This window comes from Calonectris borealis, unplaced genomic scaffold (assembly GCF_964195595.1).
Source record: "Calonectris borealis unplaced genomic scaffold, bCalBor7.hap1.2 HAP1_SCAFFOLD_133, whole genome shotgun sequence".
Classification (NCBI taxonomy): Eukaryota; Metazoa; Chordata; class Aves; order Procellariiformes; family Procellariidae; genus Calonectris; species Calonectris borealis.
Genome location: NW_027441520.1, coordinates 1 through 204,932, shown reverse-complemented (window position 1 = coordinate 204,932; position 204,932 = coordinate 1). Strand labels below are relative to the sequence as shown.

Genomic DNA, 204,932 nt, shown 5'->3' with positions numbered 1-204,932 from the left:
CCTGGCCTGGTGCAGCACGTCCCTGCTCGCCACACGGGGGGTGGCCTCGATGATCTCTGAGGGTCCTGGCCGTTTGCCCACCCCCCGCCTGCTCGCTGCGGGGGGCAGAGGGGGAAAGAAGGCCCCGACCTTGTGCACGCACCGCTCAGCAGCAGCCAAAGCATTTGTGTGTTACCAACACCTTTCCAGCACCACGGGCTGGATGAAGACGGTTAACTCTGTCCCAGCCACGGGTGCTGTGCTGCGGTTCCCCCTTCCCTCTCGTATCCACCAGGTGGGTCCCTCACCTCCCCCCCCACCCCCCCAACATGACCCCCACGTCGCCCTGCCCCCCTTGGAGCACCCACTCACGTGCTTCCTCTTCTCCTCCACCCACGGACACGTCCCCGACACCCCGGCAGCCCTGCCGGGGCCCCTGCTGCTCTCCCACACGTGCGTCCCCCCAAAATGCCCCTCGTGGACGTGCCACCACCCCCACGAGCCTCTCCCCTGAGGGCCTGCCAAGAATTGCCCTGCTCGCCCCGAAGCCCCGGTGCCCCAGCACGCACACCCCCTCCCCGAGACCCCTCCTGCGGACACGCGCCGTGGTCCCCTCGCACCCACGGCCCTCGTGCCGCCCCCTCCCGAGGACGCGCACCGCTGACACGCGGGCATGCTCCTCAGCCTCCCCCCACGCACGCCCAGCCCCCATCTCCCACGGGCACCGCGCTGCCCCAGCATCCCCCCACGGACGTGCCCTGCACCCCATTTCCCTCACGGAGCCCTACCCCATCCCTCTTCCCCTCTCAAAGGGGTGCCGCGGCCCCCTTGAAAAGACATCCCCTCCCCCATGGTGCGCCCACCCTCCCCTTGCAGAAACACCACGTCCCCCTTCCCCTCCCCTCCCCCTCCTCCGCAGGTCCCCGTGCCCCTTTCTCGCACCCAGGGGCAGGAACCACCCCCCGACGCACGGGCACCCCGTCCCCGTTTCCCCCCGCTCTCCCATCGAGGTGCCCGCTCCCCAGTGCCCCCACACAAGGGTGCCCTCCCGCGCCCAGACCCCAGCCCTCTGACCCACCCCACGGCTCCCCTGCGCCATCTCCAGGCTCGCTGCCAGCACCCAGCACCGACACGCTCATCCCACAGGCACCCCCGCGCCCGGGTCCCCTCGGGTGGCCCTGTCACCCCGGGTAGCCCAGCCCGCGCCCAAGGAGCCCTCCTGGCCGGCCGGTCCAGCTCGGCGTTTGCTGGTCAGCGCACACCGGGATTGGGGCGGGCACGGACATGTGCCCCCGCGCGCCAGCACCGGGACGTGGGCTGTCACCGGTGGTCCCGCTCCAGACACGGGCGCTGAGCCCCTCGCTCGCACCAGTCCCTCCCAGCAGCTGGTTTTTGGGTCACGCACCATGCCCACCCCAACTGCTGGGGGCCGAGACCCCCACCTGCCCCGGTAGCTGCACTGAGAACCCCCCGCTCACGCCAGTGGCTGGTACTGGGACCCCACTTGCCCCAGTACCTGGCACTGGGACCCCACTTGCCCCAGTACCTGGCACTGGGACCCCAATTCGCAACAGTAGCTGGTACCGGGATCCCCATTCACCCCAGTAGCGGGCACTGAGACTCCACTGGTTGCAGTAGCTGCTACTGGGATCCCCATTCGCTCCAGTAGCTGGCACTGGGACCCCACTCACCCCAGTAGCTGGCACTGGGATCCCCATTAACTCTACTAGTTGGCACTGGATCCCCATTCACCCCAGTGGCTGGCACTGGGATCCCCATTCGCTCCAGTAGCTGGCACTGGGATCCCCATTCACCCCAGTAGCTGGCACTGGGATCCCCATTAGCCCCAATAGCTGGCACTGGGATCCCCATTAGCTCCACTAGCTGGCACTGGGAACCCCATTCATCCCAGTAGCTGGCACTGGGATCCCCATTCACCCCAGTGGCTGGTACTGGGATCCCCATTCGCTCCAGTAGCTGGTACTGGGATCCCCATTAGCCCCAGTAGCTGGTACTGGCATCCCCATTTGCTCCACTAGCTGGCACTAGATCCCCATTCACCCCAGTAGCTGGCACTGGGATCCCCATTAGCCCCAATAGCTGGCACTGGGATCCCCATTAGCTCCACTAGCTGGCACTGGGAACCCCATTCATCCCAGTAGCTGGCACTGGGATCCCCATTCACCCCAGTGGCTGGTACTGGGATCCCCATTCGCTCCAGTAGCTGGTACTGGGATCCCCATTAGCCCCAGTAGCTGGTACTGGCATCCCCATTTGCTCCACTAGCTGGCACTGGATCCCCATTCACCCCAGTAGCTGGCACTGGATCCCCATTCACCCCACTAGCTGGCACTGGGATCCCCATTAGCCCCAGTAGCTGGTACTGGCATCCCCATTTGCTCCACTAGCTGGCACTAGATCCCCATTCACCCCAGTAGCTGGCACTGGGATCCCCATTAGCCCCAGTAGCAGGCACCCTTTCCAGCAGTGTTCAGGATCTCCCTCCTGACTTACGACCCCACCAGTTGCAAAGTCCAAGCTGGTCTTCCTGCGAGTGGCACCTGTAATTGCTTGTCAGTTAACGAGGCTGGGGCGGGTTGTTTCGTGTCACTGCTTTTGTTCGTGTTCCTCCCTTTCCTTCTCCCAACTCGTGCGAGGCCCTTAGCCGGGTCATTCAAAGAACAAACATCTCCGCGTGTCCCTACGCTGCTCGGTGCCTTCAGCAGCAAGGTCTCCCAGGCCTCTGTGATGTGTTGTGCTGCGTCTGGCAGGGACAGAGGTCATTTTCTCCAGAGAAGCTGCTACGGGGCGAGGGCTTGGATTTGTGCTGGAAACAGCGTTGGTCACACAGGGCTGTTTTCGTTCCTGCTGAGCAGGGCTTACAGACGGTCAAGACCTCTTCTGCTCCTCACCCCACCCCACCAGCGAGGAGGCTGGGGCTGCACAAGGAGCTGGGAGGGGACACGGCCGGGACAGCTGACCCCAGCTGACCAAGGGGACGTTCCAGACCATGAGACATCGTGCTCAGCATGTAAAGCTGGGGGAAGAAGGAGGAAAAGGGGACGTTCGGAGTGATGGGGGGCATATCGGTAGATCAGCTCACCTCATATTTGGGTGCCCTCTCATTTCAGAAGCAAAGCCTGAAGACAACTCAACTCACACCACGTACCAGGTCTCCACGGCTTGGAGGGAACGCCTGCGAGCCCCAGGGGCAAGCGTGCGAGGAGGAGAGCAGTGCCGATGCAGGTCAACAGTTGGCTGAGGAACTGGTGCTGGCAAGAGGGGTTTGGGCTCTACAACCACGGGACCCTGTATGCAGCTCAGGGTCTGCCTGGGAGAGACGGGATCCACCTCACCAGAGGGGCAAAGGAATCTTTGTCCGTAGGCTGGTTGACCTTGTAAGGGGGCTTTAAACGAAGGAGGAGAGGGAGAGAGCATCCAGCAGCCCAGTGAGGGAGCGACAGACAGGGTCGGTGAGCAAAGGGTCTGGGGTGATGTGACGGGAAGGGGTCACAAAGCCAACAAAACAGACCCTAAGCAGGTCACCTGCAGCACTTGTGTGTAAGCAGGGAAGCGCCAACAGGGCACCACGATGGGAAAACCCCCAAACCCTCTCCAGGCCCTCAACAGGCTGGGGGGCCTCTCTGAAGTGTCTGCACATTAATGCCGGGGTATGGGGAATAAACAGGAGGAGTTAGAGGTCTGCGTGCAGTTGCAGGGCTACGGTCCTGTTGGGGTCACGGAGACGTGGTGGGATGGCTCCCGAGGCTGGGGTCTTGCAGTGGAGGGACGCAGGCTCTCGCGGTGTGGGGGCTCGGGAGGGAAAAGAGCACCGGCACAGCAGCATGGGGAGGAGAGAGCCTGGGCTTTGTCCTCAGGAGGTTCCCCAGGCCCTCGCTGGGTGAGCAGGGGCTGTGCTCTGCAGACCCCGCTCTGGCACAAGCAGACCTCTCCCGCAGGGATGGAGTGCCCACACTGCAGGAAAGGCGTTTCAGGGGCCAGTGCCACCGGGATGACGGCCTTGGACCGCCCCTCTGTATGTAAAGAACTGAGAAACCTCTACACCTTCTCGTTACTGGAACGCTTAGTGTCCCTGCTTCTTCTCGTGGAGCAGCTGAGGATTGAGTTCCCTGTAGGGAGGAGGGAAACCCCTTTGTCCATGAGCGTGGTGGGTTGACCCCGGTGGGCAGCTGAGCCCCACACAGCTTGGGGAATGGGGGAGGGAACGGGAAGGGTGAAAATGAGACAACTGGTGGGTCGAGACCAAGAGAGTTTAATAGGTAAAACGAAAGCTGCGTGCGCAACCAAAGCGAAATAAGGAATTCATTCCCTACTGCCCATCGGCAGACAGATGCTCAGCCCCCTCCAGGAAAGCAGGGCTCCATCACACGTAACGGTGGCTTGGGAAGACAAACACCCTAACTCCAAACATCCCCCTGCCTCCTTCTATCCCCCAGTTTTTATTGCTTGAGCGCAGTGTCCTAGGGTCTGGGATATCGCTTTGGTCAGCGGGGGTCAGCTGTCCCGGCTGGGTCCCCTCCCAACTTCTTGCCCACCCCCCGCCCACTCGCTGGTGGATGAGAAACAGAAAAGGTCTTGATGCTGTGCAGGCGCTGTTCAGCCACAGCTCAAACAGGGGGGTGTCAGCAGCACTGGTTCGGTCACCAATCCAAAACACAGAACCCCACCGGCTGCTAGGAACAACATTGACCCTCTCCCAGCCAAAACCAGTACGATGGGACACACACCTCCCGTGAACCCTCTACAGCCACCTCCTCCTCCAGAGACGGGTCAGGAAGGGGCACTTGGGGATCTTTTGGTCTGAAGAAAGGAAAGAGGGAGCAGCACTGAGAGGGCGTGCGCGAGCAGAGAGCACAACAGCCCTGTGGGGAGAACTTCCTCACAGGTTCAAAGTGAGGAGAGCCTTGCTAAGGCCCAGGGTGGGAAGAGCTACTCCGCAGAGGATGGCTAAGTGGAGGGGGGGGAGTGAGCGAGCGGCTGCGTGGTGTTTAGTTGCTGGCTGGCGTTAAACCACGACAGGGGTTATAAAGGAAATCTTGGTAGTCTCCGAGTAGCAACTGCGATTCCCAAGTTAATCAGTATCAATGCTGCGGTCTCCATCATCCTCCGGGCTGCCCTCACCCGCTCAGCTCTCTCGTACTGGTCTTGCTCACCTGGCGACAGAGAAACAGAGGTGTTGCAAGGGCAGGAGCTGAGCGCACAAGCCCCCAAGAGTGCTCTTGTCCCCCTCCCTCAAGCTTGGCCCTCTACAGGCAGTGGCATTTCTCCAGCCCAGAAGTTACTTTGCAGCTCTGTCAGGTAGAGGTCTATCTGGCGGATGCACTTGGCCAGGGTCTCTCTGCTTTGGAGGAACTCCTGCAGGACAGCAGCAGCCTGAGGACCACAGGTAGAAGAGGAGTCAAGAGGAGGAACGGCAGCTGGGGGGAAATGGTTTCTTGGGGGAAGGGGATGGGACATGGAGCCTCTCCCCTTGAAGGGGAGCTGCTCTTGGTCCTACCTTCACCCCCTTGCCAGGCAGTTCCCAGTATTTCTCCACCAGTGCCTGCTGGTCTCCTTGGAAGAGCTGGTAACCCCCTGACACGCTGTAGTCCCCATCAGCGATTCGTCTCTCCATGTCTTGGCAGAGGTCCCTGAGAGCAGCCTCGCACTTGTCACGGGACGCCTGCTCGTTGTCCCTGCAGAACTTCACCTTGAGTGCCTGTACCTGGCGCTGTCCGGAAAGATGCGGGGGGAAGGCATCAGCCCAGGCGGAGCTGCATCCACCGCTCTCATGCCGGGCACAAACCAAGCCAGGCCGACATGGAGGTTGGGTTCTCCGGTCTGTGGGGTAATCAGCCGGGAGGTGACCGATGGGGAGGGCGTTCTGTGCCCACGGACGTCTCTGGGCCAAGGGGCACGGGAGCAGAGAGCGTGAGAGGGCCCACGGGCTTCCCAAAACACAGGGGCAAGAACCACTCAGCAGGACAGGGGAAGCGTGGAAGGCTCCAGGCTTCCAGCCGGGGCAGAGACGCGTCTGGGCTGCAGCAGGAGAGGGGGCAGGGCTGAGCTCCGTCCCCATTGCAGCACAGCTTCGGAACCGCGGCAGGTTCGGGGACAACTGCCAGTCTGCAGCGCGTGAGAGCAGGCGTGGGCACCGAGGCCCCTCTGGAGAGGGCTCGGCAGCGTCCTCTGGCAGGGGGCAGGGAGACCCCTGCCCCCCAGGACCGTGCTCTTTCCCCAAAGCTGAGGGGGTGGTGGTGTCCCTGGGGAACCCCGGCTGGGCTGGGGACCACCTACTTGGAGCTCTGCCCGGAAAGGGCGGATGCCATCTTCAAATGCCCGTGCCACGAACAGCTCCAGCGCCTCCCGCGCGCACTGGGCGTGCAGCCCCAGTAGCTCCTGAAGGGTCTCCGTCGGCAGCTGCGCCCGCTGCTCCATCAGATCCCGGTACAACGCCACAGCCGCTTTCACTGCCGCTGCGTTCTCAGCCTCTGCCAGGGCCAGCGCCGCACTCTGCAGACACGGCACTGCCCCGCTCCGGATGGCCTCCACGTAGGTCGCTGCCAGCTTCCCCAGCACTGCCAAGGAGGACCAGGCATGAGAGAGCTGCAGCCTGAGCCAAACGCAGGCTCCCCTTCGGCCCTGGGTCCTGCCGTATCCCTGCTGCCTCCCTGCCGGACTCTTCCGGAACTTCTTTTCCTGACTCTTTCCCACCCCGCCTGCAACGTGCGGGAGCCCCAAATCCAGAGGCAGGGACGGCAGCCGGCAGAAAAGCTCTCCCTTTCCCCACCTGCCCCTCCGGCTCTGCTCGTGGTCCTTCCCCAGGCACAGCCCCACCAGCTGCTGGCCACCCAGCCCTCTCGACAGCAGGACTCACGGCTCCCCGTTACGATGCGCCCGCCAGGGATGGCCTTGGCTGGAGACGTTTCCCAGACGTGGCTGCAGAGTTTCTCCACCTGCTGCTGGAACTCGGGGTTGATCCCATCGTCCGGAAGCTCCTCCAAGCGGACCAGGTCCCTCCTGCCGGCCGGCTGCTCAAAAACAAAGCACTTGCGAGCGGGAAAGAACCGGCGGATGCATTCCCGGAGCTCGTTGTAGCCTCGGGCCTCCGGGCTGCTGCCTGTGGGGAAGAGGAGACGGAGCAAGTCCACCGGGCTCGGGCTGTTGTTGAATTACACCGGAAGGCTGCTGTGTCTGGGGCTGAACGTCTCCGGCAGCACGGCACCGTTCCCTTACCGGCCTTTAACTCCAGGGCGTTCTCCAGGTATTCATCCTCAGTGATTTCCTTCCCATCCACCTCCAGCTGCAGTGTGAAATCCCGCACAGCCCAGACGAACGTCGGGAAGAAGCGGACAAGTTTTTCTGAATCCTCCAGTTCATCTTCACTCTTCTCGGCTGCTGCCTTCAACCTGACGTGCTCAGTCAGCTTCATCACATAGCTAGGGAGCTGGCTAAGGAAAGAGGGACCTCAGCTCTGAACGCAGGGGCATCGCCATCCTGCAACCGCTCAGCACTTCATGGGGAAGAGAGGAGACCCTGCGGGGACAGGGAACAGCCTGGAACCACCAGAAGGAGGAGGGAGAAAAACCCTCAGCCCTGAGGTCCACGACGTGGCACTCCTCAGGACTCAGAGCACGTCACCGGGCACCACCAGAAGGTTCTGCAGCTGCTTGAGGAACTGGGATTTGTCAACCCCTAGCCCCCCACACAGGGAGAGGAGGCCATCCCTGGGGCCTCTGTCCCACCAAGGATACTGCAGCTGCTCCATGGCTTGCTGGTCAATGGTGCCTTTGCTGTTGTAGATCAGGGTGCTGGAGAGCAGGACGGATAGCACGAAGATCCATGTGTCGTTCTCGGTGTCGCCCTGCAACAACGACCCTTGGCGCTTATCAACAAGACTCCCTAAGCATGAGCAAAGCCCCAGATCCCCAGGCCCTGAATGCCCCCAACCCACGGGCCATGGCAAGATCAGGCTTTGGAGAGACCCGCCCCATGCCATCACCACGTCTTTCTGAAGCTGGGCTGATCCTCAGCTCCTAACTCTCAGGGTCCCAGAGACCTCTACCAAAGTGCTCCCTCAGCTCCTCATTCCCGCTCTGCTGCTCTTTTCTAGAAAAGCGGAGGAATTTGGCAACTTGTCTACCCCAACCTCCTTCCCCATGGCCTCTTCCCACCATAGGCGGTGGGAACACCTGCACTCTGGTCACCATGGCTGGGCCCTCAAGAGCTCCCACAAAGTGCTGGGAACGCCCAAATGGAGCTTCTGCTTCCTCCACACCTTCTCCACGTCGCCCAGCCCTTCGGTGTCCAGCAGCACCAGGGTGCGTCCAGGCTGGCAGGGGTGAGGCACACACCACATCCAGATACCTTTGGTGTGGGGCTGCACGCTGGAGCCCAGGGAGAAACCTGTGGGGAGGACGCAAGGGCGGTAACTGCAGAGTGGGCAAACCCGGGTACCTTGGCCATGCAGGGCCGGGACCTCCCTCACCTTTCCTCTGGCCAGCCAGCCTGTTCATGAGGTAGGACTTGCCCGTGCGGTACGGCCCCGTGATGGCCACCACCACCACCGGCTGGGTGACCTCCGAGAGCACCTGCAGGGCCTCCTGCCGCACCACCAGCCCCTTCGTCCGCGTGTTCTCGATGAGGCAGACAGGTGCCGGCACGTGGATTTCGGACGCCATGGCTGGCAGCAAACGCAGCCTGCAAAGGAGACGGAGAGACGGGCTGGTTAGCAAGGTGGGGACACCCCCCAGTCCCAGCAGGGACAGTCGTTAGCATCCTGCTTCCTTTTTCCAAGCAAATCGCGCTTTGCACCAAACTCCTTCCACCGCGCCTCCTCTTTTGGCCCCTCGCAAGCGCTGCTGTGAAGACAACGGTGACGCTCCCAAGAGGTGCACAGCCCCTTCCCCTTGGCCTTGCAACAGGAACAGCTCAGATTCTGACAGCCCAGTGGGAAAGTGGGAGTCCTCTGCAGTGTGTCCTCAACTCCCGCTGGAAGTTTGCTGGGGGTGAACCATGCAAGAACGGGTGTGGGACATAGCAACGGCCTCTGGCAGGGCTGCAGGGCAAGAGGAATGACCGGAGAGCCGCAGCAGCGCTAAGGAAAGAGAGGTTGGGGGGTGAAATCGAAGCTTCGGGAGCTTCTTATTAATTTCTTCATTAATTTCTTATGCCCGACGCCATCAAACGCCCTCTCACCCCCCCTGTGCCCCGCACAGGGACACGCTTGTGCTGCCCTCGCAAGGCTCCCCTCCCTCCTCGCCTCCTCCCGTGCGGTGGTGGGTGACCCCCTCCCCACACTCCAGTGCTCAGCGCCCGCCCCTCCTCGCCTTCTGCCCCGATGGGGAGACTGCCAGCGGCAGGGGGGCTCTCACCAAATCCGGACCCTTCCCCTGCACAGCCCCAGCCATCGCCCGGCCCCTGCCAGGGTCCGCTAAACCCCACGGACGTGGAGGCAGCACAACGGCTCCTGCCGTGCCCACACCCAGGAGCTGCCCCACTGCAACCTCCCAGACACCCGGGGACTTGCTCCGGCAGCGAGGAGCTCCGACGGCACTGCCCGCTTCTGGGCTTGGAACCCTCTGGCGGGACCTCACAAGCCCTGCCCGCTTCCGGGAACAGCGAGGGGTCGCCCCTGGGGACAGGAGGCTGCCCCTCGTGCCACGGCGCTGCCAGCGCCGTGGGCAGGAGAGGAATGGTGAGGCCATAGGGTGCAAGCTCAGGTGAGTCCTAACTTGCACGCAGAGCCTCGGGGGTGAAGGCAGGCTCCAGCCACCCATTCCCCTTGCTCCATCCCAGAGCCCCAGCAGACCTTTGGACCTCTTCCTCCTCCCACCCGGCGGGGTCCCTGTCGCTGCCTGGGGTCAGGAGTCATTCCCAGCCCCAAAGCCCCGGGCTGCTCGCGTGGGGTGCGCAGGGGGGATTAGGGGAAGGGACTCACCGTCGTCTTCGTCACCCGCCCTGGGCTGCAACAGCTCTGCTGCAGCCGGGGTCCTGCCCTGCCGTTTATCCCGTGCCCTTGGCCGGCCCCTCTCCTCCTATTCCGGGAAACGAGGGTGTGTCAGAGAGCGAAAGTGAAAGTGGGGCTAGGAGGGAGCAGGAAACCCCATCGCTGGCCGGGCAGGAACCCCCCCAGGGGGCTGCAGTCTGGGGTAGGTCCAGGCTGGAGCAGGGCAAGGGGGGGAGTGCGTTGCAATGTTAAACCCGATGGTCTGGTCCAAAGGGACCAGGGGTGGAGATTGTAATGGAAATACCCTTAAGTTGTTGTAAGCCAGGGTTTGAGTTGCATGTTACGGGGATGGCTATAGCAGGAACCACCCGAACCACCGGAGGAGAAGCCTCACAAGAAGCAGTGCCAGCGCAGCAGTCACCCGACCTGAGCTGGCTTTTGTCCCGATCCAATATCGGGAGAGGTTTCCATGTGATCCCAAGAGCGAGATGAAGACACAAACGAGGTGGGACACATGTCATTCCTCCCTTCCACCAGATCCCCAAACACTTGACTTCACTCGAGGGTGTTTGTGTTTTCTCAGGCGGAATTTCAGTCCCAAACTTTCCAGGTGGGAAATTATATTATCTTGGGTTGTCTGAACCCTTTCTACCTCATCCCCTCCCACAAGAATATCATCAATGGGTTGGTAAATACTGACCCCCTTCTCTACCTGAACTCTTCCCAGCTCCTGTGCCAGCGCATGGGGGGCTAACGTGGGGGAGTGCCTATATCCCTGCGGGAGTCGGGTGAAAGTAAATTGCTGCCCTTCCCAAGTAAAAGCAAAGCGATCTTGGTCCTCAGGTTGTGGGTGGACCATCAAAAACATGTCCTTAACGTCCACTGTCGCCATGATCGGGTGGGCTCGTTCCTGGATTGTAGCTATAAGCTCAGCAATAGTCGGTACCGCGGCTGTCAACGGACCAGTGTTTGCATTAAGTCTGCGATAATCTACGGTCAGCCTCCACTTGCCATTGGGTTTTTGTACTGGCCACACCGGGGACTTAAAAGGGGAGTGGGCCGGAACCACAATGCCCCGTTCTTTTAAATCCTCTATCACAGGCGTTCTTCCCTCTCTGGCCCCCAAGGGTATGGGGTAAGGCTTAACATTCGTAAGCTTTGAAGGGGGAAGTGGCGGCGCGGCTTGTAGCAGCCGAATGTCTATTGTGGGAGAGCCAAACGACCACTGTCTGCCTTTATTATCAGTCCAGGTTCTCCCCATCAGAACATCAAGTCCCAGGAGGTTGAGTGGGAATTCTCCCACAACCATTTCCACCGTGGTGGCAATACCTTCTCCCAGCAATCGTAGGTTGACTGTTGCTAACGCCTGTGGCTGAACATTGCCAAATGCGTCTGCTACAAACAGCCTCTGTTTAGAAAATTTAACCCCACAGTTAGGAGCATCCTTTGTTTTGATAGCTGAAATTTGAGCCCCAGTATCTACTAAAATTGTGACCGGGATTTGTTTTGGCCCCACAAAGCTTGTAATTAGTAAGTCACCCCGGCCATTTCCAGTGAGCCATCTGATATATAACCAACCTTCGCGCCCCGGCTCACCATTGGAGGGCGAAGGATCGAGTTTTCCGCCGAAAATCGGGGGACATTTGTTTCTGATAAGTCAATTAAAGAAGGTGCACTCGGGGTGGTATTTTTAGAACCCGTGTCTTTATCTGCCGATTTATCGGGCCATTCAGACACCAGTTTTTCTAACTTGTCAGTCGGCAATCCATCCATTAAGTCACGCGGGATCCCCTTTTGCCACCCCTTTGCCCACAGACTGCTGCGCTTCTTTGGGATGTCCCTCCCTCCAGGTGGTTTAGAGAGGGGTGTTTTTCCATCGCCCTCAGGGCGTGGAACCATTTTCACTTCAGCTCGCCTCAGGCCTCTAGAGTCTGTTTCAATGGCCGGAAGGTTTACAGGGCCATACTTGCGCCCGTCATTGATCAATTCTTGGGCGACCTCCCCCCAAGTCCACATCTTCCTATCCGGGGACCGGCGGTGCCGATCGGGTGTCAGTCCTTCTAAAGCAGCCGCAACTCTTCCGCTCTGAGGCACTGCCTGTATTTCCCCTGTAACTGTATACCCATCGGCTTTAAGGAATCGGGGAGTCCCCTCGTAAGGGGAGTCATTCGCTCAGGATCTACAGGCATCAGCATCGGGGACTCCTGCCTAGGCTCCAACTTCCGATCATACATCATCTGCAAGCAAGCTACCTTCTGCACACTTTCCACCAACTGATCAACCGTGATTGCGAGGGGGTCCCCCCTCTCCAAGGGGTTTACACCCCCCGCCCAATAGGTGCCTGCTGGGTTAAAGACCAAGGGGCGCGGTAATTCCCGGGAGTTAAAAATACTCCCGGTCCCCAATACCCCTCTGCCTCCTTTCACTTAACAAAATCTGATCCCCCCAGATAACGACACTCTCCACACCCACTCCGTCTCCGACTCCCTAGGGGTTCGGCCAAAATCCTTTTTTAACTTTGCCAACTCGGGGGCAGTAGAGGGGACCTCCTTGGTTGTAACTTAGGGGAACTGATCCTGATCATCATCATAAATATACTCGGTCTTAACCAAGGGTCGCAGCGAGGGCGGTTCCAATTTCTCTACTTTTTCTCTCGCTGCCTGCAAGTCGTAGATGTTTCACCTGGTCTCTCTCTCCTTCAAGCTGTTCCTTTAATTCCGCCACTTGCCCCTGAAGGGACCGAACGAGGTTTTGGAGCGATTCAACAATTAGGGATTCCTCAACGCGACAACGTTCCCTCGCCTCCACAGCAGCGGCTGAACTGGCACCAAGAACAGCACAAACAATCGCTTTTCCTCTTCCAGATCTCACTCTCGCATCCTTTTGCAAAGCACTCGTCCGATCAACCACACTCTGCAAATTATATCAATTTCCCTGAGCCCAGTCCATTCCGGGCACAGAGGGTCGTGCATTATGTCTCTCCAAAAACTCAAACAAAACTTCTCTCCCCGAAGGGACAGTTTTAGTATCACTCATCTCTATACCAAGCGGGGAAGCGGTCGTCTCAGGAAGGCAGCTCCTAAGTTACAAACACAGCCCCGCACCCCTGCCTCTCCTGAGAGGTCTCACGTAAAACAGTGCGGCATTCTCGGCTCGAGGGATCCTGTCAATTTAAATTCCTGATCCAATATCGGGGGAGGTTTCGATGTGATCCCAAGAGCGAGATGAAGACACAAACCAGGTCAAATGCCATATGTCCTAAACAACTTTTATTATCAAAAGTAAAAGTTAGTAGCGATACTGTATGTCCTAAATAAATTCTATTATCAAAAGGAAAAGTTAGTAGCGATACTGTATGTCCTAAACAAATTCTATTATCAAAAGTAAGAATGAGTAGTGATAGGATAGATTAGAATAAAGACAGAAATCAAGCAAGCGTTTGGGGTAGAGTTGCAAGAATAGTCACCACCATGGATCCGCGGCGTCTCAGAGTCGCCACCTTCCCAGGCAACACGGAGCCTTGCTCAGAGCGCATCCCCTGCAAACCGCAGCCCTCGGTGGCCTCGCAGCTGCTCTTATCTCTGAGCAGATCTTTTGTAGTTCTTAGGTACGCAGACAAATGTTTTGTAGTTCAGTTTCTCCCACTTTGCAGCGGCTCTGCTTAGCCAAGCAATCCTTGAGACAAACGCCAGGACTCACTGACAAACGTTTCCGTTCCTTACAGCACCTGCACCTCATGTCTTCACTGAGGGCTCCTCCTGAGCTGCTCTTCCTCTGGTGGGTCACCACCTCCATTAATGGCCCTCACCAGCCTCGGCTGGAGACCCCCACCCATACCCCATGCCCATGGTCCCAGGAGCTCCTTTAAGCTCAGGCCTGGGCCTTCGACATCCATCTGTGCTTTGGTGAAGGACTGCCAGCTGGAAAGCAATGAGGGTTGGTGAGAAACGAGGGTTGGTGAGAAACGAGGGTTGGTGAGAAACAAGGGTTGGTGAGAAGTGAGGGTTGGTGAGATGTGAGGGTTGGTGAGAAGTGAGGGTTGGTGAGAAGTGAGGGTTGGTGAGAAACAAGGGTTGGTGAGAAGTGAGGGTTGGTGAGAAACGAGGGTTGGTGAGAAACGAGGGTTGGTGAGAAAAGCTCGTTGAGCTCATTGGGGTCACCTGCCAAATCCCACTGGACAACTGCATTTAACGCTTCCTACCAGGAATATCAGTCACCTCCCCTTGTTCACGATGATGCAGATGATGTCAGGGTGAAAATGGGGCCAAGTGGGGATTTTACTGAAATCCTGCTTGGACTTGGCCATAAAATCGAGGGCTGCGAGGAGGTGACACCTCCAAGCGTTCCTGCAGTGCCCCCGCTTTGGTAAAGAGCACCATCTGGTTGCAGCATTGTTTTATGAGATTTACTCAACTTTTGCAGACTTTGGAGACCCTCTTGTGACTTGTGCCCCCCCATGACATCAGGAGAAAGGAGGTTCCTAACGATTTGTGGGTGCAATTTGAGGACAACGGGGGGGGAAAGTTCTGCAAAACATCTATCAGCAGAGAATATCTCTGATATTCAGAATATAAATATGAAGGATATTTCCCCTTTCTGCAATGCCTTTCTTGCTTCCACAGCAGCTCCTGGTGGACACAGAGTCTTTTATGGAGTCCTGCATGGGACAGAAGCCGGCCTTTGGGTCTGTGGATGAGATGTGCCTTCCACCCAAAAGGGTTTTCCTTGGTCACTCAGAATGAGGTTTAAATGTAGGACATAAAAGAAATCTAAATTATTTATCTGATGTTTGGCTCTGCCTTTTCACACCAGAGCACCTGTCAGTCCTCGCCCCGAATATTGGCAGTGAGATGTCCCAGCCCTTGCCTGGCTCAGCCCCTGCAACCTGATTTGGTCACCAGCTGCCCCACCAAGACCCTTGAAACTCCATCAGAATTTCTGCAGTATTTCTCTGCCCTTTTCCCTACCCAGAAAATTTAACCTTTTCTTTTGAATTCCTTAGTGTGGAGGAGAAGATCCACCTCCCAGCCCGAAGGGAAAGAGCCCCATGATTGCAAAGCCATGCAAATGTATGTAAATAACACAGGAGGTCTGCTGTCACGTCAGACCCTGGAAGTGTCCCAAGGAGGTGTCCACCTCCTCTGGTTTCCCTGGCAAGGAAACTCATTGTCTGAATTTCAGACTCAGTTACACACCTTGGGATCTGCTCATCACCACTGAAGGACCAGGGAGGTTTTCAGTCTGTCCATTGGGAGTTCCACAAAATGTAAACAAAATTTCAAAATTAGGACGAAATTTGCCTTGAGGGGGTGGGAAATTGGTCATTAAGGTGCATGTGAGCGTCGGCGTCTCAGGGAAAGGACATCTCCAGAGACAGGGCTGTATCTCGGTCCCTGCGCCAGTGCCTTCCCAAGGGCAGAGGGATGTGTGTCCACCCCCATCAGCAACGCCCACCATTGCTCTCAGTCCCCCCCCTTGCGGCGATGCATGTGTTAGGAAGGGAGGAGGAGTGGTTCGTGGTCCTAAAATCCACTTAAAATGAAAAATACAGACAGTTGGTGCCTGTTCAGAGCTGGAGTGACCAGCCCGTGCCTTGCTGTGGATTGCTCTGCAGGCAGAAATGAACAGAAAGCTGTTAAAAAAAAAACCAAAAAAAAACCCAAAAAAGAGCCCCCAAAATCCCCAAAACAACAAACATGCGCTTATGCCACAGTTATCTGTACGGATGTAAGGGATAAATATTTCTGTCTGTCACCTTTCATCTGCTAGGAAGCCCAGAACAGCGCTGGGACGCTCACGACTGCCCCGTGAGAGGCCTCCAAGTCTCTGCTTCTCAAGGGCTTCTCCAGGTGCTTCATCACCCACACGTATATTTTGTCTAAACAGGACTGCAAATACGTGAAGTGTGAAATCAAACAAAATACTTTCATTGTAAACAACCTTTTTAAAGCCACCTTTAATTGCCTTGGACAAGCGGGACTCTGAAAACAGCAGAGCAGTAAGTTGTGTTTGTCCCCAAGTGGTTTTGAGGTTGCAATTTGTCAAAAGAGGAACAAATTGAAAGGGAATCGATCCAAGACCTTCTCGACCAGCCCCAAAGTCATCAGTGGAAGAGGCAAAGTCACGATTAGAAGACCGGTCGACGTCCCTACGGTGGGGACAACAGTCTTCTGCACCGGGTCTCAGACCGATTCACCCGCTGCTTCTCGAGGAGTTGCCCGTGTCTCCACTTCGAGGGCACCGCAGCTGCCGTCACGCTTGTTTCTGCACGATATTGAGTTTGCAGCACTAAAAGTTAAACCGAAACACTCCAGCCAAGCAAGGCCTGCCATCCCCAGGGAGTGTAAAAGACGTGAGAGCCACGGGAATGACTCATTTTCCTGGAGGAAGTACGGCTATTTTTGGAAAGCAGTGAGGAATTGTCAAACGAAAACAAGAAAAAAACCCTACTGATAACCACTCCCGTGGCTGAAAGGAAACCCTGGCCAGAAACTCGCATTCCTGACGATGAAGCTTTTCCTCAGGGATTTCCGAAGGGCATTTTTTAAGTCTTTGCTTCGCAGACTAAAAATGATGGGGCTGAGGAAGGGGGTGAAGACAGTGTAGGACACATCAATGAGAGCGTTCGCTCCCGCAGCGTGGGGCGATTTGCGTTGCAGGTAGATAACGGAGGCGCAGCCGTAATGCACCACCACTACGGTGATGTGGGAGGCGCAGGTGGAGAAGGTTTTGTGCCTCCCCTCCGCTGAAGGTATCTGCAGGATGCGGCCAAGGATGAAGGCGTAGGAGAGAAGGATGAGCAGCAAGCAACCCAACAAGGCAGTCAAGCAGAAGACATTGACCACGATGGCAGCCTTCTCGCCACCAGCACAAGCCAGCTGGAGCAGGGGGGGCACATGGCAGAAGAAATGGTCGATCTGGTGGGACTGGCAGAAGGGTAACTGGAAGACGGCGCAAGTCACCAGCAGCCCCAGGAGACACCCACCCAGCCAGGAGGCAACCACCAGCTGCGTACAGACACGGGAGGTCATGAGGGTGTTGTAACGCAAGGGGTGACAGATGGCCACGTACCGGTCGTACCCCATCACCGTCAGGAGGAAAGAGTGCATGAAGCCAAACGTGAAGGAGAAATTCATTTGTGCAGCACAGCCCAGGAAAGAAATGGCTCGAGTTCCCGGCACTAACCCCGACAGCATCTTTGGGATGATGGAGAAGGTGTAAAAGAGCTCTGAGAAGGACAGGGCACCTAGGAAGAGATACATGGGCGTGTGCAGCCCGCGGTCCACCCTGATAACAACCATGATCGCTATATTTCCAGCCACGGTCACCACGTGCATGAGGAGAAATAGCACAAACAACACAACCTGGAGCTCAGGTAATTGGGAAAACCCGGTCAAAATGAACCCTCTCGGGGTGGTTTCGTTGTCCCTTTGCATTTGTGCTTTGTCTGAGAAGAGCAGAACATTTTAACGGGCAGCTTGGCCTCCCATGGAGGAAACGGCACCTACATCAGACTTAAATTCTTGCTTTCTATCTCCCACGAGAAACAAGGTGGAAATCGATCTGCACGTCTGAGCTCTACCAAACCTCTTCTTTGCCCAGCAATATCTCACGTACCTTCAGAGTTTCTGTCCCGGCACAGCTGAGAAGACCTCGGTAACGTCACTGATGTACATTAAACTGAGTCCTGGCCCATGCTGACCCTCAATGGCCAAGCCAGGAACAGCAGAGAATCATCGAATCGTTTAGGTGGGAAAAGACCCTTAAGATCACCGAGTCCAACCGTAAACCTAACACTGCCAAGTCCACCACTAAACCAGGTCCCTAAGCGCCACCTCTACAGGTCTTTTAAATACCTCCGTGGTCACCTTTAGCCCAACCCCCGGTGTCTCCGTGACGGTTGGCACCAGGACTTTGCAGCTAACAGAGCTACTCCAATACCTCTGCGAGGACCAACCCTGAGAGCAGGGGGGGCTGCTTTACGTCGGCAGAAGAGGAGCCTGGCGAGCTGCAGCCTGGTGGGAGGACCGATGTGGGGATGTTCCCCTCTTAAGGCTGGATTTCCCTGGGGACGCTCGATTCTGCGTCAAGCACGCAGCATCTTCTCCTTCTCCACTGCTTGAGGGGCTGTGCCCCGGCAGCTGGGGGGTGCGCTGGGTCCCCCGTGCGCAGTCACCGACTGCAACTGGAAAGAAGAAGACAGAAGAGCAGGAAGGGCGTTAGGTCCTCGGCAGGGTCAGGGGACGCAGCGGCGAGAAGGTTGGGTTCATCGCTGCCGGCTGCAGACCCCATCAGCCTCTCCGCGCTCCCCCTGCTCTCACCTGGGATCTGCACCCACCGTAGCTGCTCCTGGGGCTTTCTGGAGGGGGGTAGACACCCTGCTGCTTCTGCACCGGGATGAACTTGGATCCTTCACCCCATCAGCAGATCTTACTGCTTACACCAGTCAGAAGTTGAGAACCTTTCTGATGAGATGGGGGGTCAAGCATATTACTGGCATCCCACGCTCACCGACGGGGCAGAGCCTTGTAGAACGCACGCATCAGGTATTGAAGGACTAACAAAGCAAAAGGAGGAAGAAAAGGACCCGCAAATGAGACTGCATAAAGTCCTGTTTACTCTAAATTATTTGTGTCTGATGGGAGAGAGAGAAGAGCCATCGATTATAATACATCACCAAAACCTTAAGTTTAACTCTCATACAACGCTTCCAAAACTAAAAGTAATGTATCGAGACCCAATCACTGGCATGTGGCTGGGCCCAGTTTCGGTAATATTTAATGGAAGAGGATACATGTGTGTTTCCACAATAAGGGACCAATTCGGGTGCCTAGCCGAGCGGTGAAGCCTGCACTCTCACAAGAAGGGGTTACCTGGGCAAACAAAACAGATCAATCTGCGTTTTGTTTTGTCTCTTGCTACAGCAACTGAGCCTTTCAGAACCTGTTTGGTGTGCCTGGTTTCTGGGTAGAAGAGTTTATGTGTTGCATGAACCTATCCGATCATGGTGAGTCTACACGTAAACAATTACAATGGTTAAAAAACCATGTAAGCATGATACCACAAAATCATGGCATTTTAGATGAATGGCTCATGAATATTTTTAGAGAGTTGCCGCAATGGCTGATAGCTTCGTTAAAAGAAGGCTTGCGTATATTGATTATCATCTTAATATTGTGTGTATGCTTTTGTATTGCTTTTAGTTGTATAAAAAAGGCTGTATCGAAAGTAGTAAATCAGGCTTGGATTGTTCAAAAACAAAAAGGGGAATTTGTAGAGGGATTTTTATGAAATAACGGTCATCCTGTGAACATTCCAAGCACTGAGGATTTGTTAGCAATAGTATAAGGCTGCTAAAGAGCAATTGTAGTTTTAGAGTCTCTGAAGTGATAGTAGAGTAGGAAAAACAGGCTGAGGAATGTAACTATCAGTAGATTAGGTAACGGAATGCAGGCGCAGGAAGCATTCGCGTGGACACCTGCTTTTGACCAATCTGTGTATGTTAAGATTCGTGTGCTTGCTGACTGTGAACCAATAGAGGATTCGGAGGTGCGCGTGTTACTGTGGCTAGCTTATAAAAGTAGCACAATATCTTGAAATAAAGGAGAATGACCATACCCACATTGGGACTCCTCATTACTCCAGGAATGCGCTCCTATTCCGACCCATGGTCACTCCAACACATCCTCTTCGAACGAGTGAAATGAAAGGGAGTAATGTGAAAGACCCATCAGGTCAATCCACCCATTAAGGGAAAGTAATATTTATTATGCCATAGATGCAAAAGGCAAAAAGCATTGGATTGTTCCTCAGAATACTTGCGGAGATCTAATCTGGTTTATCCATGAGCTAAGGCAAACACTCTGAGCACAGTGAAGGACACTGAGTGGTGGCCTGACATGATTGCTGGTGCCATCTTTCTTATGCCATGACAAACACAGATTACGCTGGAGTAAAAGCCCCAGTCCAGCACCAGCCTATTGAAGGCCCATGGACATGACTGCAGATTGACTTTGAAGAACCTCAGTGACAGCTTGAAATACCAAATCCATCTTGGTAAGAGAAAATCCTTTTAGTTAATTGGGAGAAGCCCTCCCTTGCAAAACCAACAGGGTGGCCACCAGTGCAAATCTGCTGTTTAACAGCATCTTTTCTTGGTGGGGTCAGATCCACACCATAGAATCTGATCTCAGCACCCATGGTGTTGCGTGATCACAACATAACATGTCCCACGCTGGCTCTGTCATCCCATGGGACAGGGGAGATGGAGATGCCAGTAAAAGGATGTGTTTGGTTGTTGAATGTGGGGTCCAATGTGGGGTGATGCAGGCAAAAGAGACCCACCTGGGTGCTGATTCTGGGGGCACCTCTGTTACCGCCACCTGACCAGCTGTGCCAGGCAGGAGGGCAGCAGTGCCCATGGCCACCCTGCTCAGGACTAACCCTGAGCTTGGTGAAAAATCTTTTCCTTATCTCCAGATTGAACACTGTTTCACCCAACACCCGTTACCTTTCATCCTCTCAACATGCACCATGGTGGAGAGCCTGGCTCTTTATTCTCCATAACCTCCTTGTAGGTAGTGGCAGCCTTCACCAGGCTGAACAAATCCAGCTCCTTCAGCCTCTGCTCAAAGGCAAAGTGCTCCAGCCCCTGACCATCTCGGGGGCCTTTTGCTAAAGCTCCTCCAGCTTGCCAATATTTTACTTGTATTGGGGGTCCCAAAACTGGATGCGGTATTCTGGCTAATCCCTCCCCTCGATCTCCTGACCATGCTCCTGGTCATACAACCCAGGACGCTGTTGACCTCCCTTGCTTCAGGGCATACGGCTGCCTCCTGTCCAGATCCCTGACCACCAAGACCTTCTCTCCAGGGCTGCTCCCCAGCCAGGAGGCTCACAGCCTGTGCCATGGCCAGGGTTAGTCCATTGCAGGGGCAGAAACTGGCATTTGTCCTTGTGGGATTTCCTGCCAATACGTGCTCTCCTCCTCCTTGAACCCTTTCCCTAAGCACAGAGTCCTGGAGACCTTTTCAGTAAGGACTAAGGCAAAGGCAGCATTGAGTCCCTCAGCCCCATCTGTGCCTGCTGTTGTTAAATCACCCTCCCCATGCAGCAGCAGCCCTGCATTTTCCTACTGGTTCTAACGACCAATAACTAAACCTCACCACGGTGAGCATGGAAATGGCCAATGAGAGAGGCTGGGGGGTGACAAGTGCCCTGGGCCACCTTCCTGGTCTGTCAATGCCACCGAGGGCACAGACCAGGCTCCTTTCTTCTGAACCTGCATGTCTTCAATTCCCTCCACGAGACCAGGCTCTGGCAGCACAAACCCACTGGGGTGTGCCCTCACCTTGCATGGTCATGAGCTCTACACTGATGGTTTTCTCTCCTGGGCATGTTCTAGCCAAGCCCAGCTGTGTCCAAGCTCTCCCACCTCCCCTGCCCTCTCTCCACCTCCCCTGCCCAGTCTCACCCGGCACCACCGAGCTCACCGCAGGGTGCTGCAGACCTCTGGGCACTCACACCACAGCCCCAGCCCCGCTGAAGGGCACGGCAGCTGCTGGGGGTCAGCCCCAGAGATGGGGGACATCCATAGCGCAGGGAAACAGAGGTCAGTGGCACCCTGTGTCCTCTGCTCTCCTCGCCAGGGGATCCTAAGAGGGCTGCAGCCCCTCCGTACCATCCCCTCTCCCCAGGCCAGCACAACAGCCCTGGCTCCGGGGGTCCTCAGGCTGCTCCTGCTGCCCCAGGGATGGAGCAGCCTGCCCTGAGAGCTGGTGCAGCCAGAAAGAGGTTTTAGATTCCCATTCATTCTTGCTCCGCTGAGGATGGATCTCAGGCAAGGATGTTGCTCCAGGTTCATTTGTTTTGCTTAAATAGACAGACAGCTGGCCCCTCATTTGCACAAAGTCTCTGGGTCAAACAAGACGGGTGGATACATCGGTAGGAGGGGATGAATAATGACGTTTCCTTGTAGACAACATCATCACAAGAGGAAGAAGTTAAAAAAACAAACAAACAAAGGAAAGACAGGCTTGGCCTGTCACGACACACAGAGGAAGCCATTTGCAGAGGAAGGTAGGCGGTCTATGGATGCTGAAATAAATCCAGCCAGTTTCCTCAGGGCAACCTTGAGCTCCTGGTTCCTCATGCTGTAGATGAGGGGGTTCACTGCTGGGGGCACCACCGAGTACAGCACTGCCACCACCAGGTCCAGAACTGGCGAGGAGATGGAGGGGGGCTTCAGGTTGGAAAACATGCCCGTGCTGATAAACAGTGAGACCACGGCCAGGTGAGGGAGGCACGTGGAGAAGGCTTTGTGCCGTCCCTGCTTGGAGGGGATCCTCAGCACGGCCCTGAAGATCTGCACGTAGGATAGAACAATGAAAACAAAACACCCGCAAAATACAAAAGCGCTAACCAAAAGAACCCCAGCTTCCCTCAGGTAGGAGTGTGAGCAGGAGAGCTTGAGGATCTGGGGGATTTCACAGAAGAACTGGTTTATGGCATTGCCTTGGCAGAGGGGTAGTGAAAAGGTATTGGCAGTGTGCAGCATGGCGTAGAGGAAACCACTGCCCCAGGCAGCTGCTGCCATGTGGACACAAGCTCTGCTGCCCAGGAGGGTCCCGTAGTGCAGGGGGTTGCAGATGGCAACGTAGCGGTCATAGGCCATGATGGTGAGAAAATAAAATTCTGCTGACATCAAAAAGAGAAAGAAAAAACCCTGTGCAGCACATCCCGAGAAGGAGATGACCCTGCTGTCCCAGAGAGAACTGGCCATGGATTTGGGGACAGTGGTGGAGATGGAGCCCAGGTCGAGGATGGAGAGGTTGAGGAGGAAGAAGTACATGGGGGTGTGCAGGCGGTGGTCGCAGGCTATGGTGGTGATGATGAGGCCGTTGCCCAGGAGGGCAGCCAGGTAGATGCCCAGGAAGAGCCAGAAGTGCAAGAGCTGCCGCTCCCATGTATTTGCAAACTCCAGGAGGAGGAACTGGGTGATGGAGCTGCTGTTGGACATTTGCTGCCTCAGGGCAAGGGGACCTGTCCAAGGAGGAAAAGGCAGTGACAAATAAGGGAAGATTTCTCTGAGCAAAATCAAAGCCATTTTTCATTTAACCCCCCAAATTGCCTCTCCCCTTTCAGAGACTTTTGAGCAGCTCCCTTGCACAAGCGCTGGGTTGTGGTGGCTGAGGATGCCACTGGGAAGACAGGACTCTGCAGTGGGCTCTGGAGGAGTTAGTTCTGCCCTACAGCAATAGGTAAATAAGAACAAGGAGTGACCTCTGGTTAAATCAACTCGTGATGGATATTCATCCATTCACTCTCCATTCACTTGACTGCAGAAGAGTGTTGGCTGTTTATTTTCTTCTAGTTGCCTGTTTCATTACTAGGAGCATTTCTTGCATTTGTACTGCACTCCATGTGAAATCTTGAGGGTGCTGGGAGGCAAAGGGACTGTCCCTCAGTGCAGAGTGAGGACAGCCAGTCTGTCCATCAGTCCTGGTCTCAGGCTTGGACTCATTCCAGTTGCCCCCATGCCACTGCCCAGTTACTCCCCGCCTTCTCTGTTGGTCTCCCAGATATGACAAAGACCTTGATGGAGAGCTGTGCGCTTCCATTAGGATGTCCTAAAGGGAGAGTCAGCTTTTTCCCACCCCGTGCACTGCATTGCCCAGAGCTCACTGATTAGAAGGGTTCTTGGACATCTTCCTACCATGGAGACATCTGCATGGCAGGACCCATAGGGTGAGAGTCTGAGCTGCAGCTGAAACCCCCATCCCCAAAGAGCCTCAAAACCAGAACATGGGTTCTTGCAACTGGAGACACAAGGAGAAATACCACAGTGCTTTTGCAAGGGTAGGCAAGGCCGGGAAGGGACATACTGGCAGCCAGGAGAGTCTGCTCTGCTGGAGGTTTGGCTGACGAGGAGCTGACTCATGATCTGAAAACCCTGACATGAAAAAGCTGTCGGGGGGGTGCTCCCATTGCCCTGCCAGACTATTCTGTCAGCACTCTCCTCCCATTCCCTGCCCATGTCTCAGCTGTCTGGAGCTGTCCCTGCCGGGATCTGCTTCCCTGTCTCCTCCCTGTCAGTGCTCCCAGACCCCGTCCCACTCGCTGTGTGCTCAGCTCTGCCCTGCAGACCCCTCCTGGCAGCCAGGCACGGCCCAGGGGCATCTCTGTGTGTGCAGGACCTGAGGAGCAGCTCAGACCAGTCCTAATGACAGTTGGGGGTCTCAGTGCCTCCTCTGGAACAGAGAAATAAATTCCCCTCTCCCACTGCTCACCCAGACAACCAAGAGGAAAACCTCAAAGCACAGATACCTTCCCTTTCAGGTAACCCCCACCTTGACCTTCCTCTTTAGAACTCCCTTCAGAAACGTCCTGGGGGTGATGTGGAGCTGTGAGCAGCCCTCACCCATGCAGCACCCTCTCGACAGCAGAAGGACCCTGCCCTGCTGGGGGTCGCTCCTTCCACCCCCAGCTTCTCCCCACAGCGCTGTGGGGAGCTCCCTGGGCAGGCTGAGTGCTGACCCTGGCAGGTAGCAGAGTCCCTGCCCCAGCACACAGCCCCTGGGGTGCAGGGACCCTGCTCGGAAGGACAGCCCTGGGCACCCCTGGGTGCACACCCAGCTGCACATCCTTGCAACCCTCCCTGGAAGAAGGGGGTGGTCATGCCCTATCCCTCTGAGGGTGCAGCAGAGAAGCCCTGCTCTGGAGCACGTCCTTCTCTCCACGGAAGAAACCCTGAGAGCCATCCTGCCAGATCCTATCTGCTCTGGGATGCGCCAGCGCTAGGAGATCCCTCCAGGACGCTCAGGTACATTGCCCTGCAGCCAGAGACTTACTGTGTCAAGGGCTGTGAAGATTTCTCCTCCACTGAGCTCTCAGCATCCTCCCACTCTTCGCTGCCTTTAACCTCTCTCTTGCTTCTCTCCTCTCCCCTCGCTGCCCGCAGGCAGTGCCCTCAGCCCTGCTGGGCTTCGCAGAGGAGCTGCTCCTGGGCAGAGCTGTCTCTGCAGCGCTGCCCGCTTGCCATGAGCTCCCTCCATCCCAGGAGCCCAGCCCAGCCCAGGAGCAGAGGACCAGCCCAAGGCAGCACTTGCTCTGCCCTCTCTGGGCTCCCTCAAGGTGTCCCTGGGGCTCCAGGGCTGACAGAGCCTGAAAGGCAGCAGGATCATCCCTGCGGAGTCTAATTTGGAGTCATCAAAAGCAATCACTAATGGTCCCGCTCTAAACAGTGGGGAGGGACTGATTCCTGCAGCAGAAATTGTCCTACCAGAGCGTGGTTGTCTGCGAGAGGTGTAAATGTTCCCCTCTGGACACCGCGGTTCCTGTCCCATAACAAAAAGTGCACACAGACAGGGACAGGGAGGGGTTGGCTTCCCCTGTGCCGGGGGTTCAGCTGAGGCCGTGCAGGCATCTCATCCCCAGCTGGAAGAAGCAGGATTCAGCTCCCCCCATGCACCCCACACAGCCACAGGAGCTGGGATTCTTCTTGCTTCAGGACAGGGGTGCACAAAAGCGTTGCCTGCAGGTAAGTCCCTGCTCTGAGCCCCTGGTCTTTATTCTGTGGGCACTCAGTTGCTCACACACAGTTGCCCCCGACTGAAGGGCCGGGATGGTCCAAGATGTCTTCAAGTGTTTGCAAGCTCTGATGGAAAATCTCTGAGAATACCCGCATCCTTCCCAAGCATCAGCTGGGCTGGGAGGGAAAGAGGGATTTCCTTGGCCATCCTAAATGACACCAGACCTGTATGTTTAGGGCACCTGAGCGCACCTTGTCACATATATCTCTGGAGCAGGCAGAGCTCTTGAGCTGACCAGAGGAGTGCCCCAGAAGGAGACCCAGGTCTCTATCCATTGCATTTACTAGAGCACCAGTCACTGCAAAGCTATGTCCACATCCCTGCACTGAAGACATCTTATTTATTTCAGGGCTCTCATTTTAAAAAAAAGCCTCCAGTGCCATACCAGATGCCTGGAGTGCCTAATACAACTCCACTCAGCAGGCAAACACAGCAGAGGACCTCTAGGAAAGCCATGCCCTGTTGGAGCTGGTGTGGGGCAGACATCCCAGGGCCTCCCAAAGGGGTCTGGTGCCTGTATGCCGTCACCTCAACACCAACACCATGGCACAGATGCAAGGTCCATCCCTTGCTGGTGCTGTAGGACTGGGAGGTAGGTCGCACCAGAGTGCCCAGCCCTGTAATTGTGTTTTCCACCCTTGACTATTCTCCTCTCTCTGAACCTCTACTCACCTGCCTGATGGTATGGGGAGCATGGTATGCAAGCCCCACAGCCCTGCAGAGTTTCTGCAGTCACCAAATGTCTCCCTGGACAAGGTGTTGCTGCCCAGCCTTGTTTCTCTGGCCTTGGAGACCTCAGGGCAGTCTGTGAGCACCTCATTTCCTTGTTACGTTAACATCTGCCAAACACTCCAGTATGTGAAGCAGAGTGGGGTCCTGGGTCCCTGTTACCACGTTTGCCTGCAAGGAGCCTGTGCTCAGCCCCAGTGCCACGGCTGAGATGCTGCAGCCCAAACGTGCACAGGCAGGAGGAGGTGGAGAACAGACAGGAGGAGCTGGCGCCTCACAGCACTGTGATTTTTTGGATCAAATTAGATGTGGTGGGACAGCTTGCTCACCTGGGTGGAGGGATAGAGGCTCTGCAGAATAGAGTGGCAGGGAAGGTGAGGATGGGGGATGCCTCCAGTGTGAAGGGGCAGCTCAGATGTATGGAGCTCTTCCCGGATGGTTAGCTTCTGTCACTGGGGATTAGGGGAGCCAGTAAGGCTGACATCGTGTTGGCAGTTATGAGCCACTCAATGAGGGTGAGGAAGCAGGAAAAGCCTTCTGTCAGCAACCCAAGGAAGTCTGCAGGTCAATAAGCCAGTTCCTGTGGGGGACTGTAATTGCCCTGGCATTCACGGACCAGGCAAAACAAGGAGCAAACAGTCTGGAGGATCTTGGGACAACTTCTTGATACAGCTGCCCAGTGGGCCAACAAGGGCCCTGGATGCCCGCCTGGATCCAGTACTGGCAAACAAGGAAGAGCTGGTCAGGAATGCGATAATCAGTGTCAGCCTTGGCTGTAGTGACCATGAAATTGTGGGGTCCCAGATGCCAGGGGGGTGAAGATGGCAAGTAGCAGAGCCTTGGGGCTCCAGCGGAGAAGACATTGACTTACTCAGGAGAATGATACAGGTGGAGTCTCCCAGGCCTTTGTGCCTGAAGGCAGGACTCTGGAGGAGAACAACCAGCAGTGGATGGGGATCAAGTCAGGTGAAAGGCATAACATTAAAGAAATTAAGTTTATCACCATCAAGAAGAAGAAGAAATTATTTTAGAGCATGTTACTGTTACTGTTTTTAGTGAAAGTAGAAATAAGGCAAATTACATGGTGGGTTGACTCCCCCAGCTGGCAGCTAAGCCCCCACCCAGCTGCTCGCTCACTCCCCCCGAGCGGGATGGGGGTGAGCATTGGAAGGGCAAAGTGAGAAAAACTCACGGGTCAAGACAAAGACAGTTTAGTAAGTGAAGCAAAACCGCGTGCGCAAGTAAAGCAGAATAAGGAATTCATATCCGTTTGCTTTCCTTCCTCTGCCTTTGCTGAGGGGACTGAATAGCCTCCTCTTTTTATAACAGATAGAATGGTTTGGGTTGGAAGGGACCTTAAAGATCATCTAGTTCCAACCCCCCCAACATGGGCAGGGAAAGGGGGACCCGTCCCTGGGTGGGCTCGAACCACCAACCTTTCGGTTAACAGCCGAACGCGCTAACCGATTGCGCCACAGAGACTCCCCAAGAGCTGGATAGTGCTTCCCATCGGCAGGCGGATGTTTGGCCGTTTCCAGGGAAGCAGAGTTTTGTCACAAATAACGGTGACCTGGGAAGAGAAACCCCATAACCCTGAATGTCCACCCTTCATCCTTCTTTCCCTGAGCACCGGACCTCCCCTCCCATGGCATTTCTGGTAGCAGTCCTGCCTCACTCCCTGCCCACTGCAGACCACCCATCTGCGATACCAAGGTGGGCACCAAGGGAGCTACTCCTGGAGCCTCGCACAAGCGCTCAGACCTCAAAGAGCACAGAGGTGCCTTGGGGAGGTCCACCCCTCACCAAGGTGCGCTGCCTCAACTGGTGTTTTTAGGATGCATGAATGGTGACTAGGGAATGACTATGGATGACTAGTTCCTCCCTGAGGATGAGATGGAAAGCCTTGAGAGCTGCTTAGCTTCTCAGTTAGTGATTAGGTAGTGATCGGCATTGAGTAGGGATGCAAGAGAGGGTGGAGGGAACTCAGCAAGAAGCAAGGTGGTGGTTGAGGGCTTTAGCAAATCCTTCCAACCATGTGTGAGCCCAGAAATGGAAAGCCGTTGATGCCTGTGGGTGGAGGAGCAGTCGGTCTGCCCTGGGAATGTGGCTGAAGGCCCCTGCCCAAAGGAGAGGTTTCCAACCTGTGTGCGTGCCTCAGGCTGGGAGATGGGGAATGCCCTCTGCTGTGGGGTGGCTAGACAGTGCTCAGCATGCCCCATGAGCTGACCTTCCTCTCTTCCTTTTCTTCACTCCGCGTACCTGGATGGACCTCAGGAAGCCTTTCGCTTCTTAGAGGCTGGTTCTTCTTCCAGTATCTGCAGTTCAGGAACTTGGCACCAGAGGGCTCATTAACATGCAAAATGCTCTAACAAGCCAAGTCTCCCTGCATAATTCTCCCTAATTCTTCAAGTCTTGTGTGGCTGATTTGAGAGATTCCAGGAGTGTAGCCAAACTGAGAAGATTTCAGTAATAAATAACAATAAAACAGGATTTCTTCTTCTACCAGTTTGCTTTATTTTTCTGCTTACTGAACAAGTGATATCAGCCGTCCCCAATTCCTATTGATCTGAAGTGTCTCCTGATGAAGTCGGAACATGTAGGAAAAGTAAGATCCTTTCTGTATGACACTGTATGGGCAACCTCTACCCCCCACACACCTCCCACACACCTTGCCACTTCTATCATCAGCCACCTAGGACTTGCATCACGCTTTCTCAAATCTAAGCTTTTTCCACTAAATTCTGCAGCTGAAGGTGCATTTGCACCAGTTCCCACCTGTTTTATTTGGAGAACCATCTGCACACAGTCACAGAAGGATGGTTCTTACCTGCCAAGAAAAAAAAAAAGGAAAAGAAAGGGATAGTTCAATAAAAATAAAACACGTTCCTCAGCTGCATATGAAGTCCAAGTTGCCTCCACTGAAGTCCACTTTCCACAGTGGGTAGCCTTAGAGGAAAACCTTCAGCGAGATACATAGGAAGGGACGCATAGGAACATAACTAAGGATTTGGCTAAAGGGACCATCAGGCAGGCTGCAGAAGGTTGAGAAGGGGTCAGTTTATGCAGGATGTGGAAAGATGTGAGAGAGTAGTGAGAGTCAGTGCAGAGGAAAATCAATATTTCTTCTCCTGAACGTAGTATACGGGCTGGAAATGTCCACGTTGGCATCATGGCATCATGACACCCACATTAACTGTGGTGATTTACATGTATGGGACTTTATTTATAAAGGACCCCATCCATGGGTCAGTGACTTGAGACACCACAGCTGTGAGCTGTGACTGCCTTGGGCAGAACTTGTCCTCGCTCCCTGCTTGGTGATGGCACTAACGAGCTATCTGTCAGGCAAATGTGGGCACCAAGTGAGCTCCACCCACCCGAGCCTTGCACAAGGACCTGGATTCAAGGAGGACAGATGTGCCTGAGGGAGGCCTTCCCCTCACGTAGAATTCTTTCCTAAATTGGTATTTTGGGATCCATGAATGCTGAATGGAGAGACGTGGCCATTTCTGGAAGGGGGGATGGAAAGCCCTGCTGGGAAACCTGGCTGCTATCTGTGCAGGTCCAGGGAATCACCCTCCACATGTTGTTCAGGAAGCTGTCCCGAACCAGATACTAACCCTGAGAGTACGGGGTACTTTTCACCCAGGGACACAACCTTTCCTTTTTGCTCTTCCCAGGAAGTTCTCAGTCCAGAACATTGGCTTTCCTCATTGGTCTCCAATGGCACTTGATTTTTATTACTACTGGCATGACCCATCCATCTAGAAGTTGCATTTAGGCAGTCTTGCTCATCCTGTGGGAATCATCATGTAGACATCATAACAGCTTTTCACAGAATCACAGAGCTGCTGGCCCAGGAACATATCCAGAAGACTTTTAAATGTCTCCAAGGGTGAAGACTCCACAACCTCGCTGGGAAACCTGTGCTAGTGCTTGGACACTCTCACAGTAAAAAAAAAGTGTTTCTTGATGTTCATAGGGACCCTCCTGTGTTTCAGCTTGTGCCCATTGCCTCTGGACCTGTCAGTGGGCACCATGAAAAGAGCCTGGCTCCATCCTTTTTGAACCTTGCCTTCAGGTATTTATATACATTGATACGATGCCCCCTGAGCCTTCTCTTCCCCAGGCTGAACAGACCCAGCTCTCCGGGCTTCTCATAGGAGAGATGCTCCAGTCCCTTCATCATCTTCGTGTCCCTTTGTTGTGTCTCTCCAGTATGTCCATGTCTCTCTTGTACCGAGGAGCACAGAACTGGACCCAGTGCTCCAGCTGTGGCCTCACCAGTGCCAAGGAGAGGGGAAGGATCACCTCCCTCGACCTGCTGGCAGTATTTGTCTAATACAGCCCAGGATAGCGTTCACCTTCTTTCCCACAAGGGCACATCGCTGGTTCATGTTCAACTTGGTGTCCACCAGGACACCCAGGGCCTTTTCTGCTAAGCTGCTTTCCAGCTGGGAGACCCCCAGCACATGGGGGTCCCCATGTGCATGGACCCCCAGTGCATGGGCTTGTTCCTCCCCAGGGGCAGGACTTTGCACTTCTCCTTGTTGAACTTCATGAGGTTCCTGTCAGCCCATTTCTCCAGCCTGTCGAGGTCCCTCTGGATGGCAACACACCCCTCTGGTGTATCAGCCACTCCTCCCAGTTTGGTGTCATCAGCAAACTGCTGAGGGTACACTCTGCTCCATCATCTGGATCATTCATGAAGATTTTGAGCAGGATTGGACCCAGTTATTGAGGGTACACTGCTAGTTAGTGGCTTCCAACGAGACTACATGTCACTGATCACCACTCTTTGGGCCTAGACTTTCAGCCACTTTTGAATCCACCTCACTGTCTGCTCATCCAGCCCAGACTTCAACAGCTTGTCCATGAGGATCTTACAGCAGACAGTGACAAAAGCATTGCAGAAATCAAGGCAGACAATAACCACTGCTCTCCTCTTGTCTACAAAGGCAATCATGTAATTGGAGAGGGTTATCAGGTCAATCAACAGTCCAGGTTGGAAAGGACCTTGAAATAATTTCTGGTCCAACCTTTCATGGGAAAGGGACCCTAGGTGAGATTAGCTGGCACCCTGTCCAACCACACCTTGAAAACCTCCAGTGATGGGAACTCGACCACGTCCTTGGGAGGTCGTTCCAACTCAATGATAGTTCTCACTCTAAACTTATGTCGAGGTGAAACTTCTGCCGGTGTAACTTGTATCCATTGCCCCTTATCTTCTCCATGGGCTCCTTGTGAAGAGAGAGCCTCTGTCCTCTTTGTAGACACCCTTTAAGTACCTTTAAGTTGGCCAAAGGAATGCCCCACCAGTCTCCAAGAAGGTGCCCCCAGATGCTGTCCTGTCTCTAAGAACTACTCCATCACAGCTTTCAGCTACCTGCACATGTCTGGGACCACTTCTGGCACCTCAAATGTCACCAGGTGTTTCATCTGAACAGCTCACTCCTGGCCTCCATCTCCATTAATTAGCAGGGCAGAGGAGACAAGCAGCTCACCTGCAGGTGCCCATTCTGTGCACACCTGAACTGAGGCAAGAGGAATCCCACCTCCTGAGGGTTTGTGGCAGGCATGGGGGGGAGCTGAGTCCCCTTCTAGCCCCAGGACGGCAAACCCAGAGTGAGATGCCTCGATTGACTCAGCTGAATCACTTCCCTCAGTTTGGATAAATTATGTCCCTCCTTGTAACCTTCCTGGTTTCCTACCTAATCCTGGGAAAACAGAAGTTGATTCGCATGCCCAGCTCTGTCTCTGATAGGAGAAATCCGCTGCTGGATATGTGTCTCTCCCCGGCTGAGGGAGGGAACATCAAGGATTGCTTCAGGCTGTGCCCAGCAGGTTCCCTGGAGCCCCAAGGACACCTTAGGGGAGCCCCGAGGGGGCAGAGCAAGTGGTGCCTTGGGCTGGTCCTCTGCTGCGGAGCTGGGCTGGGCTCCTGGGATGGAGGGAGCTCATGGCAAGCGGGCAGCGCTGCAGAGACAGCTCTGCCCAGGAGCAGGGCTGAGGGCACTGCCTGCGGGCAGCGAGGGGAGACAGACGAAACAGAGAGAGGTTAAAGGCAATGAGGAGAGGGAGGGTGCTGAGAGCTCACTGGAGGAGAAATCTTCAAAGACCTCTACGTGGTAAGCCTGTGGGTGCAGAACAGTGAAGCTGCGGTTCCTGGAGGGATCTCCTAAAGCTGGCACATCCAGCAGCTTCTGGGATCACCAGGAGGACTTGCAGAGTTTCTCGAGTGCAGAGGCAGAGGACGGGCTCCCGAGCAGGGCTTCCCTGCCGCACCCTCGGAGGGACAGGGTGTCACAGCTCTCTTTTCCCAGGGCTGGCTGCAGGGGTGTGCAGCTAAGTATATACCCAGGGCTGTCCTTGCGAGCAGGGTCCCTACCCCCCAGGGGCTGTGTGCTGGGGCAGGGACTCTGCCGCCTGCCGGGGTCAGCACTCAGCCTGCCCGGGGAGCTCCCCACAGTGCGGTGATGAGAAGCTGGGGGTGGAAGGAGCGGCCTCCGGCAGGGCAGGGTCCTTCTGCTGTCGAGAGGATAATGCGTGGGTGAGGGCTGCTCACAGCTCCACATCACCCCCAGGACATTTCCTGGGGGACTTTTCAAGAGGACGGTCAAAGGAGGGATTACCATAAAGGTAAAGGGTTTTGCAGGTCTGGGGTCTTTTTTAGTTTCCTACTGTTGGGGGGTGGGGGGAGAGGAAGAAATGGAAAAGGAGCTCTCGAGTTTGAACAAGTCACTGAGACTCCTGGACTGTAACTCTGAGGGATCAGTAGGTCTGCTAGGAGCCTCCTAAAGTGCCTTCAGCCACTCTGCCTATGGGCAGCACCAACATCACCTTCGCTGGACCCATCAGGGTTGTTCTGACCTGCCCCTTTCCACCTGTGGGCATGAACGTGTGCCCAGCCAGTGCCCTGCAAACAGGCAAGTTTCTGTAGAGCTAAGATGAGTGCACAGAGCCTGGGATGGGGGCTGTGAGCACTGGCAGGGAAAAGACATGGGACAGGGAAACACCTCCCCGGAGGAAAATCTCCAGGCAGCAGGTGTACGATAAGGGAATGAGAGGAAACTAAAACCAGAAATGTTGTGGGAGGGAAAATTCGGAAAACTCCGTATCATCCCCTCCAACGCAGACCCCTTCCTCTGAGCAAGCCCCCTTGCCTCCTCTCCCACCCAGGGCTCTGCCCTCCGGGCTGTGAGGTCCAAAGCACGAACCACCTCCTCTACAGCCAGAGCTCCAGCAGAGCCGTGGTGCAGCTCTCCAGCACCTTGCCCATTTCCCTCTGAAGTGCACAAAGGCTGAGAGCAGCTGCCCAGCTATGTTGATGTAAGAGGACATTGAGGGGCTGGAGCATGTCCAGAGAAGGGCTACGAAGCTGGTGAAGGGTCTGGAGAACAAGTCTTATGAGGAGCAGCTGAGGGAACTGGGACTGATTAGTGTGGGAAAGGAGGCTGAGGGGAGACCTTATTGCTCTCTACAACTACCTGAAAGGAGGTTGTAGTGAGGTGGGGGTTGGTCTCTTCTGCCAAGTAGTGATAGGACGAGAGGAAATGGCCTCAAGTTGCACCAAGGGAGGTTTAGATTGGACATTAGGAAAAATTTCTTTCCTGAAAGAGTGGTCAGGCCTTGGAACAGGCTGCCCAGGGAAGTGGTGGAGTCACCATCCCTGGAAGTATTTAAAAGACGTGGAGATGAGGCCCTTAGGGACATGGTTTAGTGGGCATGGTGGTGTTGGGTTGACGGTTGGACACGATGATCTTAGAGGTCTTTTCCAGCCTTAATGATTCTATGATTCTATGTCATCCCTTAATGAGATACCATCATTAGGACACTTGTCTATCTCCTTGAGGTGTCCTTCCAAGCTGTGAGCTGCCCTCCAGGATGCAGATCTCCCCATAGCACCTTTGTGTTATCTGAAAGCCCCATGGAGAAGTGCAGAGATGCTATGACTGAAGAAATGCTGTTGGGTTGGTCAACGTGGTCAACGGCGCAATGTCCAGATGGAGGTCGGTGATAAGTGGTGTCCCGCAGGGGTCCATACTGGGACCAGTACTATTTAATATCTTCATCAATGACATAGACAGTGGGATCGAGTGCACTCTCAGCAAGTTTGCAGATGACACCAAGCTGAGTGGTGCAGTTGACATGCTTGAGGGACGGGATGCCATCCAGAGGGACCTGGACAACCTCGAGAAGTGGGCCCGTGTGAATCTCATGAGGTTCAACAAGGCCAAGTGCAGGGTCCTGATCTGGGTCGGGGCAACCCCCGGTATCAATACAGGCTGGGGGATGAAGGAATTGAGAGCAGCCCCGCCGAGAAGGACTTGGGGGGACGAAAAGCTGGACATGGGCTGACAATGTGCGCTCGCAGCCCAGGCGGCCAACTGTATCCCGGGCTGCATCAAAAGCAGCGTGGCCAGCGGGTCGAGGGAGGTGATTCTGCCCCTCTACTCTGCTCTGGTGAGACCAAACCTGCAATACTGCATCCAGCTCTGGAGCCCTCAGCACAGGAAAGACATGGACCTGTTGGAGCGGGTCCAGAGGAGCCCACGGAAGTGTTCAGGGGGATGGAACACCTCTCCTATGAGGAAAGGCTGAGAGAGTTGGGGTTGTTCAGCCTGGAGAAGAGAAGGCTTCGGGGAGACCTTTCAGTACTTAAAGGGGCTTATAAGAAAGATGGCGGCAAACTTTTTGGCAGGGCCTGTTGTGACAGGACAAGGGGGAATGGTTTTAAACTAAAAGAGGGGAGATTTAGACTAGATATAAGGAAGAAATCTTTTACAATGAGGGTGGTGAAACACTGGCACAGGTTGCCCAGAGAGGTGGTAGATGCCCCATCCCTGGAAACATTCAAGGTCAGGTTGGACGGGGCTCTGAGCAACCTGATCGAGTTGAGGATGTCCCTGCCCACGGCAGGGAGGTTGGACTAGATGGCCTTTAAAGGTCCCTTCCAACCCAAACTATTCTATGATTCTATGAAATGAGCCACGTGTATCCTTGGCTAGAAGTGGGGTGCTGAGACCTTGAGAAGATGTGAGACGTTTAGTGGTCTGCAGTGAATCCCTCAGCTCTCAGCACGGTCTGGTGGCTTTTCAGAGAAGCATGAGAGTGTGATCTCCCCGCCATCTCAGGTCTGGCACCTGCCCCTACCATTCCCATAAGCCCACTGCTACAGAGCAGGGCTGACTCCTGGGCAGCCAGTCAGTAGAGGCTCTGCTCCTCATGGCACACTCAGCCGGCACCAACCAGAGCTCCAGCCATGGAACTGAAGGAAGGTCTCCTGGAAAAGGCAAAAGGATTGAGTGTAGCAGGAGGTGGATCCATGAGAAATTCCTTTGATTTTCTCCATAAATTCTCACTGCCTTTTTTCTCTTGAACAGGTCCCCTTGCCCAGAGGCAGCAAATATCCAACAGCAGCTCCATCACCCAGTTCCTCCTCCTGGCGTTCGCAGACACGCGGGAGCTGCAGCTCTTGCACTTCTGGCTTTTCCTGGGCATCTACCTGGCTGCCCTCCTGGGCAACGGCCTCATCATCACCGCCATAGCCTGCGACCACCGCCTGCACACCCCCATGTACTTCTTCCTCCTCAACCTCTCCATCCTCGACCTGGGCTCCATCTCCACCACTGTCCCCAAATCCATGGCCAATTCCCTTTGGGACAGCAGGGCCATTTCCTATGCAGGATGTGTTGCCCAGGTCTTTTTCTTTCTCTTCTTGATTGGAGGGGAATATTTTCTTCTCACCATCATGGCCTATGACCGCTACGTTGCCATCTGCAACCCCCTGCACTACGGGACCCTCCTGGGCAGCAGAGCTTGTGTCCACATGGCAGCAGCGGCCTGGGGCAGTGGTTTCCTCTACGCCATGCTGCACACTGCCAATACCTTTTCACTACCCCTCTGCCAAGGCAATGCCATAAACCAGTTCTTCTGTGAAATCCCCCAGATCCTCAAGCTCTCCTGCTCAGGCTCCTACCTGAGGGAAGCTGGGCTTCTTGTAGTTAGCGTCTCTCTTGCTTTTGGGTGTTTTGTTTTCATTGTTCTATCCTATGTGCAGATCTTCAGGGCTGTGCTGAGGATCCCCTCCAAGCAGGGACGGCACAAAGCCTTCTCCACGTGCCTCCCTCACCTGGCCGTGGTCTCACTGTTTATCAGCACTGGTATGTTCACCTACCTGAAGCCCCCCTCCATCTCCTCGCCAGTTCTGGACCTGGTGGTGGCAGTTCTGTACTCGGTGGTGCCCCCAGCAGTGAACCCCCTCATCTACAGCATGAGGAACCAGGAGCTCAAAGACACACTGAAGACCCTGATTCAATCACTTGTCTTTCAGCAACAATAAGCTGCCCGTGTCTCTTCACAAGGCTTTCCTGTTCATCTCAGGAACATCCTCTGCTTTTGGCATTTGGTTTGTGATAATCATGGTTGTCCAGGAATGTCTGCATCCACTCTGCTTCTCCAGAGGCATGAACCCAGTCTGTCTGACCCAGAGTCCTTTCTACATGTTTCTGGCATGTTGCTCCAGCTGGTCTCCTGTGTTGCATCTCTGTAATAAAAGGGGATTTTCTTAGTGCCAGTGTCTGGAGGTTGGACTCTTCTTCCAAAGCTGAAGTCAAGAACAGGCTGAAGAGGTTGCCCCTGCAAGGCTGTGTTTCTGTTCTTGGGTTCTCCATGGGCTCAGGGGAGGAGGGAATGGGGCCATGTGTTGGGGAAGGAGGTCTGGGCTGAGCTTTCACATGTGGGTGACCACTGCGCCTGGAGATGTTGAATGATAGAAGGGATCTGCCTGGGACTGTCTGCCCGTGGCTTTCAGGCACCACAGCCTGGTCGCTCTGTGGATCAGCTCCACCAGCTCGGGGCTCTGCGGGGGGCACGGGGAGGGGGCAGGAGTGGCCGGCCAGACCAGCACAGACACATTCCCATGGGTATAGGTCCTCTGGGGCAGGGATGTCCCTGGAGAAGAGCAGAGGAGAAGCTCTGTGCTTCCAGGGGGGAAATAAATGACCAAGAGAAACCTATTTCTGCATGCACCAAGTCGGGGCAGGCTGATCTTTTGCTGGCAAGATGAGAAGAGCTGAGAAGTTCTGGGCCAGGCTGGAAAGTGCCTGGAAGAGGACAACACCAAAGTTAGCTGAGCTGTGTGACCATGCAGAGTGAGGACTCGCATCAGGGGATTTGTGGTGTAGAGCCACGGCTTGTGGAAGGGCTTCGAGACATGCAGGCACAGGAGAGAGGAGGCCGGTCTGGAGCAATATTTGCAGCTCCGTTGCTTGGCCATCCAACGGAAAGGGTGGTGATGGGGCCACGAAGCAGTGTCCATAGGGTGGCAGCAAAGACAGGTACAAACAAGGAATTTATGTGCATTGCCTTGATTGTGTGGGTATGATTTTGGGAAAGGCAAAGCTCACCTGGGGTTGGTTGCAAGGAAAGTCAAGAGCAAAAAGAAGAGCTTTGATTGCCCATTACAGACCAAGGCTGAACAAGGAAAACGCAGGGCTGCTGCTGCATGGGGAGGGTGATTTAATAACAGCAGGCACAGATGGGGCTGAGGGACTCAATGCTGCCTTTGCCTTAGTCTTCACTGAAAAGATCTCCAGGACTCTCTGTGCTTAGGGAAAGGTCTCAAGGAGCAGGCGAGCATGTATTGGCAGGAACCTCATGAAATCCCACAAGGACAAATGCCAGTTTCTGCCCCTGCAATGGACTAACCCTGGCCATGGCACAGGCCGGGGGCTGCTGGGCTGGGAGCAAACCTGCAGAGAAGATCTTGGTGGTCAGCAATCTGGACAGGAGGCAGCCATGTGCCCTGAAGCAAGGGAGTCCAACAACATCCTGGGCTGTATGACCCGGAGCATGGCCAGGGGATTGAGGGAAAGGATTAGCCAGAATACTGCATCCATATTTCAGATCCCCCATCCAGGAAAGATGTCAGCATGCTGGAGCGGGGTCAGCAAAGGGCCCCCAAGATGGTCAGGGACTGGAGCACTTGGCCTGTGAGGAGAGGCCAAGTGGCCAAGAGGCCAAGAAGGGAAGGCTTAGGGGGACCTCATCAGGTTGTACAGTCTCTGGGAGGTTTTCAAACTACAACTGGTTCAAGCTCAAGCTGAAACACCTGGGTACTTTTAGTAATATGGCAATGTTTTTCCACTGTGCTATAATGGGAATTTCCAGGAAGTGCATTAATCATAGGAGAAGAAATATTGATCTCCCTCTGTACTTGCATTGCCACTGCTCTGTCTTTTACACTGTGTTTTTAATCTTCCTCACCTTTCAGTGTTCCCATCTCTCCTGATTAAATGACCATGTCTAAGGACATCTTTTCAGCAGACTATCTGGACATACGCCCTTCCCATGGCTCTCCAGATTTCCCCCTCCCCTTACTCTTTGATCATTCACATGCCTCCAAACTATCTGGTGGCTGCTTTGAGCTTCAGGGAGTTAGACACTTGCCGCATCTCTGAGAAGTCTAATTAACTCAAGTCAACTGCTTAATTATGTTTATATCTATCCTTTCCCAGCTCCCTGCCTAAAACAGTTCTTGTACAGGTATCCCTTGTGGAAGGTGGACCTCATTAGATGCAGCTTGGACTTGGCATACAGTTGAGAAGAGTGTTTTCAAGCTTATTAAATCGCATCATGTGTAACTGTTGTTTTTTGGCAGTGAGGAGAAGTCCTCCTGTGCGTGTGTGCAGCCACTTCTCTGAGGAAAGCGGGTGGGAATTGGTGCCAAGGAGCTGTAACATCCAGCCTTCAGTGGAGAAGTCTGATGTGAGGACAAGTGATGCAAGGCCCAGGGGGCCGAACAGAGAAATGGTGGGGGTGGGGGGCGAGCAGCAAGGTTGTCCATAGAGTGCCCGGCCTCAAGGCACTGCTTTTCCTACCCGCCCATATCTGCTTAGGTCACCCTCTGGATCAATATCAATTGGAGAATGCTGCTATCACTTCTTCAGCAAACTGAAAAATAATTTTTAAAAAAGCCTTTAAAATGCAAACCTCCTTTTTTTATTAAGTACTCATTGAAATCTTCCTCTTTAACTATTGACCTGAAACCTCTCCAATTAGCTGTAGAAGTCTTGAAGACTTGAAGAAAATTGTGGGAAGAGACAACTCACATGAGGGATTTCTGCCTTGTAATGAGCCCCATGGTGTGTTTGGTGCCGAGTCCGTGGACTTGCAATGCTGAGAGGAGATTGCACAAACTGCTCAAGGAGTCAGAGTCAGAAGTAAACGCCGAAGTTTCGTGGAGTATTAATGGGCCCCACTGAGGGCCATTACCAACACAGCCTCCGCAAGGACTCGTTAGAGCAGAAAACTGGAGGCAGTGATGAGAGGCAGGCAAAGGCAAAGTGCTGGTGGCTCTGATGCTGAGTAAAGTTTTGATGTGTTTTACGAAGCAGGAAGGACAAGCCCGGACCCCAGTGCCTGGGAAGGGAGCTCCTGTCCATCACGCGTGGCTCAAGGCTCTCCCTGGGGCAGTGGGATGTGGGGTGTGCGATGCTGAGTGAAGGACAACAGTATGACACCTCCCACCCCCCTCGGGGGATGCAAAGAGGAAATGAGGCCCCGGTGCCATGAGGACAATGTGGGTCCTCATAGACCTCGGTGGCAGAGACGACGGCCATAGACAAGGAGACAAAGGCCTCAGTTCTGTTGGCGCCTTTCAGCCTTGCCAGCACCCTTGGCCATCTCCACCATCGGCTGTCCTATGCTGTGCCACGACTGTGCCCGGTTCCCTGCACACTGTAGGCATCTCACCCACTTCCTCGCCTTCTTCTCACCCTGGCATGTCCCTGCTGATGTCTCTCCGTCCTCTCTGGCTGTTCCTTGAAACCATGGGCTAATCCAGACTCCCTCTGAGTGTCCTGTTGCACCACAGCACTACCCTCAGAGTGGTACTTCTGTCTCCTCATGTCCAGTCTGTACCTCCCTATCTGCAGTTTATGATGGTTTTCCTTTCTCGTGCTTTTTCCTACTGCCAAAAAATGTGCCATCGTTACTGAAACAACTTTCAAGCTGTCTCGAGCTCCTACTATACTTTCCTGAGCCTCCACTTCACCAGGCCAAAGCAGCCCACGTCTCTTAGCCTCTCCACACACAGCCCTTGACCCTGCCTTAGCTGACCTCTGGGTCCTTTCCAGCTCCTCCCCACTCCTCCAGAACAGGGAGCCCCACTTGAGGCCACACTATTGCAGATGTGGCCACACCAGCGCTGAATCAAGGTGGAGATTACTCCCCTTGCCTGGGTGGCCACGCTCCTCCCAGTGCAGCCCAATATGCACAGGACCATACTCGCGTTTAGCACTACTGGCTCCGATGGCATCCCTCGTAACGCTCAGACCCTTCTCCTCGAGCTTGCTCCTACCCAGTCAGGTCTGAGCCTGCCTTGATGAGGACATACTAGTTAAATGACATTGCAAGCCAAGATCGGTATTGCCATGGTGACCATCCCAGAAATACCAAATGAGGGTACAAAGCAGGCAAAACCAGGGCCGATGAGGAAAGGTTAAACAGGGGTGGGCTGTTTGTATGGGAGGGCGTGAGGATGATCAAAGGGCAGAACCTGTGAGGAACAAAAGAGGGAAAAAGGAAATACAAGGTGAAGCCAAGGATAAGGTCATGGCTGTTTGGGGGTATCTGCCAAGCAGCCCTTCACCTGAGAAAGATGACTGGAGCGGGACACAAAGCTGTAGCTGATCTGACCATACTTAGGTCTGAGTTATTTCCATGGTCACGGGGAACCTGAGTGCTCTCCCTACCATCATCAAGGGAATGGGCAGCATGGGCAACTAACAGGAGGAGCTGGAAGCTATTGTGCAACAGGAAAACTATGATATAGTTGCCATCAGGGAAACATGGTGGGATGACTCGCACAACTGGAGTGCTGCAATGGATGGCTATAAACTCTTCAGAAGGGATAGGCAAGGAAGGAGAGGCGGTGTGGTAGCCCTGTATGTCAGGAGTGTTTTGATTGTCTAGAGCTTAATGATGGTGACGATAGGATTGAGTGTTTATGGGTAAGAATCAGGGGAAGGCCAACAAGGCAAATATATGGTGGGAGTCTGTTATAGACCACCCAACCAGGATGAAGAGGCAGACAAAATATTCTATAAGTAGCTGGGATAAGTCTCACAATCGCTAGCCCTTGTTCTTGGCGGGGACTTCAACTTACCAGATGTCTGCTGGAAATACAATACAGCGGAGAGGAAACAGTCTAGGAGGTTCCTGGAGTGTGTGGAAGAGAACTTCCTGACACCGCTGGTGAGGGAGCCGACTAGGGAAGGGGCCCCGCCGGACCTGTTGTTTGCGAACAGAGAAGGACTCGTGGATGATGTGATGGTTGGAGGCCGTCTCAGGCACAGCGATCACAAAATGATAGGGTTTTCAATTCTTGGAGAAGTAAGGAGGGGGGTCAGCAGAACTGCCACCTTGGACTTCCAGAGGGCAGACTTTGGCCTGTTTAGGAGATTGGTTGACAGAGTCCCTTGGGAAGCAGTCCTGAAGGGCAAAGGAGTCCAGGAAGGCTGGGCATTCTTCAGGAAGGAAGTCTTAAAGGCGCAGGAGCGGGCTGTCCCCATGTGCCAAAAGATGAGCCAGCGGGGAAGACGACTGGCCTGGCTGAACAGAGAGCTTTGGCTGGAACTCAGGAAAAAAAGGAGAGCTTATGACCTTTAGAAGAAGGGGCAGGCAACTCAGAGATGTCATGAGGTTATGCAGGCAGAAAATTAGAAGGGCCAAAGCCCAACTAGAACTTAATCTGGCACTTAATCCGGGTACTGCTGTAAAGGACAATAAAAAATGTTTCTATAAATACATTAGCAACAAAAGGAGAGCTAAGGAGAATCTCCATCCTTTATTGGATGCAGGGGGAAACACAGTGACAACAGCTGAGTAAAAGGCTGAGGTACTCAATGCCTTCTTTGCCTCAGTCTTTAACAGTCAGACCAGTTGTTCTCTAGGTACCCAGGTCCCGGAGCTGGAAGACAGGGACGGGGAGCAGAATGAAGCCCCCATAATCCAAGGGGAAATGGTAGCGACCTACTACACCACTTAGACACACACAAGTCTATGGGGCAGGATGGGATCCATCCAAGGGTACTGAGGGAGCTGGCAGAAGTGCTCACCAAGCCACTTTTAATCCTTTATCAGCAGTCCTGGCTAACCGGGGAGGTCCTAGTTGACTGGAGGTTACCAAATGTGATGCCCATCTACAAGAAGGGCCGGAAGGAGGATCTGGGGAACTACAGGCCTCTCAGTCTGACCTCAGTGCCGGGGAAGGTTATGGAGCAGATCATCTTGAGTGCCATCATGCGGCACGTACAGGACAACCAGGTGATCAGGCCCAATCTGCATGGGTTTATGAAAGGCAGGTCTTGCTTGACTAACCAGATCTCCTTCTATGACAAGGTGACTTGCTTAGTGGATGAGGGAAAGGCTGTGGATATGGTCTACCTGGACTTTAGCAAAGCCTTTGACACCGTTCATGTGGTGTATGATTGCACGGACTCTCACATAAGCATGCGCAGAATCCTTTATTGTTACAATACAGGAGAATATATCCTTTACCATAATGGGGAGGTCCCGCTGTCTCCCCCAATCATCACCCAATTCGTACCCCTTATTAACTAAGAAAAACAGTCTCTCTTCCTTTTGGCAAGGATCCACACGACTGCTCTCAGATCCGCTTATTCTCACGGTTAACCAGTCACACAATTCTCTTGATGTTTTCAGTTTCGTTGCAGAGAAGACAACTAAGGCAGGTGTTCAGGTCTTATCTCAGGCCTGTGTGCGCGTCTGCTAGTTCTCGGCGCACAGGCCAAAGTCCTGTCTTATCTTGGCCGAAACTCCCAAGTCCACAATTCTTCTCCACACGTTCAGTAGGCCGTGAGCCGTCCCTCACTACAAGAAGGACATGGAGGTGCTGGAGCGTGTCCAAAGAAGAGCAACAAAGCTGGTGAAGAGTTTAGAGCACAAGTCTCAGGCGGAACAGCTGAGGGAACTGGGGTTGTTTAGCCTGGAGAAAAGGAGGCTGAGGGGAGACCTCATCGCTCTCTACAACTACCTGAAAGGAGGTTGTAGCGAGGTGGGTGTTGGTCTCTTCCCAAGGAGCCAGTGATAGGACGAGAGGAAATGGCTTCAAGCTGTGCCAGGGGAGGGTTAGATTGGATCTTAGGAAAAATTTCTTCACTGAAAGCCTTGGAACAGGCTGCCCAGGGAAGCGGTTGAGTCACCATCCCTGGAGGTGTTTAAAAGACGTGTAGATGAGGCGCTTAGGGACATGGTTTAGTGGTGGAGTTGGCAGTGCTAGGTTAACGGTTGGACTCAATGATTTTAAAGGTCTTTTCCAACCTAAACGATTCTTACGATTCTGTGAAGAGCCCTGTAGCAGATGGAACACAGAATCCTTCAGGCTGGACCTCACCTCAGGAGGTCTCTAGCCCAATCTTCTGCTCACAGCAGGGTCAGCTATCAGGGCGCACCAGCTTGCATAGAACTTTATTAATTTGGGGCCTGAAAACCTCCAAAGATGGAGATGGTACCAGCTCTCTGGGAAGCCTTCTCCTTGCTCATTGGCTCTCATCCTCCCATCATGCACCACAGTGAAGAGCCTGACTCTTCTGGTTACCCTCTAGAAGATGTGAGAAGGCTGTTCTTCGGTCTCCCCAAAGCCTTCTTTTCTTCTGACTGAACAAATCCAGCTCTTTCAGCCTCCCACAGTGAGAAAGTTGACCTTATAAATGCATGCCTGAGATGTTTAAGGCTCTTCCAATCCTGTTGGATTTTCTTGGATCTGCAAAGGACTTCAGGGATGTGAGAATATCATCACCCTCCTGCCATGGCTTTCTTGTCATCATGATGTCATGCACAGGTGTTGCAGGCTGTGAGGAGGGCCCAAGCTAAACAAGTAGCCATTCACAATTAAACTTTGAACTCAAAATATTTCAGGCCCTAGAGCCAACATCACACCACTAGGAGAGGCTGGTGATGGGGGTGCCATGCTTGGTGCTAACCCACATGCACAGGTGGAATTCATGGCTCCAAAAACCGCTGTGACTCTCATCAGTGGTGACAGAAACACTGAATCATTCAGGTTGGAAGGGACCTTGGGAGGACCAACCTTCTTCTCACATCAGGATGAGCACTGAATTCCCACCAAGTTCCTCAGGGCTTTACCCAACAGTGTCCTGAAAACATTTTCGGGGGGCATCTGGAGGAATCCTCAAGAAAGCTGAAGGGGCCTTTTCCTGCCAGGTGAAGAGAGCCACAGGTTTCTGTAATTCCCAGTAAGCTGCTAGCAACCTCTAGCAGCTTCTAACAAACACTTTCTGCTGTCCTTGATCAAAAGATGCATTTTTGAGAGGCTGCAGAAACTTTTCCAGCCCTTGGACTGTTACTCCCTGCTGCTCTTCCATGTAGGCACCAACGACACAGCCAAACTTGGAACTACAGGCTGCTCAGCCTCATCTTGATCCATGGGAACATGATGGAGCAGCTAATCCTGGAAACCATTTCCAGGCACATGAACAACAAGAAAATCTTCAGGTCTAATTAGCATGGATTCACCAAGGGGAAGTCATGCTTGACTGACCTGATAACCCTCTCCAATTACATGATTGCCTTTGTAGACAAGAGGAGAGCAGTGGTTATTGTCTGCCTTGATTTCTGCAACGCTTTTGACACTGTCTGCCGTAAGATCCTCATGGACAAGCCGTTGAAGTCTGGGCTGGATGAGCAGACAGTGAGGTGGATTCAAAAGTGGCTGAAAGTCTAGGCCCAGAGAGCGGTGATCGGAACAACGGACAGATACACTGCGTCCTAGAAAGAGTGAAGAAAGGTGGAGAACATCACTGGTGGGAAACTGTCCTTGGATGGTCACCAGCATCAACTGGAGCTCTGAATGTGGTGTTACATCCAGTTGTAGTTTTGTTAGAATCATAGAATCACAGAAGTATTTAGGTTGGAAAAGACCCTTAAGATCATTCTGTCCAAACGTAAAACTAACACTGCCAACTCCACTACTAAACCATGTCCCTAAGCGCCTCATCTACACGTCTTTTAAATACCTCCAGGGATGGTGACTCCACCACTTCCCTGGGCAGCCTGTTCCAAGGCCTGACCACTCTTTCAGTAAAGAAATTTTTCCTAATGTCCAATCTAAACCTCCCTTGGCGCAACTTGAGGCCATTTCCTCTTGTCCTATCGCTGTTACTTGGGAGAAGAGACCAACACCCACCTCGCTACAACCTCCTTTCAGGTAGTTGTAGAGCCCAATGAGGTCTCCCCTCAGCCTCCTCTTCTCCAGGCTGAACACCCCCAGTTCCCTCAGCCGCTCCCCATCAGACTTGTGCTCCAGGCCCTTCTCCAGCTTCGTTGCCCTTCTCTGGACACGTTCCAGCACCTCAATGTCCTTCTTGGAGTGAGGGGCCCAGAACTGAACACAGGATTCGAGGTGCAGCCTCACCAGTGCCCAGTACAGGGGCACGATCACCTCCCTGCTCCTGCTGGCCACACTAGTTCTGATATAGGCCAGGATGCCGTTGGCCTTCTCGGCCACCTGGGCACACTGCCGGCTCATGTTCAGCTGGCTGTTGACCAGCACCCCCAGGTCCTTTTCCTCTGGGCAGCTTTCCAGCCACTCTTCCCCAAGCCTGTAGCGTTGCCTGGGGTTGTTGTGGCCGAAGTGCAGGACCTGGTATGACAGCCTAAGCGAGCCTTCTTTGAGCTCTCCCTATTAGGCAGCGTGGCTGCATGGCGGTGATCTCCCCTTGATGCCTCTCAAGGTTGCTCCTCGAGGCAGAGAGACCTCTTACCAACGGCAGATCTTTGGTAAGTGACTGATGATGCACATTGTATTATAGTGCACTAAGATTTTGTATTGGTAGTTTTGAATCATTGTTATATCCTTTGCCCAGTAATAGAGTGAACCTTGCCATTGGACTTTGTTAAGTCACACTTTTACAACATCATATTTCAAAAAAACCACTTTTGCTGATACCTTTGGCGGTGGTCCTTTAAGCGGCCTAAATCGCCCGCCCACAACAAATTGGCGTCACGGACAGGATTCTAAACTTGATCTGATCAGAGTCACCAAGATGGTCAGGGGAATGATGCTTATAAAGCACAAAAAGAGGCTGAGGGAAGTGGGTTTGCTCAGTCTTGGAAGGCAAAAGGCAGCCCTTAATGCCATCTTCACTTAGTGGAAGGTGCAGAGAAGCAGCGTGTGGAGCAGCGTGGATGTAGGCAGATGCACAGAGCCCTTACACTTCTCCGTGTGATTTGGAACAAACTTTGCTGTCTCAGTGAGATTCATCTCACCTGCCTCAAGCAACCACAGCACAAATGTCCCTGCCCACTGGCCCACCACTGCTGCCTTCCCAGATGTGGGAGGTACGTACCCTCAGGAAGAAGTCGAACAGGGCTGAGAGGAACCATGCTCATTTGCCTACACTGGGGCCAAGCAGGACCCTGTGGACCTCCTCTGCAGAAGCAAGGAATCCTAACTGGGAGGACATATCAGTAGATCAGCTCACCTTAGTCTGCCTCGGGGAGATATTTGGGTGCCCTCTCATTTCAGAAGCAAAGCCTGAAGACAACTCAACTCACACCACGTACCAGGTCTCCACGGCTTGGAGGGAACGCCTGCGAGCCCCAGGGGCAAGCGTGCGAGGAGGAGAGCAGTGCCGATGCAGGTCAACAGTTGGCTGAGGAACTGGTGTTGGCAAGAGGGGTTTGGGCTCCACAACCACGGGACCCTGTATGCAGCTCAGGGTCTGCCTGGGAGAGACGGGATCCACCTCACCAGAGGGGCAAAGGAATCTTTGTCCGTAGGCTGGTTGACCTTGTAAGGGGGCTTTAAACTAAGGAGGAGAGGGAGAGAGCATCCAGCAGCCCAGTGAGGGAGCGACAGACAGGGTCGGTGAGCAAAGGGTCTGGGGTGATGTGACGGGAAGGGGTCACAAAGCCAACAAAACAGACCCTAAGCAGGTCACCTGCAGCACTTGTGTGTAAGCAGGGAAGCGCCAACAGGGCACCACGATGGGAAAACCCCCAAACCCTCTCCAGGCCCTCAACAGGCTGGGGGGCCTCTCTGAAGTGTCTGCACATTAATGCCGGGGTATGGGGAATAAACAGGAGGAGTTAGAGGTCTGCGTGCAGTTGCAGGGCTACGGTCTTGTTGGGGTCACGGAGACGTGGTGGGATGGCTCCCGAGGCTGGGGTCTTGCAGTGGAGGGACGCAGGCTCTCGCGGTGTGGGGGCTCGGGAGGGAAAAGAGCACCGGCACAGCAGCATGGGGAGGAAAGAGCCTGGGCTTTGTCCTCAGGAGGTTCCCCAGGCCCTCGCTGGGTGAGCAGGGGCTGTGCTCTGCAGACCCCGCTCTGGCACAAGCAGACCTCTCCCGCAGGGATGGAGTGCCCACACTGCAGGAAAGGCGTTTCAGGGGCCAGTGCCACCGGGATGACGGCCTTGGACCGCCCCTCTGTAGGTAAAGAACTGAGAAACCTCTACACCTTCTCGTTACTGGAACGCTTAGTGTCCCTGCTTCTTCTCGTGGAGCAGCTGAGGATTGAGCTCCCTGTAGGGAGGAGGGAAACCCCTTTGTCCATGAGCGTGGTGGGTTGACCCCGGTGGGCAGCTGAGCCCCACACAGCTTGGGGAATGGGGGAGGGAACGGGAAGGGTGAAAATGAGACAACTGGTGGGTCGAGACCAAGAGAGTTTAATAGGTAAAACGAAAGCTGCGTGCGCAACCAAAGCGAAATAAGGAATTCATTCCCTACTGCCCATCGGCAGACAGATGCTCAGCCCCCTCCAGGAAAGCAGGGCTCCATCACACGTAACGGTGGCTTGGGAAGACAAACACCCTAACTCCAAACATCCCCCTGCCTCCTTCTATCCCCCAGTTTTTATTGCTTGAGCGCAGTGTCCTAGGGTCTGGGATATCGCTTTGGTCAGCGGGGGTCAGCTGTCCCGGCTGGGTCCCCTCCCAACTTCTTGCCCACCCCCCGCCCACTCGCTGGTGGATGAGAAACAGAAAAGGTCTTGATGCTGTGCAGGCGCTGTTCAGCCACAGCTCAAACAGGGGGGTGTCAGCAGCACTGGTTCGGTCACCAATCCAAAACACAGAACCCCACCGCCTGCTAGGAAGAACATTGACCCTCTCCCAGCCAAAACCAGTACGATGGGACACACACCTCCCGTGAACCCCCTACAGCCACCTCCTCCTCCAGAGACGGGTCAGGAAGGGGCACTTGGGGATCTTTTGGTCTGAAGAAAGGAAAGAGGGAGCAGCACTGAGAGGGCGTGAGCGAGCAGAGAGCACAACAGCCCTGTGGGGAGAACTTCCTCACAGGTTCAAAGTGAGGAGAGCCTTGCTAAGGCCCAGGGTGGGAATAGCTACTCCGCAGAGGATGGCTAAGTGGAGGTGGGGGGAGTGAGCGAGCGGCTGCGTGGTGTTTAGTTGCTGGCTGGCGTTGAACCACGACAGGGGTTAGAAAGGAAATCTTGGTAGTCTCCGAGTAGCAAATGCGATTCCCAAGTTAATCAGTATTGATACTGCGGTCTCCATCATCCTCTGGGCCGCCCTCACCCGCTCAGCTCTCTTGTACTGGTCTTGCTCACCTGGCGACAGAGAAACAGAGGTGTTGCAAGGGCAGGAGCTGAGCGCACAAGCCCCCAAGAGTGCTCTTGTCCCCCTCCCTCAAGCTTGGCCCTCTACAGGCAGTGGCATTTCTCCAGCCCAGAAGTTACTTTGCAGCTCTGTCAGGTAGAGGTCTATCTGGCGGATGCACTTGGCCAGGGTTTCTCTGCTTTGGAGGAACTCCTGCAGGACAGCAGCAGCCTGAGGACCACAGGTAGAAGAGGAGTCAAGAGGAGAAACGGCAGCTGGGGGGAAATGGTTTCTTGGGGGAAGGGGATGGGACATGGAGCCTCTCCCCTTGAAGGGGAGCTGCTCTTGGTCCTACCTTCACCCCCTTGCCAGGCAGTTCCCAGTATTTCTCCACCAGTGCCTGTTGGTCTCCTTGGAAGAGCTGGTAGCCCCCTGACACGCTGTAGTCCCCATCAGCGATTCGTCTCTCCATGTCTTGGCAGAGGTCCCTGAGAGCAGCCTCGCACTTGTCACGGGACGCCTGCTCGTTGTCCCTGCAGAACTTCACCTTGAGTGCCTGTACCTGGCGCTGTCCGGAAAGATGCGGGGGGAAGGCATCAGCCCAGGCGGAGCTGCATCCAGCGCTCTCATGCCGGGCACAAACCAAGCCAGGCCGACATGGAGGTTGGGTTCTCCGGTCTGTGGGGTAATCAGCCGGGAGGTGACCGATGGGGAGGGCGTTCTGTGCCCACGGACGTCTCTGGGCCAAGGGGCACGGGAGCAGAGAGCGTGAGAGGGCCCACGGGCTTCCCAAAACACAGGGGCAAGAACCACTCAGCAGGACAGGGGAAGCGTGGAAGGCTCCAGGCTTCCAGCCGGGGCAGAGACGCGTCTGGGCTGCAGCAGGAGAGGGGGCAGGGCTGAGCTCCGTCCCCATTGCAGCACAGCTTCGGAACCGCGGCAGGTTCGGGGACAACTGCCAGTCTGCAGCGCGTGAGAGCAGGCGTGGGCACCGAGGCCCCTCTGGAGAGGGCTCGGCAGCGTCCTCTGGCAGGGGGCAGGGAGACCCCTGCCCCCCAGGACCGTGCTCTTTCCCCAAAGCTGAGGGGGTGGTGGTGTCCCTGGGGAACCCCGGCTGGGCTGGGGACCACCTACTTGGAGCTCTGCCCGGAAAGGGCGGATGCCATCTTCAAATGCCCGTGCCACGAACAGCTCCAGCGCCTCCCGCGCGCACTGGGCGTGCAGCCCCAGTAGCTCCTGAAGGGTCTCCGTCGGCAGCTGCGCGCGCTGCTCCATCAGATCCCGGTACAACGCCACAGCCGCTTTCACTGCCGCTGCGTTCTCAGCCTCTGCCAGGGCCAGCGCCGCACTCTGCAGACACGGCACTGCCCCGCTCCGGATGGCCTCCACGTAGGTCGCTGCCAGCTTCCCCAGCACTGCCAAGGAGGACCAGGCATGAGAGAGCTGCAGCCTGAGCCAAACGCAGGCTCCCCTTCGGCCCTGGGTCCTGCCGTATCCCTGCTGCCTCCCTGCCGGACTCTTCCGGAACTTCTTTTCCTGACTCTTTCCCACCCCGCCTGCAACGTGCGGGAGCCCCAAATCCAGAGGCAGGGACGGCAGCCGGCAGAAAAGCTCTCCCTTTCCCCACCTGCCCCTCCGGCTCTGCACGTGGTCCTTCCCCAGGCACAGCCCCACCAGCTGCTGGCCACCCAGCCCTCTCGACAGCAGGACTCACGGCTCCCCGTTACGATGCGCCCGCCAGGGATGGCCTTGGCTGGAGACGTTTCCCAGACGTGGCTGCAGAGTTTCTCCACCTGCTGCTGGAACTCGGGGTTGATCCCATCGTCCGGAAGCTCCTCCAAGCGGACCAGGTCCCTCCTGCTGGCCGGCTGGTCAAAAACAAAGCACTTGCGAGCGGGAAAGAACCGGCGGATGCATTCCCGGAGCTCGTTGTAGCCTCGGGCCTCCGGGCTGCTGCCTGTGGGGAAGAGGAGACGGAGCAAGTCCACCGGGCTCGGGCTGTTGTTGAATTACACCGGAAGGCTGCTGTGTCCGGGGCTGAACGTCTCCGGCAGCACGGCACCGTTCCCTTACCGGCCTTTAACTCCAGGGCGTTCTCCAGGTATTCATCCTCAGTGATTTCCTTCCCATCCACCTCCAGCTGCAGTGTGAAATCCCGCACAGCCCAGACGAACGTCGGGAAGAAGCGGACAAGTTTTTCTGAATCCTCCAGCTCATCTTCACTCTTCTCGGCTGCTGCCTTCAACCTGACGTGCTCAGTCAGCTTCATCACATAGCTAGGGAGCTGGCTAAGGAAAGAGGGACCTCAGCTCTGAACGCAGGGGCATCGCCATCCTGCAACCGCTCAGCACTTCATGGGGAAGAGAGGAGACCCTGCGGGGACAGGGAACAGCCTGGAACCGCCAGAAGGAGGAGGGAGAAAAACCCTCAGCCCTGAGGTCCACGACGTGGCACTCCTCAGGACTCAGAGCACGTCACCGGGCACCACCAGAAGGTTCTGCAGCTGCTTGAGGAACTGGGATTTGTCAACCCCTAGCCCCCCACACAGGGAGAGGAGGCCATCCCTGGGGCCTCTGTCCCACCAAGGATACTGCAGCTGCTCCATGGCTTGCTGGTCAATGGTGCCTTTGCTGTTGTAGATCAGGGTGCTGGAGAGCAGGACGGATAGCACGAAGATCCATGTGTCGTTCTCGGTGTCGCCCTGCAACAACGACCCTTGGCGCTTATCAACAAGACTCCCTAAGCATGAGCAAAGCCCCAGATCCCCAGGCCCTGAATGCCCCCAACCCACGGGCCATGGCAAGATCAGGCTTTGGAGAGACCCGCCCCATGCCATCACCACGTCTTTCTGAAGCTGGGCTGATCCTCAGCTCCTAACTCTCAGGGTCCCACAGACCTCTACCAAAGTGCTCCCTCAGCTCCTCATTCCCGCTCTGCTGCTCTTTTCTAGAAAAGCGGAGGAATTTGGCAACTTGTCTACCCCGACCTCCTTCCCCATGGCCTCTTCCCACCATAGGCGGTGGGAACACCTGCACTCTGGTCACCATGGCTGGGCCCTCAAGAGCTTCCACAAAGTGCTGGGAACGCCCAAATGGAGCTTCTGCTTCCTCCACACCTTCTCCACGTCGCCCAGCCCTTCGGTGTCCAGCAGCACCAGGGTGCGTCCAGGCTGGCAGGGGTGAGGCACACACCACATCCAGATACCTTTGGTGTGGGGCTGCACGCTGGAGCCCAGGGAGAAACCTGTGGGGAGGACGCAAGGGCGGTAACTGCAGAGTGGGCAAACCCGGGTACCTTGGCCATGCAGGGCCGGGACCTCCCTCACCTTTCCTCTGGCCAGCCAGCCTGTTCATGAGGTAGGACTTGCCCGTGCGGTACGGCCCCGTGATGGCCACCACCACCACCGGCTGGGTGACCTCCGAGAGCACCTGCAGGGCCTCCTGCCGCACCACCAGCCCCTTCGTCCGCGTGTTCTCGATGAGGCAGACAGGCGCCGGCACGTGGATTTCGGACGCCATGGCTGGCAGCAAACGCAACCTGCAAAGGAGACGGAGAGACGGGCTGGTTAGCAAGGTGGGGACACCCCCCAGTCCCAGCAGGGACAGTCGTTAGCATCCTGCTTCCTTTTTCCAAGCAAATCGCGCTTTGCACCAAACTCCTTCCACCGCGCCTCCTCTTTTGGCCCCTCGCAAGCGCTGCTGTGAAGACAACGGTGACGCTCCCAAGAGGTGCACAGCCCCTTCCCCTTGGCCTTGCAACAGGAACAGCTCAGATTCTGACAGCCCAGTGGGAAAGTGGGAGTCCTCTGCAGTGTGTCCTCAACACCCGCTGGAAGTTTGCTGGGGGTGAACCATGCGAGAACGGGTGTGGGACATGGCAACGGCCTCCGGCAGGGCTGCGGGGCAAGAGGAATGACCGGAGAGCCGCAGCAGCGCTAAGGAAAGAGAGGTTGGGGGGTGAAATCGAAGCTTCGGGAGCTTCTTATTAATTTCTTCATTAATTTCTTATGCCCGACGCCATCAAACGCCCTCTCACCCCCCCTGTGCCCCGCACAGGGACACGCTTGTGCTGCCCTCGCAAGGCTCCCCTCCCTCCTCGCCTCCTCCCGTGCGGTGGTGGGTGACCCCCTCCCCACACTCCAGTGCTCAGCCCCCGCCCCTCCTCGCCTTCTGCCCCGATGGGGAGACTGCCAGCGGCAGGGGGGCTCTCACCGAATCCGGACCCTTCCCCTGCACAGCCCCAGCCATCGCCCGGCCCCTGCCAGGGTCCGCTAAACCCCACGGACGTGGAGGCAGCACAACGGCTCCTGCCGTGCCCACACCCAGGAGCTGCCCCACTGCAACCTCCCAGACACCCGGGGACTTGCTCCGGCAGCGAGGAGCTCCGACGGCACTGCCCGCTTCTGGGCTTGGAACCCTCTGGCAGGACCTCACAAGCCCTGCCCGCTTCCAGGAACAGCGAGGGGTCGCCCCTGGGGACAGGAGGCTGCCCCTCGTGCCACGGCGCTGCCAGCGCCGTGGGCAGGAGAGGAATGGTGAGGCCATAGGGTGCAAGCGCAGGCGAGTCCTAACTTGCACGCAGAGCCTCGGGGGTGAAGGCAGGCTCCAGCCACCCATTCCCCTTGCTCCATCCCAGAGCCCCAGCAGACCTTTGGACCTCTTCCTCCTCCCACCCGGCGGGGTCCCTGTCGCTGCCTGGGGTCAGGAGTCATTCCCAGCCCCAAAGCCCCGGGCTGCTCGCGTGGGGTGCGCAGGGGGGATTAGGGGAAGGGACTCACCGTCGTCTTCGTCACCCGCCCTGGGCTGCAACAGCTCTGCTGCAGCCGGGGTCCTGCCCTGCCGTTTATCCCGTGCCCTTGGCCCGCCCCTCTCCTCCTATTCCGGGAAACGAGGGTGTGTCAGAGAGCAAAAGTGAAAGTGGGGCTAGGAGGGAGCAGGAAACCCCATCGCTGGCCGGGGGTCTGGCCCTGGCCCGCAGCTGAGCACGGAGACTGGGGGCAGCTGACATAAGGACGGTTTAACCAGTGGAGGAACAAGAAGGGGCGGTGGGACACGGGGACCAGGCGCCCCGAGGAGCTGCGGGTGGCCCCGCGCTGGAAGCGCTTCGGGTCAGCTCGGAGGGGCTTTAGCAGCCTGGCCTGGTGCAGCACGTCCCTGCTCGCCACACGGGGGGTGGCCTCGATGATCTCTGAGGGTCCTGGCCGTTTGCCCACCCCCCGCCTGCTCGCTGCGGGGGGCAGAGGTGGAAAGAAGGCCCCGACCTTGTGCACGCACCGCTCAGCAGCAGCCAAAGCATTTGTGTGTTACCAACACCTTTCCAGCACCACGGGCTGGATGAAGACGGTTAACTCTGTCCCAGCCACGGGTGCTGTGCTGCGGTTCCCCCTTCCCTCTCGTATCCACCAGGTGGGTCCCTCACCTCCCCCCCCACCCCCCCAACATGACCCCCACGTCGCCCTGCCCCCCTTGGAGCATCCACTCACGTGCTTCCTCTTCTCCTCCACCCACGGACACGTCCCCGACACCCCGGCAGCCCTGCCGGGGCCCCTGCTGCTCTCCCACACGTGCGTCCCCCCAAAATGCCCCTCGTGGACGTGCCACCACCCCCACGAGCCTCTCCCCTGAGGGCCTGCCAAGAATTGCCCTGCTCGCCCCGAAGCCCCGGTGCCCCAGCACGCACACCCCCTCCCCGAGACCCCTCCTGCGGACACGCGCCGTGGTCCCCTCGCACCCACGGCCCTCGTGCCGCCCCCTCCCGAGGACGCGCACCGCTGACACGCGGGCATGCTCCTCAGCCTCCCCCCACGCACGCCCAGCCCCCATCTCCCACGGGCACCGCGCTGCCCCAGCATCCCCCCACGGACGTGCCCTGCACCCCATTTCCCTCACGGAGCCCTACCCCATCCCTCTTCCCCTCTCAAAAGGGGTGCCGCGGCCCCCTTGAAAAGACATCCCCTCCCCCACGGTGCGCCCACCCTCCCCTTGCAGAAACACCACGTCCCCCTTCCCCTCCCCTCCCCCTCCTCCGCAGGTCCCCGTGCCCCTTTCTCGCACCCAGGGGCAGGAACCACCCCCCGACGCACGGGCACCCCGTCCCCGTTTCCCCCCGCTCTCCCATCGAGGTGCCCGCTCCCCAGTGCCCCCACACAAGGGTGCCCTCCCGCGCCCAGACCCCAGCCCTCTGACCCACCCCACGGCTCCCCTGCGCCATCTCCAGGCTCGCTGCCAGCACCCAGCACCGACACGCTCATCCCACAGGCACCCCCGCGCCCGGGTCCCCTCGGGTGGCCCTGTCACCCCGGGTAGCCCAGCCCGCGCCCAAGGAGCCCTCCTGGCCGGCCGGTCCAGCTCGGCGTTTGCTGGTCAGCGCACACCGGGATTGGGGCGGGCACGGACGTTTGCCCCCGCGCGCCAGCACCGGGACGTGGGCTGTCACCCGTGGTCCCGCTCCAGACACGGGCGCTGAGCCCCTCGCTCGCACCAGTCCTTCCCAGCAGCTGGTTTTTGGGTCACGCACCATGCCCACCCCAACTGCTGGGGGCCGAGACCCCCACCTGCCCCGGTAGCTGCACTGAGAACCCCCCGCTCACGCCAGTGGCTGGTACTGGGACCCCACTTGCCCCAGTACCTGGCACTGGGACCCCACTCACCCCAGTAGCTGGCACTGGACCCCAATTTGCAACAGTAGCTGGTACCGGGATCTCCATTCACCCCAGTAGCGGGCACTGAGACTCCACTGGCTGCAGTAGCTGCTACTGGGATCCCCATTCGCTCCAGTAGCTGGTACTGGGATCCCCATTCGCTCCAGTAGCTGGCACTGGGACTCCACTGGCTCCAGTAGCTGGCACTGGGATCCCCGTTCACCCCAGTGGCTGGTACTGGGATCCCCATTAGCCCCAGTAGCTGGCACTGGGATCCCCATTCACCCCAGTGGCTGGCACTGGGATCCCCGTTCACCCCAGTGGCTGGTACTGGGATCCCCATTCACCCCAGTAGCTGGCACTGGGAGCCCCATTAGCCCCAGTAGCTGGTACTGGGATCCCCATTTGCTCCAGCAGCTGGCACTGGGATCCCCATTCAGCCCAGTAGCTGACACTGGGATTCGCATTAGCCCCAGTAGCTGGCACTGGGATCCCCATTAGCCCCAGTAGCTGGTACTGGGATTCGCATTAGCCCCAGCAGCTGGCACTGGATCCCCATTCACCCCAGTGGCTGGTACTGGGATCCCCATTTGCTCCAGTAGCTGGCACTGGATCCCCATTCACCCCAGTGGCTGGTACTGGGATCCCCATTAGCCCCAGTAGCTGGCACTGGGATCCCCATTCACCCCAGTAGCTGGCACTGGGACTCCACTGGCTCCAGTAGCTGGCACTGGGATCCCCATTCACCCCAGTAGCTGGCACTGGATCCCCATTCACCCCAGTAGATGGTACTGGGATCCCCATTAACTCTGCTAGCTGGTACTGGGATCCCCATTCACCCCAGTAGCTAGCACTTGGATCCCCATTCACCCCAGGAGCTGGCACTGGGATCCCCATTAACTCCACTAGTTGGCACTGGATCCCCATTCACCCCAGTGGCTGGCACTGGGATCCCCATTCGCTCCAGTAGCTGGCACGGGGATCCCCATTAGCCCCAGTAGCTGGCACTGGGATCCCCATTAGCCCCAGTAGCTGGTACTGGGATCCCCATTTGCTCCACTAGCTGGCACTGGATCCCCATTCAGCCCAGTAGCTGACACTGGGATTCGCATTAGCCCCAGTAGCTGGCACTGGGATCCCCATTCACCCCAGTGGCTGGTACTGGGATCCCCATTACCCCAGTAGCTGGCACTGGATCCCCATTCACCCCAGTGGCTAGTACTGGGATCCCCATTAGCCCCAGTAGCTGGCACTGGGATCCCCATTCACCCCAGTAGCTGGCACTGGGACTCCACTGGCTCCAGTAGCTGGCACTGGGATCCCCATTCACCCCAGTAGCTGGCACTGGATCCCCATTCACCCCAGTAGCTGGCACTGGGATCCCCATTCACCCCAGTAGCTGGTACTGGGATCCCCATTAGCTCCACTAGCTGGTACTGGGATCCCCATTCACCCCAGTAGCTGGCACTGGGATCCCCATTAACTCCACTAGTTGGCACTGGATCCCCATTCACCCCAGTGCCTGGCACTGGGATCCCCATTCACCCCAGTAGCTGGCACTGGGATCCCCATTAGCCCCAATAGCTGGCACTGGGATCCCCATTAGCTCCACTGGCTGGCACTGGGAACCCCATTCATCCCAGTAGCTGGCACTGGGATCCCCATTCACCCCAGTGGCTGGTACTGGGATCCCCATTCGCTCCAGTAGCTGGTACTGGGATCCCCATTAGCCCCAGTAGCTGGCACTGAGATCCCCATTAGCCCCAGTAGCAGGCACCCTTTCCAGCAGTGTTCAGGATCTCCCTCCAGACTTACGACCCCACCAGTTGCAAAGTCCAAGCTGGTCTTCCTGCGAGTGGCACCTGTAATTGCTTGTCAGTTAACGAGGCTGGGGCGGGTTGTTTCGTGTCACTGCTTTTGTTCGTGTTCCTCCCTTTCCTTCTCCCAACTCGTGCGAGGCCCTTAGCCGGGTCATTCAAAGAACAAACATCTCCGCGTGTCCCTACGCTGCTCGGTGCCTTCAGCAGCAAGGTCTCCCAGGCCTCTGTGATGTGTTGTGCTGCGTCTGGCAGGGACAGAGGTCATTTTCTCCAGAGAAGCTGCTACGGGGCGAGGGCTTGGATTTGTGCTGGAAACAGCGTTGGTCACACAGGGCTGTTTTCGTTCCTGCTGAGCAGGGCTTACAGACGGTCAAGACCTCTTCTGCTCCTCACCCCACCCCACCAGCGAGGAGGCTGGGGCTGCACAAGGAGCTGGGAGGGGACACGGCCGGGACAGCTGACCCCAGCTGACCAAGGGGACGTTCCAGACCATGAGACATCGTGCTCAGCATGTAAAGCTGGGGGAAGAAGGAGGAAAAGGGGACGTTCGGAGTGATGGGGGGCATATCGGTAGATCAGCTCACCTCATATTTGGGTGCCCTCTCATTTCAGAAGCAAAGCCTGAAGACAACTCAACTCACACCACGTACCAGGTCTCCACGCCTTGGAGGGAACGCCTGCGAGCCCCAGGGGCAAGCGTGCGAGGAGGAGAGCAGTGCCGATGCAGGTCAACAGTTGGCTGAGGAACTGGTGCTGGCAAGAGGGGTTGGGGCTCTACAACCATGGGACCCTGTATGCAGCTCAGGGTCTGCCTGGGAGAGACGGGATCCACCTCACCAGAGGGGCAAAGGAATCTTTGTCCGTAGGCTGGTTGACCTTGTAAGGGGGCTTTAAACGAAGGAGGAGAGGGAGAGAGCATCCAGCAGCCCAGTGAGGGAGCGACAGACAGGGTCGGTGAGCAAAGGGTCTGGGGTGATGTGACGGGAAGGGGTCACAAAGCCAACAAAACAGACCCTAAGCAGGTCACCTGCAGCACTTGTGTGTAAGCAGGGAAGCGCCAACAGGGCACCACGATGGGAAAACCCCCAAACCCTCTCCAGGCCCTCAACAGGCTGGGGGGCCTCTCTGAAGTGTCTGCACATTAATGCCGGGGTATGGGGAATAAACAGGAGGAGTTAGAGGTCTGCGTGCAGTTGCAGGGCTACGGTCTTGTTGGGGTCACGGAGACGTGGTGGGATGGCTCCCGAGGCTGGGGTCTTGCAGTGGAGGGACGCAGGCTCTCGCGGTGTGGGGGCTCGGGAGGGAAAAGAGCACCGGCACAGCAGCATGGGGAGGAAAGAGCCTGGGCTTTGTCCTCAGGAGGTTCCCCAGGCCCTCGCTGGGTGAGCAGGGGCTGTGCTCTGCAGACCCCGCTCTGGCACAAGCAGACCTCTCCCGCAGGGATGGAGTGCCCACACTGCAGGAAAGGCGTTTCAGGGGCCAGTGCCACCGGGATGACGGCCTTGGACCGCCCCTCTGTAGGTAAAGAACTGAGAAACCTCTACACCTTCTCGTTACTGGAACGCTTAGTGTCCCTGCTTCTTCTCGTGGAGCAGCTGAGGATTGAGCTCCCTGTAGGGAGGAGGGAAACCCCTTTGTCCATGAGCGTGGTGGGTTGACCCCGGTGGGCAGCTGAGCCCCACACAGCTTGGGGAATGGGGGAGGGAACGGGAAGGGTGAAAATGAGACAACTGGTGGGTCGAGACCAAGAGAGTTTAATAGGTAAAACGAAAGCTGCGTGCGCAACCAAAGCGAAATAAGGAATTCATTCCCTACTGCCCATCGGCAGACAGATGCTCAGCCCCCTCCAGGAAAGCAGGGCTCCATCACACGTAACGGTGGCTTGGGAAGACAAACACCCTAACTCCAAACATCCCCCTGCCTCCTTCTATCCCCCAGTTTTTATTGCTTGAGCGCAGTGTCCTAGGGTCTGGGATATCGCTTTGGTCAGCGGGGGTCAGCTGTCCCGGCTGGGTCCCCTCCCAACTTCTTGCCCACCCCCCGCCCACTCGCTGGTGGATGAGAAACAGAAAAGGTCTTGATGCTGTGCAGGCGCTGTTCAGCCACAGCTCAAACAGGGGGGTGTCAGCAGCACTGGTTCGGTCACCAATCCAAAACACAGAACCCCACCGGCTGCTAGGAAGAACATTGACCCTCTCCCAGCCAAAACCAGTACGATGGGACACACACCTCCCGTGAACCCTCTACAGCCACCTCCTCCTCCAGAGACGGGTCAGGAAGGGGCACTTGGGGATCTTTTGGTCTGAAGAAAGGAAAGAGGGAGCAGCACTGAGAGGGCGTGAGCGAGCAGAGAGCACAACAGCCCTGTGGGGAGAACTTCCTCACAGGTTCAAAGTGAGGAGAGCCTTGCTAAGGTCCAGGGTGGGAAGAGCTACTCCGCAGAGGATGGCTAAGTGGAGGGGGGGGAGTGAGCGAGCGGCTGTGTGGTGTTTAGTTGCTGGCTGGCGTTAAACCACGACAGGGCTTAGAAAGGAAATCTTGGTAGTCTCCGAGTAGCAACTGCGATTCCCAAGTTAATCAGTATCAATGCTGCGGTCTCCATCATCCTCCGGGCCGCCCTCACCCGCTCAGCTCTCTCGTACTGGTCTTGCTCACCTGGCGACAGAGAAACAGAGGTGTTGCAAGGGCAGGAGCTGAGCGCACAAGCCCCCAAGAGTGCTCTTGTCCCCCTCCCTCAAGCTTGGCCCTCTACAGGCAGTGGCATTTCTCCAGCCCAGAAGTTACTTTGCTGCTCTGTCAGGAAGAGGTCTGTCTTGAGGATGCACTTGGCCAGGGTTTCTCTGCTTTGGAGGAACTCCTGCAGGACAGCAGCAGCCTGAGGACCACCGGTAGAAGAGGAGTCAAGAGGAGAAACGGCAGCTGGGGGGAAATGGTTTCTTGGGGGAAGGGGATGGGACATGGAGCCTCTCCCCTTGAAGGGGAGCTGCTCTTGGTCCTACCTTCACCCCCTTGCCAGGCAGTTCCCAGTATTTCTCCACCAGTGCCTGTTGGTCTCCTTGGAAGAGCTGGTAACCCCCTGGCACGTTGTAGTCCCCATCAGCGATTCGTCTCTCCATGTCTTGGCAGAGGTCCCTGAGAGCAGCCTCGCACTTGTCACGGGACGCCTGCTCGTTGTCCCTGCAGAACTTCACCTTGAGTGCCTGTACCTGGCGCTGTCCGGAAAGATGCGGGGGGAAGGCATCAGCCCAGGCGGAGCTGCATCCACCGCTCTCATGCCAGGCACAAACCAAGCCAGGCCGACATGGAGGTTGGGTTCTCCGGTCTGTGGGGTAATCAGCCGGGAGGTGACCGATGGGGAGGGCGTTCTGTGCCCACGGACGTCTCTGGGCCAAGGGGCACGGGAGCAGAGAGCGTGAGAGGGCCCACGGGCTTCCCAAAACACAGGGGCAAGAACCACTCAGCAGGACAGGGGAAGCGTGGAAGGCTCCAGGCTTCCAGCCGGGGCAGAGATGCGTCTGGGCTGCAGCAGGAGAGGGGGCAGGGCTGAGCTCCGTCCCCATTGCAGCACAGCTTCGGAACCGCGGCAGGTTCGGGGACAACTGCCAGTCTGCAGCGCGTGAGAGCAGGCGTGGGCACCGAGGCCCCTCTGGAGAGGGCTCGGCAGCGTCCTCTGGCAGGGGGCAGGGAGACCCCTGCCCCCCAGGACCGTGCTCTTTCCCCAAAGCTGAGGGGGTGGTGGTGTCCCTGGGGAACCCCGGCTGGGCTGGGGACCACCTACTCGGAGCTCTGCCCGGAAAGAGCGGATGCCATCTTCAAATGCCCGTGCCACGAACAGCTCCAGCGCCTCCCGCGCGCACTGGGCGTGCAGCCCCAGTAGCTCCTGAAGGGTCTCCGTCGGCAGCTGCGCCCGCTGCTCCATCAGATCCCGGTACAACGCCACAGCCGCTTTCACTGCCGCTGCATTCTCAGCCTCTGCCAGGGCCAGCGCCGCACTCTGCAGACACGGCACTGCCCCGCTCCGGATGGCCTCCACGTAGGTCGCTGCCAGCTTCCCCAGCACTGCCAAGGAGGACCAGGCATGAGAGAGCTGCAGCCTGAGCCAAACGCAGGCTCCCCTTCGGCCCTGGGTCCTGCCGTATCCCTGCTGCCTCCCTGCCGGACTCTTCCGGAACTTCTTTTCCTGACTCTTTCCCACCCCGCCTGCAACGTGCGGGAGCCCCAAATCCAGAGGCAGGGACGGCAGCCGGCAGAAAAGCTCTCCCTTTCCCCACCTGCCCCTCCGGCTCTGCACGTGGTCCTTCCCCAGGCACAGCCCCACCAGCTGCTGGCCACCCAGCCCTCTCGACAGCAGGACTCACGGCTCCCCGTTACGATGCGCCCGCCAGGGATGGCCTTGGCTGGAGACGTTTCCCAGACGTGGCTGCAGAGTTTCTCCACCTGCTGCTGGAACTCGGGGTTGATCCCATCGTCCGGAAGCTCCTCCAAGCGGACCAGGTCCCTCCTGCTGGCCGGCTGCTCAAAAACAAAGCACTTGCGAGCGGGAAAGAACCGGCGGATGCATTCCCGGAGCTCGTTGTAGCCTCGGGCCTCCGGGCTGCTGCCTGTGGGGAAGAGGAGACGGAGCAAGTCCACCGGGCTCGGGCTGTTGTTGAATTACACCGGAAGGCTGCTGTGTCCGGGGCTGAACGTCTCCGGCAGCACGGCACCGTTCCCTTACCGGCCTTTAACTCCAGGGCGTTCTCCAGGTATTCATCCTCAGTGATTTCCTTCCCATCCACCTCCAGCTGCAGTGTGAAATCCCGCACAGCCCAGACGAACGTCGGGAAGAAGCGGACAAGTTTTTCTGAATCCTCCAGTTCATCTTCACTCTTCTCGGCTGCTGCCTTCAACCTGACGTGCTCAGTCAGCTTCATCACATAGCTAGGGAGCTGGCTAAGGAAAGAGGGACCTCAGCTCTGAACGCAGGGGCATCGCCATCCTGCAACCGCTCAGCACTTCATGGGGAAGAGAGGAGACCCTGCGGGGACAGGGAACAGCCTGGAACCACCAGAAGGAGGAGGGAGAAAAACCCTCAGCCCTGAGGTCCACGACGTGGCACTCCTCAGGACTCAGAGCACGTCACCGGGCACCACCAGAAGGTTCTGCAGCTGCTTGAGGAACTGGGATTTGTCAACCCCTAGCCCCCCACACAGGGAGAGGAGGCCATCCCTGGGGCCTCTGTCCCACCAAGGATACTGCAGCTGCTCCATGGCTTGCTGGTCAATGGTGCCTTTGCTGTTGTAGATCAGGGTGCTGGAGAGCAGGACGGATAGCACGAAGATCCATGTGTCGTTCTCGGTGTCGCCCTGCAACAACGACCCTTGGCGCTTATCAACAGGACTCCCTAAGCATGAGCAAAGCCCCAGATCCCCAGGCCCTGAATGCCCCCAACCCACGGGCCATGGCAAGATCAGGCTTTGGAGAGACCCATCCCATGCCATCACCACGTCTTTCTGAAGCTGGGCTGATCCTCAGCTCCTAACTCCCAGGGTCCCAGAGACCTCTACCAAAGTGCTCCCTCAGCTCCTCATTCCCGCTCTGCTGCTCTTTTCCAGAAAAGCGGAGGAATTTGGCAACTTGTCTACCCCGACCTCCTTCCCCATGGCCTCTTCCCACCATAGGCGGTGGGAACACCTGCACTCTGGTCACCATGGCTGGGCCCTCAAGAGCTCCCACAAAGTGCTGGGAACGCCCAAATGGAGCTTCTGCTTCCTCCACACCTTCTCCACGTCGCCCAGCCCTTCGGTGTCCAGCAGCACCAGGGTGCGTCCAGGCTGGCAGGGGTGAGGCACACACCACATCCAGATACCTTTGGTGTGGGGCTGCACGCTGGAGCCCAGGGAGAAACCTGTGGGGAGGACGCAAGGGCGGTAACTGCAGAGTGGGCAAACCCGGGTACCTTGGCCATGCAGGGCCGGGACCTCCCTCACCTTTCCTCTGGCCAGCCAGCCTGTTCATGAGGTAGGACTTGCCCGTGCGGTACGGCCCCGTGATGGCCACCACCACCACCGGCTGGGTGACCTCCGAGAGCACCTGCAGGGCCTCCTGCCGCACCACCAGCCCCTTCGTCCGCGTGTTCTCGATGAGGCGGACAGGCGCCGGCACGTGGATTTCGGACGCCATGGCTGGCAGCAAACGCAGCCTGCAAAGGAGACGGAGAGACGGGCTGGTTAGCAAGGTGGGGACACCCCCCAGTCCCAGCAGGGACAGTCGTTAGCATCCTGCTTCCTTTTTCCAAGCAAATCGCGCTTTGCACCAAACTCCTTCCACTGCGCCTCCTCTTTTGGCCCCTCGCAAGCGCTGCTGTGAAGACAACGGTGACGCTCACAAGAGGTGCACAGCCCCTTCCCCTCGGCCTTGCAACAGGAACAGCTCAGATTCTGACAGCCCAGTGGGAAAGTGGGAGTCCTCTGCAGTGTGTCCTCAACACCCGCTGGAAGTTTGCTGGGGGTGAACCATGCGAGAACGGGTGTGGGACATGGCAACGGCCTCCGGCAGGGCTGCGGGGCAAGAGGAATGACCGGAGAGCCGCAGCAGCGCTAAGGAAAGAGAGGTTGGGGGGTGAAATCGAAGCTTCGGGAGCTTCTTATTAATTTCTTCATTAATTTCTTATGCCCGACGCCATCAAACGCCCTCTCACCCCCCCTGTGCCCCGCACAGGGACACGCTTGTGCTGCCCTCGCAAGGCTCCCCTCCCTCCTCGCCTCCTCCCGTGCGGTGGTGGGTGACCCCCTCCCCACACTCCAGTGCTCAGCGCCCGCCCCTCCTCGCCTTCTGCCCCGCTGGGGAGACTGCCAGCGGCAGGGGGGCTCTCACCGAATCCGGACCCTTCCCCTGCACAGCCCCAGCCATCGCCCGGCCCCTGCCAGGGTCCGCTAAACCCCACGGACGTGGAGGCAGCACAACGGCTCCTGCCGTGCCCACAGCCAGGAGCTGCCCCACTGCAACCTCCCAGACACCCGGGGACTTGCTCCGGCAGCGAGGAGCTCCGACGGCACTGCCCGCTTCTGGGCTTGGAACCCTCTGGCGGGACCTCACAAGCCCTGCCCGCTTCCAGGAACAGCGAGGGGTCGCCCCTGGGGACAGGAGGCTGCCCCTCGTGCCACGGCGCTGCCAGCGCCGTGGGCAGGAGAGGAATGGTGAGGCCATAGGGTGCAAGCTCAGGCGAGTCCTAACTTGCACGCAGAGCCTCGGGGGTGAAGGCAGGCTCCAGCCACCCATTCCCCTTGCTCCATCCCAGAGCCCCAGCAGACCTTTGGACCTCTTCCTCCTCCCACCCGGCGGGGTCCCTGTCGCTGCCTGGGGTCAGGAGTCATTCCCAGCCCCAAAGCCCCGGGCTGCTCGCGTGGGGTGCGCAGGGGGGATTAGGGGAAGGGACTCACCGTCGTCTTCGTCACCCGCCCTGGGCTGCAACAGCTCTGCTGCAGCCAGGGTCCTGCCCTGCCGTTTATCCCGTGCCCTTGGCCGGCCCCTCTCCTCCTATTCCGGGAAACGAGGGTGTGTCAGAGAGCGAAAGTGAAAGTGGGGCTAGGAGGGAGCAGGAAACCCCATCGCTGGCCGGGCAGGAACCCCCCCAGGGGACTGCGGTCTGGGGTAGGTCCAGGCTGGAGCAGGGCAAGGGGGGGAGTGCGTTGCAATGTTAAACCCGATGGTCTGGTCCAAAGGGACCAGGGGTGGAGATTGTAATGGAAATACCCTTAAGTTGTTGTAAGCCAGGGTTTGAGTTGCATGTTACGGGGATGGCTATAGCAGGAACCACCCGAACCACCGGAGGAGAAGCCTCACAAGAAGCAGTGCCAGCGCAGCAGTCACCCGACCTGAGCTGGCTTTTGTCCCGATCCAATATCGGGGGAGGTTTCCATGTGATCCCAAGAGCGAGATGAAGACACAAACGAGGTGGGACACATGTCATTCCTCCCTTCCACCAGATCCCCAAACACTTTACTTCACTCAAGGGTGTTTGTGTTTTCTCAGGCGGAATTTCAGTCCCAAACTTTCCAGATGGGAAATTATATTATCTTGGGTTGTCTGAACCCTTTCTACCTCATCCCCTCCCACAAGAATATCATCAATGGGTTGGTAAATACTGACCCCCTTCTCTACCTGAACTCTTCCCAGCTCCTGTGCCAGCGCATGGGGGGCTAACGTGGGGGAGTGCCTATATCCCTGCGGGAGTCGGGTGAAAGTAAATTGCTGCCCTTCCCAAGTAAAAGCAAAGCGATCTTGGTCCTCAGGTTGTGGGTGGACCATAAAAAACATGTCCTTAACGTCCACTGTCGCCATGATCGGGTGGGCTCGTTCCTGGATTGTAGCTATAAGCTCAGCAATAGTCGGTACCGCGGCTGTCAACGGACCAGTGTTTGCATTAAGTCTGCGATAATCTACGGTCAGCCTCCACTTGCCATTGGGTTTTTGTACTGGCCACACCGGGGACTTAAAAGGGGAGTGGGCCAGAACCACAATGCCCCGTTCTTTTAAATCCTCTATCACAGGCGTTCTTCCCTCTCTGGCCCCCAAGGGTATGGGGTAAGGCTTAACATTCGTAAGCTTTGAAGGGGGAAGTGGCGGCGCGGCTGTAGCAGCCGAATGTCTATTGTGGGAGAGCCAAACGACCACTGTCTGCCTTTATTATCAGTCCAGGTTCTCCCTATCAGAACATCAAGTCCCAGGAGGTTGAGTGGGAATTCTCCCACAACCATTTCCACCGTGGTGGCAATACCTTCTCCCAGCAATCGTAGGTTGACTGTTGCTAACGCCTGTGGCTGAACATTGCCAAATGCGTCTGCTACAAACAGCCTCTGTTTAGAAAATTTAACCCCACAGTTAGGAGCATCCTTTGTTTTGATAGCTGAAATTTGAGCCCCAGTATCTACTAAAACTGTGACCGGGATTTGTTTTGGCCCCACAAAGCTTGTAATTAGTAAGTCACCCCGGCCATTTCCAGTGAGCCATCTGATATATAACCAACCTTCGCGCCCCGGCTCACCATTGGAGGGCGAAGGATCGAGTTTTCCGCCGAAAATCGGGGGACATTTGTTTCTGATAAATCAATTAAAGAAGGTGCACTCGGGGTGGTATTTTTAGAACCCGTGTCTTTATCTGCCGATTTATCGGGCCATTCAGACACCAGTTTTTCTAACTTGTCAGTCGGCAATCCATCCATTAAGTCACGCGGGATCCCCTTTTGCCACCCCTTTGCCCACAGACTGCTGCGCTTCTTTGGGATGTCCCTCTCTCCAGGTGGTTTAGCGAGGGGTGTTTTTCCATCGCCCTCAGGGCGTGGAACCATTTTCACTTCAGCTCGCCTCAGGCCTCTAGAGTCTGTTTCAATGGCCGGAAGGTTTACAGGGCCATACTTGCGCCCGTCATTGATCAATTCTTGGGCGACCTCCCCCCAAGTCCACATCTTCCTATCCGGGGACCGGCGGTGCCGATCGGGTGTCAGTCCTTCTAAAGCAGCCGCAACTCTTCCGCTCTGAGGCACTGCCTGTATTTTCCCTGTAACTGTATACCCATCGGCTTTAAGGAATCGGGGAGTCCCCTCGTAAGGGGAGTCATTCGCTCAGGATCTACAGGCATCAGCATCGGGGACTCCTGCCTAGGCTCCAACTTCCGATCATACATCATCTGCAAGCAAGCTGCCTTCTGCACACTTTCCACCAACTGATCAACCGTGATTGCGAGGGGGTCCCCCCTCTCCAAGGGGTTCACACCCCCGCCCAATAGGTGCCTGCTGGGTTAAAGACCAAGGGGCGCGGTAATTCCCGGGAGTTAAAAATACTCCCGGTCCCCAATACCCCTCTGCCTCCTTTCACTTAACAAAATCTGATCCCCCCAGATAACGACACTCTCCACACCCACTCCGTCTCCGACTCCCTAGGGGTTCGGCCAAAATCCTTTTTTAACTTTGCCAACTCGGGGGCAGTAGAGGGGACCTCCTTGGTTGTAACTTAGGGGAACTGATCCTGATCATCATCATAAATATACTCGGTCTTAACCAAGGGTCGCAGCGAGAGCGGTTCCAATTTCTCTACTTTTTCTCTCGCTGCCTGCAAGTCGTAGATGTTTCACCTGGTCTCTCTCTCCTTCAAGCTGTTCCTTTAATTCCGCCACTTGCCCCTGAAGGGACCGAACGAGGTTTTGGAGGGATTCAACAATTAGGGATTCCTCAACGCGACAACGTTCCCTCGCCTCCACAGCAGCGGCTGAACTGGCACCAAGAACAGCACAAACAATCGCTTTCCTCTTCCAGATCTCACTCTCGCATCCTTTTGCAAAGCACTCGTCCGATCAACCACACTCTGCAAATTATACCAATTTCCCTGAGCCCAGTCCATTCCGGGCACAGAGGGTCGTGCATTACGTCTCTCCAAAAACTCAAACAGAACTTCTCTCCCCGAAGGGACAGTTTTAGTATCACTCATCTCTATACCAAGCGGGGAAGCGGTCGTCTCAGGAAGGAAGTGCACAAGTTTCGAACACCAACCCGCCCCCCTTCACCCTCCCGAGAGGTTTCGCGTATTTGCAGAACAAAGCGGGGAAGCGGTCGTCTCAGGAAGGCAGCTCCTAAGTTACAAACACAGCCCCGCACCCCTGCCTCTCCTGAGAGGTCTCACGTAAAACAGTGCGGCACTCTCGGCTCGAGGGATCCTGTCAATTTAAATTCCTGATCCAATATCGGGGGAGGTTTCGATGTGATCCCAAGAGCGAGATGAAGACACAAACCAGGTCAAATGCCATATGTCCTAAACAACTTTTATTATCAAAAGTAAAAGTTAGTAGTGATACTGTATGTCCTAAATAAATTCTATTATCAAAAGGAAAAGTTAGTAGCGATACTGTATGTCCTAAACAAATTCTATTATCAAAAGTAAGAATGAGTAGTGATAGGATAGATTAGAATAAAGACAGAAATCAAGCAAGCGTTCGGGGTAGAGTTGCAAGAATAGTCACCACCATGGATCCGCGCCGTCTCAGAGTCGCCACCTTCCCAGGCAACACGGAGCCTTGCTCGGAGCGCATCCCCTGCAAACCGCAGCCCTCGGTGGCCTCGCAGCTGCTCTTATCTCTGAGCAGATCTTTTGTAGTTCTTAGGTACGCAGACAAATGTTTTGTAGTTCAGTTTCTCCCACTTTGCAGCGGCTCTGCTTAGCCAAGCAATCCTTGAGACAAACGCCAGGACTCACTGACAAACGTTTCCGTTCCTTACAGCACCTGCACCTCACGTCTTCACTGAGGGCTCCTCCTGAGCTGCTCTTCCTCTGGTGGGTCACCACCTCCATTAATGGCCCTCACCAGCCTCGGCTGGAGACCCCCACCCATACCCCATGCCCATGGTCCCAGGAGCTCCTTTAAGCTCAGGCCTGAGCCTTCGACATCCATCTGTGCTTTGGTGAAGGACTGCCAGCTGGAAAGCAATGAGGGTTGGTGAGAAACGAGGGTTGGTGAGAAACGAGGGTTGGTGAGAAACGAGGGTTGGTGAGAAGTGAGGGTTGGTGAGAAGTGAGGGTTGGTGAGAAGTGAGGGTTGGTGAGAAACGAGGGTTGGTGAGAAACGAGGGTTGGTGAGAAAAGCTCGTTGAGCTCATTGGGGTCACCTGCCAAATCCCACTGGACAACTGCATTTAACGCTTCCTACCAGGAATATCAGTCACCTCCCCTTGTTCACGATGATGCAGATGATGTCAGGGTGAAAATGGGGCCAAGTGGGGATTTTACTGAAATCCTGCTTGGACTTGGCCATAAAATCGAGGGCTGCGAGGAGGTGACACCTCCAAGCGTTCCTGCAGTGCCCCCGCTTTGGTAAAGAGCACCATCTGGTTGCAGCATTGTTTTATGAGATTTACTCAACTTTTGCAGACTTTGGAGACCCTCTTGTGACTTGTGCCCCCCCATGACATCAGGAGAAAGGAGGTTCCTAACGATTTGTGGGTGCAATTTGAGGACAACGGGGGGGGAAAGTTCTGCAAAACATCTATCAGCAGAGAATATCTCTGATATTCAGAATATAAATATGAAGGATATTTCCCCTTTCTGCAATGCCTTTCTTGCTTCCACAGCAGCTCCTGGTGGACACAGAGTCTTTTACGGAGTCCTGCATGGGACAGAAGCCGGCCTTTGGGTCTGTGGATGAGATGTGCCTTCCACCCAAAAGGGTTTTCCTTGGTCACTCGGAATGAGGTTTAAATGTAGGACATAAAAGAAATCTAAATTATTTATCTGATGTTTGGCTCTGCCTTTTCACACCAGAGCACCTGTCAGTCCTCGCCCCGAATATTGGCAGTGAGATGTCCCAGCCCTTGCCTGGCTCAGCCCCTGCAACCTGATTTGGTCACCAGCTGCCCCACCAAGACCCTTGAAACTCCATCAGAATTTCTGCAGTATTTCTCTGCCCTTTTCCCTACCCAGAAAATTTAACCTTTTCTTTTGAATTCCTTAGTGTGGAGGAGAAGATCCACCTCCCAGCCCGAAGGGAAAGAGCCCCATGATTGCAAAGCCATGCAAATGTATGTAAATAACACAGGAGGTCTGCTGCCACGTCAGACCCTGGAAGTGTCCCAAGGAGGTGTCCACCTCCTCTGGTTTCCCTGGCAAGGAAACTCATTGTCTGAATTTCAGACTCAGTTACACACCTTGGGATCTGCTCATCACCACTGAAGGACCAGGGAGGTTTTCAGTCTGTCCATTGGGAGTTCCACAAAATGTAAACAAAATTTCAAAATTAGGACGAAATTCGCCTTGAGGGGGTGGGAAATTGGTCATTAAGGTGCATGTGAGCGTCGGCGTCTCAGGGAAAGGACATCTCCAGAGACAGGGCTGTATCTCGGTCCCTGCGCCAGTGCCTTCCCAAGGGCAGAGGGATGTGTGTCCACCCCCATCAGCAACGCCCACCATTGCTCTCAGTCCCCCCCCTTGCGGCGATGCATGTGTTAGGAAGGGAGGAGGAGTGGTTTGTGGTCCTAAAATCCACTTAAAATGAAAAATACAGACAGTTGGTGCCTGTTCAGAGCTGGAGTGACCAGCCCGTGCCTTGCTGTGGATTGCTCTGCAGGCAGAAATGAACAGAAAGCTGTTAAAAAAAAACCCAAAAAAAAACCCAAAAAAGAGCCCCCAAAATCCCCAAAACAACAAACATGCGCTTATGCCACAGTTATCTGTACGGATGTAAGGGATAAATATTTCTGTCTGTCACCTTTCATCTGCTAGGAAGCCCAGAACAGCGCTGGGACGCTCACGACTGCCCCGTGAGAGGCCTCCAAGTCTCTGCTTCTCAAGGGCTTCTCCAGGTGCTTCATCACCCACACGTATATTTTGTCTAAACAGGACTGCAAATACGTGAAGTGTGAAATCAAACAAAATACTTTCATTGTAAACAACCTTTTTAAAGCCACCTTTAATTGCCTTGGACAAGCGGGACTCTGAAAACAGCAGAGCAGTAAGTTGTGTTTGTCCCCAAGTGGTTTTGAGGTTGCAATTTGTCAAAAGAGGAACAAATCGAAAGGGAATCGATCCAAGACCTTCTTGGACCAGCCCCAAAGTCATCAGTGGAAGAGGCAAAGTCACGATTAGAAGACCGGTCGACGTCCCTACGGTGGGGACAACAGTTTTCTGCACCAGGTCTCAGACCGATTCACCCGCTGCTTCTCGAGGAGTTGCCCGTGTCTCCACTTCGAGGGCACCGCAGCTGCCGTCACGCTTGTTTCTGCACGATATTGAGTTTGCAGCACTAAAAGTTAAACCGAAACACTCCAGCCAAGCAAGGCCTGCCATCCCCAGGGAGTGTAAAAGACGTGAGAGCCACGGGAATGACTCATTTTCCTGGAGGAAGTACGGCTATTTTTGGAAAGCAGTGAGGAATTGTCAAACGAAAACAAGAAAAAAACCCTACTGATAACCACTCCCGTGGCTGAAAGGAAACCCTGGCCAGAAACTCGCATTCCTGACGATGAAGCTTTTCCGCAGGGATTTCCGAAGGGCATTTTTTAAGTCTTTGCTTCGCAGACTAAAAATGATGGGGCTGAGGAAGGGGGTGAAGACAGTGTAGGACACATCAATGAGAGCGTTCGCTCCCGCAGCGTGGGGCGATTTGCGTTGCAGGTAGATAACGGAGGCGCAGCCGTAATGCACCACCACTACGGTGATGTGGGAGGCGCAGGTGGAGAAGGTTTTGTGCCTCCCCTCCGCTGAAGGTATCTGCAGGATGCGGCCAAGGATGAAGGCGTAGGAGAGAAGGATGAGCAGCAAGCAACCCAACAAGGCAGTCAAGCAGAAGACATTGACCACGATGGCAGCCTTCTCGCCACCAGCACAAGCCAGCTGGAGCAGGGGGGGCACATGGCAGAAGAAATGGTCGATCTGGTGGGACTGGCAGAAGGGTAACTGGAAGACGGCGCAAGTCACCAGCAGCCCCAGGAGACACCCACCCAGCCAGGAGGCAACCACCAGCTGCGTACAGACACGGGAGGTCATGAGGGTGTTGTAACGCAAGGGGTGACAGATGGCCACGTACCGGTCGTACCCCATCACCGTCAGGAGGAAAGAGTGCATGAAGCCAAACGTGAAGGAGAAATTCATTTGTGCAGCACAGCCCAGGAAAGAAATGGCTCGAGTTCCCGGCACTAACCCCGACAGCATCTTTGGGATGATGGAGAAGGTGTAAAAGAGCTCTGAGAAGGACAGGGCACCTAGGAAGAGATACATGGGCGTGTGCAGCCCGCGGTCCACCCTGATAACAACCATGATCGCTATATTTCCAGCCACGGTCACCACGTGCATGAGGAGAAATAGCACAAACAACACAACCTGGAGCTCAGGTAATTGGGAAAACCCGGTCAAAATGAACCCTCTCGGGGTGGTTTGGTTGTCCCTTTGCATTTGTGCTTTGTCTGAGAAGAGCAGAACATTTTAACGGGCAGCTTGGCCTCCCATGGAGGAAACGGCACCTACATCAGACTTAAATTCTTGCTTTCTATCTCCCACGAGAAACAAGGTGGAAATCGATCTGCACGTCTGAGCTCTACCAAACCTCTTCTTTGCCCAGCAATATCTCACGTACCTTCAGAGTTTCTGTCCCGGCACAGCTGAGAAGACCTCGGTAACGTCACTGATTTACATTAAACTGAGTCCTGGCCCATGCTGACCCTCAATGGCCAAGCCAGGAACAGCAGAGAATCATCGAATCGTTTAGGTGGGAAAAGACCCTTAAGATCACCGAGTCCAACCGTAAACCTAACACTGCCAAGTCCACCACTAAACCAGGTCCCTAAGCGCCACCTCTACAGGTCTTTTAAATACCTCCGTGGTCACCTTTAGCCCAACCCCCGGTGTCTCCGTGACGGTTGGCACCAGGACTTTGCAGCTAACAGAGCTACTCCAATACCTCTGCGAGGACCAACCCTGAGAGCAGGGGGGGCTGCTTTACGTCGGCAGAAGAGGAGCCTGGCGAGCTGCAGCCTGGTGGGAGGACCGATGTGGGGATGTTCCCCTCTTAAGGCTGGATTTCCCTGGGGACGCTCGATCCTGCGTCAAGCATGCAGCATCTTCTCCTTCTCCACTGCTTGAGGGGCTGTGCCCCGGCAGCTGGGGGGTGCGCTGGGTCCCCCGTGCGCAGTCACCGACTGCAACTGGAAAGAAGAAGACAGAAGAGCAGGAAGGGCGTTAGGTCCTCGGCAGGGTCAGGGGACGCAGCGGCGAGAAGGTTGGGTTCATCGCTGCCGGCTGCAGACCCCATCAGCCTCTCCGCGCTCCCCCTGCTCTCACCTGGGATCTGCACCCACCGTAGCTGCTCCTGGGGCTTTCTGGAGGGGGGTAGACACCCTGCTGCTTCTGCACCGGGATGAACTTGGATCCTTCACCCCATCAGCAGATCTGGGCAAGGGGTGGGACAACGCCGGGGAAGAGCAGCACGGTCAGCAGTCCCTAGGAGAGTCAACAGAGCTACCTCTTAAGGGGATGTCTCACGTAACTCTGGATGCCCACCACTTCTCTCCTTCTAGAGGGGAACGGGCATTTCTCGCAGGAACTTGTCCAATCGCCTCAGTCACTCACCTTCAGAGGGGGCGGCTCACGCTGCTCCGGGGGTCCTCATGCTCCGGGAGGTCCAGCCTGAGGGTGTCTCTAGGCATGGGGGTTGCTGGAAATTAGAGGAGGTGCAGTTTGATGGCCTTGGAACTGTAGGAATTCCTTAATACCTTTAAAACTGTTTTTTCCGGCTGCTGCTGTCAACCCCCAGGCTTCGGGGAGGAGAAGCTGTTCCCCAACCTTCAGCAGGACTCGGCCACCCAGCCCGATGGCAGGTGACGAGCACTCGCCCTGCCAGGAAGGACGGACACACCAGGCAACAGCCTGATCAGCCCCGCCGTGATCCCGACTGCCTTTTCCCTCGGTGTCCGGCCACCAACGTGGCTCGTACAGAGGGACTTAAATAGCGTGCGGGCACGGGGGCGGGCGTGGGCACCGGGTTGAGTGCCGTCACCCAAGGTCAGATGACGCCGGGCTCTTACAGAGGTCCCCGGTGGCAGCAGGGGCTGAAGATCTCGTGCTCCCTTGGCGCAGAAGCGTAGGGACCTGTAGGAGCTCAGCCTGGCACCGGAGCTCAAACCAGCCTGGGGGGAGGCGGAGACACGGCTCCCTGCCGGAGGTGAAACGTCCCACGTGGGGTCGGGCCAACGGGGATCCCGGTGCTTCTCCAGGCTTGGCGACGTGCGGCTCCGTCTGCTCGCCGTGAAGAGGATTAAACATCTGCACGGGGTCTGGAGGTGACGCTGTCCCCCGAGGAGAAGCATTGCTGCAGCTCCTGCGGACAGGACTGCCTCGGCTTTCTGGAAGACCTCAAGGGTTGAGACCTTTTAGCTCGAAAAATCCATGGTTTTGTGCAAAGAGTGGAAGGGAGGGGGGTGCGCACGCAGCTCCTGGCACAACGTCACCTTCCACGCACGCCGGGGACAACCAGCTCTCCTCCAGGACCGCACTCGAATGGCCCAGGCGGGAGGTGCCACCTCCCAGCCCTTGCCATCGTCACACAGAGCACAGGGTCTCCTGGGGTGGCACCGGACCTCTCCGTGGGGCTGAGATGGTTTAATGTTGCGTTTTAAGGTTAATTCTGAAAAATGCAATGATGGACCCAAAACCACGAGGGGGTTGGCTGGGCTACCCAGGTCTCCAGTGGAAACCCATGGCCTCTTGTGTTTCCTTCTCAGGGTGTCAGGCCAGGACTCACCTCTAACTCCACAAGTCCTCTGCGGAGGTATCTCCACCTGAGCTGGTTCCTCAGATCTTCAGAGAGCTGGAGAAGAATCTGGGCCAAGGAGTCTGGGGCACAAAACATCTCCAAGATACAGGTGGCCACTTGGAGGGTCTCAGGCTCCAATCCGCCCCTCGGTGACCACCCAGGGAGCCCGGGTGACCAGCTCAAAAGCAGATGTTGTGCATGGAACAAGCCTCTAATCCCATGTCCTCCAGTGTCAGCCAGGGCTTCTGGTCAAGCTCTCTGGGACTGGATTTAGTTGTCCGGTGCTCTGCCAGGTGTAGGACACCCTCAGAGCTTCTCAAAGGTTGGCTTAGCAGGGTCCGTCTCCGTGGGACCTGCAAGATCACCTCCGTCCCAGCGAGCGGTTGTTGGAAGGTGCCTTCATCGCTGCAGCACCGGCTCCGGCAGAGATGTCGGGATTCCCCCGGGAGTCCCCCCCTTCCGCACAGACCTCCAGGATGGAGATGACCTCTGTGCTGAGGTGGAGGAGCTGGGCTGAGCCTCCAGCCACAGCCGCAGGGAGGTCTGGTTTAACCCCGGGGCTGCAGAGGAACCTGTGAGGAGAAACCCTTCCCCACGTCTCCATGACCACGCAGCTCCAGGTTTGCCTCCCCGTGTCTCCGGAGGGGTGGTGAGCACCCAACCCCTTCCCCCGCGCGGCTCCTTGACTTCGTGGACCTCCCTCCCGGCGGCCGGCCGGCCCTCGCACCCTCCCCACCCTGGCCGCCTCCGCCTGCCCCAAGCCAGGCTCGAAGGCGACTTTTGGGGAGGAACGTGGAGACGCGGCGAGGACGTGGGGGGCGGGGGGCGGCGGGGAGCTCCCGCGGGAGGAGGGGCGGCTGGGGGGACGGCGCGGGGGGGCGGCGCCGGGGGGCCTGTGGGAAGGCCCTTCCCTGCCGGAGGGATCACCTCCTGGGGCGCGGCCTAACCCTAAGCCTAACCCAAATCCCAACCCAAGCCCTAACCCAAACCCTAAACTGAGCCCTGACCCTGACCTGACCCGAATCCTAACTCTAACCCTGACCCTGACCCCGGCCTGAACCCTGACCCTAATCCTAAACCTAATCCTAACTCTAAACCTGACCCTGACCCCAGCCCTGACCCTGACCCTAATCCTAACCCTGACCCTGACCCCAGCCCTGACCCTGACCCTAATCCTAACCCTGACCCTGACCCTGACCCCGACCCAAACCCTAATCCCGACACTAACCTAGCCCTGACCCTGACCCTCCCCCCCGGGGTCACCCCGCGCTGACCCCTGACCCCCCTCCTGGGATAGTGCCCCCCTCCCCCCTTGCCTTCCCCTCCCCCATCCCCCCCCCCCCGCGGACCCCCCCGAACCGCGGAGCCGCAGCGCCACCGGCGGCCGCACGGGGGCGCTCTAGCACCGACGGGAGCACCGCGCCCCTCCCCCCCCCCGGGGACCCAGGGCCCGGGCTGCCGCCCCTCCCCCCCCCGGGGACCCAGGGCCCCGGCTGCCGCCCCTCCCCCCCCCACGGGGACCCCCCCGGGCTGCCGCCCCTCCCCCCCCCCGGGGACCCGGGCTGCCGCCCCTCCCCCCCACGGGGACCCCCCGGGCTGCCGCCCCTCCCCCCCTCCCACGGGGACCCCCCGGGCTGCCGCCCCTCCCCCCCCGGGCTGCCCGCGCCCTGAGCCCCACACGAGCCCCGAGCCCCGGTGCAAACGCCGGGTGGGGGTGGGGGGGGGGCACACGCGTGTGCAAATGCCCCTCCCCCCCGGTGCCGTGGGGCGCGGGTGAGGCGCAGTTCAGCGGTCCCCAAGCCGAGGCCACCCCCCCCCGTGCCCCCCCCCAGCAGCGACCACTCGCGATTTCTCTCTCGTTTATGTTAAAATCACTTTACACGTAAAATACAAAAATATGCCCCGGGCGGGGGGGGGGAGGGAAGCCCCCCTCCCCCGTGACCCCCCCCCGGCTCCAGGGGACCCCCCAGGGGACACGGGACAGGGTGACGGGGGGGGGCTGTGCTGTGTGTCCCCCCCCACCCCCCCCGAGGTAGTCAGTGCGATGGGGGGGGGGACAGCGTGTCACGGGGGGGGAGGGGGGCCCAGTGTGTTTTGGGGGGGTGACAGTGTGTGACAGGCTCAGATTGGCACCGGGGGGGGGGACAGCGGGGGGGGGGGCTGGTCTGTCTCATATTTTGGGGGGACACAGGGCTGCTCCGGTCCCCCCCTCACCCAAAAAAGCCCCCTGGGGGGGGTAAAGTGGGGGACCCTCATAGCTCACCCTGCGGGGGGGCATTAGTGTCATGGGGGGGGGCTGGGGCACCCCCCGGTAGTGGGGTACAGCCCTGGGTAAGGCAGGGAGGGATTGGGGGGTCTTCAGGGCCAGGGGAGCTTTAGAGGGGTCCCATGTTTGGGGGGGGGCACCCAAGCTATGTGGCGGGGTGCCCTGGTTGAGGAGGGGGTCCCAAAAAATGGGGAGGGCACCTAGGTCCATGGAGGGGCACCCCAGGAATGGGGGGGGACCTGGATGGGGGAGGACCCACATTTGGGGGGCAGGAAATGGTGGGGGGCACCCACCTCTGTTTGGGGCAGTGGCACCCAGGTCCCTTGGGGGGGGTCCCAGGTTGTAGTGGTGGTCCCATGTTGGGGGGGGCCCTGGCTGACATGGGGGGGGGCAAGTAATGGGGGAGTCTAAAGGGGGGGGGCACCCAGGTCCCTTGGGGGGTTCCCAGGATGTAGTGGTGGTCCCAGGCTGGGGGGGCTGTGGCTGAGAATGGGGGGGGCAGGTAATTTGGGGGGGAGGGGGGGTATCTGGAGTTGGGGCGGGGGCACCCAGGTCTATTAGGGGGTCCTAGTGAGGGGGGGGCTTCATGGGGCGCTCCCCAGCTGGGGTGAGGGCACCGTGTCCCTTGGGGGATGCCATGGGGGTCCCCCATCTCCAGCAGTTTTTGGGGGGGGGGGGTCCAGCTTTTTGGGGGGGCCCCATTTGCAAGTATGAGGGGTCTCCAATCATGGGACAGGGCCGGGGGGGGGCCCAGTCCGTGGCGGTCGGTGGGTGGGGGGGATCCCCCAATCCCAGGGGCGTCCCAGGTCCAGAGGAGGGGTCCCCGGTCCTGGGGGTCCCCCACAGCAGGGGGGGTCCCTAGCAGCGCCCCACCTTGGCGTCGCCGATGGCCCCCCAGACGTCGAAGACGAACTCGTCGGGGAAAGCGAAGTCCCCGAGCTGGGAGTCGAGGGCCTGGGCCAGCGCGTCGGGGTCCCGGGCGTCGCGGCCCAGCTCCACCATGGTGGCAGCTGTGGGGACATGGGGACACTCAGGGGACAACGGGGACACTCAGGGGGGGTCCCGGCCCAGCTCCACCATGGTGGCGGCTGTGGGGACATGGGGACACTCAGGGGACAATGGGGACACTCAGGGGACAGCCAGCACCTTAGGGGGGGTCTCGGCCCAGCTCCACCATGGTGGCGGCTGTGGGGACACGGGGACACTCAGGGGACAATGGGGACGCTCAGGGGGGGTCCCGGCCCAGCTCCACCATGGTGGCAGCTGTGGGGACACGGGGACACTCAGGGGACAATGGGGACACTCAGGGGGGGTCCCGGCCCAGCTCCACCATGGTGGCGGCTGTGGGGACATGGGGACACTCAGGGGACAATGGGGACACTCAGGGGACAGCCAGCACCTTAGGGGGGGTCTCGGCCCAGCTCCACCATGGTGGCGGCTGTGGGGACACGGGGACACTCAGGGGACAATGGGGACGCTCAGGGGGGGTCCCGGCCCAGCTCCACCATGGTGGCAGCTGTGGGGACACGGGGACACTCAGGGGACAATGGGGACACTCAGGGGGGGTCCCGGCCCAGCTCCACCATGGTGGCGGCTGTGGGGACACGGGGACACTCAGGGGACAATGGGGGACGCTCGGGGGGGTCCCGGCCCAGCTCCACCATGCTGGCGGCTGTGGGGACATGGGGACACTCAGGGGACAATGGGGACACTCAGGGGGGGTCCCGGCCCAGCTCCACCATGGTGGCGGCTGTGGGGACACGGGGACACTCAGGGGACAATGGGGGACGCTCAGGGGACAGCCAGCACCTTAGGGGGGGTCTCGGCCCAGCTCCACCATGGTGGCGGCTGTGGGGACATGGGGACACTGAGGGGACAATGGGGACACTTGGGGGACAGCCAGCACCTCGGGGGGGGGGTCCTGGGGGTCCCAGCCCAGCTCCACCATGGTGGCAGCTGTGGGGACACGGGGACACTCAGGGGACAATGGGGACACTCAGGGGGGGTCCCGGCCCAGCTCCACCATGGTGGCGGCTGTGGGGACACGGGGACACTCAGGGGACAATGGGGACACTCAGGGGACAGCCAGCACCTCAGGGGGGGGGTCCTGGCGGTCCCAGCCCAGCTCCACCATGGTGGCGGCTGTGGGGACACGGGGACACTCAGGGGACAATGGGGACACTTGGGGGACAGCCAGCACCCCGGGGGGGGGTCACAGCCCAGGGGACCTGTATCATGCCTGGCGGGGGGGGTCCCTGCAGTGGCGGGGGGGACCCCAGCACCCTGAGAGGGTCCGGGAGGGTCCCCAGCTCCCCGGGGGGGACAGGGCCTGGGCTGGGGCAGGGTGGGGGTCTCCAGCACCCTGGGGGGGGGCCTTGCAGTGGGGTGGGGGACCTCAGCTCCCTGGAGGGGCCCAGGGGGATCCCCAGCACCCTGGGAGGAGGGTGCCCTGCAGGGGGGTGGGTCGGGGGGTCCCCAGCACCCCCGCGGGGGGTCCTGCAGTGGGCCAGGGTGGGGGGGATCCCCAACACCCCAGGGAGGGGCAGAGTTGGTCCCCAGCACCCCAAAAGGGGCAACCTGCAGCGGGACGGGGGTCCCCAGCACCCTGGTGGTGGGGGGAACCTGCAGGGGGGTGGGTGAGAAGAGTCCCCAACACCACGGGGGGGGTCCCCTCAGGCCAGGGGGGTCCTGGGGGGGTTCTGGGGGGGTCCCCAGCCCCTGCTCACCCAGCTCGCTGTCCCGGATGCCCATGTAGCTCTCCAGCAGATCGTCCACCTTGGCCACCGCCCGCTCCTCGAAGGCGGAGGGCTGGGGGGGGGACACAACAGGGGGGTCACGGGGATGTGGGGGGGTCCCCGCGTCCCCCCCCCGTCACTTCCCCGCGGGGTCCCCTACCTGCTCCTCGACGGTGGCGGGTCCCCGAGCGCGGAGGCGCAGGGTGCCCCGGCCGGTGCCCAGCTGGGTGCCCCCGCTGCGGCCCCCGCCCGCCCGCGGGCCGACCATGTCTGAAAGGTAACGGAGGGGGGGATTAGGGGGGGCTGCGAATTACTGGGGGCCCCCCAGCATGGATGGGGGGGCTCAAAACCACCCATAGGACCCAAGGGGTGGGAGGGGGAAGGTTTGGGGGGGGCTCCGTAGTGCCCTCCATCAGTCTTGGGGGGCCCCCCAGTTCCTCCTTTGGGTATTGGGGTTCCTGGGGTTATGGGGGGACCCCTCAGCTCCCCCTTGGTTTGGGGGATCCCCTCTGCCACTCCCCGGGGATACAGCCCCCCCCCCTTGGGTTTTGGGGTTCCCCCCAGCACTACATATTCCCATCAGTCCCCCCAGGTTTTGGGGCTCCCCCATGCCCCCCCAGCACTATGGGTCCCCAACAGACCCCCCTTGGGTTTTGGGGCTCCCCCATGCCCCCCCAGCACTATGGGTCCCCAACAGACCCCCCTTGGGTTTTGGGGCTCCCCCATGCCCCCCCAGCACTATGCGTCTCCATCAGCACCCTCTTAGATTTTGGGGTGTTGCCCCCAGCACCGTGGGTCCCCATCAGCCCCCCCTGAGTTATGGGGTCTCCACCAGCCTCCCTTTGGCTTTTGGGGCTCCCCCCAGCACTGTGGGTCCCCACCAGTCCCCCCCCCAGGTTTTGGGGTGCCCCCCAGGCTGTTGGCTCTGCACCAGCCCCCCCCCTTGGATCCCAGGGATCCCCTCAGGGCTATGGGGTCCCCCTCCATTCTGGGGGGACTCTAAGGTGCCCCCTCCACCTCCCCAGGTTTTGGGGGTCCCAGCAGTGGGGCTGTCCCCCCCACTGGGGGGGGGGAGCAGTATCATTGGATGCCTGGATCCCCCCCACCGCCCTTACTGGTGGGGCTCCCAGTGCTCCCAGTAATCCAGGGCACCGCCCTTCAGTCCAGGTGGGGGACAGCAAAGCCCCGGGTGCCCGGGTCCCCCCCACCCCATGAGGGGGGGGCTGCCCTGGGGAGGGGGGCGAGGGCATGGGGACCCCCCTCAGTCTCCCAGTGGGCTCCCAGTGCTCCCAGTTGGGGCTCACCGAAGGCCTTGCGGGGCTCGGTGAGCTGGAGGGCGAAGGTGCGACCCCGGGGCAGCTCCTTCAGCATCTTGGCCACCTCGTAGTGACGGGCGCCCACCAGGCTCTGCCCGTCGATGGCCTCGATCATGTCCCCGACGCTGATCACCGGGATCCGGTCGATGACGCTGCCCTCCCGGATCCGCTGTGGGGACCACCCGGGGGTCACCACGGCCCCCCCGGGGAGGGGGCAGTCCCCAGGTCCCCTCCAGCCCCAGGGCAGCTCAGGGACCACCCATGTCCCTCTATGATAATCCAGGACATCCCTTGGTGTCCTCCTTCCCATCCCCATGTTGGCTTGGGAACCTTCTGAGATGTCCCCATGTCCCCCCCCCCAGCCCCATGGCAGCTCAGGGACCACCCAAAGGGTCCCCACGCCCCCCCAGAATAATCCAGGATGTCCCTTGGTGTCCTCCCTCCCCATCCCCGTGTTGACTTGGGAACCCTCTGAGATGTCCCTGTGTCAGCCCCGGAGCCCCACGGCAGCTCAGGGACCACCAAGGGGTCACCATGCCCACCCCCCAGCGTGGTCAGGGATGTCCCCAGGTCCCCCCCAGCCCCACGGCAGCTCAGGGACCACCAAGGGGTCACCATGCCCACCCCCCAGCGTGGTCAGGGATGCCCCCAGGTCCCCCCCAGCCCCACGGCAGCTCAGGGACCACCAAGGGGTCCCTACATCCCCCCATGATAATCCAGGATGTCCCTTGGTGTCCTCCTTCTCCATCCCCACATCAACTTGGGAGCTCGCTGAGATGTTCCTGTGCCCCCCCAGCCCCAGGGCAACTCGGGGACCACCAGCGTCCCTGTGTGCCCCCACTATGGTCAGAGATGTCCTCTTCAACCCCAGGGCAGCTCAGGGACCACCCAGGGGTCCCGTGACACCCCACTACAGCCCATGATGTCCCTTGGAGTTCTCCTGCCCCAGCCCCATGTTGACCTGGGAACCATCTGAGATGTCCCTGCGTCCCCCCCCAGCCCCACGGCAGCTGAGGGACCACCCTGGGGGTCCACATGATAATTCAGGATGACACTCGGGTGTTCTCCTTCCCCATCCCCACATTGACCTGGGCACCATCTGCGATGTCCCCGTGTCCCCCCGCCACCCCACGCTGGCTCAGGGACCACCCAAGGGGTCCCCACGTCCCCCCACAATAATCCAGGATGACCCTTGGGGTTCTCCTTCCCCATCCCCATGTCGACTTGGGAACCATCTGGGATGTCCCTGTGTCCCCACCCAGTCACAGATCAGCTCAGGGACCACCCAATGGGTCCCCTTCAACCCCAGGGCAGCTCAAGGACCACCCAGGAGTCCCCATGTCCCCCCATGATAATCCACAATGTCCCTTCTTGTTCTCCTTCTCCATCTCTACGTTGACTTGGGAACCCATCTGGGATGTCCTCGTGTGTGTGTCCCCACACCCAGAGCAGCTCAGGGACCATTCAGGGGTCCCCATGTCCCCCCACCATGGTCAGGGATGTCCTGGGGTCCCCACCAGCCCCAGGACAGCTCGGGGACCACCATGATGGTCTGGGATGTCCCTTGGTGTCCTCCTTCCCCATCCCCACGTTGACCTGGGCGCCATCTGCGACGTCCCCGTGTGTCACCCCCCACCCCACGATGGCTCAGGGACCACCCAGGGAGTCCCCACGCCCCCCCCCCAATAATCCAGGATGTCCCTTGGTGTCCTCCTCCTCCATCCCCACGTTGACTTGAGCACCCTCTGGGGTGTCCCCACATCCCCCCACCCCCCGCCCCAGGGTGGCTCAGGGCCCTCTCTGAGCACCCTCAGGTCCCCCTGCCCGGTGACAACGTCCCCCCCCGGCGGTGTCACCTTGATGAAGGCGTAGCCGGCACCGTTGTCAGTGATGGTGAGACCCAGGGCCTCCTCCGACTTGAAGACCTCGACCTCCTTGCGCTGGCCCTTGGTGTGGGCGAAGATGAAGTCCTCGAGGCCGATCTGGCCACCCAGCAGCTTCTCCATGTCCACCTTGTGCGTGTTGAGGGTGCAGAACATCACCTGGGTGGGACAGCGGCGTCAGGGCCTGGGGGGGGGACCTGGGGACACCAGCGACACCCCCCTGGGGACACCTGGGATGGTCATGGGGGTGGAAAGGACCTGGCAGATGTGTGAGACCTTCTTGGGGACAAGCGGGACCCTCGGGGGGGACACAAAGGGTCCCTCTTCTTGAGGACATGCAGGACCCCCCGGGGAAACGTGGGGCACATGGGACCCCCCCAGGGACAAGTGGGACGCTCCTGGGGGACACATGGGACCCCCCCAGGGGACACCGGGACCCCCCCAGGGACAAGTGGGACGCTCCTGGGGGACACCGGGACCCCCCCAGGGACAAGTGGGACGCTCCTGGGGGACACATGGGACCCCCCCAGGGGACACCGGGACCCCCCCAGGGACAAGTGGGACGCTCCTGGGGGACACCGGGACCCCCCCAGGGACAAGTGGGACGCTCCTGGGGGACACATGGGACCCCCCCAGGGGACACCAGGACCCCCCCAGGGACAAGTGGGACGCTCCTGGGGGACACATGGGACCCCCCCAGGGGACACCGGGACCCCCCCAGGGACAAGTGGGACGCTCCTGGGGGACACATGGGACCCCCCCAGGGGACACCGGGACCCCCCCAGGGACAAGTGGGACGCTCCTGGGGGACACATGGGACCCCCCCAGGGGACACCGGGACCCCCCCAGGGACAAGTGGGACGCTCCTGGGGGACACATGGGACCCCTCTCCTTGGGGACACCCATGGTCCCCCCCAGGGTACAGGAGGGATCCCTCCCGCTGGGGGCACCCAGGTCACCCCTACGGGACACGTGAGACCCCTCCCTGCACCCCTGGGGTCCCCTCACCCCAATTCCAACCCTCCCCCGCAGCCCCCCCGCTCTGTCCCAGCCCGGGGTCCCCCTTGTCCCCTCCCCCTTCCCTCCAGGTGTCCCCAATGTCCCCAGCGCCCCCCCAAACCCCCTCCAGGTCGCTGTCCCTCAGCTCCCAATGTCCCCCGGACCCCCAGCACCCAGGGGTGCCCCAATCCCCTCTGGGTGCCCATCCCTCAGCCCCGCCACGCTCCCCCTACACCCCCCCGAGGTGCTCAGAGCACCCTGAGGTGCTCTGCCCCTCAGCCCCCCCATCTGCCAGTGCCTCCCAGCACCCAGGGGTGCCCCAGAACCCTTCTGGGTGCCCACCCCTCAGCACCCCCATACCCCCCCAAACCCCCCCCCCCAGCACCCAGGGGTGCCCCCAAAGCCCTCTGGCTGCCCTGACACCCAGCACCCAAGGGTGCCCCCAAAGCCCCCTGGGTGCCCTGTCCCTCAGCCCCCCACACCCCTCCAGCATCCAGGGGTACCCCCAAACCCTCTGGGTACCCTGACCCCCAACCCCCATGGGTGCCCCAAACCCCTCTGGGTGCCCTGACCTCAGCCCCCCCATGCTCCCCCTGCCCCCTCAGCACCTAGGGGTGCCCCCAAACCCCTTGGGGTGCCCCAAAACTCCTCTGGGTGCCCTGACTCCCAGCACCCAGGGGTGCCCTTAAACCCCTCCTGGTGCCATCCCTCAGCCACCCCAAGGCCCTGCCCCCCCCTCCAGCACCCAGGGGTGCCGTTAAACCCCTCAGGGTGCCCTGATCCCCAGCACCCAGGGTGCCCCCAAACCCCTCTGGGGGCCCTGTCCCTCAGTCACCCACACCCCTCCAGCATCCAGGGGTGCCCCCAAACCCCTTGGGGTGCCCCAAAACCCCTCAGGGTGCCCTGACTCCCAGCACCCAGGGGTGCCCCCAAACTCCTCTGGGAGCCCTGTCCTCAGCCCCCCATGCTCCCCCTGCCCCCCCAGCACCCAGGGGTGCCCTTAAACCCCTCCTTGGTGCCATCCCTCAGCCACCCCAAGGCCCTGCCCCACCCCCAGCACCCAGGGGTGCCACAAAACCCCTCAGGGTGCCATCCCACAGCCCCAAAACCCCTCAGGGTGCCCTGACTCCCAGCACACAGGGGTGCCGCCGAACCCCTCTGGGTGCCCTGACCTCAGCCCCCCCATGCTCCCCCTGCCCCCTCAGCATCCAGGGGTGCCCCCAAACCCCTTGGGGTGCCCCAAAACCCCTCAGGGTGCCCTGACTCCCAGCACCCAGGGGTGCCCCCAAACCCCTCTGGGAGCCCTGTCCTCAGCCCCCCATGCTCCCCCTGCCCCCCCAGCACCCAGGGGTGCCCCCAAAGCCCTCTGCGTGCCCTGATCCCCAGCACCCAGGGGGTGCCCCCAAACCCCTCTGGGCGCCCATCCCCCTCCCCCCCCATGCCCCCCATGCCGCACCTAGGGGGGCCCCCAAAGCCCTCTGCATGTCCTGATCCCCAGCACCCAGGGGTGCCCCCAAAGCCCTCTGGGTGCCCTGAGCCCCAGCACCCAGGGGTGCCCCCAAAGCCCCCTGGGTGCCCATCCCGCTGCCCCCCCCATGCCCCCCATGCCACACCTAGGGGTGCCCCCAAAGCCCTCTGCGTGTCCTGATCCCCAGCACCCAGGGGTGCCCCCAAACCCCTCTGGGTGTCCTGACCCCCAGCCCCCACAGGTGCACCCAAACCCCTCTGCATGCCCTGACCCCCAGCACCCAGGGGTGCCCCCAAACCCCTCTAGGTGCCCATCCCGCTGCCCCCCCCATGCCCCCGATGCCGCACCCAGGGCTGCCCCCAAACCCCTCCGGGCACCCATCCCACTGCCCCCCCCGTGCCCCCGATGCCGCACCCAGGGGTGCCCCCAAAGCCCTCTGGGTACCCTGACCCCCAGCACCCAGGGGTACCCCCACACCCCTCTGGGTGCACTGACGCCCAGCACCCAGGGGTGCCCCCAAATCCTTTAGGGTGCCCCAAAACCCCTCAGGATGCCCTGACTCCCAGCACCCAGGGGTGCCCCCAAACCCCTCTGGGTGCCCTGCCCCCCCAGCACCCAGGGGTGCCCCCAAACCCTTTAGGGTGCCCCAAAACCCCTCAGGATGCCCTGACTCCCAGCACCCAGGGGTGCCCCCAAACCCCTCTGGGTGCCCTGCCCCCCCAGCACCCATGGGTGCCCCCACCTCTCCCGGGGGGATGCGGAAGGCCTCGGCGATCTTCCCGTAGAGCTCACGGACGTTGGTGAAGCCCTCGACGCGGCCGGTGGGGCTGCCGTGCGCCAGCTGCGTGTGGAAGACCAGGCGAGGCCGAAGGGCGGCGGGCGGCGGGGGGAGCCCCGGGGGGGGCGGCCCCCCAGGAGCCCCCGCCGGGACCCCCGGGCTTTCACCGGCAGCTCCCCCGCGCCCCCCCGCCGCCTCCTCGTTCTCCACCAGCGGCGGGGGCTTCTTGCGGCGGCCCAGGCCCAGCGGCATGGGGGGGGCGGGGGTCTTTTTGGGGGGACGGGGGGGTAACAGCAGAGCCTTGGGGGGGTGGGTGCCCCCTCCCCGAGGAGGGGGGGGTCCTGCGGTGCGTCGCTGGGTGCTAAAACGAGAGAGGGGGAAACTGAGGCACGGGGGGGGAGGGCTGAAAACGGGGGGAATGAGGCAGAGCGGGGGCAACTGGGGCGGGGGGGGGAACCGAGGCGGGGGGGAACCGGAGCGGGGGGGGATCGGGGCTGGGGGGAACCCGGGCTGGAGGGAAACCGAGGCGGGGGGGAACCGGGGCCCGGGGGGAACCGGGGCGGGGGGGAACTGAGGCGCGGGGGAACCCGACTCCGGGGGTCCCCGAGGCCCCAGGCCCCCGAACGGGGGGTCTGGGCCCGGTGGACACCCGGTACCGCCCCCCCACCCCGGCCCGCCGCCTCCCCCGGCCCCCCCGCTCACCGGCCGGACCCTCCCGCCCTCCAGCCGGGCGCTGCTGCCGGAGCGACACTTCCGGGAAGGCGTGGCCAAACCCCGCCTAGACCAATCATCGCCGCCGCCCCGCCCCACCGGCCAATGGGACGTGCGGCGGGGGGGGCGGGGGCAGGAAAGGGCTCGGCCGCACCGCCTTCCCCCCCGGCTCCGGGCGATGGGCGCGCCCGGCCCCGCACCCCCGCGGGTGGGGCTGCCCGCAACCAATCAGGGGCGAGGACTGCGAGTCCCGGCGTCGGGGCGGGGCCCGGCAGGGGGCGGGGCCCGGCAGGGGGCGGGGCCCGGCAGGGGGCGGGGCCAAGAGGGGTGGGCGAGGGGAACTGGCGGGGGGGAGGCGTGAAAGACGGACACACCCCATGGGCGGGGGGAACCAGCCCCCTTGGGGGCTTTGGGGGGATATGGGGGGGGGGGGGCAAGACCCCATGGGGGGGTGACAGACCCCCACGCGAGGGCACACAGCCCTTGGGGGGGGTCAGGGACAGACCCCACGGGGGTACATTGGGGGTGGGGTCCAGCCCCCTGGGGGGGGTCACAAACCCCCATTGGGGAGGGGGGGCGGGACACAGATCCCCCCATTGGGGGGAGGGGGGGCGGGACACGACAGGGGACACAGACCCAGATTTGGTGGGGGGTGGAGGGGGACACACAGACCCCCCCATTGGGGGGGGGGGGGGACGGGGACACAGACCCCCATTGGGGGGGTGGAGAGGGACACACAGACCCCCATTGCGGGGGGGAGGGGACAGGACACAGACCCCCCATTGGGGGGGGGGGGACGGGGACACAGACCCCCATTGGGGGGGTGGAGGGGGACACACAGACCCCCTCATTGGGGGGGGGGGGGGCGGAGACACAGACCCCCATTGGGGGGTGGGGGCGGGACACGACAGGAGACACAGACCCAGATTTGGTGGGGGGTGGAGGGGGACACACAGACCCCCCATTGGGGGGGGGGACGGGGACACAGACCCCCATTGGGGGGGGGGGACACAGACCTCCCATTGGGTGGGGGGGGACAGGGACACAGCCCCCCATGGGGGGGGGAGGGGGACACACAGACCTCCCATTGGGGCGGGGGGGACGGGGACACAGACCCCCATTGGAGGGGGGGGGGGACAGGGACACAGACCCCGTTGGGGCGGGGGGGGGGGAGGGGGACACACAGACCCCCATTTGTGGGGGGAGGAACAGGACACAGATTCCCCGGGGGGGGGGGGGGGGGGGAAGGGAACAGGACACAGGGGACACAGACCCCCATGGGGGGGGGGGGGGGGGAGGAAGTGACACAGACCCCCACTTGGGGGGGGGGGGGCAACAGAGGACACAGACCCCCGTTTGGGGGGGGGGGGGACACAGACAGAGGGCACAGACCCCCATTGAGGGGACACACAGACCCCCCCATTGGAGAGGGGGGGGAAATGGGACACAGACCCCCATGGGGGGGGGACCAAGACACAGGGGACACAGACCCCCGTTGGGGGGGTGGGGGGGGACAGACAGAGGGCACAGACCCCCATTGAGGGGGGACACACAGACCCCCACCGGCAGGGGGGAACGGGACACAGACCCCCATTGGGGGGGGGGGGGGGGTCAGACCCTGTTTGGGGGTGAACACACCCCATGGTGGGGGCAGGGGGTCACCCACCAGCCCATTCCCACGGCGCCATTTTGGGGGGGTCCCAACAGCCCCCCCACCCCCCCAACGGGCGGAGGCGGGCGGAGGTTTCAGCGCTTTATACAAAGCCGTACACGTGCGCTCCTGTTGCAGGAACAGACCCTTTTCCGGGCGGTTTTATCCCAAAGGATAAGAGGGCCCCGCCCTGCCCCGCCCCGAGCCGCCCGCGGCCCCCCCGACCCCCCAACACCCCCCCGGGGGGCTCCCCCCTGTCCTGGGGAGGGAGGGGGGCTGGGGGGAGGAGGACACCCACAGCCCCGAGAGGGGGGACCCCCAAGATGGGGGGGGAAGGGCACCTGGGGACCCCCAAGATGGGGGGAACGAGGATGGGGGACCCCCAAGATGGCGGGGGGGGAGGCAAGGACACCTGGTGACCCCCAGAATTGGGGGCGAGGATGGGGGAGCCCCAAGATGGGGGGGCGAGGACACCTGGGGGGAGGGGGAGGACGAGGACACACCATGAAGCCCACAGCCCTGAGACGGGGGGACAGGGACACCCCAAGACCCCCACAGCAGAGATGGGGGGGGACAACAAGGACACCCCAGGGCCACCAGAGCATGGAGATGGGGGGACAAGGACAGCAGAAGCCCCGAGATGGGGGGGTGAGGAACCCCGAGACCCCCAGACCCCCAAGATGGCAGAGGACCAGGACCCCTCAGGACCCCCAAAGCCTTAAGACACAGGGTCAAGGTCACCTCGCCACCCCAGACCCCCAGGGTGGGGTGGGTGAGGACACCCTGGGACCCCCAGACCCCCAGGGTGGGGTGGGTGAGGACACCCTGGGACCCCCAGGGTGGGGTGGGGTGGGTGAGGACACCCCGGGACCCCCACACCCCCAAGAAGGTGGGGGATGAGGGACACCTCAGGACCCCCAAGAAAGGGTAGGGGGCGGCACCGAGGACCCCCCATGACCCCCCCCAAGCTCCAAGACAGGGGGATGAGGCCCCCCCCACCCCCAGACACCCCAGATGAGGGGGGCAAGGACACCAAGACCCCCCCCAAAAGCCTGGAGGTGTTTGAGGAGCCACTCTCAGCCCAGAACCTGGTGGGCAGTGGCCACCAGCAGAAGCCACACCCCCCCAGTCGTGGTCCCCAAGAGGTCCAAACCCCACCCCGAGCCCCCCCAGACTGGGTTTGGGGGGCGTGGGGGGGGGGCGGGGCTAGACGGGCAGGATCTGCTCCAGGAGGGTCCTGGAGGACGGGGGGATCCTGTCGGGGAACTTGACCTCGAACTCGATGATGAGGTCCCCGCGCTGGTCGGGGGTGCGGGGGTAGGGCAGCCCCTCGCCCGGGATGCGGCGCTTCACCCCCGGCTTCAGGATGTCCTTGAAGACCATGGGGATGGTGCGGCCGTCCAGCGTGGGGGCGTTGACCGTGCAGCCGCAGAGCGCCTGGGGGGGAGAGGGCGCGGGGCGCCACCCGTCACCGCCACGCCACCGGGACCCGCCGCCCGTCACGGCCCCGCCACCCAGACCCACCAGACAACCTCCCATCACGTCCCCACCACCCATCACGTCCCCACCACCCATCACGTCCCCACCACCAAGACCAGACAACCACCCGTCATGTCCCCACCACCCAGACCCACATCCCCACCACATCCCCACCACCCAGACCCATGTCCCCACCACCCAGACCTGCCACCCAACCACCCATCACGTCCCCACCATCCATCACGTCCCCACCACCCATCACGTCCCCACCACCCATCACGTCCCCACCACCCAGACCTGCCACCCAACCACCCATCACGTCCCCACCACCCATCACGTCCCCACCACCAAGACCAGACAACCGCCCGTCATGTCCCCACCACCCAGACCCACATCCCCACCGCATCCCCACCACCCAGACCCACGTCCCCACCACACAGACCTGCCACCCAACCTCCCATCACGTCCCCACCACCCATCACGTCCCCACCACCAAGACCAGACAACCACCCGTCATGTCCCCACTACCCAGACCCACATGCCCACTGCATCCCCACCACCCAGACCCACGTCCCCACCACCAAGACCCATGTCCCCACCACCCAACCAACCACCCATCACGTCCCCACCACCCAACCAACCACCTGTCACATCTCCACTATCAAGACCCACCACCCATCACGTCACCACCACCCAACCACCCACCCAACCACCACACTTCCACTACCAAGACCAACCACCGAGACAACCACCCTTGGCCCTCACCACCAAGATCTACCACTCATCACATGCTGACCAGCCAGACCCATCACCCCCTGCATCCATCCATCCAACCACCCAACCACCTGTCGCATCTCCACCGCCAGGACCGACCGCCCAGACAACCACCCATCACATCCCTGCCACCCATCATGTCCAACCCACTGAGACCAACAGCCCATCACGCCCATCCAACCGAGAACAACAGCCCAGACAACCCCCCTTGGTCCCCACCACCCAGACAACACCCATCACATACTCTGCTATCCCCACCACCAAGACCAACTGGCCAGACAACTGTCCGTCATGACCCCACCAGGACCAACCGCCCAGACAACCACCCATGGTCTCCACCATCAAGATCCAACACCCATCATGTCCCTGCCACTCAGACCAACCACCCGTTGCGTCCACGCTACCAAGACCAACTACCCAGGCAACCACCCTTGGTTCCTAACACCAAGACCCCCCACACGTCGTGTCCCCACCACTGCCTGCATCTCCGCCACCAAGGCCAACCGCCCAGACAACCACCCATCACATCCCCACCACCAAGATCCACCACCCATCGTGTCCTCACCACCCAGACCAACCGCCTGGTGCATTCCACCACTGCCATCACCATGACCAGCCCACCCATGACGTCCCCACCACAACCAACCCACCCTTGACATCCCCACCGCCACGACCAACCCACCTGTAACGTCCCCACCACAACCAACCCACCCTTGACATCCCCACCGCCACCACCATGACCAGCCCACCCGTGACGTCCCCACCACAACCAAACCACCCTTGACATCCCCACCGCCACCACCACGACCAACCCACCCATAACGTCCCCACCACAACCAACCTACCCTTGACATCCCCACTGCTGCCACCACCACGACCAACCCAGCCTTGACGTCCCTACCACCGTGACCAACCAAGCCTTGACGTCCCCACTGCCACCACCATGACCAACCCAGCCTTGACGTCCCCGCTGCCACCACCATGACCAACCCAGCCTTGACGTCCCCGCTGCCACCACGACCAACCCAGCCTTGACTTTCCCACTGCCACCACCATGACCAACCCAGCCTTGACTTTCCCACTGCCACCACCACAACCAACCAACCCAGCCTTGACGTCCCCACCACCACGACCAACCAACCCAGCCTTGACGTCCCCACCACCACAACCAACCAACCCAGCCTTGACGTCCCCACCACCACAACCAACCAACCCAGCCTTGACGTCCCAACCACGACCAACCCACCCATTCTGACCACCCACCCACCTCGCGGAGGCTAATCTTCGCCGGGTAGACAATGTCCGAGCCCTCCCGGCGGAAGACGCCATGCGGTTTGTCTTTGAGGACGAAGACGACGTCGGCGGGGATGTTGTTGGGGGTCTGGTCGCCCTCCTTTGGGAAGGTGATCTTGGTGCCCTCCTTCCAACCCCGCTTCACCTCGATGGTGAGAATCTTGTCCTCGTTACGCACCGTCTTCCCATCGGGGTTGAGACGCTTGTGAGAGATCTTCATCTTCTTGGTACAACCGCTGTAGATCTCCTCCAGGGAAACCTTCAGGTCGTAGAGCACTGGGGGGTCTTGCTTACGGCAGGCGCCTTCTGGTCCCCCCCGACCGCGGGGGAAGCCGACGCTACCGAAACCTCCCACGTGGAAGGTGGTGAAGGTGTCGTCACCGTCCTCATCGTCCCCATTGCGTTGCACGAAGAAAGTGTCAAAGGGGTTGCGACCGTCGAAGAATTCGGCGAACATGGCATGAGGGTCGCCCCGGAAGGTGTAGGTGAAGGTGGGGCCATTGGACCCCCCCGAGCCGGAGGTCGGGGCTCCCCCTTTCAGCCCTAAAAAGGGGGGGAAGGTGCCCGTCAGCCCCCCCAGATGCCAGAGGTGGCCCCGGTAGGTTGCCGAAGTGCCCTGGCGCGTTACCGGCCGGGGCAGGGTGTGGGGTGAGACGCGGGCAAGGCGTGGGGCAGGTAAGGGTGTGGGGCGGGTGTGGGGCAGGCAGGCGGGTGGGCGGTGGCGGCGGTCTGGCGCGGCCCCAGCGCCGGGAGCGGGAACCGGTTCTGCTCGGGCGCCGGAGGACGCGGCGCAGACAGACGCCGCTGACGGCCCCGGCCAGGCCCCAACAGGCCCAGCCGGATCCATCACCACCCCCCGGCACGCCCCGGCGCGGCTCCCAGCACCCCCCAGGCTCCAGCCCCGCTGCCTGCGCCCTGCCAGACTCCTGCCACCCCCTGCCTGGCCCCGCGAAGACCCCAGCCCCCTGCCTGCCTTCACCCTGACCCCCACCCTTCCTGCCCACCCTCAGCCCCCCGCCTGCCTTCACCCTGACCCCCACCCATCCTGCCTGTCCCCCAGCCCCCCTGCCTGCCTTCCCCCCACAACCCCACCCTCTCTGCCTGCCTTCACCCTGACCCCCCCACCCCCAGATCCCCACTCCCTGCCCCCCATTCCCAGGGCCCGTCTCCCCTCCCCAGCCCCCAATCCTTGCTGCCTGCGTTCCCCCTGACCCCCTTCCCCCCATATCTCCACCCATGCTGCCTGCCACCCCCCCAGACCCTCATCCCCCCTGCCTGCCTTTACACTGACCCCCCCGAACCCACATCACCCCAACCCCCTGACCCCCATCCCGTCCACCTTTACCCCCTGCCCCCCACCATCCCTGCCTGTCCCCCAAGACCCCCATCACCTACTGCCTGCCTTCAGCCCGACCCCACCACCCCTGCTATCCCTCCCAGCCCCCCAGCCTGTCCCCCCCAGACCCCCCCACTGTCAGGCTTTCCCCCAGACTCCCACACACCCTCTGCCTGCCCCCCCCAGCCTGCCTTCACCCTGACCCTCACCCCCGCTGCCTGCCTTCACCCCATCGCCCCCCAGGCCCCTACCCCCGCTGCCTGCCCCCCCAGCCCCCCACTCCTCCAGCCTGCCCCCCCAGCCCCTCACCACCCCAGCCTGCCTTCACCCTGACCCCCACCCTCCCTCCCTGCCCCCCCAGAGCCTCACCTCCCAGCCTGCCCCCCCAGCCCCCTACAACCCCAGCCTGCCTTCACACTGCCCCCCCGCCCCCCCAACCCCCACTCCGCCTTTACCCCATTGCCCCCCAGACCCCTACCCCCGCTGCCTGCCCCCCCAGCCCCCCACCCCCCCAGCATGCCTTCACCCTGACCCCCACCCCCCCACCCTGCCTTCACCCTGCCCCCCACACTCCCTGCCTGTCCCCCCCAGTCCCCCACCCTGCCTTCACGCTGCCCCCCACACTCCCTGCCTGGCCCCCCCACCCTGCCTTCACCCTGCCCCCCACACTCCCTGCCTGTCCCCCCCAGTCCCCCACCCTGCCTTCACCCTGCCTCCCTCCCTCCCTGCCTGGCCCCCCCACCCTGCCTTCACCCTGCCCCCCACACTCCCTGCCTGGCCCCCCCAGCCCCCCACCCCCCAGCCTGCCCCAGCCCCCCACAACCCCAGCCTGCCTTCACGCTGCCCCCCTCCCTCCCTGCCTGGTCCCCCACCCTGCCTTCACCCTGCCCCCCACCCCTCCCCAGCCCCAACCCGCCCCGTCCCCCCCTCCCCCCGGCGCCGCCGCTCACCCTCCTCCCCGTACTTGTCGAAGATCTCCCGCTTCTTAGGGTCGCTGAGGACGTCGTAGGCCTCGGCCACCTCCTTGAAGCGCTCCTCGGCCCCCGGCTCCTTGTTCTTGTCGGGGTGGAAGCGCAAGGCCTGCCGGCGGTAGGCCCGCCGCACGTCCTCCCCCGAGGCGCCGCGGGCCAGCCCCAGCGTGCGGTAATAGTCCTTCCCCATCCCGCCCGCCGCCCCCCGCCGCCGCCGGCCGCTTCACTGAGGCGATGGCGGAACCTTCCAGAGCCCGCCGCCCGCTTCGCCCCGCCCCCGCGCCTCTCCGCCAATCCGCGCGCGGGGCGTCACGGCGGGGCGGGAAGAGGGGGGGCGCGGCGCGCGGTTTGCGCCTGCGCGGCGGCGCTTGTGCTTGCGGGTGGGCGGGGCCGGCGCTGCGCCCCGCCCCTTTCCTCCCCCCCTCCCCGCCCCCGGCCGGGACCCCGCCGGCTGTTGCCGTGGGAACGGGAGGGACGGGGAGGGGCTGTGCTCGTCACCATGGCAACCGGCACCCGAGAGACGGCTGTCCCCGTCACCATGGCACCCGGCACCACGGGTTGTCTGTCACCCATAGCCAATGTCACCCTCAGCGACACCCTGTCCCTGTCACCCAGGGCCACTGTCACCCACAGTGACAACGCTGTCACCCACAGCCACTGTCACCCACAGTGACAGCCCATCCCTGTCACCCACCATGACAACCCTGTCACCCACAGTGACACCCTGTCCCTGTCACCTAGGGCCACCGTCACCCTGAGAGACAGCCTGTCACCCATGGCCACCATCACCTGCGGTGACAGCCTGTCCCTGTCACCCGCCATGACAACCCTGTCACCCACAGTGACACCCTGTCCCTGTCACCTAGGGCCACCGTCACCCTGAGAGACAGCCTGTCACCCATGGCCACCATCACCTGCGGTGACAGCCTGTCCCTGTCACCCACCATGACAACCCTGTCACCCACAGTGACAGCCACTATCACCCTGAAAGACAGCCCACAGCCACTGTCACCCTCAGCAACAATCTGTCCCTGTTACCCGCTGTGACAACCCTGTCACCCAGGGCCGCTGTCACCCTGAGAGACAGCCTGTCACCCACGGCAACCATCACCCGCAGTGATGGCCTGTCCCTGTCACCCACGGCCACTGTCACCTGCAATGACATGCTGTCCCTGTCACCCACAGCAACCACCACCTGCGATGACAGCCTGTCCGTGTCACCCACAGCCACTGTCACTCTCAGTGACACCCTGTCCATGTCACCCAGGGCCACTGTCACCCTGAGAGATAGCCTGTCACCTACGGCAACCATCGCCTGCAGTGATACCCTGTCCCTGTCACCCACAGCCACTGTCACCCTCAGTCACAACCTGTCCCTGTCACCCGTTGTGACAATCCTGTCACTCACAGCCACTGTCACCCTGAGAGATAGCCCATTGCTGTCACCCATGACAACTGTCACACCAGGAGGTGGCTGTCCCTGTCACCCACCATGACAACCCTGTCACCCGCAGTGACACCCTGTCCTTGTCACCCAGGCCCACTGTCACTCTGAGAGACAGCCTGTCACCCACGGCAACCATCGCCCGCAGTGATAGCCTGTCCCTGTCACCCACAGCCACCGTCACCCCCAGACACTGTCACCCACACCGATAGCCTGTCCTCTGTCACCCGTGGCCCCCATCACTCTTGGTGACAGCCCACCTCCTGTCCCCCATGGCCAGTGCCACCCCCAGTGACAGCCCGTCCCTGTCACCCACAGTATCTCGTCCCCAGGGTGACAGCCCCGTCCCGCCATCCCCAGCCACTGTCCCTGTCCATGACAGCCTGTCCCTGTCACCAGAGGGTGTCACCACCATGACACCACCTGGGGCCTCTGTCCCCCCAGTGTCCCCTAGCGATGTCCCCACGGGGATCCCCGGTTCAGGTGACACCTGGGGCACAGACACCCCAGTGCAGCCCCCGGTGGGGTGCCAGCGTATGGGGGCACGGGGACACGGGGACACGGGGACACGGGGACATGGGGGACATGGGGACACGGGGGACATGGGCATGGGGGGACATGGGGACACATGACAGGGATAAAGGGACATGGGGGACATCTGGACACAGGGACATGGGAACACGGGACGGGGACATGGGGACACAGGGGACAGGGACAGAGGGACATGGGGACAGGGGAATATGGGGGACAAGTGGCCAAGGGGACATGGGGACACAGGGACACGGGGCCAGGGGGGTCACAGGGACAAGGGGACACGGAGCCATCGGGACCCCTGCTCATGGGGACAGGGGGACGGAGGGACATGGGGACACCGGGGGGACAGCGACTGGGTGAGCCTGGGGGGGACACGACAGTGCCCGTGGCCCCCGGTGGCCCCACGTCCCAGTGTCCCCTGTGCCCCGACGTGTCCCCACAGGGTCCCCCCATGCCCCGACCTGTCCCCCCCCACCCCCATCTGTGTCCCCCGTGCCCCACGTCCCCGGTGCCCCACCAACGTTCCCGAGGTGTCCCCGTGCCTCCATGTCCCCATGGCCCCCCAATGCCCCCATGGCCCCCCCGGCCCCCCCCGCCCCCCGTGGGCCCTGCTGAACCTCCACCCCCCATTTCACCCCACGCCGCGGGCCCCGCCCTCCTCCCCAGGCCACGCCCTCCTCCCCAGGCCACGCCCACCCCGCCTCGCTCCTCGAGGCCCACGCGGAGATGCTTCCCTGCCCACCGCCACGCCGCTGGCCTCCGCCGCAAGCCCATTGGCTGCCTCCGCCGTCACTCCGCCCCCAGCCTCCGCTTCCCATTGGCCGCGGTGCTGTCGTTTCCGTTGCCCCGGAAACTAGCAGGGCGGGAAAGGGAGAGGGCGGAGGCGGGGCCGCCGGGCCCCCGGGCCCTGATTGGCTGCTTGCCACCATCAGAGCAGCGGCGATTGGCGGCGGCGCCGGCCCCGCCCGCCAGGTGAAACGGGAGGATCACGTGGGGGGAGCGGGCGCCCGGCGGGAGCGGCGGCGGCGGCGGCGGCGGCGGCGGAGCAGCGGCGGCGGCCATGAAGCACTACGAGGTGAGGCGGCGCCGCCCGCCCCGGCCCCGGCCGCGGCCCTGGCCCCGGCCCCGGCTCCGGCTACCCCTCACGGCCCGGCCCCGTCGACCTCGCTCTGCTCCCTGCGGGTCGCCGCGACGCTTCCGCGCATGCGCCGGGCTCCTGGGCCACGCTACTGCGCATGCGTGCGGCGGCGGCGCGGCAGTGCGCATGCGTGCGGCGGCGCGGCGCCCCGCTCCCTCCGCGGGGGGGGGGGTGCTCGGTGCGCGCATGCGTGTGAGCGCGGCCCCAGTTACGGGCGGCTGCGCATGCGTAGCAGGCCGCGGGGGGGGGGGGGGGTGTCCTGCGCATGCGTGGCAAGACGGCGCTGGCGGCGCGCATGCGCAGTGGCGGGTGCGAAGGCGGGGCCTGGTCGCGGCCTCCTCCCTCCGGTGGGGCCCGGCCCGGTCCAGCGGGGCCCGGGCGGGTTCAGCGGGGCCCAGCCGCCCCCCTCGGGCCCGCCCCGCCATGCCTGGGCCCGTCCCGCCGGGCCTTGTCCGGGCCTGTCATGGCCGCGCCCCGCTGGCGCCGCGCACACCTTGTGGCAACAGCCGTGAGGGGCTGACGGCAGCGGTGACGGCAGCGGTGACGACGACGGGTGTGGCGCCCGCCCACGGCCCCGTCCCGCGCGGGAGGCGAGCGGGGTGTCGCCCCCGGCGTGGCGGGCTTCGGTGTCCGCTCGGGGGGGTCCCTGTGCCCCCCGGGGGGGGGGGAGGACCCTCACTGCCCGCCCCGGCCGGGCTCACACCCCCCCCCCCGGGGGGGGACCGGCAGCGCGGGGGCTGGCAGGGCGGTTCCTGCCCGCGGCGCTGCCAGCCCCGGCCTGCCCGGCCCGTCGGGCTGCCTGCCGCGCCCGGCGGGGGCGAGAAGCGGAGCCCCGGCATGGCGTCCTGCCCGCCCCCCCCACCCCCCGCCATGGTGTCACCCCCCCGGGGGGGGCGGCTGGGACACTGTCACGGCCCCACGGTCCCCACAGCCGCGACCGGGGCGGGGTGGCAGGTGGGACACCCCCCTCCCCACCCCCGGGTGGCCCCGTCCCGCTGGCGGTGGCAGCGGGGAGGGGCCGGGGCCGCGGGCGGATGCTTGTCATAGCTCGGCGGTGAGGGTGACGCCGCTGCGGGCGGGACGCGGCCTGACGGGGGGGGGGGGGAAGAGCCAAAATAAACCTTCCCCCCCGCCGGCCCTGTCCCCGTCACCGTCACCACGCTCGGGGCACCCTCGCGCCTCGTTTGGCATGTCCGGGATCGCCCGTGGGGGTGTCACACCCCCAGCCCCCGCCGGGGTGGCCCTGGGGTGACAGACCCCTGTCCCTGCCAGGGTGGCACAGGGGTGACGTATCCCCGTCCCCACTGGGGTGACCGAGGGTGACACCCTGTCCCCATTGGGGTGGCACAGGGGTGACAGACCCCTGTCCCTGCCGGGGTGGCAGAGGGGTGACGTTATCACTGGGGTGACCAAGGGTGACAGACCCCGCTGGGGTGTCACAGGGGTGACAGGCCCCTGTCTCCATTGGGGTGACCCAGAGGTGACAGACCCCTGTCCACCTGGCAGTGACGTAGACCCATCCCCCCCCGGGTGACCCGGGGGTGACATCCAGCCGCGTGGCCGCGCTTCGGCTGGGCCTGTCCCCACCCTCGTGCCACCGAGGGCCTTGGGGACCCGGCGGTGTTGGGGAGGGGGGGTCCCGCCTTACCTCCCGCCTGCACCGCGCTCCTGTCCCCTCCGTCCCCGCCGGCCACTGGTCCCTGTCCCTCCCCAGGCACCGGGTGACCCTGTCCCTCCTGTGGCCACCTCCAGGGCCACCTCCGGGGCCACCAGGGCCAAGAGCCACCCCGGGGGGGGGGGGGGTTATATTTAGCAGCTCCCCAGGGACCGATCAGGTTTCGGCTGGGCGCGCCGGCGTCCCTGCGGTGTCCCCGGGGGCCGGTGACATGGAGGGAGCGGGGTTGCCCCGTGAGGGGGGCCAGGTGTCCCCGTCCCCCATCCTGGGGCTGTGGCACCAGGCTCCCCCCGCCAAGAAGACGAAGAAAGCCGTCCTCTTCTTCGAGGTGGAGATCCTGGACGCCCGGACGCGGGAGAAGCTCTGCTTCCTCGATAAGGTACCTGGCGGAGGGGGGACACGTCCCCTCCCCCTTGTCCCCTGTCCCCCTGGGTGGGGGGGCTAGGGGAAGGGGAAACTGAGGCACGGGCGCCCTGGCAGCCCCCCGACGGTCTCTCGATTGCCCGCAGGTGGAGCCCCACGCCACCGTCGCCGAGATCAAGGGCCTCTTCACCAAGGCCCGTACGTACGGATAGGGACAGGGACGGGGACGAGGACCCTCCGCTGGGGACCCTTGTGGCAGCTGGAGACCCTCCGTGGGGTGGTGGGGCCCCTTGTCGTGGCTGGGGACCTGTCATGGGGCCATGGTGGTCACCATCGTGACCAGGGACCCATCACGGGGCTGTGGGGACCCTCATCGTGGTCAAGGACCCGTCACGGGGCCTTGGGGACGCCCGACATGGGGTGGTGGGGACCTTTGTTACAGCTGGGGACCTGTCATGGGGCCATCATGGTCACCATCGTGACAAGGGACCTGTCACGGGGCCTTGGGGATGCCCGTCATGGGGTGGTGGGGACCCTTGTCACAGCTGGGGACCTGTCACAGGGCCATTCTGGTCACCATCGTGACCAGGGACCCGTCACGGGGCTGTGGGGACCCTCGTTGCAGCTGGGGACCTGTCATGGGGCCATCATGGTCACCATCGTGACCGGGGACCTGTCACGGGGCTGTGGGGACCCTTGTCACAGCTGGGGACCTGTCACGGGGCCATTGTGGCCACCATCATGACCAGGGACCTGTCATGGGGCCCTGGGGACCCCCGTTGCAGATGGGGACCCACCCCAGGGCTGTGGGGACCTCACCGGTGGCTGGGGACCTGTCCCGTGGCCGTGGGGACCCCTGTCATGGCTGGGGACCCTTCATGGGGACATTGTGGTCCCCATAGTGACCAGGGACCCCCATCGTGACCAGAAACCTGTCACAGGGCTCTGGGGACCCCCTCTGTCACCAGGGACCTGTTGTGGCACCCTGGGGACGCCCCTCGTGACCGGGACCCCGTCCTGGTGCCATCGCCGTGTCCCCGCCGTGCCGCCAACACCGTCCCTTCTCTCCCGCAGATCCCCAGTGGTACCCGGCCAGACAGTCCCTGCGCCTGGACCCCAGTGAGTGCCACCGCGGCGGGGTGTCCCCGAGGTGTCCCCGGGGTGTCCCCGAGGCCGTGGGGTCACCAGGGCGCGTGTCCCCGCAGAGGGCAGGTCGCTGAAGGACGAGGACGTGCTGCAGAGCCTGCCCGTGGGCACCACCGCCACCTTCTACTTCCGCGACCTGGGGGCCCAGATCAGCTGGGTGACGGTGAGGCGGCCGTCTCTCTGTCCGCCTGTCCCTCCCTCTGTCCGCCTGTCCCTCCCTCTGTCCACCTGTCCCTCCCTCTGTCCCTCCCTCTGTCCGCCTGTCCCTCCGCCTGTCCCTCCCTCTGTCCGCCTGTCCCTCCCTCTGTCCGCCTGTCCCTCCGCCTGTCCCCCCCTCTGTCCACCTGTCCCTCCCTCTGTCCGCCTGTCCCTCCCTCTGTCCCTCCCTCTGTCCCTCCCTCTGTCCCTCCCTCTGTCCGCCTGTCCCTCCGCCTGTCCCTCCCTCTGTCCGCCTGTCCCTCCGCCTTTCCCTCCCTCTGTCCGCCTGTCCCTCCCTCTGTCCACCTTTCCCACAGTCTGTCCCTCCCTCTGTCCGCCTGTCCCTCCCTCTGTCCGCCTGTCCCTCCGCCTGTCCCTCCCTCTGTCCACCTGTCCCTCCGCCTGTCCCTCCCTCTGTCCGCCTGTCCCTCCCTCTGTCCGCCTGTCCCTCCGCCTGTCCCTCCCTCTGTCCACCTGTCCCTCCGCCTGTCCCTCCCTCTGTCCACCTGTCCCTCCCTCTGTCCGCCTGTCCCTCCGCCTGTCCCTCCCTCTGTCCGCCTGTCCCTCCCTCTGTCCGCCTGTCCCTCCCTCTGTCCCTCCCTCCCTCCCTCTCGCCATCCCCCTCTTTCTTTACCCTTCTGCCCCCCCAGCCCGCTCTCCATCCATCTGTCCCTCAGTCCGTCCATCTGTCTGCTCCTCTCTGTCCCTCTGTCCTTCCCTGCGTCCCTCTGTCCCTCCCTGTCCCTGTGCATCTTCAGCCCTCCAGCTGTCCGTCTGTCCCTGCCTCCATCCGTCTCCCTCTGCCCCTCCCTGTGTCCCTCTGTCCCTCCCTGTGTCCATCTGTCTGTCCCTGTGTCCATTGCTCCATCTGCTCCTTTGTCTGTTCCCATGTCTGGCTGTCTGTCCGTCTGTCCATCCCTCTGTCTATCCCTGTGTCCCTCTGTCCCTCCCCCGTCCCTCTGTGCCTGCTTCCGTCCCTCCGTCCGTCCCTGTCCCCCTCCACCCGCTCCTCTGTCCCCGTGTCCCTCTGTCCGTCCCTCTGTCCCTCAACCCCCCATCCCTCTGTCCGTGTGTCTGTCCCTGCCTCCCTCTGCCTGTCCCCGTGTCCCTCTGTCCGTGTGTCCGTCCCTGCCTCCCTCTGCCTGTCCCCATGTCCCTCTGTCCGTCCCTGCCTCCCTCTGCGTGTCCCCATGTCCCTCTGTCCGTGTGTCCGTCCCTGCCTCCCTCTGCGTGTCCCCGTGTCCCTCCGTCCGTGTGTCCGTCCCTGCCTCCCTCTGCCTGTCCCCGTGTCCCTCTGTCCGTGTGTCCGTCCCTGCCTCCCTCTGCGTGTCCCCGTGTCCCTCCGTCTGTGTGTCCGTCCCTGCCTCCCTCTGCCTGTCCCTGTGTCCCTCTGTCCGTGTCCCCGTCCCTGCCTCCCTCTGCGTGTCCCCGTGTCCCCATGTCCGTGTGTCCGTCCCTGCCTCCCTCTGCGTGTCCCCGTGTCCCTCCGTCCGTGTGTCCGTCCCTGCCTCCCTCTGCCTGTCCCCGTGTCCCTCTGTCCGTGTGTCCGTCTCTGCCTCCCTCTGCCTGTCCCCATGTCCCTCTGTCCGTGTGTCCGTCCCTGCCTCCCTCTGCCTGTCCCCGTGTCCCTCCGTCCGTGTGTCCGTCCCTGCCTCCCTCTGCCTGTCCCCGTGTCCCTCCGTCCGTGTGTCCGTCCCTGCCTCCCTCTGCGTGTCCCCGTGTCCCTCTGTCCGTGTGTCCGTCCCTGCCTCCCTCTGCCTGTCCCCATGTCCCTCTGTCCGTCCCTCTGTCCCTCCACCCCCCTCTTTCTCCATCCCTCTGTCCCTGCGCCCACCCCCGTGTCCCTCCGCGTGTCCCCTGTCCCTCCCTGTCCCCCCCATCCGTCCGTCCGTCCGTCTGCAGGTTTTCCTGACGGAGTACGCGGGGCCGCTGCTCATCTACCTGCTCTTCTACTTCCGCGTCCCCTTCCTCTACGGGCCCCGCTACGACTTCACCGCCAGCCGCCACCCCGTCGTCCAGTCAGTGGGGGGGTTCCGGGGGGTCCTGGGGGGCGCGAGGGGCGGGGGGGTTGCCCCGGGGGGGCTGGAGGTCGTGTTTGGGGGCCAGGAGCCTGAGTTGGGGGTCATAGGACATGGGGGGAGGGGCTGGATGGGGGGTCCTGAGACCTGGAGGGCTGCTCTGGGGGGGCTGGGGGGTGGGATTGGGGGTTATAGGACCTGGGGGGGGGGGAGCAGCCCTGGGGGGGCTGAATTGGGGGTCCTGAGACCTCGGGGGCTGCTCTGGGGGGGCTGGGGGGTGGGATTGGGGGTTATAGGACCTGGAGGGGGGGGGGAGCAGCCCTGGGGGTGCTGAATTGGGGGTCCTGAGACCTGGGGGGTTGCTCTGGGGGGGCTGGGGGGCCATGTTGGGGGGGGCTGGGGGGCGGAATTGGGGGTCATAGGACCGGGGGGGGCTGAATTGGGGGGCCTGAGACTTGGGGGGGCTGCCCTGGGGGGGGCAGGGGGCTGAATGGGGGGTCCTGAGACCTGGGGGGCTGCCCTGGGGGGGGGCTGGGGGGTGGAATTGGGGGTCATAGGACCTGGGGGGGCTGAATTGGGGGGCCTGAGACTTGGAGGGGCTGCCCTGGGGGGGGCAGGGGGCTGAACTGGGGGTCCTGAGACCTGGGGGGCTGCCCTGGGGGAGGGGCTGGGGGCCATGTTGGGGGAGGCTGGGGGCTGGAATTGGGGGTCCTCGTACCTGGGGGGCTGCCAGGGGGGATGGGGGGGCTGAGTTGGGTGGTCCTTGGACCTGGGGGGGTTGCCCTGGGGGGGCTGGGAGAAGAATTGGGGGTCCTGAGATGTGGGGGGCTGCCCTGGGGGGGGCTGGGAGCCATGTTGGGGGGGGCTGGGAGGCTGAATTGGGAGTCCTGAGACCTGGGGGGCTGGGGGCCATGTTGGGGGGCCAGGGGGCTGAATTGGGGGTCCTGAGATGTGTGAGGGGCTGCCCTGGGAGGGACTGGGGGCCATATTGGGGTGCTGAGACCTGGGGGGGCTGATCTGGGGGGGCTCAGGGGGCTGGGGGAGCTGGGCTGGGGGCTGAATTGGGGGTTCTCAGACTTGGGGGGCTCGGGGCCATGTTGGGAGGCCGGGGGGTTGAATTGGGGGTCCTGAGACCTGGGGGGCTGCCTGGAGGGGGGTTGGGGGGGCTAAGGGGCGGAATTGGGGGTCATAAGACCTGGGGGGGCTGAGGGGGGAGCTGAGGGAGGGCGGGGGTCCCCCCTGGGCGCTCAGGAATTGGGGGGTTGCACCGGGGGTCCCACAGGGGGGGCACCGGGGGACAACAGTCAGTGTGGCGGGGGACGGGGGGGGCGCGGGGGTCCTGGGGCATGTGTGTCCCCCTGGGGCGTGTCCCCATGTCCCCCCCGTGTCCCCATGTCCCCCCGTGTCCCCCCCAGCCTGGCGTGCGGCTGTCACTCCTTCCACTACGTCAAGCGCCTGCTGGAGACGCTCTTCGTCCACCGCTTCTCCCACGGCACCATGCCGCTGCGCAACATCTTCAAGGTGACACCCGCGTCACCCGCGTCACCCCCCGCCGGCCCCTCCCTGTCCCCACCGCAGCCGGGCCACCCCCCCCATGTCCCTTCGGCCACCCGCTCCCCCCGCCAGCACCCCCACGGGAACGCCTGTGGCCCCTGGATGCTGGCATCTGGGGGTCCCCAGGCGTCACCGCGTGTCCCCTCTCAATGTCCCCAACGTGTCCCCAACTCCTCCCGCTTCCCCCCAGAACTGCACCTACTACTGGGGCTTCGCCGCCTGGATGGCCTACTACATCAACCACCCGCTGTACACCCCCCCCGGTGAGTGTCACCGTCACCGTCACCCCCCCGTCACCCCCATGTCCCCTGTCACATCAACCACCCGCTGTACACCCCCCCCGGTGAGTGTCACCGTCACCGTCACCCCCCCGTCACCCCCATGTCCCCTGTCACATCAACCACCCGCTGTACACCCCCCCTGGTGAGTGTCACCGTCACCCCCCCGTCACCCCCATGTCCCCTGTCACATCAACCACCCGCTGTACACCCCCCCGGTGAGTGTCACCGTCACCCCCCCGTCACCCCCCCGTCACCCCCATGTCCCCTGTCACATCAACCACCCGCTGTACACCCCCCCCGGTGAGTGTCACCGTCACCGTCACCCCCCCGTCACCCCCATGTCCCCTGTCACATCAACCATCCGCTGTACACCCCCCCCGGTGAGTGTCACCGTCACCCCCATGTCCCCTGTCACATCAACCACCCGCTGTACACCCCCCCCGGTGAGTGTCACCGTCACCGTCACCCCCCCGTCACCCCCATGTCCCCTGTCACATCAACCACCCGCTGTACACCCCCCCCGGTGAGTGTCACCGTCACCGTCACCCCCCCGTCACCCCCATATCCCCTGTCACATCAACCACCCGCTGTACACCCCCCCCGGTGAGTGTCACCGTCACCGTCACCCCCCCATCACCCCCATGTCCCCTGTCACATCAACCACCCGCTGTACACCCCCCCCGGTGAGTGTCACCGTCACCGTCACCCCCCCGTCACCCCTGCGTCACCCCCATGTCCCCGTCACATCAACCCCCCACTGTACACCCCCCCCGATGAGTGTCACCATCACCGTCACCCCCCCGTCACCCCTATGTCACCCCCATGTCCCCTGTCACATCAACCCCCCACTGTTCACCCCCTGTGTCCACCCATGTCCCCTGTGGGGACACCGTGGGGGGGGGGGGTCGGTGTCCCTGACCCCCCATGTCCCCTGGGGGGGAGGGGTCGGTGTCCCTGACCCCCCCGTGTCCCCTGTGTCCCCTGGGGGGGGTCGATGTCCCTGACCCCCCCGTGTCCCCTGTGTCCCCGTGTCCCCTGGGGGGGGTCGGTGTCCCTGACCCCCCCGTGTCCCCCAGCCTACGGTGACGAGCAGGTGAAGCTGGCGCTCGCCGTCTTCCTGGTGGGTGCTGGGGGGGGCCATGGGTGCTGAGGGGGGCACTGGGGTGCGGGGGGGCGTCCCAGTGGGTGCTAAGGGGGGCACTGGGGTGCTGGGAGGGGGGTCAGTGGGTGCGGAGGGGGGTGATGGGGTGCTGGGGGGGGGGTCAGTGGGTGCGGAGGGGGGCACTGGGGTGCTGGGGGGGGAGGCAGGTGGGTGCTGGGGGGGGTGATGGGGGGATCCCAGTGGGTGCTGGGGGGCTGGTGGGTGCAGAGGGGGGCACTGGGGTGCGGGGAGGGAGGCAGGTGGGTGCTGGGGGGGTTACAGTGGGTGCTGGGGGGGGTCACGGGGTGCTGGGGAAGGGCTGGTGGGTGCTGAGGGGGTCACTGGAGTGCTGGGGGGGGTTCCAGTGGGTGCTGGGGGAGGCTGGTGGGTGCTGGGGGGGTTCCAGTGGGTGCTGGGGGAGGGCTGGTGGGTGCTGGGGGGGTTCCAGTGGATGCTGGGGGAGGATGGTGGGTGCTGGGGGGGTTCCAGTGGGTGCTGGGGGAGGCTGGTGGGTGCTGGGGGGGTTCCAGTGGATGCTGGGGGAGGCTGGTGGGTGCTGGGGGGGTTCCAGTGGATGCTGGGGGAGGATGGTGGGTGCTGGGGGGGTTCCAGTGGGTGCTGGGGGAGGCTGGTGGGTGCTGGGGGGGTTCCAGTGGGTGCTGGGGGAGGGCTGGTGGGTGCTGGGGGGGTTCCAGTGGATGCTGGGGGAGGATGGTGGGTGCTGGGGGGGTTCCAGTGGGTGCTGGGGGAGGCTGGTGGGTGCTGGGGGGGTTCCAGTGGGTGCTGGGGGAGGCTGGTGGGTGCTGGGGGGGTTCCAGTGGATGCTGGGGGAGGATGGTGGGTGCTGGGGGGGTTCCAGTGGATGCTGGGGGAGGCTGGTGGGTGCTGGGGGGGTTCCAGTGGATGCTGGGGGAGGATGGTGGGTGCTGGGGGGGTTCCAGTGGGTGCTGGGGGAGGCTGGTGGGTGCTGGGGGGGTTCCAGTGGATGCTGGGGGAGGATGGTGGGTGCTGGGGGGGTTCCAGTGGGTGCTGGGGGAGGCTGGTGGGTGCTGGGGGGGTTCCAGTGGGTGCTGGGGGAGGGCTGGTGGGTGCTGGGGGGGTTCCAGTGGGTGCTGAGGGAGGGCTGGTGGGTGCTGGGGGAGGGCTGGTGGGTGCTGGGGGGGTTCCAGTAGGTGCTGGGGGAGGGCTGGTGGGTGCTGGGGGGGTTCCAGTGGGTGCTGGGGGGGGGGCAGGTGGGTGCTGGGGGGGGTCTGGGTGCCGCCCACAGCTCAGGCCCCCCCCGTCCCCCCCAGTTCTGCCAACTGGGCAACTTCTCCATCCATGTGGCCCTGCGGAACCTGCGCCCCGCCGGTGAGGGGACACGGGGACACGGGGGGGGACACGGGGGGGGCAGCGGGCACAGGGCCACGCACACGCGTGTGCCAGTGCCCACGCGTGTCCCTTGGGAGGCACGTTTGGGGGTGCACATGTGGGGGGGCGTGCACACACGTGGGGGGGGCACATGGCCATGCACACGCGTGTGGCAACACCTGTGGGTGGGGGCACAGGGAGGGCACATGATGGGACACACACGCGTGTTGGGTTGCACACGCGTGTTGGATTGCACACGCGTGTGGGGGCACGCGCACAGACGGTGCACATGGCCGCGCACACGCGTGTGGCAGCACCCACGGGCTGGGGGGGGTACACGGGAGGGGGCATGTGACAGCGCAGGGGGTGGGGGGGCACACGTGGGGTGGGCGCACACACGCGTGTGGGGTGTGACACGCGTGTGCCGGGGCGGGGCAGGCTCCAAGACACGGAAGATCCCGTACCCCACCCGCAACCCCTTCACCTGGCTCTTCCTGCTCGTCTCCTGCCCCAACTACACCTACGAGGTGGGGGGGCACGGGGGTGCGATTTGGGGGGAGGGGGCACCGCTGGGGTGGGGGGGGTGGCACCTGTTTGGGGGGGCTGGCAATGCTGGGGGGGGGGGGGTCCCACTACCCGGGGGGGGGGGTGGGGTGCTGGGGGCTGTCCTACCGCCCGGGGGGGGGGGTGTCTCCTGGGGGGGGGGGGGTTCAGTGTCCTGGGGGGGGGGTCACTGGTGTGCTGGGGGGCACCACAGTGGGGGAGCCCCCGGGGGGGGGGGGGGGGAAGGCCACCCAATGGGTGCTGCCCCCCCCCAGGTCGGGTCCTGGATCGGCTTCACCATCATGACACAGTGTCTGCCCGGTGAGGGGGGGCACCGGGGGGGGGGGGGCTGATGGGGGGTACCCTGGGGGGTGAGGGTGCCCTTTTGGGGGTGGGGCATTGTGATGGGGGGGGGGACCCTGATGGGGGGGGGGGGTCACACTTGGGGGGGCACCCTGAGGCGGGGGGAGGGCCACCCTGGGGTGTCCCCGTGTCCCCTGCACCCCACGTCCCACCCTGGGGTCAGTGCCCCACCCCTGGCTGCCCACGTTCCCCTGGGGTCCCCGTGGCCCCCCCCCGTGTCCCCTGTCCCCTCCTGGGGTGTCCCCTGTCCCCCCCCAGACCCCCTTCCCACCCCTGGGTCACTGCCCTACCCCCAGCTGCCCACATCCCCCGTCCCCCCAGGGTCCCCCGTCCCCCCAGGGTCCCCCATCCCCCCCCATGTCCCCTGTCCCCCCCTGTGTCCCCTGTCCCCCCGTGTCCCCTCGCTGTCCCCCGTGGTGACGGTGGCCCCGCAGTGGCCCTCTTCTCGCTGGTGGGCTTCGTGCAGATGGCCATCTGGGCGCAGGGCAAGCACCGCAGCTACCTGCGGGAGTTCCGCGACTACCCCCCGCTGCGCTCCCCCATCGTCCCCTTCCTGCTGTGACACCGGGGACAGCCCGCGAGGACACCCCACGACACCCCCCCCCCCCGCGGGGACACCCCGCGACACCCCCCCCTCCGCGGGGACACCCTGTTCGCCATCATCCCCGTCCTGCTGTGACACCAGGGACAGCCCGCGACACCCCCCACCCTGCGGGGACGTCCTGACCTGTCCCTGTCACCCCCCCCCATCCTGCGCTGAGCCTTGGGGACACCCTGACCTGTCCCTGTCACCCCTCGCCCCGTCCTGCGCTGAGCCTTGGGGACACCCTGACCTGTCCCTGTCACCCCCCCCCCATCCTGTGCTGAGCCTTGGGGACAGCGCGGGGACACCCTGGTAACGCCCTGAGCCAGCACTGGGGACAGGGGACACAGGGACAGGGGACCCGAGGACAGGGGACCCAAGGACAGGGGACCCGAGCCTGTTGTCCTCCCTGAGCTCACTGCAGGACACGGGGACGTGGCCCTGCTGTCCCTTGTCACCCGCAGGGTCCCAGCCCCAGCGTCCCTGTCCCCTCCAGGGACCCATCCCCGCTGTCCCCGTCCCCGCTGTCCCCTCCCTGGTGGCAGCGTCACCTGCAGGGCTGACCCAGCCACCCAGTGACAGCAGTGGCAGCGGCCGAAGCCACCGTTGGTGACAAAGCAGCGTCACCCACGTGTGGCCTGCGACCGCGGCCCATGTCACCTGCGGTGGCCGGGAATACCCTCTGTCACCCGCACGCGACCTGTCGCGGTCCCCTCCTCACCCCTACAATAAATCATGTCACCCCCCCGCGTCTGGCCCGTTGTTGTCCCACCCCGGGGGGGGGTCACGGCCACCCCGTGGGGACAGTGCTCGCTGTCCCCAAGCTGGTGTGGGGGCACAGCCGCTCTGGGGACGAGCCACCGCCTTGTCCCCGTTGTCCCCGAGCGCAGTGACAGGCCAGCGCAGCGTCAGCTCCGCGGGTTTATTGTGTGGCGGGTGTCCCTGTGTCACCGGGTGTCCCCGTGTCACCGTCACTCGCTGGTGGCAGCTGCCGCCTCCCGCTGCCGGAGCCGCTTCTGGCGCTGGAGCAGCCGCCGCTCGCGCTCGAACTCCTTCATGCGCATCACGTAGCTGGGGACAGGCGTGTCACCCCCGCGTCACCGGGGCCACCGCCCCACCGGGGGACACCCCGGGGGGGGGGGACACCGTGGGGACAGGGACACAGTGGGAATGGAGGGGGCCATGGGACAGGGAGCCCCAGAGGTCACCGCGGCGTCCCCAACCCCGGCCCTCTGTCCCCTCACTCCCGGTCTCTGTCACCTCCCACTGACGTGTCCCTCCTGTCCCCCCCAGTGTCCCCCCCCGTCCCAGTGTTCCCCCATGTCCCCCCGTCCCCCCCGCCGTGTCCCCTGTCCCCATCCCTCTGTCTCCGTGTCCCCCATCCCCCCATCTCTCTACAGCTGCATCCCCGTGTCCCCACGTCCCCTCATGTCCCCATGTCACTTCATGTCCCCCGTGTCCCCATGTGCCCCCCACGTCCTTCCTGTGTTCTGGTGTCGCCCCTATGTGTGTGTGTCCCCCCCTTGTGTCCCCACGCCCCCCCCCCCATGTCCCCCCTGTGTCCCGGTGTCCCCATGTCCCCCCCATGTCCCCCCTGTGTTCCGGTGTCCCCATGTCCCCCCGGTGTCCCCCCTGTGTCCCGGTGTCCCCATGTCCCCCCCATGTCCTAGTGTCCCCCTCATGTCCTCCCTATGTCCCCCCCATATCACAGTGTCCCCATGTCCCCCCCAGATCCCGGTGTCCCCATGTCCCCCCCCATGTCCCCCCTGTGTCCCGGTGTCCCCATGTCCCCCCCCACGTCCTTCCTGTGTTCTGGTGTCGCCCCTATGTCCCCCCCTCCCCGGTGTCCCCACACCCGCCCCCCCCGCCACGTCCCCCCGGTGTCCCCATGTCCCCCCCATGTCCTAGTGTCCCCCCCCATGTCCTCCCTATGTCCCCCTCACTGTGTCCCCATGTCCCCCCCAGATCCCGGTGTCCCCATGTCCCCCCCATGTCCCCCCTGTGTCCCGGTGTCCCCATGTCCCCCCCATGTCCTAGTGTCCCCCCCATGTCCTCTCTATGTCCCCCCCATATCACAGTGTCCCCACGTCCCCCCCAGATCCTGGTGTCCCCATGTCCCCCCGGTGTCCCCCCTGTGTCCCGGTGTCCCCATGTCCCCCCCATGTCCTAGTGTCCCCCCCATGTCCTCCCTATGTCCCCCCCATATCACAGTGTCCCCACGTCCCCCCCCATGTTCTCCCTGTGTCCTGGTGTTGCCCCTCTGTCCCCCCCATGTCCCCCCTGTGTCCCGGTGTCCCCATGTCCCCCCCATGTCCTAGTGTCCCCCTCATATCCTCCCTATGTCCCCCCTGTGTCCCGGTGTCCCCATGTCCCCCCCATGTCCCCCCTGTGTCCCAGTGTCCCCATGTCCCCCCCATGTCCCCCCTGTGTCCCGGTGTCCCCATGTCCCCCCCATGTCCCCCCTGTGTCCCAGTGTCCCCATGTCCCCCCCATGTCCCCCCCAGGTCCTGGTGTCCCCATGTCCCCCCCACGTCCTTCCTGTGTTCTGGTGTCACCCCTATGTCCCCCCCCATATCACAGTGTCCCCATGTCCCCCCCATGTCCCCCCCAAGTCCCGGTGTCCCCATGTCCCCCCCACGTCCTTCCTGTGTTCTGGTGTCACCCCTATGTCCCCCCTGTGTCCTGGTGTCCCCATGTCCCCCCCATGTCCTCCCTATGTCCCCCCCATATCACAGTGTCCCCATGTCCCCCCCAGGTCCTGGTGTCCCCATGTCCCCCCCTACCTCCCCCCACCCCCGTACCTCTCCACCCCTCATCCCCCCCCCCCACCCCCCCGTCCCCGCGTCCCCGTCCCCTCGGTACCCCTCATCCCCCCCCCCCACCCCCCCGTCCCCGCGTCCCCGTCCCCGCGGTACTCGCGGTGCTGGCAGGCGTCCCAGGCGTGGCGCAGCCGGCGGCAGCCCCAGGGCAGGGGGAAGGCGTCGCGCTGGCAGCGCAGCAGCCGCAGCAGGTGGTGGGCGCAGAAATCCCGCTGCTCCAGTGGCACCCGGCCCCCCGCCAGCTGCTGCGCCGTGGCCACCATCGCTGTCACCGCGGGGGACACGGGTCAGCGCCGGAGGGGTCGGGGCACCCTGGGGACATCGGCGGGGGACGCGGCCGCGGGGGGGGGGACGTGGGGACGCACGTGGTGCGTGGGGACACGTGGGGGGACACGGCAGGGACGTGGAGTGGGGGACACGGAGGGGTTGGGGACGCAGTGGGTGGCCACTGCGGGGACATCGGCAGCCGTGGGGACACGTGGGGACACGTGGCGAGGACAGGGACCGGGGGATGTGGCTGGAGCGGGGACACAGGGTGGCACGTGGGGACGTCGGCACCCACATGGGGACACAAGGGGACACACAGCGGTGACGTGGACTGGGGGACGCAGAGGGGTTGGGGCCACGGTGGGTGGCCACTGCGGGGACATTGGCAGCCGTGTGGGGACACGTGGCGAGGACGGGGACCGGGGGATGTGGCTGGAGCGTGGACACGGGGTGGCACGTGGGGACATCGGCACCCACACGGGGACACGTGGGGACACGTGGGGGGACACAGTTGGGACGTGGAGTGGGGGACACAGACGGGTTGGGGACACGGTGGGTGGCCACTGCGGGGACATCGGCAGCCGTGGGGACACGTGGGGGGACGTGGGGAGGACGGGGACCGGGGGGTGTGGCTGCAGCGGGGACTCGGGGTGGCACGTGGGGACGTCGGCACCCACACGGGGACACGTGGGGACGCAGCAGGGGTGGGGACACGAGGGGTGTGACAGGGACGGGGACGCGTCAGGCTGCCACCGCAGGGACAGTGGCACCCGCGTGACGTGGGGGGGATGCGAGGGGGACACGCAGGGACACGAGGGGTGACACGTCGGGGACATGAGGGGGACACGCAGGGACACGAGGGGTGACACGTCGGGGACACGAGGGGTGACACGTCAGGGACACAAGGGGTGACACGTCGGGGACACGAGGGGTGACACGTTGGGGACATGAGGGGGACACGCAGGGACACGAGGGGTGACACGTCAGGGACACAAGGGGTGACACGTCGGGGACACGAGGGGTGACACGTCGGGGATATGAGGGGGACACGCAGGGACACGAGGGGTGACACGTCGGGGACACGAGGGGTGACACGTCGGGGACGGGGACCAGGGACGTGGCGGGGCGGGGGGGACACGCCAGGACGGCGGGAGGTGACAAGGGCAGGCGGGGACGGGGACGTGTGACAAGGGCGGCCACGTGCTGGGCACGAGGACACGGGTGGGGAGGGGGCACCACGGGGACAGGGGGTGGGGACACGGGGGGGACGGAGGTGACACGGGCAGACACGGGGGTCACACGGGGGTCACGGGGGGGTCATACGGGGGTCACGGGAGGGTCACGGGGAGTCATGGGGGGGGACACGGGAGGGTCACGGGGGTCACGGGAGGGTCACAGGAGAGTCACGGGGGGGGACACGGGAGAGTCACGGGGGGGACACGGGAGGGTCACGGGAGGGTCACAGGAGAGTCACGGGGGGGGACACGGGAGGGTCACGGGGGTCACGGGAGGGTCACAGGGGAGCCCGGTCCCGCGGGGACACCCCAAGGGCAGCCCCGGGCCGGGCCCTGCGGGGCGGGGCCGGGGCCCGAGCAGGGTCAGCACCGCCCCCGGTGCCCCCCCGGTGTGTGTCCCCCCGCCCCGTGTCCCCCCCGGTGCCGGGACTGACCGCGGGGGGTGCGGTGCGGCAGGCCCAGCTCGGCGGGGAAGGTCGGCATCTGCAGCGGGTCCGGCTCCGTCTCCGCGTCCCCCAGGTAGCGCCGCGCCAGGTGAGCGCCCATCGCCGCCCCGGGACCGGGACCGGAACCGGAAACAGCGGAAACGGAACCCGAAACACCGGGAAACGGAAACACCGGCACCGGGAGCCCGGAACCATCGGAACGGGAATTGAATTAGGTCCGGACCCTAAAGTGGGACGGACCAGGGCAACCGGAAGTGCCCCGCCCCGCCCTCTACCATAGAGGCGGCCGCGGCTGGAGCGGCGCTTCCGCTTCTGGCGCCGCCCTTGTGGGGGGGAGGGTTGGGGGTGCGGGGGGACCTTTGGGGACACGGGGGGGCGTCGGGGACCTTTGGGGACATTTGGGGACCACTGGGGACGGGGGGGGGGCACGGGGGGGTGAGGGCTGTTGGGAACATTGGGGACCGTCAAGGACCTTTGGGGGTGTCAGGGACCTTTGGGGACATTTGGGGACCTTTGGGGCACTGGGGGTGTCAGGAACCCTTGGGGACAGTTGGGGACATTTGGGGACCACCTGGGGCACTGGGGGTGTCAGGAGCGTCGGGGACCCTTGGGATGTTGGGGGACCTTTGGGGACCCTTGGGGACCCTTGGAGGTGTCAGGGGACCTTTGGGGACCCTTGGGGACACTGGGGATGTCGGGGGACCTTTGGGGACCTTTGGGGACCCTTGGGGACACTGGGGATGTCGGGGGACCTTTGGGGACCTTTGGGGACCCTTGGGGACACTGGGGATGTCGGGGGACCTTTGGGGACCTTTGGGGACCCTTGGGATGTCGGGGAACCTTTGGGGACCTTTGGGGACCCTTGGGGACCCTTGGAGGTGTCAGGGGACCTTTGGGGACCTTTGGGGACCCTTGGAGGTGTCAGGGGACCTTTGGGGACCTTTGGGGATCCTTGGGGACACTGGGGATGTTGGGGGACCTTTGGGGACCCTTGGAGGTGTCGGGACCTTTGGGGACCCTTGGGATGTCGGGGAACCTTTGGGGACCCTTGGGGACCCTTGGAGGTGTCAGGGGACCTTTGGGGACCTTTGGGGACCCTTGGGATGTCGGGGGACCTTTGGGGACCTTTGGGGATCCTTGGGGACCCTGGGGATGTCGGGGGACCTTTGGGGACCCTTGGAGGTGTCAGGGGACCTTTGGGGACCCTTGGGGACCCTTGGAGGTGTCAGGAGACCTTTGGGGACCTTTGGGGACACCAGGGACAGGGGGAGCCGCGGAGATGCCAGGGATATTTGGGGACGCTGGGGAGACTTGTTGGGGACCAGTGGGACATTTGGGGACCATCAGGGACCCCTGGGGGTGACATTGACCCTTGGGGACCCTTGGAGATGGCCGGGGTCTTTGGGGACATTTGGGGACACTGGGGAGACCGTTGGGCATCAGTGGGACGCTTGGGGACACTTGGGGACACTTGGGGACAGCTGTGTCACCCCCCCCCGGCGCCAGGGAGGGCACCGGGGTGGGGACGGGGACCCCGAAATGGGGACACGGGTGCTGACAGGGACCCTGGGGGGGGGGACAGGGACACCAGGGTGGGGACGTGGGGGACACTGGGAGCCACTGGGATGGCCTGGGCCCCCAAACTGCCCCCCCCCCGCGACCTTTGCCCCCTGACCCCTGCCCTTTGCCCCCAGGGCGGCGGTTCAGGGCGGAGGGCGTGGCCCCAGGAGTGGCCCCAGTGTCCCCCCCCCCCCCCGCCCCAAGTGTCCCCAAGTGACCCCCCCATCCCCCACAGTGTCACCCGATGTCACCTCCGGGCACCCCCAAATGCCCCCCCCCCCGTCCCCTGTGCCCCAGGGTGTCCCCAAGAGTGACCCCAAATGTCCCCTGGTCACCCCCATGGCCCCCCCGGTGTCCCCAGGGGTCCCCCCCATCCCCCGCACCCCGCTGCTCCCCCCCGCGCCCCCCCCGTGTCCCCCAGGGTCACACACGAGGTTCATTGTCACCGCGACCAGCCCGAGCGGGGGGGGGGTCCCCAAGGGGGGGGTCCCAAGTGGGGGGGTCCTGGGGGGTTCTGCGGGGGAGGGGTATCCCTGGGGGTCCCCAAGGGGGGGGGAGGGGGGGTCAGCAGCCCCAGGGCCACTCGCAGACCCCCCCCCCGGGGGGCCATGGCCACCCAGTCCTCCCCTCCCCCCACCTTGTCCGGCTGCCCCCAGCGCCAGTTCCTGGGGGGGTCAGGGGGCCCCCCCCCACCCCCCAACCCCCAGACCCAACCCATAACCTCCATAAAGACCCCCCCATAGCCCCCCACCACCCCCATGACCCCCAAGCTCCCCCATAGCACCCCAAAGACCCCCACGGGACCCCCACGAACTCCCCACAGCACCCCAAGGACCCCCACGGGACCCCCACGGACCCCCCACAGCACCCCAAGGACCCCCACGGGACCCCCACGGACCCCCACAGCACCCCAAGGACCCCCACGGACCCCCACGGACCCCCACAGCACCCCAAAGACCCCCACGGGACCCCCACGGACCCCTCACAGCACCCCAAGGACCCCCACGGGACCCCCACGGACCCCCACAGCACCCCAAAGACCCCCACGGGACCCCCACGGACCCCTCACAGCACCCCAAAGACCCCCACGGGACCCCCACGGACCCCCACAGCACCCCACGGACCCCCACGGGACCCCCACGGACCCCCACAGCACCCCAAAGACCCCCACGGGACCCCCATGGACCCCCCACAGCACCCCAAGGACCCCCACGGGACCCCCACGGTCCCCCCACAGCACCCCAAGGACCCCGACGGGACCCCCACGGACCCCCACAGCACCCCAAGGACCCCCACGGGACCCCCACGGACCCCCACAGCACCCCAGGTCAGGCACCCCCAGCGACCCGGGCGTCCTGGCCCCACAGCACCCAGGTGTCAGACCCCCACCCATGGGTGCCCACCCGCCCGTGGGGGTCCCCGATGAGGTCACCCATGTCACGTCATGTCACCCACTGCCACCCACTATAACCCGCTGCCACCCGCTGTCACCCGCTGCCACCCGCTGTCACCTGTTGTCACCCACTGCCACCCGCTGTCACCCACTGCCACCCGCTGTCACCCGCTGCCACCCGCTGTCACCTGTTGTCACCCACTGCCACCCGCTGTCACCCACTGCCACCCGCTGTCACCTGCTGCCACCCGCTGTCACCCGCTCCCACCATCACCCACTGTCACCCGCTGCCTCCCACTGTCACCTACTGCCGCCCACTGTGACTGTCACCCGCTCTCACCCACTGACACCCTCTGTCACCCACTCCCACCCACTGCCACCAACAACTGCTGCCACCTGCTGCCACCCGGTGTCACCCTCTGCCACCCACTGACACCCATTGCCACCTGCTGCCACCCGGTGTCACCCACTGTCACCCTCTGCCACCCACTGACACCGTCACCCACTGACACCTGCTCCCACCCAGCGCCACCCGCTGTCACCCGCTGCTGCCCAGTGACACCCACTGACACCCGCTGTCACCCGATGACACCCGTCTGTCACCCACTGCCACCCCTGTCCCCTCCTGTCCCCTATGGCCACCCGCTGTCACAGCCCGGCCCCCCCGACCCCCCCGTGTCCCCGTCCCCATCCCCCGCCCGCAGCAGGCCGAGCCCCGGGGGGACCCTGACGCCCCACGGCCACCCCCTGCCTGCGGGGACAAGGGGACAAGGGACACCGGTCAGCGGGGGGGGGGGACACAGGGGGCTGCCACCCCCGCCCCCCCGCCCGGCCCTGTCCCATGGGTGCAGCGAGTGCGTCCGGGCTCAGCCGGTGACACCCCAGGGCCACCAACACCCCCCCCCCGCCTTGGGGACGTCACCTCCCCCCCTTGGGGACACGGGCCACCAGGTGCCAGCGCTGCACTTTGGGGGGAGGACGTGGCTTTGGGGGACAGGGCGCGGCCACCCGGCATGTGACAGGGTGGGCACCCAGGGGTGGGGACAGGGCGGTGGCACCCAGTGTCCCCAGGGGACCGCCCGGTGTCCCCAGGGACCAGCCTGGTGTCCCCAAGGGGACAGGGACCCCCCAGTGTCCCCAAGGACCAGCCCTGGTGTCCCCAAGGGGACAGGGACCCCCCGGTGTCCCCAAGGACCAGCCCTGGTGTCCCCAAGGAGATAGGGGACACCCTGGTGTCCCCAAGGACCAACCCTGGTGTCCCCAAGGGGACAGGGACACCCCGGTGTCCCCAAGGACCAGCCCTGGTGTCCCCAAGGAGATAGGGGACACCCCGGTGTCCCCCAGGACCAACCCTGGTGTCCCCAAGGGGACAGGGACCCCCCAGTGTCCCCAAGGACGAGCCCTGGTGTCCCCAAGGGGACAGGGACCCCCCGGTGTCCCCAAGGACCAGCCCTGGTGTCCCCAAGGGGACAGGGACCCCCCGGTGTCCCCAAGGACCAGCTCAGTGTCCCCAAGGGGACAGGGGACACCCCACATCCCCAGGAGGGACAAGGGAGAGGGTTTGGGGACACCACCTGTCCCCACCACAGCCCCAAAGTCCCCGAGGAGGGGAGGGGACAGTGCCACTGCAGAGGGACGGGAGCCACCTCGGGGTGTCCCCAAGCCCCCAGTGACAAGCTGAGGGACACCAGAGGGACAGGGACCAGCCTGAATGTCCCCAAGAGACACCAAGGGCCATCGGGGGGGACAAGGGACAGTGGCGAGGGACACCAAGTAGCCCCCAGTGTCCCCACGGGAGGCCAAAGGCCACCAAGAGGGACAAGGGACGGTGTCTGGGGACCCAAACCAGCCCCAGGATGTCCCCAACCCCCCCAAGAAAGACCCAAGGGCCACCAGGAGGGACAAGAGACGGTTTATAGTGACACCAAGCAACTTGAGTGTCCCCAAGAGACACCAAGGGCCACCACGAGGGACAAGGGACGGCGGTGAGGGACCCCAACCACCTCCAACGTCCCCAAGGGTGGCCAAGGGACGTCAAGAAGGACAAGGGACGGTGGTGAGGGACCTCAACCACTCCCAGTGTCCCCAGGGGAGGACAGGGGCCATCAGGAGGGACAAGGGATAACGGTGAGGGACCCCAACCACCTCCAACATCCCCAAGGGTGGCCAAGGGCCATCACAAGGGACAAGGGACGGTGGTGAGGGACCCCAACCCCCTCCAACGTCCCCAAGGGTGGCCAAGGGCCATTACAAGGGACAAGGGACGGTGGTGAGGGACCCCAACCACCTCCAACGTCCCCAGGGGAGGACAGGAGTCACCAGGAGGGACGAGGAACGGTGATGAAGGACCCCAACCACCTCCAACGTCCCCAAGGGTGGCCAAGGGATGTCAAGAAGGACAAGGGACGGTGGTGAGGGACCTCAACCACTCCCAGTGTCCCCAGGGGAGGACAGGGGCCACCAGGAGGGACGAGGGATAACGGTGAGGGACCCCAACCACCTCCAACGTCCCCAGGGGAGGACAGGAGCCATCAGGAGGGACAAGGGACAGCGGTGAGGGACCTCAACCACTCCCAGTGTCCCCAGGGGAGGACAGGAGCCACCAGGAGGGACAAGGGACGGTGATGAAGGACCCCAACCCCCTCCAACGTCCCCAGGGGAGGACAGGGGCCACCAGGAGAGACGAGGGATAACGGTGAGGGACCCCAACCACCTCCAACATCCCCAAGGGTGGCCAAGGGCCATCAGGAAGGACAAGGGACGGTGGTGAGGGACCTCAACCACCTCCAACGTCCCAAGGGTGGCCAAGGGACGTCAGGAGGAACAAGGACCAGTGGTGAGGGACCCCAGCCATCTCCAGCGTCCCCAAGGGTGGCCAAGGGACGTCAAGAAGGACAAGGGACGGTGATGAAGGACCCCAACCCCCTCCAACGTCCCCAGGGGAGGACAGGGGCCATCAGGAGGGACAAGGGACGGTGATGAAGGACCCCAACCCCCTCCAACGTCCCCAAGGGTGGCCAAGGGCCATTACAAGGGACAAGGGACGGTGGTGAGGGACCCCAACCCCCTCCAACGTCCCCAGGGGAGGACAGGAGCCACCAGGAGGGACAACGGACCCCCTCAACGCCCCTCCAGGCTCTTGTCCCGGGCGATGACGGCCTCCTCGAACTTGATCATGAGGGTGGTGCCCTTGTGCCAATGGGCGCTGACCTTGGCCGGGAAACCGCTGGCGGCCAGGACGGCCTCCACCAGGCCGGCGGTGAAGGCGGCGCAGTTGAGGGTGCTGTTCTCCTTGGGCACCGAGATGAAGGTGTTGACCAAGGGCTCCTTCTCGATGACGTAGTAGGTCTTGTCGTCGTCGTTGGCCTGTTCCAGCTTGTCGGCCTCTTTGCCGAAGAGCGCGCGCCAAACCGGGCCTTTGACGAAGAGGAGGACGTTGAGGACCTTCGTCTCTCGTCGCCCGCTCTTCTCCCGGGCCACCAAAGCATCCAGGACGCGAAGGCCCACTTGGTGGCCCAGGCGGGCCAGCTTGGCTTGCAGCTCGGCCACCGAGTAGACGCGGTTCTGGCAGTACTGGACCAGCTCGGAGAAGAGGAGGGCGAAGGCGCTGAGGCTCACCTCCCCCCGCGGGCGGGCCAGCGCCCGCTCCAGCAGCGGGGACTTGCCCCGGGTGAAACGGGCGTCCATGGGGCTGGGGGGAGAGAAGGGGGTCGGGGGGGTGGGGGGGGGGGCGGGGGGGGGGGGGCGGGGAGGGGGCTGGGGGGGGCGGGGAGGGCTCTGGGGGGGGCTGGGGGGGGGCGGGGGGGGGCGGGGAGGGGGCTGGGGGGGCGGGGAGGGCTCTGGGGGGGGCCTGGGGGGTGTTAGAGGGGGGCGGGGAGGGGGCTGGGGGGGGGCTGGGGGGTGTTGGGGGGGCAGGGAGGGGGCTGGGGGGGCTGGGGGGGACGGGGAGGGGGCTGGGGGGGGCTGGGGGGTGTTGGGGGGGGCGGGGAGGGGGCTGGGGGGGGCAGGGAGGGGGCTGGGGGGGGCAGGGGGGTGTTAGAGGGGGGCGGGGAGGGGGCTGGGGGGGGCGGGGAGGGGGCTGGAGGGGGCTGGGGGGTGTTAGAGGGGGGCGGGGAGGGGGCTGGGGGGGCTGGGGGGGGCGGGGAGGGGGCTGGAGGGGGCTGGGGGGTGTTAGAGGGGGGCGGGGAGGGGGCTGGGGGGGCTGGGGGGTGTTAGAGGGGGGCGGGGAGGGGGCTGGGGGGGCTGGGGGGTGTTAGAGGGGGGCGGGGAGGGGGCTGGGGGGGGCGGGGAGGGGGCTGGAGGGTGTTAGAGGGGGGCGGGGAGGGGGCTGGGGGGGCTGGGGGGTGTTAGAGGGGGGCGGGGAGGGGGCTGGGGGGGCGCAGGGGGGGCCTGGGGGGTGTTGGGGGGGGTGGGGAGGGGGCTGGGGGGGGCAGGGAAGGCTCTGGGGGGACCTGGGGGGTGTTAGAGGGGGGCAGGGAGGGGGCTGGGGGGTGTTGGGGGGGCGGGGAGGGGGCTGGGGGGTCGCAGGGGGGGCTGGGGGGTGTTGGGAGGGGCAGGGAGGGGGCTGGGGGGGCTGGGGGGTGTTAGAGGGGGGCGGGGAGGGGGCTGGGGGGGCGCAGGGGGGGCCTGGGGGGTGTTGGGGGGGGGCGGGGAGGGGGCTGGGGGTGGGCTGGGGGGGCAGGGAGGGCTCTGGGGGGACCTGGGGGGTGTTAGAGGGGGGCAGGGAGGGGGCTGGGGGGGGGCTGGGGGGGCGCAGGGGGGGCCTGGGGGGTGTTGGGGGGGGCAGGGAGGGGGCTGGGGGGGGCTGGGGGGTGTTAGAGGGGGGCGGGGAGGGGGCTGGGGGGGGCTGGGGGGTGTTAGAGGGGGGCGGGGGCTGGGGGGGCGCAGGGGGGGCCTGGGGGGTGTTGAGGGGAGGCAGGGAGGGGGCTGGGGGGGGCTGGGGGCGCAGGGGGGTTCTGGGGGGGCTCAGGAGGTGGTGGAGGGGGGCGGGGGGGTGGTAGAGGGGGGCAGGGGGGGTTGGGGGGCTCAGGGGGTGGTGGAGGGGGGCGGGGGGGTGGTAGAGAGCTGGGGGGCGGTCGGAGGGGCCGGGGGGTGTTGGGGGGTGGGGGGCAGCTGGGGGGGGGGAGTCGCCCAAGAGGCTTTGGGGGGGGGGGGCACCCCGGGAGCGCGGGGCGGGGCGGCACCCAGGGTGGGGGAGGGGGCACCCGTCAGGGCTCGGGGGGGAAGGGCACCCAGCAGGGACCCCGGGGGGGGGGGGGGCCATGGAGGGGGAGGATCGGGCCCGCCCAGACCTCCCCCCCTCCCCCCCCCCCGGCCCCCCCGGTACCGACCCCTCCGCCGGCCGCTCCCCGCTCCCGCTTTACGGCCGAGACCGTCGCAAAAGCGCCGCGCGGCCGCCGCAAGGGGCGCGGGGGGGGGCGGTGCCGCGTCGCCCGGGGCAACCGCGGGGCGGGGTCAGGAACCGGGCGGGGCTTGGGCGGCGGGGGCGGGGCCAGAGGAGGCGCTGCGGGGCGCTGCGGGGCGCTAGGGGGCGCCAGGGGCACTGGGGGCACTGGGGGCACTGGGGGGACTGGGGGGGCACTGAGGGGCACTGGGGGCACTGGGGGGACTGGGGGGACTGGGGGGGTGCTGGGGGGCACTGGGGGGACTGGGGGGACTGGGGGGGTGCTGGGGGGGCACTGGGGGGCACTGGGGGGACTGGGGGGACTGGGGGGGCACTGGGGGCACTGGGGGCACTGGGGGGACTGGGGGGGCACTGGGGGCACTGGGGGCACTGGGGGGACTGGGGGCACTGGGGGCACTGGGGGTCACTGGGGGGGCACTGGGGGGACTGGGGGCACTGGGGGCACTGGGGGGACTGGGGGGACTGGGGGGCACTGGGGGGGCACTGGGGGTCACTGGGGGGGCACTGGGGGGACTGGGGGCACTGGGGGCACTGGGGGGTACTGGGGGGACTGGGGGGGCACTGGGAGGACTGGGGGGACTGGGGGGACTGGGGGCACTGGGGGGCATTGGGGGGACTGGGGGGGCACTGGGAGGACTGGGGGGACTGGGGGCACTGGGGGGCACTGGGGGGACTGGGGGGCACTGGGGGCACTGGGGGGCACTGGGGGGACTGGGGGGGCACTGGGAGGACTGGGGGGACTGGGGGGACTGGGGGCACTGGGGGGCACTGGGGGCACTGGGGGCACTGGGGGGACTGGGGGCACTGGGGGCACTGGGGGGCACTGGGGGGACTGGGGGGGCACTGGGAGGACTGGGGGGACTGGGGGCACTGGGGGGCACTGGGGGGACTGGGGGGACTGGGGGGGTGCTGGGGGGGCACTGGGGGGACTGGGGGGACTGGGGGGCACTGGGGGCACTGGGGGGGTGCTGGGGGGGCACTGGGGGGACTGGGGGGACTGGGGGGCACTGGGGGCACTGGGGGGCACTGGGGGGACTGGGGGGACTGGGGGGGTGCTAGGGGGGCACTGGGGGCACTGGGGGCACTGGGGGGACTGGGGGCACTGGGGGGCACTGGGGGCACTGGGGGGACTGGGGGGACTGGGGGCACTGGGGGGCACTGGGGGGACTGGGGGGGTGCTGGGGGGGCACTGGGGGGCACTGGGGGGACTGGGGGGACTGGGGGGGTGCTGGGGGGGCACTGGGGGGCACTGGGGGGACTGGGGGACTGGGGGGGCACTGGGGGGCACTCGGGGGACTCGGGGGGCACTGGGGGGCACTGGGGGGACTGGGGGGCACTGGGGGGGCACTGGGGGGGCACTGGGAGGACTGGGGGGGCGCTGGGGGGCACTGGGGGGACTGGGAGGGACTGGGGGGGACTGGGGGGGCACTGGGGGGGCACTGGGGGAACTGGGGGGACTGGGGGGGCACTGGGGGGGTGCTGGGGGGGCACTGGGGGGCACTGGGGGGACTGGGGGACTGGGGGGGCACTGGGGGGCACTCGGGGGACTCGGGGAGCACTGGGGGACACTGGGGGGGCACTGGGGGGGCACTGGGAGGACTGGGGGGGTGCTGGGGGTCACTGGGGGGACTGGGAGGGACTGGGGGGGTGCTGGGGGGGCACTGGGGGGGACTGGGGGGCACTGGGGGGACCGGGGGGGCGCTGGGGGTCACTGGGGGGACTGGGAGGGACTGGGGGGGACTGGGGCGGCACTGGGGGGGCACTGGGAGGACTGGGGGTCGCTGGGGGGGCACGGGGGGGACTGGGAGGGACTGGGGGGGACTGGGGAGGCACTGGGAGGACCGGGGGTTGCTGGGGGGGCACTGGGGGGACTAGGAGGGACTGGGGAGGACTGGGGGGACTGGGGGGGACTGGGGGGGCACTGGGTGGACTGGGGAGGACTGAGGAACTGGGAGGACTGAGGGGGGGCACTGGGGGGACCTGGTGGCGTTGGGGGTGGTTCTGGGCAGGGACTGGGGACACTGGGGGGCACTGGCGGGGACTGGGGACACCAGAGGGACAGGGAGGGGACACTGGGGACACGGGGAGCACTGGGGGGGGGGTAACTGGGGACACTGGAGGAGTCTGGGGGAGCACTAAGGAGGGCACTGGGGGGGTAACTGGGGACACTGGGGGCTAAGTGAGGACACCAGATGGGGACTGGTGAGGGACTGGGGGGTAGCTGGGGACACTGGAGGGACACCAGGGGACACTGGGGGACACCAGGGGGACACTGGGGGGCACTGGGGATACTAGGGGGGCACTGAGGAGGTAACTGGGGGACACCAGGGGGTAACTGGGGTCACTGGGGGGTAACTGGAAGAGCACTGGGGGACATTGGGTGGTACTTGGGGACATCGGGGGGACACTGGGGGGTAACTGGGGGCACTGGGAGGGGTAATTGGGGACACGGGGGGGACATTTGGGATACAGGGAACAGAAGGGACCCTGGGTGGGAACTGGTGGGTACTGGGGGACACTGGGGGTGGCACTGGAGGATACTTGGGGACACAGGGGGGACATTGGGGGGCACTGGGGGATAACTGGGGACACTGGGGGACACTTGGGGACATGGGGGGGCCACCAGGGGACAGAGGAGACCCTGGGGAGTAACTGGGGGGTACTGGGGGACACTGGAGTGGCACTGGGGATAACTGGGGACACTGGGGGACACCGGGGGGGGGCACTGGAGGATACTTGGGGACACGGGGGGGACATTGGAGGTTGTGGGGGCCACCAGGGGACACTGGGGGATAACTGGGGACACTGGGGAAACATTGGGAGACTCTTGGGGACAGAGGAGACCCTGGGGGCACTGGGGAGACACTGGGGGGAAACTGGGGGGCACTGGGGGCGGACACCAGGGGATATGGGGGACACTGGGAGTAACTGGGAGTACTGGGAGGGGCACTGAGGGGGTACTTGGGGACACAGGGGGACATTGGGGGGACATGGGGGGACACACGGCGGGGCAGAGGAGACCCTGGGGGGCACTGGGGGACACTGGGGGGCACTGGGAGGGGACACCGTGACGACCCCAGCGCCCACCTGGGGCGGTGGCACCAGAGCAAGGGGGGCCCGGGGGGCACCCATGGGTGGGGGGGGGACACAGGGTGCTGCCCCCCCCGGTGTCACCCCTTGTCCCCAGGGTCCAGCCGCACCCTGACCCTGCGGAGGCGGGGGAGGGGCTGGATCGGGCCCTGCGCCCCCCGGTGATGGGTGCCCCCCCCCCCAGCACCCACTGGGGGGTCCGGCCCCCCCCGCATTGGGGGGGGGGGGGAGGGGGGAATTATGGGTGCAATTAAGAGCCATTTAGTTAATTGCTCGCGGCTGCCAGGGGGGGATTGGGGACACGGCGGGGGCGGGGGGGCTCCCCCCTACCCATTCCCCTCCCCCCCCTCGCGACACCCGCCCCCGCCCCCACCCCCCCGCTGGGAGCCTGCGGCACCCATGGGTGCCCGGAGCACCCACAGCACCCCTGAACAGCACAGGGCACCCCACAGCACCCACGGGCACCCCCGGGCACCCCACAGCACCTGTGGGTACCCCAAAAGACCCATAGACACCCGGAGCACCCACGGGCACCCCACAGCACCCGTGGGTACCCCACAGCACGCGTGGGTACCCCAAAAGACCCATAGACACCCGGAGCACCCACGGGCACCCCACAGCACCCGTGGGTACCCCACAGCACGCGTGGGTACCCCAAAAGACCCATAGACACCCGGAGCACCCATGGGCATCCCTGGGCACCCCACAGCACCCACGGGCACCCCAAAAGTCCCATAGACACCCTGAGCACCCCAGAGCACCCACAGGTACCCAGGAGCACCCCACAGCACCCATGGACACCCCACAGCACCCCTAGGCACCCCAAGCACCCACGGGTACCCAGAGATCCCACGGACACCCTAGAGGACCCCACAGCACCCACGGGCACCCCAAAAGACCCACAGACACCTGGAGCATCCACGGACACCCCAGAGCACCCCAGAGCACCCGTGGGCACCCACAGCACCCCATAGCACTCATGGGCACCCACGGCACCCATGGGCACCCCAAAAGACCCACGGACACCTAGAGCACCCACGGGCACCCCACAGCACCCCTAGGCATCCTGAGCACCCACGGGTACCCAGAGCCCCCATGGGCACCCCAGAACACCCCACAGCACCCACGGGCACCCCAAAAGACCCATAGAGACCCAGAGCACCCACGGGCACCCAGAGCTCTCACGGGCACCCCACAGCACCCCTAGGCAACCCAAGCACCCACGGGCACCCAGAGCACCCACGGGCACCCCACAGCACCCCAGAGCACCCATGGGCACCCAGAGCACCCCACAGCACTCGTGGGCACCCCACAGCACGCACGGACACCACGAGCACCCCAAAACACCCCACAGCACTCACGGACACCCAGAGCCCCCACGTGCACCCCACAGCACCCACAAACACCCAGAGCACCCATGGGTGCCCCCAGCCCCCCCGCACGCCCCGTGCAGCCGTGCCCGTCCCCGTGCTCCCATCGTCCCCCGTGTCCCCCCCCGTGTCCCCCCCCGTGTCCCCCCCCGTGTCCGTGTCCCCCCCCGGCTGATCCGGCTGCGCGGGGGGGGGGCGGGGGTATAAGGCGCGGCGCGGGCTGTGGGTGCTGCACCCACCATGGCCACCCCGGGGGGGACAGCGCCCGGCCACGCGCCCGCAGGGGTGAGGGCACCCGTGGGTGGGGGGCACCCGTGGGGAGGGAGCACCCGTGGGGGGTCACGGAGGGAGGGAGGGGCACCCATAAGTGGGGGTGTTGGGGAGCACAAAGGGGTGTGGGGTGGGCACCCATGGAGGGGGCAGAAATGGGGGGGGGAGCACCCATGGGGGGGCGCAGGGGGTGTTTGGGGGCGCCCGTGGACACGGACACGGGGGGGGTCCCCACTACAGGGGGGTCCCCGGAATGGGGGGGGGGGCCCTCCTAGCGGGGGGGGGTGTCCCCTTTAGGGGGGTCCCCGGATCGGGGGAGTCCCCATTACAGGGGGAGGTCCCCGGCGCAGGAGGGGTCCCCCACTTCTGGGGGGTTGCCCTTGGCAGAGGGGGGGTCCCGGTTTCAGGGGGGTCCCCATGACCGGGGGGGTCCCCCGAACACGGGGGGGTCCCCGGATCTGGGTGTTCCCATTACGGGGGGGGGTCCCCGCTTCAGGGGGGTCCCCATTAAAGGGGGGGATCCCGGCAGCAAAGGGGGTCCCCCCATTTCTGGGGGGTTGCCCTTTGCGGGGGGGGGGCCATAGCAGGGGGTCCCCGTTTCAGGGGGGGTGTCGGATCGGGGGGGGGGTCCCCGTTTCGGGGGGTTCCCCATGACCGGGGGGGGTGTCCCCGCAGCAGGGGGGGTCCCCGGAGCGGGGGGTCCCCCCCGAGCAGGAGGGGTTCTTCTCGCTGCTGAGCTCGGTGCAGGGGACCCGCATGGACGAGCAGCGCTGCAGCCTGGGGGGCGCCGGTGAGGGGACACGGGGGACACGGGGGGACGTGGGGGACACGGGGGGACAGGGGGACACGGGGGGACAGGGGGACACGGGGGGCGCGGGGCAGGGGGGACAGCGAGAACAATGGGGACGGGGGGACATGGAGGGCACCGCTGGTGAGGGGACACGGGGGGGACACGGGGGACAGGGGACACGGGGGGCACGGGGGGCACTGGGGGACCAGAGTGACGGGGGGGCATGGAGGGCACCGCTGGTGAGGGGACACGGGGGGGACACGGGGGACAGAAGACACGGGGGGGACTGGGGGACCAGAGTGGCGGGGGGACATGGAGGGCACCGCTGGAGGGGGACACGGGGATGCCGTGGGTGATGCTGGAGGGGACCGCGGGTGCCGTGGGTGGCCGTGGGTGATGCCGTGGGTGGCCGTGGGTGATGCCGTGGGGGAGGGCGGGGGTGCCGCGGGGATTGCGTGGGTGCCGTGGGTATCGCGGGGGTCGGTGGGTGCCGCTGGGGACGCCGTGGGCGATGCCGGGGGGGGGGGGAGTGGGTGCCGTGGGTGCCGTGGGTGCGATGCTGTGGCGCAGGCGGGGGCCGCCCGCCCCCCCCCGAGGCGAGGCGGCTGGAGCCGGGGGCCGAGAGCCGGGGGGGCCGCGGGGAGGAGCAGCGCCCGGCCCCGCCCCGCCAGGTGGGGGCACGGGGGGGACCGGGGGGGGCACCCGAGGGGGGGGACCTGGGGGGGGAGGGACACGACACCGGGGGGGGCACGGGGAGAGGGGACTTGGGGGGGGACCCAAGGTGGGGGACCGGGGGGGGGGGGGCTGGGGAGAGGGGACCGTGGAGGGACACGACACCAGGGTGGGGGGACCTGGGGGGGACCGGGGGGGGCACCCAGGGTGGGGGGACCTGAGGAGGGGGGACCTGAGGAGGGGGGGCTGGGGGGGGAGGGAACCCGGGGGGGGGCTGCGGAGAGGGGACCTGGGGGGGACCCAGGGTGGGGGGACCGGGGGGAGGGGGCACGGGGAGGGTGGGCACCGGGGGGGGGGATCTGGGCGGGGGGGGGGGACCTGGGGGGGGGGACAGCCGGGGGGGGGACCCGAGGGGGACACCCGGGGGGGCACTGGGGGCGAGGACCCAGGGGGGCACCGGGGGGGGGGGGGGGAACAACACCCAGAGCGGGGGGGACATGGGGGGGGCACCCAGAGTGGGGGGGACCCAGAGGGGACACCTGGGTGGGTCACAGCCCCATGGGGACAGCCACAGCGGGGGGGGGGGCACCCAGGCTGGGGACCCCCCGGCCCCCCCCCCCCGGTGCCACCCCCCCATCTCCCCGCAGGACTGAGCCCCCGCAGCCCGGTGGTGCCACCGACCCCCCCCCCGCGATGTCACCCCGTGTGTCCCCCCCCGCCTGTCACCCTGCAATAAACCCCCCCCGTCATTGTGGGGCCTGTGACACCTGGGGACAAGGGGTGGCCTGGGGACATGGGTGGCAGTGGGGGGGACGTGGGGCACAGGTGGGGGCACCGCAGGACACCCACGGCAGATGGGTGACACCAGGGGTCACAGGGGGGTGGCACTAGGGGACACCCACAGCAGATGGGTGACACCAGGGGACACAGGGGGTGGCACTAGGGGACAAGGGACACCCACGGCAGATGGGTGACACCAGGGGACACAGGGGGGTGGCACTAGGGGACACCCACGGCAGATGGGTGACACCAGGGGACACAGGGGGCTGGCACTACAGGACACCCACGGCAGATGGGTGACACCAGGGGACACAGGGGGTGGCACTAAGGGACACCCACGGCAGATGGGTGACATCAGGGGACACAGGGGGTGGCACTAAGGGACACCCACGGCAGATGGGTGACACCAGGGGACACAGGGGGTGGCACTAAGGGACACCCACGGCAGATGGGTGACATCAGGGGACACAGGGGCTGGCACTACAGGACACCCACGGCAGATGGGTGACACCAGGGGGACACGGGGGTGGCACTAAGGGACACCCACGGCAGATGGGTGACATCAGGGGACACAGGGGGTGGCACTAGGGGACAAGGGACACCCACGGCAGATGGGTGACACCAGGGGACACAGGGGGGTGGCACTAGGGGACACCCACGGCAGATGGGTGACACCAGGGGACACAGGGGGTGGCACTAGGGGACAAGGGACACCCACGGCAGATGGGTGACACCAGGGGACACAGGGGGGTGGCACTAGGGGACACCCACGGCAGATGGGTGACACCAGGGGACACAGGGGGGTGGCACTAGGGGACACCCACGGCAGATGGGTGACACCAGGGGACACAGGGGGGTGGCACTAGGGGACACCCACGGCAGATGGGTGACACCAGGGGACACAGGGGGGTGGCACTAGGGGACACCCACGGCAGATGGGTGACACCAGGGGACACAGGGGGGTGGCACTAGGGGACACCCACGGCAGATGGGTGACACCAGGGGACACAGGGGGGTGGCACTAGGGGACACTCACGGCAGATGGGTGACACCAGGGGACACAGGGGGTGGCACTAGGGGACAAGGGACACCCATGGCAGATGGGTGACACCAGGGGACACAGGGGACACCCACGGCAGATGGGTGACACCAGGGGACACAGGGGGTGGCACTAGGGGACACCCACGGCAGATGGGTGACACCAGGGGACACAGGGGGGTGGCACTCAGGACACCCACGGCAGATGGGTGACACCAGGGGACACAGGGGGTGGCACTAGGGGACACTCACGGCAGATGGGTGACACCAGGGGTCACAGGGGGGTGGCACTAGGGGAAACCCACGGCAGATGGGTGACACCAGGGGACACAGGGGGGTGGCACTAGGGGACACCCACGGCAGATGGGTGACACCAGGGGACACAGGGGGTGGCACTAGGGGACAAGGGACACCCATGGCAGATGGGTGACACCAGGGGACACAGGGGACACCCACGGCAGATGGGTGACACCAGGGGACACAGGGGGTGGCACTAGGGGACACTCACGGCAGATGGGTGACACCAGGGGTCACAGGGGGGTGGCACTAGGGGAAACCCACGGCAGATGGGTGACACCAGGGGACACAGGGGGGTGGCACTAGGGGACACCCACGGCAGATGGGTGACACCAGGGGACACAGGGGGTGGCACTAGGGGACAAGGGACACCCATGGCAGATGGGTGACACCAGGGGACACAGGGGACACCCACGGCAGATGGGTGACACCAGGGGACACAGGGGGTGGCACTAGGGGACACTCACGGCAGATGGGTGACACCAGGGGTCACAGGGGGGTGGCACTAGGGGAAACCCACAGCAGATGGGTGACACCAGGGGACACAGGGGGTGGCACTAGGGGACAAGGGACACCCACGGCAGATGGGTGACACCAGGGGACACAGGCCACCCGTACGGTTGGCACCAGGGGACAGCGGACACCCACGGCAGATGGGTGACACAGGGCACCCATGGGGGTGGCACTAGGGGACAGGGGACACCTGGGGGGGGTGCACTAGGGGCAGGGGACACCCACAGCAGATGGGTGACACCAGGGGACACAGGGGACACCTGGGGGGGGTGCACTAGGGACAGGGGACACCTGGGGGGGGTGCACTAGGGACAGGGGACACCCACAGCAGATGGGTGACACCAGGGGACACAGGCCACCTGTGGGGGTGGCACTAGGGGACACAAGGCCCACCCACGGCAGACAGGTGACGCTAAGGGACACAGCACCTGGGGGAGTGGCACTAAGGGACAGGGCACACCCAGGGGACACGGGACCCGCAGGTGGCACTAGGGGACCCCAAGCCCGCCCCCCGTGACACCCTGGGGGTCACCCACCCCCCGGTGACGCCCCTGTCACCGTGACGCCCCGCAGGCGGTGCCGGTGCCAGCGCTGTTTATTGGGGGGGGTAGGGACCCCCGGGGGTGTCACTTGTCCCCGACGCCGAGGTCACGGCGATGGCAGCAGGACGGTGGCGGGTACAGCCACGTGTCCCCGTGTCATCAGCCGTGACGGTGACACTGCCAGGGCAGGGACACGGGGGTGGCCACGTGCCCCCGCTGTCACCCGTGCAGCCGCAGTGGTGGCATCAAGGACGCGGCCATGTGTCCCTTCTGTCACGGGCATGGTGACAAGATGCGGCCATATGTCCCCTCTGTCACCAACACGGTCACGGCGGTGGCATCACGAGGTGGCCATGGTGACAGCACGCAGCCATATGTCCCCTGTCACCAAGGTGCCCACGGCGATGGCATCAGGACACGGCCATGGTGACAAGACGTGGCCACGTGTCCCCTCTGTCACCAATGTGACCATAACAATGACACAAGGATGAAGCCACGTCCCCTCTGTCACCAACGCTGCCACGGCCATGGCATGAGGACAAAGCCATGTGTCCCTTTTGTCACCAACGTGGTCACAGTGATGGCACGAACATGAAGCCACGTTGTCCCTTGTGTCACCAATGTGGCCACGGCGATGGCATCAGGACACGGCCATGGTGACAGGACAATACCACGTGTCCCCTCTGTCACCAACACGGTCACGGCGGTGGCATCATGAGGAGGCCATGGTGACAGCACACGGCCATATGTCCCCTGTCACCAAGGTGCCCACGGCGATGGCACGAGGACAAAGCCATGTGTCCGTTTTGTCACCAACGTGATCACAGCGATGGCACGAAGATGAAACCACGTGTCCCTTGTGTCACCAAGGTGCCCACGGCGATGGCATCAGGACGAATCCACAGTGACAGGATGTGGCCACGTGTCCCCTCTGTCACCAACACGGCCACGGCGATGGCATCAGGACACGGCCATGGTGACAGGATGACGCCATGTGTCCCCTCTGTCACCAACACGGGCACAGAGATGTCATCAGGACACGGCCATGGTGACAAGACATGGCCACGTGTCCCCTCTGTCACCAACGTGGCCACAGCGATGGCACGAGGACAAAGCCATGTGTCCGTTTTGTCACCAATGTGGTCACAGCGATGGCACGAAGATGAAGCCACGTGTCCCCTGTGTCACCAAGGTGGCCACGGCGATGGCATCAGGACACAGCCACGGCGACAGGACAATACCACGTGTCCCCTCTGTCACCAACACGGTCACGGCGGTGGTGTCACGAGGTGGCCATGGTGACAGCACACGGCCATATGTCCCCTGTCACCAAGGTGCCCACGGCGATGGCATCAAGACGAATCCACAGTGACAGGATGTGGCCACGTGTCCCCTCTGTCACCAATGTGACCACAACGATGGCACAAGGGTGAAGCCACGTCCCCTCTGTCACCAAGGTGCCCACGGCGATGGCATCAGGACGAATCCACAGTGACAAGACGTGGCCACGTCCCCTCTGTCACCACCGCGGCCACGGTGATGGCACGAGGACAAAGCCATGTGTCCCTTTTGTCACCAACATGGTCACAGCGATGGCACGAAGATGAAGCCACGTGTCCCTTGTGTCACCAAGGTGGCCACGGCGATGGCATCAGGACACGGCCATGGTGACAAGACGTGGCCACGTGTCCCCTCTGTCACCAACATGGCCACAGCGATGGCACGAGGACAAAGCCACGGTGACAGGACGATGCCACGTGTCCCCTCTGTCACCAACATGGCCACGGCGATGGCACGAGGACAAAGCCACGGTGACAGGACGATGCCACGTGTCCCCTCTGTCACCAACGTGCCCACGGCGTCACGACGAAGCGACATCGAGCGGTCACGCGTCCCCTCTGTCACCGAGACGGCCACGGCGCTGGTGTCACGACGCTGCCGCGGGTCCCCTGTGTCACCGCGGGGGTGGCGGTGGCCGGGTGTCCCCGTGTCCCCTCAGTCCCGGGTCCCCTTCCCCTCCCGCAGCCGCCGCTTCAGCTCCGCCATCGCCCGCCGCTGGGGGGGACACGGGGGTGAGGGGACAGCGGGGACATGCGGGTGGCCCCGGGGAGGGACCACGCCCCATGGGGGGGGGGACAGGGGTGTCACGGGTGTCCCCAGGTGTGGGGGTGTCCCATGTCACCCCCCACCCGATGTGGGGCTGCGGTGGCAGTGGGGAGGACACCGTGGGGACACTCAGGACATTGGTGACATCAGGGATGGGGGGACATTGGGGAAAGGCGGAGATGTTGGGGACACTGTGGGGGGGACACTGGGGATGTTGGGGACACTGGGGACACTGGGAGGACATCGGGGATGGGGGGGGGATGCTGGGAATGTTGGGGACACCAGGGAGGGACATCAGGGAGGATGTTGGGGGGACATTGGGGACACTGGGGGGTGACTTTGGAGATGTTGGGGACATTGGGGGCACCAGGGGTGACGTTGGGGACACCGCGGGGGACACTGAAGATGGTGGGGTCACTGGGGGTGATGCTGGGGATACCGGGGGGACATTGGAGATGTTGGGGTCACTGGGGGTGACGTTGGGGACACCGGGGGTGGTGTTGGAGATGTTGGGGACAGCGGGAGGGATACTGGGAATACTGGGGGGTACGTTAGAGATGTTGGGGACACCAGTGGTGACGCTGGGCGGGGGGAAATTGGAGATGTTGGGATCACTGGGGGTGACACTGGGGACATGGGGGGTGATGTTGGGGACACTGGGGGTGACACTGGGGACATGGGGGGTGATGTTGGGGACACTGGGGGGGACATTGGAGATGTTGGGGACACTGTGGGTGACGTTGAAGATGTTGGGGACACTGGGGGGGACACTGGGGACATGGGGAGTGATGTGGGGACACTGGGGGGGACATTGAGGATGTTGGGGACACCGGGGGTGATGTTGGGGACACTGGGGGGGACACTGGGGACATGGGGGGTGATGTTGGGGACACTGGGGGGGACACTGGGGGGGACACTGGGGACATGGGGGGTGATGTTGGGGACACTGGGGGGGACACTGGGGATGTTGGGGACACTGGGGGGGACATTGGGGATGTTGGGGACACTGGGGGTGATGTTGGGGACACTGGGGGGGACACTGGGGACATGGGGAGTGATGTGGGGACACTGGGGGGGACATTGAGGATGTTGGGGACACCGGGGGTGATGTTGGGGACACTGGGGGGGACACTGGGGACATGGGGGGTGATGTTGGGGACACTGGGGGGGACACTGGGGGGGACACTGGGGACATGGGGGGTGATGTTGGGGACACTGGGGGGGACATTGGGGATGTTGGGGACACTGGGGGTGATGTTGGGGACACTGGGGGGGACACTGGGGGGGACATTGGGGACACTGGGGGGGACACTGGGGACATGGGGGGTGATGTGGGGACACTGGGGGGGACACTGGGGGGGACACTGGGGACATGGGGGGTGATGTTGGGGACACTGGGGGGGACATTGGGGATGTTGGGGACACTGGGGGTGATGTTGGGGACACTGGGGGGGACACTGGGGGGGACATTGGGGACACTGGGGGGGACACTGGGGACATGGGGGGTGATGTGGGGACACTGGGGGGGACACTGGGGGGGACACTGGGGACATGGGGGGTGATGTTGGGGACACTGGGGGGGACATTGGGGATGTTGGGGACACTGGGGGGGATGTTGGGGACATGGGGGGTGATGTGGGGACACTGGGGGGGACACTGGGGACATGGGGGGTGATGTTGGGGACACTGGGGGGGACATTGGGGATGTTGGGGACACCAGGGGGGATGTTGGGGACACTGGGTGGGACACTGGGGACATGGGGGGTGATGTTGGGGACACTGGGGGGGACACTGGGGACATGGGGGGTGATGTGGGGACACTGGGGGGGACATTGGGGATGTTGGGGACACCGGGGGTGATGTTGGGGACACTGGGGGGGACACTGGGGACATGGGGGGTGATGTTGGGGACACTGGGGGGGACACTGGGGACAGGGGGGGTGATGTGGGGACACTGGGGGGGACACTGGGGACATGGGGGGTGATGTGGGGACACTGGGGGGGACACTGGGGACATGGGGGGTGATGTTGGGGACACTGGGGGGGACACTGGGGACACCGGGGGTGATGTTGGGGACACTGGGGGGGACACTGGGGACATGGGGGGTGATGTTGGGGACACTGGGGGGGACACTGGGGACACCGGGGGTGATGTTGGGGACACTGGGGGGGACACTGGGGACATGGGGGGTGATGTTGGGGACACTGGGGGGGACACTGGGGACACAGGGGGTGACACTGGGGACACCGGGGGTCTCTTACCCGGTCGGGGTCGTCCGGAGGAAAAATCTCCCTCTGGGAAAGAGAGCGGGGTCAGTGGGGGAGGGGCGGCCCCCCCTCCCCCCCCCCGGCCCCGCCCCCACCTTGCGCTGCACCACGTGACGCTGGAAGAGCGCCCCCTGGTTGGAGACCCAGAAGACGCCGACGGGGAAGGACAAGTACAGCAGCATCTGGGGACAGGGACGGGGACAGCGACAGTGCCACCCCCCCTGTCCCCAGCTGTCCCCAGCGCTGCCACCCGTGCCCCAGGCTCACCCGCTGCCCCCGCCCCCTGCGCCAGGGGGTCCCCGCTGTCACCCGCTGTCCCCAGCGATGTCATCTGTGTCACAATGTCACCCGCTGTCCCAATCACCTGTGCCACAGTGTCACCCGCTGTCCCCATCACCTGTGCCCCAGGGTCACCCGCTGTCCCCAGCGATGTCACCTGTGTCACAGTGTCACCCGCTGTCCCCACCGATGTCACCTGTGCCCCAGGGTCACCCGCTGTCCCCATCACCTGTGCCCCAGGGTCACCCGCTGTCCCCACCACCTGCGCCAGGGGGTCCCCACTGTCACGCGCTGTCCCCAGTGATGTCACCTGTGCCACAGTGTCACCCGCTGACCCCATCACCTGTGCCCCAGTGTCACCTGCTGTCCCAGCGATGTCACCTGTGTCACAGTGTCACCTGCTGTCCCCATCACCTGTGCCCCAGTGTCACCCGCTGTCGCCAACGATGTCACCTGTGCCCCAGGGTCACCCGCTGTCCCCATCACCTGTGTCCCAGTGTCACCCGTTGTCCCCATTCCTTGTGCCACGGTGACCCCCGCTGTCAACCGCTGTCCCCAGCGATGTCACCTGTGCCCCAGTGTCATCCGCTGTCCCCATCACCTGTGCCCCAGTGTCACCCGCTGTCCCCATTCTTTGTGCCACGGTGACCCCCGCTGTCACCCGCTGTCCCCAGCGCTGTCACCTGTGTCACAATGTCACCTACTGTCCCCATCACCTGTGCCACAGTGTCACCCGCTGTCCCCAATGATGTCACCTGTGCCACAGTGTCACCCGCTGTCCCCAACGATGTTACCTGTGCCCCAGTGTCACCCGCTGTCCCCATCACCTGTGTCCCAGTGTCACCCGCTGTCCCCATTCCTTGTGCCACGGTGACCCCCGCTGTCACCCACTGTCCCCAGCGCTGTCACCTGTGTCACAATGTCACCTACTGTCCCCATCACCTGTGCCACAGTGTCACCCGCTGTCCCCAATGATGTCACCTATGCCACAGTGTCACCCGCTGTCCCCAACGATGTTACCTGTGCCCCAGTGTCACCCGCTGTCCCCGTCACCTGTGTCCCAGTGTCACCCGTTGTCCCCATTCCTTGTGCCACGGTGACCCCCGCTGTCACCCACTGTCCCCAGCGCTGTCACCTGTGTCACAATGTCACCTACTGTCCCCATCACCTGTGCCACAGTGTCACCCGCTGTCCCCAATGATGTCACCTATGCCACAGTGTCACCCGCTGTCCCCAACGATGTTACCTGTGCCCCAGTGTCACCCGCTGTCCCCATCACCTGTGTCCCAGTGTCACCCGTTGTCCCCATTCCTTGTGCCACGGTGACCCCCGCTGTCACCCGCTGTCCCCAGCGCTGTCACCTGTGTCACAATGTCACCTACTGTCCCCATCACCTGTGCCCCAGTGTCACCCGCTGTCCCCAATGATGTCACCTGTGCCCCAGTGTCACCTGCTGTCCCCATCACCTGTGCCCCAGGGTCACCCGCTGTCCCCATTCCTTGTGCCACAGTGACCCCTCGTGTCACCCGCTGTCCCCAGCGCTGTCACCTGTGTCACAATGTCACCTACTGTCCCCATCACCTGTGCCACAGTGTCACCCGCTGTCCCCAACGATGTCACCTGTGTCCCAGTGTCACCTACTGTCCCCACTCGTTGTGCCACGGTGTCCCCAGTGTCACCCGCTGTCCCCCGTCCTGTCACCTGTATCCCAGTGTCACCTACTGTCCCCACCAATGTCACCTGTGCCAGGGCTTCCCCAAGTGTCACCCACTGTCCCCATTCCTTCTGCCAAGGTGTCCCCTGGTGTCACCCACCATCCCCACCACTGTCACCTACTGTCCCCATCACCTGCACCAGGGCGTCCCCAGTGCCACCCACCGTCCCCATCCCCTGCGTCGTGCTGTCCCCAATGTCACTTGTCCCCCCGTGTGTCCCCCCCATCCCCACCGCTGCCACCTACGCTGGGGCCTCCCCGCTGTCCCCCCCCCCCCCGGGGTGTCCCCGGTGCCACCCGCCCCAGGGCAGGACGTCCCCTGCTGTCACCCCGGGGGCAGGACGGGCCCTTGCTGCCCCCCCCCCCTTATTGCCCCCCCAACAGCCCCCCCAAATATCCCCCAACTGCCCCACCCCAGCTTTATTGCCCCCCCCAACTGCCCCCCCCGCCTTACTGCCCCCCTAAATACCTCCGTAACTGCCCCCCCCCCGGGTGACACCCTCCCTCTGCCCCCCCCTTATTGCCCCCCCCGGGCTGATACCCCCCAACTGCTCCCCCTTATTGCCCCCTATTAACTCCCAACTGCCCCCCCCGGGGTTAATTCCCGCATAACTGCCCCCCCCTTATTGCCCCCCCAACTGCCCCCCCCCTTTATTGCCCCCCCCTTAACCCCCAACTGCCCCTCCAGAGTTAATTCCCCCCTCAGCTGCTGCCCCCCCCGGCCCATTGCCCCCCCAAATACCCCCTAACTGCCCCCCCAGTTTTATTGCCCCCCCAAATACCCCCAACTGCCCCCCCGTCTGACACCCCCCCACCTGCCCCCCCAGCTTTATTGCCCCCCCAACTGCCCCTCCCGCCTTATTGCCCCCCCAAATACCCCCCAACTGCCCCCCCAGTTTTATTGCCCCCCCAAATACTCCCTAACTCCCCCCCCGTCTGACACCCCCCCACCTGCCCCCCCAGCTTTATTGCCCCCCCAACTGCCCCTCCCGCCTTATTACCCCCCCAAACACCCCCTAACTGCCCCCCCCCGGGGTGACACCCTCCCTGTGCCCCCCTCTTATTGCCCCCCCCCCGGGGCTAATACCCCCCTCAGTTGCCCCCCCCTTACTGCCCCCCCAAATACGCCCCAACTGCCCCCCCCCCGCTTTATTGCCCCCCATTAAACCCTAACCCCCCCCCCGGGGCTGACCCGCCCCATTGCCCCCCCCCCCGGGGTAATTCCCCCCCCCGCGCACCCGCAGGATCTCCAGCTTCACCCCCATGGCGCCTCCAGGGCCCCCGCACTTCCGCCTTCCCCACCCCGCAACACGGCGGCCGCCCATTGGCCCAGCGCCGCCGGCGCTTGTTGGCTTAGAGGAGGGCGGGGCGAGACCCTGAAGGGCGGGAGCGGCGGCCAATGAACGCGCGGGAGACAGGCGGGGGGGGGGGGGGGGGGGCTGAGCGGAAGTGGCGTCATCGCGGCCCTCCGGAAGTGATAGCGGAGCGGGAGAAGATGGCGGACGCAACGGAGATGCCGGAGCGGGAGGAGCCGGGGCCGGGGCCGGGGCCGGGGCCGGGGCCGGGGCCGGTGCTGGAGCTGGAGCGGCCCGAGCTGCGCTTCGTGAGTGCGGGGGGGCGGCGGGACCCCCCCGGGGCGCGGGGGCGGGGCCTGGGGCCTCTCCCCCTCCCCCTCCCCTGTCCCCCTCCCCCCTTTCCTTGTCCCCCGGCCCTGTCGCCGCCACCCCCGGCCCTGTCACCGCCACCCCCGGCCCTGTCACCCCTCGCTCTGGCTCCCTGTCCCCACTGTCCCTTGTCCCCTTCCCCCCTCGTTTCTGCTCCCTGTGTCCCTGTCACCCCCCTCGCTCCTTGTCCCCGCTCCCCTGTGTCCCTGTCCCCCCCGTCCCCACTGTCCCCATCCCCCGTCCGTGCTGGCCCCATCCCTCCTCACCCTGTGCTCCCTCACTGTGTCCCTGTCCCCTCCCGTCCCCTCTCACCCCGTCCCCGCTGTCCCCCTCACTGTCCCCGCTGTCCCCCTCACCCCATCCCTGTCCCCGCTGTCCCCCTCACCCCGTCCCTGTCCCCGCTGTCCCCCTCACCCCGTCCCTGTCCCCGCTGTCCCCCTCACCCCATCCCTGCTCCCCTGTCCCCACTGTCCCCTTCACTGTTCCCTGTCCCCGCTGTCCCCCTCACCCCGTCCGTGTCCCCCTGTCCCTGCTGTCCCCATCGCCCCATCCCTGCTCCCCCGTCCCCACTGTCCCCTTCACTGTTCCCTGTCCCCCCCTCACCCCATCCCTGTCCCCGCTGTCCCCCTCACCTTGTCCCTGTCCCCGCTGTCCCTCTCACCCCCTCTTTGTCCCCGCTGTCCCCCTCTTTGTCCCCGCTGTCCCCCTCACCCCATCCCTGCTCCCCCGTCCCCACTGTCCCCTTCACTGTTCCCCGTCCCCCCCACCCCATCCCTGTCCCCCTCACTGTTTCCTGTCCCCGCTGTCCCCCTCGCTGTCCCTGCTGTCCCCCTCACCCTATCCCTGTCCCCGCTGTCCCCCTCACCCCGTCCCTGCTCCCCCGTCCCCGCCATCCCCTTCACTGTTCCCTATCCCCCCCCCACCCCGTCCCTGTCCCCGCTGTCCCCCTCACTGTTTCCTGTCCCCGCTGTCCCCCTCCCTGTCCCTGCTGTCCCCCTCACCCCATCCCCCTCACCCCGTCCCTGTCCCCGCTGTCCCCCTCACCCCATCCCTGCTCCCCCGTCCCCGCTGTCCCCTTCACTGTTCCCCGTCCCCCCCACCCCATCCCTGTCCCCCCCGTCCGCGCTGTCCCCCTCACTGTCCCTGCTGTCTCCCTCCCCCCATCCCCGCCCCCCTGCCCCTCCCTGTCCCCCCCCTGCCCCCCCGTCCCCGCTCTGCCCCTCACTGTCCCCGCTGTCCCCTCCCCCCATCCCCCTCCCCCCATCCCCACCCCCCTGCCCCATCCCTGTCCCCCCCCCGTCCCCGCTGTCCCCCTCACTGTCCCCGCTGTCCCCGTCCCCCGCAGGAGGAGGAGGAGGTGCAGCACGAGGAGGAGCTCCTGCGCAACCCCTTCTCGGTGCGGTGCTGGCTGCGCTACGCCCAGGCGCGCCGGGGGGGCCCCCGCCCCCGCCTCAACCTCCTCTTCGAGCGCGCCCTGCGCGAGCTGCCCGGCAGGTGGGGACACGGGGGGGGGACACGGGGGGGACAGGGACCTCGGGGGGGGCTTCAGGGGGATGGGGACACGCGTCCCTCGGGGGTGGGGGGGATGGGGACATTCTGGGTGTTCTCACGGGGACGGGGATTTCTGGGGAATCTCGGGGTGGGGGGGGGTGGGGACATCAGGGGACACAGGGGGACGGGGGGCTTCAGGGGGCTGGGGACACGGGGGCACCTCAGGGGACACGGGAGGACACGGGGACCTCAAGGGCTGGGAGGGGACAGGGACACAGGGGCACCTCAGGGACGAGGGGGGGACACAGGGACATCCTGGGTGTCTTCATGGGACGGGGACCTCGGGGGGCGGGGGGGGACACGGGGACACAGTGTGTTCCCTCATGGAACAGGGACCTCGGGGACACCTCGGGGGGCGGGGGGGGACACAGGGACAGCCTGGGTGTCCTCGTGGGACGGGGACCTCGGGGACACCTCGGGGGGCGGGGGGGGACACAGGGACAGCCTGGGTGTCCTCATGGGACGGGGACCTCGGGGACACCTCGGGGGCGGGGGGGGACAGGGGGACCTCAGGGGGAGCAGGGACATGGGGGCACCTTGGGGGGCAGGGGGGGATGGGGACACCTCGGGGTGGGGGGGGATGGGGACATCAGGGGACACAGGGGGACAGGGACCTTGGGGGGGGCTTCAGGGGGCTGGGGACACGGGGGCACCTCAGGGGACACGGGAGGACACGGGGACCTCAGGGGCTGGGAGGGGACGGGGACTCAGGGGACGAGGGGGGGACACAGGGACAGCCTGGGTGTCCTCATGGGACGGGGACCTCGGGGACACCTCGGGGGGCGGGGGGGGACACAGGGACAGCCTGGGTGTCCTCATGGGACGGGGACCTCGGGGACACCTCGGGGGGCGGGACACAGGGACAGCCTGGGTGTCCTCATGGGACGGGGACCTTGGGGACACCTCGGGGGGCGGGGGGGGACACAGGGACAGCCTGGGTGTCCTCATGGGACGGGGACCTTGGGGACACCTCGGGGGGCGGGACACAGGGACATCCTGGTGTCCTCATGGGACGGGGACCTCGGGGACACCTCGGGGGACGGGGGGGGACACAGGGACAGCCTGGGTGTCCTCATGGGACGGGGACCTCGGGGACACCTCGGGGGGCGGGGGGGGACACAGGGACAGCCTGGGTGTCCTCATGGGACGGGGACCTCGGGGACACCTCAGGGGGCGGGGGGGGACAGGGACATGGGATGGGGTGATGGGGACATGGGGGGACACGGGGACCTCAGGGGGAGCAGGGACATGGGGGCAACTTTGGGGGCGGGGGGGGATGGGGACACCTCGGGGTGGGGGGGGGACGGGGACACCGCGGGGGGTGGGGACATCCTGGTGTCCTCAGGGGGGACGGGGACCTCAGGGTCCCCTTGGCAGGATGGGGGGGGGCGGGGACATCCTTGGTCCCCTCATGAGGGACAGGGGGTGACAGGGACATACAGGGTCACCCCATGGGTGACAGGGACGTCCCGTGTGCCCTTACCGGGGGGGAGGGGGGGTCACAAGGAGGTGCCAGGTCTCCTCACGGGGCAAGCGGGGGACAAGGGACGTCTCATGTCCCCTCACGGGGCGTGGGAGGTGACAGGAACGTCCCGGGTGCCCTTGCAGTGGCAGAGGGGCGTCAGGGGGGTGACAGGGGGTGTCAGGGGGGTGGCAGGGCGGTGACGGGGTGTTGGGGTCATGACGGGGGTGACTGGGTGTCGGGGCGGTGACGGAAAGCGATGGCAGTGGCAGGGCAGTGGCAGGGCGGTGACAGGGGGTGTCGGGGGGGTGGCAGGGGGTGTCAGGGTGGTGACAGAGAGTGATGGGGGTGTCAGGGCAGTGACAGAGTGGTGGCAGGGGGTGACAGGGTGGCAGGGGAGTGACAGGAGGGTGACAGAGAGCAGTGACGGGGTGATGGGGGTGTCGGGGCGGTGACAGGGGTGGCAGGGGGTGACGGGGTGGCAGGGGGGTGACAGGAGAGTGACAGGAGGCGGTGACAGGGGGTGGCAGGGCAGTGACAGGCGGTGTCGGGGGGTGACGGGGTGGCAGGGGGGTGACAGGGCACGGTGGCAGGAGGTGTCGGGGCGGTGGCAGGGGGTTGATGGGGGTGTCGGGGCAGTGACAGGGGGTGTCGGGGTGGTGGCAGGGGGGTGATGGGGGTGTCGGGGCGGTGGCAGGGGGGTGATGGGGGTGTCGAGGCGGTGGCAGGGGGTGTCGGGGCGGTGGCAGGGGGGCGATGGGGGTGTCGGGGCGGTGGCAGGGGGTGTCGGGGCGGTGGCAGGGGGGTGATGGGGGTGTCGGGGCGGTGGCAGGGGGTGTCGGGGCGGTGGCAGGGGGGCGATGGGGGTGTCGAGGCGGTGGCAGGGGGTGTCGGGGCGGTGGCAGGGGGGCGATGGGGGTGTCGGGGTGGTGGCAGGGGGTGTCGGGGCGGTGGCAGGGGGGTGATGGGGGTGTCAGGGTGGTGTCAGGGGGTGTCGGGGCGGTGGCAGGGGGGTGATGGGGGTGTCAGGGTGGTGTCAGGGGGTGTCGGGGCGGTGGCAGGGGGGTGATGGGGGTGTCGGGGCGGTGGCAGGGGGGCGATGGGGGTGTCGGGGCGGTGGCGGCAGGTGGCAGCGGTGACAGGCGCGTCCCCCCAGCTACAAGCTGTGGTACCAGTACCTGCGGCAGCGGCGGCAGCAGGTGAAGGGGCGCTGCCCCACCGACCCCGCCATCGAGGAGGCCAACGCCTGCCACGAGCGCGCCCTCGTCTTCATGCACAAGGTGGGGACGCGGGGGGACGGGGGGGGACGGGGGGACGTGGGGGGGGCGGGGGGACGTGGGGGGGGCGGGGGGACGCGGAGGATGGGGGGGCACAGGGACACGGGGGGCGGGGGCAGCTGGTGGGGGCACGGGGAGGGAGACGGAAGTGGGGAAGGGGATGGGGGGGGTGTGGGGAGGAGCTGGGGGGAAGGGGACATTGGGGGGATGTGGGGCCCCCCAGCTGCCCCTGTCAGCGCCCCCCAGCCCCACAACTGCCCCCGCAAGCCCCCCAGCCCCACAACTGCCCCCCGCAATCCCCTCCTAGCCCCACAACTGCCCCCCGCAATCCCCCCAGCCCCACAACTGCCCCCCACAAGCCCCCCCAGCCCCACAACTGCCCCCACAAGCCCCCCCCAGCCTCACAACTGCCCCCCACAATCCCCCCCAGCCTCACAACTGCCCCCCACAAGCCCCCCCAGCCCCACAACTGCCCCCCGCAATCCCCTCAGCCCCACAACTGCCCCCCACAAGCCTCCCCAGCCCCACAACTGCCCCCGCAATCCCCCCCAGCCCCACAACTGCCCCCGCAATCCCCCCCCAGCCCCACAACTGCCCCCCGCAATCCCCTCCCAGCCCCACAACTGCCCCCCGCAATCCCCCCAGCCCCACAACTGCCCCCCACAAGCCCCCCCAGCCCCACAACTGCCCCCACAAGCCCCCCCCAGCCTCACAACTGCCCCCCACAATCCCCCCCCAGCCTCACAACTGCCCCCGCAAGCCCCCCCAGCCCCACAACTGCCCCCCGCAATCCCCTCAGCCCCACAACTGCCCCCCACAAGCCTCCCCAGCCCCACAACTGCCCCCGCAAGCCCCCCAGCCCCACAACTGCCCCTCGCAATCCCCTCAGCCCCACAACTGCCCCCCGCAAGCCCCCCCCAGCCCCACAACTGCCCCCCGCCAGCCCCCCAAGCGCTCCCTCCCGTGCCCCGCAGATGCCCCGCATCTGGCTGGACTACTGCCAGTTCCTGGTGGAGCAGGGCCGCATCACGCGGACGCGCCGCACCTTCGACCGGGCGCTGCGGGCGCTGCCCATCACCCAGCACCACCGCATCTGGCCCCTCTACCTCCAGTTCGTGCGGCGCTACCCCCTGCCCGAGACCGCCGTCCGCGTCTACCGCCGCTACCTGAAGGTACCCGCTGGCACCCGCTGGCACCCGCCGCGCTGGCACGCCCGGCGGTGGCACCCCAGGGCACTGGCACGCCCGGCAGTGGCACCCCGGGGCGGTGGCATAGCCTGTGGTGTCACCCCAGGGCGGTGGCACAGCCGGTGGTGTCACCTTTGGGTGGTGGCACTCCTCACGGTGGCACCCTGGGGCGGTGGCACAGCCCTGTGGTGGCACCTGGGGCAGTGGCACAGCCTGTGGTGGCACAGCCTAGGGTGGTGGCACAGCCGGTGGTGTCACCCCGGGGGCGGTGGAACACCCACTGAAGTCACCCCAGTGTGTTGGCACAAGCGGTGGTGTCACCTCGGGGTGGTGGCACTGCTCACGGTGTCCCCCTGGGGCGGTGGCACAGCCTGTGGTGGCACCCTGGGGCGGTGGCATAGCCTGTGGTGCCACCTGGGGCGGTGGCACAGCCCTGTGGTGGCACCTGGGGCGGTGGCACAGCCCTGTGGTGCACCTGGGGCGGTGGCACAGCCTGTGGTGGCACTCAGGGTGGTGGCACAGCCCTGTGGTGGCACTCGGGGCGGTGGCACAGCCTGTGGTGGCACTCGGGGCGGTGGCACAGCCCTGTGGTGGCACCTGGGGCGGTGGCACAGCCTGTGGTGGCACCCTGGGGCGGTGGCACAGCCCTGTGGTGGCACCCTGGGGCGGTGGCACAGCCCTGTGGTGGCACTTGGGGTGCTGGCACAGCCCTGTGGTGGCACCTGGGGCGGTGGCACAGCCCTGTGGTGGCACCTGGGGCGGTGGCACAGCCCTGTGGTGGCACCCTGGGGCGGTGGCACAGCCCTGTGGTGGCACTCGGGGTGCCGGCACAGCCCTGTGGTGGCACCTGGGGCGGTGGCACAGCCCTGTGGTGGCACCCTGGGGCGGTGGCACAGCCCTGTGGTGCACCTGGCGTGGTGGCACAGCCCTGTGGTGGCACTTGGGGCGGTGGCACAGCCTGTGGTGGCACCCTGGGGCGGTGGCACAGCCCTGTGGTGGCACTTGGGGTGCTGGCACAGCCTGTGGTGGCACCTGGGGCAGTGGCACAGCCCTGTGGTGGCACCTGGGGCGGTGGCACAGCCCTGTGGTGGCACCTGGGGCGGTGGCACAGCCTGTGGTGGCACCCTGGGGCGGTGGCACAGCCCTGTGGTGGCACCTGGGGTGCTGGCACAGCCTGCGGTGGCACTCGGGGCGGTGGCACAGCCCTGTGGTGGCACTCGGGGCGGTGGCACAGCCCTGTGGTGGCACTCGGGGTGGTGGCACAGCCTGTGGTGGCACAGCCCTGTGGTGGCACTCGGGGTGGTGGCACAGCCCTGTGGTGGCACCCTGGGGCGGTGGCACAGCCCTGTGGTGGCACCTGGGGTGCTGGCACAGCCTGTGGTGGCACTTGGGGCGGTGGCACAGCCCTGTGGTGGCACTCGGGGCGGTGGCACAGCCTGTGGTGGCACCCTGGGGCGGTGGCACAGCCCTGTGGTGGCACTCGGGGCGGTGGCACAGCCTGCGGTGGCACTCGGGGCGGTGGCACAGCCTGTGGTGGCACCCTGGGGCGGTGGCACAGCCCTGTGGTGGCACTTGGGGTGCTGGCACAGCCTGCGGTGGCACTCGGGGCGGTGGCACAGCCTGCGGTGGCACTTGGGGTGCTGGCACAGCCTGCGGTGGCAGCCCAGGGCGGTGGAAGCACCCAACGATGTCACCCCAGGGTGGCCGTGCACCCCACGGTGTCACCCAGGGTAGCGCAACACGTGGCGGTGTCACCCGGGGGCGGTGGCATGCCCGGTGGTGTCACTCCGGGATGGTGGCACAGGCCAGCGGTGTCACCCCAGGGTGGTGGCACGCGGTGCTGGGGGGGGGCAGGGGGGACGGAGGGGACGGGGTGGTTTGGGTGGTGGGAGGGGGACGGAGGGGACAGGGGACGTGGGGACAGAGGTGGCCCAAGGGACACGGGGGAGAGCAGGAGGGATTGGGGGGGACAGGGCAGGGACGGGGGACACGGGCACGTGGGAGGAGGATGGGGGACACGGGGGGGGACAAAAGTGTCGTAGGGGACACGGAGCAGGGACAGAGGTGACAGAGGTGACAGCGGTGACAGGGGTACAGGGAGAGAACCAGAGGTGACACAGAGCAGGGACAAAGGTGGCGTTGAGGACGGACAGGGGGTGGCAGCAGGGGTGACAGAGCAGGGACGGGGGTGGCAGGGACACAGAGTGGGGACAGAGATGACACGGCGCGAGGACAGCAGTGGCAGGGGTACAGGGAGAGGGACAGAGGTGGCACAGGGCAGGGACAGGTGACACAGGGCAGGGACAGAGGCGGCACAGGGCAGGGACAGGTGGCAGGGACGCACAGAGCAGAGACAGAGGGGACAAGAGCAAGGACAGAGGTGACACGGAGCAAGGACAGAGGTGACGCGGGGCAAGGACAGAGGTGACACAAGACAGGGACAAAGGTGACACGAAGTAAGGACAGAGGTGACACGGAGCAAGAACAGAGGTGGCATGGGGCAGGGACAGAGGGCACATAGGACAGGGACAGAGATGACACAGGGCAGGGTCAGAGGTGACACGGAGCAAGGACAGAAGTGGCACGGAGGAAAGACAGAAGTGGCACGGGGCAGGGACAGAGGTGACACAGAGCAGGGACAGAGGTGACACGGAGCAAGAACAGAGGTGACACGGGGCAGGGACAGAGGTGACACGGAGCAAGGACAGAAGTGACACGGAGCAAGGACAGAGGTGACACGGGGCAGGGACAGAGGTGACACGGAGCAAGGACAGAAGTGACACGGAGCAAGGACAGAGGTGACACGGGGCAGGGACAGAGGTGACACGGAGCAAGGACAGAGGTGACGCGGGGCAGGGACAGAGGTGACACGGAGCAAGGACAGAAGTGACACGGAGCAAGGACAGAGGTGACACGGAGCAAGGACAGAGGGGACACGGAGCAAGGACAGAGGTGACGCGGGGCAGGGACAGAGCTGGCAGCAGCTTTTTCTATCAAGGACGGGGCAGCGCAGGTGACACAGGTGACACTGCCCAGGCTCGGGGACAACGCAGGGGTCGGAGGGGACACAGGGCAGGGGGTGGAGGGGACAGAGGGGCCCGCAGGGACCTTGGGGACATTGGGGACAGGCCCTGAGTGTCCCCCCCCCCCGCGCAGCTGAGCCCCGAGAGCGCGGAGGAGTACGTGGGGTACCTGCGCTCCGTCGGGCGCCTGGACGAGGCCGCCGTGCGCCTGGCGCGGCTCGTTAACGACGAGCGCTTCGTCTCCAAGGAGGGCAAGTCTAATTACCAGGTGGGCACCCTCGGGGGGCACCCATGGGTGCTGGGGCGGGGGGGGGGACCCAGGGGGGCGGGGGGGGGGACCCAGGGAGGCTGGGGGGGGGGGGACCCAGGGGGGCGGAGGGGGACCCAGGGGGTGCCAGGGAGCTCGGGGAGGGGGGAGAGGGGATGTGGGGGGCATCCAGAGGGGCCAGAGGGGTGCCAAGGGGCTGGGGGGGGGCACCCATGGGTGCTGCAGGGGGGACCCAGAGGGGTGGGGGGGGACCCAGGGGGTGCCAGGGAGCTCGAGGAGGGGTGAGAGGGGATGTGGGGGGCATCCAGAGGTGCCAGAGGAGTGCCAAAGGGCTGGGGGGGGTCACCCGTGGGTGCTGGGGGGGGGCACCCATGGGTGCTGCAGGGGGGACCCAGGGGGGTGGGGGGGGACCCAGGGGGTGCCAGGGAGCTCGGGGAGGGGGGAGAGGGGATGTGGGGGGCATCCAGAGGTGCCAGAGGGGTGCCAAGGGGCTGGGGGGGCACCCGTGGGTGCTGGGGGGTCACCCGTGGGTGCTGGGGGGGGATCAAGGGGGGCTGGAGGGGGACCCAGGGGGGTGGGAGAGGACCCAGGGGGGTAGGGGGGGGACCCAGGGGGTGCCAGGGAGCTCGGGGAGAGGGGATGTGGGGGGCATCCAGAGGTGCCAGAGGAGTGCCAAAGGGCTGGGGGGGGTCACCCGTGGGTGCTGGGGGGGGGCACCCATGGATGCTGCAGGGGGGACCCAGGGGGGTGGGGGGGGACCCAGGGGGTGCCAGGGAGCTCGGGGAGGGGGGAGAGGGGATGTGGGGGGCATCCAGAGGTGCCAGAGGGGTGCCAAGGGGCTGGGGGGTGCACCCATGGGTGCTGCAGGGGGGACCCAGAGGGGTGGGGGGGGACCCAGGGGGTGCCAGGGAGCTCGGGGAGGGGGGAGAGGGGATGTGGGGGGCACCCGGAGGTGCCAGAGGGGTGCCAAGGGGCTGGGGGGTCACCCGTGGGTGCTGGGGGGGGCTCCCCTGGGTGCTGGGGGGCTGCGGGGCTCCCCTCGGGGTGCTGACCCCCCCCTTGTCCCCCCAGCTGTGGCAGGAGCTGTGCGAGCTGCTCTCCCAGCACCCCGAGCGCGTGCCGGGGGTCCCTGGGGGTTCTGGGGGCTCCCCTGGGTGCTGGGGGGTTCTGGGGGCTCCCCTGGGTGCTGGGGGGCTGCGGGGGTCCCCTCGGGGTGCTGACCCCCCCCTGTCCCCCCAGCTGTGGCAGGAGCTGTGCGAGCTGCTCTCCCAGCACCCCGAGCGCGTGCGCTCGCTGGACGCGGGCGCCATCATCCGGGGGGGGCTGACGCGCTTCACCGACCAGCTGGGCCGGCTCTGGGGCGCCCTGGCCGACTGCTACATCCGCAGCGGCCACTTCGAGAAGGTGACCTGGCCCCCGCGGCCACCCGCGGCCACCCGCGGCCACCGTGCTCCTGGGTTCCTGTCCCCCAGGGCCACCGCAGCGCCCGGCCCCGGTCCCCAAACCTCCCCGGGGCCACCGCAGCGCCCGTCCCCGGTCCCCAAACCTCCCCAGGGCCACCACAGCACCCGTCCCCGGTCCCCAAACCTCCCCAGGGCCACCACAGCGCCCGTCCCCGGTCCCCAAACCTCCCCAGGGCCACCACAGCGCCCGTCCCTGGGTCCCCGCACCAACCTGGGGCCACCACGAACATGGTCCCCTGTCCCCATGCCACCCAGGGCCACCGCCACCCTGGGTGTCTGTCCCCCACCCCACCCCAGGGCCACCACAAGCCCCGTCCCCACCCCAGGGCCACCACCGCCCCAATGCCCTGTCCCTGTGTCACCTCAGGGCCACCGCCCCAGTGCCCTGTCCCCCATGTCACCCCAGAGCCACCACCGCTGTGTTTTGTCCCCAGACCACCACAGGGCCACCACCATCCCGGTCCCCTGTCCCCTGTGCCACCCAGAGCTGTCACCCCAGGGCCACCACCACCTCAGTCCCCTGTCCCTGTGTCACCCCAGGGCCACCACCACCCCGGTCCCATGTCCCCCCCATGCCACCCCAGACCCATCCACCCATGGGAGATCCATGCTGCCCTGTCCCTGTCCCCAACCTGCTGTCCCTGTCCCCAACTGCTGTCCCCGTTCCTGTCCCCAACCCACTGTCCCTGTCCCCAACCCACTGTCCCTGTCCCCAACCTGCTGTCCTCATCCCTGTCCCCATCACGCTGTCCCTGTCCCTAACCCACTGTTCCTGTCCCCAACTTGCTGTCCCTGTCTCTGTCCGCAGTGTGCTGTCCCTGTCCCCAACGTGCTGTCCCCATCCCTGTCCCCAACGTGCTGTCCCTGTCCCCAACGTGCTGTCCCCATCCCTGTCCTCATCGCGCTGTCCCTGTCCCCAATCTGCTGTCCCTGTCCCCAACGTGCTGTCCCCGTCCCTGTCCCCAACCTGCTGTCACTGTCCCTGTCCCCCACGTGCTGTCCTTGTCCCCAACTTGCTGTCCCCATCCCTGTCCCCGTTCCTGTCCCCAATCTGCTGTCCCCGTCCCTGTCCCCAACCTGCTGTCCCCATCCCTGTCCCCAACCTGCTGTCCCTGTCCCCAACCTGCTGTCCCCGTCCCTGTCCCCCACGTGCTATCCCTGTCCCCAACTTGCTGTCTCCATCCCTGTTCTTGTCTCTGTCCCCAATCTGTTGTCCCCATCCCTGTCCCCAACCCACTGTCCCTGTCCCCAAACTGCTGTTCCCGTCCCTGTCCCCAACCTGCTGAACCCATCCCTGTCTCCATCGCGCTGTCCCTGTCCCCAACCTGCTGTCCCTGTCCCCAACCCACTGTCCCTGTCCCTAACCTGCTGTCCCCATCCCTGTCCCTATCGCGCTGTCCCTGTCCCCAACCTGCTGTCCCCATCCCTGTCCCCAGCGCGCTGTCCCTGTCCCCAACCTGTTGTCCCCGTCCCTGTCCCCATCGCGCTGTCCCCGTCCCTGTCCCCAACGCGCTGTCCCTGTCCCCAACCTGTTGTCCCCATCCCTGTCCCCATCGCGCTGTCCCCATCCCTGTCCCCATCGCGCTGTCCCTGTCCCCAGCGCGCTGTCCCTATCCCCAACCTGTTGTCCCTGTCTCTGTCCCCATCGCGCTGTCCCCGTCCCTGTCCCCAACGCGCTGTCCCCGTCCCTGTCCCCAACGCGCTGTCCCCGCAGGCCCGGGACGTCTACGAGGAGGCGGTGCAGACGGTGATGACGGTGCGGGACTTCACCCAGGTCTTCGACAGCTACGCCCAGTTCGAGGAGAGCGTCATCGCCGCCAAGATGGAGACGGTGGCGGAGCTGGGCAGGGAGGAGGACGGTGAGGGGGGGCCGGGGTGCCTGCCTCAGTTTCCCTCCAAAAAAGAGGGAGTTTGGGGGTGCCCTGCCTCAGTTTCCCCCCAAAAAGGATGAGTTTAGGGGTGTCCTGCCTCAGTTTCCCCAAAAAAAGAGTGAGTTTGGGGGTGTCCAGGGTGCCCTGCCTCAGTTTCCCCGCCAGGGAGGGTGAACTTGGGGTGCCTGGCATAGGCTGCCTCAGTTTCCCCCTGAAAAAGGATGAGTTTTGGGGTGCTCTGCCTCAGTTTCCCTCCAGGAGGGTGAGTTTGGGGGTGCCTGGGTGCCCTGCCTCAGTTTCCCCCCCCCCAGGAAGCATGAACTTGGGGTGTCTGGCGTAGGCTGCCTCAGTTTCCCCCTGAAAAAGGATGAGTTTGGGGGTGCGCTGCCTCAGTTTCCCCCCCAAAACGAGTGAGTTTGGGGGTGCTCTGCCTCAGTTTCCCCCCAAAAAGGATGAGTTTAGGGGTGTTCTGCCTCAGTTTCCCCAAAAAAAGAGTGAGTTTGGGGGTGTCCAGGGTGCCCTGCCTCAGTTTCCCCCCCCCAGGGAGGGTGAACTTGGGGTGCCTGGCGTAGGCTGCCTCAGTTTCCCCCTGATAAAGGATGAGTTTTGGGGTGCTCTGCCTCAGTTTCCCCCCAGGAGGGTGAGTTCGGGGGTGCCTGGGTGCCCTGCCTCAGTTTCCCCCCCAGGGAGAATGAGTTTGGGGGTGCGCTGCCTCAGTTTTTCCCCCAAAAAGAGGGAGTTTGGGGGTGCCCTGCCTCAGTTTCCCCCCAAAAAGGATGAGTTTAGGGGTGTCCTACCTCAGTTTCCCCAAAAAAAGAGTGAGTTTGGGGGTGTCCAGGGTGCCCTGCCTCAGTTTCCCCGCCAGGGAGGGTGAACTTGGGGTGCCTGGCGTAGGCTGCCTCAGTTTCCCCCTGAAAAAGGATGACTTTGGGGGTGCGCTGCCTCAGTTTCCCCCCCAAAAGGATGAATTTAGGGGTGTCCTGCCTCAGTTTCCCCAAAAAAAGAGTGAGTTTGGGGGTGTCCAGGGTGCCCTGCCTCAGTTTCCCCCCCCAGGGAGGGTGAACTTGGGGTGCCTGGCATAGGCTGCCTCAGTTTCCCCCAAAAAAGAGTGAGTTTGGGAGTGCTCTGCCTCAGTTCCCCCCCCAAAAAGAATGAGTTTGGGGGTGCTCTGCCTCAGTTTCCCCCCAGGAGGGTGAGTTTGGGGGTGCCTGGGGTGCCCTGCCTCAGTTTCCCCCCCCTAGGGAGGGTGAACATGGGGTGCCTGGCATAGGCTGCCTCAGTTTCCCCCTGAAAAAGGATGAGTTTTGGGGTGCCCTGCCTCAGTTTCCCCCCAAAAAGGATGAGTTTAGGGGTTTCCTGCCTCAGTTTCCCCCAAAAAAAGAGTGAGTTTGGGGGTGCCTGGGGCGCCCTGCCTCAGTTTTCCCCCCAGGGTGAATGAGTTTTGGGGTGCCCTGCCTCAGTTTCCCCCCAGGAGGGTGAGTTCGGGGGTGCCTGGGGTGCCCTGCCTCAGTTTCCCCATCTGGTGGGCTTCCCCTGCCCCAGGGGTGCCCCGCGCCCCGTGGGGTCCCCGATCCCCTGTCCCCACCCTGGGTGTCCCCTGATGACGTGGCCCCACCCCGTGGGGTGCCCCTGTCCCCACCCTGAGGGACGCCCACTGCCCCGCGTGGGTGCCGGTCACCCTGTCCCCGCGTGTCCCCTGTCGCTTTGTCCCCACCCTGGATGTCCCCAGACCCCCCGTCCCCACCCCAAGGGACACCCAGCCCCCGGGGGGGTCCTGGTCACCCCGGCTGTCCCCAAATCCCCCATCCCCCCCAAGAGACGCCCAGTGCCCCGCGTGTCCCCTGGTCCCCGCTGTCCCCTGGTCCCCCCGTCCCCCTGCGTCCCCTGGTTCCCCCGTCCCCTGACACCCCCTCCCCCGCTGTCCCCTGTCCCCCTTCCCCCGCTGTCCCCTGTCCCCCCCCTGCTGTCCCCTGACCCCCCCCGCTGTCCCCTGACCCCCCCGTCCCCATGCATGCCCTGGTTCCCCCCTCCCCCGCTGTCCCCTGCCCCCCCCGCTGTCCCCTGTCCCCCCCCCGCTGTCCCCTGACCCCCCCCGCTGTCCCCTGCCCCCGCCGCTGTTCCCTGACCCCCCGCTGTCCCCTGCCCCCCCCGCTGTCCCCTGACCCCCCGCTGTCCCCTGCTCCCCCCGCTGTCCCCTGAACCCCCGCTGTCCCCTGTCCCCCCCCACTGTCCCCTGACCCCCCGATGTCCCCCCCCGCTGTCCCCTGACTCCCCGCTGTCCCCTGCCCCCGCTGTCCCCTGACCCCCCGCTGTCCCCCCCCGCTGTCCCCTGACCCCCCGCTGTCCCCTGCCCCCACTGTCCCCTGACCCCCCCCGCTGTCCCCCCCCATCCCCTGACCCCCCGCTGTCCCCTGCCCCCCTGCTGCCCCCCCCGTCCCCTGCCCCCCCTCCGTCCCCCCCGTCCCCTGACCCCCCGCTGTCCCCTGCCCCCCCCGCTGCCCCCCCCGTCCCCTGCCCCCCCTCTGTCCCCCCCGTCCCCTGACCCCCCGCTGTCCCCTGACCCCCCCCGCTGTCCCCCCCCGTCCCCTGACCCCCCGCTGTCCCCTGCCCCCGCTGTCCCCTGACCCCCCCGCTGTCCCCCCCCATCCCCTGACCCCCCGCTGTCCCCTGCCCCCCCGTCTCCCCCGTCCCCTGACCCCCCCCTGTCCCCTGACCCCCCGCTGTCCCCTGCTCCCCCCGCTGCCCCCCCCGTCCCCTGCCCCCCCTCTGTCCCCCCCGTCCCCTGACCCCCCCCGCTGCCCCCCCGTCCCCTGACCCCCCCCGCTGTCCCCTGCCCCCCCGTCTCCCCCGTCCCCTGACCCCCCCGTCCCCTGACCCCCCGCTGTCCCCTGCCCCCCCCGCTGCCCCCCCCGTCCCCTGCCCCCCCTCCGTCCCCCCCGTCCCCTGACCCCCCGCTGTCCCCTGACCCCCCCCCGTCCCCCCCCGCCCCTGACGCCCCCCCGTCCCCAGAGGAGGTGGAGCTGGAGCTGCGCCTGGCGCGCTTCGAGCGGCTGATGGGGCGGCGCCCGCTGCTGCTGAACAGCGTCCTGCTGCGGCAGAACCCCCACAACGTCCACGAGTGGCACAAGCGGGTGCAGCTCTACCAGGGCCACCCCCAGCAGGTGGGGACGGGGACACGGCGGGGGGGCGGGCATGGGGACAGGGGTGGCATGGGGACAGCGGGGGGGGGGTGGGGGACAGCGGGGTGGGTGTAGGGTACATCAGAGTGGGTGTAGGGGACGCCTGGGGACAGCGGGGTGGGTGTAGGGGACAGCGGGGCGGGTATAGGGGACATAGGGGTGGGTGTAAGGGACGCCTGGGGACATCGGGGTGGGTGTAGGGGACAGCGGGGTGGGTATAGGGGACATAGGGGTGGGTGTAAGGGACGCCTGGGGACATTGGGGTGGGCGTAGGGGACGCCTGGGGACAGCGGGGTGGGTGTAGGGGACAGCGGGGTGGGTGTAGGGGACGCCTGGGGACATCGGGGTGGGCGTAGGGGACGCCTGGGGACAGCGGGGTGGGCGTAGGGTACATCGGAGTGGGTGTAGGGGACGCCTGGGGACAGCGGGGCGGGTGTAGGGGATGCCTGGGGACAGCGGGGTGCGCGTAGGGGACACCTGGGGACAGTGGGGTGGGCGTAGGGGACACCTGGGGACAGCGGGGTGGGTATAGGGGACATCGGAGTGCGTGTAAGGGACGCCTGGGGACATTGGGGTGGGCATAGGGGACATCGGAGTGCGTGTAAGGGACGCCTGGGGACATCGGGGTGGGCATAGGGGATACATGGGGACATCGAGGTGGGCGTAGGGGACGCCTGGGGACAGCAGGGTGGGTGTGGGGGACACCTGGGGACAGCGGGGAGGGTGTAGGGGACATCGGGGTGGGTGTAAGGGACGCCTGGGGACAGCGGGGTGGGCGTAGGGGACAGCGGGGTGGGTGTAGGGGTCACCTGGGGACATCGGGCTGGGCGTAGGGGACGCCTGGGGACATCAGGGTGGGCGTAGGGGACGCCTGGGGACATTGGGGTGGGCGTAGGGGACGCCTGGGGACAGCGGGGTGGGCGAAGGGGACGCATGGGGACAGCAGGGTGGGCGTAGGGGATGCCTGGGGACAGCGGGGTGGGCGTAGGGGACGCCTGGGGACAGCGGGGTGCGTATAGGGGACAGCAGGGTGGGTGTAGGGGACACCTGGGCACAGCGGGGTTGGCGTAGGGGACACCTGGGGACAGCAGGGTGCGTACAGCGGACACGTAGGGACAGCGGGGTGGGTGTAGGGATACCTGGGGACATCAGGGTGCGTATAGGGGATATCAGGGTATGTATAGGGGACATCGGGGTGCGTATAGGGGACATCAGGGTGCGTATAGGGGATGTATGGGGACATCGGAGTGGGTGTAGGGGACGCCTGGGGACAGCAGGGTGGGTGGAGGGGACAGGTGGGGACGTTAAGGGGGGTATAGAGGGACACACGGGGACATTGGGTTGGGCATAGGAGGACAGCTGGGGACTCTGGGCTGCACACAGGGGGACACCTGGGGACACCGGGGTGGGTATAGGAGACACGTTGGGGACACTGGGGTGCGTATAGAAGGGATCTGGGGCCGTGAACATACGTATAGGGGAGACCGAGGGACATTGGGGTGGCTGTATAGGGGACACCCGTGGGGACATAGGGGTGGCTGCTGGGGGACATGGGGACGCCAGGGTGCGTATAGGGGGACCCAAGGGGACAGCAGGTGGGTGAGGGGACACGTGGGGACACTGGGTGCATCCAGGGGAGACGCACGGGGACGTCAGGGTGGGTGTAGGGGGACACTGGGGGGGGCACGGGGACACTGGGGAGCACCTATGGGGACACACAGGGACCCAAAGGGGGGGGTATGGGGGGACACGTTTGGAGGTGTCCCCAGCGTGTCCCCAACGTGTCCCCAGATCATCAACACCTACACGGAGGCCGTCCGCACCGTGGACCCCTTCAAGGCGACGGGGCGCCCGCACGGGCTGTGGGTGGCCTTCGCCCGCTTCTACGAGGACAACGGGCAGCTGGACGACGTGAGGGGCACCCCCGCGTCCCCTCCCCGGGGACACCCCCAGACCCCCTGTCCCCGTGTCCCCAAACCCTGACTCTCCCCCGTATCCCCCCCCCAGACCCGCCTGTCCCTCGTGTCCCCAAACCCTGACTGTCCTGTGTCCCCCCCCAGACCCTGCCTGTCCCCGGTGTCCCCAGACCCTGACTGTCCCCCGTGTCCCCCCCCAGACCCTGCCTGTCCCCCGTGTCCCCAAACCCTGACTGTCCCCCGTGTCCCCCCCCAGACCCTGCCTGTCCCCGGTGTCCCCAGACCCTGACTGTCCCCCGTGTCCCCCCCCAGACCCTGCCTGTCCCCCGTGTCCCCAAACCCCGCCTGTCCCCCGTATCCCCCCCCAGACCCTGCCTGTCCCCCGTGTCCCCAAACCCTGATGTCCCCCATGTCCCCTCCAGACCCTGGCAGCCCTCCGGTGTCCCCAGACCCTGATTGTCCCCCCCATGTCCCCAAACCCTGACTGTCCTGTGTCCCCCTGAACCCTGATTGTCCTGTGTCCCCAAACCCTCACTGTCCCCCAAATCCTGACTGTCCCCTATGTCCCCCCCAAGACCCTGACTGCCCCCGTGTCCCTCAGACCTTGATTGTCCCCGTGTCCCCCCAAACCCTGAACGTCCCCCATGTCCCCAGACCCTGACTGCCCCCTGGTGTCCCCTACACCCTGACTGTCCCCCCATGTCCCCTCCAGGCCCCGAGTGTCCCCCAGACCCTGCCTGTTCTCTGTGTCCCCAAACCCTGAACGTGCTGTGTCCCCCGTGTCCCCAAACTCTGCCTGTCCCCCATGTTCCCCAAACTCTTGAATGTCCTGTGTCCCCCTGTGAACCCTGACTGTCCCCCCCATGTCCCCCCGAGACCCTGACTGTCCCCCCCATGTCCCCCCCAGACTCTGACTGTCCCCACCATGTCCGCCCCAAACCCTGACTGTCCCCTGGTGTCCCCTAGACCCTGACTGTCCCCCCATGTCCCCAGACCGTGACTGTTCCCTGTGTCCCCCCAAACCCTGAATGTCACCTACGTCCCCCCAAACCCTGGATGTTCTCTGTCCCCCCCAAACCCTGAATGTCCCCTGTGTCCCCCCCAAACCCTGACTGTCCCCCCATGTCCCCAGACCCTGACTGTTCCCTGTGTCCCCCCAAACCCTGAATGTCCCCTGTGTCATCCCAAACCCTGACTGTCCCCCGTGTCCCCTCCAGACCTTGGCAGTCTTCTGGTGTACCCCAAACCCTAACTGTCCCCCCCATGTCCCCAAACCCTGACTGCCACCCCCGTGTCCCCCAAATCCTGTCTGTACCCCCATGTCCCCTCCAAGCCCCGAGCGTCCCCCAGACCCTGCCTGTTCTCCGTGTCCCCAAACCCTGAACGTGCTGTGTCCCCCGTGTCCCCAAACTCTTGAATGTCCTGTGTCCCCCTGTGAACCCTGACTGTCCCCCAGTGTCCCCCAGACCCTGACTGTCCCCCCCATGTCCCCCCCAGACCCTGACTGTCCCCCCCATGTCCCCCCCAGACCCTGACTGTCCCCTGGTGTCCCCTAGACCCTGATTGTTGTCTGTGTCCCCCCCAAGCCCTGAATGTCCCCTATGTCCCCCCAAACCCTGACTGTACCCCGTGTCCCCTCCAGACCCTGGCAGCCCTCCGGTGTCCCCCAAACCCTGATTGTCCCCCTCCATGTCCCCAAACCCTGACTGCCACCCCCGTGTCCCCCAAATCCTGTCTGTCCCCGTGTCCCCTTCAAATCCCGAGTGTCCCCCAGACCCTGACCGTCCCCTCTGTCCCCAGGCCCTCATTGTCCTGTGTCCCCAAACCCTGCCTGTGCTCCCCTTGTCCCCCAAACTCCTGTTTGCCCCCCTGGGTGTCCCCCCCACCCCCTGACTGTCCCCTCTGTCCCCAGGCCCGCACCATCCTGACCAAGGCCACCCGCGTCCGCTTCCGGCAGGTGGAGGACCTGGCCGCCGTCTGGTGCGAGTTCGGGGAGATGGAGCTGCGCCACGAGAACTACGAGGAGGCCCTGCGCATCCTGCGGGTCCGCCGGGACCCCAGGGGGTGCTGGGTGGGGGGGCACGGCCGGGGACCCCTGGGGGGTGCTGGGTGGGGGGGCATGGCCGGGGACCCCCCGAGGGGTGCTGGGTGGGGGGCATGGCCGGGGACCCCCTGAGGGGTGCTGGGTGGGGGGGGGCATGGCCGGGGACCCCCCAGGGGGTGCTGGGTGGGGGGGCATGGCCGGGGACCCCCCGGGGGGTGCTGGGTGGGGGGGCACGGCCGAGGACCCCCCGGGGGGTGCTGGGGTGGGGGGGGCACAGACAGGTGCTGGGGACCCCCGAGGGGTGCTGGGTAGGGGGGGCATGGCCAGGGACCCCCGAGGGGTGCTGGGGTGGGGGGGACATGGCCAGGCGCTGGGGACCCCCGAGGGGTGCTGGGATGGGGGGGACATGGCCAGGCACTGGGGATCCCCGAGGGGTGCTGGGTAGGGGGGGCATGGCCAGGGACCCCCGAGGGGTGCTGGGGTGGGGGGGGCACGGCCAGGGACCCCCCGAGGGGTGCTGGGGTGGGGGGGGCATGGCCGGGGACCCCGGGGGGGTGCTGGGGTGCGGGGGGCATGGCCAGGGACCCCCGAGGGGTGCTGGGGGGGGGGGGGCATGGCCAGGGACCCCCCGAGGGGTGCTGGGGTGGGGGGGCACAGCCAGGCGCTGGGGACCCCCGAGGGGTGCTGGGTGGGGGGGCATGGCCGGGGACCCCCTGAGGGGTGCTGGGTGGGGGGGGCATGGCCAGGGACCCCAAAGGGGTGCTGAGGTGGGGGGGGCATGGCCGGGGACCCCCTGAGGGGTGCCGGCGTGGGGGTGGCACAGCCGGGCGCCGGGGACCCCTGAGGGGTGCCAGGGTGGGGTGGGGGCACAGCTGGGCACCGGGGACCCCCTGAAGGGTGCCGGGGTTGCGGGGGGGGGGGCACAGCCGGGCGCCAGTGACGCCTGAGGGGTGCCGGGGTGGGGTGGGGGCACAGCTGGGCACCAGGGACCCCCGAGTGGTGCCGGGTTGGGGGGGGGGGCACAGCCGGGCACCTGGGTCCCCTAACGGGAGTTCTGGGTCCCTAAGGGCACGTCTGGGTACCGCAATCCGCATTGGGAGGGCGCCAAGGGAGATGGGGGCAGCTGGGTGCTCCAGGGTGGGGGTGTGAGGGGCCGCGGGGACACTGGGGACACTGGTGACGCCCCGCCCCCCGTGGGTGTCCCCCCAGAAAGCCACGGCGCTGCCCGCCAAGAGGGCCGAGTACTTCGACTCCTCGGAGCCCGTCCAGAACCGCCTCTACAAGTCCCTCAAGGTCTGGTCCATGCTGGCGGACCTGGAGGAGAGCCTGGGCACCTTCCAGGTGGGTGACACCCCGCCCCGGCACCCCGCGGGGTCCCCAAACCTGCTGCGGGGTCCCTCCCTGCACCCCCCTAATTCTGGATGCCCCCCCTTTGCACCCCAACATCCTCAGTCATCTTCTGTGGGTGCCCCCTTGGCCTCCCCACCCCGCCCGTCACCGCTGGGTGCCCCCCACCCCATCTGCTATGGGTGCCCCCGGGAGCCACAGCGATCCCTTGGCACCCACCTGGCTCCCCCCGGGTGCCCCCCATCTCCACTGGGTGCCCCCATGCGCCCCATATCCTCCTGGGGTGCCCCCCTGTCCCCTGTGGGTGCCCCACACCTTCTTGGGCTCCTTTGGCACCCCCATGTCCCCTCTGGGTGCCCCCATGCCCCCCTGGCACCCCAGCACTCCTCATCATCTCTGGGTGCTCCCCAAACCTTCCGGGTACCCCTATGCTCCCCTGATACCCCAATATTCTCTCTGGGTGCCCCCATGGCCCCCTTGGCACCTCTGTGTCTTTTCTGGGGGCACTCATTGTCTTTGGGTGCCCCCTTAGCACCCTCATGTCTCTTCTGGGTGCCCCCGTGTCCCCTCTAGGTGCCCCCATCACCTTTGGGTGCCCCCTTGGCACCCCCCTGTCTGCTCTGGGCACCCCCTGTGCCCTGGGGCTGCCCCCAGCCCCTCCCCGTGCCCCCAGCCCCTTCCTCCCATCCCTTCGCACCCCTGTGTCCCCTCTGGGTGCCCCCTTCACACCCCCCTCTCCCTCTTGGCACCCCCATATCCCCTCTGGGTGCTTTTCTGTCTCCTCTGGGTGCCCCCGTCCCCTTTGGGTGCCCCCTTAGCACCCCCATGTCCTTTCTGGATGCACACATGTCCCCCTTGGCACCCCATGTCCCCTCTGGGTGCCCCCATGTCCCCTGGGGGTGCCCCCATCCCCTCTTGGTAGCCTCTGGGTGTCTCCTCTGGGTGCCCCCATGTCCCTTCTGGGTGCCCCCATGTCCCCTGGGGTGCCCCCATCCCCTCTGGATGCCACCTCCATGTCCCCTCTGGGTGCCACCATCCCTTCTGAGTCCCCTCTGGGTGCCCCCATGTCCCCTCTGGGTGCCCCCATGTCCCCTGCGGGTGCCCCAATCCACTCTGGGTCCCCTCTGGGTGCCCCCTTGGCACCCCCATGTCCCCGCTGGGTGCCCCCATGTCCCCTGCGGGTGCCCCCATCCCCTCTGGGTGTCCCCCCTGGGTGCCCCCATGTCCCCTCTGGTTGCCCCCGTCCCCTCTGGATGCCCCTTTGGCACCCCCATGTCCCCTCTGGGTGCCCCCATCCCCTCTGGGGCCCCTCTGGGGCCCCTCTGGGTGCCCCCATGTCCCCTCTGGGTGCCACCATCCCCTCTGGGTACCCTCTGGGTGCCCCCATGTCCCCTCTGGGTGCCCCATCCCCTCTGAGTGCCCCCATCCCTTCTGGATGCCCCTTTGGCACCCCCATGTCCCCTCTGGGTGCCCCCATCCCCTCTGGGTCCCCTCTGGGGCCCCTCTGGGTGCCCCCATGTCCCCTCTGGGTGCCACCATCCCCTCTGGGTGCCACCATCCCCTCTGGGTCCCCTCTGGGTGCCCCCTTGGCACCCCCATGTCCCCTCTGGGTGCCTCCATCCCCTCTGAGTCCCCTCTGGGTGCCCCCTTGGCACCCCCATGTCCCCTCTGGGTGCCTCCATCCCCTCTGAGTCCCCTCTGGGTGCCCCCTTGGCACCCCCATGTCCCCTCCGGTTGCCCCATCCCCTCTGAGTGCCCCCTTGGCACCCCCATGTCCCCTCCGGTTGCCCCATCCCCTCTGAGTGCCCACTTGGCACCCCCATGTTCCCTCTGGGTGCCACCATCCCCTCTGGGTCCCCTCTGGATGCCCCCTTTGGCACCCCCATGTCCCCTCTGGACGCCCCCACCCCCTTCCCCCCCACCTTGGCACCCCGCTGCCCCCCCGGGGGTGCCGGGTGGCGGGTGCTGACCCCCCGGTGCCCGCAGTCCACCAAGGCGGTGTACGACCGCATCCTGGACCTGCGCATCGCCACCCCCCAGATCGTCATCAACTACGGCCTCTTCCTGGAGGAGCACGGCTACTTCGAGGAGAGCTTCAAGGTGGGCGCCCCGCCGCGCCCCGCGGCCGGGAGGGTGCTGGGGAGACCCGCGGGGAGGGTGCTGGGGAGACCCCGGGGACACCCCGCGGCAGGGAGGGTGCTGGGGAGACCCCACAGCAGGGAGGGTGCTGGGGACCCCTGGGGGCACCCCGCAGCCGGGAGGGTGCTGGGGAGACCCCGGGGGACACCCCACAGCGGGGAGGGTGGTGGGGACACCCTGGGGACACTACACGGCGGGGAGGGTGCTGGGGGCACCCGGGGGCACCCCGCGGCCGGGAGGGTGCTGGGGACCCCCCGGGGGCACCTCGCGGCGGGGAGGGTGCTGGGGAGACCCCACAGCGGGGAGGGTGCTGGGGACCCCCCGGGGGCACCCCGCGGCGGGGAGGGTGCTGGGGACCCCCGGGGGCACCCCGCGACTGATGAGGGTGCTGGGCACCCCCCCGGGGACACCCCACAGCGGGGAGGGTGCTGGGGGCACCCCACAGTGGGGAGGGTGCTGGGGACCCCCCGGGGGCACCCCGCGGCGGGGAGGGTGCTGGGGACCCCCGGGGGCACCCCGCGACTGATGAGGGTGCTGGGCACCCCCCCGGGGACACCCCACAGCGGGGAGGGTGCTGGGGACCCCTGGGGACACCCCACAGCGGGGAGGGTGCTGGGGGCACCCCACAGTGGGGAGGGTGCTGGGGACCCCCCGGGGGCACCCCACGGCGGGGAGGGTGCTGGGGAGACCCCGGGGGCACCCCACGGCGGGGAGGGTGCTGGGGGCACCCTGGGGACACAACACGGCGGGGAGGGTGCTGGGGACCCCCGGGGACACCCCGCGACTGATGAGGGTGCTGGGGGCACCCCAGGGATGTGGGGGGGCCACTGTGGGGACCCTGTGGCCAGGGGGGCTGTCAGGGACACCCCAGAGACACCCTGCAGCCAGGGAGAGTGTTGGGGACACCCTGAGGAGGGTTTGGGGACCCTGTGGGGACCCTGTGGCAGGGAGGGGTTGGGGACACCCTAGGGACACCCTGTGGCCGGGAGGGTGTTGGGGACATCCCAGGGACACCCTGTGGCAGGGAGGGGTTGGGGACACCCCAGGGACACCCTGTGGCAGGGAGGGGTTGGGGACACCAGGGGCACCACATCCCGGGACGGCCCTGGGGCTCCTGGTGGCAGAGCAGGGGTGGTGGCAGCAGTGACAGCGGTGGTGACAGCGATGCAGGGTGGTAGCAGGGGTGGGGACAGGGATGGCAGGGATGGTGGCAGTGGCAGGGTGGCAGGAGTGGTGACAGGGTGGTGGCAGCGGTGACAGCAGCGGTGGCAGCAGTGGCAGGGGTGGTGACAGTGGTGGCAGGGTGGTGGCAGGGGTGACAGCAGTGGCAGGGGTGGTGGCAGGGGTGGTGACAGTCATGGCAGGGTGGTGGCAGCAGTGGCAGGGTGGTGGCAGGGTGGTGGCAGGGGTGACAGCAGTGGCAGGGTGGCGGCAGAAGTGGCAGGGGTAGTGACAGTGGTGGCAGGGGTGGTGGTAGAGGTGACAGTCGTGGCAGGGGTGGTGGTAGAGGTGACAGTCGTGGCAGGGGTGGTGGCAGGGTGGTGGCGGGGGTGTCAGGGTGGTGGCAGGGTGGTGACAGCGGTGGCAGGGGTGGTGGCAGGGTGGTGACAGCGGTGGCAGGGTGGTGGTGGCGGTGTCAGTGGTGGCAGGGGTGGTGGTAGGGGTGACAGTAGTGGCAGGGGTGGGTGGCAGGGTGGTGACAGCGGTGGCAGGGGTGGTGGCAGGGTGGTGACAGCGGTGGCAGGGTGGTGGCGGGGGTGTCAGTGGTGGCAGGGTGGTGGCAGCGGTGGCAGGGTGGTGGCAGGGGTGTCAGTGGTGGCAGGGTGGTGGCAGCGGTGGCAGGGTGGTGGCAGGGTGGTGGCAGGGGTGTCACGGGTGGCAGGGTGGTGGCAGCGGTGGCAGGGTGGTGGCAGGGTGGTGGCAGGGGTGTCACGGGTGGCAGGGTGGTGGCAGCGGTGGCAGGGTGGTGGCAGGGTGGTGGCAGGGGTGACAGCAGTGGCAGGGTGGCGGCAGAAGTGGCAGGGGTAGTGACAGTGGTGGCAGGGGTGGTGGTAGAGGTGACAGTCGTGGCAGGGGTGGTGGCGGGGGTGGCAGGGTGGTGACAGCGGTGGCAGGGTGGTGGTGGCGGTGTCAGTGGTGGCAGGGGTGGTGGTAGGGGTGACAGTAGTGGCAGGGGTGGGTGGCAGGGTGGTGACAGCGGTGGCAGGGATGGTGGCAGGGTGGTGACAGCGGTGGCAGGGTGGTGGCGGGGGTGTCAGTGGTGGCAGGGTGGTGGCAGGGTGGTGGCAGGGGTGTCAGTGGTGGCAGGGTGGTGGCAGCGGTGGCAGGGTGGTGGCAGGGTGGTGGCAGGGGTGTCACGGGTGGCAGGGTGGTGGCAGCGGTGGCAGGGTGGTGGCAGGGGTGTCACGGGTGGCAGGGTGGTGGCAGCAGTGGCAGGGGTGGTGTCAGTGGTGGCAGGGTGGTGGCAGGGTGGTGGCAGCAGTGGCAGGGTGGTGGCAGGGTGGTGGCAGGGGTGTCACAGGTGGCAGGGTGGTGGCAGCAGTGGCAGGGTGGTGTCAGTGGTGGCAGGGTGGTGGCAGGGGTGTCGGTGGTGGCAGGGTGGTGGCAGCAGTGGCAGGGGTGGTGTCAGTGGTGGCAGGGTGGTGGCAGGGGTGGCAGGGTGGTGGCAGGGGTGTCACGGGTGGCAGGGTGGTGGCAGCAGTGGCAGGGGTGGTGTCGGTGGCAGGGTGGTGGCAGGGGTGTCGGTGGTGACAGTGGTGGCAGGGTGGTGACAGCGGTGTCCCCGCGGGTGCCCGCAGGCCTACGAGCGGGGCATCGCGCTCTTCCGCTGGCCCAACGTGGCGGACGTCTGGCACACCTACCTCAGCAAGTTCGTCACCCGCTACGGCGGGCGCAAGCTGGAGCGGGCGCGGGACCTCTTCGAGCAGGCGCTGGACGGGTGCCCCCCCAAATACGCCAAGAGTACGGGGGGGGTTGGGTGGGGCAGGGGGGAGGGTGGGCGTGGGGGTGGCAGGGGCGTGGGGTGGGCATGGGGGTGGCAGGGTGGGGGTGGCAGGGGCGTGGGGTGGGCATGGGGGTGGCAGGGGTGAGGGTGGGTGGCAGGGTGGGGGTGGCAGGGGCGTGGGGTGGGCATGGGGGTGGCAGGGGTGAGGGTGGGTGGCACAGGCGTGGGGTGGGTGGCAGGGTGGGCATGGGGGTGGCAGGGGTGAGGGTGGGTGGCACAGGCGTGGGGTGGGTGGCAGGGTGGGCATGGGGGTGGCAGTGGTGAGGGTGGGTGGCAGGGTGGGGGTGGCAGGGGTGTGGGGTGGGCGTGGGGCTGGGGGTGAGGGGGTTTTGGGGGGTGTGCCAGGCTGGGTGCCCAGGGGGGCGAGGATGGGTGCCTGCAGGTGAGCAGCCAACAGCCCACCACACCCTGGGTGCCCCCCAGGCACGTGTTGGGTCCCCCAGCACCCCTGGGTGTGTACTGGGGTGCCCAGCACCCCTGGGTGCCCCCGGGTGCGTGTTGGGTCCCCCAGCACCCCTGGGTGTGTACTGGGGTGCCCAGCACCCCTGGGTGCCCCCGGGTGCGTGTTGGGTCCCCCAGCACCCCTGGGTGTGTACTGGGGTGCCCAGCACCCCTGGGTGCCCCCGGGTGCGTGTTGGGGTGCCCGGCACCCCTGGGTGTGTATTGGGGTGCCCAGCACCCCTGGGTACCCCCGGGTGCGTGTTGGGGTGCCCGGCACCCCTGGGTGTGTATTGAGGTGCCCAGCACCCCTGGGTACCCCCGGGTGCGTGTTGGGGTGCCCGGCACCCCTGGGTGTGTATTGAGGTGCCCAGCACCCCTGGGTACCCCTGGGTGCGTGTTGGGGTGCCCGGCACCCCTGGGTGTGTATTGAGGTGTCCAGCACCCCTGGGTGCCCCTGGGTGCGTGTTGGGTCCCCCAGCACCCCTGGGTGTGTACTGGGGTGCCCAGCACCCCTGGGTGCCCCCCGGGTGCGTGTTGGGTCCCCCAGCACCCCTGGGTGTGTATTGGGGTGCCCAGCACCCCTGGGTGCATGTTGGGTCCCCCAGCACCCCTGGATGTGTATTGGGGTGCCAGACACCCTTGGGCACCCCCCTGGGCATCCATCAGGGCCCCCAGCACCCCTGGGCACCCCCCTGGGCCTATGTTGGGGCCCCCAACACCCTTGGGCACACCCTTGGCTGCCCCCAGCACCCCTGGGCACCCCCCTGGGCATCCATCGGGACCCTCGGGCACGCATCCGGGCCCCCAGCCCTCCTGGGGCACCCCTCAGCCCCCTCCCCCGGCCTCGGGGCAGCCCCCCGCGGTGGGTGCGGGCGCTGACGGTGCCGCCGGGTGCCCACAGCCATCTACCTGCTGTACGCCAAGCTGGAGGAGGAGTTCGGGCTGGCGCGGCACGCCATGGGGGTGTACGAGCGCGCCACCCGCGCCGTCCTGCCCGCCCAGCAGCACGAGATGTTCAACATCTACATCAAGCGGGCGGCCGAGCTCTACGGCGTCACCCACACCCGCCCCATCTACCAGAAGGCCATCGAGGTGGGTGCTGGGGAGGGGGGGGGGGCACGGGGAGCTGGGGGCACCTGGGGGGGCACGGGGACCTGGGGATAGCTGGGGGGCACGGGGACCTGGGGGCACCTGAGGGGCACGGGGACCTGGGGGCACAGGGGGGATGTGGGGACCCAGGGACAACCGGGCACCCAGGGGGGCACAGGGACCTGGGGGCACCTGAGGGGCACAGGGACCTGGGGGCACGGGGGGGACGTGGGGATCCAGGGACAACCAGGCACCCAGGGGGGCATGGGGACCTGGGGGCACCCAAGGGGCACGGGGACCTGGGGGCACAGGGGGGACGTGGGGACCCAGGGACACCACGCAGGCATGGGGACAGGAGGGCGCCAGGGGGGCACAGGGACCTGGGGGTACCTGGGGGGCACGGGGACCTGGGGGCACTGAGTGGGCAAGGGGACCCAGGGACACTGCGCAGGCGTGGGGACAGCCGGGCACCCAGGGGGGCACGGGGACCTGGGAATAGCTGGGGGGCACGGGGACCTGGGGGCACGGGGGTGACATGGGAACAGGAGGGCGCGGGGGGACATGGGGACCTGGGGGCATAGGGGGGATGTGGGGACACCGCGCAGGCGTGGGGACAGCTGGGCACCCAGGGGGGCACAGGGACCTGGGGGCACAGGGAGGTCGTGGGGACCCAGGGACACTGCGCAGGCGTGGGACAGGAGGGCGCTGGGGGGCACGGGGACCTGGGGGCACAGGGAGGTCGTGGGGACCCAGGGACACTGCGCAGGCGTGGGGACAGCTGGGCACCCCGGGGGGCACGGGGACCCAGGGACACTGCACAGGCATGGGGACAGGAGGGCACCCAGGGGGGCACGGGGACCTGGGGGCACGGGGGGGCATGGGGACCCAGAGACACTGCGCAGGCGTGGGGAAAGCCGGGCACCCAGGGGGGCACGGGGACCCGGGGCACTGAGTGGGTAGGGGGACCTGGGGGCATGGGGGGGACATGGGGATCCAGGGACAGCCGGGCACCCAGGGGGGGGCACGGGGACCTGGGGATACCTGGGGGGCACAGGGACCTGGGGGCACTGAGTGGGCAGGGGGACCTGGGGGCACCCAGGTGGCAGGGGGACCTGGGGGCATAGGGGGGGATGTGGGGACCCAGGGACACCATGCAGGTGTGGGGACAGGAGGGCACCGGGGGGCACGGGGACCTGGGGGTACCTGGGGGGCACGGGGGGGAGGTGGGGACCTGGGGGCACATGGAGGACGTGGGGATCCAGGGTCACTGCGCAGGCGTGGGGGCAGGAGGGCACCGGGGGGCACGGGGACCTGGGGGCACGGGGGGGATGTGGGGACCTGGGGGCACCCGGGGGGGACGTGGGGATCCAGGGACAGCCGGGCACCCAGGGGGGATGTGGGGACCTGGGGCACCCGAGGGGCACGGGGACCTGGGGGCACTGAGTGGGCACGGGGACCTGGGGGCACAGGGGGGATGTGGGGACTCAGGGACAGCCGGGCACCCAGGGGGGCACGGGGACCTGGGGGCACCCAAGGGGCACGGGGACCTGGGGGCACGGGGGGGACGTGGGGATCCAGGGACACTGCGCAGGCGTGGGGACAGGAGGGCACCCAGGGGGGCACGGGGACCTGGGGATACCTGGGGGGCACAGGGACCCCAGGGCACTGAGTGGGCATGGGGACCTGCGGGCACGGGGGGGACATGGGGACCCAGGGACAGCCGGGCACCCAGGGGGGATGTGGGGACCTGGGGTCACGGGGGGGACGTGGGGATCCAGGGTCACCGCACAGGCGTGGGGACAGGAGGGCACCGGGGGGACACCAAGGGGGCACAGGGACCTGGGGGCAATGTGGGGGCATGGGGACACGGGGCACAGCGTGGGCATGGGGACACGGGGACACGGAGTGGGCAGGGGACCCGGCACGGGGGGGGGGGGGGGGCACCGCGTGGGCACAGGGACGAGGGGCACAGCGGGGGGGGGACGTGGTGTGGGCGTGGGGACCCGGGGACATCGCGTGGGTGTGGGGACCTGGGGACACCGCGTGGGCATGGGGGTGGGGACACCGCGTGGGCGTGGGGATGGGGACACCGCGTGGGCGTGGGGATGGGGACATCGCGTGGGTGTGGGGACCTGGGGACATCACGTGGGTGTGGGGACCTGGGGACACCGCGTGGGCATGGGGATGGGGACACCGCGTGGGTGTGGGGACCTGGGGACATCGCGTGGGCGTGGGGATGGGGACACCGCGTGGGTGTGGGGACCTGGGGACATCGCGTGGGTGTGGGGACCTGGGGACACCGCGTGGGCGTGGGGATGGGGACATCGCGTGGGTGTGGGGACGGGGGGACATCGTGTGGGCGTGGGGACCTGGGGACATCGTGTGGGCGTGGGGACGGGGACACCGCATGAGGACGGGGGGACACCGCGCGGGCGTGGGGACGGTGGGCGCTGTGTGGGTGCAGGGAGGTGCTGACTTGGCATCTGTTGGGCGGTGTCACCCGCGGGTGCTGATGTCCCCCCGCGGGTGCTGACGTCCCCCCGTGGGTGCTGACGTCCCCCGGGGTTGTTGATGGCCCCCGTGGGTGCTGACGTCCCCCCGTGGGTGCTGACGTCCCCCCGTGGGTGCTGACGTCCCCCCATGGGTGCTGATGTCCCCTGGGGTTGTTGACGGCCCCCGTGGGTGCTGATGTTCCCCCGCGGGTGCTGACGTCCCCCCATGGGTGCTGACGTCCCCTGGGGTTGTTGATGGCCCCCGTGGGTGCTGACGTCCCCCCATGGGTGCCGACGGCCCCCCGGGTGCTGACGCGGGGGCGCGGGGCAGGTGCTGGGTGACGACGCGGCGCGGGAGCTCTGCCTGCGCTTCGCCGACATGGAGTGCAAGCTGGGGGAGGTGGATCGGGCCCGCGCCATCTACACCTACTGCTCCCAGATCTGCGACCCCCGCGTGAGCCCCGGCACCCGCTGGGGGGGCGCCCAGGGGCGGGGGGCACCCGGGGGGGGGGGGGGGGGGCACTGAGGGGCGGGGGGTGCCCAGGGGCGGGGGGCACCCAGTGGGGGGGGGGGCACTGAGGGGCGGGGGGTGCCCAGGGGCGGGGGGCACCCAGTGGGGGGGGGGGGCACTGAGGGGCGGGGGGCGCCCAGTGGGGAGGGGGCAGCCAGTGGGGAGGGGGCACCCAGGGGCGGGGGGCACCCAGTGGGAGGGGGGGGGGCACTGAGGGGCGGGGGGCGCCCAGTGGGGAGGGGGCAGCCAGTGGGGAGGGGGCACCCAGGGGCAGGGGGCACCCGGTGGGAGGGGGGGGCACTGAGGGGCGGGGGGCGCCCAGTGGAGTGGGGGGCGCCCAGTGGGGGGGGAGCACCCAGTGGGAGGGGGGGGCACCCAGGGGTGGGGGGCACCCAGTGGGGAGGGGGCACCCAGTGGGGAGGGGGGCACCCAGTGTGGGGGGGGGTTGTCCCCAGTGCCCCATGGGTGCTCCAGTATCAGGGATGTCCCCAGGGCCAGGGAAGTCCCCAGGGCCACGTGGGTGCCCTGTGCCAGGGATGTCCCCAACAGCAGGGATGTCCCCAGGGCCACGTGGGTGCCCCAATGCCAGGGATGTCCCCAACACCAGGGAAGTCCCCAGGGCCACGTGGGTGCCCTGTGCCAGGGATGTTCCCAGTGCCAGGGACGTCCCCAGGCCCACATGGGTGCCTGGTGCCAGGGATGTCCCCAACACCAGGGAAGTCCCCAGGCCCACATGGGTGCCCCAATGCCAGGGATGTTCCCAGGGCCAGGGATGTCCCCAGGGCCACATGGGTACCTGGTACCAGGGATGTCCCCAGGACCAGGGATGTCCCCAGTGTCCCATAGGTGCTTTAGTGCCAGGGATGTCCCCAGGGCCAGGGATGTCCCCAGTGCCACATGGGTGCCTGGTGCCAGGGATGTCCCCAGGACCAGGGATGTCCCCAGTGCCACATGGGTGCCTGGTGCCAGGGATGTCCCCAACACCAGGGATGTCCCCAGGGCCACATGGGTGCCCTGTGCCAGGAATGTCCCTAGGGCCATATGGGTGCCCTGTGCCAGGGGTGTCCCCAGGGCCAGGGATGTCCCCAGTGTCCCATAGGTGCTTTAGTGCCAGGGATGTCCCCAACAGCAGGGATGTCCCCAGCACCCCATAGGTGCTCCAGTGCCAGGGATGTCCCCAATGCCAGGGATGTCCCTAGGGCCACATGGGTGCCCTGTGCCAGGGGTGTCCCCAGGGCCAGGGAAGTCCCCAGGCCCACATGGGTGCCCCAATGCCAGGGATGTTCCCAGGGCCAGGGATGTCCCCAGGGCCACATGGGTACCTGGTACCAGGGATGTCCCCAGGGCCAGGGATGTCCCCAGTGTCCCATAGGTGCTTTAGTGCCAGGGATGTCCCCAGGGCCAGGGAAGTCCCCAGGGCCACATGGGTGCCCTGTGCCAGGGATGTCCCCAACAGCAGGGATGTCCCTAGCGCCCCATAGGTGCTCAAGTGCCAGGGATGTCCCCAGTGCCAGGGATGTCCCCAATGCCAGGGATGTCCCCAGGGCCACATGGGTGCCCCAATGCCAGGGATGTTCCCAGTGCCAGGGATGTCCCCAGGGCCAGGGAAGTCCCCAGGCCCACATGGGTGCCCTGTACCAGGGGTGATGTCCCCCCCTCACCGTGCCCCCCCCGTGTCCCCCCAGATCACGGGCACCTTCTGGCAGACCTGGAAGGACTTTGAGATCCGCCACGGCAACGAGGACACGATCCGGGAGATGCTGCGCATCAAGCGCAGCGTCCAGGCCACCTACAACACCCAGGTCAACTTCATGGCCTCCCAGATGCTCAAGGTCTACAGCAACGCCACCGGCACGGGTGAGCGGGGGCACCCGTGGGTGCTGGGGGGCATCCGCGGCTACGGGGAGCACCTACGGGTGCTGGGGAGCGAGTGTGGGGTGGTCACGGGCGTGGGGAGCACACGTGGGTGCGGGGAGCACCCACAGGGATGGGGAGCACCCGTGGGCAGCGGGGGGTGGGCATGGGGCTGTCATGGGTGTGGGGAGCACCCATGGGTGTGGGGAGCACCCATAGGGATGGGGAGCACCCGTGGGCAGCGAGGGGTGGGCATGGGGCTGTCACGGGTGTGGGGAGCACCCATGGGTGTGGGGAGCGCCCATGGGCAGTGGGGGGTGGGCATGGGGCTGTCACGGGTGTGGGGAGCACCCATGGGTGTGGGGAGCACCCACAGGGATGGGGAGCACCCGTGGGCAGCGAGGGGTGGGCATGGGGCTGTCACGGGTGTGGGGAGCACCCATGGGTGTGGGGAGCACCCACAGGGATGGGGAGCACCCGTGGGCAGCAGGGGGTGGGCATGGGGCTGTTACGGGTGTGGGGAGCACCCATGGGTGCTGGGGGGCATCCGTGGGCACCCAGTACAGGCAGGGGCATGGAGGGATCCTTGTGGGTACCCAACATGGGCAGGGGGACACGGGGAGCACCCATGGGCACCCAGCGCGGGCAGGGGGACATGGGGAGCACCCAATGTGGGCAGGGGGACCTGGGGCCCCCTCGTGGGCACCCAGCGCGGGCAGGGAACATGGGGGGCACCCAGCCCAGCGTGGGCAGGGGGCAACGGGGATCCTTGTGGGCACCCAGCGCAGGCAGGGGGACCTGGGGACCCCTCACAGGTACCCAGCGAGGGCAGGGGACCGTGGGGGCACCCAGCGCGGGCAGGAGGACATGGGGAGCACCCGATCTGGGCAGGGGGACCTGGGGACCCCTCATGGGCACCCAGCACGGGCAGGGGGACCTGGGGACCCCTCATGGGCACCCAGCGCGGGCAGGAGGACATGGGGAGCACCCGATCTGGGCAGGGGGACCTGGGGACCCCTCGTGGGCACCCAATGTGGGCAGGGGGACCTGGGGACCCCTCATGGGCACCCAGCGCGGGCAGGAGGACATGGGGAGCACCCGATCTGGGCAGGGGGACCTGGGGACTGCTCGTGGGCACCCAGCATGGGCAGGGGGACCTGGGGACCCCTCGTGGGCACCCAGCACGGGCAGGGGGACCTGGGGGGCACCCAGCGCGGGCAGGGGGACCTGGGGACCCCTTGTGGGCACCCAGCATGGGCAGGGGGACCTGGGGACCCCTCATGGGCACCCAGCGCGGGCAGGGGCACCTGGGGAGCACCCAATGTGGGCAGGGGGACCTGGGGACCCCTCGTGGGCACCCAACACAGGCAGGGGGACCTGGGGACCCCTCACAGGTACCCAGCGCGGGCAGGGGACACGGGGGGCACCCAGCGCGGGCAGGGGGACCTGGGCCCCCGCGGGCACCCGAGGCGGGCAGGCCCCCGGTGACGTCCCCGGTGACGTCCCCGCCGTCCCCCGCCCCAGTCTCGGACCTGGCGCCAGGGCAGAGCGGCCTGGACGACATGAAGCTGCTGGAGCAGCGGGCGGAGCAGCTGGCGGCCGAGGCCCAGCGCGACGCGCCCCGCCCCAAGGAGAAGGTCCTCTTCGTCAGGTGGGTGCTGCCACCCCCGAGCCACCCCGCCCCGGGCGTGCTTCGGGGCTGTCACCTCCCTGGGGCCACCCCTGTCCCATCCCGTGGCGAGGAGAAGGTCCTTGTGGTGGGATGGGTGGTGTCACCTCCCTGGGGCCACCCCTGTCCCCCCCCCATGGCGAGGAGAAGGTCCTTGTGGTGGGGTGGGTGGTGTCACCTCCCTGGGGCCACCCCTGTCCCCACCCATGGCGAGGAGAAGGTCCTTGTGGTCGGGTGGGTGGTGTCACCTCCGTGGGGCCACCCCTGTCCCCACCCATGGCAAGGAGAAGGTCCTTGTGGTCGGGTGGGTGGTGTCACCTCCCTGGGGCCACCCCTGTCCCCCCCACCCATGGCGAGGAGAAGGTCCTTGTGGTCAGGTGGGTGGTGTCACCTCCCTGGGGCCACCCCTGTCCCATCCCGTGGCGAGGAGAAGGTCCTTGTGGTCGGGTGGGTGGTGTCACCTCTGTGGGGCCACCCCTGTCCCCACCCATGGCGAGGAGAAGGTCCTTGTGGCCAGGTGGGGACTGGCACCTCCATGGAGCCACCCCTGTCCCCACCCATGGTGAGGGGAAGGTCCTTGTGGTCGGGTGGGTGGTGTCACCTCCCTGGGGCCACCATGTCCCCTGGACATGGTCCTTGTGGCCAGATGGGGACTGGCACCTCTGTGGGGCCACCCCTGTCCCCCCCACCCATGGTGAGGGGAAGGTCCTTGTGGTCGGGTGGGTGGTGTCACCTCCGTGGGGCCACCCCTGTCCCCACCCATGTTGAGGACAAGGTCCCCTTGGTCCTGCGGGTGCTGTCCCCGTGTCACCTCTCACCTTCCTGAGCCCCTGCGCCGGGCCCATGGCTCTCCCCCTCCCCTCGTGCCCCCCGTGGGTGCCCCCCGTGGGTGCCCCCGGCGCGGTGCTGACGGGCGCAGGGCCGAGGGCCCGCGGGAGGCTCTGGCCGCTCTGTCCCAGCAGGGGAACCCCGAGGAGATCGACCTGGGGGACGAGGACGAGCCCGAGCCCGACGGTGCGGGGGGACACGGGGACATGGGGGGGACACGGGGACATGGAGACACGGGGGGACACGGGGTCATGGGGGGGACACGGGGACACGGGGGGGACATGGGGACACGGGGGGGACACGGGGTCATGGGGACATGGGGACACGGGGTCATGGGGGGGACATGGGGACACGGGGGGACACGGGGGGGGACACGGGGACATGGGGACACGGGGGGGACACAGGAACACGGGGGGGACACGGGGACACGGGGGGGACACGGGGTCATGGGGGGGACACGGGGACATGGGGGGACACGGGGTCATGGGGGGGACACGGGGACATGGGGGGGACACGGGGACACGGGGACATGGGGGGGACACGGGGACATGGGGGGGACACGGGGACATGGGGACATGGGGACACGGGGTCATGGGGGGGACACGGGACATGGGGGGACACAGGGACATGGGGACACAGGGGGGACATGGGGGGGACACGGGGACACGGGGGGACACGGGGACACGGGGGGACATGGGGACACAGGGACATGGGGACACGGGGGGACACGGGGTCATGGGGGGGACATGGGGACATGGGGATATGGGGGGGACATGGGGGGGACACAGGGGGGACATGGGGACACGGGGGGAACCTGGGGGGCACATGGGGACATGGGGAGATGGGGGGGACATGGAGGGGGACATGGGGACACAGCGGGGACCTGGGGGGGACATGGAGACAAGGAGGGGGATATGGGGATGGAGGGACATGGGGGGGACATGGGGACATGGAGGGGGACATGGGGGGGACATGGGGACATGGAGGGGACTTGGGGGGGACACTGGGACACTGGGGATGGAGGGACATGGGGACATAGGGGGGACATGGGGACATTGGGGGGACATGGGGACATGGGGACGGGGGGGACATGGGGACACAGCATGGGGCGGGGCATGGGGACATGGGGGGGGACGTGGCATGGGAGGGATTTGGGGACATGGGGGGACATGGGGACACGGGGGGTGGCACGTTGGTCCCCAGGGTACGGGGGGGGGGGACAAGGGCGCCATGGGGGGGCAAGGGGGGGGGGAGACACGGGGGGGTCCCTATGGCTGGGGGGGGGGCATGTGGGTCGCGGTGGCATTGGGGGGTTCGTGGGGGGCCCCCCCCAGGTTTGGGGGGCCCTGACCCCCCCTTCCCCCCCAGAGGTGCAGCTGGAGCAGAAGCGGGTGCCCGCCTCCGTCTTCGGGGGCCTCAAGGACGACTGAACCCCCGCGACCCCCCCGGGCCCCCCCGGGCACGGACCCCCCCATCCCCCCCCGGCCATCCCCTGCCCCTCCCCCCCTTAATAAACCCCCTTTTTACGACGCACTTGGGTGGCCCCGTTGGTGCTGGGGGGACCCAGCGTGTCGTGCCCCCCCCCCCCCAGGGTGCACCCATGGGTGCCCCCCCCCAAGGAACACAGGCCTCCGGGCCCCACGGCCACCTTTAAATTACTTTATTAAGTGACAATGACACGGCGGGGGGGGACACGACCCCCCCCCCCCAAAAACCCACCAGCCGTGCGACCCCCCCCCCCAATAGCCCCCCCCTCCCCCATATGCAGGGGGGGCACGAGCCCCCCCCCCCCAGTCCCCGAGGGGGTGGGGACATTGGCAGGGTGGCAGAGCCAGCAGCACCACGGGGGAATTGGGGACGAGGGGGGGGTGACAGGGACACCCCCCCCCCCCAAACAGCCCCCCCGGGGGGCACAGGGGACCCCATGGGGTGGGGGACAGGCGCTGGTGACTCGCGTGTCACCCTGTCCCCAAGCCCTGGGGGTGGCACCAGGGTGGGCTCCGCCCAGGCACGGTTTTTTGGGGGGGGGTGGGGGGGTGACAAAAGGCTCGGTGTCCCCTCTGTCCCCCTCCCCCCCCCAGCTGTGTCACCCTGTCCCCAAACCTTGGGGGGGGGGCACAGCCCAGGCACGAAGTGGGGGGTTCCCCCCCCATTAGCTCCATGTCCCCTTGCTGTCCCCAAACCCTGGAGGGGGGGACACAGAGGTGGCACCAGGGTGGGGGACACCCCCATTAGCTCCCTGCCCCCCCCATGTCACCCTGTCCCCAACCCCCTTACATGGCTTTGGGGGGGGGGGTGGTGACACCGGGGGGGGGACACCCATTAGCTGTGCCCCCCCCCCCCAGCCCCATGTCCCCTCCAGCTGCGTCACCCTGTCCCCAAACCCCGAATGTGGCACTAAAGGGGGGGGGGGGACATTTCATTAACCTCCGTGTCCCCTTGGTCCGTGTCCCCTCCAGCTGGGTCACCCTGTCCCCAACCCTGGGGGGGAGGGGGGGGGCAGCACTGTCCGTGTCACCTTGTCCCCAACCTTATGGGGGGCACAGAGGTGGCACTGGGGTGGGGGACAATTCCCCCCCCCTTAGCTCTGTGTCCCCTTGTCCCCAAATCTCACGGGTGGCACCAGGGTGGGGTAGGTGGGACCCCATTGAGCTCCGTGTCCCCTCCTGCTGTGTCACCTTGTCCCCAAACCTTACGGGGATGGCACCAGCTTGGGGACACCCCCCCTTAGCTCCATGCCCCCCCAGCTGCCACCTTGTCCCCAAACCTTACGTGGGTGGCACCACCTTGGGGACCCCTGCCTTCGCTTGTCCCCCCCAGCTGCCACCTTGTCCCCAAACTTATGGGGGGGGGGGGCACAGAGGCGGCACTGGGGTCTGGGCCAATCCCCCCCTTACCTCTGTGCCCCCCAGCTGCCACCTTGTCCCCAAACTTACGGGGGGGGGGGGGGGGGCACAGAGGTGGCACTGGGGTCGGGGCCAATCCCCCCCTTACCTCTGTGCCCCCCAGCTGCCACCTTGTCCCCAAACCTTACGTAGGTGGCACCAGACTGGGGACACCACCCCCTTAGCATTGTGCCCCCCAGCTGTGTCACCTTGTCCCCAAACTTACGGGGGGGGGGCACAGAGGTGGCACTGGGGTCGGGGTAAATCCCCCCCCTTATCTCCGTGCCCCCCCCAGCTGCCACCTTCTCCCCAAAACTTATGCGGGTGGCACCACCTTGGGGACCCCCCCCCAACTTCGCTCGTCCCCCCCAAGCTGTGTCACCCTCTCCCCAACCCCTCCGCCGGGCTGACCCCGCACAGGCACATTTTGGGGGGGGGAGGGAGGGGACACCCCCCCCCATCCCCCCCACTCCCCCAGCAGGCTGGTACCCCCCCCCCCACCACATTATTTGGGGGTGCCGGGTTTTTTGGGGGTGCCGGGCTTGCGGGGTTGCCAGAGGTGGCCGGGGATGGTGAAGGCGTCGACGCTCATGGACATGGTCTTGGCCGGGATCTGGGTGAAGCGCTTGCGGTCCGAGTTGTACTTGTAGAGCCCCTCCACCATGGGCAGGGCCACGGTGCGCGGCCCCACCCCCGCCAGGCGGCTCAGCTCGGGGGGGTCCCCCCCCAGCGCGTAGAGAGCCCGGAACTGGCAGCTGCCGTCGCGGAAGAGGATGAGGAAATGGTTGGCCTTGCTCTTCTCCACCTCCTGGGGGGACAGGGGTTAAATGGGTGGGGGGCACCCATGGGTGCTGGGGGGCAGCCCAGGGCCTTGCTCTTCTCCACCTCCTGGGGGGACAGGGGTTAAATGGGTGGGGGCACCCATGGGTGCTGGGGGGCAGCCCAGGGCCTTGCTCTTCTCCACCTCCTGGGGGGACAGGGGTTAAATGGGTGGGGGGCACCCATGGGTGCTGGGGGGCAGCCCAGGGCCTTGCTCTTCTCCACCTCCTGGGGGGACAGGGGTTAAATGGGTGGGGGGCACCCATGGGTGCTGGGGGGCAGCCCAGGGCCTTGCTCTTCTCCACCTCCTGGGGGGACAGGGGTTAAATGGGTGGGGGCACCCATGGGTGCTGGGGGGCAGCCCAGGGCCTTGCTCTTCTCCACCTCCTGGGGGGGACAGGGGTTAAATGGGTGGGGGCACCCATGGGTGCTGGGGGGCAGCCCAGGGCCTTGCTCTTCTCCACCTCCTGGGGGGACAGGGGTTAAATGGGTGGGGGCACCCATGGGTGCTGGGGGGCAGCCCAGGGCCTTGCTCTTCTCCACCTCCTGGGGGGGGACAGGGGTTAAATGGGTGGGGGCACCCATGGGTGCTGGGGGGCAGCCCAGGGCCTTGCTCTTCTCCACCTCCTGGGGGGACAGGGGTTAAATGGGTGGGGGGCACCCATGGGTGCTGGGGGGCAGCCCAGGGCCTTGCTCTTCTCCACCTCCTGGGGGGACAGGGGTTAAATGGGTGGGGGGCACCCATGGGTGCTGGGGGGCAGCCCAGGGCCTTGCTCTTCTCCACCTCCTGGGGGGACAGGGGTTAAATGGGTGGGGGCACCCATGGGTGCTGGGGGGCAGCCCAGGGCCTTGCTCTTCTCCACCTCCTGGGGGGGGACAGGGGTTAAATGGGTGGGGGCACCCATGGGTGCTGGGGGGCAGCCCAGGGCCTTGCTCTTCTCCACCTCCTGGGGGGACAGGGGTTAAATGGGTGGGGGCACCCATGGGTGCTGGGGGGCAGCCCAGGGCCTTGCTCTTCTCCACCTCCTGGGGGGGGACAGGGGTTAAATGGGTGGGGGCACCCATGGGTGCTGGGGGGCAGCCCAGGGCCTTGCTCTTCTCCACCTCCTGGGGGGACAGGGGTTAAATGGGTGGGGGGCACCCATGGGTGCTGGGGGGCAGCCCAGGGCCTTGCTCTTCTCCACCTCCTGGGGGGACAGGGGTTAAATGGGTGGGGGCACCCATGGGTGCTGGGGGGCAGCCCAGGGCCTTGCTCTTCTCCACCTCCTGGGGGGGACAGGGGTTAAATGGGTGGGGGCACCCATGGGTGCTGGGGGGCAGCCCAGGGCCTTGCTCTTCTCCACCTCCTGGGGGGACAGGGGTTAAATGGGTGGGGGCACCCATGGGTGCTGGGGGGCAGCCCAGGGCCTTGCTCTTCTCCACCTCCTGGGGGGGGACAGGGGTTAAATGGGTGGGGGCACCCATGGGTGCTGGGGGGCAGCCCAGGGCCTTGCTCTTCTCCACCTCCTGGGGGGACAGGGGTTAAATGGGTGGGGGGCACCCATGGGTGCTGGGGGGCAGCCCAGGGCCTTGCTCTTCTCCACCTCCTGGGGGGACAGGGGTTAAATGGGTGGGGGCACCCATGGGTGCTGGGGGGCAGCCCAGGGCCTTGCTCTTCTCCACCTCCTGGGGGGGGACAGGGGTTAAATGGGTGGGGGCACCCATGGGTGCTGGGGGGCAGCCCAGGGCCTTGCTCTTCTCCACCTCCTGGGGGGACAGGGGTTAAATGGGTGGGGGCACCCATGGGTGCTGGGGGGCAGCCCAGGGCCTTGCTCTTCTCCACCTCCTGGGGGGGGACAGGGGTTAAATGGGTGGGGGCACCCATGGGTGCTGGGGGGGCAGCCCAGGGCCTTGCTCTTCTCCACCTCCTGGGGGGACAGGGGTTAAATGGGTGGGGGCACCCATGGGTGCTGGGGGGCAGCCCAGGGCCTTGCTCTTCTCCACCTCCTGGGGGGGGGATGGGGGTTAAATGGGTGGGGGGCACCCATGGGTGCTGGGGGGCAGCCCAGGGCCTTGCTCTTCTCCACCTCCTGGGGGGACAGGGGTTAAATGGGTGGGGGCACCCATGGGTGCTGGGGGGCAGCCCAGGGCCTTGCTCTTCTCCACCTCCTGGGGGGGGACAGGGGTTAAATGGGTGGGGGCACCCATGGGTGCTGGGGGACAGCCCAGGGCCTTGCTCTTCTCCACCTCCTGGGGGGGGGATGGGGGTTAAATGGGTGGGGGCACCCATGGGTGCTGGGGGGCAGCCCAGGGCCTTGCTCTTCTCCACCTCCTGGGGGGACAGGGGTTAAATGGGTGGGGGGCACCCATGGGTGCTGGGGGGCAGCCCAGGGCCTTGCTCTTCTCCACCTCCTGGGGGGACGGGGGTTAAATGGGTGGGGGCACCCATGGGTGCTGGGGGGCAGCCCAGGGCCTTGCTCTTCTCCACCTCCTGGGGGGACAGGGGTTAAATGGGTGGGGGCACCCATGGGTGCTGGGGGGCAGCCCAGGGCCTTGCTCTTCTCCACCTCCTGGGGGGGGGACAGGGGTTAAATGGGTGGGGGCACCCATGGGTGCTGGGGGGCAGCCCAGGGCCTTGCTCTTCTCCACCTCCTGGGGGGACAGGGGTTAAATGGGTGGGGGGCACCCATGGGTGCTGGGGGGCAGCCCAGGGCCTTGCTCTTCTCCACCTCCTGGGGGGACAGGGGTTAAATGGGTGGGGGCACCCATGGGTGCTGGGGGGCAGCCCAGGGCCTTGCTCTTCTCCACCTCCTGGAGGGACAGGGGTTAAATGGGTGGGGGCACCCATGGGTGCTGGGGGGCAGCCCAGGGCCTTGCTCTTCTCCACCTCCTCGTGGGGGGACAGGGGTTAAATGGGTGGGGGGCACCCATGGGTGCTGGGGGGCAGCCCAGGGCCTTGCTCTTCTCCACCTCCTGGGGGGACAGGGGTTAAATGGGTGGGGGCACCCATGGGTGCTGGGGGGCAGCCCAGGGCCTTGCTCTTCTCCACCTCCTGGGGGGACAGGGGTTAAATGGGTGGGGGGCACCCATGGGTGCTGGGGGGCAGCCCAGGGCCTTGCTCTTCTCCACCTCCTGGGGGGACAGGGGTTAAATGGGTGGGGGGCACCCATGGGTGCTGGGGGGCAGCCAAGGGCCTTGCTCTTCTCCACCTCCTGGGGGGACAGGGGTTAAATGGGTGGGGGCACCCATGGGTGCTGGGGGGCAGCCCAGGGCCTTGCTCTTCTCCACCTCCTGGGGGGGGGACAGGGGTTAAATGGGTGGGGGCACCCATGGGTGCTGGGGGGCAGCCCAGGGCCTTGCTCTTCTCCACCTCCTGGGGGGACAGGGGTTAAATGGGTGGGGGGCACCCATGGGTGCTGGGGGGCAGCCCAGGGCCTTGCTCTTCTCCACCTCCTGGGGGGACAGGGGTTAAATGGGTGGGGGCACCCATGGGTGCTGGGGGGCAGCCCAGGGCCTTGCTCTTCTCCACCTCCTGGAGGGACAGGGGTTAAATGGGTGGGGGCACCCATGGGTGCTGGGGGGCAGCCCAGGGCCTTGCTCTTCTCCACCTCCTGGGGGGGGACAGGGGTTAAATGGGTGGGGGGCACCCATGGGTGCTGGGGGGCAGCCCAGGGCCTTGCTCTTCTCCACCTCCTGGGGGGACAGGGGTTAAATGGGTGGGGGACACCCATGGGTGCTGGGGGGCAGCCCAGGGCCTTGCTCTTCTCCACCTCCTGGGGGGACAGGGGTTAAATGGGTGGGGGCACCCATGGGTGCTGGGGGGCAGCCCAGGGCCTTGCTCTTCTCCACCTCCTGGGGGGGGACGGGGGTTAAATGGGTGGGGGGCACCCATGGGTGCTGGGGGGCAGCCCAGGGCCTTGCTCTTCTCCACCTCCTAGGGGGGACGGGGGTTAAATGGGTGCGGGCACCCATGGGTGCTGGGGGGCAGCCCAGGGCCTTGCTCTTCTCCACCTCCTGGGGGGGGGACGGGGGTTAAATGGGTGGGGGCACCCATGGGTGCTGGGGGGCAGCCCAGGGCCTTGCTCTTCTCCACCTCCTGGGGGGACAGGGGTTAAATGGGTGGGGGGCACCCATGGGTGCTGGGGGGCAGCCCAGGGCCTTGCTCTTCTCCACCTCCTGGGGGGGGAAGGGGTTAAATGGGTGGGGGGCACCCATGGGTGCTGGGGGGCAGCCCAGGGCCTTGCTCTTCTCCACCTCCTGGGGGGACAGGGGTTAAATGGGTGGGGGCACCCATGGGTGCTGGGGGGCAGCCCAGGGCCTTGCTCTTCTCCACCTCCTGGGGGGGGGGACAGGGGTTAAATGGGTGGGGGGCACCCATGGGTGCTGGGGGGCAGCCCAGGGCCTTGCTCTTCTCTACCTCCTGGGGGGTGGACGGGGGTTAAATGGGTGGGGGCACCCACGGGTGCTGGGGGGCAGCCCAGGGCCTTGCTCTTCTCCACCTCCTGGGGGGGGACAGGGGTTAAATGGGTGGGGGGCACCCATGGGTGCTGGGGGGCAGCCCAGGGCCTTGCTCTTCTCCACCTCCTGGGGGGGGACAGGGGTTAAATGGGTGGGGGGCACCCATGGGTGCTGGGGGGCAGCCCAGGGCCTTGCTCTTCTCCACCTCCTGGGGGGACAGGGGTTAAATGGGTGGGGGGCACCCATGGGTGCTGGGGGGCAGCCCAGGGCCTTGCTCTTCTCCACCTCCTGGGGGGACAGGGGTTAAATGGGTGGGGGACACCCATGGGTGCTGGGGGGCAGCCCAGGGCCTTGCTCTTCTCCACCTCCTGGAGGGACAGGGGTTAAATGGGTGGGGGGCACCCATGGGTGCTGGGGGGCAGCCCAGGGCCTTGCTCTTCTCCACCTCCTGGGGGGGAAGGGGTTAAATGGGTGGGGGCACCCATGGGTGCTGGGGGGCAGCCCAGGGCCTTGCTCTTCTCCACCTCCTGGGGGGACAGGGGTTAAATGGGTGGGGGGCACCCATGGGTGCTGGGGGGCAGCCCAGAGCCTTGCTCTTCTCCACCTCCTGGGGGGGGACGGGGGTTAAATGGGTGGGGGGCACCCATGGGTGCTGGGGGCAGCCCAGGGCCTTGCTCTTCTCCACCTCCTGGGGGGTGGACGGGGGTTGAATGGGTGGGGGGCACCCATGGGTGCTGGGGGGCAGCCCAGGGCCTTGCTCTTCTCCACCTCCTGGGGGGGGACAGGGGTTAAATGGGTGGGGGGCACCCATGGGTGCTGGGGGGCAGCCCAGGGCCTTGCTCTTCTCCACCTCCTGGGGGGACAGGGGTTAAATGGGTGCGGGCACCCATGGGTGCTGGGGGGCAGCCCAGGGCCTTGCTCTTCTCCACCTCCTGGGGGGGGGACGGGGGTTAAATGGGTGGGGGCACCCATGGGTGCTGGGGGGCAGCCCAGGGCCTTGCTCTTCTCCACCTCCTGGGGGGACAGGGGTTAAATGGGTGGGGGGCACCCATGGGTGCTGGGGGGCAGCCCAGGGCCTTGCTCTTCTCCACCTCCTGGGGGGAGGACAGGGGTTAAATGGGTGGGGGGCACCCATGGGTGCTGGGCGGCAGCCCAGGGCCTTGCTCTTCTCCACCTCCTGGGGGGTGGACGGGGGTTAAATGGGTGGGGGGCACCCATGGGTGCTGGGGGGCAGCCCAGGGCCTTGCTCTTCTCCACCTCCTGGGGGGGGACGGGGGTTAAATGGGTGGGGGGCACCCATGGGTGCTGGGGGGCAGCCCAGGGCCTTGCTCTTCTCCACCTCCTGGGGGGACAGGGGTTAAATGGGTGGGGGGCACCCATGGGTGCTGGGGGGCAGCCCAGGGCCTTGCTCTTCTCCACCTCCTGGGGGGGGACAGGGGTTAAATGGGTGGGGGGCACCCATGGGTGCTGGGGGGCAGCCCAGGGCCTTGCTCTTCTCCACCTCCTGGGGGGACAGGGGTTAAATGGGTGGGGGGCACCCATGGGTGCTGGGGGGCAGCCCAGGGCCTTGCTCTTCTCCACCTCCTGGGGGGGGAAGGGGTTAAATGGGTGGGGGGCACCCATGGGTGCTGGGGGGCAGCCCAGGGCCTTGCTCTTCTCCACCTCCTGGGGGGACAGGGGTTAAATGGGTGGGGGCACCCATGGGTGCTGGGGGGCAGCCCAGGGCCTTGCTCTTCTCCACCTCCTGGGGGGACAGGGGTTGAATGGGTGGGGGGCACCCATGGGTGCTGGGCGGCAGCCCAGGGCCTTGCTCTTCTCCACCTCCTGGGGGGGGACGGGGGTTAAATGGGTGCGGGCACCCATGGGTGCTGGGGGGCAGCCCAGGGCCTTGCTCTTCTCCACCTCCTGGGGGGTGGACGGGGGTTAAATGGGTGGGGGGCACCCATGGGTGCTGGGGGGCAGCCCAGGGCCTTGCTCTTCTCCACCTCCTGGGGGGACAGGGGTTAAATGGGTGGGGGCACCCATGGGTGCTGGGCGGCAGCCCAGGGCCTTGCTCTTCTCCACCTCCTGGGGGGACAGGGGTTAAATGGGTGGGGGCACCCATGGGTGCTGGGGGGGCAGCCCAGGGCCTTGCTCTTCTCCACCTCCTGGGGGGACAGGGGTTAAATGGGTGGGGGCACCCATGGGTGCTGGGGGGCAGCCCAGGGCCTTGCTCTTCTCCACCTCCTGGGGGGACAGGGGTTAAATGGGTGGGGGCACCCATGGGTGCTGGGGGGCAGCCCAGGGCCTTGCTCTTCTCCACCTCCTGGGGGGACAGGGGTTAAATGGGTGGGGGCACCCATGGGTGCTGGGGGGCAGCCCAGGGCCTTGCTCTTCTCCACCTCCTGGGGGGACAGGGGTTAAATGGGTGGGGGGCACCCATGGGTGCTGGGGGGCAGCCCAGGGCCTTGCTCTTCTCCACCTCCTGGGGGGGGAAGGGGTTAAATGGGTGGGGGGCACCCATGGGTGCTGGGGGGCAGCCCAGGGCCTTGCTCTTCTCCACCTCCTGGGGGGACAGGGGTTAAATGGGTGGGGGCACCCATGGGTGCTGGGGGGCAGCCCAGGGCCTTGCTCTTCTCCACCTCCTGGGGGGACAGGGGTTGAATGGGTGGGGGGCACCCATGGGTGCTGGGCGGCAGCCCAGGGCCTTGCTCTTCTCCACCTCCTGGGGGGGGACGGGGGTTAAATGGGTGCGGGCACCCATGGGTGCTGGGGGGCAGCCCAGGGCCTTGCTCTTCTCCACCTCCTGGGGGGTGGACGGGGGTTAAATGGGTGGGGGGCACCCATGGGTGCTGGGGGGCAGCCCAGGGCCTTGCTCTTCTCCACCTCCTGGGGGGACAGGGGTTAAATGGGTGGGGGCACCCATGGGTGCTGGGCGGCAGCCCAGGGCCTTGCTCTTCTCCACCTCCTGGGGGGACAGGGGTTAAATGGGTGGGGGCACCCATGGGTGCTGGGGGGGCAGCCCAGGGCCTTGCTCTTCTCCACCTCCTGGGGGGACAGGGGTTAAATGGGTGGGGGCACCCATGGGTGCTGGGGGGCAGCCCAGGGCCTTGCTCTTCTCCACCTCCTGGGGGGACAGGGGTTAAATGGGTGGGGGCACCCATGGGTGCTGGGGGGCAGCCCAGGGCCTTGCTCTTCTCCACCTCCTGGGGGGACAGGGGTTAAATGGGTGGGGGCACCCATGGGTGCTGGGGGGCAGCCCAGGGCCTTGCTCTTCTCCACCTCCTGGGGGGACAGGGGTTAAATGGGTGGGGGCACCCATGGGTGCTGGGGGGGCAGCCCAGGGCCTTGCTCTTCTCCACCTCCTGGGGGGACAGGGGTTAAATGGGTGGGGGCACCCATGGGTGCTGGGGGGCAGCCCAGGGCCTTGCTCTTCTCCACCTCCTGGGGGGACAGGGGTTAAATGGGTGGGGGGCACCCATGGGTGCTGGGGGGCAGCCCAGGGCCTTGCTCTTCTCCACCTCCTGGGGGGACAGGGGTTAAATGGGTGGGGGGCACCCATGGGTGCTGGGGGGCAGCCCAGGGCCTTGCTCTTCTCCACCTCCTGGGGGGGGACAGGGGTTAAATGGGTGGGGGGCACCCATGGGTGCTGGGGGACAGCCCAGGGCCTTGCTCTTCTCCACCTCCTGGGGGGACAGGGGTTAAATGGGTAGGGGCACCCATGGGTGCTGGGGGGCAGCCCAGGGCCTTGCTCTTCTCCACCTCCTGGGGGGACAGGGGTTAAATGGGTGGGGGGCACCCATGGGTGCTGGGGGGCAGCCCAGGGCCTTGCTCTTCTCCACCTCCTGGGGGGACAGGGGTTAAATGGGTGAGGGGCTCCCATGGGTGCTGGGGGGCAGCCCAGGGCCTTGCTCTTCTCCACCTCCTGGGGGGACAGGGGTTAAATGGGTGGGGGCACCCATGGGTGCTGGGGGGCAGCCCAGGGCCTTGCTCTTCTCCACCTCCTGGGGGGGGGGACAGGGGTTAAATGGGTGGGGGCACCCATGGGTGCTGGGGGGCAGCCCAGGGCCTTGCTCTTCTCCACCTCCTGGGGGGACAGGGGTTAAATGGGTGGGGGCACCCATGGGTGCTGGGGGGGCAGCCCAGGGCCTTGCTCTTCTCCACCTCCTGGGGGGGGACAGGGGTTAAATGGGTGGGGGCACCCGAGGGTGCTGGGGGGCAGCCCAGGGCCTTGCTCTTCTCCACCTCCTGGGGGGACAGGGGTTAAATGGGTGGGGGGCACCCATGGGTGCTGGGGGGCAGCCCAGGGCCTTGCTCTTCTCCACCTCCTGGGGGGACAGGGGTTAAATGGGTGGGGGGCACCCATGGGTGCTGGGGGGCAGCCCAGGGCCTTGCTCTTCTCCACCTCCTGGGGGGGGACGGGGGTTAAATGGGTGGGGGGCACCCATGGGTGCTGGGGGGCAGCCCAGGGCCTTGCTCTTCTCCACCTCCTGGGGGGGGGACGGGGGTTAAATGGGTGGGGGGCACCCATGGGTGCTGGGGGGCAGCCCAGGGCCTTGCTCTTCTCCACCTCCTGGGGGGACAGGGGTTAAATGGGTGGGGGCACCCATGGGTGCTGGGGGGCAGCCCAGGGCCTTGCTCTTCTCCACCTCCTGGGGGGGGGACGGGGGTTAAATGGGTGGGGGCACCCATGGGTGCTGGGGGGCAGCCCAGGGCCTTGCTCTTCTCCACCTCCTGGGGGGACAGGGGTTAAATGGGTGGGGGCACCCATGGGTGCTGGGGGGCAGCCCAGGGCCTTGCTCTTCTCCACCTCCTGGGGGGACAGGGGTTAAATGGGCGGGGGGCACCCATGGGTGCTGGGGGGGCAGCCCAGGGCCTTGCTCTTCTCCACCTCCTGGGGGGACAGGGGTTAAATGGGTGGGGGCACCCATGGGTGCTGGGGGGCAGCCCAGGGCGTTGCTCTTCTCCACCTCCTGGGGGGACAGGGGTTAAATGGGTGGGGGCACCCATGGGTGCTGGGGGGCAGCCCAGGGCCTTGCTCTTCTCCACCTCCTGGGGGGGGGACAGGGGTTAAATGGGTGGGGGCACCCATGGGTGCTGGGGGGCAGCCCAGGGCCTTGCTCTTCTCCACCTCCTGGGGGGACAGGGGTTAAATGGGTGAGGGGCTCCCATGGGTGCTGGGGGGCAGCCCAGGGCCTTGCTCTTCTCCACCTCCTGGGGGGACAGGGGTTAAATGGGTGGGGGCACCCATGGGTGCTGGGGGGCAGCCCAGGGCCTTGCTCTTCTCCACCTCCTGGGGGGGGGGACAGGGGTTAAATGGGTGGGGGCACCCATGGGTGCTGGGGGGCAGCCCAGGGCCTTGCTCTTCTCCACCTCCTGGGGGGACAGGGGTTAAATGGGTGGGGGCACCCATGGGTGCTGGGGGGCAGCCCAGGGCCTTGCTCTTCTCCACCTCCTGGGGGGGGACAGGGGTTAAATGGGTGGGGGCACCCGAGGGTGCTGGGGGGCAGCCCAGGGCCTTGCTCTTCTCCACCTCCTGGGGGGACAGGGGTTAAATGGGTGGGGGGCACCCATGGGTGCTGGGGGGCAGCCCAGGGCCTTGCTCTTCTCCACCTCCTGGGGGGACAGGGGTTAAATGGGTGGGGGGCACCCATGGGTGCTGGGGGGCAGCCCAGGGCCTTGCTCTTCTCCACCTCCTGGGGGGGGACGGGGGTTAAATGGGTGGGGGGCACCCATGGGTGCTGGGGGGCAGCCCAGGGCCTTGCTCTTCTCCACCTCCTGGGGGGGGGACGGGGGTTAAATGGGTGGGGGGCACCCATGGGTGCTGGGGGGCAGCCCAGGGCCTTGCTCTTCTCCACCTCCTGGGGGGACAGGGGTTAAATGGGTGGGGGCACCCATGGGTGCTGGGGGGCAGCCCAGGGCCTTGCTCTTCTCCACCTCCTGGGGGGGGGACGGGGGTTAAATGGGTGGGGGCACCCATGGGTGCTGGGGGGCAGCCCAGGGCCTTGCTCTTCTCCACCTCCTGGGGGGACAGGGGTTAAATGGGTGGGGGCACCCATGGGTGCTGGGGGGCAGCCCAGGGCCTTGCTCTTCTCCACCTCCTGGGGGGACAGGGGTTAAATGGGCGGGGGGCACCCATGGGTGCTGGGGGGGCAGCCCAGGGCCTTGCTCTTCTCCACCTCCTGGGGGGACAGGGGTTAAATGGGTGGGGGCACCCATGGGTGCTGGGGGGCAGCCCAGGGCGTTGCTCTTCTCCACCTCCTGGGGGGACAGGGGTTAAATGGGTGGGGGCACCCATGGGTGCTGGGGGGCAGCCCAGGGCCTTGCTCTTCTCCACCTCCTGGGGGGGGACAGGGGTTAAATGGGTGGGGGCACCCATGGGTGCTGGGGGGCAGCCCAGGGCCTTGCTCTTCTCCACCTCCTGGGGGGACAGGGGTTAAATGGGCGGGGGGCACCCATGGGTGCTGGGGGGGCAGCCCAGGGCCTTGCTCTTCTCCACCTCCTGGGGGGACAGGGGTTAAATGGGTGGGGGCACCCATGGGTGCTGGGGGGCAGCCCAGGGCCTTGCTCTTCTCCACCTCCTGGGGGGACAGGGGTTAAATGGGTGGGGGCACCCATGGGTGCTGGGGGGCAGCCCAGGGCCTTGCTCTTGTCCACCTCCTGGGGGGGGCACAGGGGTTAAATGGGTGGGGGGCACCCATGGGTGCTGGGGGGCAGCCCAGGGCCTTGCTCTTGTCCACCTCCTGGGGGCACAGGGGTTAAATGGGTGGGGGCACCCATGGGTGCTGGGGGGCAGCCCAGGGCCTTGCTCTTCTCCACCTCCTGGGGGCACAGGGGTTAAATGGGTGGGGGGCACCCATGGGTGCTGGGGGGCAGCCCAGGGCCTTGCTCTTCTCCACCTCCTGGGGGGACAGGGGTTAAATGGGTGGGGGGCACCCATGGGTGCTGGGGGGCAGCCCAGGGCCTTGCTCTTCTCCACCTCCTGGGGGGACAGGGGTTAAATGGGTGGGGGCACCCATGGGTGCTGGGGGGCAGCCCAGGGCCTTGCTCTTCTCCACCTCCTGGGGGGACAGGGGTTAAATGGGTGGGGGGCACCCATGGGTGCTGGGGGGCAGCCCAGGGCCTTGCTCTTCTCCACCTCCTGGGGGGACAGGGGTTAAATGGGTGGGGGGCACCCATGGGTGCTGGGGGGCAGCCCAGGGCCTTGCTCTTCTCCACCTCCTGGGGGGACAGGGGTTAAATGGGTGGGGGCACCCATGGGTGCTGGGGGGGCAGCCCAGGGCCTTGCTCTTCTCCACCTCCTGGGGGGGGACGGGGGTTAAATGGGTGGGGGCACCCATGGGTGCTGGGGGGCAGCCCAGGGCCTTGCTCTTCTCCACCTCCTGGGGGGGGGGACAGGGGTTGAATGGGTGGGGGGCACCAATGGGTGCTGGGGGGGCAGCCCAGGGCCTTGCTCTTCTCCACCTCCTGGGGGGGGACAGGGGTTAAATGGGTGGGGGGCACCCATGGGTGCTGGGGGGCAGCCCAGGGCCTTGCTCTTCTCCACCTCCTGGGGGGACAGGGGTTAAATGGGTGGGGGGCACCCATGGGTGCTGGGGGGCAGCCCAGGGCCTTGCTCTTCTCCACCTCCTGGGGGGACAGGGGTTAAATGGGTGGGGGCACCCATGGGTGCTGGGGGGGCAGCCCAGGGCCTTGCTCTTCTCCACCTCCTGGGGGGGGACAGGGGTTAAATGGGTGGGGGCACCCATGGGTGCTGGGGGGCAGCCCAGGGCCTTGCTCTTCTCCACCTCCTGGGGGGGGGGACAGGGGTTGAATGGGCGGGGGGCACCCATGGGTGCTGGGGGGCAGCCCAGGGCCTTGCTCTTCTCCACCTCCTGGGGGGACAGGGGTTAAATGGGTGGGGGGCACCCATGGGTGCTGGGGGGCAGCCCAGGGCCTTGCTCTTCTCCACCTCCTGGGGGGACAGGGGTTAAATGGGTGGGGGGCACCCATGGGTGCTGGGGGGCAGCCCAGGGCCTTGCTCTTCTCCACCTCCTGGGGGGACAGGGGTTAAATGGGTGGGGGCACCCATGGGTGCTGGGGGGGCAGCCCAGGGCCTTGCTCTTCTCCACCTCCTGGGGGGGGACAGGGGTTAAATGGGTGGGGGCACCCATGGGTGCTGGGGGGGCAGCCCAGGGCCTTGCTCTTCTCCACCTCCTGGGGGGGGGGACAGGGGTTGAATGGGTGGGGGGCACCCATGGGTGCCCAGGCGGTTGGCAGCCCCCCTCCCCTATGTTGATGTCCCCAAGGCGTCCCCTGGCTGCCCCCAGCACCGGTGTCACCCAACTCACCTCAAGGACGTCACCGACGTCCCAAGGGGTGTCCCCCCCCCCGCCGTGTCCCCCCCAGGACGCGTCCCTGCCGGGTCCCCGCGGTGGCTTCACCTCGGGGACGCTACTCGCCTGGGGCTCCTTGACGGGACCCGCCCTCCCCGGGGTGTCCCAGGGGTGTCCCCAGGGGTGTCCCCAGGGCCATGTGTCTCCCCAGGGTGTCCCCAGGGTGTCCCCAGGGTGTCCCCAGGGTGGCTCACCTCGAGGACGCGGTTCTTCAGGGGCTTGTTCACGCACCCAACTGTTCCTAGGGATGTCCCCAGGGTGTCCCCAGGGCCACCTGTCCCCCCCAGGGTGTCCCCTGAGACTGTGTCTCCCCAGGGTGTCCCCAGGGTGTCCCCAGGGTGGCTCACCTCGAGGACGCGGTTCTTCAGGGCCTCATTGACGCACCCAACTGTGCCCAGGGGTGTCCCCAGGATGTCCCCAGGGTGTCCCCAGGATGTCCCCAGGATGTCCCCAGGGTGTCCCCTGAGACCGTGTCCCCCCAGGGTGTCCCCAGGGTGTCCCCATGTCCCCAGGGTGGCTCACCTCGAGGACGCGGTTCTTCAGGGCCTCGTTGACGCACCCAACTGTGCCCAGGGGTGTCCCCAGGGTGTCCCCTGAGACTGTGTCCCCCCAGGGTGTCCCCAGGGCCACCTGTCCCCCCAGGGGTGTCCCCAGGATGTCCCCAGGGTGTCCCCAGGGTGTCCCCTGACACCGTGTCCCCCCAGGGGTGTCCCCGGGATGTCCCCAGGGTGTCCCCAGGGTGTCCCCTGAGACTGTGTCCCCCCAGGGATGTCCCCAGGGTGTCCCCAGGGTGTCCCCAGGATGTCCCCTGACACCGTGTCCCCCCAGGGTGTCCCCAGGGTGTCCCCGGGGTGTCCCCGGGGTGTCCCCGTGTCCCGCGGGGGCTCACCTCGAGGACGCGGTTCTTCTGGGGCTCGTTGACGCGCCCGGCCAGGCAGCAGTGCGCCAGCGCGTTGTGGATGATGTGCTTGTTGGACTTGGCGCTCGGCTCCTTGTACAGGCGGGGGCCTGCGGGCACGGGGCGCGGTGACGCGGGGACAGCGGGGGGGCAAGGGGACAGCGGGGACAGCGGGGACGGCGAGGGGGCAAGGGGACAGCGGGGACAGTGGGGGGACAAGGGGACAGCAGGGACAGCAGGGACGGCGAGGGGGCAAGGGGACAGTGGGGACAGCGGGGACAGCGGGGACAGTGGGGACAGCAGGGGGGCAAGGGGACACCGGGGACAGCAGGGACAGCGGGGACAGTGGGGACAGCGGGGGGGCAAGGGGACAGCAGGGACAGCGGGGACAGCAGGGGGGCAAGGGGACAGCAGGGACAGCGGGGACAGTGGGGACAGTGAGGACAGCGGGGGGGCAAGGGGACAGCGGGGGGCAAGGGGACAGCGGGGACAGCAGGGGGGACAAGGGGACAGTGGGGACAGCGGGGGGGCAAGGGGACAGCAGGGACAGCGGGGGGATGGGGGCTCTGGGGACACTGGGGGGGGATGGGAGCTCTGGGGACACCGGCATGGGGGACACCAAGGGAGGGACAGGGGCACTGGGGGACACTGGGGGGACAGTGGCACTGGGGACACCAAAGGAGACTTGGGCATGGGGGACACCAGGGAAGGGACACGGGCACTGGGGGACACTGGGGGACACTGGGGGGACAGTGGCACTGGGGACATCAAAGGAGACTTGGGCATGGGGGGACACCATGGGGGATGGGGGCTCTGGGGACACCGGGGGGGGACACGGGCACTGGGGGACACTGCGGGGACAGGGCTGCAGGGGACATGGGGACATGGGCTCTGGGGACACTGGGGGGACAGTGGCACTGGGGACATCAAAGGAGACGTGGGCATGGGGGGACACCAGGGGGGATGGGGGCTCTGGGGACACCAGGGGGGGACACGGGCACTGGGGGACACTGGGGGACACTGGGGGGACAGTGGCACTGGGGACATCAAAGGAGACTTGGGCATGGGGGGACACCATGGGGACAAGATTGGGAGGGACATGGCCTGGGGACTCTGGGGACACTGGGGACACTGGGGACACTGGGGGGACAGGGCTGCAGGGGACAGGGGTATGGGGACACCAGGGTGGCACAGGGTGACACGGGGTGACATGGGGGTGGCACGGGGTGGCACGGGGTGGCACGGGGTGGCACGGGGTGACATGGGGTGGCACGGGGGTGACACGGGGGTGGCACAGGGTGGCACGGGAGTGACACGGGGGTGGCACGGGGGTGGCACGGGGGTGGCACGGGGTGGCACGGGGGTGGCACGGGGGTGGCACGGGGTGGCACGGGAGTGACACGGGGGTGGCACGGGGTGGCACGGGGTGGCACGGGGGTGGCACGGGGTGGCACGGGGTGGCACAGGGGTGGCACAGGGGTGACACGGGGTGACACGGGGTGGCACAGGGGTGACACGGGGTGGCACCGGGTGGCACCGGGTGGCACGGGGGTGGCACGGGGTGACACGGGGTGGCACGGGGTGGCACGGGGGTGGCACGGGGGTGGCACGGGGGTGGCACTCACCGGTGTACTCGGGGACGGAGGCGGGGGAGGAGGCGCTGGACTCGTTCTCCCACTCGCGCTCCCGCCCGGGGGGAGGCGCCCGGGGGACATCGGTCCCGAGGGGGACGCGGCCCGGCTGGGGACACGGGGTCACGCATCGACCCCCCCACCCGGACCCCCACCCTGTCCCCCAGCGCCCCACACCGACACCTGGACCCCCCCACCCGGACCCCCACCCAGACCTCGTGCTGACCACCCATAGCCCCCCCCAGCCCATCCTGACCCCCCCAGACCCCAGACCCCCACCCTGACTCTTCCCAGACCCCTCCCCACCCAGACCCCCACCCAGACCTCCTCCTGACCCCCCATACCCCCCCCAAACCCCCCCAAGCCCACCCTGACCCCCACCCAGCCCTCCTCCTGACCCCCCATACCCCCCCCAAGCCCACCCTGACCCCCACCCAGCCCTCCTCCTGACCCCCCATACCCCCTAACCCCCCCAAAGCCCACCCTGACCCCCCCCACGCCCACCCTGACCCCCACCCAGCCCTCCTCCTGACCCCCCAAACCCCCCCCTGCCCACCCTGACCCCCACCCAGCCCTCCTCCTGACCCCCCATACCCGCCCCAAGCCCACCCTGACCCCCCCACCCAACCACCCTGACCCTCACCCAGTCCGCAGACCCCCCCCCACCCAACCACCCTGACCCTCACCCAGTCCGCAGACCCCCCCCCACCCAACCACCCTGACCCTCACCCAGTCCGCAGACCCCCCCCCCCCGCCCCCCCCTCACCTGGGTGCCCGCCCGGCGGGGTGGGGGCCCCCGGGGTCGGCGGCCACGGTGGAGAGGGAGAGGGTGCTCTGGGAGTAAACCTTGGAGAGGCGGGCGCCTGCGGGGGGGGGGGGGGCGTCAGGGGGAGTGGGGACCCCCGGGGGGGGATGGGGACCCCGGGGGGGGGATGGGGACCCCCGGGGCGGGGGTGGGACCCCCGTCAGGGGCGGGGCGGGGGGACCCCAGCACCCCCAGCCAGACCCCCCCATCCAACCTGCACCCGGCACACGGGGGGAGCACCCAGGGGCACCTTGGGGGGGGGGGGGGCCTGTGACTCCCCCCCCCCCGTCCCTCACAACCCCACACCCCGGAGCCGCTTGTGCCCCCCATGTCCCCCCCTACCCAGGAGCCCCTTGGGGGGCTGCCCCCCCCTTGTCCCCCCCCCACCCCGTACCGAGGAGCCCCGTGGGGGGGCTCCCCCCCCCACCTTGTCCCGTCCCATCCCCCCCCCCTCCAGGAGCTCCTTGGGGGGGCTCCCCCCCCCTTGCCCCCCCCCTCCCCGTACTGAGGAGCCCCTTGGGGGGGCTCCCCCCCCCTTTTCCCCCCCCCTGTACCGAGGAGCCCCTTGGGGGGGCTCCCCCCCCCACCTTGTCCCGTCCCATCCCCCCCCCACCAAGGAGCCCCTTGGGGGTGCTCCCCCCCCCTTCCCCCCCCCCTCCGTACCGAGGAGAGCCCCTTGGGAGTGCTGCCCCCCCCCTTTCCCCCCCCCCCCGTACCCAGGAGCCCCTCGGGGGGGCTGCCCCCCCCTTGTCCCCCCCCCCGTACCGAGGAGCCCCTTGGGAGTGCTGCCCCCCCCCTTTCCCCCCCCCCCGTACCCAGGAGCCCCTTGGGGGGGCTGCCCCCCTCTTGTCCCCCCCCCCCCCGTACCGAGGAGCCCCTTGGGGGGGCTCCCCCCCCCCTTGCCCCCCCCCCGTACCGAGGAGCCCCTTGGGAGTGCTGCCCCCCCCCTTTCCCCCCCCCCGTACCGAGGAACCCCTCGGGGGGGCTCCCCCCCCTTGTCCCCCCCCCCCGTACCGAGGAGCCCCTTGGGGGGGCTGCGGGCCAGGGCGGAGTCGTCGCAGCAGCGGGGGCGGGGCCCGCGGGGGCCGCGGGGGGGGCGGGGGGCGCGGGGGCCCCCCCGGGGGGGGCGCAGCACCTTCTCCAGCTCCTCCATCAGCTTCAGCTGCTGGCGCCGCTCGTACTCCTGGCGCGTGAAGTCGCCCCGGCGGCCCCCCCCCTCCTCCTCGGGGGGCCGGGGGGGGTCGGGGGGCACCCTGGGGTGGGGGGGACATGGGGGTGAGCCCACCCCCGCCCCCCACCCCTGCAGCCAGCCTGGGTGGGCAGGCTGGGGGGAGGGGAGAGGGGAACCACCCGCTGGAAACAGGCACCCAGCCTGCGTGGGCACCCTGGGGGGGGATGGGGTGAGACCCCCCCTGCACCCATCCTGCACCCTGGGGGGGGGATGGGGTGAGACCCCCCCTGCACCCTCCTGCACCCCGGGGGGGGGATGGGGTGAGACCCCCCCCTGCACCCTCCTGCACCCTGGGGGGGGTATGGGGTGAGACCCCCCCTGCACCCACCCTGCACCCTGGGGTGGGATGGGGTGAGACCCCCCCTGCACCCTCCCTGCACCCTGGGGGGGTATGGGGTGAGGACCCCTCCCTGCACCCAGGGGTGGGGGGGATGTGGGTGAGACCCCCCCTGCACCCTCCCTGCACCCTGGGGGGGTATGGGGTGAGGACCCCTCCCTGCACCCAGGGGTGGGGGGGATGTGGGTGAGACCCCCCCTGCACCCACCCTGCACCATGGGGGGGTCACACGTGGGTGAAACCCCCCCCCCCCGCCCTGGCTGGGCACCCTGGGGGAGGTCTGGGGTGAGACCCCCCCCCTGCACCCTGGGAGGGGGGGTATGGGGCGAGACCCCCCCACTCTGCACCCACCTGGCACCCCGTGGGAGAGGGGAGACGTGGGTGAGACCCCCCCCCCTGCATGGGCACCCTGGGGTGGGGGGGTGATGGGCGAGACCCCCCTGTACCCACCCTGCGTGGGTGGGTGCCCCCCAGGGTGGCTGTCCCTGGGGGGGGTGCTCTGGGTGGGTGCTCTGGGTGGGTGACCCCGGGGTGGGTGCCCCGGGGTGGGTGCTTGGGGTGGGGGCTCTGAGGGGGTATCCCCAGGGTGGGTGCTCGGGGTGGGTGCTGTGAGGGGGTGCCCCCAGGGTGGGTGCTCTGGGTGTGTCCCCCCAGGGTGGGTGCCCCCTGGGGTGGGTGACCCCATGGTGGGTGCTCTGTAGGGGGTCCCCCCAGGGTGGGTGCCCCCGGGGTGGGTGCTCTGAGGGGGTGACCCCAGGGTGGGTGACCCTGGGGTGGGGGCTCTGAGGGGGTGTCCCCAGGGTGGGTGCTTGGGGTGGGTGCTCGGGGTGGGTGCCCCCGAGGTGGGTGCTCTGAGGGGATGCCCCCGGCGTGGGTGCCCCCGGGGTGGGTGCTCGGGGTGGGTGCTGTGAGGGGGTGCCCCTGGGTGGGTGCTCGGGGTGGGTGCTGTGAGGGGGTGCCCCTGGGTGGGTGCTCGGGGTGGGTGCTCTGTAGGGGGTCCCCCCAGGGTGGGTGCCCGGGGTGGGTGCTCGGGGTGGGTGCTGTGAGAGGGTGACCCCAGGGTGGGTGCTTGGGGTGGGTCGCCCCAGGGTGGGTGACCCCAGGGTGGGTGCCCGGGGTGGGTGCCCGGGGCGGGTGCCCCCCACCCACCTGGCCTCGGCCTCCTCCCTCTGGCGCCGCTCGCGCTCGGCCTCCAGCCAGAGGCGCCGCTGCCGGGCCTGCTCCCTGCGCCGCCGCTGCCGCTCCAGCAGCCCCGCGCGCCGCTGCGCCATGGCCGCCTCCGCTGGGCCCTCCGCCTGCGCACCGCGCCCGTCGGCCCCGCGCCACGCCCCGCCACGCCCCGCCCCGCCCTGCCCCGCCCCGCCCCACCCCGACCCCCGCGGCCCCCAGCCCCGTGCCACCACGTCCAACACACCCACCCCCACCTCCATCGTCCCCATGTCCCCGTGTCACCCATCCCCGTGCCACCACGTCCCCATGTCCCTGCGTCACCCATCCCCATGCCACCCATCCCCATGCCACCACCTCCATCGTCCCCAGGTCCCCATGTCACCCATCCCCGTGCCACCACCTCCATCGTCCCCATGTCCCCGCGTCACCCAGCCCCGTGCCACCACCTCCATCGTCCCCATGTCCCCGCGTCACCCATCCCCGTGCCACCACGTCCCTTGTCCCCGTGTCCCCATGCCACCCGTCCCCATGCCACCAGGTCCATCATCCCCATGCCACCACCTCCATCGTCCCTGTTCCTCCATGTCCATCGTCCCCATGCCACCCCCTCCATTGTCCCCGTGCCACCACCTCCATCGTCCCCATGCCACCAGGTCCATCGTCCCCGTGCCACCCCCTCCATCGTCCCCACACCACCAGGTCCACTGTCCCCGTGCCACCACCTCCATCGTCCCTGTTCCTCTGTGTCCCTCACCCCCATGCCACCACCTCCATCGTCCCCATGCCACCAGGTCCATCATCCCCATGCCACCACCTCCATCGTCCCTGTTCCTCCATGTCCATTGTCCCCGTGCCACCCCCTCCATCGTCCCCACACCACCAGGTCCACTGTCCCCGTGCCACCACCTCCATCGTCCCTGTTCCTCTGTGTCCCTCACCCCCATGCCACCACCTCCATCGTCCCCATGCCACCCCCTCCATTGTCCCCATGCCACCAGGTCCATCATCCCCATGCCACCACCTCCATCGTCCCTGTTCCTCCATGTCCATCGTCCCCATGCCACCCCCTCCACTGTCCCCATGCCCCCACCCCCGTCGTCCCCATGCCCCCACCCCCGTACCTTGAAGAAGAAGCCCAGGCTGGCTCTGGTCTCGGCGCCCGCCCCTTCCTCGGTGGGCGACCCCTCCAAGGAGTCCCCCTCCCCTTCCTCCTCCTCCTCCTCCTCGGCCCGCAGGCTGCCCAGCGGCACCTCGATGAGGCTGGCCCGGCGCTCGCCCGGCGAGGACGCGTCGCTGGTGCCATCCCCGGAGACCCGGGTGGTGCCCGCGGGGCGCAGGTTGCCCCTCGCTTCCATCTCGGGGGGGTCGGGTGAATCGGGTGGGGGGGGCGGACCAGCCAAAGGTCCTTCTTCTTCCTCTTCTTCTTCCTCCTCGGAGAAGTGGATGGAGGAACGGGTTTGGACGGGCACCTGGCTGGGGGAGAACTTTCGGAGATGGGGCAAGGTGTCCACGTCGTGGGGGGGGGTCAACACCCGCGTCAAAGTGGGCAACCTCAGCTCGGCCGGTCGTGCCCGCCGGGGGCTACGGGGGGGTTTACGGGATGGCGCGACCCCCGCCTTCCGCGAAGGCGAAGGAGAAGCGGGCGCTTTGGGTGGCGGGGGGGTGGGGGCGGCCGTCCCTCGCCCCCCCTTGGGGACGGGGATGACCCAGGCTTGGCCGGCGGGAGGACGTTGGTCCTGCAGGAGCCGTTGCTGCTGTTGACTCAAGCGTTGCATGTCCAACTGGAGGGTGCTGAGCGCCGTGCTCAGCTTGGCCACCGCCGCTTCGTAATGGCCGGGTGGATCCGGAGGGGCGAAGGTGACTTGTTTCTTGCCGCCGGAACTTTCTTCTTCTTCTTCTTCCCTCCCCCTCCTCCTCCTCCTCTTCCTCCCCCCCTCGTTTGAGCTGGAGGAAGGCGCTCTTGCCCAAGCGTTGGCGATGCTTGGCGAAGATGGCTTCGATCCTCTTCTTCTGCGCCTCGATGGCGCGGCGTTTCTCCTCCAACCGGGCGCCCAGTTGACTCATTTCGGCGCTCAACCCTTCGCCGGTTTGAGGGTGACCCCCCAAAATTTGAGGGGACCCACCGGTGGTGGTGGTGGTACCAACCCCGGCGGCTTCTTCCAGCTTCTTCTTGCGTTCGGCGAAGCTGGTCATGGTACGGCCAGGGGGGGCCGGGGGGTCGGCGGTGGAAATGGGGGGCTGGCGGAGGTTGGGGGGTGCTGGGGGGTCCCCGATATCCACGGGGGGGTCGGGGGAGTGAAGATAGAAAGCGTCGGGGGCTCCTTCGGGGAGAAGACGTTCGGAACTGTGGATGATCTGAAGAGCTTCCTCGATGGTGGGCAGCTCCGGGCCGGGGTCTCGGGGAGACCGTTGGGAAGGGGGGTGGAAAGGGGGGGAGGGGAGGAGTTGGGGGGCAGGCGGGGAGGCGGGGGGCGGCGGGGGGGGCCAGGCTGTCGGTGCTGGCCGAGCGGGCCAGGGCGGCCCCCACCGGGTTGCCCATGACGATGTCGACGTCGCTGTCGAGGCCGAAGGGGATGCTGAAGGAGACGGCTTGGGAGAGGGGGTGGCTGTGGGGCGGCGGGGGAGGGGGGGGGGGTTATGGGGCGGGGGAGTTGGGGGGCTGAGGGCAGCCCCACATCTCTCCCTCCTCCCCCCCCCCCCGCCCACACCAGCCCCTGCACCCCGTCTTCTGTATCTGCACCCCCCAGCTCTGCCCCGCGGCACCCCACATCTGTCCCACGGCACCCCACATCTGTCCCACAGCACCCCACATCCGCCCCACGGCACCCCACTTGTCCACATTGGCCTCATGGCACCCCAAATCTGTCCCACGGCACCCCACTTGTCCACATTGGCCTCATGGCACCCCAAATCTGTCCCACGGCACCCCACATCCGCCCCACATCCGCCCCACAGCACCCCACATCTGCCCCACACCCACCCCACAGCACCCCACATCCGCCCCTGGCACCCCACACCCACCCCACAGCACCCCACACCCACCCCACAGCACCCCACATCCGCCCCTGGCACCCCACACCCGCCCCTGGCACCCCACACCCACCCCACAGCACCCCACACCCACCCCACAGCACCCCACATCCGCCCCTGGCACCCCACACCCACCCCACAGCACCCCACATCCGCCCCTGGCACCCCACACCCGCCCCACAGCACCCCACACCCACCCCACAGCACCCCACACCCACCCCACAGCACCCCACGTCCGCCCCACGGCACCCAAGCACCCCATCACACCCCACATCCACCCCACTCCCCCTCCCCTCCCCCATCTGACCCCACCCCCACCCCAGGGATCCCAGATCTGCCCCCCCCCCCCAGCACCCAGGGGTCCCCCCCCCGAGCCCCCCGGGACCCCCCCTCACCTCAACGGCTTCTTGCTCCAGGCCTTGCCGAAGCCCCCCCTCGACGTGGGGCAGGGAGGGGGAGTGGTGCAGGGTGCCTGGGGGGGGGCACAGGGTCACCCCCAGAGCCCCCCACTGCACCCCCCATGGCCCCCCCAGTCCACCCCCCACTGCCATGGCCCCCCAATGCACCCCCATAGCCCCCCCAAACAACCCCATAGCCCCCCCCCACGCTCCCCCCAGCCCCATGGCCCCCCCAATGCACCCCCATAGCCCCCCCAAACAACCCCATAGCCCCCCCCCACGCTCCCCCCAGCCCCATGGCCCCCCCAATGCACCCCCATAGCCCCCCAACAACCCCATAGTCCCCCCCCCCACGCTCCCCCCAGCCCCATGGTCCCCCCAATGCACCCCCATAGCCCCCCCCGACTCCCCACAACTGCATGACCCCTCCCAAGTGCACCCCCAAAGCCCAGATCCACCCCCCAAAGACACCCCATGCCCCCCCAAACCCGATGGCCCCCCAATACACCCCATAGCCCCCCCCCAGACCCTCCCATAGCTCCTAACCCCCCCAAAGACACCCCATAGCCCCCCCCATGCACCCCCCAGCATCCCCATAGCCCCCCAGTTACCACCCCATGGTCCCAGCACCCCCAGAGCCCCCCCCAGTGTCCCCAAAGCCCAATGACCCCCCAGAGCCCCCCGAGAGCCCCATGACATCCCAGTGCCCCCCAAGGGTCCCCCCCAAAACCCAATGACCCCTCGAAGTCCCCTAGGGTCCCCCTTAAGGCCCAATGACCCCCAAAGCCCCCCCTGCCCGAGCCCCCCAAAAGCCCAACGACCCCCCCAGAGCCCCCCCAAAACCCAATGACCCTCCCACAGTCCCCCCCAAGCCCAATGACCCCCCCGAGCCCCCAGGGTCCCCCCAAAACCCAATGACCCCCAGTACCCCCAAAAGCCCCCCCAGTGCCCCCTCCAAAAGCCAAAGACCCCCCAATGCCCCCCCCAAAGCCCAATAACCCCCCCAGAGCCCCCCCCAAATCACTCCCCAAGATTTTGGGGTCCCCCCTCACCCCGGGGGGGGGGGGGATCCTCACCTGAGGTCCCCTGCAGCGAGAGGGGGGGCTGCCCCCCCGGCAGCAGCGGGTGCCGGAAGTTGAAGCCGGGGGAGCTGGGGGTGGGGGGGCACAGGGGGGGTCAGGGGGGTCGAGGGGGGGCACGGGGGGGGCCCCCTGCCCCCCAAAACCCCCAGCCCCCTCCCTGCCCCCCCCCCAGCCCCTCACCTGCTCTTGGGGGTCGGGGCTTCACCGCTGGCCGGAGCCTCTGGTGGGGGGGGGACACACACGTTGGAGGGTGCCCCCCCCCAATATTGGGGTCCCAGCACCCCCCCAGCCCCATACTGGCTCCTCCCCAGTCCCATACTGGGGCTCCCAGTAAGTCAGAGCCTCCCCAGTACCGCCCCCCCCATCCCAGGGCTCCCCCAGTAACCAGGGACCTTCCCAGTGTCCGCCCCCCCATCCCAGTGCTCCAATACCGCCCATCCCAGCCCCCCCACCCCGGGCAGGAACAGGGGCACCCCCAGACCCCCCACCCGCGCCCCCCCATACCCGTGCCCCCCCCAATATGTAGGACCCCCCCCCAGACCCCCTCCCATGCCCCCCCCCAACCTGGGGCCCCCCCCAGACCTTCCCTGTGCCCCCTCCCCACTTGGGTGTCCCCCATTGCCCCCCCCCAATACCTGTGGCCCCTCCCAGACCCCCCCTGCCCCCCCATATCTCGGGGTCCCCCCAGCCCCCCCATACCTGGGCCCCCCCCCAGGTCGCGGGGGCGCACGAAGGGGGGCGCAGCACCTCGAAGCAGAGGAAGAGCTCGGCGAGGAAGGCCCCCACGTTCAGCTGGGGGGGGTCGGGGGTGTCAGGCGGGGGGTGTCAGGCGGGGGGTGTCCCCCCCAATGTCCCCACCGTGTCACCTCCCCCCGAGCTCCCGGGGGTCCCCTGTGCCCCCGCCCCGACCTGAACCCCCTGTCACCACGCTGCGTCCCCCCTGTCCCCCCCATGACCCCCCTGTCCCCTCCAGGTCCCCAATGTCCCCATGTCCCCCCCATGTCCCCCCTGTCCCCTCCATGACCCCAATGTCCCCCCAGGTCCCCAATGTCCCCATGTCCCCCCCATGTCCCCTGTGTCCCCCCAGGTCCCCAATGTCCCCCTGTCCCCCCCATGTCCCCCCATGACCCCCCTGTCCCCCCAGGTCCCCAATGTCCCCCCAGGTCCCCCCCATGTCCCCCCTGTCCCCCCAGGTCCCCAATGTCCCCATGTCCCCCCCATGTCCCCTGTGTCCCCCCAGGTCCCCAATGTCCCCATGTCCCCCCATGTCCCCCCATGACCCCCCTGTCCCCCGCAGGTCCCCAATGTCCCCATGTCCCCCCCATGTCCCTGTCCCCCCATTCCCCCCAGGCCACTGTGTCCCCAATCCCCCAAGTGTCCCCAACGCCCCCCCACCCCCCATGTCACCCCCTGTCCCTCACCCCCCTATGTCCCCCCAGCCCCCCCACCCCCCCGTGTCCTCCCACCCCCCCTGTCCCCCCATGGCCCCTGTGGCCCCCCTGTCCCCCCCGTACCCCCAGCCCCCCATGTCCCCCCACCCCCCATGTCCCCGTGTCCCCCCACCCTCTCGTCCCCCACCCCCCATGGCCCCCAGCCCCCTGTGTCCCCTCACCCCCATGTCACCCCGCCCCCCATGTCCCCCCATGTCCCCCCGTGTCCCCTACCCCCTCGTCCCCCCACCCCCCACGTCTCCCCAGCCCGCGTCCCCTCACCTCCAGCCCCCCGTCCCCCGTGTCCCCTCACCCCCCATGCCCCCCCACCCCCTATGTCACCCCCTGTCCCCCCCGTCCCCCACCCCTCGTGTCCCCCCATCCCCTCACCCCCCCACCCCCATGTCCCCCTGTGTCACCCCCTGTCCCCCCGTCCCCCCCGTCCCCTCACCCCCCCACCCCCATGTCCCCCTGTGTCACCCCGTCCCCCCCGTCCCCCCGTCCCCTCACCCCCCCACCCCCATGTCCCCCTGTGTCACCCCGTCCCCCCGTCCCCCCGTCCCCTCACCCCCCCACCCCCATGTCCCCCTGTGTCACCCCCTGTCCCCCCGTCCCCCCCATCCCCTCACCCCCCCACCCCCATGTCCTCCTGTTTCACCCCGTCCCCCCGTCCCCCCCTGTCCCCTTACCCCCCCACCCCCCTGTCCCCCACCCCCGTGTCCCCCCCTGTCCCCTCACCCCCCCATGCCCCCCCCACTCCCGTGTCCCCCATGTCCCCCCCCGTCCCCCCACCCCCTCATGCCCCCCCCACCCCCCGTGTCCCCCCCCGTCCCCTCACCCCCCCATGCCCCCCCCCCCCCGTGTCCCCCCCCGTCCCCTCACCCCCCCATGCCCCCCCCACCCCCTATGTCCACCCCCGTCCCCTCACCCCCCATGTCCCCTCACCCCCCATGTCCCCCCACCCCGTGTCCCCCCCGTCCCCCCCCTGTCCCCCACCCCCCGTGTCCCCCCCGTGTCCCCCCTGTCCCCTCACCCCCCCATGCCCCCCACCCCCGTGTCCCCCGTGTCCCCCCCTGTCCCCTCACCCCCCCATGCCCCCCCGTCCCCTCACCCCCCCTCACCCCCCCCCCCATGCCCCCCCGTGCCCACCCGCAGGGCGGGGGGCATGTAGAGCAGGTCCTCGAGGGCGAGGGGGCAGCGGGTGCCGAGGTGGCGGGCGCTGAACTCCCGCACCAGCCCAGGTTGTGCAGGCTCTCGGCCACCGACATCGGCTCCTTCAGGCAGACCTCTGGGGGGGGGGGGGGCAACGGGGGGTGAGGGGACAGGGGGGGATGGGGGGCAAGGGGGGGTGGGGGGGGTGAGGGGACAGGGGGGGATGGGGAGGGATGGGGGGGTTGGGGGTGATGGGGAGATGGGGAGGATGGGGGGCAACGGGGGGATGGGGGACATGGGGGGATGGGGGGGATGGGGGGGATGGGGGGATGGGGGGGATGGGGGCAACGGGGGGATGGGGACATGGGGGGGATGGGGGGGATGGGGGCAAGGGGGATGGGGAGATGGGGGGGATGGGGGGCAACGGGGGGATGGGGAGGATGGGGGCAAGGGGGGGATGGGGGACATGGAGGGGGGATGGGGGCAAGGGGGGGATGGGGGGGCGGGGGGCAACGGGGGGATGAGGGAAATGGGGGGGATGGGGAGGATGGGGGACATGGGGGGGGATGGGGGCAAGGGGGGATGGGGGGGATGGGGGGGTGGAGGGCAACGGGGGGATGGGGGAAATGGGGGGGATGGGGAGGGATGGGGGGTTGGGGGGGATGGGGGGGATGGGGGAAATGGGGGGCATGGGGAGGGATGGGTGGGTTGGGGGGATGGGGAGGGATGGGGACATGGGGGGATGGGGGGCAAGGGGGGGATGGGGGCTAGGGGGATCGGGGGGTTGGGGGGCATGGGGGGATGGGGGAGGATGGGGAGGAATGAGGGGATGGGGGCAAGGGGGGGATGGGGGGCAACAGGGGGATGGGGAGGAATGAGGGGATGGGGGCAAGGGGGGGATGGGGGGCAAGGGGAGCACAGGGGAGGATGGGGGGATGGGGGGCAACAGGGGGATGGGGGAGGATGGGGGACATAGTGGGGGATGGGGGATGGAGGGGGGATGGAGGGATGGGGGGCAACGGGGGGATGGGGATGGAGGGGGATGGGGGGCATGGGGGGCAATGGGGGGGATGGGGGCATGGAGGGGTGGGGGAGGATGGGGGGCATGGGGGGCAACGGGGATGGGGGAGGATGGGGAGGGGTGGAGGAATGGGGGGCGAGGGGAGTATGGGGGGGATGGGGGATGGGGGCAAGAGGGGGAAGGGGGCACAGTCACCTCCGCCCTGGGGACAGGGACACCCCCCACAGCACCCCCCGTGGCCCCCCCACCCCATCCCCCCCAGCCCCGTGCCCCCCCATCTCCCCCGTGCCCCCCCACCCCATACCCCCCCCAGCCCCGTAGCCCCCCCACCCCCCCGTGCCCCCCCATACTCCCCCAGCCCCCTCCATGCCCCCCCACCCCAGCCCCCCGTGCCCCCCATCCCACCCCACCCCCCCCAGCCCGTGCCCCCCCAGCCCCCCGTAGCCCCCGCACCCCCCTCAGCCCCCTGCCCTCCCCCACCCCCCCATCCCCATAGGCCCCATCCCCCCGTGCCCCCCCACCCCATACTCCCCCCATACTCCCCCATCT

The 204,932-nt window shown here is 65.3% G+C and overlaps 13 protein-coding genes, 4 long non-coding RNA genes, 1 other non-coding gene and 1 pseudogene across 43 annotated transcripts; 5 read left to right on the top strand and 14 right to left on the bottom strand.

Moving 5' to 3' along the window:
- Positions 1-4,236: 4,236 nt before the first annotated feature.
- On the bottom strand, positions 4,237-10,014 carry LOC142077026 (guanylate-binding protein 1-like). Of its 2 annotated transcripts, XM_075139212.1 has the most exons (10): positions 9,920-10,014; positions 8,468-8,679; positions 8,258-8,385; positions 7,734-7,843; positions 7,216-7,418; positions 6,857-7,099; positions 6,277-6,557; positions 5,498-5,710; positions 5,283-5,373; positions 4,237-5,153 (listed from the first exon to the last, which is right to left on the bottom strand). In XM_075139212.1, exons 2-10 carry the CDS (start codon positions 8,658-8,660, stop codon positions 5,023-5,025), a joined length of 1,593 nt encoding a protein of 530 aa, XP_074995313.1. In that variant the 5' UTR covers positions 8,661-8,679; positions 9,920-10,014; the 3' UTR covers positions 4,237-5,022. The 2 variants fall into 2 exon arrangements, with proteins under 2 accessions (XP_074995313.1, XP_074995314.1); XM_075139213.1 differs by lacking the exons at positions 8,468-8,679; positions 9,920-10,014 and having other exon boundaries at positions 8,187-8,269.
- Positions 10,015-13,953: 3,939 nt separating this feature from the next.
- Positions 13,954-18,352, bottom strand: LOC142077010 (olfactory receptor 10H2-like). Of its 3 annotated transcripts, XR_012671493.1 has the most exons (3): positions 18,267-18,352; positions 15,684-18,113; positions 13,954-15,536 (listed from the first exon to the last, which is right to left on the bottom strand). XR_012671493.1 is itself a non-coding variant. In XM_075139186.1 (2 exons), exon 2 carries the CDS (start codon positions 17,362-17,364, stop codon positions 16,375-16,377), a length of 990 nt encoding a protein of 329 aa, XP_074995287.1. In that variant the 5' UTR covers positions 17,365-18,113; positions 18,250-18,352; the 3' UTR covers positions 13,954-16,374. The 3 variants fall into 3 exon arrangements, 2 of the variants coding, with proteins under 2 accessions (XP_074995287.1, XP_074995286.1); XM_075139186.1 differs by having other exon boundaries at positions 13,954-18,113; positions 18,250-18,352; XM_075139185.1 differs by having other exon boundaries at positions 13,954-18,113.
- Positions 18,015-22,946, bottom strand: LOC142077011 (olfactory receptor 14C36-like). Its single transcript, XM_075139187.1, has 3 exons — positions 22,041-22,946; positions 19,875-19,961; positions 18,015-18,113 (listed from the first exon to the last, which is right to left on the bottom strand). The coding sequence occupies exons 1-3, from the start codon at positions 22,944-22,946 to the stop codon at positions 18,015-18,017; spliced, it is 1,092 nt and encodes a 363-aa protein (XP_074995288.1).
- A 4,709-nt stretch (positions 22,947-27,655) lies between these two features.
- Positions 27,656-27,729, bottom strand: TRNAN-GUU (transfer RNA asparagine (anticodon GUU)). The gene has a single exon. It is a non-coding gene; the product is annotated as a tRNA-Asn (tRNA).
- A 7,843-nt stretch (positions 27,730-35,572) lies between these two features.
- Positions 35,573-36,589, top strand: LOC142077024 (olfactory receptor 14A16-like; annotated as a pseudogene).
- An 11,356-nt stretch (positions 36,590-47,945) lies between these two features.
- On the bottom strand, positions 47,946-53,751 carry LOC142077028 (guanylate-binding protein 1-like). Of its 2 annotated transcripts, none has more exons than XM_075139217.1 (10): positions 53,630-53,751; positions 52,178-52,389; positions 51,968-52,095; positions 51,444-51,553; positions 50,926-51,128; positions 50,567-50,809; positions 49,987-50,267; positions 49,208-49,420; positions 48,993-49,083; positions 47,946-48,863 (listed from the first exon to the last, which is right to left on the bottom strand). In XM_075139217.1, the coding sequence occupies exons 2-10, from the start codon at positions 52,368-52,370 to the stop codon at positions 48,733-48,735; spliced, it is 1,593 nt and encodes a 530-aa protein (XP_074995318.1). In that variant the 5' UTR covers positions 52,371-52,389; positions 53,630-53,751; the 3' UTR covers positions 47,946-48,732. The 2 variants fall into 2 exon arrangements, with proteins under 2 accessions (XP_074995318.1, XP_074995317.1); XM_075139216.1 differs by having other exon boundaries at positions 52,178-52,786; positions 53,630-53,702.
- Positions 53,752-59,050: 5,299 nt separating this feature from the next.
- LOC142077023 (guanylate-binding protein 1-like) lies at positions 59,051-86,829 on the bottom strand. Its single transcript, XM_075139209.1, has 17 exons — positions 86,728-86,829; positions 85,990-86,386; positions 82,754-82,939; positions 80,886-81,066; positions 79,742-79,851; positions 79,573-79,654; positions 77,720-77,856; positions 73,939-73,954; positions 63,282-63,476; positions 63,072-63,199; positions 62,548-62,657; positions 62,030-62,232; positions 61,671-61,913; positions 61,091-61,371; positions 60,312-60,524; positions 60,097-60,187; positions 59,051-59,967 (listed from the first exon to the last, which is right to left on the bottom strand). Exons 1-17 carry the CDS (start codon positions 86,814-86,816, stop codon positions 59,837-59,839), a joined length of 2,793 nt encoding a protein of 930 aa, XP_074995310.1. The 5' UTR covers positions 86,817-86,829; the 3' UTR covers positions 59,051-59,836.
- LOC142077022 (olfactory receptor 10H2-like) lies at positions 69,548-75,265 on the bottom strand. 6 transcript variants are annotated; one of them, XR_012671506.1, is made up of 5 exons: positions 74,569-75,265; positions 73,398-74,451; positions 73,127-73,268; positions 70,543-72,973; positions 69,548-70,395 (listed from the first exon to the last, which is right to left on the bottom strand). XR_012671506.1 is itself a non-coding variant. In XM_075139207.1 (5 exons), exon 5 carries the CDS (start codon positions 72,222-72,224, stop codon positions 71,235-71,237), a length of 990 nt encoding a protein of 329 aa, XP_074995308.1. In that variant the 5' UTR covers positions 72,225-72,973; positions 73,127-73,268; positions 73,398-74,090; positions 74,195-74,451; positions 74,569-75,265; the 3' UTR covers positions 69,548-71,234. The 6 variants fall into 6 exon arrangements, 5 of the variants coding, with proteins under 5 accessions (XP_074995308.1, XP_074995307.1, XP_074995306.1 ...); XM_075139207.1 differs by having other exon boundaries at positions 69,548-72,973; positions 73,398-74,090; positions 74,195-74,451; XM_075139206.1 differs by having other exon boundaries at positions 69,548-72,973; positions 73,398-74,170; positions 74,276-74,451.
- Positions 86,830-88,476: 1,647 nt separating the features above from the next.
- On the bottom strand, positions 88,477-94,475 carry DNAJB1 (DnaJ heat shock protein family (Hsp40) member B1). Of its 2 annotated transcripts, none has more exons than XM_075139210.1 (3): positions 94,220-94,475; positions 91,908-92,476; positions 88,477-89,824 (listed from the first exon to the last, which is right to left on the bottom strand). In XM_075139210.1, the coding sequence occupies exons 1-3, from the start codon at positions 94,428-94,430 to the stop codon at positions 89,594-89,596; spliced, it is 1,011 nt and encodes a 336-aa protein (XP_074995311.1). In that variant the 5' UTR covers positions 94,431-94,475; the 3' UTR covers positions 88,477-89,593. The 2 variants fall into 2 exon arrangements, with proteins under 2 accessions (XP_074995311.1, XP_074995312.1); XM_075139211.1 differs by having other exon boundaries at positions 94,234-94,462.
- Positions 94,476-97,179: 2,704 nt separating this feature from the next.
- On the top strand, positions 97,180-109,393 carry TECR (trans-2,3-enoyl-CoA reductase). 8 transcript variants are annotated; one of them, XM_075139196.1, is made up of 13 exons: positions 97,182-97,293; positions 99,360-99,410; positions 99,541-99,592; positions 100,469-100,513; positions 100,600-100,703; positions 102,641-102,756; positions 104,172-104,277; positions 104,501-104,573; positions 105,668-105,711; positions 107,025-107,082; positions 107,521-107,609; positions 107,901-107,946; positions 108,423-109,381. In XM_075139196.1, the coding sequence occupies exons 1-13, from the start codon at positions 97,279-97,281 to the stop codon at positions 108,548-108,550; spliced, it is 927 nt and encodes a 308-aa protein (XP_074995297.1). In that variant the 5' UTR covers positions 97,182-97,278; the 3' UTR covers positions 108,551-109,381. The 8 variants fall into 8 exon arrangements, with proteins under 8 accessions (XP_074995291.1, XP_074995297.1, XP_074995290.1 ...); XM_075139194.1 differs by having other exon boundaries at positions 97,191-97,293; positions 99,315-99,410; positions 108,423-109,383; XM_075139190.1 differs by lacking the exon at positions 107,901-107,946 and having other exon boundaries at positions 97,180-97,293; positions 108,423-109,387.
- An 86-nt stretch (positions 109,394-109,479) lies between these two features.
- NDUFB7 (NADH:ubiquinone oxidoreductase subunit B7) lies at positions 109,480-113,550 on the bottom strand. Its single transcript, XM_075139198.1, has 3 exons — positions 113,327-113,550; positions 111,487-111,655; positions 109,480-109,642 (listed from the first exon to the last, which is right to left on the bottom strand). The coding sequence occupies exons 1-3, from the start codon at positions 113,436-113,438 to the stop codon at positions 109,543-109,545; spliced, it is 381 nt and encodes a 126-aa protein (XP_074995299.1). The 5' UTR covers positions 113,439-113,550; the 3' UTR covers positions 109,480-109,542.
- Positions 113,551-118,187: 4,637 nt separating this feature from the next.
- LOC142077015 (uncharacterized) lies at positions 118,188-119,080 on the bottom strand. Of its 2 annotated transcripts, none has more exons than XR_012671496.1 (2): positions 118,996-119,080; positions 118,188-118,711 (listed from the first exon to the last, which is right to left on the bottom strand). It is a non-coding gene; the product is annotated as an uncharacterized LOC142077015 (long non-coding RNA). The 2 variants fall into 2 exon arrangements; XR_012671495.1 differs by having other exon boundaries at positions 118,783-118,998.
- A 17-nt stretch (positions 119,081-119,097) lies between these two features.
- Positions 119,098-121,706, bottom strand: TRAPPC5 (trafficking protein particle complex subunit 5). The gene is made up of 2 exons (XM_075139197.1): positions 121,622-121,706; positions 119,098-119,982 (listed from the first exon to the last, which is right to left on the bottom strand). The coding sequence occupies exon 2, from the start codon at positions 119,976-119,978 to the stop codon at positions 119,412-119,414; it is 567 nt and encodes a 188-aa protein (XP_074995298.1). The 5' UTR covers positions 119,979-119,982; positions 121,622-121,706; the 3' UTR covers positions 119,098-119,411.
- A 9,393-nt stretch (positions 121,707-131,099) lies between these two features.
- LOC142077019 (uncharacterized) lies at positions 131,100-133,055 on the top strand. 2 transcript variants are annotated; one of them, XR_012671498.1, is made up of 3 exons: positions 131,100-131,821; positions 131,928-132,463; positions 132,515-133,055. It is a non-coding gene; the product is annotated as an uncharacterized LOC142077019 (long non-coding RNA). The 2 variants fall into 2 exon arrangements; XR_012671499.1 differs by having other exon boundaries at positions 132,691-133,054.
- On the bottom strand, positions 132,634-138,755 carry PET100 (PET100 cytochrome c oxidase chaperone). 2 transcript variants are annotated; one of them, XM_075139201.1, is made up of 4 exons: positions 138,663-138,755; positions 135,527-135,613; positions 135,426-135,458; positions 132,634-133,112 (listed from the first exon to the last, which is right to left on the bottom strand). In XM_075139201.1, exons 1-4 carry the CDS (start codon positions 138,747-138,749, stop codon positions 133,053-133,055), a joined length of 267 nt encoding a protein of 88 aa, XP_074995302.1. In that variant the 5' UTR covers positions 138,750-138,755; the 3' UTR covers positions 132,634-133,052. The 2 variants fall into 2 exon arrangements, 1 of the variants encoding a protein (XP_074995302.1); XR_012671497.1 differs by lacking the exon at positions 135,527-135,613 and having other exon boundaries at positions 138,663-138,724.
- Positions 136,120-137,394, bottom strand: LOC142077021 (uncharacterized). Its single transcript, XR_012671505.1, has 3 exons — positions 137,259-137,394; positions 137,093-137,226; positions 136,120-136,374 (listed from the first exon to the last, which is right to left on the bottom strand). It is a non-coding gene; the product is annotated as an uncharacterized LOC142077021 (long non-coding RNA).
- Positions 138,756-138,898: 143 nt separating the features above from the next.
- On the top strand, positions 138,899-175,236 carry XAB2 (XPA binding protein 2). Of its 2 annotated transcripts, XM_075139199.1 has the most exons (19): positions 138,899-139,027; positions 140,434-140,582; positions 143,258-143,381; positions 144,353-144,550; positions 147,722-147,856; positions 149,096-149,260; positions 151,034-151,178; positions 154,200-154,351; positions 156,161-156,280; positions 158,198-158,329; positions 159,539-159,670; positions 161,663-161,776; positions 164,614-164,776; positions 166,162-166,352; positions 169,173-169,295; positions 171,038-171,209; positions 172,731-172,857; positions 173,795-173,889; positions 175,072-175,236. In XM_075139199.1, the coding sequence occupies exons 1-19, from the start codon at positions 138,920-138,922 to the stop codon at positions 175,131-175,133; spliced, it is 2,607 nt and encodes an 868-aa protein (XP_074995300.1). In that variant the 5' UTR covers positions 138,899-138,919; the 3' UTR covers positions 175,134-175,236. The 2 variants fall into 2 exon arrangements, with proteins under 2 accessions (XP_074995300.1, XP_074995301.1); XM_075139200.1 differs by lacking the exon at positions 169,173-169,295.
- LOC142077020 (uncharacterized) lies at positions 151,186-152,646 on the top strand. Of its 5 annotated transcripts, XR_012671504.1 has the most exons (5): positions 151,186-151,360; positions 151,602-151,718; positions 151,865-151,906; positions 151,951-152,248; positions 152,300-152,646. It is a non-coding gene; the product is annotated as an uncharacterized LOC142077020 (long non-coding RNA). The 5 variants fall into 5 exon arrangements; XR_012671501.1 differs by lacking the exon at positions 151,602-151,718 and having other exon boundaries at positions 151,186-151,485; positions 151,865-152,248; positions 152,300-152,643; XR_012671500.1 differs by having other exon boundaries at positions 151,602-152,248; positions 152,300-152,642.
- A 1,770-nt stretch (positions 175,237-177,006) lies between the features above and the next one.
- CAMSAP3 (calmodulin regulated spectrin associated protein family member 3) lies at positions 177,007-201,450 on the bottom strand. The gene is given in 15 exon segments (XM_075139214.1): positions 177,007-177,396; positions 191,088-191,206; positions 192,722-192,790; positions 192,793-192,836; positions 193,494-193,590; positions 194,547-194,785; positions 196,199-196,395; positions 197,392-197,541; positions 197,668-198,169; positions 198,171-198,483; positions 198,485-198,876; positions 199,696-199,733; positions 199,735-199,772; positions 200,775-200,848; positions 201,416-201,450. Coding segments are annotated over 15 exon segments (2,610 nt in total). The 3' UTR covers positions 177,007-177,093.
- Between the last annotated feature and the right edge of the window lie 3,482 nt (positions 201,451-204,932).

Bases quoted from the DNA above. Each gene is read 5' to 3' on its own strand.
- TECR (XM_075139188.1), top strand. From the start codon at position 99,243: ATGGAGGGAGCGGGGTTGCCCCGTGAGGGGGGCCAGGTGTCCCCGTCC. The intron at 105,712-107,024 runs GTGGGTGCTGGG...CGTCCCCCCCAG, and splicing joins TGGCGCTCGCCGTCTTCCTG to TTCTGCCAACTGGGCAACTT. The intron at 107,610-108,422 runs GTGGGGGGGCAC...GTGGCCCCGCAG, and splicing joins GCCCCAACTACACCTACGAG to TGGCCCTCTTCTCGCTGGTG.
- PET100 (XM_075139201.1), bottom strand. From the start codon at position 138,749: ATGGGCGGCCGCCGTGTTGCGGGGTGGGGAAGGCGGAAGTGCGGGGGC. The intron at 135,614-138,662 runs GTGCGCGGGGGG...CCCTGTCCCCAG, and splicing joins TGAAGCTGGAGATCCTGCGG to ATGCTGCTGTACTTGTCCTT. The intron at 133,113-135,425 runs GTAAGAGACCCC...TGTCCCCCCCAG, and splicing joins CTCCGGACGACCCCGACCGG to CGGCGGGCGATGGCGGAGCT.
- LOC142077026 (XM_075139212.1), bottom strand. From the start codon at position 8,660: ATGGCGTCCGAAATCCACGTGCCGGCACCTGTCTGCCTCATCGAGAAC. The intron at 7,419-7,733 runs GTATCCTTGGTG...CCAGCTCCCTAG, and splicing joins CAAGCCATGGAGCAGCTGCA to CTATGTGATGAAGCTGACTG. The intron at 5,374-5,497 runs GTAGGACCAAGA...TGTGGTCCTCAG, and splicing joins TGCCTGGCAAGGGGGTGAAG to GCTGCTGCTGTCCTGCAGGA.
- LOC142077022 (XM_075139203.1), bottom strand. From the start codon at position 72,224: ATGCAAAGGGACAACCAAACCACCCCGAGAGGGTTCATTTTGACCGGG.
- LOC142077023 (XM_075139209.1), bottom strand. From the start codon at position 86,816: ATGATTGGTCTAGGCGGGGTTTGGCCACGCCTTCCCGGAAGTGTCGCT. The intron at 63,200-63,281 runs GTGAGGGAGGTC...TCCTCCCCACAG, and splicing joins GCTGGCTGGCCAGAGGAAAG to GTTTCTCCCTGGGCTCCAGC. The intron at 60,188-60,311 runs GTAGGACCAAGA...GGTGGTCCTCAG, and splicing joins TGCCTGGCAAGGGGGTGAAG to GCTGCTGCTGTCCTGCAGGA.
- TRAPPC5 (XM_075139197.1), bottom strand. From the start codon at position 119,978: ATGGACGCCCGTTTCACCCGGGGCAAGTCCCCGCTGCTGGAGCGGGCG.
- LOC142077011 (XM_075139187.1), bottom strand. From the start codon at position 22,946: ATGTCCAACAGCAGCTCCATCACCCAGTTCCTCCTCCTGGAGTTTGCA. The intron at 19,962-22,040 runs GCTGGATTTATT...TGGTATTTCAAG, and splicing joins AGGTTGCCCTGAGGAAACTG to CTGTCACTGAGGTTCTTCAA. The intron at 18,114-19,874 runs GTAATCTGTGTT...TCTTCTTTCCAG, and splicing joins ACTGGGGCTTTTACTCCAGC to TTGCAGTCGGTGACTGCGCA.
- NDUFB7 (XM_075139198.1), bottom strand. From the start codon at position 113,438: ATGGGCGCTCACCTGGCGCGGCGCTACCTGGGGGACGCGGAGACGGAG. The intron at 111,656-113,326 runs GTCAGTCCCGGC...CCGCGGTGACAG, and splicing joins GCCGCACCGCACCCCCCGCG to CGATGGTGGCCACGGCGCAG. The intron at 109,643-111,486 runs GTACCGCGGGGA...GCCTGTCCCCAG, and splicing joins GACGCCTGCCAGCACCGCGA to CTACGTGATGCGCATGAAGG.
- XAB2 (XM_075139199.1), top strand. From the start codon at position 138,920: ATGGCGGACGCAACGGAGATGCCGGAGCGGGAGGAGCCGGGGCCGGGG. The intron at 151,179-154,199 runs GTGAGGGGGGGC...CCCCGTCCCCAG, and splicing joins GCTGGGCAGGGAGGAGGACG to AGGAGGTGGAGCTGGAGCTG. The intron at 173,890-175,071 runs GTGCGGGGGGAC...CTTCCCCCCCAG, and splicing joins GGACGAGCCCGAGCCCGACG to AGGTGCAGCTGGAGCAGAAG.
- LOC142077010 (XM_075139186.1), bottom strand. From the start codon at position 17,364: ATGCAAAGGGACAACGAAACCACCCCGAGAGGGTTCATTTTGACCGGG.
- LOC142077028 (XM_075139217.1), bottom strand. From the start codon at position 52,370: ATGGCGTCCGAAATCCACGTGCCGGCGCCTGTCTGCCTCATCGAGAAC. The intron at 51,554-51,967 runs GTGTGGAGGAAG...TCGTTGTTGCAG, and splicing joins GGCTGGGCGACGTGGAGAAG to GGCGACACCGAGAACGACAC. The intron at 50,268-50,566 runs GTGAGTCCTGCT...CCTCCTTGGCAG, and splicing joins GCGCATCGTAACGGGGAGCC to TGCTGGGGAAGCTGGCAGCG.
- DNAJB1 (XM_075139210.1), bottom strand. From the start codon at position 94,430: ATGGGGAAGGACTATTACCGCACGCTGGGGCTGGCCCGCGGCGCCTCG. The intron at 92,477-94,219 runs GTGAGCGGCGGC...CCCCCTTTTTAG, and splicing joins CGACAAGTACGGGGAGGAGG to GGCTGAAAGGGGGAGCCCCG. The intron at 89,825-91,907 runs GTGGGTGGGTGG...TCTCCCCCCCAG, and splicing joins CGAAGATTAGCCTCCGCGAG to GCGCTCTGCGGCTGCACGGT.